Below are 222500 nucleotides of genomic sequence, written 5' to 3' on the forward strand. Positions count from 1 at the left end.
CTAAGAGGTCGAACCATCGAGTGGCATTTCAGTGGGTTCCCAGTCACTGCGGAATTAAGAGAAATGAAATGGCGAATAAGTTAGCGAAAACCACTCATAATTCTACGCAAACGTGTCTCATTCCGGTATCTCAATATGATGTAAATAGAATTTTAAGAACAACAAAACGTGAATTATACCTGTCTACCTGGTTCACAGACAGAACAAAGGAATCAAATCTATATTCTGTTGATCCTAATCTTGAATACCAATAAGACCATGACTTCCCAAAACGTATCGACACACTCATACATCTCCTACGACTCGGAACTGCTTACACAAAGCACTTCCTACTTCGTATTCAGCGTGCAACATCGTCAGCATGTTCATGCGGCCACGACGATGAGGATATCTGTCACCTCTTGCTAGACGGTCCCAAACACGACACACACCGAAGGCGTCTAGAACAGGAACTGCATAAGTTAGATCCCGAGCGGCCATTTGCGTTTGATAAAATACTAGGTCCATGATTATCCAAAACAAGCGGTAAAGCAATAAAGGTGCTGCAACAGTTCTTCGAAGAAACGAAGGTTTGTGACAAATACTGAGCGGACAAAAGTTAAAAGTGAGCGTGGTGTCTACGTGTTTGTTCTGCCCATAGGAGAACTTTTGCTCTCACCCATGTAGGACTGTATATATGTATATATGCTATTGTTTTTATAGTTTTTATTTGTACCAATCAAGTGGAAAGAGGTAGCCGTCGCCAAGTAACGGTGACAAAAACTCCTTCGTTTATTTTCTATTTCGATAAAAAAAGAAACCATTTTTTTAGGGGCGAAGCTCCTTCAGACCTCATGATGTCCGCCGTCTCCCATCTGTCCGTAACACCATGTAACCTTAAACTTATAAGCAACAGAGGGCGTTGGTGGTAACCGTTTTGCATGTATCCTTCAACTTATAAGCAACAGAGGGCACTGTGGTTAATTGTAGATGTGATGGCGCTGCTGTCAACGCTATATATATATATATAACCACGTTCCATACCACACATTCTCCTCTCTCATATGGACGAAGACGAACGCAGGAAAGCGCGACGTGCTGAGTATCAGCGTCGCCGTCGACGAGAGGCTACCGCGGAGACAAAAGAGAAGGAAGCGGATGCAAAGCGGCGACGGCGACAACAAAGTTCTACACCGCAGACTAAAGCTCAGGAAGCAAAGGCTAAGCGGGAAAAACGCTAAGCTGACGCGCAGTTGAGACAACTTGAAGCGGATGCAAGGCGGCAATACGAAATTCTACACCAGAGACGATAGCTAATGAAGCTGTGATTATGAAGTCGAAACGTAACCCGGAACTCGGAACCTCATATCAGCTATAAAAAAGAATCGCCGCTATGTCACAATCGGTCTCAGCACTATCTCTTTGAATAAAAATATATATATAAGTATCACAACCACAATCGTTCTCAGTACTATCTCAACTTTAATCACAATAATCATCTCCAAAAGCTTCGCCCTATAATTATCTTCAAGCAGCTTGAAATGCAGCGATTTTTTTTAGCTTAAATATTGTAGTGATGCTGAGGCAGACAGGTTAAAAAAACAAGCGTCTTTATTAGGGCGAACTTGTGCCCACGATTCTAAAGACTATGGTCGTCAAGTCCGAGTAGCCGAGTGGCACAGATCACACCATCTTCCTCTTCCTCGTTGTTGGAGCGCACGAACGCGTGGCGCATGCCAGCCGGGTCTTGCTGGTGCCACGATGACTGTGGCGGGCTACTTGAACGTGGCGAACCTGTCGCAGCAATATAATGCATGGGAGTTCCTGCGTTTCATCTCCATTGAAATGCAGTCGTAGCGGCAGTGAATCAAACCCGCGTACTCGCGCCCAACAGCTCAATACAGTAGCCACTGGGATGTGTTAGTGAACAAAAGTTATAAAGAAGGAGTGAAATACGAGAGCCAGGCTGACGCGACGTAAAATTCGAGTCATTCCTGCTTAACGACGACCGAAGCGACACGTATCGAATAAATGCCATCGACCCGAGTGCCCCTTCAGCATTGGTGTAACCTGGGATTACTGCCCTTTCACTTTGATTCTTTTCCTTACCACGTAAATCATTTCTCATCTTGCGTAGTTTCGTCACACAAGAAATGTTTGTTTTTCTCCTAACTTAGTGCCTTCATATTCAGGGATCGAGAATTCGTCAGCCAGAAGATATCATCTTGCGTCATTCTAGAGCCACACGAAGGCTTAGGTAACGTGAAATGAATTCGTCAAGCGAGCGCCAGAATTGTGAAACGCCCTGAAAAACAAAATGAATAAGTATTATACGACAACTTGAGGAGTGTGAAGAAGTAGCTCTGGCGGTGTAAGTTATGGAGTGGCGAAACGTCCTGATAAAGTAGTGGGGACAGAATGTATATCACTCCTTTTTTGGCGCTAACAGGAAAACACTGAGTGTGTGTGGGGGGGGGGGGGGGGGGGGGGAAACGAAAGTTTTTGCTCGGAGCTTTTATTTATCTTTTGCGAAGATGCGAAAAATATGCATACGCTCATGACGTGTGTGCATGTCGTGTTAGCGCACCAACCACGATCTATTCCAGCATGTGGCTCTGTCTTGTCAAGCAAAACTTGCAAGTGTGCAGCTGTCCTCACCCTGGAATTCAGTATTATACAGAGCTCGCGCTGAAGAAGAAAATAGAGAGAGAGGAAAGAAGAGGGAAAAGGGAAGCTTGTCAAAACAGTGGATTCATTGACGCCCCTAATTTTAATTTCCAAGCTTGCATCTTCCCCCGTTTTTTGTTGTTTTTTATGTGCGCGCGCGCGCGCATGCACGTGCGTATAACTACTGACGGAATGTGGTACCAGTGAGAGCACCGAAAGCTACGCAGGAGAGATGACAAGCGGATAGGTCTTATCTTCAGCGTGCGTCATGACTATGAGCCCCCACCCCCCTTTTTTTTCCCCCTTCGAACGCGAGGCTTCTTTTCAGTGTAATTGCGAGTGGGCACGTGGCGCCCTTCTTCGGCGGTCGCGATAACTATGCAGTCCACGTTGCTCAAATGATTCAGTGGCCATGGACTTCTGGTTTGTGACGCCATCATTTGGGTTTATGCCATTATTTGTGGAGAGACAACGGGACTGATAATTTTAAATTCCTGGTCGCGTACAGCGCTACAATGTTTGGCTCGCAGAAGCCTCGAATCCCGATCAGCAGCGTTTTCAGGCCATGTTGAAAAAGCGTTGTTCCTTCCTCCACTTTCATAGCCCGTTTAAACGTACATTATTAAACAAACGGTATTGTTAAACTTTTTTTAAAGATCGCGCCTAGCCAAACACTCATTTATCGGTAGTCATCGGGAGCGGTCGCTACTACAACGCCCACTAAAAATCTGCCATCTTTAACGCTTATAGAAACAGGGTTTAGCGTCCCAAAACCACCATATGATTATGAGAGACGCCGTAGGGGAGGGCTCCGGAAATGTCGACCACCTGGGGTTCTTTAACGTGCAATACGGAGGGCTTGTGGCACTAAACAGAAATGGGTCACGCCTTTTTTTCGACGCCCCGCCACGGTGGTCTAGTGGCTAAGGTGCTGACCAGGCCGCGGGATCAAATCCCGGCTCCGGTGGCTGCATTTTCGGTGGAGGCGGAAATACTATAGGCTCGTGTGCTCAGATTTGGGTGCACGCTAAAGAACCCCATGGTGGACTAAATTTTCGGAGCCCTCCACTACGGCGTCTCTCATAATCATGTGGTAGTTTTGGGACGCTAAACCCTGCATATATATTATTCAATCAGTGTTTTGATGCCGTTTTCAAGGGTCGGCGCAAAGCAGCCTTTATTTCCGGACACGCAAGACACCAAACAAGGGATCCGGTGGTGGTGGTTTATGACGGGTTCAGCGGAGACATCGTGTGGTCGATATCTCCTGCCGGGTGGCACGCAAACAGCGTAAGCGAAAAGAAAGTGCGAGATGCGTAAAGCAACCGCCTATCACCACGACGATTCGCAGCCACACGTGTCCAAGTCGATTTCTCCGCGACAAACCAGGCTGCAGATCGGTCGTTTCTTCGTCGACGGTGGTTCGACGATCACAGCACTAGCGTTAGACACGTCACCGCCTGTAATGAACACAAAACAAGTTACTGGGCAACATAACTAAAAACGGTAGATATATTAGATAAAGATTGAATGAAGACCGTTACATAACTATAACAGCGAATTGCCGACGTTATGCAGACTCGCCAACAAAGTAATGCCGGTAGTACCTGCGTAACTATACGTCATTACGATACCATAAGAAATTATCGAGCAGATGGCTTTTACTGGCGTCGTTGTGGTCGCCATCTCCATGTATTCTACGGGCTAGCACGTAGAGCAGATGTGTGGACAGAACTCGGAACAGCCCAACAGGCACGCCGGTCACAGTCAAAAAAGTAGCACGATGTGCGTAGGGTAAGCGCCGCACTGGCGTCATCGTGGCCGCCATGTCCGAGTGCTAGCACGATGACAAGCTACGCCAGTGATGTCACGTGAAAGTTATCTATATGTCCGTTATATATTTCCGTCCAGGTTACTCATTTCTCACTACCTAAACAACATTTGTCGAAAAAAAAAATTTGTATATTTCCCATAACACGTGGAGAACCGGTGCAGAGCGAGACGATTAAAAAAACTATAAATTATGCCGGGTTATGACGATGCATATCGCTTTTTTACAAGCCAGTCCAGTCTGTAGGCATTGGTACTGATACGAACATGTGGCAAAGTTTTCAAGTGCGTATTATCCCCTCGTTCCCTGTGGCCCGGCATGTACATGCTCACCCCGTGTAGGGTAGCAAACTGAACTTAGTCTAGTTAACCTCCCTACCTGTCTTATATTTTTGCTTATCTCTCTCTCTCTTTCAGATCAGTACTTCGCCAAGCCAGCCTTAAGTGCTCTTGAGCAGCCCGTTATAGATAAGGCTCAAGAGACTCGGCACTGAGCTCTTTATATCGCACTTCTCGTAATCTAAAGTGCGCAGCTTATGGAACTTCACTTATCAAACTCGTGTTACCGAACGCGTGGAAAAAGCCCACGACGTGACGTGAACTTCCTGCAGCACTTGCGCTTTCGTAACGCTGCTTCGCAAATCATTGCCGTTCTGGGCGTGTTTAGTGCCTCGTGCACGCACATATTTGTCACGATCGTGGCAATTGGGTTAAAAAAAATTGCTTTTAAAAAAAAACATAACTGGTTACGATAGCCAAAACTTATTTTTAGCGCTCTTTACCTGATCGAAAAATTAGTAGCCTATATGGAAGCACCAAAATTCGGTGGGGTGTTTTCTACGTATAACATTTTTTGTGTCTAGTCAGAAAAAAAAAATGTCATGATAGAATGTTATTTTTTTTTCAGAAATACGTCTATTTTTGTACATTTTACGTTAAGTAGGGGAACATTAATGGGTGTTCGTGAGCGCGATCTGCCTATATTTACGAGTGCGCCTCCGGCAAATGTACAAAGTACTGCAGGAAGAGCGAGTTTTCCTGCAGAAGGTCAGAATACATAAATCTGTAATTGTGGATTGAAGAAATAAAGACCGCAAATATTCAGCCCGCGCGTTTAGTAACCTGAGTGGTACGGCGAGGACCGTATCACCGTATCACGCCGCACATCACTCGAGCCTCATATGATCACCTTGAAAGCAGGCCTCAAAACTTTAAAAAAGTGTACAAATAACGCGCACATACTCTCCTTATGTCGTCTCAAGTTCCAGCTAACGTATTAGAGTTGACGTTAGGAAAAATTGATCTACAGCTAGCTTTCTCGTTTTATTCGAGGCAGGCTCCTGCACTTTCACAAGCTGTTTTTGTTTATTTACTATCGATTTATCAGTGCTGTATAAATCACTACCCGTCATTTATATATCTGCTATTAAATGCGTTCCCTTCATGTTGCAGTGGTCTTTTTTTTACGTCGCATGATTTATATTTTTTCTTCCCAATGCAGCATTTGTGTTCACGCAACGAAATGTACTACTGTATTTGCAGCTCCAGCGGCCGTGGTAGCTGTACAACGGTGTACAATTCACTGCAATCGTGTAGCGGTACGAATAGGTTATAGACAAGCACGCACAAACTTTACAAGTCCACGTAACGTCGTTTACCGCCCCCCTCCGGTCCTGAGTTATGGCGAATTATCTACGTATACATGTGTTCCACTCCGACTATTCAAAAGTTCTGACCCGAATTCACCGGCTTATTCTGACAAGCTCGTTAGAAGACCACGCCAGGGCTTTGCGTCAGCCTCCTGGAGGTTATGCAGCTCCTTGCGACATCGGCGACAAGACGGCAGCTGCCTTTCCAGCGTCGGCTCTCGCTCTGGATACATTGTGCCATGCCAGGCGCTCTATCGCCACGCCCTCTCAGTGATGCATGGCCAGTGTCGTGTAAGCAGGATACTAAAGAGCACGAAGGGCTAAACAACTAAACAATGTTGGCAAAGTTAGTTTACGGTTCGGCGTATGTTAAGTTCCGGTCTATGTGGTTTCGGTTTCGAAGACATTGTCTTCATTACGTGTAAGAAATCACGACACAAACCTTTGCTGCAGCACAGGCAGCCCCTAGCTCCAGCGGCGGCGATGACCTGACACTCCATTGCGGAAGTGACGTTCGGAGCACACTTGTCGCAGGCTGTACAGTGCTCGGTCGAGCATAAAGGCAGTCGAGCCGCCGACATGGCCGTAAACAAAACCACGCTGACGAAGAAGAGCGAGCCGTGAATCAAGGCACCCATGTGGCTGGTTCGCTTGTCCTTAGACACTGCGTTCGCGGCAGAAGGAGCAAGCGCACTTAAACACAGTGGCTTTATCGGAGTGCAAACTGTAAGCAGCACGATTTGACAGTGCCTATCACTTGATAACGATCGAATCTAAATGTATATGTGGTGGCAAAGTTTTGCGGGATCTGCGAGCGTACTTTTTACGAGCACCGAAAAGTACGCATGTGCATGCACCGTCACGTGTCTGCACCACGTGTTTGCTTCGTCACAGGCAACCAGAACGCAGGTTGTCCCATAGCCTGACCGGCGTTCGCAGATGCCGCAAAATTTCATCCCCACGTGCACGAACATTTGTTGTGACGACTGCGATTCTGATTTGAGAAACTTGTGAGTATGCATCATGGATGAAGTTGCCGAAAGCGGCCTGATACCGCAGTGCCAAACGAAGCAAGCACATGGTTTGGCATGGTTTGAAGCGGAACGCAAGAAAATGGCGTACTTATGTATCTTGACATGAAACATTAAATCGAGGATTACGCTAGTGCGACCTGGTTTGTCACCAAGACGAAATTAATTGTCGACGTGAGCTTGCCCTTGGGAATCCTGTGCCCCGCACCACCAGTGGAAAGAAGCGGTGATTTTGAGCAGTGCGTGCGTCGATAAATGTAACTGAAATAAATATAATCTATTCGGCGTTTCGGACCCTCAGTAAAGTACAAAACTTACAGTACTCACGGACTGAAACAGGAAACTCGGAGCATGTGGCCGCCGGTACTTGTGTAGTCGCTCGTGGAACCAAGGTGTTGGTATAGAGTGGGGTGAAGAACACCTACAGAGCAGGATTGTGTACTCCTTTCGGTCGTCGGCATTCATTTCACGAAGACCAGGATTCTTTTTCAGACCTCAACGAACATGACAACGGAAAAACCGTAGCACAAACACGAGAGCAAAAACTTTAATGAATTTATGATCTGTTGAATTTCCTTACATGTGATCTGACCCACGCATTTAATTCGCATTTGTGATACTGAGGTAGTGCAGAACGACCATGACCAGGGGCGTAGGCAAAAATTGTTTTCGTGGCAAGGAGGGGGTGAGGGGCTAAATTTTTTTTTTTATGTTTGAGTGCGCGTGTGTATGTGCGCATACGCAGACACACGAAAATTGAAAAAAAATAGGGGGAGAAATGTGATTACCCCACATACCTCCCCCCCCCCCCCGGGCCATGCGACTGATTATGACTTCGCCATGACGGTGCGCTTATGGTAGGGAAACTCTACAAAGAAGACTGGACACAGTTTAATAGGCACAGGGCAAAGCCACATGTTCTCTGTAGTCTGTTCTTCATAGCGTCTCCCTACCGTAAGCGCATCGCCAAGCCATCATGAACCAGCTCGTCATTTCTGTCTCATTACTAATTATCACTCCAGTGAATCAAAATTACCTCGACAGGTCAACGTTTTCATGCATCGTTACGCTGCATCTCATTAGTTACCTCAGTGTAGAACACTTCTGCGGTACGTTCACAAAGTAAGAGACGTTAATGCACAAATCCTAAAATATAGGCTAATCATTATTACCAGCCAGATACAGCCATAAACACTCAACTTCAGGACAAAAGAAGTTCCCGTTTTTTCGGCTCGGACAGGATTTCCTAGCAGCTAAACGGGAACGCTGTCGACCCAGCTAACGAAGCGAAGAATGCGTTCACCCCGCCCGGCTCTCAAAGCTTTCAAAATCTGGGAAAGATTTTTAACGACCTTCGTCATAAAAAGGGGCGTCTCGGGACAGGTGCCTTTCCGTCGAATCTCTGCTGCCGGCATTCTTAACGGGACATAACCCGATCGACGACCTCGACACTCTATGGCTGTGGATGGCCAGGATTATGGCACGCACGCGCTGGATTTTACGGCTAGTTCAAAAACAATTGTCACGCAACTTCTGTAGAAATGGCAAATTTCGGGAAGAAAGTAACATAGGGAATCGTGAGAAGGAAGACTTCGACTTTGCGGGGTGGGTGTGGAGAGGGAAAGGGAAGACTGAAAGAAATCACGAGGCCAATCGTATATTCGTATCGACCCCGTTGTTGTTACGAACGCAAGGTTAGCACAATGCTGAAATCTATATGAAAGACCAGCTTCGGGATACGTGAAGTGCGAGGCCGTATCTTGGCAATAGAAAGGAATAAGAAGGGAAAATAACAGCTGTCATGGAGACCTCGCTATAGTTCTGAAACGCATATTCCGAGCTTACAAGCGCACATTACACGCTCCCGATCGTGTACGCCAGGGGCTACATGGCTACGAACCACGCTAAGAGCTCGAAGTGTGGCAGCTTGGGCTAGTTGGTATGGCATGACGATAGTTATGGCGCGAGAACAAAACGACGACAGTTTCGTGTCTTTCGTGTCCTTCTTGTCTCTGCGTCGTCGTTTTGTTCTCGCGCTATAACTCTCGTCAAGAGCTGGAATTTCAAACTGAACGTCGTCTGCTCTTGGCTCTTCTGCTCGCGGGTGGCGCGCTCTAGGGACGGGGCAATGAGATACAACACCGAGTTCGTTACGTAGATAAATGTGCTGCGTTGCACACCAAATGGAGCATCGATGTCTTCCTCGCCAATGCACGAAGCGGCGGGCGAAGTGCACCTCGAGAAAATTCCGCCGCCATGACCGCAAATAGACACCGCGCCCTCCATATTAGCAGGATTAACAACTAGATGTCGTGTAGTGATGTTCAAGCGCACGAGCCGGTATACGCACTAGCGTGTTTTATTGTCTTGCTCTTGCTCTTGAAGTTGGTACAGTGTACCGCACGCCGACATCCGTAATGAATGGACTCCGTAATAACGATGGAACTCTTTCTCTCCGTATCGGAAAGGGAACGCCATCTAGTGCTACGTCACGACTCATCTTTATCGCAAAGATTCATCATTCCTAACAATTAAGCCAGATCCAGTATTATTCTGTCTCTCACGTAATGCAAGTATGCGCACACGTATAAAAAAATATGCTGTGACCTGGAAAAAATGGTAGAACAGGGCCCAGTATACAGACGCCGAGCTTATACACGTTTTCAGTGATAGAACTGACTTTTTACTTTTTGGAACAGACTTTGGAGCAGAAAAAGTACCCCTTTGGAGCAGCCATAAGTGTTTTGGAGCATAAAAAAAATATCAGTTTGGAGAGCAGCTATTGGTGTTTCACGACCAGATGCAAAATTAGCCACAGAACTCCTGGAGTTCAAAGTATTGCCGAAGCGTCACATATATATTTATGTATATTATGACATATATTTCACAGACAACAACCAATGTGAATTGCAAGGAAAAAAATTAAAAAGCTAGTTGCTTATAAGGTGCACCATGAAATGAGATATATATTTAAGGTATCAGTGATTGTGGCAGAAATGAAATCAAACCAATAAAGCCGAGCACCACATTTTAGAAGCAATCACAGTTCAATATACCTGTTGCCAAATAAAGAGGAGATAATAGGAGCAGAAAGCCGGAAGCTTACTAAGAGGGTGCAACTTAAATTGAGAACAACGCAGCTAGCGATAAGTGATAGGCGTAACCTAAAGAGACAGGATGAGAGCAGAGTGGGTCAGGGGAATAAACGGGGGTTAAGGATACCATAGCTGAAATGAAAAAAAATTACGGCATATTCACGGGGTGAATGATGATGAATGGGCGAAGCTCCGGAGGGATTCATCGGTAAACTGTGAATCTTCCGTGTAATTCGCCCAGTCGATCATCATGTAAAGACGTGAGAAACGCTGTGTGTGTATATACACAAATCAACTTTTATTTGTTCTTAGACGATGGATGGCTTGCGATGTCCCTTGCCTCGCGCGCTCGCACATCGGGATTCTGTCTGCGAGCGCGCGCTGCTGCCGCCTTGCGCTCTCTCCGCTGTGCAGCCTTATCCATCCGGTGACTCCGAGCGCGCGCCAACAGCGAACAGATTTTATTACAACGCTCCCCCTAGCGTACGTCGCCGAACTAAATCGAACGATTGCCTTCAACCAATGACACGCGCCATATGTGACATCATTCCTATTTTATAAGATCTCGCATCTTTCATCAACTACAAGTACCGCTTTCTAGTTTATAATATCTTGCATCTTTTCATCATCAGCTACAAATACCACCATCTAGTAAACACTACAAGAACTAAACGAGAGGTGGCTACATACAGGAGACGGTACCGCCATCTAGTGAACACTGCAAGACCTAACTAGAGGTGGCTACATACAGGGGACGGTACCGCCATCTAGTGAACACTGCAAGAACTAAACTAGAGGTGGCTACATACAGGCTACAGGGGACGCACAGCCCACGCCCTAAGGAGCTTCGCCCCTAAAAATAAGTAATGTACATGGACCAGGCAGGTAGTACGCAGGCAGGATAATCGCAGGATAACCGCTGGTAAGCTGATAGGCAAACGCGTGAAAGGGAGACAGAAGATCAGGTGAGCTTGAGAAGTGTTCAGGTATAGTATGGCAGCTGAAAGCACAGGACACTGGGTTGATTGGCGGAACATGACAGCATGCATGGGCGGATATAGCGACTTATTTCAGGCTGGTGGGAGCGGTCGTTTGAAGTTACACCAGAATGGGGGTCCTGGCTTTTTTTTTTTTATTCTAGTAGCACGAAAACCCCGTCATAGCGTAAATACTGTAAATTTGTGCTCACAGTGGTCCTATTCAACATTTCTATCTAGTAGGTGATAGGAGGTGAATGACAAGCACTGAAGAGAGGGAGGTGCAGACACAATCTTTGGGTACGAAAGGGGTATCACCAATACCCTTCCCCCCTCCCTCGGGATCCGCCACTGCATAAGAGAGGCCTTTGCTCTGCAGTGGACGCAGTCAGGCTGATGATGATGAATCAGTATGAGATTCTTATACTTATTTTTACTTTTTACCAAAGTAATTCATTGATTGATTTGTGGGGTTTAATGTCCCAAAACCACCATAAGATTATGAGAGACGCCCTAGTGGAGGGCTCCGGAAACTTTGACGACCTGGGGTTCTTTAGCGTGCACCCAAATATGAGTACACAAGAATACAACATTTGCACCTCCATCGGAAATGCAGCCGCTACAGCGGGGATTTGATCTTGCGACCTGCGGGTCAGCAGCCGACTACCTAAGCCACTTGACCACCTGGCGGGGCGTTTTCCCAAAGTAGTCTGCCTCTCCGGTTAAAACAAAAAAGCTATGTGGCCTACATGCTTGGCATGCCAGTTGCTGTTCTATAAATAAAGTCAATGCCGATAATGCTGCACACTTGTATCCTACTGGCATGATAGTGCACAGAGCTTTTTCTTACGAGTTGGGTGTACAGTTTCTTCATTCTCATTCTCTCAGCACCATTTTGGTGGCAGGTTTTGAGCAATCAATAGCAATTATCATAGCTTAGAGCATCATGAAGCCACTTTTTTTTTTTAGCAGTTTGGAGCAATCGGAGCAGCACTTCCATCACTGCGTTGGCCCTGAGAGAGGTGCGAGGAAAGAGTTATATTTCAATAACAAGAAAATATCCACTGCTTCCAAACAAACAAATAAAAACACGCTCACCTAACGCAAGAGACGGGGCAAGCGCTCGTGCTAATAGCAGCTGCGCAGTGGCCATTTTCTTATCATTCTACAGAACTATTTCTGGCACTTCTCTCTGAGCTACAATGCATTAACTCAGAGCGAACATCTGCAAACTTGATTTTTATCAAAATGCCGAAATTAAAAAGGCCGAATTATGAAATGACCAAACATGAAGAGCGCCTGAAAATTGAAATGCCGAAAAATCGAAATGTCGAATAGACATAACGCCTAAAACCACTTTAGCCATGCCAAAAACCACTCGAAGTTTCGTTTATTCGGAGGGTAATTGACGAGAAAGTGTGATGAACCCCCAGAAGCGAAAAACCGACCTTATCTGCTGACATGGTTATGTTTATGTGTTTGACAAGAAAGTAGGTTCTAGACATAATGGAAGGCGTGAGAAGCAAGAAGAATGGAACGCCAGAGTGATTACCGACTTTCCTGTTGAATAATGTAGAAGATCCGCGCAAGCCATGCTCTTTCGGATCATCGCCTCTTAGAAAAGAGAGCAACCTTTAGATTCGAAGACAACGTTGAGGGATCGGTTGAAGACCAACACTGCCGCTCACTAAAGAAAGAGCCTAGGTTACGCGAAAATCGTTTGACAGCTTATCTGGGAAACAGGTACGATGTCGACGCCCTCGACAAGATAGATAGATAGATAGATAGATAGATAGATAGATAGATAGATAGATAGATAGATAGATAGATAGATAGATAGATAGACAGATAGATAGATAGATAGATAGATAAATAGATAAATAGATAAATAGATAAATAGATAGATAGATAGATAGATAGATAGATAGATAGATAGATAGATAGATAGATAGATAGATAGATAGATAGATAGATAGATAGATAGATAGATAGATAGATAGATAGATAGATAGATAGATAGATAGATAGATAGATAGATAGATAGATAGATAGATAGATAGATAGATAGATAGATTTTAACGCCCCAAACCCACCATATGATTATGAGAGACGTCGTAGTGGAGGGCTCCGGAAATTTCGACCACCTGGGGTTCTTTAACGTCCACCCAAATCTGAGCACACGGGCCTACAACATTAGAGCCTCCTTCGGAAATGCAGCCGCCGCCGCCGGGATTCGATCCCGCGACCTGTGGGTCAGCAGCCGAGTACCTTAGCCACAAGACCACCATGGCGGGGTCGCCCTCGACAAGGAAATGGGACACAACTCAATTGTCTCAAATGCAACATTACCAAGCGAGGTATTTTGATGTGCTTGGTTTAAACCCACAAAGACTGTGAGCAATACTCGGCGTTGGTCCCACCTCAGCGTAGGATAAGCTTCAAGTTTGTAGTTTATAGTTTGGTCAATAATGCGCGCAGGACGCGAACACTCAAGATTATTCCAGAGCTTGCGCGACCGCCATCGATTAGGCTCGAAAGTTCGATTCGTGGTGTATAAAAGACGGCGCATCTCAACGATGATAATTTTGACGACGATTGGCACACTGTGCGTGCGCCAATATCAGTGTACAGCGAGCATTGTTTGGTGTAATTCGACTTTTTGTTACGCGGCCTCAAGTTCAGCCAAATAAAGAGTTTGACCTTGAAGCTGCTTCCTTCGACACCGTCATGACGTGCGCGTTACAATACGCAAGGACTCGCTCTGCTATGAGATATGCTGCAACATATATATATTTTTTTTCGAAGGCTGCTTGTAACCATATGCGAAGGTACCATGGCTGTTGGAAAAGAGGACAAAGGCATGTACTCATCGTACAAGGCCGCCAGGACCTTTATCTTGGCAAGACCCTCTATCTTCATGCTGATGCAGAAATTTTGACGTTCCGGCATTCAAATGTCTCGATGTTTTGGTTTTCCGGCATTTCAAGATTTTGGTTTTTCGTCAATTCGGCTTTTTAAAATATTTAGTGTTTTGAATTCCGGCGTTCTGACAATTCGCAATTTTGATTTTCGGCGTTTTAAATGCCACCCCCTCCCCCAAACACAAATGCGCGCGCGCGTAGACACATATTTTTTTTTCATATCCTCCCCTTAAGTTTGAACTCAAGCATTTAATCAAGTTTAATATAGCGAATTCTCTAATACAATAGCATCCCGCCACGGCCGTCTAGTGGTTACAGTGCTCCACTGCTGACCTTAGGTCCCAGCATTGAATCCCGGCCACGACGGCCGCACTTTGATGCTGGCAAAAACGCTCGAGGGCCATGTTTACTATGATTTAGGTGTTAAACAGCCCCAGCAGGTCGAAATTTCCAGAGCCCTCCTGTTATGGTGTCTCTTTTAATCATATCGTGGTTTTGCGACGTTGAACACAATAGGTTATAAGTATTATTATAGTTATTCTACTTATATCCAATGCGAGCAATTTTCTGTACATCAGTAATCTTCGACGACTTGCGCGGGAAGTCACGTTTTCACTATGGTTTCCACCAAGAAACGACATGAATCGTCAACGCCACCTGTCCTCTTTGATGGCTCTCCACATGCCCACTGGGCTCCACCGAAGAGAAGCCACCCTTCTTCATCGCTTATGGCTAGGAGTGGCATTTACAAAATCTTACTCCTCTGTCATAGGAATGGCCGACAACACTCTCTGCGATGCCTGTCATTGCGAGGAGACGGCACACCACATCCTGTGCGACTGTCCTTTGTATGACATCCAGAGACAATCACTGACATCCGTTCTTGCGCGCATCGACAACAGACAAATGTCTGTGGACACTATTCTGTCAAGTGCCCGAGAGAAGACATTGCAACAGAAGGCAACAAAAGCTCTGTTAAAATTCCTACGCGACACAGACTTGAACAAGCGGCTGCAACAGCAATGTCACTCACCGCGAAAGTCAAGACTGGACAATGACTGAGTGTGTGCGCGTGTGCTGACGAATGTGCTGTGTTTATCTCTCTTGCCTCTCTGCTCTCTATCTTTCATTTCCCCCATCCCCCTCCCATGCGCAGGGTAACAAACCGGCTGCCTATAAGGCTGGTTAACCTCCCTGCCGTTCTTTTCCTCCTAGTTTCCTTCCTTCCTTCTCTGCAGCATCTCAAATAAATCCACCATGACGCAACAGGTGCGAATACGGAGGGCTTGCGCACTGAACAGAAACTGCAGTCAAGCAGTGTTTCGACACCCCGCCGCGGTGGCCTAGTGATTAAGGTACTCGGCTGATGACCCGCTGGTCGCGGAATGGAGGCAGAAATGCTGTAGTCCCGTGTGCTCAGATTTGGGTGCACGCTAAAAAGCCCCATGGTGGTCTAAATTTTCGGAGCCCTCCACTACGGCGTCTCTCATAATCATGTGGTAGTTTTGGGACGTTAAACTTCACATATCAATCAATCAGTGTTTCGATGCCATTTTCAAGGAACGGCGCACAACAGCCTTTATTTCCGGACATGCGCGTCGCCAAACAGTGGATCCGGTGGTGGTGGTTTATGACGGGTTCAGCGGAGACATTATGTGGTAGAAATCTCCTGCCGGGTGGCCCGCAAGCAGCGTAAGCGAAAAGGAAGTGCGAGATGCGTAAAACAACCACCTATCACCACGACGATTCGCAGCCACACCTGTCCAAGTCGATTTCTCCGCGACAAACCAGGCTGCAAGTCGGTCGTTTCTTGGTCGATGGTGGTTCGACGATCGCAGCACTAGCGTTAGACACGTCACCGCCTGTAATGAAAACAAAACAGGTTACTGGGCAACAGAACTAAGGAAAACGGTAGATATATTAGATAAAGATTGAATGAAGACCGTTACATAACTATAACAGCGAATAGCCGACGTTATGCAGACTCGCCAACAAGGTAATACCGGTAGTACCTGCGTAACTGCACGCCATTACGATTCCATAAGAAATTATCGAGCAGATGGTTTTTACTGGCGTCGTTGTGGTCGCCATCTCCATGTATTCTACGGGCTAGCACGTAGAGCGGATGTGTAGACAGAACTCGGAACAGCACAACAGGCACACCGGTCAGTCAAAAAAGTAGCACGATGTGCGTGGTGTAAGCGGCACACTGACGTCATCGTGGCCGCTATGTCCGAGTGCTAGCACGATGACAAGCTACGTCAGTGATGTCACGTGAACGTTATCTATATGTCCGTTATATACTTCCGTCCAGGTTACTCATTTCTCACTACCTAAACAACATTTGTCGAAAAAAAAATCATTTGTATATTTCCCATAACACGTGGAGAACCGGTGCAGAGCGAGACGATTAAAAAAAAACTATAAATTATGCCGGGTTATGACGATGCATATCGCTTTTTTACAAGCCAGTCCAGTCTGTAGCCATTGGTACTGATACGAACTTGTGGCAAAGTTTTCAAGTGCGTATTATCCCCTCATTCCCTGCGGCCCGGCATGTACATGCTCACCCCGTGTAGGGTAGCAAACTGAACTTAGTCTAGTTAACCTCCCTACCTTTCTTATATTTTTGCTTATCTCTCTCTCTCTCTTTCAGGTCAGTACTTCGCCAAGCCAGCCTTAAGTGCTCTTGAGCAGCCCGTTATAGATAATGCTCAAGAGACTCGGCACTGAGCTCTTTATATCGCACTTCTCGTAATCTAAAGTGCGCAGCTTATGGAACTTCGCTTATCAAACTCGTGTTCCCGATTGCGTGGAAAAAGCCCACGACGTGACGTGAACTTCCTGCAGCACTTGCGCTTTCGTAACGCTGCTTCGCAAATCATTGCCCTTCGCGGCGTGTTTAGTGTCTCATGCACACACATATTTGTCAGGATTGTGGCAATCGGGTTACAAAAATTTGGTTCAAAAAAAGAACATAACTGGTTACGATAGCCAAAACTTATTTGTAGCGCTCTTTACCTGATCGAAAAATTAGTAGCCTATATATGCAAGCGCCAAAATTCTATGGGGTGTTTTCTACGTATAACTTTTTTTTTGTGTGTGTGTCTAGCCAGAAAAAAGGAAAGTGTCAGGTAAGAATGTTTTTTTTTTTTCAGAAATATGTCTATTTTTGTACATTTTACGTGAACTAAGGGAACATTATTGGGTGTTCGGGAGCGCGATCTGCCTATATTTACGAGGGCGCCTCCGGCAAATGTACAAGGTACTGCAGGAAGAGCGAGTCTTCCTGCAGAAGGTCAGCATATTTATAAATCTGTAATTGTGGATTAAAGAAATAAAGACCGCAAATATTCAGCTCCCGCGTTTAGTAACGTGAGTGGTACGGCGAGGACTTTGTAATAAAAAGAGGTATAGCTGATGTACGACAGCATATTTGTGTTGTAACTATACCTAAAAACAAAAAAAGTTCTACAGTGTGCTATGCAACGCATCCATCACCGTATCACGCCGCACATCACTCGAGCCTCATATGACCACTTTGAAAGCATGCGTCGCAACTTTAGATGTGTACAAATAACGCACACATACTCTCCTAATGTCGGCTTGAGTTCCAGCTAACGTACTAGAGCTGACGTTGGGAAAAAAATGGTCTACAGATATTTTTCTCGTTTCATTTGAAGCAGGCTCCTGCATTTTCCCAATCACTTTTTTATTTACTGTGGAATTATTAGTACTGTATAAATTGCCACCCGTCATTTATATATCTGCTCCTAAATGCGTTCCCTTCTTGGTGCAGTGGTTTTTTTTTTTTTTTACGTCGCACGATTTATATTTTCTCTTCCCAACGCAGAATTTGTGTTCGCGCAACAAATTTACTACTGTGTCCACATAAAAACAGTGCCTACAACGAGGAACAAGAAAAGAAGGAGACAGACAGCGCCACTGACTTCAGTTAGTGCCGCTGTGTTTCCTTTTCTCGTCCCTTGTTATAGGCGCTGTTTTTATGTGAATAATGTCGTACCAACTCGCCCAAGCAACAACTTTAGTTACCACTGTGGTCGCATTTCCAGCGGCCGTGGTAGTTGTATAACGGTGTGTGATTCACTGCAATCTCGCAGCGGTACTCATAGGATAGACAAGCACGCGCAAACTTTAAAAGTCCACTTAACGTCGTCTACCGCCCCCCTCCGGTCCTGAGTTATGGCGACTTATCTACGTTTACGTGTGTTCCACTCCGCCTATTCAAATTTCTGACCCGAATTCGCCAGCTTATTCTGACGAGCTCGTTAGGAGACTACGCCAAGGCTTTGAGTCAGCCTCCTGGAGGTTATGCAGCTCCTTGCGACATCGGCGACACGACGGCAGCTGCCTTTCCAGCGTCGGCTCTCGCACTGGATACATTTTGCCATGCCACGCGCGCTGTCGCCACGCCCTCTCAGTGAGCGTGGCCAGTGTCGTGTAACCAGGATACTAAAGAGCACGAAGGGCGAAACAACTAAACAATGCTGGCAAAGTTGGTTTACGGCTCGGCGTATGTTAAGTTCCGGTCTATGTGGTTTCGGCTTTGAATATATTGTCTTCAAAATGTGTAAGAAAGCATGACACAAACCTTTGCTGCAGCACAGGCAGCCCCCAGCTCCCGCGGCGGCGATGACCTGACACTCCATTTCGGCCGTGACGTTCGGAGCACACTTGTCGCAGGCTGTACAGTGCTCGGGCGAGCATAAAGGCAGTCGAGCCGCCGACATGGCCGTAAACAAAACCACGATGATGAAGAAGAGCGAGCCGTGAATCAAGGCACCCATGTCACTGGTTCGCTTGTCCTTAGATACTACGTTCGCGGCAGAGGGGGCAAGCACACTTAAACACAGTGTATTTATCGCAGTGCAAACTGTAAGCAGCACGATTTGACAGTGTCTATCATTTGATAACGATCGAATCTAAATGTATGTGTGGTGGCAAAGTTTTGCGGGATATGCAAGCGTACTTTTTACGAGCACCGAGAAGTACGCATGCGCGTGCAGCGTCTCGTGTCTGCACCACGTGTTTGCTTCGTCACAGGCAACCAGAACGCAGGTTGTCCTGTAGCCTGACCGGCGTTCGCAGATGACGCAAAATTTCATTCCCACGTGCACAAACATTTGTTGTGACGACTGCGATTCTGATTTGAGAAACTTGTGAGTATGCATCATGGATGAGGTTGCCGAAGGCGGCCTGATACCGCAGTGCCAAACGAAGCAAGCACAGGGTTTGGCATGGTTTGAAGCGGAACGCAAGTAAATGGCGTACTTATGTATCTTGACATGAAACATTAAATCGAGGATTACGCTAGTGCGACCTGGTTTGTCACCAAGACGAAATTAATTGTCGACGTGAGCTTGCCCTTGGGAATCCTGTGCCCCGCACCACCAGTGGAAAGAAGCGGTGATTTTGAGCAGTGCGTGCGTCGATAAATGTAACTGAAATAAATATAATCTATTCGGCGTTTCGGACCCTCAGTAAAGTACAAAACTTACAGTACTCACGGACTGAAACAGGAAACTCGGAGCATGTGGCCGCCGGTACTTGTGTAGTCGCTCGTGGAACCAAGGTGTTGGTATAGAGTGGGGTGAAGAACACCTACAGAGCAGGATTGTGTACTCCTTTCGGTCGTCGGCATTCATTTCACGAAGACCAGGATTCTTTTTCAGACCTCAACGAACATGACAACGGAAAAACCGTAGCACAAACACGAGAGCAAAAACTTTAATGAATTTATGATCTGTTGAATTTCCTTACATGTGATCTGACCCACGCATTTAATTCGCATTTGTGATACTGAGGTAGTGCAGAACGACCATGACCAGGGGCGTAGGCAAAAATTGTTTTCGTGGCAAGGAGGGGGTGAGGGGCTAAATTTTTTTTTTTATGTTTGAGTGCGCGTGTGTATGTGCGCATACGCAGACACACGAAAATTGAAAAAAAATAGGGGGAGAAATGTGATTACCCCACATACCTCCCCCCCCCCCCCCCCCCCCCGGGCCATGCGACTGATTATGACTTCGCCATGACGGTGCGCTTATGGTAGGGAAACTCTACAAAGAAGACTGGACACAGTTTAATAGGCACAGGGCAAAGCCACATGTTCTTTGTAAACTGTTCTTCATAGCGTCTCCCTACCGTAAGCGCATCGCCAAGCCACCATGAACCAGCTCGTCATTTCTGTCTCATTACTTATTTTCACTCCAGTAAATCAAAATTACCTCGACGGGTCAACGTTTTCATGCATCGTTACGCTGCATCTCATTAGTTACCTCAGTGTAGAACACTTCTGCGGTACGTTCACAAAGTAAGAGACGTTAATGCACAAATCCTAAAATATAGGCTAATCATTATTACCAGCCAGATATAGCCATAAACACTCAACTTCAGGACAAAAGAAGTTCCCGTTTTTTCAGCTCAGACAGGATTTCCTAGCAGTGAAACGGGAACGCTGTCGACCCAGCTAACGAAGCGAACGAAGCGTTCACCGCGCCCTGTCCAAAGCTTTCGAGGTCTGGAAAAGACTTTTAACGAGCGTCGTCATAAAAAAGGGCGTCTCGGGACAGGTGCCTTTCCGTCGAATCTCTGCTGCCGGCATTCTTAACGGGACATAACCCGATCGACGACCTCGACACTCTAGGGCTGTGGATGGCCAGGATTATGGCACGCACGCGCTGGATTTCACGGCTCGTTCAAAAACAATTGTCACGCAACGTCTATAGAAATAGCGAGTTTCGGGAAGAAAATAACATAGGGAATCGTGAGAAGGAAGACTTCGACTTTGCGGGGTGGGTGTGGAAGGAAAGGGAAGACAGAAAGAAAACACGAGGCCAATCGTATATTCGTATCGACCCCCATTGTTGTTACGAACGCAAGGTTAGCACAATACTGAAATCCATATGAAAGACCAGCTTCGGTATACGTGAGGTGCGAGTGGCCGTATCTTGGCAATATAAAAGGAATGAGAAGGGAAAATAACAGCTGTCATGGAGACCTCGCTATAGTTCTGAAACACATGTTCCGCGCTTACAAGCGCACATTACACGCTCCCGATCGTGTACGCCAGGGGCTACATGGCTACGAACCACGCTAAGAGCTCGAAGTGTGGCAGCTTGGGCTAGTTGGTATGGTATGACGATAGTTATGGCGCGAGAACAAAACGACGACAGTTTCGTGTCTTTCGTGTCCTTCTTGTCTCTGCGTCGTCGTTTTGTTCTCGCGCTATAACTATCGTCAAGAGCTCGTATTTCAAACAACGTCGTCTGCTCTTGGCTCTTCTGCTCGCGGGCGGCGCGCTCCAGGGACGGGGCAATGAGGTACAACACCGAGTTCGTTACGTAGATAAATGTGCGGCGCTGCACACCAAATGGAGCATCAATGTCTTCCTCGCTACTGCACGGAGCGGCGGGCGGAGTGCACCTCGAGGAAATTCCGCCGCCATGACTGGAAATCGACACCACGCCCTCGAGATTAGCAGGATTAACAACTAGATGTCGTGTAGTGATGTTCAAGCGCACGTGATGGTATACGCACTAGCCTGTTTTGTTGTCTTGCTCTTGAAGTTGGTACAGTGTACCGCACGCTGACATCCATAATGAATGGACTCCGTAATAACGACGGAACTCTTCCTCTCCATATCGGAAAGGGAACGCCATCTATAGTGATATGTCACTACTCATCTTTATCGCTACGATTCATCATTCCAAACAATTAGGCCGCATCCAGTATTATTCTATCTTTCATGTGATAAAAGCATCTGCACACGTATCAAAAAATATTTTGTGACCTGGAAAAAATAGTAAAACAGGGCCCAGTATTCAATCGCCGAGCTTATACACGTTTGAAGTGATGGAAGTGACTTTTTTACTTTATGGAACAGACTTTGGAACAGAAAAACTACCCCTTTGGAGCATCCATAGGTGTTTTTGGAGCAGAAAAGGGTGTCAGTTTGGAGAACAGCTATTGGTGTTTCAGGATCAGATGTAAATTTTGTAAAACAACTCCTGGAGTTCAAAGCATTGCCGAAGAATCTCATAGATATTCATGTCTATTATGAAATATATTTCACAGACAACAACCAATGCGAATTTCACGAAACAATTAAAAATGGCACCATATCCACGCAGTGAATGGTGGATAGTGGGGCGAAGCATCCGTCCGTCCATTCGTTCTTGCTTCCGTCCATCCATGCGTGCGTCTGTGTGGCCACCCGTGCATCCTTCCGCCCGTCCGTGCGTGCGTCTGTTCGTGCGTCCACACGTTCATCTGTGCGTCCGTCCCTGCTTTCGTCCATGCATCCGCTCATGCGTCCATCCGTCCATGCATCTGTCTGTGTGTCCGTTCGTGCACCTATTCAACACTACAAGTACCACCATCTCGCATCTTTTCATCATATATTCCTCATATAGAAGCACCGCCATCCAGCGGACATTCCAAGAACTGAACAGGAAGAGGCACACGTACACTTTCTTCCGGCTTGCGCTTCGTGTCTACTTCCCACCTTTAACCACCTCGAGCTCATGATATATACTAGTTCACTGTATTCATGGCACTGCGGCCCAACGCTTGTTAAACCTTTCTAAAACCTAGGAGGTTACGCCCAGCGAGTATAACGCAGCAACCCTTTCTTGTCTTCTGTGTGTTGTTGAACAATAAAAAATTCACAGTGTGCGCGTTAACTAAAAGCCGAATTCTCCTGTCTCTCATTCCCCCTTAGCAGCCATTGGCATGTACATTGAGCACTATATTTTATTGTTCAACAACTCACAGAAGAAATTTCTCACCAGCACCACCTTGGAGGTCAAAATGTAATACTGATTACACACTACGACTGCTGCTACGGCTACGAGAAACAAACAGGTGCCGCTATAAGGAGTTTCGCCCCTAAAAGCTGGTTACTTATGAGATGTACCGTGAAATGAGGTGTACATTTAAGTTACCAGTGCTTGTGGCAGAAATGAAATCAAACCAATAAAGCTGAGCATTACATTTTAGAAGTAATCGCAGTTCAATATAACTGTTGACAAATAAGGAGTAGATAATCGGAGCAGAAGCCAGGAGGCTTACTAAGAGGGTTCGACTTAAATTGAGAATGACGCAGCGAGTCATTAGTGATAGGCGTAACCTTAAGAGACAGGATGAGATATGAGTGGGTCAGGGAATAAACGGGGGTTAAGGATGCCATGGCTGAAATCGAAAATAAGTAATTACTTATTACCGTAACATACTCCCATTCTTTTTTACCAAAAACATGCCATGATTGGAACAACCTGCCTGCGTCACTAGTCACGATTACTAATCATGAACGCTTTCGGGCGGCACTAGAAAATTTTATGCATTGATGTGCTCAACGCATTTTCTTTTTCCCTGGTTTTGTTTGCTGCTGTTCGGTTACCGTTCATTTGTGTATCGCAAATACGTTGTGCCATGTTGTAATTTTTTTTCAATTTTTTTCTATTTTTTTTTCTTTTTTTTTTCGCGGTGCTTCCTTGTTTGATTTTGATTTTTTGATTCCTTGTTTGATTTGTCGCGGTGCTTCCTGTTGTCGCGGTGCTTCATTTACACGTTGTTCTCGAGTGTTGTACGCATGTACTGAATGTGATTTGTTTTTCACGTTTCAATTGTATTTTTTTCTTCTAAACCCACTCCCCTCTATAATGCTGTATGCCCTGAGGGTACAATAAATAAAAATAAATAAATAAAAAAAATAATGTACATGGGCCAGGCAGGTAGTACGCAGGCAGGATAATCGCAGGATAACCGCTGGTAAGCTGACTGCATTCCAGCAGTAGGCAAACGCATGAGAGGGTGACAGAAAATTAGGTGGGCTTAAGAAGTGTGCAGATATAGTACGGCAGCTGAAAGTACAGGATACTGGGTTGATTGACGGAACATGACAGCATGCATGGGCGAACCCAGCGACTCATTTCAGGGGGGTGGGCGGTGGGGTGTCGTTTGAAGTAACACCGAAATAAGGGCCCTAACTTTTTTTATTTTAGTTGCATGAAAACCCCGTCATAGCATAAATACTGTAAATTTGTGCTCACAGTGGTCCTATTAAATATTTCTATCTAGTAGGTGATAGGAGGTGAATGACAAGCACTGAAAATAGGGACGTGCTGACAGAAGCTACGGGTGGGATACAGGTATCACCAATACCCCCCCCCCCCTTTCTGGATCAGCCACTGCATAAAAGAGGCCTTTGCTCTGCAGTGAGCGTAGTCAAGCTGATGATGATGAATCAGTATGAGATCAAAGCTATCTTGCTCATTTTCATGTTTTACCAGTCTGCCTCTCCAGTTAAAAAAAAAAGTTATGTGAGCTACATGCTTGACATGCCAGTTGCTGCTCTATAAATAAAGTCAGGGCTGATAATGCTGCACACTTGTAGCCTTGGCATGCTAGTGCGCAGAGCCTTTTCTTACGAGTTGGGTGTACTGTTTCTTCATTCCCATTCTCTCCGCGCCATTTTAGTGGCAGGTTTCGAGCAATCAATACCAATAATCACAGCTTGGAGCAGCATGGGGCAGGGATTTTTTTTTTTTTTTTGAGCAGTTTGGAGCTATTGAAGCAGCACTTCCATCACTGCATTAACCCTGAAAGAGGTGCGAGGAAAGAGATCTATTTCAATAACGAGAAAATTGTCACTGTTCCCAAAAGAAAAAAAAACGCTCACTTAACGCAAGAGACAGGGCAAGCACTCATGCAATAGCAGCTGCGCAGTCGCCATTTTCTTATCATTCTATAGAACTGTTTCACGCACTTCTCTCTGGCCGAATTATAAAGTGACCGAACATGAAGAGCGCCGAAGAATTAAAATGCCGAAAAATCGAAATGTCGAATAGGCATAATGCCGAAAACCACTTTTAACCAAAATTTTGTTTACTCGGAGTGTAATTGACGAGGAGGTGTGATGAACCCCCAGAAGAGAAAAACCGACCTTATCTGCAAAAACGGTTATGTTTATGTGTTTGACAAGAAAGTAAGTTCTAGACATCATTTAAGGTGTGAGAAGCAAGAAGAATGCAACGCCAGAGTTACTTACCGACTTTTCTGTAGAATACAGCTATCGTAATCTAGAAGATCCGCGCATCCCATGCTCTTTCGGATCATCGCCTCCTTGAAGAGAGACCAAACTATAGACTCGAAGACAACGTCGAGGGAGCGGTTAGAGACCAACACTTCCGCTCAGAGAGAAAGAGCCAAGGGTTACGCAAAAATCATTTGACAGCTTCTTTGGGCAACCGGTACGATGTCCACGCCCTTGACAAGGATTGGGACACAACTTATTTGTCTCAAATGCAACACTACGAAGCGTGATATTTTGATGTGCTTGGTTTAAACCCACAAATACTGTGAGCAATACTAGGCGCAGGAGACACCTGAGTGTTGGATAAGCTTCACGTTCGTAGTAGATAATTTTGTTGATAATGCGCGCAGGAAGCGAACACTCAAGATTATTCCAGATCTTGCGCGACCGCTATCGATAAGGCTCGTAAGGTCGATGGCGTGGTGTATAATAGACGGCGCATCCCAACAATGACCATTTTATCGACGATCGACGCACATTGCACACGCCAATATTATTGTACAGCGAGCATTGTTTGGTGTAATTTGACCTTCCATTACGCGGCCACAAGTTTGGCCAAATAAAGAGTTTGACCTTGAAGCTGCTGCCTTCGTCACCGTCATGACGTGCACGTTACAATACACAAGGAATCGTTCTGCTCTGCGGTGAGATATACCGTAATATATATTTTTCTTTTCTTTTTTGAAGGTTGCCAAAAACCATATGCGAAAGGAACATGGCTGTTGGAAAAAGAGGACAAAAGCATGTACTCATCGTATACAAGGCCGCCAGAACCTTTACCTTGGCAAGACTTTATCGTCATGGTGATGCAGAAATTTTGACTTTCCGGCATTCCGATGTTTCAATGTTTTGATTTTTCGCCATTTCCAATTTTCGTTTTTTTTAAATTTTGGTGTTTTAAATTTCGGCGTTCCGATAATTTGGTATTTTGATTTTCGGCATTTTGAATGCCACACCCCCCAAACACACACACGCGCACGTACATACACATATTCCCTTTCCATCTTCGCCCCTCATGTTTGAACTCAAGCATAATCAAGTTTAATATAGCGAATTCTCTAATAAAATAGCAAGGTTTCTGCGATACTTCTCTGAATTCAAAAAAAGCCTTTGCACAAAGCCTTTAATCTCCTGCAACCTACTCCTTTCGAAAAGTTAATTAGAGCGCGAAAACTTGACACGATTAAGTGAACACGCCCAAAAATTAACAAAAAGAGATGACAAGTATGCGCACCTGGTTGCGCATGTCATCTCGTGTGGTTGAGACGCTTGATTTTCTGAAACGAAGATTCTGGGCAGAAGCGCAAGTAAAACTGCACGTGAAGTGTTAGAAGCCTTTTTCATTGAAAAAAATAAAGATCACTGTGTAAGCGCCCCTTCAATTTCGTTGTTACCAAGCGAACTTCAGTTTATGACATTGATTAACTAAGGCTATGACATTGATTAACTGTACGTTTTTGATAATGTATGCTGTTGGCCTTCTTTGGTGTGTGTGCGCACAATGCGTCCTGTATATATTCAAGCCTTCGAGCTATGAATAAATCAGTTGGAAGTGAGCGCTGTGTGTTTGATGCATGGGTGCATGCGTGTGTGAGTGATCGTGTCAAGTTTTCGCGCTCTAATTAACTTTTCGAAATGATCTACCAACTAGCCCAACAACAAGTTCTCTTAGACTACTCCTTACGGTCATCATCGTGTCAAAGGTCGCAGGAAAAAGCGCACGTGGTGACAAGAGGTCATTTATACGTGTCGGCGCTTTAAATAGCCGGTGTAGCCCTCTTGTGTAGGTAATTGATGCGAACCTTAAGAAGGGGTCTCGCAACGTTGTCGACTTGTTTGATCACGCACGTGGCGGCCTCGGGTCAAAAGACATCTCCTTTAATGGTGTCCACAGAAGGTCGTTCATAGGGAGGCCTCGGGTCAAGTGGTCGGATAGGCGCAGGACTAAGAAAAAAAAAACATAGGGAAGAGAAACAGATGGAGACCTTTCTTTATAGCACATCGAAATTCGCGTATATAGAGTGTTTCGGCTGACGCACGATAATAAAGTTGAACTGTTCCAACTTTAGAGGAAACGAAGCCGTTACGTGGAGGAACTGCGCGGCTTCAAAATTATGTTGCATTCGTGATGTCAAAAAATAAGGAATTATATGCTTCGCAATAATAGAGCTAAGCTTGACGGAAGAGCGCAGCTGGTTTGCCTTCTTTGCCTTTTTTTTAATCTCTCTCAGTAGCTTGCATCTTTTTTGTATGTTTATTTCTACTTAATAATTTTTCTCTTCACATTTATTTATTTGTTCCTTTTTATTCTCTCTCTCTTTGTTCGTCTTTTTTTTTTTTGCAGCGAGCTTTTTCTTTTCAAGTTTCTTTTTTTCTTTCTGTATACTTGTCTTACCATTTCTATCTCTATCTGTTCTTTTTTTCGCTTTCTCTTTATTTTTCTCATTCTTCTTCACTCTGACAAGCTCGATCTGTTTTCTTTTTATATCTTTTTTTATGTTTTCTGTCTTTCTATCTTTATTCTTCTGACGCTTTCGCTCTGTCTTCATTTTTTTCTTACCTTCTCGCGTGTTCACTTTCGTTTTTCAACCGCTCATGCTGTACACGGTAGTGGGGCTTGCCCAATTCCTGTGGCGAAGTTTTGCACGACGGAGCACAAGTAAGCAATAACTTAAACAGCTTCACTGTAAAGAATATAGAGAGCGTGCGTTCCGGACCGTGATAATTTTTTACGACGGCGCACAAGTTACTGACACGTTAAAGGGGCCCTGCAATACTTTCTAAGTAATCACTGGAAGGCTTATTTGAAGGAGTCAATGCCTCTTTTACGAGATGCCCGCCGCGTCGCTCGCTTTTCCATTGCGGCGGCGGTTCCTTCAGTTCGTGCAGTTCGGCAGAAATCTGTGAGGCGGCGCTCGTTGCCTTACCCACTTTCGGCGGCAGCGGAAATGCGGGGCGTCTGCCAGCATGATCCTGCTCAGTGATGCTGCTAGCAACTAGATATTTAGTTCACTATATCTGAGACGGTTACAAGTGTGATGGCAATCTCAGAGGTAGCATCACGTGACCTCCGTTGCAGTCCACGGGGCGCTCGTTGCCTTTTTGCGCTGAAGAGGAAGAGGGCGTTAAACCGGACTTGCGGACCCATGCGGCGGGCATCTCGTAAAGGAGTCATTGAACGTGGCATTGAAGGAGCTTATTGCCTCACGATTCGACCACCGCAAAAGTTTTAAAATCCGTCAAGTACAAGCGAAGTCACAGATTTGTCGCGAGCTGGACGCTCTCTCATTTCGCCCATTCTTCCCCGATGGTCGTCTAATATTCTTGTAACATGCACCAACTAGCCCTTCCTCCGTGAACTAGCCCAACAAGTTTTACTAAAGCTACGTCACGCAGGTGTCATGAGCACTTTTTTTTTTCTTCGAACAAGTGGTTTACCTTTACTGTGGAGGAGGAGGAATAAATTTTATTATTCAGAAAGGGGAGGAGAAATGGTCGTCCAGCTTTGTTTCCGTTTCCCCTCCCTTTTACCTAAGTGTGATAGCGAGCGCTTGGGCACGTGGCGGCCTCCTGCGGTGGTCGCGTTAACTATGCAGTCACGACGTTCAATCAGCCGAGGACCATAAAATTCAAGCATCTGGCGCAGTCACTTTTGTGACCGCGCCATATTATCTTTTGTAGAAATAAGAGGGAATAATTTTTAGAAAACTGAAAATTTCGCGAATTCCAGGCCGCATGCTGTGCTGCTTGGCTCGCGCGTTCTAAGGAGCTTCGACTAACGATTGACAGCCTTTTCTGACCATGCTTAAGAAGTGCTGCAGGGCCCCTTTCAACAGCTTCACTTTTACTAAAATTATCAAGAAATAAGTTTATTAATTATAATGTGTAGCTGGTTACTTTCGAGTCTACTGTATATGAAATGGTAGCCATATATGCCAGGTGTCCCGACTATCATTCACTGAGATGCCGGAAAGGCGGGACTATGTTAAGCGGAGAAATCCAAGAGTATATTGTTCCCAACAAAGCAGAACAGCCACTAGTAATTTTGTGTCAATGATGCTTAACTGGTTGATGACATAAATTGTCTAAGTGGAAAATTACTGAAAAAAAAAACTGACAAGATGCCAATCATGCATCTATAGGCAAAATATAATGGGTCTTTAAGCAGTGCACTAACTGCATGCAAACTTTTTCCGGCTGCAAGACTGCATGTAATAATACCACGCAACGACATTTACAGCAAATGCTACAGCAGCAGTACTTCATTTTTCTCTTACGATTGACAAAACCAGCTTTGTCATCCGTGCAGAGCCATATAGCACCTTGCTTTGCCTCAATCAATCCATGAATGCTCACAAGTGAATGCAATAACTACAGATAATCTTACAAGTTGCAAGCCTGCTATGCCCATACACTTTGCCAGCCCACCAAAAAAAACATGAGTAAGAAGAAACAGGAAAGTCTTCAATGTGACATAACATCAATTTTTTATTGTTTGTGCCTTAGTAGAATGTTAAAATACACACTTGCATTTCAAGTCACCCAGTCAGCTGGGTTTGCATTTGTGGTGTGCGGCCATCTTTATTGCCTGAACAGCCTAATTGCATTGTAGTACTGCTAACAACCATTACTTCTAGGCAAATTAGTAATTTATCTGCCCGTTTTTATATGTGACTTTCAGTATTGCTTTCCTCTTTTTGGGACAATTTACCTGTCGACACAGAAACATGGTACAAAAACACATGCTTGACACAATATTGAGATATTATCTAAAGCAGGTGCTGCATAAATGCATTATTTGCAACTATGCTCAATACAGGAGTGGGAAGACAAACCGAGAACCATAATTTCTATGTGTAGAAATGCATAGCAGTGTACGCAGTGCAAGCCTGACAAAGCAGAATAAAAATTCTGGAGAGAGGGTAGAATAAGCATAGTGATATGCATAGTTAGCTGATCAGACCAGCATTAACAAAACAAACAGTGAAAAAGGTTTTCATTCAGTCAAAATGAACACATAATAGCATGCAACTAACATTGACACAACACTAAAGGAACAACACACGATGTGTACAAGGGAAACCTCAGGAATTCAACATTAACAACACTCTAAGTGTTAAATAACAAAGAGAACAAAAATAATGGCCGTCATACAAAGCAACAAATAAATCCTCAGTGCAGACAAGCCCATGCCTGCCGCTGTTCAGCCATTGGAAAGGTCACTGCATCGATGCCACTTTTGCAGTTTGTTTCAGGCCCAAGTGTTGTGCCTTGACAGAAAACTGTGTAAGGCACAAGTGCTTTTTATGTGCTGATGACATTCACAGCACGCCGTGCTGTACCATACGATTCCAATGCAAAGCACACTGTCTTCCCCATGTTTATGTTTACACAAGCTACAGATCATGTTCAAGCTAGTTACACATCAGTCCTGGACTTGAACACCATGCCATAAATACCAATAACTCCTCACACTCTACAATGGCAAAGCAACGCAAGAAGAAAAACATTGCCGCAATAACAAACGGTGTCTACACAGTATCAGTAACTACTTACAGCGGTTAAGATTAAGGATGTTGTAGGTTGCCGGCGGACCTAGCCTTGCATAATTTGCAGGCAATTGCCCCGCCCGGTTTCCTTTTTGCTAATTGTAGCTAATGTCCTTTGTTTGTTTTTTAACTAATCACGAGCAGGCTTTTAAAATAAAAATCGTGCATAGCACGACGTAAGCCTGCATATGACGGCGGCCTTTGTGCTATTCCACGTGCAGTATTGTGCCGGTACTCTATCTCGCTGCACTATACCCCAACCCAAACATAATTGTCCCTTATCACCAGTCACATGCGAGGTCTGTAGCAATCAAAAATTTCAAGAGAAGTCGCGACACCTGTTTTCTGAAGTCTCAGTGAGCATGCCACTCAAATACAGAATTCAGTTGCTTTCAACGGGAACTTGAATGACGCAAAGAAAAACATTTATCTGATTAACATTTGTCAGCTTTGGCATCTACATATAATACTACCTCCAATCGAAAATTTTCTTGCAACACCCAGAACTGTCAGGATAATGCAAAGAACAATGCCTCATTCAACCATCCATTTTGTGTCTCACTGCATCAATGAAACAGCTCAAAAATATATTATCTATGAAACGTTGAAAAACAAACCATTGTATCGTTACCAAAGGCAGTAGTGGGCAGCCTTGTCTGTCACCTTGCACTTTTTTACGGGGTCCCTTGAGAGACTTCCTACTAATGTGGATGGAAGTGGATATGCTTAGATTTTTGATTTAGTGAAGAAGTCTGCAATAGTTTATAAAGCTGCAAAGTAAAAGAAAGAATGTTGCAAAAATCTACCAACTGCACATGAGTGCCAGCACAATGATTGAGTGATTGTAAGTGGGTGCTTGGGAGAAATTTCCATCAAATCAGAGGGCCAGATAGTGCAAGGACTCGAGCTTCAGAAGTGGCTGGCTTCAATGGACATTTTTAAAGGGACCGACAACCAAATTTTATGGTACCTGTTCCATTTAGTTCAAAGGAAAGGTTACCAGTCAGAGTGTCTGATCACAGGACTATAACGTGGAAAACATGAAACAGTTACAATCAAAATTTCTAAACTTCAGGCGACTACAAAGTTCAATATGCACAACACATGCTTTAAACAGCGAGTTGAACAGGACAGCGACTTGCGTAAGCGACAACCTAATCATGCACCGTCGCTCCAATTGCTTCTTTATTTACACAAAGGCAGCGTCGCTTCACAGTGTGCAACTCCTTCTACCTTGTAAACAACACGAAATAAAGTGGGGACAGACAATAATATACACAATCTAATTATGGTGTGCATAAGAGCATCAGACTGCATACAGTAAAGTGAATGACTCTATAATCCGGCCTCAAGGCTCTTCTGCATGGCTGCGTAGCAATAAGGATGCTGTTACGTTTACACACAATTTAAAAATAGAAGTCTTACTGGGCCAGTAAAAAGGATGCTTGAATCTGTTCATTATAATTCACGGTCCCTTCATTCAATCAGGATCTAACGTCACATTATGGCCAGTTGTTGGTCCCTTTAAAATGAAACTATAGGAAGAAAACAGTGTTGCGACGGCAATGAAACAAGACAAAAAATGGTTGGGTGAATGGGCGTTGCGTGGTACCATGTAGTTTTTAAAGCATAAGTTGGCATTTTTAGCAGGAAGCACGCGGACATATTCGCCCGTGTTAACTACCCAGTCTCTCACGGTACGCACGTCACAAGTGACGTCATAACATTATCATCACGGGAAAACAGCGTACAGAGCAGTTACCTGCTTTCCAAAACTATGAAGAGTGCGAAATCTTAAGGAAAATTGTAATCAGAGCCAAAAACTAATGTGAGCACACGAAAAGTGCAATAGCAAATAGCAATGAATGCGGTTACTTAGTTTAAAATGTGGATTCACTGCACACACAAAAAAAACCTTAGTTCTAACAGCACTACCACAAGCTGTTTTAGTCAATCAAAAATATATATTATAACCATTGTCTACAAAGCATTAGAAAATTTGTATCCTGCATAAGGCGCTCACCAAGCTTTAGGCAAACGAAGTAATAACAATTGTTCAACATTAGCGAAAGACAATTTTTTTTGCGTGCCACCTTCAGAAACACATTTCTTTAGAGTTAACTAAGTTCGCAACACTATGTTCAGCTGTGGTTTCAGATCATTTTTTATTGTTTTTCCTTAACTTCACAGCACTCTCATTGTCCTACGTAGTGAATGTACTCAGCGATGGAAGTAATGCTGCCAAAACAACAAAACATGCTCACTTGAAAATTTCATTTCATTGCACCCACTTCGATTGTTTAGTTTGAGCAAAGTAACACTAGTCTTACATGTGACAGGTGAAGAAAAAAGCCTCACTTTGATATATTCCATTACACCAAACAAAGAATCGATGGGACAGGAGTAAAACCTGTTTTGGGTTACCACGATTATAACTGTTAACGGGAGAGGGTGCATTTCATGCAACCGGCATCGTACCTTAAAGGGCACTAAATAGCAAAACAAATTTTTTTATGTAAACATCACGCTTGCTGCAAGAAAAAGCTTGGCAAGCAAGCAAACGCACAATAATAAAATGCGGGTGGCATTCCGCACTAGTCATCGTGATGTCACTGATTTTCACGGCCTTTATACTAAAGCCTACGTTGTTCAGATCGATAAAAATGACATAGAGTGTTTTCTCAGGAAGCCAGAGACTTGACATGCCAAGTTTCGGGAAAATTCATAGAGCCAATGTGGCCAAAACACGAAAAGCACTTTGAAGTTCGGGATGAAATCTGTCAAATTTGAAAGCTAAACTTCTTAAGTGATTTTTTTCATTCATTGATAAACCTATAGTGAGGAGATTAATAACACTGCATTCTCCACAGTATAAATTGTCAGTCTAATACCCCTGTCACACAGGAGGTGTTAATGTTATTAGGTTCAAGTGTCATTCGATCCGTGGTGGTGCTACACAAGAATAAAGTAATGCCATTCTTTCACAATATAAATGTCTATATTAGAGGAAAAAAATGGCCAAAAAGATGAAGCAGGTAATTGTAAAGTACATGATTATACGTCTCCCGGTTTCACGACGACTCGCATTTTACGACGAATTGGTTTGGTCCTGGCATAATTTCCATAAAAGTAACGTACTGAAAACCTTAGTTATACAACGCAGTTTTACACCTACCCGCATCTTACAACGATTTTCAGATTCCGTCTGAAAGATAAAACCATCTTTACTGGAATCAAACATCGACCAAATATTAACGAGTGCAAAATATGAACTTGCGTTCCCCTATGTTGACGATTGTAGTAGAGAGCGAGAAAGGATGTCTTCTTTGAATAGGAATTTTGTTCTTCCGTACTCTTGTCCTCGTCAAAATGATAGATACCCTGAAAAATCAACATCAATAGCGTGTTTGCATAAATGTTGGTCAATTGAGAATGCCAAATGCCACCCCTCTACGTAGTCTCTGGTTTAGAGAGTAAACATTCAGTTTGACTGCAACAGCGTATGGATTTCTCCAACTCATTTGATGGCTTAACTCAGTCGATTCTAATGAAACTATATATATATGTGTGTAGCAGCCGCATGATGCCATTAGGTGTGAATTTCATTCCATTAAAGTGACATTAAAACGTCTGGTGTGACAGAGGTATAAGCTAACTTTTTATTTCCCTTCGGTGTTCCTTAACGTTGACAATGTCAAATGTAAGCAACCGTGTGTAAAAGTAACATGTAAAGGTGGTGCTAGAGAACCCAATACAGTCAAGAACCCTACACCTCTACTTTCTTCCTTCACAACACTAATAAAACTTCATACTTGCTTGCTTTTGCCATATTCCACAGTAATCACACCCACCTACAGCTACTCAAATCCATTCATATGCAATGATCCAGTGCACAAGTTCTGGAGATAACAGTAAGAGTATCTAATTTGTACAAGCCACTAATAAAGAATGTATGGAGTTTAGAAGAAATAAAAAATAATCAGAATCATTATATTACACCAGACATCAATGGTGCCTCATATGTCTGTGAAACAGGTTTGAAAGTGCTGCATCAAATGTTGCATTCACAACCTCATTGTTGTCCTTCTCACTCAGTCTATATTTGTTGCTTGAATATTTTGAAGCTGCATCTGTTAAAGCAACATTCATCAATAGGAGTAATGCAGAAAGAGCCAAACGAAAGTGCCTTAAGTTACAAAGTGGTAACGGAAAACAACCTTGCGCAGCTCTTATGTGGTGTCAGGACCTTTCGTAAGCTTGCCATATTGCAGCACCCTGAATTCTGTAGCCATAGCAAGCCATAAAGGTCATACGTACATAAAAACAAAGTTAAAGTAAATGAACAGTTATTCCAAAGTATACGTACACAAAAACAAAGTTAAAGTATATGAACAGTTATTCCAAAGTAATTTAGATAGTCATAACAAGGAAATGGCAACAACAAAAGACTTTAATTCATCTTAGTCGAGTAATTTATACTGGTGTCACACGGTGATTTTCAATTGCAATCAGGCACACTACAGATCGAGCATCTTGATCGTGATTGGTTCCTTTAGGCAAGCTGCAAAAGGGAGCCAATCACTTAGATTTCCCTAATTCTTAAGTGCGCTTCTCTGCAATGCATATTCACCCTACTAATGGCAGCACCGGTGATGCTTCAAGTGGAGACAAAGCCCTAGATAAAGCCCTAGCTTTTCTATAATCCTCGTCTATATCAACACAGGAGAGTCTATGTTTTCCACCTCATACCATAAGCAAACTGTGCTCGAATACACTGTTTTCAGCAAGAGGACAAACTGCATAGTGGGGAAGGTAGCTTTACGATTAGGAAAAAGGTCCATTGTGATCTGCAGTACACTGTGCGACACCTGTATTAGCTACTCTTAACAGTTTGTCATATAAATGCCTTGCTGTAATTACAGTACCAGTTCTTCAATCTACCAGTATAGCTAAACGTGGAATCATTTTTCTACAGTGCCTTTTTAACTTGAAAAAGAATGCTGCCTTTCTACGACCATCCGAGTTTAAAATCATTAAGGAAGCACGTGAGGCTGCGCCTTTTTTTTCTCCTCAGTGAGTTGGTGTAAAAGTGGAGGAACACAAACGGTCGCAATTATAGCTGTACAGTTGAACCTGCACAGTGATACAGCCATACCTGGACATATAAAAAATAATATCTGAAGGGAATCACAAAATAGTGAATTGGTAATCTGACACAAGATATAGGCCTCAACTACAGTTAAACCCCTATATACGAGGCATGCTCCGAGCAGAAATTCTTGTCTTTTATATGCAATGTCTATTGTAGGCAGAAGACCTCGTATGCATTTTCCTATCACCTTGTATCTTACTGTAGGCACACTGGTGTCTTTTATACCACCTCTTCTTTTATAAAGGGGTTCTACAGTAGTACATAGGACTAAGTGGTAGCTCCTTTCACCATTAGCATGCTTTACTGTGTGCCACAGGTGCATTGCAGTGCAGCTTAGTAAAGCGAATGCCTCACTGAGAATTGCAAGCAAGATACTTGCTACATGAGCTATGCATATGGTAAGACATTCGCCGTGAACATTTTTTTTTCTCCATGTCACATAATTCCTTCCATATTCATTAGTACCTCAAGTAACAATATCTGCCACAACAGTGCTACTTCACCAGCATGAATATTTTTACTGATCGTAGAAGTAATCATGGTACTGTTTAAAAGACTAGCACTTGCATGGAAGGAGCGTGGTATAGCGTTGATAGATTAAGTTTGGGGGTGGCGTGATGTTTTCCAGTACATGCATATTACAGTACATGCTTTCGCATTGAATTCCCAAGGCTACGGTACAACTGTTCAAAATAAAGACAACTCCATACATCCATGTTGAACTGAGCACTTGCCTCGGTTCAAAGTGGCCCATACTTTTTCTCAGCGAGCTTTCCGACTACAGAGGAAAAAAAGAACTAACTCTTGTTTGCCGGCGCTATCAATCAGGCGTGTCAATAGCAAGCGCCGCTACAATGGGACGTGGTTCGGCAAGCACCGAACTCCGGGGACGCTGCCGAGGTATCGACTTGACCTCCAAAGTGGTAACAGCATCGACTGAGGGTGGGCTGTCAGCTTCGTTGTTGTGCAGGCTGTAGGAAATGTTACCGTACTCTTGAAGTAGTGGGCAAGCTCCCAACAGGAACTGGCAGAAGTCCTTACGGATTCCAAACCACCCTGCACAGCAATGGTAGAACTGGTTGTTATCAGTCCACGCTGACTATCCCCGCCCCGTGCGATATGATACTAAAGCTATTGCAAGGTGAGCAACAACAGCTTTGAACTAGCAAACTCTTAATTTGCATAGTAACTATGATTTTATCAGAGCATGGCACAATACAACATAAAAAAGAGACATCCAAACATGCCCATACCTGCGTGATCAAATCAACAATCTAGTTCAAGTTGAGCACTTTACAGCTACTAACCGTAGTTCTTTATGAGACTTGCCCTTATCTCTTATTTCCTTTTTGTTTTGCACCAGTACTAGCACGCCTGCTTTGGAGGAATGATACATGTCTAAAGCAAATTAGTGACAGAACAAGTTTACATCTGTATGCCCCGCCACGGTGGTCTAGTGGCTAAGGTACTCGGCTGCTGACCAGTAGGTTGCAGGATCAAATCCCGGCTGTGGCGGCTGCATTTCCGATGGAGGCAGAAATGTTGTAGGCCCGTGTACTCAGATTTGGGCGCACGTTAAAAAACCCTACGTGGTAGAAATTTCCGGAGCCCTCGACTACGGCATCTCATAATCATATAGTGGTTTTGGGACGTTAAACCCCACAAATCAATCAAGTTTACATCTGTCATTGGCTTTGTCTAGTAAGGTTCAATACTCAGTGGTGATTGTTTGTTGGCCTTTGGCACACAAGCTGCAAATAATAACAAAAAGGCAAATTTATATTTTCATGAAGTCAATTTGTTTTTGTTTTATGCGAATTTGAAAGTTTCTTGTTCATGGCAACCCAGACACACAATACAAAATACAGTAGGCGCCTCCAAGTGCTTTTATGTTTGCTAAAGTGTTTGTACATCTGCAGAGCCTTAGCTCTTTTTTTTTTTCAATGCCTAAATTTTAGGCTGAACATCGCATGTATGTGAATGTGTTTCACTGAATGGTACTGTGCAGCAATTGTGAGATATTAAAAGAACAAAAGAACAGAATTCCAAACAAAAGTATGAAGACTGTCCTGATGTATAGCACAGTCTATAGATTTAAACAGGACAAATTGACCTAGCCATTCCAGGGCTGCATTTTACAAAAAGGAGCTTTCAGATACAAAAGCACTTTTGAGAAAATGAGCCACAATGTTATGGATACAGATTTTTTCATGATAAATTGCAATAGAACTAGTACAATACTTGGTGTGTTTGTTCACGTACAACCATTTATGCCTCTGCTTTTTAACTTGGTAGTGTTTGGAATGTTCAGGAGCCTAGACCATTCACCACAGATGCTTTTGTGGAGGCCAATCTGTACGAGTGAACCAGACTGCATGGCGACATAGCACATAGTGGATGGTTCCGCCATTTCACCGAGGCACGGCAATCGCATGAATAAATAGTGAATACATGGTGTCACCACTGCTGTCAGGCTCACTGTAATGCAATCATTAATTAAGCAGGAGAATGAAAGCAAATTTTGATGATAACATTTAAGGATGTAATCCTATACAAGGAAATTAAGTACATAAAGCACCACATTAAACTTTCGTATGTAAGGTTACATCACATCCCATACTATATGTGCACCTCTGTGCTGCCAGCATGAAGAAAACTAAACAGTGCAATGTGCCAAGGCTGCTCGTCGGAGAAACCAATTGCCCCACTCTCGGGTAAATAGCTTAATGTCTACAGCAATATCTATGTAACAATTATGTGCATTTTGCAATCCCAAAACTGACCATTAAAGTAAAATTAATTGGCAGAATGCATATCTAAATCTGTAGAACTAGGAGCATGTTTTTATTACTTGTGCCACAAATGTGAGCAACAAGAGAAGCCTTCATATAATTCACTGCATTGATTCTGAGATACGAGATAGAGTACTGCCTAGCGTTACATGTTCACAAAGATTTTAATAAGCAACTCATTTTATTCATGAAAAATTTATGGAACGAAGGGATTCAAACACTAATGACTGATAGTAGCGAAGATTAAGGATACGGACAGAAGAAGACACATTCAAGACAACACAGCACTCTCCTATAGGTCCTTAGTCTGTGCTACCACCAATTATCATGCTACCATACCAACAAGCCTGAATCGCTACTCTCATTAAAACACTCTCATCATAATATGAATAACAGCTTCATGGCATTTGTCAATGATGCAACAAGTGATGACTAATATTACACAGAAAGGTAGTTATATTAGCTTATAGTATTAGAAAGAGAAAGTATACCACGTACAGTGGTTCCCCCCTTTGGATCCAAAGGACAGGAAGATGAGAACAAGGAACGTGAAATAGAGGGGCGTGCAAGTTTCCGTGTAACCAAGGCTGTCCTCTGTGTCCAGTTTATTCGACAGCAACACCTGCAATGAAAGGCCAACAATACAACTTGAAGTTTGCAGTCTTACACAAAATGAAGCAGTGCACTGGTAAAGTGAAACACTCGCACAAAGGCATACTTCCAGAGATTAACATGCTTTGTACTACCTATAATACTAATCCTTTTTCTTTGCCCACTCAGCTTGCTTATGAAGAAGTGCCCACTAAGGAACACCAAAGACGAGTCGGTGAATAGTGAAAACTTATTCGTTACATAATGAAAGCTTTTGTTTCATTAAAACAAACAGGCACAGTTTTTACACACAGGCCCCCTTAAAGGCCAACCCTGACGCCTTTTTTTTTTACTATGTCAGGTAATCGTGGTTTTCAGTTCCTAAGACACTAATAGTCATGCTTTGGATGACTAAAATGCTCTGCCGATTTGAAAAAAATTTTAGCAAGCAAAAAGGCGCAATACTGCAACCAAAATCCAACCAAGTGCATTGTCTACATATGACAGACTACATTGCAAAAACCGAAAATCCTGCAAGGCATGCGGACCTGCAAGGCATGTGTAAAGTATGAAAACTGCAAAAGCCACAAAGAGCGGACGCTCAACGGATAGATGACCACTCTTCACCATGTCTGTGACTCATCATGCCACATGCACAGGCTCCTCGGAGCTACCGGACAGTGACAGCTACGATTTGGACACATTTGGACGTCAATGAGGATCGTCGTTCCTTTTCAATGAACCAGAACAGATTTTCATATCTGGTTGCACATAACACTGCCAAACTGCACTACTTGTCCAGGCCGTCACAGTAAATGGCTGCGCCGAGGGGCTAAAATGCTAGCGCTAAATGTTCGTCATCAAACTAAGACTTTTTAATATGGTCATTGAAAGAGGGCATTAGTTTGAGAAGTGCACTATGACTTCGTCAAGATTGATTATTAATATCAGTCAAGCAAGAACCCCTCTCACGATGTGCAGCTGACTGTAGATAGATGCGATCACAGCGGGCCCGGTATCCGTTACTGAAGGCATTTCAGTGCGCTAGACCTCGTGCATGTGCACTCTATCTAACAGGCGCAGTATTAAACTACTTACTGTGCTGTAAGCTGCCAGTACTAGCTAAAACATTCTACTGTCAAGACCATAGCTAGTCAAACTGACTCCTGAGTCGACTCGTTCGGATTCACTCAGACTCATATTAAGCTGTAAGTCTGAGTGAGTCCGGGAAAGTAATATTTTGGCGAGTTCGAGCCCGAGTGAGTCCAAAGCGCGGTATATTTTTTCAGTGCGTCTCGGTGGGTCTCACTTTTGTTTGTCAACCTATGATCGAGATGAAGTGTAGTCATCAGCTGCGAGTATTTAGTGGTTGTTATGGCGAATGTATGGCGAATCATGTGCGGCCAAAAACACATTACCACTTGCCACCCTCTACACAGAAAAGGGAATCGCAGCCTAACGTACACAATCCACATCAGACAAGCACACGCTGCAGTGGCATTAAGTTCAGTCACTGCCATTGCTTTGCAGAACTTGACGTCACACACACAATGTTGCCAATAATTTCGGTGACCCAGGCGAGCGTTTCGAGGCAACCTATAAAATTAATTTGAAAACAGTCTGCTAATCTCTCAAGCATGTTATTTGGCATGAATGGTGAAAATGTGCAAATGAACGCATCCAGTGAACTTCATTGAATACCACTGAACTCGAAAAATTGCTGGAGTTGCCCTTTAACAGTGCCACATTATCAGAAATATGGGGTTGCAATAAAACTGCACACTTTTAGCAATATGTTGTCTTCTCATAGATTCAGGGCAGTCTGCTTCAAATCGCAATATTCGTATTTTTATTTGCTCAATGACCTTCAAGGTTAAATGAAAATATTACCCTCGCACCAATTTATTTTTTAAATCTAAAAACATGTTACACCAGTTTATATGCTCCAAGTCTAGTAACCCTTAAAACACAAAATATTTTACAGATTATCACTTGCATTCTACCGAAAGTCAAATCCTGCTACTATTCAGTTATTTCCACTTCCTTCGGACCAAAATAAAAATGGCAGTTGCACAGGCCTTGTTTCTATTTTTAAAAAACATTGTGCAGGTTTGTTGGGTCATGACAAATATGCCTGTTTTTCTTCATAATATGTGATATATGCTAGATATATGCCAATAACAATTGTTGGGGTTTAAGTTCCCAAAACCACCATATGATTGTGATAAATATATGCTATTCCAGTACATTTCGAAATTATTCAACAAAAATCCCTATTCCCTTCTAACCTAAAATTCACTATTTGCACAAGCCCATAATTGAGACTTCGACCCATTGTACATAAAGCTTGATTCTCTTCAACAATAAACTCAGGAAATCTAGCATAAGTGTGCTGGATGGCTGTGCACCATCAGTTATTCTTTTTGCAGAGCACACATACAATGAAAGTTAGTCACATAACAGTACGCATTACATACATTTAAGAGCACCTGGCACTCAAGATTAACTTATCAGAGGTGGCTTAGGGTACACGGCTTTGGGAGCAGGCTTGGAGGGGTAATAAAGGCTCTATCGAGCAAGTTTGGGGCTGTCAGAAAGACCGCTCAGGGCAGATGTTGCGCCATTCCACAACACTTGTGAAGCAGCATTTGACCAATGCTGTATTTAGCAAACACTATTTGGGTAAATTGTGCAATAGCCTTATTTAGCTATGTACACGCATTCTCGTCTTTTTCGTATTATTGACCATATTTCGCCTCTCAATGGCTGCATTCACGTTAGGTACTAATACAATTCCTCGAGAAATATGCCCATATTCTGGAATTTTTCTTCGAGTAAAGTGAGGGTGGTGCTCAGTTGTATTATTTACACCAAACAGCAGTTTCAGTATGTGAAAGATAAACATAGCTTTGTGTTCGCCAATCCCAAAGTTGTGAGTCAACGAATGCACCTTGTTACACACCACTTACGTAGCTGATGTACTAACACATGAATGTTGAAAGGCACAACTGGTTAAACAATCTACATGAGCATATAAAACCAAATATCACAAGCAAAAATGCATAATTACCTCACTTCGAAAGCAAAACAAGTTAATAAACATATGGAAGAGTATACATATAAGTGGCGCAGCCAGGGCATGACACACCGAGCCCATACCCTTTCCCACCTCCCAAAAATTTTTTTCTGCCATAGCATACACAGCCTAGAATGACACCCGACCACACCCACCTGCCCAATCAAAATTCACATGCCACAGTGCAATTACACCGCTGCAAATGAGTTTGGTACAACAGGGACGCTTAGGCACAGGCTGATGAAAAAAAGTTTGGAACACAATGATGACAATGGCGCAGCTGTTGCACATTGAACTTATACATAATGTGATGAGATGTACTGAAAGGCTGCCTTAAACCACGGCACTTGCAAATGCTGGCTATGATGTAATGCCGCCCATCACTTAGCCCTATGCTTTGCTTTTCTGTCCGGACACCTCTGGCCAAGTGAACTTACGAGGAACACAAGGAGGGGGCCCACGATCATGCTGTAGGAGACGGCCGAGTGTAGGCTAGTGCGTCGCTGCTCAGGGCTCACTTCAGGCGTCCTCAACAGGATGCTCGCAAAGATGATAGCATAGAGCACCCCAATCACTGCCAGGCACATTACTATCCACAATGGCACGAAAACCACCTGCGAGAGCACAAAAAACAACAACCGTAACGTTAAACGGACACTAAAGACAAATATTAATTCAACGGTGATTGCTGAAACAGCATCCAAAAACCTTGTAGTGCTACTCTGGTGAAAAGAAAATGCTTATTTTGACATAAAATCCCGCTTTGGTGGCATGCATCACATTAGCGCACTTTAAATCACCCGCCTAAAAGCGGACCGTTTGACGTCACTGTTGCCTGCCTTTACTGCCCAGTCACCGACACTAGTAGCAGCAGAGTGAAAGTAGCGGGAGCCACAGCAGCAACAATGGCCATTGAAAAAATTTCTGCAGGCTTGTTTCAAGTAGGCCCTGCTAAATGGTACCGCCTAGCCAGCGAAATCATGCACAAACAGAAATTTCGAACCACTTCTAGTACTCTCCATAGCATGGGCGTCGGCAGGTGGATGCAAGAGGGGCACTTGCCCTTGTCAAGACACACCACCACCTTCCATCACCCAAGCTGCACCAGTGCTCTTCCCCTCTGGCAGTCGTGATGCAACACTGGTTTGCACCCCCCTCCCACCCCCAAGAGAAAATCCTGCCGAGGACCATGCTCCATAGTAATGCCATGTAATTCTTTTTTCTATGATCACACAGCAATGAACAAGCAGCATTTTATTATGTGTTATAACACATGGACAGACAGACAGCGAACTTTAAGGACCAAAGGAGTTACTGCAGGACCCTCTAACGAGGGGCCGCTGTAAGCACTGGCCACGCCCACGTAGAGGACAGAACGCCGTGACACTCCGCCCATTCCTGAGCCCTCTGGACTGCCTGGATTTGCCTGCTGAGTTCTGTACTTCTGATGGCCTCCTCCCATTCGGCTTTGCTTGAGAGAAGGTTGTTAAGCAGCATGGGACATCGCCAGAGCATGTGAGCCATAGAGCAGAAGGTTTCAATGCAGTCAGGGCACCTAGGATCAACGTCTGCGTATATTTTACCTAAGAATCCCCACGACGGGAAAGACCCCGTCTGCAACATTCTCAAGGTAGCTGACTGTGCTCTGCTGAGCTTCTTGTGAGGAAGAGGATAGATTATTCTGTTAAGTTAGTAATACGTGGTTATTTCACTGAATGTGAGTAGTGCATCGTTCTGCTGAGTTCCTTCCTGCCCCTCCGTAGCCTCCAGACCGTCGCGGCGCGCAAGTTCTCGCGCACGATCATGGGCCAGCTCGTTGGGGTTCGGTAAGTCTTCTAGAACGTTCTTCCCCATGTGTGCGGGGAACCAAGAGATACCATAATAACCTGAACAAGCCCTCTTTTCTAGAATGGAGGCCGCCTCTTGAGCGAGGTTGCCCGATTGGTAAGCTCTAATCGCGTCTCTTGAGTCGGTGTAAATGTATAAACGCTCTGGATAGGACAAGGCCAGCGCAACCGCGATTTGCTTTGCTATACCCGAGGTGGCCGCCTTTACCGAGGCAGAGGAGCGAAGCACCCACCTTCCGTCTATAACCGACAACGCGAACATTCTACTGTTACCGTACTGCACTGCGTCAACAAACATGGCGGAGTCAATGTCATCCTTAACTCCCTTCAGGATGGCTCGTGCACGGGCTTTGCGCCCACCCTAGTTGTGTCGTGGATGTACGTTTCCCGGGAAGGGCCCGACCATGTAGGTCGCCCTTGTTTCCCAACTCAGTGTTGTTCGCTGTTCCTCTGTAAGCCTAGCTTCAAAAACACAATCGCCACAGACTGAAAAACTTTCTTCATAAATGTCTCACAGCGTTTTCCGTGTTGGCATTCAATGATTAGGCTTGCTAGTAAGCTTTCTCTTGCAGCAAAGAAAACAAATACCATAAAATTTGGTTGTGGTTTAAGGCACCAGAATGTGGCTGCACACATTAAAGAGCTGAGCATGAAAAAGCGCGGCTAGAACGACACCAAGGAACAACTACTGTACCACAGAATAAGCGTGGACTTGGAATGAGAGTGGAAGAAAACTTCTTTTTTTTTTATACCATCTTAGAGTAGACATGCATACACCATTCCTGTGAAATTTGTTCTTCTGGTGTCCTAGTTCTAGTCACGCTGTTTTATTCTTTCCTATGAACCAACAAGACCTCATGTAGTTATTACATCAGAAACCGTACTGCTGCCAATTTTCGCATTTGCTGGTAGTCGCTGAACGCAGCCGATGACTTGGTACATATTCTTGATGTACCCGAATTTGTGATAAGAACATGTGAATATGCCACGGCTTTGTTTCCCAGTTCCTCTGAACTATATTTGCTTGCCATGTGGATGTACTGGCAATACTATTTAAACGTTATCTTTCGCTCTATCTTCACTTCTCTAACATGCTTTGCAGATGTTTCATTTGCATTTATCTTCCTCATATAATTTCTCTCATACTCAATGCCGAGGCAACTCGAGGGATATTTTTTTAATGTAAGCCGACGTCAGCCCAATGCAAAGAACAGCTAATTGGCTTTTCTGAAAGCAGTTCACAGTACAAAAAAAAAACATGTAGCATTGAAGTATGACTACAAAGCTTCGAATTTTGACATGTGTATAAAAACTAGCTTCCCACTGTGTGCAGAGCTCTTTGCATTTTCACCGAACATCAGGTGATCGGGACTGTGACTGTCAGCTGTCAAACACATCCTGCATGTTTTTGTTTTCTTTTTGCTTCCCATTCTCTTTGCAAAAGGCATGCCGTCACAGAAGTGAGACAGCAAAAGTGCATGAGCTGCCGCTCAGCGTGACATGTGGATGAATAATACAGGTCATCAACTTCAAAAGAGCATTTTTTTGCACGGACCTCGAAAGTCCTCGAAAGGTCATTAAACTTTAACAGAATGAGAACGCAGGCTTCAAAGGCTGCAGTGGCAGTCAGTCTCTTAATTTGTCCAGCAAGTATAGCATTGATAAAAAGGATTTTTTTCCACAGTAATTACAAAACTACTGTTTCAGTTTCTCAAAAGAAGGGCCTGTAGAAATATTTTTTTCATGAAGTGAAAATTTTGGGGAAGGAATTACTGAACTGGAATGAATTTGCTTCAAGATTCAAATGTCAGGTAGTTTTTTTTTTTTTTTTTTTTTTTTTAACAAAGATATGCAAGACATGCAGCTGTATCATGAAAAGAGCAGCACATCAGTTCCCTATCTATATATTCAAGATGTAAGCTGTACCAGCATCTCTTCAAATGCATTCAGCTGGGCTCATATAAATAGAGATAACATACACCAAACATGATAAAAACGAAAAAAAAAAACATAGTATGGATCTATTTTAAAAAGAGCAGCCTTCGTTTTCTATCTACTGCAGATAAACAGCATACAATCTCACACTACGTACAATTGCACACTACGTGCTATAAGCTGCAAGCTAATCATAAGGAAAAACCATACTATACATGATCTTGAATACGTGCAGGTAATCACGTGCACGTCACAGCATTCAGTCTTTGTAACTTCTCGATTGTCAAAAGCATTTTAAGAGCCCTACATAAGAATACTTATGCGAGAAAAAAAACAATTAAGAGACAGTGTTATGCAATGCAAAAGACATTACTTTTACAGATAATATAATATCACAGCAATACAAAATTTACTGTGTCATTGTGTTAAAGCATAGCATTCAATATGAAACACAGTTGTCATGGTCAAGAACTCACCACCCAGCTCCACTGGATGAACTTGTCCAATTGGAGAGCCAGAAATATAAACTGCAGCACGTTCACAGAACAGAAGAGCTCCAACTGAGTACAGAAAGCACAATATGACATGAAGATTATGTAGGTTTCAAAAGTTACCTCCAGTGCTATTCTAGTTTCATCAAACAACACTGTTACAGACCTAATGAAGTGATATGTGGGAAAATTAATTATTCAAACACACAACAAGCCAAATTGACGTTCCGTAAACAATAAATGTGTAACACAAGGAATATGCAGCAACGATTCTTATGAAGATGACGATGATGGAGGCTCAGGCTTGTTGTAAATTTATGACAATAATCTTACAGCTCGGGGAAATGAAAGACAAAAAAGAAGACACACTGCACTCTCCTGCAAGATAGCTTATTGCTGAAGCTGTTTCCTGTGCTTACGTACATAGCACATGCTCATATATATGCATATAAGCACATTAAACTATTTTGTAAGACAGCAAATTGTGCCAGCTACATTCAAGTCTTTGAGCCTTCAAACTCCAAGACTGCAGTCTCAAGATGAGTATGTTGCATATTGTATGGCGTTCTCCTACACAACATTCAATCTTCACTTGTGAAAGCTGATGGTAGCAGTGTCTCCCGACAGAAGTTATCAAACATGCCACGACAATTTTCGAAGAGTATGACCACTTTTTCGGTTGAGGCGCAACGCTGTGATCAACGAGGTGGTGCGCTTCAAGTTGAAGAAGGTTTGAGATATGAAGATAATTCATGCCACGTCACAATAAGCATGATTCAGACTGTAGAATACGCTTCATGTGCTGCCCTCTGTAGGCCCCCAGGTCCTGTGAAGCTGTTTGCACAGCTTTTTGCCTGGGGGACCCCCAACCAATCTGTTTGAAATAAAGTGGATTCGGGAAAATATGCGAATAAACTAGACAGCAGTGTCCAATGTAAAATGAGACACTAAAATAAATGCACGAAAGGGACTATGTTGCCCCTGTCATTTCGTGTGGCAGGCAAGTAACTGTACATCAATTTTGAACGTAACACAGTGACAGACACAACAGCTAAACAATGTCTCTGGCTAAACAGTGGGGTTACACACAGGCGTAGCAGGGTAATATTATACCAATCTAGCCACCCTGCTTTTATTTTCAGATTTTTTTAAAAGCCTGCTGTCTTTTTTTGTGTCCTGTACTTTCAGGTTGCTCTTGGGAAATGCAAATTGAAAAAATATTATCACTGAGAAAGCAGTAGTTGCATGCAGTTGCAGAAAATAACCCAATTACATAGCATCATGCTTCACTGATCAGTTGAGAGGAAGGTCTGATGGCACCCAATACAGTTTAGATAAATGAAGCCTTCTTCCAAATAGCTACAAATATTTTAACTTCTTGTAATTAATTTAATTACTAGAAAAAAAATGTAAATCAGTTTATTTTCGAACTTTGAGCGTGTTTTCTTAGCAGTGATGCCATAAAAATTCCCAAATTAAAGTACCTGAATGACGTTAGAGGTTTTCAGGTTGTGTGTATACTTCTTAATTTGGCCATGGTGTTAGAATACTAGACTGCATTTACCACATCACCAGAATGCATCACCATAGCGTACTTGAAGCTCCCCATATGTAAACGTTTACATAAGTACAAAAAACCTACTAAATGAGGACTATAACCCGATTCAGTAGAAATGAGATTGAATTACCCATGAGCCGAAATCGCAATGGAGGTTTAAAACTCAGCTGGCACTGGCCATACGACATTTTGATTTACGCAAAGGGCTGTAGGAATGCTGGGTTACCGACGTACTGTGATCCACTGTGCAGCCACAATTACAGAACCCTTGTTTTCCCCTAGTTCGTTGAGGAAAAGCAAAACTAAAAATGCAAACCATTAGGAATTTTATGCCACGGCAATGAATCTATACAAAGAAGTAGAATGCACCATGTTTCTACAATGAAAATATTGTGCCTGCCTAATTTCTCTCGGCCCCTCCAGTTAACGCCATCTACCTGGCTTTTTACGTTTATGACTGCAATAACCCTAACTCAAGCAATGTGGTCACAAATTCTTGCAATTCGTGCTTGCCCTTAGGCTTGTACTGACTAGACAACTAAAACCTACGTAAAGCGGTCCTTGCATGTAGCCACAAGCGACATGAATAAAGCACGGCTCTAAATGTACAACTAAATGCTTCACAAAGGGCAGCTCTAAACATAACGCATATCCAGTAAGCAGTTTACGTTCAGTAAAAACGTGCACGCACAGATTCCACTTGGTATTCCGGTAACATAGTAACGTGAAAAGTGCACGGACAGACTAAAAATCTCTATTGACAGTAGCAACAAGAAAGTGCAAGTAAAATGCATAATGTCGTCACCTCAAACGAGCGGTCGTGCTTGACGGCCCAGATGCACACAGCGATAGAGAGGACAGAGATGAAGATGAGCGGTATAAAGACAAGTGTCCAGAGGTGTCTGTCATTCTGCAGGTTGTCACAGGCCAGCACCTCAAAGACGAGGAGCAGACACTGAAGGAACAGGCTGATGACCATGGCCTGGTAGTGAACCCGACCATCCCCTTCATTCCTACATTGAAATGAATGGTAATGCCTCAATAACAAAAAAATATTAACAAGCTAATGGCAAGAGGCCAGACACAATATTGCTCAGGCATTGCAGGCCACGTGTACTAGTGGATTGTCATAACCTGTTCACCAAAACAACAGTGTTGCAATTATTCCTGCAACACACAATTTTTTTTATAATTGTTTCAGCCACCACTTAACGGCAATGCCCATATCCCACAGTCATCCAGCTTAGAGAATAATGTGGCATGCAAGAAGATATGCACATTCTCCATAGGGGTGCGCAACCAAACTGTGTGCGATTTGCCACGTATATCCTTCTGTAGAGATACTGGGATTACATTTAGATAATAGCAACGTCCAATCTGCTATGTTTCTTCTGAATAAACCTTCAGTTGGTAATTCAGCACTGGTGCTGAGTGTCTGTGTTTTTCTCTAGTGTTGAGCCGGTAGCTTTTGTGGTGGCTAACCTTGCAACATGCACACTGAACATAAAGAAAACAAATATGCAGGGCAAACATGTCATGGCATGTTTATGCACCTAGTGTTTTCCGTCACAAGTTAAGTATGGATAAAGCTGGCCAGGACGACATGGTCACACCTCCTTTTCCTACTAAACTAGACTTCATAACGTTTTTACGACGAGACGAATGTGTGGATCGTGCTCCAGTACCTGTATTGTGGGTGCGTCCACCACACATAGCTGCCCACAACGGCTCCAACGATGACCATAAACTTCCAGATCCAAAGGGGAAGGAATACGACCCAGTAGTTCCATGAGATGACGCCATCGAGCCTCAGCGAGAAGAGTAGCGTGAACGCTAATAGGCAGCAGTGAACTAGAAAACGACTGCAAAGACATCGAGCAACAACCCTTGTCAGTTTAAGACAGCTTCACAAGAGCTAGAAATTTAGCACCTAAGGCATGCGAACGTCTAGTATGGGTGCGGATTTTTCACCCACTTAGTCGGACAAGCGATTAAGAACGCTAGAAGCTTGCGCGGTGTATAGTGTAGGATAGTCACCTAGGATTGAAGTCTTCAAAGAGACTTTGAAGGTTCATAACATCAGGCTGGAGGCACGAAGAGCCAACTTGAACGCCATGCGGTGAGGTGGCGATAACACGAAGAAATCACTTGTCTGTTGCACTTCCTACATCCAGAGATCACTTATCACACAATGCAGGCCCACACACGTCGCCAAGCGATACGCGCTTCTAGTTTTTCGGTCATGGTCAACGTTGAAGAACATCGTACCGCCAGGCTGTGTGATCGGTTTATTCGCGCGTCACTCCTTGACAGTGCTTTTAAATAATACGCATCATTCGATCTCCTTTCGCCTGCTCGCTTGTGGTTCCGAGCAAACAAACGGGGGGAAAAAAATGCTCCGCTTGAAACGAAAACGACTTTGGATGGCTCATGAACTACTCTCCACAGCAGGAGCTACAGCGCCGGAAGTACTTTTTTTATAGTCTTCTCTTGGGTTTTTTTTTTTTTTTTGGACTTGCTTGGAAACACATTCCAAGATAGAGTTTCTCACAAAACTATTTTTGTGAGAAGGCGTCGCCCATATGAAACTCTATGCGTTACCCTAACTCTAGTGCTGCATAACGCAGTTATTAGTTGATCTACTCCGGGCACACAATTTCACGCAAAATTTGAAGCCAAAAATCCGTGGCACGCTGGATGGATGAATGAATTGATGTGACTGTACCCTTTACATCGGGTAAAGCCAACACCTCCTATAAAGCCCGTTGATCTAAGATCAAGGGGCTTTATAATTGGGCGTGGCTACCGCCACCTAGCTGTATTACTTAGTAAACAAAAACCAGATGTATCTTTTTTTTTAATAGTGAAGTTAAGGACTGGTACTTTGCAGCTGCAATCCTTCAATTGAAGGATTTAATTTTCACTCGCTCCTTGATTATCACCACCAATCAGATAAACTCCTTCTAGTAGTTCTACCCGCTTAAAGTCAATTTCGCCCTCCCTGTCCCTAAACCACAGTGATTTAAAAAACTCTGCGCCATTATCCTGAACTATAGGGTGAAGCCCTCTACAGGACATTATCAAGTGTTCCGCAGTTTTCTCCTCCTCTCCACACGCACTGCATACCGTGTCTACCCCTTCGTATTTGGCCCGATATGTCTTGGTTCGCTATACTCCCGTCCTGGCCTCAAACAGTAGAGACCTACCCCGAGTATTATCGTAAATCCTTTTCTTGGCGATTTCCTGCTGAAACGTTCGATAGATCTCTAGTGCGGACTTCTTAATCATGCAAATTCTCCATATATCGTTCTCTGTTTTCTTCATCTTCTTCTTAACTGATACAGTTCTTTTTGGTTTCGCCCCCTGCTGTTTTCTAAGATTTACCCGTCAATTTTCTAATTCGCTTCCTCCATTTTGTATTGACATTCTTCATGTACAAGTATCTTAAAACCTTCCTAGCCCAACGCTCCTCCCCTTTTCTCTCAATCGCTTCTCAAACTTTATCTTGCTGCTATTAGCTTCCCTACCCTTAAGTGATGTCCATCCCATATCTTGTACTCCCTGATTTGGTGTATTCCTGTGAGCTCCTAAAGCAAGCCTACTTATTTCTCGTTGCGTAATTCCTAATCTTGCTTGAACCTCTGATATCATGCACAAGACCGCATTGCCGAAAGTCAGACCAGGAACCATGACACTTTTCCAAATTTATCTCACAACATCATACCTATTGTAATTCCACGTACAGTGCCCTATTTTTCACCACCGCTGCATTCCTGTTTCCTTTAGTCGTTACGTATATTTCGTGTTCCCTTACATACTAGGCCCCATTGCTTATATGCCCAGATATTTGCATTTATTCGTTATCTCTAGCGTGACCTCCAGTATCATAAGCTCACTACCTTTATTATCATTAAAAATCGTGACTACTGATTTTTTTCCTTACCGAATCTCAAATCTAACTTATCTCCCTCATTACCGCAGATGTCCACCAATCACTGCAAATCTTCCTTGTTGTCGGCCATTAGCGCTATATATCATCTGCGTATGCTGGTAGTGCCTGTTCAGTGAGTTTTCCTTGTTTGACGGAGGAGAGGTTCAAGCCAAGTCCACTCCCCTCTAATTTGATTGATTGATTAATATGTGGGGTTTAACGTCCCAAAGCCACCATATGATTATGAGAGACGCCGTAGTTGAGGGCTCCGGAAATTTTGACCACCTGGGGTTCTTTAACGTGCACCCAAATCTGAGCACTCGGGCCTACAACATTTCCGCCTCCATGATAATTGCCTCTAATTTGGCCTCCAATCTTTGTAGGGAACGTCATGAATAACAAGGGTGACAGAGGACACCCCTGCCTAATCCCCCGTTTCATCTCTAGCTGTAAGCTATATATATATATATATATATATATATATATATATATATATATATATATATATATATATATATATATATATATATGTGTGTGTGTGTGTGTGTGTGTGTGTGTGTGTGTGTAACTACTTTGTAATTTTATAGATATCCTTGAAGAGCCTAATGACTCCATCCTCTACACCTAGTGTGTCCAGTATTCCCTACAATACCTCTTGAACCACGCTATCGTACGCTCCCTTGATATCCAAAAAATGTTAGCCACAGAAGCCTGTGTTCCTTTTCTGAAATTTCGATGCACCGCGTCACTAAGAACAGATTGTCTTCCAACCTCATTTGTTTTCGAAAGCTATTCTGCAGTTCCCCCAGCACCCCATCATCCTCTATCCATGCCTGCAGCGTTCTAGCCTCTGTACTGCAGCCTTTCCTTTGTAATCTGCATCATCCTGCATGTAAACCACTGATGTCACTGTTATAGGACGATAGTTGTATATTACGCCATGGTTGATTCTTTGGTCTCCTACAGGTGATCGAGTTTTTGGGGCCTAAGCAAGGGAGTGACATGTTCATAAAACCAATGGGAACAAAAATTGGACGCGATGAAACCGCCCGGTGGATTCTGGCAGCAGTTGTACAAAGATTGAAAAATTACTATTTCATTAACAAGTAAAATTTTTATTATCTTTTGCACTCAAATAACTCTTTAAACAAGTAATAACTAAGTATATTGTTTGTATAATGTATAACTGCGTATAGAACAAAATAGATTTCAAAGCATCAAGGTGTTTTCATATGGCGGCTGGCCATTCGCATAGCAGACGACACCGCCGTCGTCTGCTTCTGCGTCTGCCCCCGCTCGTTGGAGCAGATCCCTCTCTCAATTTCGCTCCTTTCCATATAGTGTAATGCAGTGAACTATTACTATAAACTCACAAGCATCGTGTATTCTTACTTTAGTAAGTGAGTGATGCCGCATGCTTACAGGCCGAGAGAAACGACAACGCTCATCACGCAAACTTGCAGCAATAAATTGTTTTATTGCGAGTCAATCAATGTTTAGATAAAGTAAAGGCCACGTAAGTAACGTTTTAGCATGTACAGCAGTGAAAAATATGCATGCATCACATAGCCGGTACGTACGTACTACGCATAGCCCCAACGCAGATGCCCAGAGCACAAAAGCTGTCCAGCGCTGACTGATATATCCATCGCACTCAACGAAAACTTCACTGCAGTAAGTAAAAGTATTCCGCTAACGTCCCTGCTAGCTCAAGATGTCGTAACACCTCGTTGACAGTCTTCGGCAAAGTTTCTGAAATTAATATGAACGTGTACGCCTGTTTTTCACGAGCAGTGCGGCCCGACTGTTTGTTTTCGTGTTCGCGCTGCCAGCTAAAGTGGATTACTTTCCAATATTCCACGTGCTCGCACTGTTCATGCTTACGAATGCCCAAAATAAATAAGAAACAGTTTTTTATGCGTACCATTTTAAAGTCTCACAAATAAAATAAATTTTTGTTTGCCGCCGCCGGCGGTGCGCTGCCATCATTTCGGTTAATGGCGACGCCAGCGGCGCCTCACGGCGCGGCCGCGATGCTCGAAACTTGCCACTGTCTTGGTTCTCTGGGCCTGTTTGCATTTGGTGTCGAGAGTAGACAGCCAAGTTCCGGCCCTTTTCATCTTCGGCACCGTAGCGATGGCCGTCGGAAAAAACAAGGGCTTGTCTAAAGGCGGAAAGAAGGGCGTTAAGAAGAAGATGTAAGTGCAAATACTATCTCCTTGAAATTAAGCGGTCGTTTTTTGTACTGTCGATGAACAGCAGTTCGCGGGAGTCGTAGTAATTCGAACGGATTGAACTCGATTCTGTTGCGGTGTGGATGGCACCCGGTGCATGTTACCGCCACGATCTGCTCACTTTGTGTGCTGTAGTTCAACATTTTGGATTTCGTGTTTACAGTGTTGACCCGTTCACGCGCAAGGACTGGTACGATGTCAAGGCGCCGGCAATGTACTCCGTCAGGAACATTGGCAAGACCTTTGTCAACCGCACGCAAGGCACAAGTGAGTGAAACCGTGTTCTCTGTAAGTTGATGTGCGTGCCTTAAAAGTTGGTGGCATACTTGCACACGAACCCTCTGGCTTGAGGCCTTTTCCTCCTGCTGGTTCTGTGATAGTGCTACATCAAATCCGGCTCACCACAGGCATGCAAAATCATTGTGCCTGCCTTCCATAATCGCTGGAACATTAAACGATTTCTCTGTGCAGGTGAAAATGGGCAGATGTGCTCTTGATAAGTAACCAGGTTTAAACTGCGACGTAAAATGCTTGCCGTGTGTTTCTCCTCACTGCAGAGATTGCGTCGGAAGGGCTGAAGGGACGTGTGTTTGAAGTCTCCCAAGCCGATCTGACTAATGGAGAGGATGCCTTCAGGAAGTTCCGCCTGATCGCCGAGGAGGTGCAAGGACGCAATGTGTTGACCAACTTCCACGGCATGGACCTGACCACTGACAAGCTGCGTTCTATGGTCAAGAAATGGCAGGTGTGTACGATCTGTGTGACATAGGCACCAGGGTAGGAAATGCACTAGGCTGCTCGCAGCTCGTGAGTGTACTGCTGTGTGCCGAGTGATATATTTGTTGATGCGTGGAATAATTTTTGTTGAACATTAGTTTTTTAGTGCTCACACAATAAGCTTCTATTTCATTTTGAGCGCTTTACAGCCATGGCATCTAGAAGACGTGTGTTCGCAAGCTCTTTGTAACATTGCAACTTTATTCTTGTTTCAAGCATCGTTGAAGGCCAACTCTGGCAATTTTTTAACCATGTCAAGGTAATGGTGTTTTCACGTTCCTGCAACACTCTTGTCGCGAGCCCAATAGCTGAAATGATCAGAAACTCCGAAAATTTTTTATGAAGCAATAAGGTGCAATACCAAAACCCAACCAAGCGCTCTATGTACGACGTGCTATTTGGTAATAACCAGAAGTTGTATACTGGTCCCACCGGCGCAGAGTATGACAACTGTGAAAACCACACCAGCAAAGCGCTGGCCAAACACAACAAAAGAAGGAAATTTTTCCATGCCAAACACCGTCGCCTTGTGGCCACGAAATCTCGATGCTCATACAAGCCGCATAGGGCGCTTCCGCGCACAAGACCTCCGCACTGTCTTTGGGCACTGTCTTTGGCTTCGTTACCAGCATCGCGTGCAACTACAAAAAAAAAAAAAACAGCTAGTGCAAAACAAAATAAAAGAAGAGAAAATTATTGAAAAGATAGCGCAAGGCAAAGAGCGGCTCAGCAGATCTCCATCGAGGCGAGCAGGGTGAGCACATGCTATCGAAGGGAGCGACCGCCCCCGCTGCTACACAGCAGCCAATGGGGGGTGCACTTTTTCCCGTGAGATATAAATGCGCTGCTCTAGCCAATCAGCACTCCACAGTGCCTTGCAAGAAAATGCCAATAGCGTCTCAACCCTGCTGCTGATGCCATTTTGCAGTACGGCAAACGAGAAAGAATTCACGCTCAAAACAACACTAAGACGGCGCGGGACGACTGCATGGTCTGGGAATGGCGCGAATGTAGTTTGGTTTGAATTGTGGCATTTTTTGCGCACTTTGGATGCCGCCGTGGCCTCGAATATACCATATTTCTTCGCTTCGTGGTTGAATGAGGTCCTGATAATTACAGAATACATAGTTTATGAGACACACAGCCCAAAAGATGTGGTTTTTCAGAGGCTGACTTTTTCGCAGTTTTTTCCCCTTTCGAAAGCAGTGTTCCCCCTTAAAAGGTTACTGACCGAAATTTTTGTTGCCAATATTTTTAGCTAAGTTGAAAGATTATGTCCTGAAATCAATAAAGACAACCTTCATTCCGGGCAGAAACTACCGGAAAATAAGGAATTTAATGCGTTGTTCACAAACTGACATGTCGAGCGGCAGCGCCCTGAACAATAGCAGGTGACACATGGCACCATCACAAGCACCCGAAACGGGTGAGCCAACAATGCCAGCCCTCGCCTGCATCTCCACTTGCTCATTTTTCCCTATGGTTTCCAGAACCGGTATAAACAGTACCGGCAGCAAACAATGTTCCTGATTGGGCTAAAGCATTACCATTTTCTTGGAAGGGGGGGAGTGGGATGAAAGGAGAAATGGAGCAAAGGAAGAGGACAGGAACACGTGTTTTTGCATGTGCCTGGGCGTTAGTGACGTCAGGGTAGGAGCTAGCGTGTGGACGTTGCACGCTCACAAACTATCAAAAATACAGCCTACTGTATAAAAATACGGGAAATCAACTGTTTATTGAAACAGTCAGATCTTCCAAGTAGAATATTGAAGTTTTGTCAGTTTTCGAATTTTTATTCAGTATACCTTTAATTGCAACCTTGTTCTGGGTCCACTGTTATGCGGAAATTTTTGTACCCATGCAGAGTTTTGGTATGTGCTAGGTTAAAGGCAGTAATTGGTAGCATGCTCCATGCATGCCCACATTCCTAATCGTAGACATTTTGCAGCGTTAGCACTGTCCATCATCACTGATGTCATCATACGAGTGTCATCATGACATTTGCACACGAACCCTCTGGCCTGAGGCTTTTTCCTCCTGCTGGTTCTAAGATTGTGCTACATCAAAGCCTGCTCACCACAGGCAAGCATTATTTTGTTGCTTGCCTTCCATAATAGCTGGAACACAGATTGTACCTGTATGATGCAATTAGTTTTTACAAGACTTCCCCTGCTTAAGGTCACCAGCATTTTACATCTACCATGGATCAGTCTGCATGCTTTCATGCCTTGAAACCTTTTCAAGGGAAAGATGCATGAGAAACTACAGAGAAGAGGCAGGAAAGCCCTTCATCATAAAACAGTGCAAAAACGTGAACACGAAAGAAGGAACCGGTGACATGGTTCCTTCCTTCTATTCTGTTCATGTTCTTGTGCTGTTTTTTAATTTACCAAGTCGGCCAAACTGCTATTTTGCAAAAGCGCTTTGTCCTGTTCATGTTTGTCTTGTTTATCATTGAGCTAAGAAAGGGTTTTTCATGAACCACTGTCAATAAACCGCCCCAACTGTATTGTATCTTACCAGTCGTTGTCTGCGTGTTGAAGCTTAAAGTATTTGTTTTGGGATACTTTGGTGGCAGAAAAGAATATGTATTACAGGTATCTACGTTGAGCGTGATTCAATTGCACTACTACAAGTTTGGGGCAACACCATGCAGAGTGCATGAAGGCAGCTCCATGACCAAATTTATTTGTGAAAAACTAGCGAACGGTGCTATCTGCTGCAGCTACGCTCATTGAAATATAATCTTTGTTTTAACACGATTTGATGAGCAACTTGAGGTGTCTTGGAGATGCGCTGCCTTTGCAGTTTGTGGTAGCTTTCAGCACAGTGAGGACTCTTGCTAGAACATTGCAGTTTTGTAATAGCTTTCAGCACAGCAAAGACCCTTTTGCTGGAACATAAATCACTGGGTTTCCTAGCCATTTTTTGCTCCCCCGGGTGTATACCTCACTGAAGGTTATTATTCGTTCACAATTCTCTTTATCGAGGTTAACAAGATTTTCTTTGTAAAATGTGTGTTCGCACTTCTCTTTCAGACTTTGATCGAGGCCACAGTTGATGTGCGGACGACCGATGGCTACCTCCTCCGCATGTTCTGCATTGGTTTCACCAAGAAGTGCGCCAATCAACTCAAGAAGACATGTTACGCTCAGCACAACCAGGTTAATAATGCTATTTTTCTTGCCCTGACACTGCATGTTACACTGTTTCGAAGCTACAAACCTTGGGGTGCTGTTGGATAGTACTCAGGTTTAGAGCTGGTCACAATGTGTAGAGGGCAGTTGCAGTACGATGGCTACAGTGTGAAGCCTAAAGAGTTCAAAATCACATATTTGCCTTTGAGAAAAGAAGAATGCACTATTAATGTTGTACTCGTACCCCTGAAAGTCAAAAAGTAATTTGGAGTGCATCACCACAGCATGTTGAACCCGCATGCGTGTGCACGCAAACATGCAATATTACAGTAGACTCTCAGTAAACAGAACCTGAAGAGACTGGAAAAATGTTTCATTTAACAGGAGTTCCGTTTACTGAGAGGTGTACATGGGTGCAGAATCTTAACAAAACATGTTGCAGGGCTAGTTCTTAAGTATTATAGAGCTACATTTGATGAAGACAAAAAAAGTACATCACAGGACAGTGCCCAATTGTAGCGCTACAATTTAAGTTCTACTGTTGAAGTGTTTCTACAACTTAGTTGCTGGGCTAGGCCGAGATAAGCACACATACCCTGCCTTTTTATTACAATAATTTAATGCTTATGCAATATTGTTGCATCCAGGTTCGCCTCATCAGGAAGAAAATGACTGAGATTATGATACAGGAGGTGTCTTCTACCAGCCTGAAAGAGGTTGTCAACAAACTGTAAGTTTCTTTTTCCATGCATGTGTTTTTTATTTTTTGCCACAGGAACTTGCGTTATTTGAATCCCAACGGTCTGAACATTTCTGTTAATTTAGTCCTCACGGAATAACAACTTGACTGCTGTTTCAGACTTCTAAGGGATTAGTGTAGACCAAGTAACCGCTTATAGTACAGAACCGTTTACAATGTGGTCTTCTTAGACTACCGTTTACCCTCCCATACAACCCAATATATATGCATACCGCTTATTGTGCAGTGCCCCCCAAGATGAAAGTCTGGTTATAATGCGGTCTGAAAGGAGGCGCACTGGGTAGCGAGCGACTGGGTCGTTACGGAGAAATAAAGGACGTGGAACGAACTAAGGGTGCAGGGAAGACAAAAATTATCCCGGCAGGCTGTGCGGGCTCTCCCAATAAGGGAGGAAAGTGGTTGCCTCTGCGATGGATAAGCCTTTGCACCAGTGCCGACGCGGCTTTAGTGTACTAGTGTCACTACTACAGTCAAACCTTGTTATAACGTAGCTGAATGGGGAGTATTATTAATTACTTCATTGTAACCATTAGTTATAGTCAATATCTATTTCTATTGGCAATTAGATAGCAGGAGAGAATGCACACACCAATGAATATCAGCAGCCCGCCGTGCAGAGGAAAACGGACCATCGGAAGGCAAATAAATAGCAAAGACTAGTGCACTTTATTTATGCCAAATTCAGCACACCAGCTGGCAGATAACATCGAAGAATAGTCCTCGATAGACTTTTGCAGACTTGCTCACGCGGATGACTGCTTTCTCAGCTGCTGCAGCTACCCGTAAATACCCGCGTATAATGCGAGCTTTTTTTTCCCAAATATTAGCATTCCAAATTTTCGCTTCATACTATGTGCGGATCCGAACGAAAACTTGCTAAAAAAACAAAGTTGTGCTTAAAGTTTTATAACTGCCGCTTGGCTACGGCTTCATTTTGTGTACGAGTGGTTACGACTTGGATTCGTTACCTTCGTGTCCTCGCGTGGCAAAAGTGTGGACTAGCGCTATTTCTTTCTATGTTGTTGAGTTTTTTTTAGTGTACTTTGACCATGGACGTGTGCACGTGTAAACCTCGCTGTGTTCTGTGCCTCGCTTCGGAAAGGTGTAACATGCCAAGGCGCCGAAACCAGTACTCAGCTGCTAGTAACATGTTGTGTACAAGAACATGTCATCTTACCATAACAAACGGAATATACATCGAATTTTTTTTTTTTTTAAGTGCGATGAAAAGTCAGTTCTCGTCTTGCATACCAGTTCACCACTACACAATGAATGGCTATTGTAAGGCCTACAGTGTGCTAGCAGCGCCATTTCGCTTCGTTTAATTTTTTCAGTCTGCTGTTTTCTTTTTGCTATTTACTTCAAAAATCAGTGGCAGTTGACAGCAGTTTATGAGAGGCTTTAAGAAAAAAAGCTTAGCTTATTGGCGACCCGGTGTGTGAAGCAAGCGGCAACCTAGCGGTACGATGGCAGTTCAGTGCATCGGAGAAAAGCGTCCAATACTGGAGGAACCAAAAGCAGTGCAACATATCCTGCAGCAACCTAAAAAAAAGACTCGTGGACAGACTGCAGTGCACTCAGAGCTGGAAATGCTACTCGCCGAATTCGTCCGGGAGCTGCGTGCAAGGTCGCTACCTGTGACAGCGGGGTGCATCCGCGTGAAAGCTATCGATATAACGCGCTACTCTGGGCTCGCGCTGGTGCAATTCAAGGGCTCGCCACCATGGGTGCGCAGATTTGTGAAGTGGAAGGGCTTTGCGCTGAGGTGGCGTACTTCTGTGTAAAAAATTGCCCAAATGTTTAAAAGGTCTACGAAAAGACTTTCTCCGGTATGTTATTGTGATAAAAAGGGTTCATGAATGAGTCCCTCATGCTTGAGTGGATCCGGCTCATGTGAAATTGGCGGCCCGGTGTGCTTTTTCAGCAACCGAACATGTTGGTGCTCGGCTCATTTCGAGGCCACCTCACGGCTGATGTAAAGGGAGCTACCACCTCACAGGTATAACTTGTCGAAACGTGTAGCGGAGGCTCTGCTGCCTGAATACCAACGTCTCTCTGACCCGCAACTGTTGGAGCGATGCAAAGGCAATAAAACTCGGAATGCGGCGGAAAGCTTGCATTCAGTTATTTGGTCACTGACTTCAAAGGACCAACACGCTTCATTGTTCGCAGTGGAGACAACAGTACATGAAGCAGTTGCACGCTACAATTTTGGGAATTTGCGAGCATCAAACCTGCTAGCCTCGCCCTTCAAAGAGCTGAAGAAAAAGACCAGCAAAGAAAACGAAAAGCACGCAGTGCAGAAAAAATTAAAGAGAAAGGACGTAAGAAGACCCTCGCAAGCAAAGACACAAAGTATTACAGTCCCGGGGCATTTTGATGGACCTTTACTGACTGTTCAACTTTAACGCCAGTTTTCTCAGAAACGTGTTTTGACCCGACTGTCCAGCTTGCCACGATGCTTGCATGACTATGGCTTGACGGATTTTCATGTGGTTTTTTGCATTGTGTTCCTCAGTGAATTTTCTATGTCGTGACGTTTTCATATTTGTTAATTACTACCTCAGTATTTTTACTCCTAAGCTAATTTCACATTATGGCCCCGCCGCGGTGGTCTAGTGGCTAAGGTACTCGGCTGCTGACCCGCAGGTCGCGGGTTCGATTCCCGGCTGCGGCGGCTGCATTTCCGATGGAGGCGGAAATGTTGTAGGCCCGTGTACTCAGATTTGGGTGCACGTTAAAGAACCCCAGGTGGTCAAAATTTCCGGAGCCCTCCACTACGGCGTCTCTCATAATCAAATGGTGGTTTTGGGACGTTAAACCCCACAAATCAATCATTAATTTCACATTATGATAACGACCACATTTACAAGCATGTATACAATGTTCTCTGTAAAATAAAAACAGAGTCATAAAAATATTTGCAGAATGTCACGACATCAACCATCCCAATGGCTAAAATATAAGAGCAACTACAGGCTTCTACCATGTTTTTTTGTCACACCAGGCTTTGGGCAAGTTTGGTAGTACACTGATGGATAAAAAGATTTATAATGCCAGAACTACTGGAGATAGCTGAATGAAACTTTGTCATTTATCATTTAGCGCAGTTTCCAGTGAGCATGCCAAATTTCATTGCTCTACGACAAAAACTAAAGAATTTCACTTTCGATCCCCACCTCCCCCCTTAAGTGGGGAGGCTACCTTCGAAGGGCAACTTTTTTGTTTGTTGATATATCTTAATGAAATTTTCAGGGTACACTAATAGCAAAGCCATTTGAATAACCACAAAGTTTCATGCAGTTATGTTCACTGGTTCCCAAGTTAAAGCCATTTATCAGGGTAGTCCACACGGGTCCCTTAGTCAGGGTCTGGAGAATTTGAAAAATGTGCTAGCACTGTGAAATTCACTATGATGATTCCTGGATAGGTGCTTTAGGGCAAGACAGAGCCCTTTTTTTAAATTTCCTTGCCAAAACAATGTTAGCAGAGCACTGAATTTAGTGTTCACAATTTGGCTCTCATCAATGAAGTTTTAGTTAATTATTACAAATTACAGACACAATAAATTGAAAAAGCGGGCTTGTCTTGCCCTGGGCAATTTATTAAGGTGCATAATAAAAAAAACCTGATAGAAATCAGACCAGCAGTTCCAGAGAGATCACCTGACTAAGCAGCCTCACTGGCCAAAAAAGTAATTCTGAGAAAATTGACTTCGAAAGTTTCAAACATTTATTATGGTCTAAAATGACCCTGCAGAGTAGCTAGATGTGTCCTTAGGCTCTCTTTTTCTTTGCCGCTTTTCCTGCTTCTCATTCATCCGTTTCTGAGCCTTTCTCAGACGCAGAGAGTCTTTCTCCGCAGCTCGTTGAATGGTTAGGTGGCCAGGTGCGAGTCCCACTGATGACGACAACTCTTGGGTGGCCCTGTAGCAGCCGGCATTATACCGCAAAATTGCGTCATGCAGTGCTGTCTCGACAGCAATCAATGATGCATGTTGCTCCTTGGGCATCAAGGACCATAGGACAGAATGGAATGACTCCGATGCATTTTGCGTCTTTGCTCCCAGGCAGCGTTGCAGTAGAGAAGCCTGCGAAAGGCGCTGGTAGACTGGCAGCAGCGCTTCTGCAACGTAGCCCGGAAGATTGTATTTGTGCTTTGGAGGTGGCACGCCATTCCCCTTGCAGGCATTATGACGGCACCACGAGTCTGCACCTTCCGGGCACAAGTCATGGTGAGGATCCTCGTCGGTTGAGGTGACGTGATATGACGCCATCACTGCACGCTGCATTGCAGCCACATTGTTTGAATTGTTCCGCAGTGCCCAGCCATAATAGTCTGTGAGTTTATCAATAAGGGCTTTTGTCAATCTGCCCTTCCCTCCCAGAGCCTGTTCGCTTTTCTGCACAAGATTACGTAGGGCTGTGCCCATCCTCTTCCGGACATGGTTCAAGCATTCTTCTTTCACAATAGGGACTAGCCCATACACATTGTCTTGTTGAAGGGCAGAGAATGTGGCGCTGTCCCCATCAGATAAAATGGTTGTATACCGGAGGTTATGCTTGGACAGTGAACGTGACAACAGAGTTGCAGCTGCTTCAACCTCCATCCTCCCAGACTTGGCATCAGTGTTTTTTTGGCACACATGGTGCTTCAACCAGCTTGCATAGCCCTCGTCTTCAGGCTTCGGTCCTACCTGGCAGCCGAGACACTGATTCGATAAAATTACAGCATCCAAGATGAGGCCTGTGTGATACTCGATGATTGCACCAACTCCAATGTGAGATATATGTCCGCGCTTATGCCACGTGCCATCATAGTTCACTGTAATGTCCTTGCAGAAAGATGGGTCCATCTCCTTGTACACCTTTTTCACAGCAGAAGCCGATTCTTCATAGAATTTATCCAGGGTCTGTTGCTGTGGTTCTCTGAATTGCTTCAAGTGCCTCTGGAAAGTTCTGTGGTGCAGGCCACGGTGGGAAACATTCATAGTTCCCCAAAAGTCGTTGAGGGCTGTCTGTCCCTTCCCTATTTGTTTCATGGCCGTAATGGCTCTTATATTCACGTCGAAGGCCCTTGACTCGTTCTGACGAGCAGAGCTCCACGAACTTGAAACTATTCCACAATGTGGACATACCAGCTCAAGCTTCGTGGCAAGTCCAAGCTGGGTGCCTCCTTGAACTTTCATCCCGGTCGCGAGGCAGTGCGGGCACGGGGTCTTGGACAGCATGTCGCTAAGGGCATCCCCTTGCACGAGGAAATATCTCTCGCTTTCGGTCGTAGCGGTGGCAGCTTCGGGTTCAGGCATCATCGCTTGAAACTTCCTCTCCGTCGCTGGCATAGCGCCAAGCTTTCGTTGCACAGCAGCACGTTCTCTCTCCGCCGTCGCCAACTCCTCGCACGTCCGAAAACGTGTTTGGAAGTGCACAGTCGACGACGCGGTCTCACTGTTCGGGGCCGGAATCAATGCGGTTGGCGAGCGCGACACACCAGGCGCACTTGAGCACGAAACACCAGCCTCACTCATCACGACGGATCCTTGTGCCGATGGTGTAGAAGTCTCGTCGCTAGAAGCGTGGACGCAATCGTCTTGAAAAGATGAAGCGGAAGCATCTGTGCAACTGTCGCCGCGCGTGGGCGTGCAGGTGAGCTTCGCCATGCGTACGAGCTTCAGCTGACGCTTTCTTGAACCGAACGCGTGCCGAGTCTTGAACTTCGAAATGCCCATCGTGACCGTCAGCGCAACAATCAGCGTCCCGTGAACACGGCGGAAGATCGTCTCGTGAGGACGGTAGTGATCGTCTCGTGAAGACGGTAGAAGATCGTCTCGTGAAGACTGTGAAAGATAGAGGAGCACGTGTGACGACCGATCGGAATGATGGCAAACAGGGCACACAAAGAACGCCGGCATTGCAAGCGCCGGTGCAGACGACGAGCCGGCGCATGCCGGAGAAGCAGCTACGTCATCGCGCGCAGCAGCCAATAGGAGCCGCGCGCTCCCCCATTCCCTCGAGAGGCGCGCACTTTGTCCAATCGCGGCTTCGCATCCAGGCAGCGGGACATTCGAAAGCTTCCGCGAGCCCCCCAATCGTGAGCGACTCCCGCCTCGGAGCGCCACCGCCACTGCCGCGGGTGGCGAAAAAAAAAAAGCGCAAGAATTCACGAGCAAAACATCAAGATGGCGGCGATCGGCCGAGCGGTTGGGAAATGGCGAGCGCGCGAAGTTGGGGTGTTTTTGGCGCTCGCTTGCCGGCTGCCGCGGCATGTTATAAAATTTATTTGACGTACTTTCGCGATGAATTAGACATTGATATTTACAGTAGAGGCAGTTTATGAGTCATACTGCCCGAGTATGTGGTTTTCAAAAAATCGACTTTTTCGCGATTTTTCGGTTTTCAAAGGGCGCGTCCCCCCTTAAATACATAAGATTAGTGACGAAAGGAAAGGAACGGCAGTACGGTGCAGCTAGTTGTGTCGCGTATTCCTCAAGGTAAGGGAGTGTCGCGATACTTTGCAATATTTAAAATTTTCTTTTTTTGGACATTCAAGGTTAAGGGGGAGGGGGGTCTATTACTATAATTCCGATTTTAACGGTGCATTTTTCTGTAAAATAGCGTGTACATTTATTTGGGCTTGCTGTTTTCTACTTAGTGTTCTTAGGAACTGCGCGAGTTTTGGAGTTAGACAAATATCACCCATATAAAGTAGTGTTGTGCCACACACTTTTTTCTTGTTGAATTAACAGAACCTGCTTCTATTGATAAAAGCAGGTTCTTTGGACCTAAATTATGGACCTAAATTATGTATATCTATGAACGTCTTTGCACCTAAATTATGTATATGTGTCAATTGCATGCTCTCCTCTTCTACAGCATTCCTGGAAGCATTGGGAAAGACATTGAGAAGAACTGCCAACACATCTACCCTCTGCATGATGTGCTCATCCGAAAAGTGAAGGTGCTCAAGAAACCTAAATTTGAATGTGAGTGCTTTGCCTTGCATGTTCAGTATCTGTTATTGTTGTGCCAACTGGGTGTGCAGGTGCGCGTTGCTTTTATTACTATGTGTAAAAAATCAACTCTTATATAAGTTTTTTTTTAGGTTATGGTAAGTGGGATTCTGTGTTTCTGAGACACTGTTGTCACGCACCTGATCTAAATACCCAGCAATTTTTTGTCACAGGAGTTATGACTGTAACGAAGGCGCACAGGTCGACGCTGAAGTGTCACCTGGCCAGTTCACTCCAGGGCATGCTCGACCAACTTGAAGTTCGAAACCAGCCGTGCACCTAGCGTATAAAAAAAGTCTTCAAAGTATATGATCATGGCGCAGTGGTTTGTGTGCTTGGCATTTATTGTTGCGGACCCATAAGCCATGGGTTCAACTCCCGTTTATAAACCTTTTTTTTTTTCTTTGACTTCTGAATCTGCATATCTTTTTTACATCATTTCAGTGACTGTCTTACTTGAATGATGTAAAAAAAATATGTCACAGATTTCTTGGTAGACCCCTGCATAAAACACTTTCATGTTAAAAAGCTTCGGTAATACATTCTTGCTTGCAGGCAAGTTTTTCGATGCTTAAACTGTGCAAGAAGACAAATACACAAGTGAGGTAAAATTCACAACACCAGGTGTTTTTTGACAAAAAAAAAAAGCTACTTCACAATATACATAGCCTCAAATCGCCATGCTTAAAGACTTTCCTAGGTCCAGTTTACTACAGTGGAAGTATACAAAATGTACCCCCGTGATGTGTGAAACGCATCCCGTAATTACTCGAATCTAACGCGCACCTTTTTTCCGGTTAAGCGAGTTCATAAATCGCATGCGCGTTAGAATCGAGTACGAACAAAAAAAAATTACGGTCAATCTATTGCCATCGGCAAATCCAAAATGGCCGCCCCCTACTTGCGTCGGCCATTTCTGCCTGTGTTTCCCCTGTGCGGCACTTCGTACGTGTGCTGAGGAGTTCGTCATCTAGTAGTGCATTAGCATCGACGGCGTGGAAGGGCCGACTCCAAAAACTCGAGTGCACCACGATGCCGCTTTTAAGGGGGGACGCGGCTTTGGGATCGCGAAAAATGGCAAAAAAATCGATTTTTTGAAACTCAAGTTTTCAGTTTCTGGAACCCCTTTTCTATCTGGTTCCAAAATATCTACACTGAAAACCGCGCAGAAGTGCTTCGGAAAATTCGTTTCACCCACCTATGTAGCAAAAATATTTCTGGAAATGGCGAGAAAACGGCGATTTTCAAAAAATAATAGCTTCGCTATGCTTGGGCCGGGAGCCGGCTTCTTGGGCTCATCGGAAAGAGCATTTTTCCGTGTTTAACTTTCCCGCCTCAGCTGGCTCCTCCCTTTAACAACAAGCGAGCAAAAAGCAAATGTTTGAAGGTCGTTTTGAGGCCCTTGATTGGCCGTGGCCGCCATGTTGCCTCAGCTCGCCTCGCCATTGGCTCGATGCTCGCTCCGGGAGATCGTCGTCTGCTGCTTGTGCGTCGCGAGAACATGGCTCTCGAAAATCGCCACTTCGTGACGTGTTCACGGCTTGATAATCACTTAAGATATAACTACGCTTTAGTTACGAGCAGTAAGCGGATGCGCGATCAGGTTATTATGAGCGTCAGCGCGGTCTACGAGTGCCGCGCGTCATTGAAGTCGTCTTTAGCCCTAACTCCGCCGACTGCGGGCAGGAACGACCCGCTAGCGCATTCGTGGCGACGTGTTTCTTCGCAAGCAACGAAGCTGTAAGCGGCGGCACGATCTGATTACTACGAGTGGCCGCACCGGATGCACGATCAGATTACTACGAGCGGGCGTGCGGCGGTCTACGAGTGCGGCGCGTCATCGGAGTCGGCTTTAGGCCTAACTCCGCCGACAGCGAGACTGCGGGCAGGAACGACGCGCAAGCGCACTCTTGGTGACGTCCTTCTTCGCAAGGAATGTACCACAGCACTCGCTAGCTCCTCCGAATATTGTACGGGCATTTTACGCATCGGCAGCGGACAACACATTCAAGCTCGTCACTCCCCCCCCCCCCCCCCTCACTGCCAAGGATCGCTCGGAACAGCGGCTAGCAGTTTCGCGCGTCGTCATTCGAAAATGCGATGCCAAGTGCAGTGCGTGCCGATTTTTTGTCTTCGTAGTTACTCATTTCGCGGATCGTCATCGAACGCCGCCGGCAAGGGTATTACGCGCCGGCTGCACTGTCCACGCGGCCGCGCACCCCACGGTCATATGGAGTGCCGTCAGTAAGCTTTTGTGATGCGATTCAGACGTGCTTGGAGCCGTGCTTGATATCTCCACGAACGTCTATGAATGTTCCGAGGTTAATGAATTGCTGTAGATTAGAATTTCCGCGACCGGCTGTATGATGATGCGTTTCACGGCTAGAGCGGCGAAAGAGCATGTGTGAATCAGGGGCACGAATTTTTATATGCCCGTTTCGTGTCAATAATTATACTGCTAGAAATTCCCGTGCCACCAGTCTTCTGCCCACAGCTTTGTTATTTGGAAAGAAGGCATAGGCCGTCATGGTGTGATCCATTTTTCTGATGCAATAAACTTCTCTCCAAATAAAAAAAGTTCAGTGAATATTTGTAATCAAGTATTTAATTACGCTAATTACAACTTCAGCACAAAAAAGTATGTTTAATAATTTCAGTATATGGTTTTATTCAATTACAATCTTCTGTCATACTTATCACACCACTCCTTCATACAAAGAACTTGGTTTGAAATTCATACTTGTTCTTTGTAACTCATGAAAAGGAGTAAATCATGAAAAGAAGTCAAATATCACAAGACAAACCTGAGATCACAATTTTTAGGTGTCTTAGAGACGTAAAGAAAAGTTGAAACTTTAAACGCAGCTTTCTCAATACTGTTTTTTTTTTTTTAACATTATGCTCAGCCCCTCCACATGGTTCAGTGAAGAAATAATTTTCAATGTCGGCACGACGTCTGCAATGTAATCCTCATCCTGTAATTGGCCCATGATGGGGACATCATCGTCCGCACAGACGAACTTGCGAATGTCGATCCGTCGATAGCACCCGGGAACTCTGCCAGCTCATTCCAAACTTCGGCGGAAACACCTGCGGTGTCTTCAGTACTGTCAGAATTTGGGGTGTCATCACCAGGCATGCAGAAGCCGGCATGCCTAAAGCAGTTTTGGATCATCTTCTTCTTGACATCTGCCCACGATCTACTCAACATAGAAATAGCTCCGAGCAAATTGATCTTAAGCTCCCTGTCGACACGAAGGTTCTGCAGCAGCCTCTCCACCAGGTGCTTCCGATAGCCGGCTTTCATTGCGCGTATAACGCCTTGATCCAGTGGTTGCAGTACAGACGTAGTGTTCGGGGGCAAAAACGCAGCTCGATGTTGCTGAACGTCGTACTGCAGTGGTGCGATAAACGATTGTCCACAAGCAGGCACACCTTGCGATTTTCGCCTACCAAATCATCATTCCACGACGATAGCCATCTGCTGAAAAGCTCCCCAGTCATCCACGCTTTTGAGTTTGCTCGGTAGGTAACTGGAAGCGACAGCGCATTTTGAAAACACCGCGGTGCCGTGCCTTTCCCGATAATCAGAGGTCGAAGCTTTTTCGATCCGTCTAAATTAACTGCCAACAGCACAGACACACGAGCTTTGTTTGCCTTGCCGCCGCTTGTCTTGTCACCACGACACGCAAGTGTCTTGTTTGGCAACATTTGCCAAAATAGAGCGGTTTCATCTGCATTGAAGATATCTTGGGCTCTATATCTTGCTGCGATAGCATCTCGCCAGTTTTCCTCGAGCCATTTTTCTACGCTGTCCAGGTCCGCCGCTCTGCTTTCACCTGTAACAGCTTTGCCAACGATGTCGTGCCATTCTTCGAACCGCTGAAGCCAGCCTGAACCGCCTTCGAAATCATTCCTGCCAAGCAGAAAGGCAAAGGTCCTTGGCTTTCTGCTCGATCATAGGGCCGGACACCGGGATGTTTCGCGACAGAACGTCCACAAACCACTTGTAAACGGTTGTTTCAACATCTTCGTACACAGCAGCATGCACACGTCGGGCGCCACGGGCACCTGGCCTTTTGTCCGACTTGGCCATGATATCTGCTTTGTTATTCAGGATAGTACTCAAGGTGCTCCTTGGAATTTTGTACGCGGCGGCGACGTCGGACTTCTTTTCACCGCGCTCAACCTGATTGATGATTTCGAGTTATGCGGTGAACGGCAAACTTTGCCTCTTTGCACAAGCCATGGTGACAGCGCGCCAATACAGTTCACAGAGCACCAACAGGCAACACCACAGACCACGCTGAATCGGCAGCAGCAGGCACACAAGCATAAAGAAAGAAAAACTGGCACTCACTTCTACCGTCTCCGCGCCTTGGAGAAAGCACGACGGCCTCTGATTGGCTGTAAGCTCTGTGAGTGGGCCAGGATCATTTCTTGGGGGGGGGGGGGGGGGGGGTTCGCCTGCGCACAAGCGGGTCTAACCAACTTTTTCTCGGGTGGCGCCAGCAGTTTTCCCCGCCACCGCGAGGGAAAGCCAACCTGCTGGGGCACTTTTGAGGCACATGGAGTTTGATATATCAGTTGTCGTTGCTATTTTCGTTTGATAAAACAGTAACGTTTGCTATATATTCTCAGTGTAAACTTACCCTGTTTAGGAATTGTTCGATATACGAGATAATTTGATATAAAACGGGTTCGATATAGTCGGGCTCGACTGTATCTGCAATAAAGGGGACAATGTACATGGGACGTATAGGAAAATGTTCGGTGCCGCTATTTTCTAGATATGCACGTTCGAGTTCACAGGGTATTGCTCTATTTTCGTTTGTTTTTGATTGTTTTGTGTAAGATGGCAGTGTGTGTTTAGTTCGTTTTGCTGTTGCTTTGCACCACAGTGCCGAACTGTGCCCCATACTGTGGGTGTACGTTCAGATTGTGGGGAATAGTTCATATATTGCATTGCACTTGATATCACTCATTGGTTTTGGTTCCATTGTTTACAGTGGGCAAGCTTTTGGAACTTCACGGAGAAGGTTCTGGCAAAGGTGGCGCTAGTGCGACTGCATCTGCTGCCAAGGGCGAAGAAGGCATGAAGGTGGACAGACCAGAGGGCTATGAGCCCCCTGTGCTTGAAACAGTCTGAGCACATTGAATAAATGACATGAACTCTGAGAGTTGTTAGTCTGCTCAGGTAGTTGCTACCTAAATATTGAATGTTAGTCTAGCCAGTGTATTTGAGTCTATACTGTAGTATACAGAAAGTTTCTATTGCACGGATGGATTAATTGAAATAACTATGCCATCTCAGGATGGCATTCAAGTAACCTGTTCAGTGTCATTGCAAATGCATTTTATCTCCATAAGTCTGTTGCTAGAGCTGTCATGCTTCCAAGCATGTTCGGGCCTTGTTTGCCAGTCATTGTGCTGAGTGTTATGTAAAACAATATTTACCATGTAACATTACATAGGTGGTGAACATTTTTCTACTGACCTTGGTAGCTTACTAAGTGGTGTTTACACATTTAACGTAATTGACTGATGCAGCTTGTAGAGAAAGTGCGGGTCAAGTTGCTCCAAAAGAAAAATGGTGCTCCAAAATGTAATTTGGGTAATGAGAGGAAGGGCACAGAGAAGGCACTTTACCTCGTGACTAACTGGCAAGTCCTAAGAAAACTGAAAATCTGTATAAACATTATTGTATGCTAGTATTCAAAACATGACTGCAGAAAGTGGAAGATGAAAGCTTGCAATGAAAAAGTAAGAGGTCCATGCTCACGCTGAAATTTCAACAAGCGAACTTTGCTTCTAGGCTGACATAGAATAAGTCTGCTGTGTGAAACGTCAACTAGCAAACATCCGTTTTTTTTGTGTTTTTTTTTTTCATAGTATGCAGCTTTCATTGTCTCTGGTATCATTTATGCAACAAGAACTGGCATCTCGAGATTTTTTTTTTTTTAATGCAGGCTAAGTGTAACTTAAAAATGGCTTACATTGTATTTTAAATGTCGGTGCGTTAGGTAACCAATGCTTCATCGTTCATTTCTTGCAAAGTAGTTTGTGGTTAGTGATGTATTATTCATGAAATATTCATAAAACGCAAGATTCGACTTAAGGATTTGGGTGGCATAGTTTACTTCAGCTTTGATGCCTGCACCTAAAAGTAAAAACGGCGAAAAGTCATTTCCATCATGCACGTGAAAACCCCATTCAGGCGATGTATGATCTGTCGGATAACTATGTTGACAAATCAGCTGTGGTGCCAGAGTACTAAAACGTGTTGGAAACATTTGAGCGATGGCGTTGCGGTACAGAACATCTGGAGAGGATTCGCTCGCTGAATTTTGTGCCGACCGGTTGTGCCCCCGCCATCTCCGACAACAGCGCAGCTCTGGCCGACTGGCTCGCCCTACGCCACCTGACGCCGACAAGAGCTCTCGGCGAGTGGTGCCCCGTCCTCGGACTCCTGCGGCCGTGTCCATCTTCCTATCTTCTTATTTCCGTATATGGTCTCTGCCCCTGCGCCTCTTTTTATCTTTATCCCTTTAATTCTTCCCTATCCTTTTAATCTCTCGTTACCCCATCCCTCGTGAGGCACTGTTGAGGTGTCCCCTCCCCCTGAGAGACAGTTACGGGGCTCACTTTTTTCTTCTTTTCTCTTTTAAGAATATACTGTGTCTAGATTCATTAAAAACACATGCTCTAGCAATGCCCCTTTTCACTGGGCGACAAGCACGTCACAGAAGAAAAGTGGGTATCTCCAGCCGAATCCAGCCCAGGTCAGGCCTGCGTGGGCATTTCCATCGCGTGGACGATGCCTTGCTCACAGGATAATTTTTCTTTTAACTTATTCGCGTCGCACTGCATCTTTAATTCTTTCGTGTTTTAACTGCTTTATACAGTGTTTATGAATTTAACAATTGAAATGTGATCATAATTAAATGAGAAGACAGAAACTGCAATGTAAAATTGTTTCGCTAGTGATCCCTGAAGCGCCCTGCCACGGCCGCCCGCGTCTTCCCATGGGGTGGAAACTCGAGTAAAATGCGTCACCGAGTGGTCGCGTGAATGTCGTATACAGTGCCTAGAATATACTTACTCACGCGGAGGAAGGACTCAGTGTACGTACTAGTGGGCCGTCGCGGTGGCACGGAGAATGATGCCTTCCACCGGCAGCCACTAGACGGCAATATGCGCAGAAACCATCTATGCAGAAACAGTAGTGCTACTCGGAGGGAGTAGCACTACCTTTCCTTCCTCGAGTGGTGTCGGCGGCGTCTCTAGCACGGCCGTGTCTCTGCCAACGCGTGCGTGCGACAGGCGCTGATGGGCTCCCAGCCCACTTAGAACTGTAGAACGCTGGTAGGGAGGCGATGCGTAGTCAAAGCAATATTTTTTTTTTTTTTTTTACAAAGGCACGTACACCCTGATATCGTTAATGTGGTACACGATATCGAGTGTTCGAACAAAAAAAAAATTACCACTAAATTAATGAATACACGTGGAAGAGTGAAACTTTGGGCTAGTTGGTATTGCATGATGAAGAACGTACAGCGCGAACACAAGACGGGAATACTAAAGATGGGACACAGACAAGCGCTGAACGTACAGCGCTTGTCTGTGTCCCATCTTTAGTATTCCCGTCTTGTGTTCGCGCTGTACGTTCTTCATCAGAATACACGTGGTTTCCAAGGGGAAAAAGTCAACTCTAGTGAAGTTCAACAAAATTCGACAGTGAAACTCGCGGCACCTAATTGATTTAATTATGCCACAACATTAGCTCTAGGCCAATTTTTCTATTGCTCAAATGTAGGATGCGTTCTTCCCATGAACTTCAATTCTCCAATGAATTTGACGCTAGCTGAACTCGTGAAACGTAAATAGCTTAACTTCATAACTAGTAAGCTCCGCGTGCTACAGCACATATTGATTTTTTTTTTCATTTCTGAGGATTTCGGACATATTCATTGAAATACCCGGTACCGATGCGGACATTGTCGAGTAGTGCAAGAAAAATGATGAATATTAACGCAACAGCATTAACGAGCTCATTTCGTAGAAATGCCGTCGTCGGCGACGCTGGTTTAAGCGAGAAATCATCTTGTCCGTGAAAAAAAAAAAATCGAGAGTTGCAAATAAAATGAAGGATACAAATCTTTATAATATAGTTTGAGTTTTTTACGGAAAATTTCACTAATCACACCATCGACTGTATGTCCGTTGATTCGCCTGCACCACGTGAATCAGTTCACGAGGTGCCGCACCTTGCCATTCGTTTCAGCGGTGCAGCATTGACGGCCTCCGAACCCTGCCATTCGTTTGCAAAGGTACCGAAGAGTGGCAGCTTGGGCTAGTTGGTATGGCATGACAATAGTTATAGCGCGAGAACAAAACGACGACACAGAGACAAGAAAGACGCGAATTACACGAACACTAACTTCCAACTGAGTTTATTGCGCAAAGTGCGAAAATATATAGAGACAGTAACCATGAGACAAAAACCATATGGCACAAGAGCGAAACGTAAGAGAAAAAAAACAAAAGCACAGAAACAGGCAAAGAAAAGTCTGTAAGGAAACGAAACAGAAAAGTAAAGGTAATATAACTACTTGCGCGCACCGAAACCTTCGGGGAACCTTAGTTGCTTCTCGGACAGAGACACAGAGGGCTTGCTAATGCAAGACACCTGTTCGGGTGCCATCTTCGCAGCCTCGACGATGACTCGGTGCGCTCATCCGTGTGCTTGTACATGGTTGCTGTGTCCTTGAAAAGGGGCACACAGTTGCACTCAGTGCAGTGCTGAGCAAGAAAACCATCTTTCCCGTGCCTAGAATATACCCGATCTATATAACTGTTGCGTAATTGGGTGCGGTTTGGGAATGCTTAATTGTTTTATTTTGTCTTTATTATTCTTATTTGTTGAACGAAGGAGAAGCGTTGCCTTCAAAGTCAAGCGAAAGCCACGCGTAGTTTTGTGGTGCGGGTGTCTGTCTGGGTCGACGCAAGCACGGACGCGAGCATGCGCGCCTCAGCACGAGGCGCGATCATTTGCAGTGGGGGTGTGAACGGTGCCACCGTCGGCTTTTTGCGACTAGAACTGTTCTAGAACCGTATTTAGAAGGGCCTTAGTCGCATATTCGCTGCTGTTATGAAGCTGTGTCTGACACTCAGAATGCGTTGTGTTGCAGTGCAGTGTGAGCCGCCGATATATATTTGTCCGAGTTCCACACAACGGCGCAGACTCCTAACAAGTGATTCTCCGCACGTAATTTGAGATACTGCAGCAACTACAGTGCCTACTGGTGCCTAGACTAGTAGTACTGATAGCTGTTACAGCTGTTACGTTTATATGTTCTCTCTTGTTGCAACGTCACATACACGGCATTTACGATGTCCGCTGCAAATACATACAGCATGGGGCGCCACGAACTATCATCATCATCGTATAAAAAAGTGTCAACGCGCGCAGCGCGAGTGCCAGCAGTTTCACGGGGGGCGCCAGCAGTTTCACGGGTTCACGTTTTTAGGCTGCGGTTGATGTTGATGGCCGCATCTGTGGGTGTCGAGTAAAAGGCTTTGCAGTGCTTTCTCTTACTTCGCGCTTGCGTGAGCGTTAAACTAGTGTCAGTTTCAAGATAACTGCGTTGTCGAACCAGCGTTTTGTTTAACGTGAACTAAGGGTGGCTGTCCGGTGCGCAAGGCCTCCGTTCTTGCGCGTCACGTAAATGGCTTTGTCAAATCAAATCGCGACTTCTATGTGTGCACGCTCGCAAATTTACTCATTTTACTTTTCAGCTATTCGAAGGTGCGTGCCAGTACCTCGCCTAGTCTGAATCCCGTGCTGCCATGAACACAGGCTATGTCCGCGATTCTTTAAGCTTGGAACGGGAAGGCAAAGTTAGGGAAGTTGGAGCGCAGGCCGTGTGGTCACTATCGTCTTGCAAGCCGGGTAAGTCAAGAAGCCATTCAATGTATTTGCAGGCGTCTAAACATTCCGGGACGTGGGGCCGTGAGAGAACGCCCAACTCTTCCTCGTGGCGAGGGAGCTTTTGGGCAGGCGCGTCCGTGGCGCGTCTCGTTTTCTCGCGTCCCTCGCGTCTGGGCAACTTACGGTTGTGTAAACAGCATGTGCTGTGAAGCGTTTTACGTGATTGTGGATGTTCTTGCAGGATTCGGCGTTGATCAGCTGCGGGACAACTGCCTCGACACGTACTGGCAATCCGATGGGCCGCAGCCGCATCTAGTCAACATTCAGTTCCGTCGCAAGACGACCATCCAGGGGATATGCATTTACGCCGACTATAAGCTCGACGAAAGCTACACCCCTAACAGGTACGCGTACCTTGACGATGTCTGCAGCCATTGTTACTTAGCAAGGGTTTGTGATAAAAGCGAACAGTGTACACCGGAGAAGTTACGCCTTTCAAAGTTTCGTAATGGTTAACTGCATACCGCAGTGCCTGTGCTTTCTTTCCGTTGGCCGTTATTATCGCCTTCAGTGCATAAGAAAGTTAGACACGCTGTCATTTCTTTTGAACTGTTCATGAACTGATCCCCATCATTTTCAGTTTCTGTCTACAAGAGAAGCCTGTCTATGTCATGACCATAGTTATAGAGCGAGAACAGAACGACAACAGAGACAAGGACACGAAGCACTCGTGCCCTTCTTGTCTCTTTGTCGTCGTTCTGTTTTCGCGCTATAACTATCGTCATGTCATACCAACTAGCCCAAGCTTTCTCGCTCTTGTCAATGCGTTACAGCATACTACACGTTATGTTCATTCATTATTCGCAACTTCCAGGTACTGAGGCGCCGCTATGCGGTAACGGCCGAAAGCTCTGCTGAGATGATCGAAGTTTTGGACCTGCTTCAAACCACAGTTGTTGCTGCTTGTTTGCCTGCGTTTGTGGTCGTTTTGCATCGTTGTGAACGGCCTCGATATTACCGGAACCCTTTAAAGGAAAAGTAGATAAAGTAGGCAAATGAAATGTAGAAAGAAACAGAAATCCGACTGATTGCGAGCCTCGATGCTCACAGCCTACATACACAGTGAGGAAAAGTAAGCCTACCATTCAAATTAGCACCTCAAAACGCCATGAGCTGTTAATAGGGTTAAAATTAGCAGGCAAATAAAGCTTGTGAATGTATGCAGCACCTGTTTTGTGTAAGAGTACCGCAGCTTCCAGGTTTGCAGTTTTCACGCTTAGATCATCTGCTTGACACGGTCGCAGAGCAAACAATACCAGAACTAAATTAGGAATGCGTTCCGTTTCTAGAATAGAATGAAAGGACCGGTTTCAAAACGTTCACATCATTACACATCTGAGGGGTCTGCGAAGTGCCTCATGACCTTCAGATCTGCAGCAATTCATGCGCGGTCTTACTTTCTGATGGCGCTTTTTTTTTTTTTTTGTCGTTTCTTCTCCGTACCATGCTATCTTTTGTACTTCTCAAATATCGAAACATAGTGCAGTAACGGGAACGACCCCTCTTAAACGGGAAAATTGCATATTACCACTGGTTTCGTTCGTGCTGCTTGCCGAATTCTATTCTTTTGATATTATTTCTTTTGATGTTATTTTAGTCAAGAAAGCACCCTAGAATCATATTGCCGGTAATAAGACATGGTTCTTGTGCTTCTGAATTGAAAAATAACTTTTTTTCGTCTGCTTACTCTGCTTCGCGCTTTCAGGTGAACTGAACAAGCTTTGCGCAAAATACAATGCAAGCAAAACTTGAAGACGAAGCGCGTCTCCGGAAATGTTTCTGGCATTACTGAAAAATTTGTACTGAGACTCCCATTATAATACTTTTCCAACATGACACCAGTCATTGCGTGCGATTGTACACAATGGTGGAGAGCGTAGGTGTTTGTCTTATTTATAATTTCGCACATATTTATATACCCAATGTGCTACCCAGCATTTATTCGCTTAATATATTATGTTAGCGCTTCCCTACTTTCTCAAAAACATAAATCAAAGGGCCACCGAGACGCGGAAAATAGCAGTCTTGGCCAAAAGTGTACTTTCCAGTACTGTCTGTATCGGGGCGATCATCTCAATTAAAACAATGTTGGATGTAGTCGCGCCACCTATAGGCCGTGAAAGTTGCGAATATGTATGCACTTATTGCTCCATAGTTAGTGAATGAACCGTTGACTATTCACGCAGTGCACTATTCTCACATTCGTGGTAAACTGAAAAGGTCTGTAATGCAGGCATATTTTCTTATAATCTAGAAACTACAGGAATCGAAAATGTTGTTTGTTTTAAGTTTTTGTTCAACACATAGCCTAACGATGTAGCTAAGCAATGGCAGCTTTAATGCAGGCATATTTTCTTATAATCTAGAAACTACAGGAATCGAAAATGTTGTTTGTTTTAAGTTTTTGTTCAACACATAGCCTAACGATGTAGCTAAGCAATGGCAGCTTAACTGAAGCATAAAATATGAAGGCACTTTGTGTGGGCAACCCGGACGACTAATAATTTACCTACTATTGTGCTAATCAAACAGAACAGCTAAGTCGGGAGAAATTTGCGTGTATGGGTGCTTGTGTGTGTGTAGCCTGAATATTCTCGTAGCATGTGCATTTCCAGGAGCTATCATTTCTTTTTATAGCTGCGAGAAGCATTGAAACTCTAGATATACCACATTGTCACTGATAACAATGTCGCCAGATTGCTCCCCTATAACCGCGTTCCAGTGGATCGCACATTTCTGACATGATATAGGTTGGCCATTGTTATGAGAAGAAAGAAAAGAAAAAAAAAAGTGCACATTATTGAATATTGAAGCTGAACATTTTGACACAGTTGCCTGTCTGATTGGGTAATTAAGACTTTCACAATGCTTCAACTAAAATGGGATTATTTAAACCAACGTAACTCTTTCCTCAAGGGGAAGTAACAGCGAAGGTGCCGAGTTGCAACTGTTGACTTCTTAGACAACCAAGCTGGGAAGTAGGGAAGGCCTTCACTGGATCTAATCTCACCCAACTTTACAAAACTCCAGCACTAAAAAAAAAACGATTCTTTCGTTATAGGAATCTATATATTATCAATGTGACATGTGCTTTCACAGAAGTAGTGCTTATTGCATTCATAAATGAGAGTTTGTACTATGTCTATTGGTTTTTGGCAGCTATCACACCATTTAATGTGGATATACCCACATTGACGCCTAGTGGCACATTTGAATCGCAACAACTAATGCCCATGATCATGATTTGATTATTGTGGTAGCTAAGGCTTTTAACTTATACCTGGATGCAGCGTATCATAAATTGCGTGTAAATATGGCATCAACAAGTACGTAGTAAACTCTGGCACTCGATATACACTTCTTCAAAGCGTCTCACTTGAGAGAAGCGGCATGGTGCGCACTCCCGAGTAATAGTGTAACCTATGCCTGGGCTCATGCATACTCTACTTCAATGTGCATCAGGATTGCGGGAGGAAGATATTTGTAGCTTGAGCTGCGAATGTGTGCAGGCGTTGCACGTCCCGCTTTCCTTCGTCTCACTCCATCGAGGCATGCACTCGCCCGTCGACATCCTCGCCTTTCTGCTCCACTTACTGCAGCAACACTATTAGTCGGCAGTAAAACTCAACCTTCTACCCACTCCCTCTGTTATCTTGAGCAGAGCTCTCCCAGCTGCGTAGCGGCTGTTGCTACAGAAGGGAGTGGAAGGTTGGTTGCTTCTCGGTGTCCGTCCTGTTTTGTCGTCGCTGCTGCTGCTTGTTCGGGGATGGAGGCCCGCACATTTCACACGTGACAACAACTCGACTTTATATACAGAAACTTATGTACATATTTACAAGACTTGACCGTCGGAACCGTCGCATGTTGCCTCGGCAGAGTTGATAGTGCAGAGCACTCTTTGTTGTGACCAGACCCTCTCGCGAGGCCTCGGAAGCCAGGTTTTAATACCTCGGTTGCCCCTCCCGATTCTTCTCACGGCCAACCAAAGCAATTTAGTCCGTTTATTGGACAGACAACACACTTGTTGCCGTCCCCTCCTCTCGCTCTCTTCTTCCCTCACTCGACTTCTCGGTCGGAAAGAGAGAGACGACAGGACTGGCCTGCCCCCAACGTTCCGCGAACTGTGCGAACGCACACAATGGTGGCGCCGTTCGGCTGCGGGCCTCCTGCATTACCGCGAGATGACTACGCTGTCCGGTATGACAGCCACCCCGCGGACTCTACTCCTGACGGATGGGTGGCTATGCACTGTCCTCCCGTCACCCGCCGGCAATCCGCATTCCGGGGACCATTTAGCTGGTTGCTAGAAGCGGCGATTGACCGTGGTATTCTTGTCAGAAGGGGCGCGCTTACGCCGAGATTATCGTTTCCCGAAAATAGGCTTTTTGGGAAGCGCGCCCTTTTGAGACCGAGAAGACGCTCCCGTGGCCTGCGACACCAGACCTTACACGCCTTTTCCGAGATTCGCGCAAGCGCTCAAATGCAGCTGCGCGAATAACAACATAAAGGTACGGCGCTGCACGTCTCCAACCCTGTGGTCATACTTGGCAGTTCCTTAAACGTCAGAGGCGTTTCTGCAACGCGTGCAATACTTTCTCTGCTTAACCCTTGGGGCCCCACCAAACGGACGCCACCACATAGTAAAAAAAAAGAAGAAAAAAATAGACACGAGGTCACTGTGCACACAAGTACAATCTATAAAGCAGGCAAGTAAAACAACAACAAACTTCTACATGCTTGCAGTCGTACTTATACACAAAAAAAATACTTCACTGAAACACACACACACCCTTCGGCACATGGTGCCGTTCAAATTCAACAAAAATTCCAATGACTCCTGCATGCTACACACACACAAGAGAAACAATACACTTCACTGAGGCACATAGACCTTTCAACGCGTGGTGCTGTTCAATTGTCCACAGGTTCGCGCACGTCACTCTTGAGTGTCCAGCACGTGCCTAGTCCTCTAGTGTCTCGACCCCCGGAGCACCACTGCCGATCCCCAGCACTCATTAGGCACCCTCGAAAGTGCATCGTTGCCATGCTCGACGCCTTTCCTATGCTGCACCACTGCATGATACCGCTGAAGCGCCAAGGCCCAAAAGGTAAGCTTAGCCCCAGGAAGAGTGCCCTGGGTGAGAAAAGCTAGTGGGTTGTGGTCTGACACCACGGTAACCTGTGCGCCGAAGAGCCAGAAATCAAACCTTTTCAGACCCCAGATGACTGCAAAGGCCTCTCGCTCAATAGTCGACCAGCGCATTTGAGTTGGAGAGAACTTGTGGCTCGCAAATGCGATCGGCATCTCGGTACCATCGTCCGCACGTTGCGACAGGCAGACTCCAGCCGCGACCGCGGACGCGTCTGGAAACAGCCAATACGGCCTCTCGGGATCTGGGGTCGATAATTCTGCTGCCCCACACAGCGCGATCTTAAGCCGCTGAAACGCCCTTTCAGCTTCCGCGGACCCCGGAATTCGGTTCGGGATCCGCTTCCCCGTTAGCTCTGTCAGGGGCCTCGCTACCTCTGCGTAATCTTTCACATAGCTTCGGTAGTAGCCACACAGGCCCAGTACGCTGCGTAGTTCTCTTTTAGTCTCCGGCGCCTTTAAACCTTTGATCGCTGCAAGCTTCTCAGGGTCAGGTGCATGCTGTCCCGAACCTACCACATGTCCCAAATACCGGATCGATGGACGAGCTATCTGGCACTTATCCCTCTTGACCTTCAGGTTAACCCGCTTTAGGGTCTCAAACACCCGCCCCAGGTGTTCCGCGTGCTCTTCGAGCGTTTCGCTAAAAACGGCTATATCATCCAGGTATGCACAGCAGTATCCGCTGTGTGGCCTTAGCAGTTCGTTCATTGCCCTCTGGAATGTTTGAGCAGCGTTTTTAAGCCCGAAGGGCATTACCAACCAGGCAAACTGTCCGCGATGACACGCAAACGCTGTAAGCAGGCGTGAAGAAGACTCGAGTGGTACCTGCCAATAACCTCTTCGCAGGTCGAGCAGCGGTATGTACTTCGCTTTTCCTACGCTCATTATGAGTTCTTGCTGAAGGGCCATTGGGTATGCGTCCGCCACCGTCCCCGCGTTTAATGCCCGAAAATCGACACAGAGTCGCATGCTGCCGTCTTTCTTCGGAACGCATACCAGCGGATGGGCATACGGGCTCTCGCACGGAAAGATCAACCCCAATTCGAGCAGCTCGTCTACCTGCCTCCCCACCTCGGCCTGTAAGCTTTTGGGTACCCGGTACGGATGCGGGCTTCTGCGGACAAACCCGTCTTGCAACCTTATCTCGTGTGGCCTTACTGCCGCTACCGTCGGCCCCCCGCCAAACTGCTCCACATGCCTCTTGAACACTTTGCAGATCACTCCGCGTTCCCGTTCTACTAAATGGGCTACCATATCACGTGATGGAAAAACTTCTTCACTACACATTGCCCCTGGCTGTGGGGCGCACTCTAGCTCACCGAAATCACCGTCCTCCTCGAACATTATTCCTACCGACTTAACCCTGGACTGCTATGGGCGCAGCTTATTCGTGTGCACCAGTTTCCGGTTACCTGCTGGCATCTGCACGAAGTATGAATGCTCGCGGTATCTCTCGGTGACACTGCCTGGCCCTTCCCATTTCGGAAACATTTGCCCTGGTCATTGTACGTCGTCTCCTACGCCTGGCCAATAAAAACTGTACTTGATCCTAAAGCACGTTTTACGGCAACCAAAATGCCCGGCCCAGCTTGACTCGTGCGCAAGTTGCAAAACTTCCCCTCTGCGGCATTCCGACAGTACCAGCTGAGTTACCCATTTCCCCAACATCTTATCCTTATTATAAAGTAACCCGTCGATTACTAGCATACTGCCTTTTCCTGTCGCCGCTCCTCTCCACGCTTCCTGTAAAGTCGGGTCTCCCCGTTGTTTCTCGTGAAACTCATCTGACGCGGACCTCTCCTTCATGCCGATGCTCGGGGCTTCGTTAGGCAACACGCTGTCATCCCGCTGATCCCCTTCATCGCGGCTTGCTACAGCTACCTCGCTGATCAACATCTTCTCGGTCGCGTGTCGCTCTACCAATTTTACACGAGTGTCCACCTCGTTCTGACGCCATACGGCCTCGGCGTGCTGAGGCTTGCTTTCGAACTCTGGCCGAGCGCCGCCCACTTCTGCTGTACCTTCCATTGCCCCTTCGAGGGTGCTTTCCTCGTGTAGTAGTTTCCATGCTTCTTCGGAAAATAGGCAATCGGTTCGTGCCGTTAGACGGTCCGTTAACGCGCACAACACTGGGACTGGTTCCCTAACGTCAAAAAACTCCACGCTCACGCGACATAGTCGGTAGAATAACTGCAAGCTTGGCCTGTACTTTCTCCCCGAACGCCGACGTCAGGTTGACCATCCCATGCGGTTGCACCAACTCTGGCGGGACCACGTTCTCACAGACTACTGTAATTTCTGCACCTGTGTCTAACACTGCTCCTATATGTTTATCTTTGCAGTCGAGCGATACTGGGATTAAATCACTGTGTGCGGCTGGGGGACCTTCAATCGAAACACGCGCCGCTAAGCTGTCTGCTTTACTGTTTGGAAGCACCTCCGTCAGCTGTTTCTGACGCTGCGGACAATTCCATTTCTGGTGCCCTGTACTGCCGCAACTGTAGCAGGCCCTGGGCTTTGGTTTCCCCTCCACGACACGGTTTTTCCCAGCCCCGCGGCCCTTCGTTGTCTCTTCGTCGGATGTAGCCCTGCTCGCGCTTTTCGACTCCGCTACGCTTTGCTTCGCCTGTCTCGCGGCGCTGTTCGTCCCCTGTGCTTCTTCAAACGTTCGCAGCAACGCGGATATCTCTGGGGCGCTCATCCACACTCTACCTTCTTGGAGTATCACATATCGCAAGGCCTCCTCCGACAAATCTTTCTTTAACTGGTCGGCCACCAAAAGCTTGACCAGGCCCTCGAATGTCGACATCCCTCTTGCCTCAAGGTAAAAGTGGAGGTAGCTCTCTAAACGTGTCGAAAAAGGTCTCCACCCCTCGTTCGCACGCTTGCCTGACCCTAAAAATCTTTTTAGATATTCCCCGGCTGAAAGTCTGAGCTCGTCCAGCACCGTTTGCTTGATTACCTGGTAATCTTTGTGCTCTGTTGGGCTTAGCCGCGTGGACAAAAACGGGACTCTCTCCGCTACCAACGGGAAAACTAAACGTCCCCAAAACTCCCCCGGTACCTCAAACGCTTCTAGGGCACTCTCCACGGACTCAAACCACACTGGTGCTTCAGCCTCGGCTGGAAATTTGGGTAACACCCCTGTGAGGACTTTTGAGTAGCGTCTAAGTTCGCTACACGGATCCCGCCTGCCGAACTCGGGTCCACTCCATTGAGAGCTTCCGCCCATCATCTGCGACAGCCTCTCCATCTCCAACCGCAATTCCTGCAGTCTATGTTCAGGCGTGAGATTTCCGAAACGGTCATCTTTCTGGCTCTCCCGCGCACTACCCTCTCCCGGGTTTCCCACGTCGCTCTCGTCCCCCGACTCACGACTCATGGCCTGCACTCGCCTGTCCGGGTTTAAGTGGGCAAACCTCGTGTCCATAGGACGCCTTAAAACTAAAAAAAAAAAGCGCGGCACCCCTGAGATGTAAGAACACCAGAGGACTCACCACATTTGAAGTTTCTGCTCGCTGGTTGCTCGATGTCGCCGGACTGATGAATCGGGATGACCGTAGCTGGACCCCTGGCTTCCTCGGGTCGATGGCTGCCACACTGCCGCCTCCTCAGCTCAGTTACTTGGCTCTTCGTTGGAACAGCCGATGTCTTGGCTTTTGGTCTTGCATGTTCTCCGCAACACGACGATCTTCTTGTTGCGCAGAGCGCTCCTTGTCGTCGTCGTCTCGATCCTGTCGGACTGCGCCAGTAAAACTCAACCTTCTACCCACTCCCTCTGTTCCCTTGAGTAGAGCTCTCCCAGCTGCGTAGCGGCTGTTGCTACAGAAGGGAGTGGAAGGTTGGTTGCTTCTCGGTGTCCGTCCTGTTTTGTCGTCGCTGCTGCTGCTTGTTCGGGGATGGAGGCCAGCACATTTCACACGTGACAACAACTCGACTTTATGTACAGAAACTTATGTACATATTTACAAGACTTGACCGTCGGAACCGTCGCATGTTGCCTCGGCAGAGCCGATAGTGCAGAGCACTCTTTGTTGCGACCAGACCCTCTCGCGAGGCCTCGGAAGCCAGGTTTTAATACCTCGGTTGCCCCTCCCGATTCTCCTCACGGCCAACCAAAGCAATTTAGTCCGTTTATTGGACAGACAACACACTTGTTGCCGTCCCCTCTTCTCGGTCGGAAAGAGAGAGACGACAGGACCGGCCTGCCCCCAACATTCCGCGAACTGTGCAAACGCACACAATGGTGGCGCCGTTCGGCTGCGGGCCTCCTGCATTACCGCGAGATGACTACGCTGTCGTCCCGCGGACTCTACTCCTGACGGAGCCGGCAATCCGCATTCCGGGGACCATTTAGCTGGTTGCTAGAAGCAGCGATTGACCGTGGTATTCTTGCCAGAAGGGGCGTGCTTACGCCGAGATTATCGTCTCCCGAGAATAGGCTTTTTGGGAAGCGCGCCCTTTTGAGACCGAGAAGACTCGCTCCCGTGGCCTGCGACGCCAGACCTTACATCGGCGCCATCACATTCAAAGTAGTCTGCAGCAAAACACCGTTGGTGCATGTGGAAGTTGCACTACTTCGACAATGAGCCTCACAAGCTTACACGAAGTGAAATGCAAAGAACAGAGGACGAGAGTTGCAATATGGGCTTGTTGGTTATGCATTTAAAAGAATTTCATATAATGCGAAACGAAATACAGAAACAGGTAAGCATGTCCTGTTCATCTGTGCCTTCCTGTTGTCATATTTCGTTTTGTGCTACATAAAATTCTTTCAAATGCAAAGAATGTGTGTATAGGCCAAATTCTCTATGCGTGTGTGGTGTTTTTTTGCTGCTATCTAGGCGTTCTAACCATGACCTCTTAAGATTGTATGCTGGCGTGCATTCTCAGAAGTCGTGCTTTGATTGCATCGTCGACGAATTGTACTCTATCGGCGCCAGTAAGTATGCCGCGTTACTTCTTCATCGTTCACAGACGGCATCGTGCTTCATCGTTCACAGACGGCAGCTATGCCCCGCCCCGCTAACGGAGACAACTGTGGGAGAGATAACATATGAGAGATACAAGGTGCGTTTGTAAAAGGTCTTTCATCTGCTACGATAGCTCAGTTGTTTGAGCAGAGCGTTGGGCGCATACCGCCGCGGCCTGTAGAGTCGGAGGTTCGATTCCTGACGGGAAAGGGAACATTTTTATAAAAGTCTTTTTCTTTCCGATTTGGTAGCATTCATTTTATCAACGTCACAAAAGTCTTGGTGGACCTCAGCATAAAACACCATGTTAAAATACGGCCGCTTCAGGGAGAGCTACACTTTTCGCACAGTAGCTTTGCGATGAGAGTGCAGCACGTAGAACTGTATGCGAGCCACCCGCTGAAGGCTTCCGAGCTGGTGTGCGCGCCAGCGGTCGCGATCACGCCCTTAAAAGCAAAGTTGACCATTGTTGCTCGAGCGACATCTCTTCCCCCTCCCTCGCTTTTTTTTTTTTTCATGCTTTTCAAGACAGGTAGAGTGCTTCCACTCTGCTTCTACAGCAGGCCTCCCATGTGGGAGTTATTGAATGCACCCTTTGAGCGACTGAGATGGGTCGTATTGTTTGATCTTGGCGTTCGTTGCGCCGCTCGCGCGCTTATACACAGGGGTAGAACATAGTGTGTGCCGGGATTTTATTCATTTGGAATTTGTAAGGAACATAACGGCGTCAAAAACTCGTCAGGAGTGTTCATATGATTTCTATCACAATAATAGGGCTTTTGCACAATTTAGCTTAGTGCTTGTAAAAAACGCAGCATTGGACAAATGCTGCTTTACAAGTGCTGTGTAATAGAGCTACATCTGCTCCGAATGTTCTGACTGTTCTAAATTTGTTCGAAGAGGCCTTTCTGGCTGCTCCAAGCACTTTTGCTTGCTCCCAAGACTGCTTTGAAACCCATGTACGCTGTTCCACCCCTGCATGTAGGTCTCCTCTGGCTCCTGCAGAGCCACGACTGCAAGTGAGAGAAATTGCCACCTGTGATGTCACCTCGCTTTCTGGCCGTGCTCCCCATGCTTTAGGCAAGGCACTGTGGTGCCACATGTTATGCAGTCAAGAACGGCGATAGTGTACATGGCATCACACGACTTCATGTAGGGGCAGACAACTTTAATGGGCTAGGAATTTTCAGGCATTTCACATTCTATTTTTCTGTTATGTTGAACGTCTTGGCATGAGTTGTCATTGCAAGAGGTTTGGAAAGGTATTTTAACGGACATCAACTTAATGTTCGGGTTTGGCGTTTCTTGAAGCGGGATCGACATCATTATAGCGGTATAATGGGTTACAGTGCTTGTCTGGTGACCCGAAAGAGTCTGGTTCAAATCAGGCCAAAGTTGCATTTCGGTGGATGAAAAATGCTAGAAGCTCAGGTACTGTGTTGAAAACTGTTGAAAGATAAAGAAGCCCAAGTGTTCGAAATTATCTATAGCTTTCTACTATTTGATCTTTCGTTGCCAAAGCTGCTTTTAGGATGTCAAATACTGCAAGTCAACCACCCTAAAGCAGGATCGCCTTCTATAAGATCTAGCAAGGCAGAATAGCTGTAGTAGAAACTGCAGCCACATGAGAGTTTCATAGGCCGTTTCCAATGCATAATTTCCATGGCATAGGCTTTGTTTTGAAACTGTTTTTGTTGTGTATGTGTGTATATACTACTGGCCCAGTATGAACAACGCCACGCGAGTGTATGCATGGAATGTTGTGCAGTTGTACTGATTATGGCATACACTAAAACCTCATTATTACAAAGTTGCGTCTTACACGAAAATAAGTTTTTTATACCTGAAAATCATTATGAAGGTATATTCTTAACTCTGTTTATTGCAAGACTATTACTCATTCACTTTGTTGTAATTGATATTTCGTTATGTCCAGGTTTTGTTATATGGAGGTCTGAGTATTTTTGTGTTATTGGGAGAGAGCTTCATTGTTTTTATGGTCGTGCAGCGCTCCCCACTTGCTTGCTTTCACAGTTATCATTTTAGAAGCTGAGACACACCAGAGCACAAAACGAGGGTGAGCGTGAAAGTCGGTGGAGGTTTTGGGCACTTGCAGGAACAGCCAAACCCTCCCCTGATTACTTGAAAACATGTTGCGTTTGGCGCAGCTGTGCAACCTGACAGTACGCTTGGCCGCGCACTCCTACCACGGTGTAGCTCATACTGGGAGTGGTCATTCAGTGGTCGCTCCTTAAACGAAATATAAAGGGACCAGGAAAATGTGTTCTGTCTAGCAGGAGTTTCATTTAATGAGAGATGAAGAGAGGTGTAGAATGCAAGTATGAAACCATTCATATTAGAGGCATTTCTGTGCAAACAGCAGATTCATTCAACATATTTCCGTTTATTGAGAGTCTACTGTACATGCTTTCTGTCTATGACTGACAATAGCAGTTTTTAGATTTTCATTATTTTTTGCTTCTTGAAGGGACTGTCTGCTGCTCAGAAAAATGTTTCTGATTGTGGCGCAAATGAAAAGACTCATCACATCGACGGCAACGAGCGTGCTTTCCTGCCAGGAAAAATGACGTATAATTTTAACTTGCTGTTGAAAGTCAATAAAAAGTGACCACTAGCGTCACCGAACAGCAAATGTGGTAAATCTTGACAATCTATTGGTAGGACAAAAAATCCTCGCAGGTAGACCTATTTTGCTTGAAAACAAACACGTTTGACTTGAATTTGTATTTTATGCACTTGAGGCAGCTTTAGGTTGTGCCGGGGACCAATTTTTGCTTTTTTTCTCATGTGCACGGTGGCGCTGCCGGCGATGTCTTCACTTGCCTGCATGTCTGCCTGCAAAAAGTGGAGAAACGTGACTACAGGGTCCTCCGCCACTCATAAGACCAACAAAGAAATGTGTGCATGCCTAAAATGACCACAGAGGTATTTGTTTTATTAATAACTAAACTTGCTGAAGCCTGCAATAATAGGACGCGGTTTCAGTTTTCGGCTTTCACCGGCACCGTCCAGTGTTGTGGGCACTCCTCCCACCAACGAAAAAGGCATAACGGGAACAGACTAATTCTGTTAAAAAGATCTCTACCCACTTTCCAGAGAAACCGCTGCAAGGTTTGACACTTCACATGGTCTGCTTTTTATTGTGACACATAACAGGAGAGCACTGAAGGACGGTAGACAGTCCCCTTAACAATAGAGACAAGTTTTAGGCATTAATGAGCAACCCAGGTTTTCAGGTCTCGGCTTTTCAACGTATCATTCAACTCAAGCACTCCTGTCCCGATTTCAGCCATGCAGGAGTTGGAAACCTTAACTGTGCATCCCTAGTAGCAGTGAGAAATTTTTATCAGCTGCCAACGGCTTTGCCATTCAACATGAAGTAATTGCACTTCTGCTATGATAACTTCGTGTGTATTACAACATTTACTGAAGTCTGGTGCTGAAACTGTACAAAATACACCTGTATGCTGAACTGTTTCAGGTTAGGTGACCTAAATTATGGCAAATTGAATAGCGGTTATCATATCTTCTATTTTTTTTTTGTTAAACTGGGAGGTGCTGAGTGCCCTAGGTAATGCATTTGGCCAAAGCAAAGAAATTGGCAAAGAATTGCTGTCATTCAGCTCTCTTCAACATGCAGGATTTCTGTGCGTGTGGGCAGCAGTTTCCACGACCTACAGGAGCTGGAGGCTGTGGACTTGACGGAACCTACGGGCTGGGTGCACATTGCGACATGTGACGCAGCTGGCCATCCTGTGCGTACCTTCTTTGTGCAAATTGCTGTGCTCTCGAATCACCAGAACGGCCGGGACACCCACCTCCGCCAGATTAAGGTGCACTCGCCTGTGCAGCAAGCGAACGTCAGTGTCGTGCCCAAAGTCAACTTCACCAGTGTCGACTGCCGTGCCTTCAGCTGCATACGCTGACTGTGTAACGAGCCTGCTTTCCCACTGAACAGAAAGGAGTTCATGTCATTTTGCAGTTGACTTTTTCTAAACATTATTAGTTTTTTTTGTCGCTTCATTCAAAACTGTGACACATTTGCTAAAAGAAAATGGCAGAAGATCTTGATTCACTGAAGTGTGTTATCACTTCATTGCTAATTGCTCATAGCAGGCCCATGACGATTTCCGAATTCACAAAGGTCTACAAGTCTGAGGAAGGCCATCCCGTGCCATTTGATAAATTTGGTTGTGCAAATGTTCACCAGTTTCTAAACAAAATTTCTGACGCAGTTACTTTAAAGCATGGCCCTACTGGAGAATATGTAATTCAACCTAAGATAACGCAGGAAGTCAAGCACATTGACCGATTGGTCAAGCAACAAAAGCCAAGCTCTGCAAAATCTAAAGTCAAGCACCCGATGTACAGACCACCGGTGCGAGGGAGGTATGTGCCAAGGGCCCGAGGAGGTGGCAGTTCCTTTGGTGGAAAAGGCCGCGCAATAACAGCCATGGCACCACAGATGCAGTCTGTACCTTCAGTTTCACAAGACATGCTTCCAAGCATTCCAGATTCAAAGAACAGAACTTCACCTGAATCAGTGGCCTCAACAGGCACAGCTCAATACAGGGGTGTGTCAAAGCTCCACCATTCATTACTACAAAATTCCACTGCTTTCAACGGCAATGCATCAAGTTCTCCCACTCATACGAACACAAAAGACCATTTTGAAGTCGATTCACCCAGTCACTCCGCCCGTTTCGTTAAACAGGAACAAGTTCTTATAGAATCTCTGTTTGCTTCTCAAAGTGAAAATTGTAAGGAAGTTTCGAACACTGCTGAGCATGCACACTACAGTGGTGACACCATGAGCCAATTGTTGGGGCTCAACTTAGTTTCTGTAAAGCAAAGTAAACATTATATGCCCTGCAACAGCCTTGTTCAAAAGTGGATAGCGCAGCAGCATGTTACCGGTGGCATGTTTCAACCTGCGTGTACACAGACTTTGCCGGTGCAAGGTACCAGCGCTATTCCTGGTCAGCCTTTTCTGAGGCCTTCACTGTGTCATCCGTTCATGCCTTCACCACAAAAAGCGGATGTTACCTGTAATAGTGAACCAAACGGGCAGGTTGTGTGCAGTATGCTCAATCCTGATGCTGTTGCATACCAACCCACACCTACTGGCGCACAAGCAAGTACTGGCCGAGATGAACGCTCTAGGGGAGCTGTCAGCAGAGAGTTTACTGACAACCAGACACAAGTTGCACCTGAAGTGGTGAACAAAGGAACATCAACAGATGATTTTTGCATTCCAAAAGGTTTTGCAACTTGCTTGAGGAGCATTTTAGATGAGTATCCAACTGGTGTTGACATTAAAGTGCTAATGGGAATGTGTGAGGAAAGAATTGGAAGTAGTGCTTACTTCACGCAGAATAAGCACCCCCTTGAAATGTTGCCAGATATTTTATCTTCAGTCTCTTCGGCATGCGTTATGCCAGACTCGAGAGGTGTGTACAGAGTAATGCTTCCCTGGAAGGAAAAGGAGAGTGGTGTTCCTCCCCTGCCTGATGATATCAGGATTGGATTGCAGTCTATTCTCCTCAATTATCCGAAAGGCCTCCAAGTTTCAGAGCTGCTTGACATCTATGAAAACCAGTTTGGTGAGCATGACCACATCAAAGCTTATGGCCAGTGCACAAGCGGCTTCATTCGTAACATACTGTATGCACTTCCCTTCGCAGCTGTGAAAAACCGTGGTGATGGAGAACACATCGTACAATTAACTGAAGAGGGTCTTCAAAATTCATTGCAGCACGTAGGTCAATCTACTCCTAAAATCGCTGCTGAAGAGTTCTACGCTTATCCCATACAAGAACTGCCCCACTGCTGGACATTTTCTGTTGCTATAGGAGAAGTGTTTTCTCCATCAGACTTTTATTTTTTAATTACAGAAGACGGTGCGATCTCTCAACTAACATACCTAATGAATGAGCTAGACGAGTTCTACAACAGTGCTGCTTCGAATTTTTATTCTGTAAACATCAACGATTTGAAGCCCGGGCTTGTTTGTGCTGCTCTGTACACGACTGATGGACAACCACTCTGGCATAGGGCAGTTGTAAAAAGTGTTCAGGCTTGTGAAGTGTTTGTGTTCTACATTGATTATGGCACAGTAATGCCTGTGAAAGTTTTCGAAATCAGGAGACTGCGATCCGACTTTTTAAAACTTCCTGCACAGGCAATCAAGGCTTCGCTTTCAAGTGTAAAGCCTGATAATGAGCAGGCATGGACTCCTAAAGCTAAGGAGCGCTTCTTGCAGCTAGTGAAAATGGGTGAATGCACCTGCTCTGTTGTGCGCAAAGAGGAGGACATCTGTTTCGTTGAGTTGATAATGTCTGATGGCAAGATGGAGTTCTCTCTTAGTGAGGTCATGGTTTATGAAGAGCTCGCAGTAAGCACAATTGTGACGGAAGCAGTTGCACCAAGAACTGCTATAGAACCGTGGACTTTCTCGAATGGTTACACTGCTGACATCATTGTGTGGAATGGGCAACGCTACATGTCTTCTATGGCTATCTCAAAGGTTTTTGGCTGGAAAGAGGACTTGGTTTCAAAAAAGCTTTCTGATAAGAATGTCCGTGTGAACGGTGCTTTACTGGAAAAAAAGTGTGTCCCAGAACTTCACCTTGAAGTATGTCTGAGCGACAATGTCTTTTATTTTGACAGCATCCAGTTGTATAACTTAGAGAGCGTTCCATTCATTCTCCAAATCTTGCAACATCCATTGGACAATTTGAGATATGAGTTGGAAAGCAAGTTGGTCAGCTTCAATACTCTGTCTGATGGGACTGTGTCTATGGATAAAGCGGACAACTGTGATAAGCGGTGCTCTGGTTATGATGACGACTCACCACTGACTAATGATGCTAGCAGGTCGCAAGACAGTGCTCAATCTTCTGCATTCATGCCGCAAAGTCAGACCAATGTCACTAGCAGCGGAAACTCGCAAGATGCTTTCAGACGTAACCTCGAGACAAAATTGGCAGAATTGAAGCAGAAACGGGCTTCGTTGAGGATGGCATTTTACAAGAACCGAGACTCTGTTGCTCTACCTGAACTGGAGTTTATTGAAAGAAAAGTTGACTCCTTCACAAAGGTGCTGAATGAGCTCGACATCAGCTCTGGTCACCAAGTTGTCACAGAGCCTTCCAATCTGTCAGCATCCAGCTCTTCTAAGAACCCCAACAACACGACAGGAAGTTCTCCTCAAAGTGTTGTAGACAAGTTCCAAAGCAAGCTACTGGAAGCATTGATGACTTCAAAGCAGAAGTGATCGACGTTACAAGTTGTGTGTTGCTTTTATTTATGTGGCAAAGAACTAAAGTTTTTCTTTTTGTTTAGAGTGCCATCTTTAAATTTAGGTGTTCATAAGTCATTGTACAAATCGTGCTGCATTGTTAATAAATTGTTTCAATCTGTACCTTGGCTTCCTCTATATTCGATTTCTTGGAGACTATGGTATGTTAGACTGTGCAGCATGCAAGTATAATGAATATTTCACACTTAGACCCCCATTTGTTGGGATTTCCAATCCAGTCAGTGCCATGGCTGCTGCATAAAAAAAAAAGTGCGGCCTGTAGCCTATTGCCAAAGTGACCTCTCGGGCCTAGTTCTCCCCGCACCAGCGTTTGCCCCACTTTTCTAGTACAGCCAGCTGCTCACAAAAAGAAGCACTTCCACTGACACATTGATATACAGAACAGTGACTCTAATTAGGTCGTAAGTAATGCATTTTATATTTGCACAATAGGTAATATTGAACTTGTTTTCAGAAGTGCCGACTACCCCACATATGTGAGCAGTTTGCCTTGACAGTTCCAGTCTTTTGTAGAGTGGGCCTCTATTCTCTCCACAAAAGCTGCCCGCTTAACTCACCTGAAGCGAAAAGACGTGCTCTATTACGAAAAATTGAGTTAAAAAGAGTCTCTTCATTTGATCTCAATAGGCCTGCCATTTTTTCAACCGTGCTTCTGGATGAGCAACTTTCTTTTTAAATGTGTTCATTGCTTTCCACGACTGACTCGAGAGGTACGCAAGATGTAATGTGGTTTGGCGGCCTAATCTACAGGTAGGCTACGTTCCGTACATGATTCTGAAGTCTACTGTTGAATGAGAGTTTAGTCTCGTCTTTTCTTTTTACAGGGTGCGGGTAATCTTTGTATGTTAGGGCTTTCTCTTCGGCCTTCACAATCAACTGCCCCAACTACTGCGTCAACTGCATTCATACGCCAGTGTTACCTGGGCTGCCTGTTTTTTGCGTGTAGTGTGAATAACTGGCAAACACAGTCGGGACACTGCAGATCGAGGGGGAATTCATGCTACTTCACAGTAGCATCTTTTCTCCCATTCGAGTTGCTCAGTGGCTCGACTGCAGCTTTCTCGATTTTGGGAAGGCTTTCAAAAAAGTATGCCACAAACTACTACTCTTCAAGTTGAGCAAACTAAACCTTGGTTCTATCCTTTATTCCTGGCTTGAATACTTCTGTAAACGCTCCCAGTTTGTAACTGTTAACAGTTTTCTACTTTCTCGCAAAGCCCTGTCTACTCTGGTATGCCTCATGGGTCTGTATTAGGCCCTCTTTTCTTTCTAATTTATATTAATGGCTTACCTAGGTGTATGGTTTCTAACATACACCTATTTGCACATGACTGTGTAATTTTTTGAGAAATGAATGACATCTATGACTCTGGTATTGTACGAAATTGCCTCGCTTCCGTCGCAGAATGGTCTAACTCTTGGCTAATGCAGCTTAATTCATCCAAGTGTTAAGTTTTGCGCACTTCTCGCACATCACGTTTTTTTTCCCGCTACATATTACCTAAATAGCAATATTCTTAAACAAGTCGTGTCGTACCGCTGCCTTGGCATTCATATAACTATTCTTAACTTGGTCACCTTATATCAGTAGCATAATTAACAGTGCTAACAGCATGTTAAGCTACCTTGCCGTAATGCTTTTAAAGCACCCACTTGTTTAGAACTAACATTGTACAAAACGCTTGTTAGTAGCAAACTAGAATATGCATCAGTCACTTGGGACCCGTGTTTGTATAACGGGTAATTAATGCACTTGAGCTTGTACAAAACAATGCTGTCTGCTTCATTTTAACGAGCTACAATCGTACTGCAAGAGTCGTCACCATGAAAAACATTTATTTTACCACCTCTGGCATCTCAATGCCATGTTTCACGCTTATCTTTGTTTCATAAAATTTTTTCCCATTGCCATAATATACATGAAATCATATCTTCTTCATCTTTTGTAACACCCAGGCTAGGTCATTCTCGCAAAGTTCGGGCACCTTCATTTCAGACAAAATTTTGTTCACAGGCCTTCGCTCCCCACACACCAGTAGACTGGAACTACCTTGCTGCATCGACAGCCGGCATCGAGGACAACGCTTGCTTTCGAAGTAACTTGGCTAGCATTGTATACCAAGGCTAGAAAAAAATGTGTTCATTGTTCTGTACTACCCTGTTAATTTGTAAATAGTTACAGCGTTATATCTAAGCATATAAACCATGAAGGTAACGCTTGTATCTCGAATTTCATTTTTTTGTATTTATTTTTATTGACCACTTCCCTCTATACTGCCTTTTTGACTTGAGGGCATCATCTAATTAAAAAAAAACAACTAAGAATACCCATTGTCTCCTGCAGCACTCTCTCTTATAAAGGGTTCTGACTGTATATAGAACTGAATGGTGGCTTGTTGCTGACCATTTAGACCATTTGATCATTCAGGCATAGTTAGTTGCTTAGCCACAGGAAAGTGCTGGAGAAAGTGTGGCTTTGTGGGTCACTTGTTTGTGATTGGGTGGTTGTATCCTAGAATTAAATGTGGCTACTTGGTAAACCATATTGATCCTTTTGGAGTGACATTTGTTGCTGAAAACATTTCTACAGAAACTGGTGCATTTAAAATTTGAGTGATATACTTCTAAAAAGAATAACCAAACACCCTGTTTTTTCTGTCTTTAGTCACCCCTATGTCAGGACTCGTGAACAAACACACACACACACTTATGCACATGCTTGACATTTTTAGTATAAAAAACGCAGAAGCTCGGTGTTTTTGGCAAAGCAGGTGAGTACATATGCGTGCGCACAATTATTGAAGCCTAGTAAGTTTAGTGACAGTAGTGTATAAATTAGGCACAGAAACCTTCCGAAATGTTGCAATTATATATATATATATATATATATATATATATATATATATATATATATATATATATATATATATATATATATATATATATATATATATATATATATATATATATATATATAGCTTTCTATATTATATACTTTCTGTGCCCGCTCGAAAGAGGCGGAGCCTCTGTTCGTGCTCTGTGCCCGCTTGGCATCGTTCCCCCAAGAGATAGCGCCATCAGCCATGGGGAGCGTGGAGACAGTTCGCCGCAGACCCGTGTAGTAGACGCGTGTGTTGACTGCTATGCTCCCGTGATTGAAAAAGCTTTTGCGTGTTTTCGTGATGCCATGGCTTACTGTTGTGTTCTGAAGTGCAACTCGGATACTAAACGTAAGGTACCTGGTATTTCGTTTCATGAGATTTCTTGTGAATCTGAAGTGAGAGCAACCTTGTTGAAAGATATCGCTAGGAAAGACTGGACGCCGAACATAACATCACGTTACTGTGTTGTGTGTAGCCGCCATTTTGTACCCACAGACTATAAAGACGGATGCAAACCGCTGGAACTCAAGAGAGGGGCAGCTCTAAGCATTTCCTCCGACTGCCCGCAGTACATGCAGTCAAAGCCGAATAAACTGCGGGGCGATGCAGCTGTGAGAAAATGAGCGCTTGCTGCTAACAATGCTGATGCACAGCTTTCCGAGAAAGGCACGGCGACAAGCCTGCAGATGAACTCTCCTCAAGTTTTAGCTCTCCAGGTCTCACAGAAGTTTTGTGCTTCGATTGATTTATATGTGGGGTTTAACGTCCCAAAACCACCATATGATTATGAGAGACGTCGTAGTGGAGGGCTCCGGAAATTTGGCCACCTGGGGTTCCTTAATGTGCACCCAAATCTGAGCACACGGGCCTACAGCATTTCCGCCTCCATCGGAAATGCAGCCGTCGCAGCCGGGATTCAATCCCGCGACCTGTGGGTCAGCGGCCGAGTACCTTAGCCACTAGACCACCGTGGCGAGGAGTTTCGTGCTACAGGCTGAGGTGCATGCTGCGAATGCCCCTACTGAACCAATCTCAAAGCTCGAAGCCACCCAAGTAGATGTTCGCAGCAGCATTTCTGTTTTGGAACGCCAGAAATTTCGATGGAAGGAGCATGATTTAAAGGCACAAATACAATAGCTGCGACCAACAGGTTGAGCTGCATGCTACAGGTTGAGATGCATGCTGCGGATGCTCCTACTGAACCAACCTCGAAGCACGAAGCCACCCAAGTAGATGTTTGCAGCAGCATTTCTGTTTTGGAATGCCAGAAGTTTCGATGGAAGGAGCGTGATTTAAAGGCACAAATACAATAGCTGCGACAAACAGTAGACAAGTACAAAGAAGAACTGAAAGAAGATAGTAATTTGACTGCTTTTGTCGAAGTAGTTAAAGCCGCACGAGAAAAGCACGTAGGGGCCTGCATCCTTGTTGACCAGGTGAATACTTTCTCCAAGATCAGACCTGCTTACTCCAGGGTTACAGTTCGTAACTGTGTTGTCCTTAGAAATCTGTCACCAAAGGCCTATGAATTCATAAGAAGGGAAAATTTCTTGAAGCTTCCAAGCAGGACCACGTTAGAGGTTTCCGGGCATGACTACTGGTGAAGTGGGATTTACGAGCCTCGTGAAAGAACGCCTTAAAGCGGAACTGGAAAATCTCGCTGTCCAGCAAGCCAAAGTGTGTTCACTAGTTATGGACAAAATTAGGATATGATAACGCCTTCAATACAACAAGCAGAAAGATGCATTTATAGGAGAGATTGGCTTGGGTAAGGATTGTGCAACATCAACGAAAAGGGAGCCAGTCCTAGCAAATTCATTATTGGGTTTTGTTTTGACAGGACTCTCCATGCGCATTTGAATACCCGTGGGGTATTTTTTTACAAATAACTCCACTGGACAGCAGCTCTTCACGCTGATGAAATATGTGCTAAAAGAAGTGGAGGCAGCTGGATTCATTGTAGTGCGCATTGTGACAGAAAATCACCAAATTAATGTCCTCGCTTTGGAAATGCTTTGCAGTGGAAAACTATAGCATTCTATAGAGCATCCCCAAGATCCTCACCGAAAGCTGTTCATCGCCTTCGATCAGTGTCATCTGATAAAGAATATCAGGTCACAGTTTCTGGCCCGAGATATGGGAAAAAACGGTAACGTTACACCCTCTCATCTGAAAAGCCTGTACAAGATGCAGCACGAGAGCGTAATCAAACCTGTGCGATTCCTGACGAGGAAGCATGCATTTCCATCGAATATTGAAGCAATGAATGTCCACAGAGCTGTTCAAGTTTTCTGTGCTGAAGTTACAGCAGCATTGAAGCAGTTGCAGGAGCAAGCAAGACACACGTCTGACATCACCTTTGAAGCAGGCCCAGCCATAAGTTCATGGAAACAATTCATCGATGGTTCGTCGTGATGGACGTAATCGTGTGCAACACATACACAAGAACATGCCAGACTGCAAGCAGTACGAGTCTGCTTCTGATGAGCGTTGTGTGTGGCTCACGTCATCTTTCCTGGAATACCTTGAGGACCTGAGACGTGACTGCAAACCAAAGCAATTCCTCACTAAGGAAACATATCATGCACTTATGCTGACAACAAGGTGAAATGTTGAATGCACCAGATACTTACTACATGTAGTCTCTTTCAAGTTTGTGCTGATAAGAAAATTCTCTTCTGACCAAATTGAATCCTTTTTTTGGATGGTTGAGAAGGTCAGCAGGCAGTAATGAACAAACTGACATTCGCTCTGTTTTGTCTGGTGTTGAAAAGGCCTTAAAAACTAGTATAATTACTGCTTCAAAGACCAGTAACAGAGTGGATTCATCAAGCCATGGCTCAGATGTGCTGCATAAAGTTGTAAATAAAGAAGTGCAAGCAGGTCAGTTTGCAGTTGAAGCTAGGAATCTTCTTGAAGACCTCCTGAGAAGTCCTGCAAGCTTGCTTCTGACTGTGGACAAAGCAGCACTTGCTATGGTGGGTGGCTTCGTGGCCCGTGTCATACAAGAAAAGATTGCTTGTTACTCCGGCATTTCAGTTGCGACAAAGCCGGCATCCTCAGCCCCTATTGACAGTGTGATTAGGCACCAAGATAGAGGTGGGCTACTGTACGCCTCAAGTGAGCTTGTTTATGTTTTCTATGCTTTAAAGAAGTACACTGAGTTCATCTTGAGCAAGCGCAGAGCAATGCCAAGACCTCTCCAACAAACAGTCAGCAATGCTGTTTGTGCTATGGCAAAAAATGATGTTTTTAACCCTTTGTATCCCAACGTCCACATATGTGGACAAAACACAAGAGCTAAGTGTGTCCATTCTAGCGAGCGCTTTGCCATAAAACTGAGTTCAAATATTGGCGCTGCTTTGATGTTTCATAAAAACACCACCAGATGGCAATAGCTTTCATGGAACGCTGTCAAACAGGCACAGGAACATGGCGTCCTCCACAAGTCGCTCCTCGAGGTAGGTGCCTGCCTTTTTTTTAAAGTTCACCCTTAATTCCTAAGAATTTCTTTGTTATTTGGTCGTATTCTAAAAAATAAAGGGCATATCTTGTTTTTGTGCAAGTTTTGTCGCAATGCGAGCTCCTAAGGTTGTTTTAACGGGCGGTGTTGTGGCGGCGTCCACGTATGTGGACGTCAGGCCTAGAGAGTTCAGCGAAGTGCATGTGAAATTCCTCATGGTAGTAAGGCCCGCGTTGCTGCCGCGCGGCTGTGGACAAACATTTCTCTGTTATGTGGTAAAATACATGTCGTGAAACTTGCGTTTAGACTTTATTTACTTCGTTTCAGACGGGGACTAAGTGACGAAGATATACAGGCCATACTTTTTGAGTGGCCTAGCGGAAGTGAATGTTCCGATATGGACAGCTTGGATGACGAACGCATTGAGGCAGAGCCGTCAAGCAAAGGTCCCATCGACAAGTACATAGAAGACTCGTCAGATGACGAAGACTTGGAAGTGGAACAATCGTCCACAGTAAAAAATAAGGAAAAAAAGATTTGGCATTGGGTGAAGAAAGATGTCCCTGTGAATGAAGGCTTCCCGGAGAGCGAACTTGTCCCGCTGGTTACTCCTGATGAAGCGAAAACGCCACTCCACATGTTCTCGAAGCTCGTCGATGAGGATTTGGTGGAACACCTGACGTTCGAAACAAATCGCTTCCGAGTTCAGAACCACAAGAATAAAGTGAAACCAATCAGGATTGACGAAGTTAGAAAATTTCTTGGGATTATTCTCTACATGTCAGTTGTGTGTCTACCATTCAGGCGCATGTATTGGTCGCGACTGCTGCGTCAGGCACACGTTGCAGATTGCATGCCCCAAAACCGGTTCAATGAAATTATTTTACTCTTTCACGCCGCAAACAACGATGAGAAAAAGAAAGGACAAGATGGATATGATCGCCTCTACAGAGTGCGGCCTGTTTTGCAGCGCCTCAACAAAAACTTCTTGAATGCCGCTGAGATAAAACCATGTCTCGCAGTGGATGAAATTATTATACCTTTCAAAGGTAGACACAGCCTGAAAGTCTATATGATGAAAAAGCCAAAGAAATGGGGCTATAAAGTGTGGACACTCGCTGGTAGATGAGGCTATGTGTACAAATTTGAGTTGTACGGCGACAACCTTGTTTCTGGGCCGACAGGACTTCAGAATACAATCGGAGAAAGTGGAAAGATAGTTGTCCGTTTGACAGAGGGCTGCGCAGGAAAAGAAGTGTTCTGCGACAACTTTTTCGCATCGGCCGAGCTGCTCGCTGAAAAGAAGCTGCGTGGGTTGGGCTGCACTTCAACGCTCAGAAGCGGGAGGATTGGCCGTTGTCCACTGCAAAATGATAAAGAGCTAAAAGGCAACGGCCGTGGCTCATTTGATTTTCGACGTGAAAAAGAAGATGGCCTTGTGATCTGTCAGTGGTACGACAATCGAACCGTAACCATTGGTTCAAATAAGCACAGCGTGAACCCTGTGGGGTCCTGCCGCAGATATGACTGTAAGAACAAATCATTTGTTGAATTCCAGAGACCCAGCCTTGTGAGAGTGTACAATCAAAGTATGGGCGGCGTAGATAGGGCAGACCAGCTGCTTGCGTTCTACAGGAACGACCTCAAGACCAAGAAGTGGTATAAGAGAGTCGTATTCCACCTACTGGATCTAGCCATAGTGAACAGCTGGCTGCTGTATCGGGCCACTAAAGGATCATCTATGCAGCTCGCTCACTACAAGCTCCAAATCGCATTAGGTTTGATGAAGGCAGAGCAAGCCACATAAAATGCGAAAGAGCAGAGAGAATTCGGGTCTACCAGGCTCTCCAACAGGGCATCCGATATTCCTGGCGCAGTGAGGTATGACGGTGTCAATCATATGCCTGTAAAAATTTCTCAACCAAATGCCCAACGTTGCAAAATGCCAGAATGTAAACGGAAGACACGTATGCAATGCAAAAAGTGCCAAGTATACTTATGCATTGAGGTAGATGGACCCACGAACTGCTTCGAACGGTTTCGCCTAGTGTAACCGGTGTGCCTGGTGTCCACATATGTGGACACTCATTTTGTTCTATAAATAAAGCTATGAATTTCTAATTTTCTGCTTACTTCCTCTTTCGCAAGTGCTCTTGTCGCATATAAGCCAAAAATATTCTGTTTGCACAGCTGTATACATGAGAAACAAAGGGCTAAGCATTTTTGTGCTGAGCGCTTTATGCAATTTCTGGAGCTTGTTTGCATGAAATTTTGCAAGCCTGTGTTCACCAACTATACCCTGGGTGTGACGGACAAGCATGACGTTAGGAAGGCACTTCACTACAAGCTGTTGTCAAGGAAAGTTCTGAAACTATAAATTGTGTTGTGGCAGCTGCTTGACTCACTATTTTTAATTGCTGTATGAATCTCCAGAATGCCCACAAAATAAACATTAATGCTAAGAACACGGCAACAAGTGTTACTTCTGGGTTTTCACTTTAAAATCGTATTGTGTGAGGTATGTCGTAATATAAGGCTCCAGATTAGCCTTGATCAAATGCAATTCTTCAACCATGGCTATCGATATTGCGTACCGGCAGGAAACCTGCCGGCGTGCAAGATTACGAAGCGTATTTGCATTTGAAGTTCATCAAAGTGCTACTAAGTGGCCACGAATCCAACCTGCAGCTTCGTGCTTTGCAATTAACATAATGTCGCTAAACTTGGGATCGAGTGTTGCTCATGTATCGCTTTCTTTTCAAGAGGCCAGGCAGCTACAGGTGTGCTGGATTCGACTATGAAACCATGTGGTACTGGGACTTAAATATTTTTGCAGACAAGTATCGGCGTGAATACAGGACAGCGCGCACATAGAAAACGAGATACACAGTTCACATTCATACACTTATGTTTACCTTAATAAGGTATTTATAGTCCTTCATACTAGTGATAGAAAGGTTGTCTAAGACTATTAAAATGGTGCGTTCTTGCTCTTATGTCGAGGAAATTTATGCTTTTTGCGATGCTCGTAATGTGAGCAACAAGACTACACGTCGTATGCACTGGATGGATGGATGGATTGATGTGGCTGTACCTTTTAGATCGGGCGGCGGCTAACACTACCTAGCTGTAATACTTAGTGAACCACCAACTAGATTTATCTTTTTTTTTCCCTTGAAATAGTGAAGTATAGGGCTGGTACTATGCAGTGAAGGGTTTAATTTTCACTCGTGCCTTGACTTTAGCCACCAATCAGATAACCTCCTTCTAGTTAAGTCTACCCGCTTAAAGTCTATTTAGCCCTCCCTGTCTCTAAACCCCAGTGCTTTGAAAAAAAAACTGCGCCATCACCCTGAACTGTAGGGTGAAGCCCTTTACTGAATATCATCAAGTGTTCGGCAGTTTCCTCCTCCTCTCCACATGCACTGCATACTGTGTCTACCCCTTCGTATTTGGCTCGATATGTCTTGGTTCGCAATACCCCCGTCCTGGCCTCAAACAGTAAAAAACTACCCCTAGTATTATCATAGAGTCTTTCCTTGGCAATTTCCTGCTTGAAAGTTCGATAGATCTCTAGTGCGGACTTCTTAATCCTGCCAATTCTCCACATGTCAGTCTCCATTTCCATCACTTTCTTCTTAACCCGTAGTTCTTTTTGGTTTAGCCCCCTGCTGTTTTTGAAGTATTTACCAGTCAATTTTCTGGTTCGCTTCCTCCATTTTGTATAGACATTCTTCATGTACAAGTAGCTGACAACCTTCCTAGCCCAACGCTCCTTCCCCATTTCTCTCAATTGCTTCTCAAGTTTTATCTTGCTGCTAGCTTCCCTACCCTCAAATGATGTCCATCCCATGTCACCTTGTACTCCCTGATTTGGTGTATTCCCGTGAGCTCCTAAAGCAAGCCTACCTATTCCACGTTGCTTAATTTCTAATCTTGCTTGAACTTCTGATCTCATGCACAAGACCACATTGCCGAACGTCAGCCCAGGAACCATGACCCATTTCCATATTCCTCTCACAACATCTCACCTATTGCAATTCCACAGTGCCCTATTTTTAATCACTGCTGCATTCCTGTTACCTTTAGTTGTCACGTATATTTCGTGTTCCCTTAGGTACTCGGTCCCATTGCTTATCCATACGCCCATATATTTGTATTTATCTGTTATCTCTAGCTTGACTTCCTGTATCCTAAGCTCACAACCGTCATTATCATTAAAAATCATGATCTCCCTCTTTACCACAGATGTCCATCAATCTCTGCAAATCTTTCTTGTTGTTGGCCATTAGCACTATATCATCTGCGTACATTAATGCTTATAGTGCCTGATCAATAAGTTTTCCTTGTTTGACAAAAGAGAGGTTGAAGCCAAGTCCACTTCCCTCTAATTTGGCCTCTAATACTTGTAGGTACGTCATGAATAACAAGGATGACAAAGGACACCCCTGCCTAAGCCCCCGTTTCACCTCTGTGGGCTTGGATACCTGTTTTTCTCACTTTATAACTACCTTGTTACTTTTATAGATTTCTTGTAAAAGATTAGTGACTCCATCTTCCACACCTAGTGTGTCCAGTATTCCCCACAAGTCCTCTTGAACCACGCTATCGTACGCTCCCTTCATATCCAAAAATGCTAGCCACAGGGGGCTGAGTTCCTTTTCTGCTATTTCGATGCACTGCGTCAGTGAGAACATATTGTCTTACAACCTTCTGTGTTTCCGAAACCCATTCCGCAGTTCCCCCAGCACCCCCTCTTCCTCTATCCATGCCTGCAGTCTTTCCTTCATAATCTGCATCGCCAGTCTGAGACCACTGATACTGTTATAGGACGGTAGTTGTTTATGTGAGCTTTGTCCCCCTTTCCTTTATAGATCATACTCATCCTGCTAAGCTTTCATCCATAGGGAACTTCACCATCGATTATAGTTATGCTTACTGCCTTTCATTGGGTCCGAAATCTGTGCAGACTTCAGACCCAATGTCTTTATCAGCATAATTGGAATGCCATCTGGGCCTGTTGATGTACTACTTGGAACCCTCTTCTCAGCCCTTTCCCTCTCTCATTGTGAAAATGAAGCCAGTGTGCCACTTGATCCATCCTTGTCTATTGTGGTGCATAAGGCACTCTTTTGTTCAAATTTTTCTGTCACCCTTGTTCTTAAATATTCAATAGCTTCGTCCCCTTCTAGCCTACCACCGTGAGCTGTAGTTATAAGCATCTGCTCTTGGCTTGTTTCATTTCTCAGGGAGTTCAGATGGTTCCAAAATTTCGCAGCTGCCTTTCTGTCCTTTTTATGTACTTCTGCCAGCCGCTGAGAACCCTTTCTTCTCGTCTTTTCATTGATCAGGAGGGATGCTTCCCTTCTAGACCTAAGAAAGATGTCCCATTTTCTTTCAACATCATCTATCGGTTCACCTCGCTGCTTAGCATGTCTGTGTTCGCTAGAGGCTTCCTGACGTTTTGCTATGGTTTTCTTAACTTCCTCATGCCACTGGATGGATGGATGGATAGATGGATATGGCTGTACCCTTTAAATCGGGCGGTGGCTAGCGCCACTAAGCCGTAATACTTAATGAATTAAAAACTATATTGATTTTTTTTCCTTAAATAGTGAGGTTGAGGATTTTTACTTTGCAGTGAAAGGTTTAATTTTCACTCGTGCCGTGACTTTAGCCACCAATCAGATAACCTCCTTCTAGTTCATTCTACCCGCTTAAAGTCAATTTTGCCTTCCCTGTGCTTTGAAAAACTCTGCGCCATCAGCCTGAACTACAAGGTGAAGCCCTTTACAGAACGTTATCAAGTGTTTGGCAGTTTCTTCTTCCTCTCCACACGCACTGCATACCGTGTCTACCCCTTCGTATTTGGCCCGATATGTCTTTGTTCGCAATACTCCCGTCCAGGCCTCAAATAGTAAAGAACTACCCCAAGTATTATCATAGATCCTTTCCTTGGCAATTTCCTGCTTAAAAGTTCGATAGATCTCTAGTGCAGACTTCTTAATCATGCCAATTCTCCACATATCGGTCTCAGCTTCCTTCACCTTCTTAACCGATAATTCTTTTTGGTTTGGCCCCCTGCTGTTTTCCAAGTATTTACAACCGATACTTCTTTTTGGTTTGGCCCCCTGCTGTTTTCCAAGTATTTACCAGTCAATTTTCTGGTTCGCTTCTTCCATTTCGTATCGATATCCTTCATGTACAAGTAGCTGAATACCTTCCTAGCCCAACGCTTCTGCCCCATTTCTCTCAATCGCTTCTCAAATTTATCTTTCCAGGGCTGCAGGCGCCCTCTGTCGGCTGAGCGTGAACTAGACGCGACGGTGCGACAGAAGTTTGAAAATTGAGCAGGCACAGAAGTATATAGGAGGCTATGATATATATATAAAAGCATGGAGAAAGAAATGTATAAAAAGCACCTTCCTTTGTGATAAAAGGCGATGCCCATGGGCGTGCGCACGGGTGGTGGGGATGATAATGGTTATAGAAGATGAAGAAGGCGTAATTTCTGCAGCCCGGTGGAAGCGCTTCCCACTTAACCCAGAAAGTGAGCCCCTGGCACGCCCTGATCCTAAACAGTGCCGCATGCTAGCTACGAATGGTATTGGTACATCGCGTCATTTTCTTTCTTTGTAAAGGTTTATGACAAACATTATGGCTCAAAAGACATACAGTCGAAACCCCTGCATTTTCATTAAAGCGTTTGAAAAAAAGAAGGCGTTGACCGCAGTGTACTACAAGTGGTAGGTGCACAGAACACATATACACTACCATTACACTGCAGCGTTGACTGAACCGCCTTTTAATTATCATCATCATAGTACTTTCGCATTCGTTTGTTTTGGTCACGTGACCTCAAACGCGTCGCACATGCTCATGACCAATGTTGACGCGGCTGGCACAGGCGAACACAAATTGTAATGCACAACCTTTTACGCAACAGACCGCTTGGTTCCTCTTTCCTATGGCACACTGGAGGATCGCGAAGGTTTTTTGAAGCAGAATGCCTACTTAGCGCCTGCAAATGACTCAAAAAAGTGAACCTACCTCTGTGGCTCGGGGCATGTCGACATTGCACGATTGTTTCAATGCAACCGTTGAACAGTATCCAACGAGGACTGCTGTTGTGTACGATGACGGCAGCAATAAGACACTTCTGACGTACTCTGAGCTGTCGCGACGCTCAGATGAGCTTTCTGCATTAATCAACAGTCACGGTGTGTCCCGGGCTACCGTAGCATGTTTGTGCGAGGCTTCTACGAACACCTTGGATCTCCTTCTAGGGTATGTGTGTAGTGTCGACAGTTTTCCTTGGCCAGGGCTGAATGCCGGTAAACTGCGGTAGCTCGCTCAGTACCAGATTATAATCAAAACACTGTTCACAACTTGCATTGCAACGAAAACCCCGCGTTCGTTGTGAAACTTGCAGAAAGTTCGTCAGAGTTACTTGGTTGTTATCGCACGAGCGGCAGAATTGCACGTAGCGTTTAAGTGGCTCGACGATTGCGTCGAGACCTGTGCGCCCCCGATGCTCCCTAAAAACCTCGTTGCGAGTGACAACTGCCCTTACTTCCCTTTTTTCTCTCCAACAGGGTACTGAAGGCTTCCTGTGCTTTCACTTTCCCGAGGACCAACTGCCCTGAAAAGTGCATTAAAGCACTTGTGGATACGAAAACTCGAGTTTATTTAGTAGCAGAAAAATCATTGTATGATCAGGTATGGTATGCAATCTTCTCGCCTTTCTTAACTAGGCGCGTGAATAATTTGAAGTGGCTGTGCATAGTGCCGTTGTACACACAGCACGTGTGGGTCACACAGATGCACCCTAGCCTGCTAGAGTCTGTGATGAAGAAACTCTGTAAAGTGAATGCTGCTATGTGTTGCCCCAAATCGCACTTTTGTCAATTGTAAAAAAATTGAAGCGCATTCTAGCCAGTCTTTGAATATAGTTGTGAGGCTGAGTTACCTTCATTCTGACGATGTGTATGTTCTCGTCTGATGTAAATTGACTTCCCGTGCATTTGTTTATTTCAATTTGTGCATCCACCGCTCAAATACTTTTATTAGGCAATTTTGTAGTTCATATACATTTGCTAATTAGTGTACATTTACCTTGATAATGTGTCATTTGATTTCTGCATGCTTTTTACCCTCTTTTATATTACTGAATAAGGGTCATCGTGGTTCGTTATTGTTATAAAAAGCTTTTCTTTTTCTTTTCCAGCACCGTCTTGCAACAAACGATGAGTGGTCGGAACTTGATGCTTTATGGGAAAGCAAATTTGTATTTGCAAGTCATCGTAGCAATGCAGGAAAACAGTCTGACCAATCAGCATTGTTTGAGCCGCTGATGGCATACATCATGTTCACATCTGGAACAACAGGGGACCAAAAGGTGGTCAGAGTTCCACATGAGTGTGCCCTGATGAATGTCCGACACTTACGGTAATTATGTGCTTACTATCAGGGCCTTCTTTCATGTATATGCAAGACAAATATTTTTCTAACTTAGCTACTGTGAGCATTATTTTTTCCTATTATCTATAATTATTCGAGTCCATGTTCATGGGCACCTGTTTCAACACTTTGGTGTCCCTGACAGTGTTCTTTGTCATGTCGCACTGCACTTAACTCGCTGGATGGCTTTCAGACTGAACTTGAAAGCAAAAACAGATTTATGCTCTGTCAGAAATTTTTATATTTCATTCAAAAGGCTTAGCAGCCACAATCAGGTTTCTACTTAGTATGAGCAATTGAGGCTTGTTTAAGGTATTTGTGTAGGTATTTTACAGGAAAGCTGTATACCTTTCGCTGGTAGGAAAATCTTTATGAGCTGGGTTGGTGACAATTGGTTTAAGATTTTAGGAAATAGACTTTTCAGTACCTTCACAAACGTGTGTATATATGAGTGCTTGAGTAAAGTATGACTGGACTTGGTAGAAGCTTTTTCCTGCTGCACGGTCATCCTTAAACAGACTTGTCATAATTATGCTGGGTAAATCGCGACCGAAATTCTCTTATGCAGTTGGATGCTGTTGTTAGCACGCCCAACTCCAGTGAGCTTGCACATGTCAAATGTGATGAAGAAGCAGTAATCAAAAGGCACTTAAAAGAACGAGAATCAAATAAGAATTTTTCTATTCCTTCTTTTTTTTTTTTTTTGCTAATGACTGCTTGATACATGCCTGCTTGCAATATCCTTTGCATTTAGACATGTCAAGTTGCTCCCACTGAAATATTCCTTCAGGGTTTTGTTTCACTTCATCAATTGCAAACTTATCATCTATCACGGTGTAACTTGTGTAGCTCAAAAAAAGACATGGACTAAGAAAGTGACAACAGGACGAAGCACTTGATTTTAGGAGAATGCTCATTAAACAAAGGCGCAACATATACATTGATCAGTCCGTGCACGCGCTAAGAGTCCTGGCTAAACCAGCAAAGCAGGATCAAATGCAAAGATAAGTAATGTGCAGGAGCTGATTGACTGTTAAAATGCTATAAATTGACACATGCGTAGCCATGGCACTGAGCTTTGTTTTAGAATGCAAGCACTTTTTCCGTTAGGTGAATTTATGCTGCGCTGATACAAGAAGCTCCCCGTGGAAAAATACGCACTTAGGCTAGCCAGACGTGTACAGGGAACAGGCAGAGACAAAAATACACCACCATCCCAGTAACAATGCCAGAATTACCCGCTCGTTTCCGGCGGCTCTCCGTCGCTCCTTTCTAGTTCCTCTCCTTCTTCTGCTTCTTGTTGTCTGTTGCTACCTCGTTCGCCCATTTGTCTCTTTTTTTTGGAGGGTCTTTAAACTGTGAGGGTGACCCTCTGCTACGGGAACTTGTATCATTTCACTTACATCCTCCGAAGAAGGCTGGTCCACCAGCCGAAACTGTTAGGATTAAATAAATATTTTATTGTTTTGTTTCCTATACTGCACTATTCTCGCAGTTTATAACTTTTTTTACGGTAGCCGGAAGAAACTCTGATCATCTATTTCATCTATATATATATATATATATATATATATATATATATATATATATATATATATATATATATATATATATTCACAGACATGAGACTACACTATATGAACACCCGCCTATATGCGTTCGCGTGCTTATGGGGTAGTTACAGCTGAAGTTTGTTCACCCACAGTACGCTGCAGTACCGTGTTGGTCCGTCACCTCCCGAAAAAACCCCTCCCAAAGTTTTTTGTCAATCATTTTTGGCTCTCGTCGAAAGGGCAAGAAAAAGTAGGTTCACTACATTGGACATTGGCTACACGAAAACGCAACCTGTGTATGTTAATGAGCACCTTTGCCCGCGACTGAAGAAACTGCTCGGTATAACCATAGCGGAAAAATGGGAACTGAACTGGCACTTTGCGTGGGCTAAGGGTGGCAAAGTTTTCGCGCGGCAAATGGGAACATCACCCATTGTGCGGATTGCATGTGAATCTGACCTAGAAAAGATGTTCGATCAAACATCTACTAGCTAATCACACTCTTGTGGGGGGTGCTTTCTGCGTACCATTTGCTTTTTGTGATAACTATGCTTCATAAACTGGATGTTGCAATTCATGGCAACTACCTGAAATTGTTACATTGCAATGCGCAGTCTGCAAGAAATAAATTCGATCAGTTGACTTTGTTTTTTGATGCATTTAGTTTTAAGTTTGATGTAATAATGTTATCAGAAACTTGGTATAAATATGGCGACGACATTCTTTGCGTTCCCGGATGTCAATTTTTCTTCTTAAACAGGGCAACACGTCGTGACGGAGGCGTGCTACAGCTGGTAGCAAGTGAACTGTTGTGCACGATGCTACCAGAATTCTCTCTTATAACTCTAGACTACGAAGTTTTAAAGCCTGCAATGTAGAAAATATCTTTTCGCTGTTTTGTACTGTCCACCAAATGAAAATACCGACGCATGGTTTCTTTTCCTCGACAGGTTGCTAAGTTTCATCTGCCTAAACGACCTATACCTCGCAATATGTGGTAACTTCAACATTAACCTTTTGCAAAATAACAAACATGTGTGTGATCTGCAACTTTTCTTCAGTCATATCATTGTATAAATGTGATAAGAACACCTACGTGCCTTAGCAACACTATCGATAGCCTCCTTGACCTTTTCATAACAAACTTTACTAATGAAGACACGAAAGCAGGTAGTATTGTAGCGGACATGGGTGATCATTTGCCAATCTATATGTTCTGTCCATTGAATGCAGCTTCTGGGGGTGCTCGTCACTCTAAGACTTTTGTTGTCCAGGAAATAAATTTTAAAACGCTAAGCATGTTCCTTAATGAAATTGTAAATGTAGATTGGACAACCGTGTTTTAGTGTACTGACCCTGATAGAGAATATACCACATTGTTACACATTTTAAAAGGTGTTTATGAGGAGTGTTTCAAATTTAAAATTTTGCCAAAATGTGCGAAAAGTCGCAAACCTTAGGTTTGCAACTTTTCTCGCTATATTAATGCTTTGTCAAAACAAGGGACCCAAGTAAGTTTACGGCATTAAAGAAGTATTGCAACCAGGTAACTAAGTTCTTAAGACATTCTCAGAAAGTTTACTATGAAACTTTTCCAGTCAAATAGGCAGTTGAAGCGACTTACTTTAGCCCGAAATCAGCCAGTTAAACCGCAACAACCACCAGAATGATGAGCTTCAGCTAACCACAACAATAACCAGAATGATCAGCTTCTGCTAATACATAATGAAAGGACCCTAAGAGGAGTAGAGCTTGCAGATAAGTTTAATGGTTACCTTACAAGTTTAGAAAAAAGCAATTTTAATATTGCCGCAACAGAATTTCTACGTCCGCGTAATGCTCATACGGCTTTTTTTCCACCCACAACTGCAGGCGAAGTCTTTCAAAGTTTTATGTCCTTAAAAAACAGCAAGGCATGTAACATAAATGGGTTACAGATAAGACTGATAAAGTTAGTGGCTGACATCTTATCACCTGCACCTACTCACATTTTTAACCTTTCAATATCTACTGGAACCTTTCCTCAGAAAATGCAATGTGCAAAAGTTAGCGTTATTTTCAAATCTGGTGACAAAAGTGTATTCTCGAGTTATCGACCAGTGTCCATTCTTCCTGTTATATCAAAAGGATTAGAACAAATTGTTTGCAAGAGAATTACAGCTTTCTGTGATAAACACTTGATCATAACGGTGCAACAATATGGTTTTCATGAAGAAATTTCCACAGAGCTAGCCCTACTAAAAAAAAAGGAGGCAATCTCGAAGAGTTTTGAAAATAAACAATTTCTGTTGAGTATCTTTGTTGACTATTCTAAGGCCTTCAACCATTTGAATCACTGCACATTATTTATAAAACTAGAGTATTACGGATTTCGTGGCACTCCTCTTACATTATTAATAATGTATTTAAAGCACAGAAAGCAATGCGTTGTCATTATGTCGGAACATTCTGCAGTGAAAGAAATAACTCAAGAAATACCACAAGGTAGCATACTGGTGCCCATTCTATTCAACATTTATATTGATGACATAACAAACATTTATAATGGTGCTAACTTCACAGTTTATGCAGATGACACTAGCATTTTTGGGAGGTAAAATGACATAAACACTCTCTTGGTCATCACTAATACTGCACTAAAGCACTTGGCCGAATGGCGCTCCATTAACTCACTAAAACTGAATACTTAAAAAACAGAGCCGGTCCTTTTCACCCCACCAGAATGACGTGATTTTAAAGATTTCAGAGTAGAGCTTGAGTCTAATTGCATAAAACTTGCATCAAACGTCGAAACCTTGGGAGTTGTTTTTAATAATAACCTTCCTTGGAATGATCATTTTGATTATATCGTCACACGTTTAGCGAAAGCCTGTGGGGTGCTCCGTAGACTGTGCTATACTTTATCGCAGAGCGTTAAACTCATGATTTATAATAGCCTATTTTCCCCTGCATTTAACGTATTGTCACTTAGTATGAGGTGTAGGGGGTCTGCCCTATGTACGGCTGACGCAGAAGCCTAAGTCTTAGGGCCGCTCGCAAGCCCAGCAATGCACGAGTCATGAAAGTAGCGAAGAAGTGCTCCCCTCAACTTGCGCGGTATCGCGATTTTGACTCACTTGTGTCATCGTCAGATGAAATGTACCTCAGCAGGACGCCATCAGAATCGAGCAGATATGAATCCAGTGCGCTCACAGCTTTACCAGCTGTTGCCGAGCACTCCGCACCAACAGCAATACCAGCTGACCCCTTGTGCGCGATGGCCTCACTACCACCCGGCTCCCAGAGCCCATCGAACACCTTTTGACAAAATGGATCTTTCTGCTGAGCTTCTAACAGTTCCCTTCTGCTGAAAACAATCTCTGCGCTAATGACAGCCTCTAAGTGGTTCATGCTCTTACCTTGAACTAACGTTTGCTCCGCTGTTTGGGTTATCGCGAGTGTCTCGCTCTCAGTTTGTTCCAAATTAGTCGCGTGTCTTGCCTCGTGTCAGACTGGAGCACGCGACAGTGCGTTGGCCGCGGCATTGTTCTTGCCCTTGCGGTAGCGAACGGTAAAGTCGTGACGCTGCAGCAGCAATGCCCAATGTGCCAGGCGGCCACTTAGTTCATTCAAGCGTCTCAACCTCGTAAGTGCCATGTGGTCAGTCTCAATCACGAACGCAACTCCGTCTATGTAAAAGTCAAACTTACGGAGAGCAAAAACCATCACCCGACACTCTTTCTCGGTTGCCGAGTAGTTGCTCTCCGCCTGCGTCAACGTGTGGCTCGCGTATGCAATCGGTCGGAGGGAACCTCCATGCTCCTGAAGCAGAATTGCTCCCAAGCCCAGGTCGCTTGCATCTGTGTGAATCACAAACATCCTGTTCAAATTAGGTAGCTGCAGCTGAGCCGTGTTGGCCAGCAACTTCATGAGGCGACGCAATGCGGCCTCCTTCTCTTGGCTCCAAGCCCAACGCTCGCCTCTCCTCAAGACTTTCGTCAAAAACACCTGCACTGCCGCGCAGTCTGGAATGAATTGGCGATAAAATTTCACCATCCCTAGAAAGCGCCTGAGCTCACCGATATTACTCGGCGATGGATAGCTGACTATCGCTTCAAGCTTACCCTTATCCAGCAAAACGCGACCCTTGTCAAGTGTAAATCCTAATAATGTTATTCGGGTCGCCACTGTCTGAGCTTTGTTTGGGTTCAGAGTGATGCCTGCCGACCTCAGCCTTTCTAGAACATCTCTCAAGTGGCGCAAGTGCTCTTCGAACGTTTTCGAGTAAACCACTATGTCGTCTAGATATGCGAGTGCGTGCTGCCACTTTGCATCTCCTAAAACAGGGTCAATTAGCCTCTGATACGTAGTGGGAGAGCCCACCAAGCCGAAAAACATTCTTCTGAATTGGAAAAGTCCCCTGTGGCACGTGAAAGCTGACTTCTCTTTATCCCGCTCGTCCATCTCAACGTGAAAATATCCACGGCTAGCATCGAGCGTAGTGAAGTACATCGCCTCGCCTAGGTTGGATACTAGCGATAAAATGGAGAGAAGGGGGTACTCGTCCTTCTTCGTAACCTTGGCCGGTGTCAGAGAGGACAAAACTGGCCGTCCGCACGCCAGTTTTGTCCACTGACCCAGTTTCTCTCTCCCTGACGAGAATAATATTTTTTCTCGCTGAGGAAAAGGAAACTCGTTTCGCGCGCTGGGAAAGGGAGAATCGCAGTGCCGGCTGTGGGGGTTGCCGCAACTAGGCTTTCGCGCTGCCATAAAAAGGGAAGGGGAGGCTGGCCGCGCGTGCTCCCCAACAAAGGTGACACTACAAAAGTCAATTTACATAGGTTTAGTATTCTTCAAGAAAAAAGCAGTTCGCTTCGTAGCAAATAATCTGTATAACACCCATACTGGAGAGCTATTTTCAACCCTTGGGATCTGCCCATTTGCGAATTTCTATAATCTCACCCTCGTTTTAAATTCCAAAAGATACTTCCGAAGTAACAACTTCAGTTTCCTGTTGTCATGCAATATGACTATACCCAAAGCTATTTCATACAACATAAGGGAAAGAAACCAGTGGCTCATGCCTTTTTGTGCACGAAATATGGTATGAGCAGCCTGTCATACCCTGTGCCATGCTTTTTCAATTAATTTGAAAGAAATGGCATTCGCATAGAAAATTCATCTCAAAATGCAATCAGGCGGTATGTACTTGGGCACTTGTCTTCGGGGCAGTAGTGCGCGTTATGCTGTTGCTATAAAACAGTTTTTCAGTTACATGTTTTGTTCTTAAATTATCAGTTTTCTCGAAGTTGATTTTATCAAGTGCTTCTTTTTTGTATCAGCACAGTTATGATGTTTATATATGAATGCTTAATAGTCCATACAGCGTATAAAAATTTGTCCCATTTGTGTGAAATAATCTGTGCACAGTCATTACTGTTCATTATGTCCACTTTCGTGATGCACTATTTTACATTTTCTGTTTTGTGCAACCGAACATTGTGCATCATAATTTTCATGTATTACTTGTGATATATATCTTTACTTCTGTTGCTACTCTGCTATATATGAGGACCAGAAACGTTTAGTGGAAATGTAGAACAAGAGATGTTTGTAATGATAGTACGTTGTTTTCTATGGCTGTCAGGAATTGGGGCAAGAAGCTTTGTCAAGCTGTTTGATAGCAGCTTTTTGTTGTTCATTATCTTGCTGTAACAAATGCCAAATAAACTGATTGATTGATTGATTGATTTAAGATGCTCAAGGCTGTTATTTAGGCACCTGCCGCTTTTTTCGATGTATTTCTTTCCGCATGATAGTGTGAAAAAATGCAAGGCACTTTTTCAACACGAAACAAAAGGGTTTCTATGTTTTGCGACTCATGAAAAGCAGGTTGATTTGTAGCTTGCCATACAAAGCTTTGTAGGTTTGTTTGGTGTGGTTCATCATCATCATCATCATCAGCCTTACTATGTCGACTGCAGGACAAAGGCCTCTCCCATGTTTCGCCAGTTAACCCAGTCCTGTGCTTTGCTGCTGCCAATTTATACCCGCAAATTTCTTAATCTCATCTGCCCACCTAATCTTCTGTCTCCCCCTAACCCCCTTTCCTTCTCTGGGAATCCAGTTAGTTACCCTTAATGACCAGCGGTTATCCTGTGTACGCGCTACATGCCCGGCCCATGTCCATTTCCTCTTCTTAATTTCAACTATGATATCCTTCACCCCTGTTTGTTCCCTAATTCACTGGTGTTGGTGTGGATAATGCCAATCTTATGTTTGCCTTGTTGGCTACCTTCTTGAGACGGTGCATTATGTCATGTTTGTAGCGGATAAGAAAGATGTTTTTCTAGCTTATGTGATCACTGGTAACACCTGAGGCTTTTTGCATGTTCCGTCTGACTGTCCTTAAAGTCCCTCAGCTACTGAAGTGATGACACACTGGGGTTAGCTTGCTGTGATCAAACAATTTGTTTGGGCAAGAAGGCTGGGCTCACTTGCATGCAAATGAGATTTACTTAAAGCATTTCTTAGGATAAGTTTGGTGATCTCTAGTTTAACAAGCTTAGAATGGCTTGTTGAGAAAGGCAGTAAAGGCTTGCTGCTGTGTGGTGTCTGCTGCCAGCAGATCTGCTCAAATGTGAACTTGAGCTTTTGGTCAAGAAACCTTGAGGAGCTTTTCTGTGGTGCTTCATGTGTGATTAGCGATGAATTTAAACTCTCGGTAAACATTTCAAGAGTCTGATCCATACCAGTCTTAATTTGAACTAGTGTCGAAGTCTTCCTTAGAGCCCACCATTACAACCAAATAGTCGTCAACATCAGAATGTTTACAGCACTGGAACCACTGAGCTTGCATATAATGTCTCGATCCTTTTTTTGTTTTGCATGAAATAAGTCGCTCAAAATGGGAGCTACATATTGAAGAACTGATACATACATCATGTTTTTGGAAAGAAATGTTGTCTTCCCAAGAAGAGAAGGTAGACTTCAGTTGAAAGAACAAAAATCAGTTAGCGCATTTAGCTGTCATCACTTTTTTGTCCATGCCTTTTTTTTTGTGTATCACAAGGTTCATCTTGTGTCACCACCAGCAAGCCCATTCTTTCATCCTTTCACTTTAATCAGTTGTACATAGTTGTATTGGATGCACTGCAAGGCATTTGGTGCACAAAGAATAACTAATCAATTTCTTAAGCATTAAGTGAAAATATGCAGAGGTTTCTCTCTGTTTGTCCAACAGGCATAGTCTTTCAGGCATAAATGTGAAGCAGCACCAAATAACTAAAACTTACCCAGGATGCCCTGAAATCCAAGATTATAACAACTGTAATGCTGAGCAAGTATTGAAGTGAATGCAGGAGGTACCAGAGATAGGAGATGTTTGTACTTATCATGGTACTGCTATGTTTCAAATTTCATATTGGTCTTTTTTATTATTGTAGAGTTGCTAGGCATTCATTGTTTCTTGTCAACAGATGCTTCATAGACGAGATGAAACATGGTTGCCCCCCCTCCCCCCCATGTCATTTTTATCTTTGTCACAGGTCCATCTTCAACATCTCGAAAGAAGACATAATATTTCAGGCAGCACCCATGACATTTGATCCCTGTGTCATAGAAATTTTTTTGGCTCTTACAACGGGTGCTCAGCTTCTTTTGACATCCGAGGCTGTCAAGTGCATTCCTCGAGCTGTTACACAACTCCTCGTTGATTACTCGGTCTCAGTTATTCAGGTATGTTCAGGCATGTCTCATTTGCACCTGCTAATCATCACAATTTCTCTGTGATATTTTTGTTATGGCAATTGAGATTGACTTGCTGCATATCTAAATGTGTTTATTCGACTTTGCGATCAGCACTCAGTGGCAGTGTGCAATGGCAAGAGTCGTGGCAGAGCACAAACACACAGCACGAGTAGCGTTCTGTCAGAAAAGAGTTGTAGAGGACGACTCACTAAAAGACGCTGGACAGGGTGACCCATTGCACAGTTCCAAGGCTTTAACAAACATATAATGTAGCTGTATACAATGCAGTCACTAGTAAAGCAACACAAAAGTACGAAACAGTGTCAGACCTGAAGTAAGTGAGAATGTGCTTTAATTAATGTGTCACCACTGTAAGTGGCAAGAACAGAAACAATATCAAATAATAGACGTCAGACTTACCAGGCAGCGCCACGCTGGGCATAACTGGGTAGTGCAAAGAGAGCCATCTGCAAGTGAATGTGCATAGGCTCTTTTGTTGGTGTTGAGACGTGGTTTCCTGAAAATAAGGGATCTGGCAAGCTGCTTTTGTCAGTGTCACAAAAATAGCTTCACAAAAATAGGAAGCTGATTGAAGTGAACTGCGAGTACACCGCGAAAGATGTTTCAGTTATATCGGCAAGCCGCGAGCGCAATTGAGGTACAAGCAAGCATGTCTCGGAGTTCAGCATCGCATGTCTTGGAGTTCGAGGCAATCACTCCAATGTATGTTCTGTAACGCCTAAATGCGTTAAATTTGTGCATACACATAATGCTAAAGCGATGAGGTGGATACATGAGCACTGCATTGTGTGATCAGTGGTGCGAAGCTCGCTTAATTCGGCATGAATGGCCCCGGCAATTATTGCAATTGCAGAAGCATTCTCCATCTATCTCTTGGCATCTGTGCATTGCACTCTTTTCTTATGCACATCCTAGAATTTTTTGTTGATGGTTGTCTTCCGTTTGTGTATACTGCAAATGGAAATACATGCATGTCCACTTTCTGGGTGTACAATGAAAGGCAAAGCCGAGGTGTCCGAGATAGACCAACGGCAAGAAAAACCTCATTGTGGTCATGAGACTCATGACCAATATTTCGTGATTTACCTCTATAACGTACTTGTTGACATTAGCTGGTTAAAGCCGGCCAGAACTTAAAGCCTTCAAAGCGTACGTGTGCGATGCTGTGGGATGACAACCACCTCTGATCTGATTATCGGTGGTCACGGCGTGTGCAATGTTTATTGTGCGCGTCATCAGTCTGTTGTTGCACAGCGTGCACTGCGGTCAGAGGCTTTGTTGAGCTTTAAAATCAAAATGACCATGGTTCTTCGTCAAGGCTACTCAAAACATTAACAGGAGACAGTGGCGTACCAACTCTTTTGCGAGTGGGGGGGCAAACCTACCTCACTCGTCAGCCGGAATGTATGTGCGTGTGCGTGTGTGTGTGTGAACGTAAATGCACTTTCACATAACTGCTTATTTAGTCCTGTGTAGTTTTTTAACGTCATGTTCTGGACGTTAGCATTACTTTGCCGAAAGACGACCAACGCAGACTCCTTGAGCTACTGGCCGAATTCCAAGACTTCTTTTTGACAACATCAAGAGTTGGCCGCACATCTCTAATCGAGCATCCAATAATTACCGAGGAAACGGCTAGACCTACTCACCAGAACCTTTGTGCTGTGGCTTCAAAAAAATGCAAAGCGATACAACAGCAGGCAGACAGAATGCTTGAAGATAACCTCATTCAGCCTTCGCGGAGCCCCTGGGTGTCACCTGTAGTCCTCGTTTAAAAAAAGGACGGCAGCCTGCGCTTCTGTGTGGATTACCGGAAGCTAAATAAGGTGACCAAGAAAGGCGCATATACACTACCGCGTATAGACGACTCTCTCGACAGACTTCAACATGCTCGATACTTCTCTTCAATAGACTTGCGGAGTGGATATTGGCAAATCGAGGTGGACTCGGAAGACTGCGAGAAGACCGCTTTTGTAACACCAGATGGGTTATATGAATTTAAGGTCTTGCCATTCGGTTTGTGCTCAGCACCTGCTACCTTTCAAAGACTCATGGATACTGTGCTTTCTGGGTTGAAGTGGAAAACCTGCTTGCTATATATGGATGACGTCTTAGTGTTCTCCGCAACGTTTGACGGGTACCTTGAAAGGCTTGAGGTGGTCTTACGAGCCATACAGTCCGCGGGCCTGACGTTGAAGCCTGAGAAGTTACACTTTTGTGACGAAGAGCTGCGACCGATAAAAAAGCTGTCAGACGCTTTCTCGGCCTCTGTGCATATTATCGACGATCTATCGCGGACTTCGCAGACATAACATCACAGTTAACTCACCTCACGAGAGAAGACGTCACCTTTGAGTGGAAGAACGAAGAGGAAGCTGCTTTTAACGATCTTCGCCAGCGACTACAAACACCTCCAGTCCTTGCCCACTTCGACGAGAGAGCTTCTACGATGCTTCACACCGATGCTAGCAATGTTGGTCTGGAAGCTGTGCTTGTGCAGCAGCAAGAGGGCACAGAAAGGGTAATCACTTCCGCAAGCAGAACGTTAACATGTGCTGAGGCTAATTAAGCCCACGACTGAGAAGAAATGTCTCGCCTTGGTATGGGCAGTTACAAAATTCCGTCCGTATTTACATGGCCGCCCCTTCAAAGTAATTAGCGACCACCACTCACTGTGTTGGTTAACAAATCTTAAAGACCCTACCGGCTGGTTAGCGCATTGGAGTCTCGGGCAGCAGGAGTTCGATATGGCAGTCGTACATAAGTCAGGGAAGTGACATATGGACGCTGACTGTCTGTCCCGTTCACCCATTGAGTCGGCAACCCTACCCGAGGAGAAGGAAACAGCATTTCTTGGTGTCCTCGACACGACCGCCATTGCGCAGCATCAACGTGACGACGCTGAGTTGTTTGGCTTGATTACCTACTTGGATGGCAGATCTCAGAAGGCACCAAGAGTGTTCGCAAGAGTGTTGTCATTGTTTTGTTTACGGGGCAAAAGAAATTTTTCGTCGACGGGATCTGACTATCTGCTCGTCATCCCAGCAGCCCTTCGCACTGAAGTACTCAAAGCATGCCACAACGAGGTTACCTCTGGCCACTTGGGTTGCACGAGAATGTTGGCCAGGGTACAGCAAATGTATTACTGGCCGAGACTAACCACAGCCCTGAAGCACCACGTTCGTACCTGTCTTGACTGCCAGCGATGCAAGTCACCACCGACTAAACCAGCTGGCCTCCTGCAACCCGTACAGATCCCAACGACATTATTCAACCAGATCGGCATGGACAGTTTGGGCCCACTCCCTACCTATACTGCAGGCAACCGATAGGTTATCGTTGCAATGGATTATCTGACCCGTTATGCCGAGACAAAGGCTGTCCGGAGAAGTATAGCAGCGGAGGTGGCAAGATTTTTCATCGAGAATATTGTACTGAGGCATGGTGCACCAACCGTCGTAATCACCGACAGGGAAACCGTATTTTGGACCATGTCTTGATGCTGACTGGAACGACGCATTGAAAGAGCACCGCCTACCACCCGCAAACGAACGGCTCGACAGAGCGACAGAGCAATACCACTGAAGACATGCTTTCGATGTACCTAGATGTTTAACACAAAAATTGGGATGAAATCTTGCCTTAGATAAAGTTTGCATACAACACGGTCAAGCAAGAAACAACCCGCATGACACCGTTCAGCCTCGTTCATGTACGGAAAGTGCGAACCATATTAAATGCAATGTTACCGCACGAAGGCGACGTCATCGTCCCGGACGCCGACATGTTTACGGAATGCGCAGAAGAAGCTAGGCAACTTGCACATTTACGGATCAGCCAGCAGCAAGAGTACGATGCGGGCCGCTACAATGCTTATTGCAGAACAGTCGTCTACCATACTGGCGACAAAGTATGGGTTTGGACACCGGTACGGAAATGAGGACTTTCCGAAAAGCTCTTGAGAATTACTTTGGACTGTACCTAGTGCTGCGACAACTGAGTGATGTCACTTACAAAGTTGTTCCTGACAGTTCGTGTAGTACAAGGCGTCGCCAGCACCATCCTGATCTCGTTCACGTAGTGCGCATGAAGCCTTACGTCAGCGAGTGATTGCATGAGACTTTCCTTGAAAAAAAGCAAAACATTACATACTTCGCATCGAGGCGATGCTCTTTTAGAGGGAGGCAAATGATGCTTGTCTACATGTGGACGAAAACGATGATGGGAGATCTAGTGGACACGAGGTAGTGGGCCTCCACCTTTACTCGAGACTGAAGACGACGATTTTGTGGCTCAGCTGTTGAGAACCCGCGGCTTTCGCTGTCTTAAGGTGTACCTGTGTTTTGTCCGCGTTGTACTGCGACAATATATATATATATATATATATATATATATATATTGTTACAGCAAGATGGCGCCAGTCCAGCATCAAACGAAAACTCACTTGATCCTCCTCTTTCATGTAGCCGTGTTTAGCGGCTGTTATGTATCATAACCCCCGGCGGTAGGGGCGCCGTCGTCCCGGTGCTAAATCTACGCAGATGATGTCGAAGGGGGGTAATAGGGCTTTAGCCGAGCCACGTTCTCACAGTCCCGTAAATTGGGGATGCGATCGCCGGGCTAATTCCAAGAGCCGAAGTATCGGCCCCCCCAAACCGCACCACGAAAGCGTGGACAATTTAGAAGTGGTCCTTTTTGGCGCGCCAGCGGACGCCGGCTGTGGCCCAAAGAACAAGTCAGAGCCGAGAGTTGATAAACAAACAAATTATATTCTCAATAATGGCAGATCGAAAACAATACACAAAAAAGCACACTCCACAATAGTTGCATACAATATGTCACCAATCAAACCAATCAATTAACGTACTACACAATACAATCAGCCACACTTGAAACAACGGACACGGACAACAATACGAGCTACAATGCAGTCGCATGCATTGAACAACCAAGACACTCAAGACTAAAGGGATAGAAAACCTATTCAGTCCAAAGTTCTTGGAACCAAAGTCTAGATGATACTCTTCCGAGAATCACTCACTCAAAGTCCAGCGTTGTTGTCGTTCCGCAGCTCTCGAAGTTTCTCTTCCAGGAAACTTCCCGTCTTCAATTGGCCACTCTCCCAACTTCAACTTCTTCGCCGGAACACGTTGGCTTCACACGCGCAGCTGTTGCCCCGCGTCTCCGCTCGATAGCGGTAAACACACACTCTTGCCGGTAGCTCGAGTCGTCACCCCTCAGGTGGAAATCCTCTTCACCTCCGGCCTCGTCCCTTCGGACCAAAAACTTCGCCGACTACACGGCGGAATCCCTACGCGCTCTGGTGCTCACTTCCGTCTCCTCCTGCTTTCTCGTCTCGGCTGCTCGATTAAATACCTTCCGCGCCACCTTCCAGAAAGTTCTCCTCATTTCGTCGGCGCGATGCGCAACGAAGGCTGGGGAGAGTCGCGAGACGGTTCGACTGCCCTCCGCGTCGGATGACTCATCTCGGCGTGACCACGCCTCCTTCGTTCTAGAAAAATCGCGGGCTTGCTCGGCCGCCGTTGGGGGGTGAGGAGGTTCGTCGATGAAGCCACGCTTCTGCGGGGAGAGCGCGCGCCCGGGGAGCCTTGGCCGTTTGTTTTCTTTTTCTTTCCCCCTTTTTTTTTTCTTTTGACTTCGCGGCGTTTCTTCCGCGCGTTACCGCAAGAATTTGCGGCGCGCCTATTTTTAGCGCTCATTCTGTGACACACGTGAACGGTGTCGGTCAGAGCTAACGATGACTTTGTTGGATCGGTTGGAACACTCTCGTACGTGACGTATATATATATATATATATATATATATATATATATATATATATATATATGTGTGTGTGTGTGTGTATAGTTAAGGGAAAGAAGTGTATACTTAAGGGCGCGGACTGAATTGTAATGTAAATGTAAAGAAAGAAAAGTGGGTGAAAAGATAACTTGCCGTGGGCAGGAACCGAACCTGCAACCTTCGAATAACGCCTTCGATGCTCTACCACTGCGCTATCATGGCAGTTATCCCCCCAGCCACTTTAAGGGTATATATGTGAATTTAAACGTGGGAGTGTCAGTCAGCGCCCTCAGTAGCCATGGCGGCGAGTGTGGCACACTCTTTATGAGCCTGTGTGGCGTCGCGTAGCACGTGAACTTATTACGAGCTGGCAGCTGACCAATAGTCCCTCGTATACAACCTAAGGTACCAAGTCTGCCAGTGTGAGACCTTCATTAATGAGTAAGGGAAAGAAGTGTATACTTAAGGGCTCGTTTTTCCACATTTTGACCCAATATTAGTGAGATCTAACAGACAATAATGCCAAAGAAAGTACAGGGGAAGTTATCAGACCGAATTGTAATGTAAATTTGAAGAAAGAAAGTGGGTAAAAAGATAACTTGCAGTGGGCAGGAACCGAACCTGCGACCTCTGAATAAACAAATAAATGATCTATATATATATATATATATATATATATATATATATATATATATATATATATATATATATATATATATATATCAAGAGCACTTCACAACTTTCTGCATGAATACAATGATGTTGATGGCAGCCTCCCCAACAGTGTATATTTGTGTCATTCAATGAAAATTTTTTATAACTTAAAGCAGCTCACGAAGAATTGAGTATTTAAACACGAAACAATCCTTAGAGAACCTAAGGTATTGATTTTACCTATCTGGTCAACTGCGTCTTGGTGCTCTCGTATTGCCTCATCACTTTATTATAGACCGAAATCGGCATAGGGGAGTACAAGGGTATGAAAAGATGTGCCTGGTCCCGATATAACATTGAAATCATGTCGTGTAATGTCATGATACTCTTCCTTTCAGTCGTGTGTGTCACATACCCGCCTACCACAGGCTGCGGTATGCGGGTATGCGCCCCAAGGTTTGCATCTACCTAGGCGCAGTGACAACAGACGTTCGTAATTTAAATGTGGGAACCTTTAAAAAATCCGGCATCAGCAGCCTTGACCCGACGACTGTAAAGAATAACAACCAAGATCCCAACAGCAACTGAACCCAAGAATTTCGTGTGGCAGTCACGTATTCTACCACGAAACCCTGCAAGGTCTTGAATCTTCTTTGGAAAAGGTACCGTGCGGACATCAAGTTGGTGCTAAATCATTATGGTTACAGTGCAAGTGATATAAATATACATGGACATAAACATTGCATAGGTACTCTAAAGGGCCACTCACCAGGCCGGATACCGAATTTTAGTTAGAAGGTGGAAGTTGTTTGGTGTCCGATGAGGAACGTTTTGCCACAAAAATTTTTCGAAATGGTTCATTACGAGCGGAGAAAACAGGTTTTTTGAAGCAGTGCGAAACGAGGGTGAGAGTAGGCGAGCTCAAAACCCTTGCCGCTCCTCCGTGTAGCGTTAGCAAGCCAAATCTCTTCCCCACCCTTTCCGGCATCCGACCAAGAGGTGACGTGCGCATGACGTGCCCGAACAAGCCCAGCCCCCCGTGCACGCCAGCAGCGTTGCTTTGTTGACCAGCGTTATTTTGTGGTCTTCTGCCTGTTTCTGCGGGATTGTTTGGAAATGCTGACTTAGACGCGGTAGAGTAGATGAGCACAATGAGTGCGCGAACGCGTAGGAACGTTCCACGATGGTCGTCTGCTCAAAGCGATGACCGTGGGGACCCGAACGCATGCGAAACGCTGGCACATTAGCCCCACATTTTGTAGAATTTCACGAGAAAAAATGTAAGAAAGACGCGCACAATTTTTTTATTGCGTCTCATTATTTATTTCAAGTTTTATTCATCTCTTAAAGCAACAAATACATAAACTACGCATGTTGTGTTAAATAATTTTTGCCGTGTCATGTGGTCTACTGTTGACAACGTCAGAGCAGAGTCGTCTACGTAGAGGACCAACGTCACCGCATCGACGTGTACGTAGGACCATTCCTACGCCCACGTCATGCCCTCATTCTCTACGCGTGCGCCGGCAGAGTGGAGGAGGAGCATGTTTCATCTTGAAATTTGACCCATTTCCGCGGCGCGTAGCGTAGCAGATTTTGGCAGACGTGATCATGAAAGCCTCGTCTACGCACTGCGCTTGTCAGCTCAAAATTGTCAAACCTGGTGAGTGGCCCTTTAATATACACACCCATGTCATGTCGGGTTAGCATCAATGTGTTTTCAGTGTCGGCTCCGCTCTTATGACAGTCTCGTAAACATTATATATGCACTCATATTACTCGTCAAGCTATAATTAAGCGTTGTTGGACAACGGTGGAATGCACTGATGAATGATATTAAAATTATCGCACCATAGTGTGTCCTTCATTTTCATATTATTTACATCAGTGCCCTGAACGTGAGTGCTGAGGTTGCGTCAGGTTATAAATTCCCCTTCAAACGCCAATGTAGTGGACCACAACTACCACACTGACAAGAACACGTCGATTCACCCCGTAAAGCCTGTGCAAAAGAAAATCAGAAATGTTGCGTAGACGAGTACTCGCTGAAAGCTTCCCATGAAATTTATTCCCACCGCTCATGGAATTTAAACACGATATAGTTAAATGTGCAGGGGTTCACTAAGACTTCAGTGACGTATTTACATCTTGGAAACGATGTCGAAAAAATGTACGTAGCCACATGTCTAAGAAAAAAAGCTCCGTCAAGAAAAGAAGCATTGAATTAATGACTCCTCAATCCGTCTCCACAAGTGCTGGGCACGCTATCCGCTGCGTAACGGCCACACCTCCTAACTGCTGCACAAACGCGCCTTATATGTCTCATACACAAGAGGACGACAGCGGGGGAGTGTCGTTCCCTTGGAGCGGTAAAGTAGTTCACCATTTCAGCGATTAGCATCTGCAAGATATACTGCCACGCGTGTCTCATTCAGTGCATTTTCAATATAAGTGCAATTTCGTCAATGCATTAACGCACCGCGATATGGCAGCCTTACTTAGCCCAATGATCGGCCTCGCTCATGTTGTCCATCGTAACCAAAAGTAGTCCTGTGACGCGCAGCTGCCTCACAGGGTGAAGCACATTGTTTACGCTCATCAAATTTCTATTAACATTTCTTAAAGGGCCCCCCAGACACCTGCGTAAATGCGCGAATACAAACGGTGTAATCAAAATTTTACTTTGAAAGAAAAAAAAATGTGGTTGATTATAACATTGAACTATACCTTGTTTCTTCCTTTCAGAATGGTCTTTAGCTGTATATGATTGGTCAAAACATTCCGGGCCATGCACAAAGCACCAGCTTGTTACACGAGGCCACAAATGATGTGAAAATGATCCATCGCATAGTGACCATTTATGAACGACCACATAAAAAAAAATTAAATGAACTATTTTCAATGCGGCATATTGTTTGCCATTGGTTCTTCGGCATTTACAATTTTCTGTGTACCATAAAATCGCTTGCTTGTTACATTGCGTCACGATTTTGTGAAATGTCGTGGTGTTTATTACAATCTATGCAGAATAAACAGTGAATTCACATGCTGATCAATACCAAACACTCTTTGTAATAGCTGAAGGGCATCTCCTTCTAAATGTAATTCAAGTAGGCCAGCCTGCGGTCGCATTAGCAGCAGCTATACCTATGGCAGCTGGCAGAGATGGATTGATATGAGTATAATAAAATATGTAGACTTGCAGCATAAGGGCATTTAGAAGTTTGTGCGTGTATACATAAGTGATCTCGTCCTTCCTGAGAGAGACAGGAAAAAAAGAGAACGAACTAGGCAGCGCTGCACTTGCGTGCTTTTTTGCTGCCCAAGTTGTATTTTAATCTACAAAAGACAATTCTAGTTAATTGAAAATTAACTAGCCTGACTCCTAATTGAGCCTCCATGATGCGAAAACCCAGTCTTTCACCTTCTTTTTGGTCTGGTAGGTCAAGGTAGGGGGGGGGACGACGACAAGATTTAACGCTGAGCTTCCGTCTGAGTTCACTGCTGTATTCATCGCCACTATTCAAGCTGCGCCATTGCTCCAAGCTAACATAAGCAGGGCTGATCAGGTTTATCGGAGACTTAAGCGGAAACGTTTCTTTTTGGTGCTTGTAGAAAACACTAAAACATTAAAAAAGATATCGTCTCACAGTAGATTGATCGGCTCACAGCAGATTCCGCATAGCAGCTTCAATGAAAGAAAATGATTTTCCTGAAGCAGCAAATGCTTTGACTGGTGCATAAAAAGTTTACTCGTTCCCATCCTTAACTTCATCGCTCAGTCAAAGCAAAATAAAAGCATAAACAATTGATGTAATGCTACAGGGCCCCTCTTTAGCGCTAGCTTGATCTGTAATGCTACAGCACAAGGTGAGAAACTGTCGTATAGTTGGCCCGCACTGCAAAGAGACAAGGAAAATCGGCACAGAATGAATGTTAGAAAATTATATTGTAACATTCCCCCGTAATAATATAACTGAGTGATTATCGTGGTGAAGGAAAACTTTGCCTTGGTTGTTGGTTTCCCCAGCGTGTAGATACAGTGCCTTCTGTTGAAAGTGGGGAGGGCTCAACCCCCATAACCGCCCCCCCCCCCCCCCCCCAGGCCAATACGCCTATGACAGGAGACCTATATCATCACACTTTGTCATGCGACCGGCTGTGGAGAACGCGAGTAATTCGCTTATGTAACAGCCTGCGTCTAGCACTCTCACCTTTCTGCTTTGCGAAAGCTATGGGAATAGGTAAAACTGAAGTCCTTTACGCACAGAATCTATTGCGTCTGTGGTGATTCACAATGCAAAAGTAGCTTCGACGAAGGTCTTTCTTCCTTGAGCACGGAGCTGTTGCATCTGCTCTTGTTATCACCATCGCTCCGGTGAGTGAATAAACAAGCCCGTCATGGTGGTTTGGTGACGCATCCGACTAGAACAGAGAAATTCGTAGCTCTTTTTCTGAGTGCTCACTGTGCAAACACACTTAATATTTAGCTCAATCGTTGTTTCACCCGCGCTAGTTGCACCTAGTTGCGCAGCAAACTGTGCAAGAGAGTCGGGCTTTGCACTACTCAAAACTGCGTAGGTAGGTGGCACTACGTGTCTGCAAAACTTCAGAGTCTGACGTCTATAGCAATAGAGAGATACGACTTGAAAAGGCAAGAGTGCCTTGCCCAGGTGACTGAAATACGACTGCTTATTGCCTCTATGACGGAAGAAATAGCCCCACTCATGAACCGAACAGTGGAGTCACTAGCCGCCCATCTCACGACATTGCTTTAAAATGTGGGCCCACCTGCACTGATCCCCATTTATCCACCTATGAGGAGGAAATGTTATTGCCTTCAAAAGTTGTGCTCGGCTATAGCTCCAGTGTGTGCTTTGAGTTAGAGCTGTCAATACTTGGGCACTGTGCTTAAACTCGCATTCGTGTATCATTCGAAGATTTTGAAAGTCTGGGGCGCAATTCTCGAAGTGTCCACCTTGTGGACTGTCCGCTGCGGCCTTTCTAATTGGCTAGATCTCGACGAGCAGCGCGCATGTTTCTTCCATGTCACTTTAACGTTGCGAAGCAGCTTTCATAACTCTCGACACAAATGAAAAAGACTGAATTCATTTTGCCACAATGAATGCTTCCCCTAGAGATCCACTCTGGGAAGCTTATGGAGGCCATGCATAAAAGCTAATCACGTTAGCCCTTGAATTAGGTTTAATGCAGCAGCCTGCCTAATGTACCTGGATGCTCAGCACACATTTCCTGCATCGTTCTCAAACATTTCAGCACATTCATGTGCAAGCTCAGACTTGTCAAGTTTGTTTAAGTGTCCTGTTACTATACATTTCATCCATTTTATCTTCATGCTGGAAATGGGCTGCCGACTAATCGAATGCGCTCAGCCGAAGTGGACATGTGCACTAGGTGGACTCATCAAGAATCATGCCCCTGGATTGCAGCTTCAAGCTAGACAAAGTTGAATGAAAAAGTTCACACTCTTTTATATTGTTTTCACAGGCAACACCGAGCTTTGTTCAAAGCTTGGGTTTCGATCGCATCCAGAACTTGCTGCTAAGTGAAGCTTCATGCTTACGTGTCTTGGCTCTTGGTGGTGAAGAGTGCCCTTCTGGAGCCTGTATAAATTTGTGGAGACAGCCAGGAAACAGGACCGCAATCTTCAACCTCTACGGAATCACAGAGGTGTCATGCTGGGCCTCGTACTGTAGGATTAGTGCTACCAACACAGGGCATGTACACAACTTCATGTTTGTTGTTCATTGAATATCCATGTGACTAATTTAGAAACATCAGGGCTTTGCAATGATAATTAGAATGGAATATGTTAGGTATAATGTTAGAGAGCATAAAACCGGGAATATGAAGCATAGAGCAATTAAGGTGGAACAGCTGTGCCATTGTGCGTCAAACTGGTTTACTCACGCCATCCTGCGCGGAGTCACCCCTATTGCCTCAAACTGTTTCATCAGCGTCCTACTGCATTGCAGCACCCTAATTTAGCTGCAAGGTGCGACAGCCATCAAGCGCTGCACTTGAAAACTTAAGCATCCTGTTATTCGTTTCATTGAAATGGTTGTAGTTTGGGTTTCATCGAGGTTGTGATCAGCTATCGAGGTTGGCTCACCTGGTTCTACGTGCCTAGTACCAAAATGGCAAAATTGTTTTGCAGTTCTAGAGAAGTTTAATATAGAAGAAAATTTCCAGGACACGAGCATATTTTTGCGGGAATTGTACTACCTAGCACAACTGTGGTCAATTGGAGACGAACTATAAAACAGAATGAAAATCACAGTGCAAGCTTGTGTACATACATAGCTAAATAAGGCTACTGCACCATTTAGTCTAGTGTTTGCCGAATGCTGCTTCACTAGTACTGTGAAACGGCGTTGCACCTGGTCTGAATGGTCTTCCTTGCCCGAAAAGGCCTTTCTGGCTGCTATAATTTTGTTCCGAAACGTCTTTCTGGATGACCCAAGCCTTCTACAAAAGGCACTTTTGCCTGCTCCCAAAACTTCTTCCAAACCCATGTACCTGTGCCACCACTGTGAGAAAATTGAGCTAGGCAGGTCATTTAGTGCATAGAATAGATAACCAGGAAATATTAGGTTTACATAATGGGTGCCAAAAGGAGGAAACACAGATGAAGATAGTGGAGTATTGGGTTTAGTGAATAAATTAGTGAATTACAACATAAGGAGGCTGAGGGTGACATGACTGATGTGTGCTCTTTACCTGCATCAAGAAAGAAGGATGTTTGCTGTTAGCATGTTTACATTTTTTTGTTCGTGGTTTTATATTCTATATCAACATCACGGCAAGATGTTTATGTGCACATTGTTGATAATCGGAGGCCATCTTCTGTATTGTATAATGGGATGTTAGAATAGTAAATGACATCAATTAGCTACATTATCCTCACACTCAATATTTAGGCATTCATATTGCATTGTGCTTTCGCAGAGTTATACCATTGGGAACACCTCTGTATGGTACAGTGCTGGAAGTGAGAGATGATTCTGGAGCACTCATTGACGAAGGAGAGGGCACTCTTTTTGTTGGTAAGATACTAGCCATTTTCTTTCACTTGAGATCCGGAGTAGCATATCTAATTCTATAACTTATTGTCATTGTTCAAGACGCGCCATTTCAGCTAAGAACCCATATTTTGTACAAATACAATATTTTGATATGAAAGAGTTGTAATACACTCCAGTGAACCATACAGCCACACATTTGCTTTTCTCCTCATCTATGATTTCGGTTTGTCATACCCCAGTCACTGTATGTCACTTGTTTTTGTGTCTTTAGTGTTGTGCAAAAGGTGTATGCCTCTCTTGCATTCAGGTGGATCCGAACGGCGTTGCCTGATTGGAAATGAAGAGTGGAAAAACCTGGATTCCTGCCAAATGCGCTGCTCTGGTGACAGGGTCAGGAAATCTTCCGATGGATTAATTTTCTTGGGAAGGAAAGACTCGATCTTCAAGTATCACGGCAAGAAGGTCAACCCCTCATACCTTGCAACACAGCTCCTGGAAATGGGAACGATACAAAGCTGCCACACCTACTTCTCTAAAACAGAACAGACACTGTACTTTTTTGTAATCTTGCATCCTACTTGCATTTATCAGGCTGTGACTAGTCAGTTGACACAAAGGCTTCAAAAGGAGTGTCAGTGCCCCTTCCAGGTTGAAGTTGTTCCCAGATGGCCTCTCACAAGCCATGGTTTGTGCTTGCCTTTCATCTGCTTATATCTTTTTGTTGTGTTAGGCTAAGCTGCATGCTTTCTGTGAGAGTAGTCATTTTGATTGCATTGTTTGCCACTTTAACAAGGGTGGAAATGTCACTGGGCTGCAACAATTTTATAGCCATTTTAGTGTTGCTGTTCTTTTAGTTTCTGCTCACTCTGTTTGTAGATTGACTCAAAGCACTTCAAGTGACCCTATGACTTGGTCGTGTATAGACCTCTTTTGGAACATATTCCAGCATTAATATTTGCTGTAATCACTTTTTAGTATTACAAAATAATAAAAGTTGTTATGCTGTAATTTTACGTCATATTTAAATGCAAATATAAATATTAATGTGTAATGATTTATTTGCTACTAAGTCCTGGTTACTAAGGTTATGTGATTTTTGTACTCATTTTCACATTAATGCAGTGGTTCTCAGTGACCACTGGGATGCGAATTTCGCGATTCACTGATGAATGGGGCGAGTTGGGCAGGTTGGTAAATATGCATAACTTGCGCTCATGTTGTCTACGTCTCTTCCTTTTGTCTCCGTATTTTTTGCGCTTAGAATTCGAACTGATGCATACGAGCTTTTCATGGCAATTGTAAGTGTTGGTTATGCAAGATCAAAAAGATAATCTCGCCAGTTAGAAGCATGTAAAAAATTTCCCTTATTTTGGTGATGAAAAGTTAACTCTTGTACAATCAACCACAGAAGCTTGCGGACCATGTGAGCGCATGGGCAACAGTCACTGTGCGACACTTGCACTGTGTCAGCAGTGATCAACAGTAGCGTTATGCCCAAGATGCATTTCAGTCTGTCTGTTTTCCAACTTGGCACAAGTACTTTACATATTGCTCTTTTTGTTGCAGCATGCTGTTTGGCAGTGATAGTTGCGTGCTTGTGTCTCAAGAGCAGAATATCAATATAATTTTCATAAGTTACAACACTTAATGAACGCTTTGATATAAGCCAAATGGCTCACAACATTAGGCACGCCATGATTGTTGTGATTCTGCTATCGAAATAAGAGAGTGGTGGCCTTACCACAGATAACTACTTTACATGAAAACAACGAACTAACAATGTGCTCCGTTGAGCCAGCCTTATCAATCTGCAGTGGATATCTTAATGTGTATAATCACTATTCATTATGTCATTAATTCATTGACCATGGCGTAGCTGTCAAACTTGCATGCATGGCTTTTTGTTCTTTTTTTTTTTTCATCTGAGTGAGCAGAAACATTATTTGGCAAAAAGGGATCTTAAAGTGCTGTTGGAAGCATTATTAAACGTCCGTGAGTCCTTAGACTGTGGTAGCTTTTTTAGCTACTTCAGTGAATCTCGCTTGAACAGTACTGTCTGAGCTAAGCAATATCATGATGCTTTGGTGATTTGTTTTTTTTTTTCCTTCTTGGACCATGCTAATAGTTTATAGAGCAAGTTTGCTGGTTTTTGGTGATTAATATGTAGGTAGTGCATTGTTATGGATACAGGTTGTACTATAACGGTAGTCACAGATTAAGGGAGAAAGCTGGTTATTGTACTTGAGGATTTCTGCATTGGGGGGGGGGGGGGGGGGGCAAAAGCCAATGCCTTCAACAGTCGGTAGCATTGTAAACTGACGTAGTTATTTAAGCGAACTATTACTTCTTTTTTTTTTATGTTTTTCAACTTGTGCTTAGGGTTCCGAGTCTAATTCGAGGGTGTGATTCTGATTTTGCTTTACAGGAAAAATAGATGTTGAAGCCCTGATGGCCTACCAGAAGAAGCAAAGACTGCTAGGATCCTTGCATGATCTTCGCATGTTATTGGCCAGACTTTGGAATGTAGGTCTAGCATAAAATATACTACATACAGGCATTTGGTCACAGCTACCCTCTGCTTCCTCTTTTTTTATTTGCAATAGGCTATTTCTCCGGCATCAAAGATCACTTGTGTAGACATTGTGCCACCTGATAATGAGTATATAGCAATGGCTTTGGCGGCACATTCAAAGCTTGTAATAGCGGCAACATGACGTCCTTATTAGGCAGGATTAGGGGTACTTTGTTAGTTTTTCCAATTTGTGGCTATGACAGTTTGCTGGTGATCATGAAGTCACCAATTTAAATTACAGGTTACTTTTGCTACATTGTAGTAGATATTGAATAGAAGGTTCTATTAGCCAAGATTCTGCTTTAATAGTAGTAGTATTATATTAATATTTCTGGAGTTTTCCAGAAATTTCGAATATCTGGTGTTCAAAGTGCACTGACATTGCGTGGTACACTGGCCTCTATCATTTTGCCTCTAGAAGGTTCAGGTTTACATTTAATAAAAACAAGTGGTCAAGAGTAATTGATAGATGTCGACTATGGTGTTGCTGATAACGTTTTGGTAACGTTTTTGTTCTGTTAGTATGTAAAGAGCAATCAATCAGTCAATGGAATTGTTCAGTGCCAGCTTGAGTGTTCAGTTCTTGTATGTTTAATGCTAGTTGTGTCTTTTCTCGTATATTCCCACATTTTTTGTGAACTGAAGCTCAAACAGACCACTTGGAAGCTGTTTTGTAGCTGTATAAGTTAAGTGTAAGTTCAAAGTTTATTGTCACTTAATACGAAACATGCATAAACAGTAAGTATGCCAGAATAAAAGCTGCTTTGGGCTGCTTGGCTGGTCCCACTACCCTGTATAATAGCAAATGCAACATGACAAAAATTCCCAATAACTCCACTTGTTGCAATATTAAAATAGAAACGCACAGAGCAGTGATAGTTCAACTGCACCAATTACATCATTTTGTTGCAATTTTACATCCTAGTGCTTTCCTGCGCACAGTTGAGTTCAGCATCTGCCAACTGTGCTCCAAGTTCACTAGTCCACCTGTATACGTGGCATCGAGCCCTTTACGGCCCGAAACTATTGGTTGCAACAAACAGAGCTCAAGATTTTCCATAATGCCTTCGATGTCCTCACTTCATTCCAGTGATGCACTTATCGTCATTATATTCAGCATAACAAAAGTTTCTGCATTGCCACATGTCTCTGTTGAAAGTTTAGCATGTCGTTCTCTTTTATTTGTTAGGGAACTTGCAATAAGAGGTAAGAATGTTAATCTTTTTTGTTTGCGAGTCACTCAGCACACCTTTACGTAGCCACTGTGGCCCATTGACAACAGTTATCAGCACTCTGGACTCTGAACAGCATCACCACACAAATAAAGGTTCAGCAGTGTGAAAATTTGATATTTCACCAAAAATGTTCATGCCTTTATGTTGTGTTGTGCAACACACTTCGGTATACCTGTCATAAAGCTAAGCCCAAATTCCCTAGTAGAGTGCATCTGGCACGATGTGGTGCAACCGCTGCTCGCACACATCCAAGCGCTTGTTGCACGTCTTGACTGCGAAACCAACATAACGCCATGCAAGCCAGCGCCTGTATAAACTGAGCCACGCAGGTAACCAAAAATAAAGAACAAGTGCTCACATGTGTCCCATATGCCATTAGAACAATGAGGTGGTGTTATTATCAATCGACAAAAAAAGGACAAAGTCTTTATGGCTTGCGAATATTTCCAGCCGATTTTTTTCCCGTGCTTGTCGAAAACTATGCTTGTGGGCATGCTCAGCGTGGTCACCATATGTTCGCAAATTGCAAATTGAGGAACATAGAGGAGCGCTGCTGTTGGAAGTTCTCACTCTTAACTGCAGCGTGTGTGGTGGCTCTGATAAACGGACCATGGAACGGTTTTTTGAAGTTTTGTCAGCGTTCAGACTAAAGCATTACCGAACCATTTGCACGAAAAATTTTGTGTCACATTGTGTACTAAGCCTGCTATGGACAATTATATCATACCCTCCTTCTTACCTCTGCTTGGCCTACTCAACTCATGAGGCACACTGGCATTGCTGGCGATTGCAGATCTCTCATGAGCGCGCCCTCAATGATTTTGAGCTTTTACCAATACTATAGACCTCCAAGATTGCGCGCCTACAAGTTGCGCGCTGTCTCTGAAGCCATCACACAATGCGCCCAGCAGCACGCACGCCGGCAACGGAGACGAAGATTGTGGAGTTGTTCATATCTGCTCTGACTGGTGCTGCTCCCTATCAGTCGATCTTACTTCCATACCTTCTACAGCCCATGACAGCCCATCAGATCGGCAGCCACAGTGACGTCAAGTGGCCAGAGCATGTTGCTCTGTGAATGGGAGGTTGAAAACATGTTTTGCCGAGTCGCAGTGATCTGCACCAATGTGCAGCGATTCACAGCTTTAAAGCATTGTAATAAATTACATAGTTTACGCTGAGGGCTCGAATTAATCTCCAAATGACCCTTAGGACTTGGTGTGCCGGCCTAATGTGTTGTGCAAAATCGCCAAAACTGTTTTAGGGTCCCTTTAAGTCCAAACTGCATTGCAAAACTGTTCATTAAGGAAACAGACTGGATGTTGTGGCATTAGTCCTCAGCACTTGCTGAACCCTGTAACGTCCGTTCAGGACGCAGTCTTGAGGCCCCTGTCGATGGGTGATCCAAGGGGTAGGAAGTGGTGGGAGGAGGGTCACGTTCACCTCCTCCTAAAAATTAAAGAAGAAAGATTATATCGATGGCATTCCTTCTCATTACCAATCGGTTGTCGTACGTCATCTGGCCTGTTCGCAGGAGGCCATACTTATTCCCCAATTAAGTGAGTAGCACAGGAACTCGCGCCTACCAATCACACCTTGATAGCCTATATTTAGCTAAAACATTCGGGAACACAGGGTGTCGCTAATGTCAACATTTCGACAAGTGGACTTGCCCTCAAGGCTGTCTTGAAGAAGAGCCTCCTCCCCCTTTTTTATTTTTGGTTCGATCGCTGATACACCCCCTTCATACCAGTTTTCTTTGTACCAGTGTTACTTTTTAGGCGACGTTTCGTGAATATTTCGAAACACGGAAGCGAGTGCTCAGCCCAAAATTGTTGAAAATGAAGAAGAATGCCACACGGCTGCTCACACCTCTGCTAATTATTGAGTACGATGGAGCGTCGTCTGTGGTGAGTTAGGGCAAACACTGAGTGAACTGTTTACACAGGCAATTTACAACAGTTTATTCTAATTGGCAACGAGTTTTCTTCGTTTACGTTCTTTAGTTGTGAGACTGCTGTTTTTCTGGTTAGTATTCTTTTTCTTTTTAGATCGACCTTATAACGCGTGTCATTCACAGAAACGGTATGTGCCATGCTTTGCTCGTCATTAGTGAGCCTCTTGAGTGCACACCTTGTGCTGCACAGCAAAGTCAGAATCTGACTGTTGGCTAACAACATTTATTAATGGCTGCTTTTTGTATGTTGGCCTTGTCTCCTTGTTTACATTGCAGCAATATTCCCATCATGCACGCCAATAAGAATATTCACTGAAAGTTCTGACATGTCCTGCTTGAAGTGATCCTAAATCCTGTTTTTACTCCTCCCAACCTGCTTCAAAATACTTTTTTTTCTGCTCTAAATCTGCTCCAAAACAAGCTTTTCCCTGCTCCAAAAATTGCTCCCAATCCTTAACTATATGTACCACCACTGAGAGAGCAAATTGATAAAAATAATCTAGAAACACATTTTGAAGAAGCACAAAATTAGGGTTAGTTATGCATAGCTCTCAAAAATGGACAGCACTGTGTGCACATACATTCACATGCATTGTGACTCCCTGAAGAACATGAATGCTGTTTGTCTAAATGTTGCACCTGACAGATTAAATTCTGGGGTTTTAACTTGACAAAATAATTACATAGCACACTTTGTGGAGCTCTGAGTTATTAGGTGTAGACCACCTACACATGCACGTACATCGAGCTCAGCACTTCTATTGGTCCCATTCAATTTCATGCTATCGCCTCAACTATCTTTTAAACATTGTTCCCCCTTCACTTCTTTTTTCCCTTCCAGGCCTCAACAACAAGAAACGATCGCGCAGTTGTTTGCGGAGATTCAGAGTTTGTTGCTGCTGGTGGAAACTCGCTGGGTGCCGTGAGTATTTCACAGGAACTGGAGTTTGCTTCAGGCATCGCTCTGCCACTTCTTGTGGACAAGATTCTGAATGAGAAGTTCTCGGATGTTGAGAAATATTTGTACGCCATGACAGAAAGTCGCAAACAACTGAATTATCCCATTCCTGCGAAAAGAGCAAGACGACCCATCTCTGCATGGAGCTTGTCGTCCGAATCTGTGCATGTGAAGCTTTCATCTTGTTTTACATGCATAACAAGGTTTGAAACTTGGCAGCATTGTTGCTGTGCTGAGAGCTGCCATCAACTGAGGAAGACAGCTGACCATGATTTTCAAAGGCCAACTCTATCTGAAAGGTGGAAGTATGACCTGCGGAAATGCATAGACGCATCTCCTCTCATTGTCAACTATGAAAGGTTTGCCTTGCCTTTGTTCGTTATAGTTAACTTTAATCACAGAATAGTACTGTAATTACCTTAATATAGTGCTGCACTCAGTGTAGCACAACATTCAGTAGAACTAAGAGACAAGAAAGCCAAGAGAAGTGATGGATATCTAGTTTGTAGTAATTATGCTGTAAATGTGGAGAAAGTAAAGTGAACAAGTGAACAAAATGATAACTTGCTGCTGGTAGGAACCACTCCTGCGAGCTTCAATAATGCATCCGATGCTCTACAAACTGAGCTGCAGCAGCGCTTGTCCTCTAGTCCAATTTATTGGCGATACATATAGGTATGTGCATCTAAACGTCCTACTGTTAGTGCCGCCAGTAGCCATGACGGCGAACGTGAAACACACTATTTTTCTGCCTGCTGGCATCATGAAGCACGTGATCTTTTTTGAGCTGGCTGCTGACCAATAATCTTGTGTGTACTACCTGAATGATCCCATGGTTAAAAACAGCGCCAGAAGCCAAGACACAGACGAAGAATACACAAGGACGGGCGCCATTTCTACCCTGCTTTTTAAGCATGAATCCACACCATCTTGGCCAACAATCAGTGCTGCTTAAAGATCCAGTTTGCCAGAACGAGACCCTCGCTATGAATGAATGAATGAAAAAATAATAGTCTTAAGGGCTGGTTCTACTTTGTTTGGCTCAACATTAATTAGAGACAACAGACAGGAAGGCCAGGGAATGTATAGGTCATGTTATTTGTATTATGATGTAAATGTGAGGAAAATGAGGTGTATAAAAAGACAACGTGCTGCTGACAGGGACTAAACTTGCAACCTTTGAATGACGTGTCCTATGCTCTACCAACTAAGCTACAGCGGCAGTGATCCTTCTTCCACTTTATGGAGTATATAGCATGTGCGCTAACTAATACTTCCAGGTTTAAATGCCTCCCCCACCCCATGCTGGCCTAATGCTACTGACCTCTTCAGCCGCTGTGCAATAACTATTTGACCGCTATGAATATGTTACTTAACCCTCTGTCTAAGTTGGCAAAACCAGTCGCATATATGCCACCAGTTTGTTACCGACTGCTAGCGTTCTCCCTCCAGCACCGTAAGAAAGGCTGCAGAGTAGCAGATGAACAGGCTATTGAAATGCCACTAATGGCGAGTGGTTGGACATGCACTCCCATAGAAGCCCGTTATCTGTGCATGTCAGGAGTGCACTAGGTCATGGTTGTCGCAATAGCAGCAGTCCCCTCCTTACTTGCTATGGATGACCATGTCAAGACACCACCGAGATTCAGCTGACATGGCAAAGCACTTGCTTGAGGGCACCAAGGATTTTCAGATTTTGTCCTGCAAGGGGCTATTATTTTACTACTACCCAGTTCAACACAGCCCTCATAGAAAGTGTTTTCCTTTTGTATTTGTTTTTTATGGCAAATACGAAGCTTTGATATAGCCCAGATATATTCATATTTTGCTAGGGTGAATGTGTAGCCCTGTAGTGAAGTGCCTTTGATGCATAGGGGACTGACTTCAAAATGCCCAGCGTCGACAAGAAAGCTTTTTTCACTTTAATGTTTTAGTTTCTTCTGCCACTCTATAGAAGGCACTAGGCATATCACCTCAATGCTTCGAAAAAGCTTCAGAAATGCTTCCAAGTGCACCACTGCTCCCTAAAAAGTGCCAGGTGTTTCTTGTAGACATGGACGGACACTCCAATATAAAGAAGATGTGCCGTTTACAGCTTTGCTGTTTAAACAAAAGAAGGGGGGGGGGGGGGCACAAAAAAGAGTAAAGAAACTTTCACCCCAAGTTAGATTGCTGACTCTTCTTTCAGCTATATGCACTGCAAAGGCAGAGTGTCAGATGTGCCTTTCTGTTTGTCACACGTAATTTCTGGCATGTTAAATATAAACTTGTTTATGTTAATCCGTTACAGGGAGGACACAGTTGTGTTCATAGGATCTCATGCAGGTCGTTTTTGTGCTTTGAATGGAAAATCTGGAAATTGCTTCTGGGAGATATCAGTTGCCGACAGGATAGAGTCTTCGGCCACTCTTTCCACCTGTGGCAAATATGTTGCATTTGGTATGTATCTGAAGTATTTTTGCCTTGCCTAGATGACATTAGGTGTGTGCATTTCACTGGAGCTGTACGTCTGCCTTAATATGGAAAAGTCGTGTGAGAGAGGACTAGTTCAAGGAAAAACTTGTGTTGTCAAAATAAAAAAAGCAGCTGGACAAATGAAGTAGACAATTTGGTGATGGTGACTGCATGACATTTGCATGTTCACATGGTAGCCTTGAGAAATAAAGACATAAATTCTGTTTTTATTTTACCATGTCAACGTAATGATTATCTTATTGACAGATGTCAATTATAACAGCAATTCTAGAATTTTTAACCAGGCTGTTGATTGTATTTACTTTGTTCACAACTGTCTTTTTAGTACAACATGTTTATAACTATGATTATTGGCCTTCCCAAAAATTTGTTTCGGAAATATTTTGGAGTGCTGAGGAAGAAAGAGGTTACGATGTTTTGGATCAAATCATTAAATTTATTTCTTGATGCTTTGTTTTTAGGTTGCTATGATCACCACATTTACTGTGCTGATGTTGTGGATGGCAGTGTCAAGTGGGTAATAAATACCGGTGCAGAAGTCAAAAGCTCACCCACTACAAACAGAAAGAACTGCTCGTTCCTTTGTGGCTCCCATGACAAGTACCTCTACTGTATCAGTGAGAATGTGAGTGAGCAATTCTATTGGATGATACTGCATTGAAAGAGTTCTTTCTTATAGATCTTAGATACACTGCACTAGCATTCCAGATTCGAAGTGCACATCAATTGCCTTTTGGTGTTGTGGGGCCTGAAGTACTCTGTGACAAAGAACACAGCACACAGATGTTAAAACATGTAAACAGTGCATTAACCTATATTGATCTTTGTATAACAAAGCCAGCTATCTGAAGAAGGGATATTGTTTTGAGTGGTTTTCTTCCCTTTTCAGCACAACCAAATGAAACCAACTAGTGATTGAACCAAAGATTATGATTTAATGGGTAACCGATGAAATAGCTCCACTCATGTACTTGGCCGTGCTCTTCAACGGTGGGGTCAGCGACCCTGCGGCTTGTGAATTCAGTCTAGAGCCTAGCGAATTAGTGCTGGCTCGTGTGCACTTTCCTTTGAGGTGGAAATTTTGTTGCCTTTTAAAGTTGTACCGGACTAAAATCACATGTGAGTGCAGTCGTACAAACTGAAATATGCCCAAGCAACTGCATTTGCCCACACTGGTACTTTACCTTGAAGGTGAATGAGAAACCTTTTATACAAGAAGTTTGCGAGAAGTCAAGTGTGCGTATGTTAATACCCCATTGCAGAACAGCTCTCTCTCACTTGCACCTCTCCATCGCGTGTTATTCACTCTTCTAGGTGGTGCTCGCATTAGTACACTCTGTCCCTCACCACACCTTTACAACTATTATACTGAAAAGAGCTATAACGCAAACTGGAGACAAGGGAAAACATAACACACAAAAAAACAGTGCTTGTCCTTGTGCGTTACTCTTTCCTTCATTCCATGTTTGCACTATATTGGTTGTTGGAACCTAAAAACTAGCTGAACCCACCACTCTTCTAAGCTATGAAACTTACATTTTCTGTGGCGTGCATGTCACATGAGGTAGCAGAATGTAAAGGGACAACAGACTCGAGCATTTCTGCACAGTGTTGACATTGCCATCCATCGTAATTGTTTGGTGTTTAAGGGCGAAATTCATCTTATCTGTTATCTTAAACAAAGTAAGCATCGCACGAGTGAAGTTATTGATAAGTAAAGGCTTGCTGGGTCCCCATTGCCTTCTTGTGTATTTATTCATTTGAAAGGGTCCTCAAAGCGGTGTCGCTATGCTCATGAAAACCTGCCGCTTTGTGCATGAGGACCTACCTATATGTTTGGCTTTAAAATCAGTGGTGCCACGCAGTTTAAGAGGCCATAGAATCAGCATTGTGGCAGCATTCTCTGAATCAGAATGGCTAGCTGGGCGATTTGGTAATTAAGCATAATTTTGCCATGGGCAGCGCGACCTGGATGGAGGACTAAAAGGAACAAACACAGACAAGCACTGACTGACAACTGCTTTTATTTTTTCGCACGTATAGTAAATTAGTAAAAAAGATGATCACGTGGCACAACATGTCATGATAAGGTGTCATCTGATTACACCATTCTCTAGCACCAGATGGTGCCACTGCCCTGTTCTTGATAGATTTTTTTTTTGTTTCTCTGACAAGCACTTATCTGTTCATGAACATATTAAGGTATCCAACTTACGGCTACTATGTTCTTGAGTACCTAGAAATGCAGACTTGAAATTGCAGAGTGCGATGCTGTACGAGTTGGGGCATTGTCTGAAAATAAAAGTAGAACGTGAAAAAGATGAGACGCAAGAGACAAGTAGACAGGACAAGGCACTCGTTCCTCTCTTCTTCTCTCCCGTGTCTCATCTTTTTTTCCCTGTATTTTTTATTTTTTGAAAATTGCAGTTTTTTCAGAAAGTTAAAGATGGCATGCAGAATTTCAAGTCTCTTGAAGTCTCTATGAAGACTTCAAGTATGAAATTCAAGTTGAATAGCATTTGCTAAATGTTATAGAACTCAGTATTCAAGAATTCAGAATTTGACTTTTTGAAGACCCCTGACACCAAATTTGAAAACTCGAGATGCCTGTTTGTTTGATAGTCCTGCATGTGTGGGCATTTCTCACCAATTATGTCTAGCATACATTGCCTTGAGATATTTTCATTTGGTTTTAAAGTAATGGTGAGTGTTCATCTAAGTCTTCAGCACCTCACGACAGCGTCACTAGCATGACGTAGACAGACCCCTTGTGACGTTCCACACAAAAAGTGAGTATTGTAGATGTCGCGGAACGTTCAAGGGGCGTGGCAGCTTGGGCTAGTTGGTATGGCATGACGATAGTTATAGCCCGAGAACAAAACTACGACACAGAGACAGTGTCTTTCATGTCCTTCTTGTCTCTGTGTCGTCGTTTTTTTCTCGCACTATAACTATCGTTCAAGGAGCATTCACAAAACCATGACTGGCACCCTGCAAGGGCTCTTGTTCCTCACCCCTCTCGCTCTGTTATCTGGCCACTTTTAAGGTGGTTTTCACTGCTTGCACAAGAAATGCTTTTCTTTTTCCTGACGGGGACATGCTCAAAGCACCCACGTAGTTTCATTTTTTATTGAATGTGGGTTCCCCTATTTAAAAAATGCATCTTTAGCGTCACCCAAACTTGAGCGCACGTAGTCTCAGGCACTCCCCCACTGTGGTGCACTGTTTTCTTGCGATTTTAGGTGGGTGTTTTCAAGTGGCATTAACATTGGTAACAATAAATGACCCTAGCATTGATTATATAATACATTACAGCATTTATGATGTAATATTGGCATTACAAGATGCAAGGCTACGAATTTCAGCAAAAAAGTCACCAACCAAAATTTTGCTGTCAGTGGTCTATTAATACTAATTTCCATTCGAATGTGAAGATTACCTTTTTTGTTTTCATTTTGAAAGAAAAAAACAACAACTCTGAGTATACTTGTGGATTTTGCAGCTCGGCTGCAACAGTAGTGTAGATGTGTCACAGATATACCATGAGTTCATGAGTGCGCACTCGGGAGAAGTAATTCCTGCTCATTAACTTATTGTCACTCATTATTTTGCCTCTTCATTAAGCACCTTACAAACATGCTGTCTGAATTTAAGCACAGCAATTTCATACTTGACTGATTTTTGGCATATTCGAAATGCTTTTATAACAATGTGCACAGCTGTGTAGTTTCGCTTGGCCATATAAATGAACATGCATTTGGATACCCGCTCTTCTATTTTTTATTGCTGTTATTGTCACGGTTAATCCCGCACAATCGACTCTGTTCTTTTTCAAAGCTTACTCTTTTGAAAGGACATCCACTCACGGGTTGAACAATGTACATCTGTGAAATAATGAGATAACTTTTGTTTACCAAATGAACCTAACATAACCTTAATATATTTGTTCATCTAAAGATTATGAAATATTTCATGTGAATATCATTTCTCTGGAATGCTTATCTCACTTAGAAAATTTTATTATTTAAACACTTTATTTGTGCACCATTATGTAGTGTCTGTGCTTTTGTATAATTGAGCAGTTGGCTAATATGTTCATGGCAGTGTAATCTAGCTACTTAGTATTACCATTTGCAAGTTGAAGAGGTGTTGCAGGTTTTTTGCTGATGGCTAACATTGTGTTTCCTAAGCTGTGTGTTATCCATGAAACTTTTTTCTTCATGCATCATTTCTTAGACTGGAAGCCTTCTGTGGAAGCAGCAGCTTTCAGAAGGAAGCATCTTTGCGTCTCCATGCGTTTCATATCAGCCTTACCAGATATATGGAGCTACACTCGATGGATTGGTTGCAGCATTATCTCCTGTAAGATTGAATCTACTGATGTCATTCTCCATTCTTGCTTTTACATTGTGAAGCTTCAATTTGTTTTCGTTGCTGTTGCATAGATTTGTGAGTTCTGCACATAATAGTCAACATCAATGTTATGCTCTTACCATAAGTTACTGTTATCGTAACAAACTGGCAAGTTGGGCTAGTTGGTGCTAGTTCATTTTCTGAAATAATAAACAGTGCATAAAGAAAACAAAGACAAGTGAGGCCTCTCTCTCTCTCGTCTTCGTTTTCATTGTGCACTTTTTTTAATTACTTTTATTGGTTATATTACCACAAGAAGACAAGAAGTTTGCCAGTCGCCGTTAAATCCCGAGCAAGAACCTTTATGGGAGCAAGCACCCCTTTCCTCTGTTCTGGAAGTTTGGGGTGTGCTCCAATGACCGAGCGAGCACCACCTCCCCTTCCACCACTTATTTTTTCAACCTGTTCTCCACTACAGAACCCTGCGACAGCGGTTAACCCGATTTCTGGGATGCACGCGCAGTGTCTTAGTAGATTTAGTGTTTTGCCTTGAGGTTGCATTCTGAGTTGTCAGAAATTGTCGGAACATCTTAAAGACATCTTTCTGCCCCTGCCATAGTGCATTGATTAGGACGTGACCATTCCCTTCGGTTCAGTGAGGAGAGTAAATGCATGCATGCATATTGACTAAAGCACTTCACTTGAAGCACGGGTGTGCACCCTTCTAAGAGACTCTTCTGCCACCATCTTGAATTTTTGTCTGCATCCAGGCAAGGGTCCCTCCTTCAAATATTGTCCAATTACCTTTCACTATAGGAAGAGCCTTTGTTCGGGATTTTACGGTGAACAGTGAACAGTGAACAGTGAACAGTGAACTTTATTGACATCATGTACATAGTACACAATGCCGGAGGCCGGCAAAAAAAGCCATCGCAAGGATAGCTTGACGAAGCTGCGGGCCCCCGTTTTGGCACCAGCGTACAATGGTGTTCTCAGTACATAAAAAAAAAAAAGCCTGCGTACAAACATGGCATCCATTGCGCCATTGAAAGAGAAAAAAAAAAAATGACAACAACAATAACAACAAGAGAAGGAAAAAAAAAAATGTACTGAACAGATAAATCACTTAGTACAGGACCCGAAAGAAAATGTGAGCCCACTACAAACAACCACGTCTTGCGTACAAACCATACACAAAAAAAAATATACACCAACGGATGTACTAAATAGCTCAGTACATATAGATTAGTAGTAGCATCAATTACAAACAGCTCAACTTGAGTGAGCACATGAATTGTTGGGCAGTCTTGTGGCCTATGAGAGTAAACGGGACAAGTACTGTGAACATTCTTCAAGTACATTTTAGAACATGCATCTGGTACATCTAATGACATAAAACAGAGGAGCTCGTACAGCAGCTACATCACCATTTCTGCACGGAAGCCACCTAAGTTAGGGGACGGCATGCTGTCCTAGCCTGTCAATCTACTGCCCATTTTGATGAACGTTTTTACAATTGCTAGATTTACCGGCTTATGTGTGGATCAACTTGCATGATATGAATGTAATTGTGACATTGCTAGGAAAGAACAATTACACATTTGTTCTTAAACTGTGAGCTTACACTTTTGTTGCAAATCACTGAAAGAAAAGGAGCTCAACCTGATAAACATGGCAGTATGTCTAAAATCAATGGGAAACTGCAATCGGACAGCCCTGCCTCCATTTTCTAGTACCCTAAAATTTGTTTCTTTGCATTCATGCTAAGTGGTATCATTGCTGGACTTGCCTATTGATACTCTCGGATAACTTAACTTTAGCTATATTAAAAGGTTTGGAACAATATGGTGGTGGGTGATAAGTGCAGCTGTAGAGAAACGCCATATGCTAACGTATTTTCTCTGCTGTTCACAGAAAAGTCTAACTCCAAATGCTTTTATGAGAAACACCACTTGTTTTATGGGTGCATCTCACTCATGAGCCCTTGGCGTTCACTTGTGTGTTGCTCCCACCAATCGCTTGTGTCGAGCTTCTTGTTCACAACCCTCAGGTCTTGCGGCTGTAACACTCCTGCCTCTGCTCTCATTGCCGTTCTTCACTAGCATGCTGTGCTTCAGGCATTTTTACAGCGCACAGTTGACCCATATTTGCCATGTATGACCGTGCTAATGCATCACCTAGACTTGACTAATTTGGCGAAACACATACAAAACACTTACCTTTTCATATTCTAATGCATTAGTTTCTTCTCCCACTTCCAGCGCAGCTCCAGGGTTTCCACTTTACTGCTTCAAAATATGCCACTGCTCCCTAAGGGGTGCTAAGCATTTTGTTGCACGTGGACAGATGCTACAAAATCATGGAGGTGTGCTATTTCCATCTCTGCAGTAACAAATATCAAACTAAATTTAACACAGCCTTTCTTGTGTGGCTGTGTGTGATTGTTTTAACTGGTGGAAGCCAGCTTACTTATAGAATTTTAAGAGAAATGTTTACTTTATGGTAAATGCTCTGTAAGTTGGGAGATAACAAATGTATGTGCCAAAAGTATTGTATTTGATGAGGGTGGCAATTTGGGCTTGTCAGTATAGTAACATGATAATTAATGGTACCACAGGCCAAGGACATGGACAAAAGAAGACAAATTCAAGAAACCGTAGTGCTGGGGTGTCTCAAACGTCTTCTTTTGTCCATCTTCTTAGCTTCAGTCACTGTCAATTATCATATTGCATTGCCCTCGATGAATACACTGCTGCCTAATCACACCAAAACGGTCATTGTATTGGAAGGATTGCCAGTTTCTTTATATATGTGTAGTACAGTAAAACCTTGTCAATTCGAACTCGATTATTTTGAAATCTCGCTTATTTTGAAGTATTCTTGTGGTCCCATATTTTGTTATGTAAGTTTGAGTGGATAATTTGAAGCGGCAACCGACGCCAGTCCGGTTAATTCGAAAACTTTTGAGTGCCATGGGCTAGTTCCAGATCCCGATTTCGCCGCAAATCCGCAAAAACGACGGCTCTTGATAGCCACAGGGCAATGCAACGTAGCGTTACTAATGAGTGGCAGCTGAAGCACCTTAACCTCGATACTTACAATGCAAAAAAAAGGGAAAAAAATTCTCTCGTGATTAACCGAAAAGTGCGCCTGTGGAAAACGAGACATGCTTCACGGCAATGCAGCAGCGACACGCGGACAGCAAATTGCATGTTTCTCGCGACGTCAGTGAGTCATGGTTTGCTCATTCTTTCTGAGATTGTAAATAAATTAACAAAGAATAGTTTGGCGAAATTCGCGATGTATGCGAACCTATGAGTGCCGGTTGCTCCAGCTATTTGTGCACTTGCACTGCTGGCAGAGTTCTTGCTTGCAATGCCTAGTTCGAAAGCTAAGCTAAAAAGCTTCAATGGTCATGCTTTTAGCCAAACCATATCCCGAATTTCGTCACACTCGCCGGCACAGTAAACAACGAGCACTCATTACATTGAATAGTTCTAAGTTCCTTGCATCCCCCTTTTTGTATGTTCTGTTAATTGGAAAACCCGCTTAATTCAAGGATTTCTCGCAGCCCCAGTGACTTAGAATTAACGAGGTTTTACGTATCAGCAGTAGTCGTAACAATGCATTTGTGAGAGGCGTGCTTGAACAATAACGCTTTAAAAACATGCATAGCCTCAGTGGATGTACATTAGTGCAAACATTTGGATCTCTTTATGGTGGGATTTATGGGGGATGTTTCTTCAGGAGACTGGGACTGTGCTATGGACTTATAAGCTGGAAAAGCCTATCTTTTCTTCACCTGCTGTTTGTGACTTTGGAGTGGGCATATGCTGTGTTGACGGCAAGATTTTCCTCCTCAATCATTCAAATGGCCATAAGGTGAGTGGTGGTATGCCATACCTTGTATTCAGTTTGCGGTAAATGATCAGCATTTACGTTCACGAGTTTCAAAAGTAGCCGTTGTTTCAGCAGCTGATATAACCCATTCCTGGCTATACTAAGTGGCAGGCATGTCTTTCAAATTGAGTAAAATATGCACCAGTGATTCTTCAATTAAAGAAAGTTGCAGAACTCGTCTCGCATGGCTGAAGAAGTGAGTGTGAATACTGTGCAGGCAATGTATAAGCTGAAATTTACCAAACATGATCTTCTGCCCAACTGCACTCTAAGTGTATCGCTCTACCAATGTTGAATGTGAGCAGAGTAGAGCAGCCAATGTTTAATCAACTGATGAAGTTCCATGTCTTGTGTTCGACACTGCAGCAGGCTAGAGTGATGGCAGATTGTACAGATAGCTACATACAGTCACAGGCAGATTTGGCATATAAACAGGCCTTGAGAGACATAATGAAAACTTAGAGCAAATGTTCTAAAGAGTGAGAGATTATTTATTAGAAGGCAGAGAGGTCCGCCTGAGCTAGTTCGCTCAAGCCTGCTACTTTGCACAGGGTAAGAGGGACAGAGGTGAAAAAAATAAGTAGTGAAGGGTGGCAATGGTGCGAGAAACAAGTTATGTGAACTACAAACCGTAAAGGTGTCCTAATGGGAAGGTGTTAAACACAAGGCAGCACAGCCCAAGGAAGAACTAGCACAAAGTGCATGTGTTTTCTTAACAACATACGTTTATGCCTGTCTTCTAATAGTGTTCGTATTGCCGTTTTGTGTTTCTGCCATTTTATCTGCTGTGGGTGCACGGAGCGTTGTGCCATCTGTTGGTGTTGGAAGAAATAGAGCAGCTGGTGACGTGGCTATGGACACTAGAGTGTGTCTAATGCAATGTAGCATGTTGCAGGCTTAATGAGTGAGAGATACATTGCAAAATCACTGTGAAAGATTGTGTGTGTGCATGCGTGTGTGCATGCTTGCATGCATGTGAATTTGCTGCATGCAAGCGTCAGAGGCAGTTTAAGTGTTCATAAGGTAGAACAAACATCAAAATGTTTATGTGGCACTACTAACTATATGAAAAAAGCTTTCTCTACACATCACCTGTTCAGCAGTTAACTGACTCAGTGTCCTGTTCATTTGCATGTTGAATGTGCGAAGTGTAAATTTAGCTTTTTTCGTGAGCCTCCCACCTCATAGTTTTGCTGTTGCCTGTACGCAGCTCGCAAATCAGTTTCAGTGTTATCATGTATGAATACAACAGGCACTTTAGAAAGTTGTTATAAAGTCGTTGTGAAGCAATTTTTATTCTTTCTCACCTTTTGCAGTTCTAATGATGCCAAGCTTGTAATGTGCTATAATGTTATCGCCTAATAAAATTTATTGTTTCTTAAACAGGATATTTGTTTCTAAGTGAGCTGCCTGTATCTTCTCTCTCAATCACTTGTAATTGTCTTCAGGTCTACTTTTGGAAGGTTAAGAGTTAATAAAGCATGCATGCATCAATGTGAGCACGTGGTTTGATAATATTACATGTGTGCCGAAAAGTTGTGTTTAGTATTTTCATATCTCATTTGCACTCTGTACTTCCTTGCTTCAGAAGGCTGTTTGAGGCTTTCACTGACGCTGTTCTCGTCTATGTGCAGCTATGGATTGCAGAAACTGGTGGCCCTATATTTTCAACCCTTTCAGTGTCAAGAGGAGATGCAGGTTCATGTTTATTTGTTGGGTGCCACGATAATTATGTCTACAAACTTTCCTGTAAGGACGGGAGCGTGCTTTGGAAGACCTTCCTCAGTGCTCCCATCTACTCAACATTATTTTGTTTTCATGACGGGAAGACTTGTGTTGGTGCAAGTACACAAGGAAAATTGTGCGTAATTGACAGTCATCGCGGTGAAGTGCTCAGCACATATCATTTGGACAATGAAGTCTTCTCATCACCAGTTGCGCTTGGAGACTTCATTTTCGTTGGTTGTAGAGACAATTACGTGTACTGTTTTCATGTAGAAAGTAAATGTTTCAGCTGACAGACCGATCTTGTTGTGTTTCTATCAGTGTAAAGCAAGGCGAAGTGTGTTGTGAGGATGGTAGACTTTTTCTCCAAATGTAATTCACTCTAGATCATAAGAAATACATCTTTGTTTGCGATATCTAGACATGAAAATATTGTGTTACATACATATATCCCGAATTTTCACCGTGTTAACATGGCATCCTGTCGCATTCGCTGCTCTTGCAACCACCATTTTTCATAATTTGTTAGCTACATTGCACTTAAAGGTGCCCTGCAACACTTTTTCAAGTAGCCATGGAGTGGATTCATCAGAGGAGCTTATTGCCTCACGAATTTACCTTCACGAAATTGTTTAGAGCCTGTCCTGTACAAGCGGAGTTACAAATATTCGTCGTATGCTGCAATTGCATTGTATCTTCTCTCGTTCCAACGAAAGCGCTGGAATCTAAGCTGGGAGAGATGGCATGAGGAAAGAAAATACGTGAGACACGCTTTGTGACTGTACACTTGCTCGGACGATTGCCCGTGGGTGAGAGAGCGGATCCACCTCTAGACATGTCGGCCACAGTGCACCCGGATGTCAAGGAGCCCAACCACTTTTAGATTGTTTAAGTGGTATTTAACATCGGCTTCCCAGTGCGTCAGCATTTTTAACGACCGCGTACAGCAAGGAAGCGTCGTCGTCTCTTAGCCGGTTGTTTCGCTAGATGAACAGCCGAAAGCGCTGTTGTACGTTAGCGCATCTGCTGTAGCACATGAGCGTAGTAAGGTGTTTTTATTTGATTTTTACGGGGCTTCCGTCATTTTTTAGAATGCCTTCGACATAAAGATATGCACTTCGCCCGAAAGTGAATATCAGAATCTTTATGTAGTTGGTGCTTGTTAAATAATGAATTAAGCGAAATATTAGGAATGCTGTTACTAACGTCACATGACTGCAGCCCTTTTTTCGTTGGCTGCATTGAGGTGTCGTTAACCATTTTAAAAATATTTGGTTCTTACGGGAAAGACCTTGTATATTGAACCGTTTTTGCGCCGCAGTATACTGCCGTGAAAGAGATCATATACAGGCACTTCGTTAAAAAAGAGAAAAGATATAAAAACATGGTTGATCTGTCTGTCATAGGAATGGGTATATAACACGAAAGTGAAACATGTCCTCACAGAGGTAGTTGACCGTTTATTTGTGCTCTTTCGCTACAAGGGCGAAGGAATGCATCCTATAACAACAGTCTGTGCGTTAAGGTAAATCAGTTAAGGCCTTATTGAACTTTTTGCATGGGAGTGGCCTATTGAATAAGCTACAGCATACACCCCTGCTCCTGTTCACTGTTCTTTTTTTCGCGCATCTACTTTTCGCTTTCCTTCTCACCTTCCCCACTCCCCTTAGTGCAGAGTACACGAAGCCGGATATTACAATTCTGGTTAACCTCCCTGCCTTCCTTTCAATTTATACTCTGATGCTGCCGGCTTAACCGGCAGTATCAGTCACACAGACATGCAGACAGACAAACATACAGACAGATGGACGGATGGACAGAGGGACGCACGGATGGACGGACGTAAGGACGCACTGATGCACGTACAGGTGGACGCACGGACAGACAGGCAAACCGACAGACAGACAGATGGGCAGACAGACAGACGGACACACAGACAGACCAAAGTTTCTGCGTTCAAGTATCCCAAGAAAGACTATGGTTTTAAAAAAAGACAAAAAACGGTGGAAAAAAAAAAGAAACAAGGCGGCTAGTCACCCCGCTGCGCTCTCCCTTCAGGCTTGGCACCACTAGTGCGTAAAGTCCCCATACCTTCGGAAAAGTACAGCCTTCTTTTGATCTGCGCCGCTTCCTCCTCTCCCCGCCGGAGGAAGCTCGTGGCGCGTTACAGGGGGCGCCCACTGTCGCAAGCGAAAGAAAAAAAAAAAAGCAACGCGCCGGAGAGGAGGCGGCGAAAGGAAGAGCAGATGGCGGTACTTTTACGAAGCATAGGGGCTTGACTAGTGTGGAGCTGCCATATATTTTTTTTTTCTTTTCCTGACGCGTGTTGCCGCCGTGGCAACAGAGCTTCCAAACATGCAGTTTGTTAGCTCCGTTCCCGCACCGTAGTCGCCGGACCTTACGTCCCACGGCAGAAAAGTTCGCTCGAATTGGGATCGCCTTTTCCATGTTACCGTGGAAAATTAGCGCACCGCTCCTAATCAGCTTTCTCTCTAGTTTTTTTTTTCTTTCTTTCTTTTTCAATCAATGCACAGTATGCGATCCATTGTAAGGCTTTGTGTACGATACACAGACGCTGGGCTTCAGTCAGGCTCAAGCGTTCTAGATTGCACTACGGCTATAGCAGCGTTATGCGCTTCAGTTTACGCGTTCGAATTTTGTTGGCTTTTTGATTGCCTGGCCTCGTAATCAGTACTGCTTTAGTTTTTTTTTCCCTCCTGGGAAATGCGTCGCGTTCATTATAAGACGTCGAGTGCGTGTCTGTACGTGCGAGATTGGGGGGGGGGGGGGGGTTGAATACCTTTGATTTGTTGGATGTCTCGCACGAACCGACGCTGTTATCCGGACGAAAACCTAGATGAGTTTCGTTACCCAACGAGGCGCGATTGCGTGGGAATAGTTCTGATTCTTTCTGAAATTATTCATTATGCGAACTCGTATTGAAGACAAAAGTAATTAGTATGTAGATTTTTTTTGTGTCTTCATTGTCATTAATTTATTTGGCACAGAAAAAAATAAACCGTATGGCTGACGCACACTACGGAAAACGTTGATGCTGCATCTGCGTTATGAATTTCGTCGTGTTTTGTGGCATACGTTATTGTGGTCTCTCTCTAAGTGATTATGACAAGGAAAAGAAGAGAAAAGTACCGCGCGTAATTGTCTATCATTTCGATGACGCCTAAAAATGTCGGCACAGGGGATGGGGTAGTGTGAATTAAAAGGGGAAAGTGAGGAAAAAGCGAGAGAAGAGAAAACAAAAAGTTGTATGGTTCGTTAGAAGAGAATGCTCCAGGAAGCGTGAGTTCAAAGAGAAAAGGATAGAGAGATCCGCAATCTGTGTCGCCGTAAAGTAATGGACCAAAAAGAGTTCTCGGAGTCTAAATTACCGCCGGATAACGTTTCTCGTAACGAACTGCTCTGAGATTTTTCTGTGAGCTTGAAGTTCGTAAACATTCGTTCATCGGATTACTACCGTGCTTGCAGTGCCCGGCTGCTGACACGAAAGTCACCGTCGTGGTGGGCGCATATAAATTGCAATTTATTTTTTTTATTCAGAATTGAAATACAAATGATACAAGTGCATGTGTTATGTACGAACACAGAAGGAGGTCTCAGAGTCGCGAGACTGTGAGTGAGACCTCCTATAAAATCATACATGAGGGATACAACGCAATAGTAAAGAGTGGTAAGGAAAGAAAATTTAAGGTACACAAAATGTACAGATAAGCACGAAATAGCGAACGTAATAAGTGGAGGGGAAGAAGGTAGAAGCCCGTGTAGCTTGCTATGTCATTGCACGTTAACGAGCACCAGATGGTCGAAATTTCCGGAGGACCCTTCCGCTACAGTTCGCCTCCTCATAATCATGGCTTTAGAATGTGAGCTCCTCGTGTTCTCCGAAACCTCTATGTTTTCGGCACTTAAAACGCCGATTTTATTATTACTATATTCATTCGCCGAATAAATCGTTCGGGCGGCAGTATACTGCAGTAGGGAATGCAGAGTGAAACGAAATTTTTTGGCAGGCAAACGAAACTTTTCAGCCCACCTTAAAAAAACAAATCGCTCGGAGCGCCTCGCGTTGCCTAGCAAACAATGCGACAGCTGCGCCCCCGCCTGCATGCTCCGAGAGACCGGCACGTGTTCTATTCGCCCGCTTCTTCAGCGTCTTCATCTTCCGCTGTCGAAACACGTGGGCTCATCGCTCCGACGCGGAAGGCTGTAACTCTGATGGGTGAGACAACGAGTACAGAGAGATGAGGAGAAATAAAGAAGGAAAAATAAATAAGAGGGGGACGGGGGGGAGAGAGAAATTACATGCATAAAAAAAGGAGAAGCTAGAAAAAAAAAGAAAGCGTAAGAAAGAAAGAGACAATTTGCAGTGGTTAGCAAGGCAGCAACAGAAAGGACTGCCTATGTGCCCATCAATATTTCTTCAACATTGCGCCTGCATGTAACTTTGAAGTACAGTGTCTAGAAATATACTGCAGTATATTTACGGACACTGTATTATAAGCGTGGTGGTTCAGGCTGGTTGGTATGACACAACTATTGTTATAGAACGAGATCATTGATTGACTTATATGTGGGGTTTAACGTCCTAAAACCGCCATATGATTATGAGACGCCGTAGTGAAGGGCTCTGGAAATTTCGACCACCCTGAGGTTCTTTAATGTGCACCCAAACCTGAGCACACGGACCTACAACATTTCCGCCTCAATCGGAAACGCAGCCGCTGCAGCCGGGATTCGATCCCGCGACCTGCGGGTCAGCATAGAGGCAGATCAAAAGGACGACAAAAGGACATAAAGAAGGCGAGCGCTTAGTCGTCGTCCTGATCTCGCGCTATAACATTCGTCATTGCGCCTCCATTGCAAGCTATATATACGCAGTTCTTTTTTTTTTAATCTCACAATAATCATGTCCTCGCAAACTACGAACTTAGGCTGTGTTCTGGGATTTTTCTTCGTTTATCTTCGAATGACACCGTTGCAGATAAGCAGAATTTGCTAAAAAAACAAAAACAAAAAAACCACGATAATATCGAGCAAGTGGGCGTTATGGACAAGTTACATGGTTGGGTGTAAGTCTCGGGTCAACGCTTTAGTCGATCACGCGGCGAGGTAGTTATATGCCGAACGAAAACACACCTAATCGCGCGCAGCGACCAGGCGTCGCACTGGCTCCCAAGATGCGCCTGTAGAATTTCTAGTCTGCCGGAGCGAATAGAAAAGAAAAAAAAAAAAAAAAAAAACGCCCGTGCGTATGTGCCATGAACGGCGGATTGACTGCCGGAACAGCAATTTAAACAGCTGTTTTGCAGTAATTATCTCGTGTAGTTTGCGAATGCCACAGTGGCCGAAAATCGGCGATTCTCACACATATCCTCGTGTCCACTGTCACTATCGCTGCACTGCAGAAGAAAAGTATCCCAAGGAAAAGGGGCAGGCGTGCCCTTCTCTTTAGGTTGTGAAAGCTAACGTCCGTTTCACGAGTGAACGAAGCACACCGAGGCACAGCGCAGTACTTCACCATTGCGCAGCTCTCGATCGCCGTGGGCACGTTGTGTGGCGGATTCGCAAGTGCACGTGTTTTCGGGACCAGAGCCGCGACGGTGATGCTATCTCCATTGACGGCATTGGCCGCATACATTCAACAACGTGGCCTGCGTAGCACACCACCGCGATGTCTCGCTTTCTGTATCTACGTATACTAGGATATGCTGGAGCAAGGCACCCTCATTGAAATTTAGAGACATCTCAACTAAATCAGTATCGCACAGCGGAAACTACAGATAACGAGCGAGAGCACTCAGTTTCACTTTCTGACCGGCAATGCGGTCGGCGGCATTGGTGTGCATATTGGCCATCTAGGAGGTTTCCTGGCCCTGTCGATCAGGTTGCAACTGAAATTCATAATTGCGCTCGAAAACGTTCGTTGTAGGCGTTAGTTGACCCTCGTGGAACTGTTCGTTCGACAAAGTTCCCGCCCGAAGCAGACGATCCGCGCACAGAAGCACCGGCTGCTGCAGCGCGGTTGAGGGCGGAGTCCACAAACTGACGTCACACGCGAGAGGGCGCCACTTCTAGATCGCGAGGCCATATGCGCGACTGCTCGAGATAATCACGTCATGTCGCGACAAATCTGGCCTCTAAAAATAACGTTGACTCTGTTCTACGCGATCGAGTCAAACTTGCGCTGACATGACTATAACTGAAGACGGTGTAAACAAAAGCATGTGTGTTACTTAGCCTTTTTTTGGACCTGTTTCCATCCGTGAGTTCTGTACACGTACTTGCCTAAGCTTCTTTCTTTTGGCTTCATGTGACTCGCGGCCGCTTTGACACAACACGAAGTTAGAAAATTTCAGCACACCTACTTTTCACCACGTCGACTTATTTTAGACGCGCTATTTGAAATGAGCTCACAGGTTCACAACAATCCGTCCTTTTATCCGAAGCAAAATCTGAAACATTAAAAGCCACAAGTGCACGAGAAGTTGCAAGCACGAAGGCGTAGCTGAACCTGCCACTAGTTCTCATGGCGGCTTAACGATCGCCGCGTCAGAGTTCCCTCTAGTAGCCTAGATATTGTAGGAAACTCTAGGGTGGCCACTGTGTCGCCACATACGCAGCCGTTCGATGATAATGGCGGCCTAAGCAAGGTGCTACTTTATTACGAGAATTGCTTTATATATACTCAGGGAAAGCCAGGGCAGGCCGTTGTGAGAAGCACGTCATCGTTACATTTTCTTTTCTTTTCACCCATAGGTAAGCATGTTGTCCTTTGGACTCGACCTACGCGGGGTATGGAAGGGGGCGCTGCGATCAAATTTTGGCCCCCAATGGGGCTCCTGCGCGTGCGCGTGCGTACAATTCCTGAAGATGCGATTGGCAGGAAGTCGCGTGACTAAGGTTGGGTGCGAGGACATCTAGCGATTGAACGCAGCGGATAGATGGATGGATGCGAAACTTTATTGGAAGTCCTGAGGGGCACGACTTCACGCGCGGCAGATGAATTTTTTTCTTTATTTCTTCCTAATTCCAGAAGTTTATTTATTGGCCATCCACACGTCGAGGCGCTTATAAACTATAAGTATAGCGGTAGTGGTAGCGGTTTATCCAGGATCAGCTTGCGGTTCATACCCATTCACGCACTGAATCCACCTTCGCCCTCTGGGATGTTTTTCTTTTTGCGTGCGTTCACTCGCATCGGATGTCTGTTGCAAGCAAGAAGGTTGGTTGCAAGCTGCAACAATATAGCCGTGGTTGAAGAAAGTCAACGAGTGCATGGTGCTGCGGACATACGAAAAAGTAGTGGGCAAGCACTATGAACTTCAGTTGTTAACGAGTTCTCGTGTGTTGGTACCGCGGTTGAGTCCCTTCGACCACACTCTTCATGATGTACATAATTGTGAAAGTCCTGTTCGGAGTATAATAAAAGAGACACAAAAGAGAAAGAGGATTTTTCTTGTGTTAGTAAATTACTATGTCAATATACAGCATTTTTCTTGTATATTGACATGACACCTGCTGCGAGAAGATGCTTTGTTCGGTAAGCAACAAAAGGCATCAATGTGCCCAAACTCCAATAATAATAAAAAAATCCACAACGTTAACACCCTATATACTGGCGGGAAATTCAAAAGTGCACATTTTTGTATTGATTTACTAATTGATTAATAAAGCTGTGGCAGTGCAATCTACGGAAACAGAGTTTTGATTCTGAGTACAGTTTATCAATCTGAACACATGTATAGATTCACTGTTGTGTCCCTTTTGATGTAAAGCGATTTCTGTTTTATGAATCATGTATGTATGTATGTATGTATGTATGTATGTATGTATGTATGTATGTATGTATGTATGTATGTATGTATGTATGTATGTATGTATGTATGTAATATGCTGCCTTATTAACCTTTAAATGGTGTCTACTCGCCTGATAGCACATCTCAATAAATACAAACATTTTTTTATCAAAAAGAATAAGAAGAAAATACAGTATTGGAAAGTAGGGAGAATCACACACGACTGCACTGTACGGCATACCTGGTATACCCCAGCCGGTGTAGACGTTATCTGCAGCCCACAAGGGTCATGAAAAGGGTAGACATGGGAAGGGGCCCGGCAACGTTTCCTGTCAGCTCTATCGGCCTTGCTTTACGCGACGCTCCGAGCTCCTTCCGGCGGCTCGTAAGCTCCCGCCGCGTGAGTGACAGCTAAAAGGGGCACTTCGGCGCTATTTCATGGTAGGAGCTGTATATTAGTAATCCGAACGGCGGCACCTTGAAGGAGACGAGTAAACGCAACAAAAATATGTGTATATATATGCTATACTTGGCTCGGTCCGCATCAAAGGATTGACGAACGAAATGCAAGGCGGAGAGAGAGGCAGAACTCGACGCTATCGTGAGCTGTTGTATAAGTGCGCGCAAAGGGCGATGTGCGCAGGTGCCGGTTGGATGTGCGTGCCTGTTTAGGTAAATCGTTTTCGTTCCGCGAAGAAAAAACAAAACAAGAATGTGTGGCGTCTCTCGAGCAGGATGCGTCCTTGAGGCGGGCGTGTTGCACATGCACGACGTGCCGAATGTTCATGAAAAAAAAAAAAGAAAGCTTTGCGAAGAGCGAGGAATCTGAAGACGAAGATAGAAGGCGTATGCGCGTGCATGTTGGTTGGTGCATGTCGATAGCGAGCGCGTGACATGAAGCGTTCGGCTGCGTCATTGCGAAACGCACGCGCCAAGTCGCATAATGAAGCGCGCATACTGGGTCTTGTTATATATACGCTTGTAATATGTATATCCAGCGGATTTCCCATAACGCCGCTGACTGGGTGGATTCGCACCGCGTGTGTGTGCTTTTTTATCTTGGTTTATTTTCACAGGCTATTCCTTCTGAAAAAGTATCGAGTGAAAATCTTCTGCCAGGTGCCATATTCTGCCGGTTAATCATTATCAGAATTTTCTTTTCATTTTTCTGAAGTTGCAATTTCGAGTTTTGAGCTGGAAAGTCGAGACAAATTGCGTTGCAGGCTTGCAGAAGCTCAGCAAAGACGCGCTAGCGACCGCTTTGCGACATCTTTCACCGTGTACTGAAAGACACACCAACTTGAGATTGGTAAGCGCCGATTTTTTTTTAACATTTAATAATTCCTACTTATAGAGCGCGGCAGGGACGTTGGCTCGGCCAGGCGTAATTATCCATCGATGTCGTTATTTAGCTCGCAAAAACACGGTAAATAATTCAGAAGCATTGTTTTTCTGTTTATTGCTTCGCTTTTTTTTTCTGCGTGGTGTTTGCGAGTTCCGTCATTATAGAGGAACGCGCGCACGTCTTTTAGTGATGTAGTTTCGAGAAAAAAAAAAAGATATTTTCCGTAATCGAAGCTCTTTCCTTCCTTGTAATTATTTTATCATGTTGCGTTGCACATCGAATAAATAGCTCCTTCTTACAGCGAAAACTTTTCTCGAAGACACGTACGTACGTGCTTGAGAGGTTTTCGTCATTTAAACTGGTTCCAACTTCCCGAGTTGCCCTTCTTGAGATATTTCAGGTGATGTGGCCTCCTGTGCTTTTTCATTGATTTTGTTATTGAGAGAATAGTGCTAAAGCGCGGCTTATCAAATGTAACTTCTCTTTCTTTCTTTTTTTTTTCATTTGGTATTTCAGCAAGGTGTCGTCGGCATGCGCGGGCAGGGAGGGGATACATCAATATGTGTGCAATGAGGGGGGGGGGGGCGTAAAGTTTGCTGCATGCTATTACTCGGTCTTGACCTGTTCCGCCATTGTTCAAAGAGTATGTTTATGGCAGCGCAGGTTTCTGACGAAAATAGCCGCCAGAGGCAGCTGATGTTGCATTCCTAGATCTGTTTACATTCCATCTTTACTCCCAGAGAGCAGTCTAAAAGAGTTAATTGCTGGTGCCCAACTGGCTGAAACATGTTAGTGCAATATAAAGATGACACACACACACACACACACACACACACACACACACACACACACACACACACACACACACACACACACACACACACACACACACACACACACACACACACACACACACACACACACACACACACACACACACACACACACACACACACACACACACACACACACACACACACACACACACACACACACACACACACACACACACACACACACACACACACACACACACACACACACACACACACACACACACACACACACACACACATTCTACTCACAGCTGTTTATTACCAAGGGAAGATTTCACTTAACATTTTTGTTAGGCATGTGCAGGAAGAATGACCCAAGAGGCTTGTGTATATCGGAGGCGGTTGCGCATAAACTGAAGTTAGAGGGTAATGATAATATGTGGGGTTTCACGCCCCTAAAGCACCATATAATTATGAAAGACGCCTTAGGGGAGGGTTTCAGAAATTTCGGCCACCTGGGGTTCTTTACCGTGCACACAAAGCACACGGGCCTACAGCATTTTCGCCTTCATTGAAAATGCAGCCGCCGTATCCGGGATTCGACCCCACGACCTGCGGGTCAGCAGCCGAGTGCCTTAGCCACTAGAGCACCACCGCGAGGCCAAGTTGGAGGGTCCAACAAAGTTCCAAATATCTCTGTTGTTAGGCGGCATTTCCGATGGAGGCGGAAATGTTGTAGGCCCGTCAGATTTGGGTGCACGTTAAAGAATCCCAGGTGGTCGAAATTTCCAGAGCCCTCCACTACGGCGTCTCTCATAACCATATGGTTGTTTCGGGACGTTAAACCCCACAAATCAATCAATCAATCAAGATCTCTGTTACTTTTTGATAAGTTATTTTTCCTGAGCAAGTCTCGGAGAAGTGTTACTATTTCTTCCTAGAATGGCTCTGTTCGAAAGTCTTGCGGTACAACCACATGAAGTGACATGAACTACCATATGTGCGCCCTTATCTTTTTTTCCCTATTTATTTTTTACCCTGTTCACTTTACCGGTCGTACACACAAATTGATTTGGCCAATATACGTTTGTCCACAGGGCAGGAGGATAGCATATATAAACCAACCGTTTAAAGCATTTAACGTAGGGCTTTCCATGCCTTGTACGGCAGCCTCATCTGCTTTCTCAGCACACTCAATGACGAAGAGAGAGAGAGAGAGAGAGAGAGAGAGAGAGAGAGAGGAAATGCATGGTAGTTAACCAAGCTTGGCTCGGTTGGCTACCCTACACTTGGGGTGGGGGAGAGGGGGGGAATAATAGAAAGGAAAAAGATAGAAGGGAAGAGGAGTAGAAAAAAAGAGAACCATAAATAGTCAGCTCGAGACCACACAGCACGGTCTCATGCTGTTCTTTCACGAGCGTTCGTGAAGTCCGGTGGTGCTTAAGAAGCACAAGAAGGCTTTCGTGGCTTAGCGCGTATACGCGAAACCGTGGGCCAAGGTCCCAGGATCATCCTTTCTGTAGTAAGCGGTTGTGAATCCAGCTGACAGAGCTTGGCTTCCATAATACGTCGTTCAGACTGGTATGCTGTGCAGTGGCATAGAATGTGCTCATGCGTCTCATCACAGGCGCAAATGTTGTTGCATCCCGAACTGCTCGCCATTCCAAGGAGACAAGAATACGCATTCGTAAATGGCACGCCCAACCTCATGCGACACAGCAAAGTTTCAGCGCGTCGTGGGAGCCCAGATGGCAAACTAAGTTACAAGTTTGGGTCGATCGAATACAGGTGCGCATTCGAGAAACCCGCCGTATTCCATAGTAGGAAAGTTAAACGGTGAGCGAGTGATTGTAGTCGCTTTGCAGCGTCCGTTCTCAAGAGTGGTATGGGCGTACGCAGGTCTTTGTCATGAGCCAATCGAGCAGCTACCACGAAGCGCTCGAGGAGGGTCACGATATTGTGTTTCAGTGGTTCGATGACAAAGATTAGAAAATTCGTTGGGAGAAGAGAACGCAGGAAGGCCTTGACGGCTTGCAAATATCTTAAAGTTGTGAGGCGTAGATACGTGTATCACCTCAAAAAACGTGTGTAGATATATACCTCAGGCCTCGACCTAGGTCATTGAATCTCTGCTACAACACTTCGTGCTCTAAGCATCACTTTCCGCAAAAGCGACTCGGCCAAAGCCTTGAGGACCGACGAATGGAAGCCAAGTGCCAAAAGGTGGCCTACTTGTTCAGAAAAACTAGTGTATTTGGCGTGTGCAAGACACACGGAGGGTCGACTCTAAGCAAAGCAACCACCTTTGAGTGTGCAGAATCATATGGGAGCAATTGCTTCAATCCTCAAGGCCGATAAGCCTAGAAGAACACTGATATACAACCACAAATCTAGTAACTGCGGACTATTTGCGTCATACAATTCATGAGTAAAAAGAAGGCCCTGGTGTTCGGTAAAACATATGTACAGTACGCGCAGTACTCTGGTATATAAGAACACCGCATCAACCCACAGAAACGAAGGATTGTGATTTGTTGTGTTTAATGGCGCAAGGACAATTTGATGACCTATAAGAGCGCCAAATATAGCGGTAGCAATGAAGAAGCCATAGTCAAGATCACGCATGCGCCTCATGATCCCGCGCTTTTTCAAGCCCACCTGTACACAATGTCACGTAGTCTAGCGACTAGCGCACCAGAAACCAGAAGACGTTCTGGGAGGCAGCCACTTCATTTTGTCGGACGGGTGCCCGAAATCCCCTGCGGTAACGTCGACAAGTGGTATTGTTGGTGGGCGTAACAGGAATACCGCTGCAGCATGCTTCGTGCTGCGCGCTCTTCTTCAACAAAACATGAAAAAAGTGTGACCATTCTTATCGATACGTCACACAAAAAGTGATGCGGAAAAACAAGCAGTAGCGTCATAAAACACAGTGAGCACAGGTCTGTGCGTGCGACGAAAATAACAGATGCAACAAATTTATTTATTTATTTATTTATTTATACAAGTACCTCACGGGTTCCACGGGGGAACATTGCGTGAGGGGGGGGTACATTTTGATTTTCAAAGAGCGATGAAAATATATACATATGCAAAAGTCTGGCTGCGTAAAAATAGAAAAGAACGAAAGAAGCAGCAAACAATAACATTATATAATTCGGAACGATAATACGCAAGTATACAATACAAAATTGTGAAATATTTTTCTATAAAAGCCAAAAAGCACGTGGCTGCGCAAAAAAGATACAGATGAAAGAAAATAGCAAACAATAACGTTATACAATTCCAAACGATACTACATAACTATATAATACAAGAAGCGTTACAGTGTTAGAGGCGACCGCGTTAAAAATCAGAAACTAGCAGGAGTACAATAGGTACGGCGCACACAACTAGAGTTCAAGAGGCAGTTTTTCAAGCAAGCCTCTAAAGATCTCGGTTTCTTTCACGTTTGCTATATTTTCAGGAAGATTGTTCCAGAGTACAATGGCACGTGGTAATGAAGATGAATTATAGGCGTTAGTGTGCCCGTATAGACGCTGAAAACTGAGGTTATGCTGCAAACGACGGGAATATCGATGAGGTTTGAGAAGTGGCAAGGAAAAACTGTGCTTGCTGTTGATGATTCTGTGCAACAGACATAAAAGAGAAATGTTTCTGCGGGAGGCGAGAGAGGAAAGAGAGAGCGACTGCTTGATTTTAGTTACACTAGAATGCCTGCTGTAGTTACCGGTGATAAAGCGAGCAGCGCGGTTTTGAACCGATTCCAGGCTTCGGGATAGATAATCTTGGTCAGGTGACCATATAGAAGAAGCGTATTCGAGTTTAGGGCGCACGAGTGTTTGGTAAGCGAGCTTGCGTGTGGTAGGAGGTGCATCACGAAGGTTGCGTTTTAGGTAACCAAGCGTTCGTGACGCGTCAGCAGTAATCTTGTTGATATGACTGGCCCAAGAAAGGTTCGATGCCAGATGGATGCCTAGATACTTATAAGATGAAGTAGGTCTTAGAGGGCTACCATCAAGGAAATACTGAAATGTTGAGAGTGAGCGCTTTCGAGTGAAGGTCATTTGATTGCACTTATCAACGTTTAATGACATTTGCCAATCTGAGCACCATGTGGTTACACGATCAAGGTCTTGCTGCAGAGCTGTATGATCTGATGGTGAAGTGATTTTGCGATAGATTATGCAGTCGTCCGCGAAGAGGCGAATTGATGACGTGATTTCTGAGGGAAGATCATTGATAAAAATTAAAAATAACAAAGGGCCAATAACGCTCCCCTGAGGGACACCAGATGTCACCTCCGAGAGAGGGGAAGACATGTTATCAATTACAGTACACTGTTTGCGAAAACACAGGAAGTTCCTAATCCAAGAGACTGTAAGTGAATCTAAGTTCAGAGATGATACTTTAGCTATTAAACGACAATGTGCAACGCGGTCAAATGCCTTAGAAAAGTCGATGAATATGCTGTCTGTTGGTAAATTTTCATCCATATTGTTAAAGATCTCATGCGTGAATTCGATAAGCTGTGTATCACAGGAAAGTCCTTTGCGGAAGCCGTGCTGATTTTTAAAAAAGTATTGGTTTTGTTCTAAGTGTGATGCAACATGTGAAGAAATAATGTGCTCAAGTAGCTTACATGGGATGCTCGTTAAGGATATGGGACGATAATTACTGGGCAGGCATTTGTCCCCGGATTTGAAGACCGGAATGACCTTAGCGATTTTCCAGTCATATGGAATCTCGCCAGTTTGTAACGATTGCTGAAAGATGTGACCGAGAATGGTACTAGACGGAACAACGGTATGCTTTAAGATTTTAGAGTTTATGCCGTCGACACCTGAACATGTGGACGTCTTGAGATTTGTAATTAGGGAAGAGATACCTGCAGGATTAATCTCTATAGGATCCATAAAACGATACTGAAATGTAGGTGGCAGAGGCATGTTAGTGTAATTTTCTTTCGTAAAAACTGAAGTGAAGTAATTATTAAACACCACTGGGCAAGATTCAGGAGAGACCGTAACACCGGCGCTGTTCAAAATCGTGATACGAGTGTTAGAGCGTGTGGGGGCGATTGATTTCCAGAATTTCTTAGGGTCGTTTTTTAAAAGTGACTGTAGGTCATGTGAAAAGAACTTGTGTTTCGCCTGACGCACAGCATGACAATAAACCTTATCAGAATCACGATGCTTCGCCCATGCTACCGAAGATTGCAATAACTTTGCCTTACTGAAAAGACGCTTCTTTTTATTTCGAAGGGTGCGAAGTGTACGGGTAAACCATGGTTTAGATGTATTTACGCGAATTGTCAAGCGAGGGATATGTTCATGCACCAGGCTCAACAATTTTTCTTTATAAAGGCACCAATTTTCGTTGACTGAGCGGTTGAAGAAAGAGGCCATAAATGAGTGAGAGAAGTCAACTAAACTCTGATTTATGGATTGATAATCACCTCTTTTATAATCAAGTATTGGCCTTGGAGAGACATAAGGCTTGGATGCAGGTAAGCTAATAGATACCTGAATGAGACGGTGGTCACTGAGACCATCTAGATATAAGGTTGATGTAGCTTTTTCAGGAGCTGACGATAGAAGCAGGTCAAGAATGTTGTGTTGGCGCGTGGGTTGGTCAATTAATTGAACAAAAGAGAAGTCAAGGGTTAGATCGAGGAACTCTCTGGAATTGCGTGAGAGGGAAGTTAGATTGGACCAGTCAATTTCAGGGTAGTTGAAATCGCCCAAGAGGAAAACGTCAGCTTTAGGAAACTTAGAGCGCAAATTTGTCAAGTTGTCGTGCAAATCTGTAACAAAACTTTCCGAGCAATCTGGCGGCCTGTAACATACTCCGAAAATTGTTTTGGATGCATGTGATGAGGAGCACACCCAAACAATTTCCAACCGTGACGGAATGTCAATCACAAAAGATGTGATATGACTTTTTATGGCAATAAGTACCCCCCCACCAGCTCTACCTATCCTATCTTTCCTGAAAATATGGAAATCAGGTGAGTCAAGCAAAACTTCACTATCTGAGATATTAGGGTTTAGCCAAGTTTCCGTAAGCAGCAAGATATCGCAGTTGCTGTTTTCAAGATAAGAGCACAACTCAGTACGCTTTGAAATAATACTGCGTATGTTGGTGTATGATAAAGTGAAGTTCTTGTACTGAATGGGATCAGCATGTGGCAGGAAATTGTTTGCAAGTGTGTGCGTAGCCGACCTACGCGCGAGCTATTGCGATGCAGGTGTTATTTTGTCATTGATTGCGTCGTACACGTAAGTAACGTTATCGATTCGCAGTTTATCGACTGAAAGCTTGAAAGGCACTTTTTTAGCTTTTCCAAATTCTAACAACTTTTTCCTAGCAAACCGTGTTTGCGGAGCAAAATCCTCACGGATGGCAAAGAGCGTGCCCTTCAGTTTGTGGCCCATTTCCATGATGCTGTGCTTGTCTTTAAAGAAAGCGAACTTTGTGATGATCGGTCTGCACTTATCAGAGTTGTATCTTCCAAGCCTGTGGGCTCTTTCAACTTGCGAGGATTGAAGTGTTATGCCCAGGTGCTGCGAACATAATTGAATAACTTTCTGTTCGGATGAGAACCAGGACTCAGATGGTTCGTCAGGTAGGCCAAAGAAAAGCAGGTTAGAACGTCGTAACCTGTTCTCGGCATCTTCACATCGCGATTCAATAGCCTTTATTTTTTCGCATATGTTGACGCCGGAAGTTTGTGACAAGGAAGTCGATGAACCATCATTTTGCTTTAAAGCCATAACGTCCACCTCCACGGCATGCATCCGGGAGGATATCTGCTTTAGTTCGTCATCAACAGATGTCTGCCAAAGTTTCAGGGCGCGCAGATCATTCAGTATTTCTTCTTGTCTGGAATCTATCCTCTGGACAGTGGCCAGGACGGTAGTTAGAACTTCGTTTGTGTTAGGACCGGGATTAGATTCAACGTCACCGGATAGCAATAAAAGCAGGCTATTGGTATACATGCGAAACCAATTCTTACAGCGTTCAAACATAAGGAACAGTTCACTTGGGCACGACACCATAAGAAAGCAACGATTGCTGCTGCGGGGACAGCAAGAGCGGTCTAAATAACTAACCTGTAAGAGCAGACAGGGTAAGCGCTCCATTCCGGAACCGGTGTCGTGCCCCAAGCAAGCCTCTCCGGGAAAATGCTTATATGCGGTGCCTCCCCCGAAGATAGTGGCGTTGATTATCGTAGTCGATGACCATGGTTGCTGGTGTAGGAACTGATGATTATCCACTCCTGGCGGTAGCGTCGAATGCACTGGTATTTCCACGGAGCATGAAGTGACGCCGCACAGAAAGGCGGCATCAGGCAGCACGTCTGGAGTAGAAATCAGCAGGAAAGCCTGTAAGAGCAGACAGGGTAAGCGCTCCATTCCGGAACCGGTGTCGTGCCCCAAGCAAGCCTCTCCGGGAAAATGCTTATATGCGGTGCCTCCCCCGAAGATAGTGGCGTTGATTATCGTAGTCGATGACCATGGTTGCTGGTGTAGGAACTGATGATTATCCACTCCTGGCGGTAGCGTCGAATGCACTGGTATTTCCACGGAGCATGAAGTGACGCCGCACAGAAAGGCGGCATCAGGCAGCACGTCTGGAGTAGAAATCAGCAGGAAAGCCTGTAAGAGCAGACAGGGTAAGCGCTCCATTCCGGAACCGGTGTCGTGCCCCCGGTTCTGCAGTACTGCAGCGCGTCTGCAGTAACCAACTGCAGACGTCACGTGGCAATATAGGCGTTTTGGCCCCGTGGAGCTTACCATGTGCCCGTAATAGTAACAATACACCAAGTTGCATTCCTTCCTAAAAACCTTTAACTGGTACATTATATGCGGCGTGCATCAGCATGACTTGGTGATAAAAAGTAGAATGGAAGTGTTAAAATTTGTCGTGTTTTTCTTCAGCGGTGTGTCAATGGCGAAATATATGCATAGTATCAGATCCGTGGCAGGCAACCCTGCGAAATATGCGGTGCACGGCTCCGCATCTCTCTCTCTCTCTCTCTCTCTCTCTCTCTCTCTCTCTCTCTCTCTCTCTCTTTGTCATTTTATCGTTTTTCTCCTCCAAAGACTGTGGAATATAGCGCCACCTTTTCTTTCTTTCTTTAGTTTTTTACCTAACGGTAATCACCACTGTATCAGAGCAGTCAAGACGCTTACCGTCTGCGTGCGACAGTGACATGCGTTACACCGTTACGTCACGGTACTTCAAGAAAGGAACGCCTCAAAAAAAAAAAAGTAAGGGCTGGATGCTTTGGCATCCTCGTACATACTTTTTGAGACGACGTTCGTGTTTCTTGAGGCACGGTAACTTCTGCAGCCTCGAGGGACTAGGTGATGCTGAAATGACTCAGAAATTGGAAACTAGCTGAGGCGCAGGCAAAGGGAATGTTCCCGCTCCAGAACGTCGTCGCCGAGCTCTTTGAGCTAGCCACTGAGACGGGGCCCTTCAGTGTCACGTATCCCCGAGTTCAGGCACGTGCCGATTCTGAACTCAATACAACTTCCTGTCTCGCGGATGGGACATTTTGCCGGTCTATCTCTGCAGATCTTCTGCAGTTTTGTTCCAGATTACCTCTGAAATCTGAGAGCGTGTATTGCAGAGGTGAAATGAGTTTTTAGGGAAAAAAAAGTGCGTGTGGGGGGGGGGGGGGGGTCATTTTTGGATGCCACTCAAGGGAAAAAAAAATTCCGCCATATCCACGAAGTGAATGATGATGAGTGGGCGAAGCTCCGGAGGTAAACCTGGTAAACCATGAATCCTCTGTACATTTTGCCCACTCGATTTTATTACATCGCTCCCCCTAGCGTACGTCGCCGCACTAAATCGAACGATTGCCTTCAACCAATGACACGCGCCATATGTGACATCATTCCTATTTTATAAGATCTCGCGTCTTTCATCAACTACAAGTACCGCTTTCTAGTTTATAACATCTTGCATCTTTTCATCATCAGCTACAAGTACCACCATCTAGTAAACACTACAAGAACTAAACGAGAGGTGGCTACATACAGGAGACGGTACCGCCATCTAGTGAACACTGCAAGAACTAAACTAGAGGTCGCTACATACAGGGGACGGTACCGCCATCTAGTGAACACTGCAAGAACTAAACTAAAGGTGGCTACATACAGGCTACAGGGGACGCACAGCCCACGCCCTAAGGAGCTTCGCCCCTAAAAAAGCTGCCATGATCACGAATGAGCGCCCTTCTCGCGTGGCTTCAATGTTGCCCGCTCGAAGCAGAATTTCGGAGTCGCTTAATACTTGGGCCGTGAGTGGTGTCAGCAGAGATGACAAAAAGTGTTTTTTTGTAGAGAGAGTGAAAATTGAAAAGAGAGGTGAGGGCAAAGATCGTATCTTGGGGAGGCGTGAAAGTGGTAAACAACGACATTACGCAATGTTCATTTAAACAGTGAACCGACCGCGCTGCGTATGGCTTTATGCATTATTGCACCGTGTCGGATAACATGTCTAATTGCGTTCGCAAAGTGTTTACAAGTGCTATAAACCGGTGATGTGTTTGTACCGGCACAAGCGGTGGATTCACTTACGTAATCCAGTTTGCACATTGTGGATGAAAGTGGGCTCCAGAGGTGGACTATAGTCAATAGTCGGATCCTCTGTTCGGACTCTGTGGCATCGGGATGGTTAAGTCGGCATTCAAGTCAGCTTAAACAGCAGCGATCGTTCAGGGACAGTTTACAGATGTTTCATTCTCTATTTCGCGTTATGTACCTTGTGGGGAGACGCCACATTTTGTTTCGTCACGGATTGTGATTTGAGCGAGTTCCTCGATTCAGTGAGCTTATTATGTACCTTTCAAGGCACATTATCTGGAGGACGTGACTGAGATGACGTGGCTTATCGGCAACAACAATAACAACAAAAGCTTGTTCATACCTCTACTGGTGAGCACAGAACAAATCACATGGTCCCTTGTTAATTTGCTATTGCATATTTTCAAGACGCCCCGTCGCGGTGGCCCCGTCGCGGCGGCTGCATTTCCGATGGAGGCGGAAAGGCTGTAGGCCCGTGTGCTCAGATTTGGGTGCACGTTAAAGAACCCCAGGTGGTCGAAATTTCCGGAGCTCTATACTACGGCGTCTATCATAATTATATAGTGGTTTTGGGGTGTTAAACCCCACACATCTATCTATCTATATCTTCGAGACGACTCGCAATTGAAAGTCATGTTGCACTGATTACTGTATTGATCCCATCCCCTTCTCCCCGATCATGACGCCATTAAGCGATGATCAATTTTTGCATCGCTCGTGTTGACGCTGGCACCGACGAGTACTGCTCGCGTTTGGTTTGGCATCTATACTGCTGTCGTGCTAAGATTTGCTTGATTGACTGGAGGGCGGAGCCACCACACTTCCGCCACGTGGCCCCCTCGAGCACACACGGCCACTGACTGGGGCGATCGGTCTCACGCGCGGAAGTGTGCTGGTTCGGGCTAGTCGGTATGGCTTGATGATAGTTATAGCGCGAAAGCAGAACGACGACAAAAAGACAAGCACTCGTCTTCTCCTTGTCCCTTTGTCGCCGTTCTGTTCTCGCGCTATAACTATCCTCACGCTCGGGCCGACGCACCGAAGGGACCGCTGCGACACCGCCGTTCATTCGAGGAAAGTTGTGAGCGAAACCCGTTGTGGTCAATTACGACGCCGGAATGCATGGCGCCTTACTTCCCGTCTTGGAATGGCAATAGAGATGACGATAGTTATACAAAACGACGACGCAGAGACAAGAAGGACACGTGTCTTTCGTGTCCTTCTTGTCTCTGTGTCGTCGTTTTGTTCTCGCACTATAACTATCGTAATATCATACCAACTAGCCCAAGCTGCCACACTTCTAAGTGACAATAGAGAGTTTTAGCAAGCTTCGGAAACAGGTTACAAAAAGACGGCAACACGCAACCGGCTGACGAGTGCGCATGCGCGACCATTGTACGCGCATACGAAAACAACAGTGTCGTATTTCCGTAACCTGTTTCCGTAGCTTGCTAAAACTCTCTAATGCCAGGGCGGAAACGGCTTTCCGCCGGCTAGAAGCCACTCAGCGACTCGTTCGCAGTACCAGGAATTCCACTCCCCTTCTCGGCCCAAGCGCCGTACCTAACACGAGCCTGCAATAAGCGAGCGGCAAGACGACCGGTACAGTTTGTTTTGCGAGCTTGCGTGTCGCTCCCTCGAGACACGCGTGATACAGATGTCCTCGAGAAGAGCGGGCTGAAGTCTCGAGACCGCGTCTCGGGTTTCCCGTGGCTCCAGTTTCCCGCGTGCCGCGAAGCCCCGCCGCGGCCTGATGGGTCGGCGATGACGAAACCGAAGAAGACGTCAACTGCTGCCGGACACTGGATCGTCGGTCACACGATCGTCGCTCGAGTATTCGGTGACAAACAAGGCGGCCTCTGTTTTCGTCTCCGGCATGCGTGTGTTGTCTTTCTGTGGTCGTTGTCTCTGAAGGGAAGACAGCCACTGTTTGGACTGATGTTCTGTTCCCGGATAATACGAGGAAAGTGAAATGACAAAAAAAAAAAAAAGCTGATCTCACGTATCTTGGGAATCAATGTAATGCGAAGCATGCGACTGGAAGGTGACTGTGTTGTAAATTTTTTTATTGAGCGAAATGTTGCGATAACATATGTTGTACATATGTTGTGCGCCCAGACGTACGTTTAACAGTCGCATATGTTTACGAAACCATTTGTTTACATTTGCGTAAGGATTCCAAGAGCAACATGGGTATTCGCAACAACAGAAGCGGTAAGGTGATGTAGCGCTTGTGCTCGTGAGGATGGTAGCCCCAGACACTGCTACATAAACCAACTTCGATGGATTGCGCTTGACTACAGTTGGCGATAGCCCGACTTGACGGCTGTATTATATGAGTACGTATGTAATGTCTATAGTATTGGATAGCCAGCACTGCAACCACAATGATGTTTCACGAGCAGTAGGGTCTATTTGAAAAGCAGTTGCGAATCCTGGCGTGGCTTTGTAATGGAATACTTGATTGCAACGGTGGATGCTTGGGTTAGATTCCTGCTGCGGCCCGACATTTTAGGGGTGGAGCTCCTAAAGGCATGGGTCGGTCGTCACCTGTTATGTATGCATGTATGTAGTAACCACCTCACAGCACATCCACGCACAGAGAGAATGATGATGAGTGGGGCGAAGCTTCGGAGGGTTTTATCGGCAAACCTTGAATCATCCGCTGGCCGCGTCCGTCCGTCGTCTGTCTGTCAGTCTGACGCACGAACCGGACGCACGGATGGACGGACGCTTTGCCCCACTCATGATCGTTCACTCCGTGGATATGCTGTAATTTTTTTTCTTTGCATTCGTCCGATGAACGCTGCCGATGTTAGCTTTTTATTAAGGCTCTCACGCTAAAATTACCAATGTCTGTGCTCACGGTTCCTGAGCAGATATGAACTGTCAAAAACCTGTGGCACATACCCGCCTGTGATACACGGGTATGTGCCACACATGTCTAGCGGAAAGAGTTTGACGGCGTACGCGACGCGATTGTCGCATTATTCGTGCCGTGACCAGCGAGTCATATTCGTCAAACCATCTTACCTTCCCACACTAATTTTGGTTAACCCCAAGTTAAAGGTGTGATCACGAGAGCACCCATACGTAGGCGGCTAGATAGATACGTAGATAGATGGTAAAAGTACCTGCAGTACGCAAAGAAATGCTTCGCATCTATATCTGATATCTTCAGCGAGTGACTTGCTGAACCCGCCATGGTGGCCTGTAGTGATTATGGTATTCGACTGCTAAACCGAAGTTCGCAGGAACAAATCCCGGCCATGGCGCCCGAACCTTCGAAGTAGGCGGAAATGCTTGACGCCCACGTACCTAATATAGGGGCTCGGTCAAGAACCTCATGTGGTCTAAATTTCGAAGCGCTCCCCTAGGGCACTCCTCATAATCATATCTTTTTGTGGGACGTTAAACCTCAGTAATTATTATGAATTGTCAACCTTGATAAAGAAGAGTTAAATGAATTTTTTATTACAGTGTAGCATCTAATATAATTTGCATATAATATAATATGCACACATCACTTTCTGTAGCCTCGAGTTCTGGACGGGAGCTCATCAGAACGCGCCACTACAAAAACGTAGCTTCCATCAGCGTAGCGTAATTGCATCGGGAGGAAATTCAGCGGTCCTCAACCTGGGTGAGCAAAAGAAAGGATCGAAACAGGCGTCTGCAATTACGGCGTGTTCCGCGATTTGAACGCGCAGCGGCTTTGCATCTGCCCCTCTTCTCTAGACCTCATTACAAGCCTTTGAGGCGAGCGCCCATCGTTGGGTGACAGCCGCCTGTCATTGTGGTCGCTGCCGAAAGGGTTGAAAGAGCTCAGTTCGCTTAGTGTTCTTTCCGTAGACGCGATGACGGGACTGTCATCGCCAACACATTCCGTGCTTGGCATTTGCTCAGCTGGCTTCTTAATTGGTTAATTTGGAATACCGAAACAGGTGCTTTGCAGAAAGAAATGCATGCATAGAGGACACGGGTACATGCATCATGGTTGTCGGCGGGATTTTATCTTAAGTGTCAACTCGCGTTGCACAGCAGTGAGACGGGTGGAGTTCTATTGGTTTTTTAGCGGCGAAGCTCTGTAGAGTGTGGGTCGTTCCCTCCTGTGTAGTAGTAGTAGTAGTAGTAGTAGTAGTAGTAGTATGTAGCCTCCTTTAGTTTATGAATTGCTCAATAGATTGCGTTGTGTGTATATGTTCTTGCAAATAATATCACTAGATAGCGTTAGTGGTTTTCGTAAAGTTGATGATTTCGTATAGTGGGCAGACAGACAAACAGACGGACGAACGCTTCGCCCCACTCTTGATTCACTCCGTGGACACGCTGCAATTTTTTTTTGCATATCCCTCTACGGTCGCTCATGAGTCATGACCGAAACGTGTAATCACTGAGTAATGACCACGGTGTAAGAATTCACACCATGATAATGACACAACCAAAGGGAGCCACTGGGAAACTCATTGAAAGTTAAGAGAAGGATACGAAAATATTTTAAGCAGGAAGCGCTTGACACGCACGCAAACTAATATGCACACGCGCGCGCGCACACACACACCAGGTCAAGCCCTGCCGCAGTGGTCTAGTGGCTAAAATACTCGGCTGCTGACCCGCAGGTCGCGGGTTCGATTCCCGGCTGCGGCGGCTGCATTTCCGATGGAGGCGGAAATGTTGTAGGCCCGTGTACTCAGATTTGGGTGCACGTTTAAGAACCCCAGGTGGTCAAAATTTCCGGAGCCCTCCACTACGGCGTCTCTCATAATCAAATGGTGGTTTTGGGACGTTAAACCCCACAAATCAATCAATCAATCAATCAATCAATCAATCAATCAATCAATCAATCAATACACCAGGTCATGCAGAAACATAAAAATAATGTTTCACCGAGCTCGTTTTGTGGGGTGATGGCCTGACCACATTTACACAACATTATACAACATTACAAGCTATACGGACGCAAATACCCACCACCACACAACAAATTAAACAAACGACAGGAGATTATTACAAACAAATACGCACCCCAGCTCGGCGATCCTACGCCTGTGTTAGCCTATACCCGACGCACGGGTGTAAAACGTGTGGGAAAAGGGATGCGGCACATGCTTCGGGAGAGTGCTGGAAAAGTTAATGTCGCTGCAGCTGTCACTCACTTCGCGATGCATGTTAAGCAGGGACGAACTCCGAGGCGAATTGTTGCGGCTACCACCGCGCGAGGGCAGGGGCCGGCCGCCGCGGCTGCGGTCACGGCTGCGGTCACGGCTGCGGTCACGGCTGCGGTCACGGCTGCGGTCACTGCTGCGTATCGTCTGCGTCAGCGTCGCTGCCACTGGAAGGAGGCACCTACCAGCGACGAGCTGGCCGACCAGCATTGGGTCAGCGTTATGGATGTGGTCAGTGCTATGGCTTCATTGAACATAAAAAACCAACTAGCGCGAAAGTCTGTTCTCTTGAAAAACAGCACGAAACAGGATAACCAAGTCCGAGCTGTGGAAAGCTATATGCTGCTCAGCGCGTTCGGAAGAGCAACTGTGGGCAGTCCGGCTGGCCGAAGACGCCGCGAAGACCCAAAGGCGGGCCGCCGCCTGAAGAAAGAAGGCTCTGGTGGGGCTTGTTTCTCGGACCTGGCCTCCCTCGACCCCGACAAGGACAAAAAATAAGCTTTAGTCTCTCTCCCGCCCCATTTCCTGTACCCGGTGTCAAGCAGCGGCTACCTGTGCTTTTCTCTTTCTTTCATCTTCTTTTAGATGCGAAGTGACTCTTTGAATGACCTGTGTAACGCTGTCTCTCCGTACAAACGCGCCGCGCGCCGCAGGTGTTGGCGCGGTGCCAAGTAGGTCACGCCGCTGCTGCGCGTTGACGTCACGCGCCCTTCGCACTGTGCGCTGACGTCACTCTCCCCCTCGCCTGCCGCTCGCTTGCCGCGGCGTCCACAGCTGCCGCCTAGCCCGTCCGGCCGCAACACCTGCCGTGATTGCCGCACGCTACACCGCCGACTCGTCGGTTCACGCGCAAAAAAAGCTGACGCGCGCCTAAAGAACGCGTTGAAACATGTCTGTACGTGTCACCTACGAGACCTACGCCAGCCATCGCTTCAAACTAATCTTCCAGCGCTCACCGCAGCAACCGCGTTAGCACAGTTCAATCCGTGACTACACCCATGCGCAACGCTGCTGCTTTGCATCCCATCAGTGTTTCCTTCGGGGAGATGGTCCAAGTTTTTTTTTCCTTCTTGGTGGAAGTATGGGTCCTATATGGCACCGGCCCGTCCAATCATTCGTGTTCTTGGTCCTCCTAAAACTAGTGCCGCAAGTGGCTTCGTACAGATAGCTATCATTGTGCGATTCCTACAGGACGATCAAAAGCTTTCTCACGAATCTGTGTAGAAATTGTGTTGCCGGAAGATCTGCTGCAGGCTAACCGTGCCCGTGGCAGCAGCAACACCACCACCACCACCACCGCCGCCACCAAAGGATATAGGAGTGATGGCGCCACTCAGGCAATGACAGAGCTTATGACATGACTCAGCAATAATCAAAGGGCTCGTTTGAAGAAGCGATGGTCGACAGGCTGCTGTCGTCGCATGCAGAGTGAGAGACCGTTTCGTTGCGCTACGTGCCCGCGCGAGTACGAATCACACACACACACACACACACACACACACACACACACACACACACACACACACACACACACACACACACACACACACACACACACACACACACACACACACACACACACACGCACACGCACGCACACGCGCACGCACACGCACGCACACGCACACACGCACACGCACACACACACACACTATATATATATATATATATATATATATATATATATATATATATATATATATATATATATATATATATATATATATATATATAAACGTGTGTGTGTGCCCTGCATTTGTCCTCGGGAGCGATTCCGTGGACAAACACGTTTGATCGATCGCTCTCATTAGTTCGCCCACCGACAGGACCCAAGCAAAAATAAGCGATAAGCGGTGGCGACGTGGCGTCAACACACGACCGAGCAACGCAATGAGAGAACATTTGCACGGACTGCCTGCTTTTTCGTCGCATTGGTCCTAAATATGCAAATGACGTTGTCATTTCAGTTCAAAGTGAAGTGCAGAAAAAATAAAAGGAATCATAAAGTGGGCATTTTACTGCGGGAAACTTGTGAAACATCTCGTGACACTTGGCTATGGGCGTACATCGAGACGAAAAAATCTTCAATAACATCCAGGAACGAAAGTTCTATTCGGCCTAGTTGGGATGGAATTATCTTTTATATACCCTGCGCACAACATACAGGGACGAAATAAAAACACACGGGGAAGCGCGATTGTTGGTGTGTGCTTTTTTTCTTTCGTCCTTGTTTCTTGCGTGATGATTGATGATTGATATGTGGGGTTTAACGTCCCAAAACCACCATATGATTATGAGAGACGCCGTAGTGGAGGGCTCCGGAAATTTTGACCACCTGGGGTTCTTTAACGTGCACCCAAATCTGAGCACACGGGCCAACAACATTTCCGCCTCCATCGGAAATGCAGCCGCCGCAGCCGGGATTTGAACCCGCGACCTGCGGGTCAGCAGTCGAGTATGTTAGCCACTAGACCACCGCGGCGGGGCTGTTTCTTGCGTGAAAGATGCAAAAAGATGTGCTTCCATGATTTACGTTTTAGTCGCTCTCTGTGCTAGTTGGAGTATCCGGATTTGGATCCGCTTTATCAGGAAAAAAAAAAATGCTCACAGTGCTCTTCCGAGGCAGTATTAGTGCTCGGTCTCCAATAGCTGTGGCGACGCAACTTACTAATACTTTCAAAGGCTGTTAGGCCCACCCAAGTGGTAGGCATCTCTAATCTTTGTGATACTCTCTTTAAACTTTGATCTTACGTTCCCCAGCCACTTTCGTGGTTAGAGGAGCCGCCAACATTTTAGGAATCATTAATAAAGGCTATTTCGCGCCTACGGCTAATCACAAATGGTCACTTTAGTCGCAGAGCGACTGCTTTGTCTCAGTCGCTCGCTGCTCTGTGTGCACCAATCAGATGCGAGGGAACAAGACGCCATCTAATCTTGCGGGCCAATATGGCAATGCGAGCAGACGTGCATTCTGCATGGCGACTGATGTCACACATATCTATATTCACCAACCTAGGTCGCCTGTAGGTACTTTTTGGTCTCCAGTCACAAATGGTGCTAGAGACCGGTGCTATAGTCGCACTTGTGAACGAGACCCATAATACTCTCTAATCATCGAGCGGAGCTGGGCCTGGAAGGAGAAGAAGGATGGGATAACAATTTTGGCCACACTGAACTGCTCATTCAAATAGGAACTGGGATAGTGAAGTGACAACGACCGTGTGTTTTAATAAGAGTTTATGAACAGTGATCAACTCAGCTGTCTATAACGACGGTGTGTCGTGCGCGGAACAGCACGAGCGACATCTGCAGTCGCAAATACGCCACATCATTGAATGCGCGGCGCTATCGATGTTCTTGCCTTGCAATACTGATTCTTCTTTATCACCGCAGATACAACAACCGCTTTGGCCGTCGAAAGCGCTCTGAACGGTTTAGCGAGAAAACAAAAAGGAAGCAAGGAAAAAAGAAAACATGAAGCGAACCATTATCTAGCTGTGATGAGATATCGTGAAGCGAGAATAAGCTTAGATTATAAAAGGTGCCTATCCGGGCAATTGCTGGTTATTTTTTTTCTTTACTTTCAGTTATAGAAGTTGACAGGACTTCGACGTCCGAATAAGTCATCGCGGCCGCAGAGATAAAACAGGGTAGAAACTGCAACGCAGGCACATCACTGGCGCCGCGCGTGCTCAGATGTTGCGTATTTGCGACTGCAGATGTCGCTCGTGCTGTTCCGCGCGTGACGCTCCGTCTTTATAGACGTGACAGTTGAGCACTATACATTAAGTATGCTAATCCACACGCGGGTACCAAAGCGGCGAGTGCTCAAGTGCGTCTTTTAGCGAGTTTTAATTACGCTTCGTCCTGCTCTTTTATGGGTTGCAGAAATTAGCATCTTTCCTGACTTTTAAGTCACCACCATCCATTGTTTCGTGCAGTCGATGTTTAGTGCGGCTTGCATGTTTGACTCGGCGGTCAAGCAAAACGTGTCACAGCAGCATATATTTAACTACGTGCTGCTCAAAAAGCAAGCAGCCCGTCAGATGCTATATTGGACGCGATGCGGTGGTACTGAGACAGGTCATGTTCATACGCAGACTAAACCAACAATGTCCACGCAGTCGATGCCCGATGGACACAAGCTATCAAGTGGCGTGGCGTACTTAGATGAGCGCCATCGATCAGTTGACTATTTGAGCTAGTTGGCGTGACGTAGCAGCGATACGCCGTATAAAGCCGGCTTAGACTATACCACTGCCGAGGACGTTGCCGAACTTCTATAAACTTTTGAACTGCGTTGTGCGCGGCTAATGTCGAAGATGCGGCTCTTTCAAGGCGCCAAGAGATTAGCATATATCAAGAAACAGACTGCTGCCAACCAGTTAAAACCAAGAAAGCGCGCGCGTACGAAACACGAGAAAGTAGAAATAGGGGTATGGAGCAACGTCAACATAAACAACGAGAAGAGGGTGATGACGTCATCAGTTATATGAATCGATGCTCAAAGGGCATATTACTTTCATGTCTCTACAGTTGAGTAACTATAGTTCGGCAAAATGACGACTCTTTTCCCCGTGTTTTTGAAGATGCCGTTTTTTTGTTTTTTTTTTCGTAGATTCGCGATGTATGCATCAGATTAGCGTTTTTGTGGGCGCGACTTGCAACCCGATTGACTTCTCCAGAAGTAGGCTTAAGTTCAGCGACATGGCAGCAGTCATTAGTGCGATAGGCTCTCAAGAATTGTTATGTACTGAATGAGCAATACGTTGTTGTAACTGCGCTATCTACAGTATAATGATGGAATAAACGTTAATGCTGACGCTCATGACAACATTAAAATTTCTGCTCTTGATGATCGAAAATCTGAATTGTTTCTTACCAACAGGCTTTTTTTAGCGCGTTCCCTCGATAGCTGTCAGTATAGACTGCACTAACGTGCAGTGCCATGTGTGTATTTATCCTTCTCAAATGGGTGTGACCGTAACAATGCCTCGCTGGCGGCTGTTCTATAATCGCCCTCTTTATATTCGGCACCGTGGAGAAACACCTGCCGATGCTGTGCTGTAACAAATCACTATTCGCGCCGTTCCAAACAGGAACGGGGATGAGTAAGCCTAGAAAAAGAAAGAAATGAGCTCTTCGTCAAACAGTGCTCTTTCCCTCATCTTTTTTTTTATTTTTCACTTTTCTCTCCTGTTCTGTGCGCCGTTTTGTTCTCCTTTTGGCAATCCACACAAAGCGGCCCTTGGTGCTCGTTAAGCGCACGTCCACGCTAATCGAACGGTGCTTTGCATATTACGCAACTATCGGCCGCACTGGAGACCGCGTGAACCACGACCTTCGCCCACTTTCTTTCTTCATACTCTGGCTGGACATCGCACCTGAGCCAGTTTAACGGTGAATAGAGAGTAACTTGAATTGATTTCGGTTAGTTTCGTGCAGCGCTGTAGCAGAGGCGAGCATGACTGCCTGTTGGGACTGAAATTCAGCCATGTAATCGCGCTTAAATGGCCGATTTCATGCGCGCCACTGTTCTCGCGAGGGTTGTCAGACGCAGCCAGATCTAAAGGCACATGACCGGAGATGCGTGAAAGGGTTGCACAGTATAGTTTTTTTCTCTTTTTCAGTACCCGGCGCCTTTTCAATATTGCGTTCGTTCGCCTGGTAGAATGTATCTGTAACTGAGGAGCAATAAGTCTGCAGAGGGGAAGGAATGACAGATGCATTGTTGCCCCTTCGACCTTCGTCGGTGGTCTCGTAGGGTATGGCGCTCGACTCATGACTTGAAGGTCACGGGATCGAATCCCGACTGCGGCGGCCGAATTTCGATGGAGGTGACATGCTAGAGGCCCCTGTGGTTGTGGTCGAAATTTCTAGAGCCGTCCACTGCGGTGTCTCTCAAAATCATGTCGTAAATCTACAAGTGCTAATATTGCAGCTGTTGCTACTACAGACGTCTCGTATACGTCTCTGCATGTTGTCGTGCTTCTATATATGATATGTCTTGGCTCTAGTTATCGTTTTGTCTCCAAAGTTCATTTCTATTTATATGACTATTTCCTCACACTGGTTAAACGTGACATATACTTCGCTGTGTGCTTTCACTGGATTCTTTGTGTTCCCCCATGTGTGTGGCTAACGAAAGAAACGAGCGCGTTGAATCCACTTACTTCAGCTCATCGAACGTCACGTAGACGCATTTATTTGTTCTAGTAACATATAGGTGTAATAGACTAGATTTTTTAAACAGGAATTTTAGCTCTTTATTTTTTACCAATAGGAGTGCGTGCGTAGCACTTCTGTCGCTACTTCTTGTTTGATAATTTGCTCAAAATAGCACTTCAAAATAGCATTCAAAATCGCTTCTTCAAGATAGCACTGGTTGCAGATTCATCAGCTTCGTGTTGGCATGCCTTCAGTGACCACAACAAGTTTGTTCAGTTTCCTGCGACACTGCTCGAAGGTAACTTCAGATGGCAAGAAATGATTTACATTCGGCAACCAATCTTACAAGGTGCCACGCTTCTAAATGGCAAAAGAGATTTAAGGTTACCGCGATGTACAGCTGCGTAGAATTCTGGCACGTGGGCAAGGATAGAGTTGTACAAAATTAATTTTACTTCATGCCGTTCTAGTGTATTTGGGACACAAAATGTTGTGCTTGAGTCCAGCAAAATCCAGCTAGGTGGCGAAATGGTTATGAAATAAATTGGCAACCACCATGCATGGTGGTTGCCAATTTATTTCATAACCATTTCGCCACCTAACTACAAACATGTTTGTAGCACGAAGGCACAAGCATATTCCATAAGGGTTTATGACTCGCATGTGGTTGGGCGCGGCATTCACGAATGCGCATTCGTGCCTCATTGGTATGGCCAGCAGTGAGGCGTGCAACATTTGCACCTGCGAGAAGACGCTTGAGCACACTCTATGCCTCTACCTATCATACCAATCAGAACGACGTGCTGTGGAAGCCGAGCTCCGTCACCTGGATTCACGACCTCTTGTACAGAAAAGATCCTGGGAGCTTGGCCGACGGTCGCGCATACGCCAAAGCCACGAAAGCTCTCTTGCGCTTACATCGAGCGCTTGTGCAAGAACAGCGTGAGACCATGCTGTGTAGTTTTAGAGAGTGGACTATTTATTCATATCTTTCTTCTTCTTTTTCTCTATCTCTTTCCTTTCTATAATTGCCCCATCCCCCACCCCAAGTGTAGGGTAGCCAACTAGTCTCGAGCTGACTATTCATCATTCTCTTTCTTACTCCTCTTCTTTTCTATCTCTTTCCTTTCTATTATTCTCCCTTTCCCCCACCCCAAGTGTAGGGTAGCCAACCGAGCCAAGCTTGGTTAACATCCCTGCCTTTTCTCTCTATTTATCTCTCTCTCTCTTTCTCTATATCTCTCTCTAATCCAAAGCTTGTTTAACTGGCCTGCTTCCTCTCTATTTCTCTCTCTCTCTCTCTGAGAAAGAAAAGCTTCCACCTAACATTTTTTTCTGGTCCTGGAATCGCACGCGGGACCAACGCCTTTCAGGTCGGTCACTTTACCAGTTCAGATAACCAGGATGCTAGGAACTGGCAGCGCAAGGACTGTTTAGTCAACGACTGGAAGCACATGGACGCAGCTGGAACCTTGTTATTCTTTTTTTCGTTTCTGAGAAATCCGTACGGATTTACTCGTGGATTCGTTTTATAGACGGATGGATATCAATGATCTATCTGATCTTTGGGATATTTCTTTTTCTTTTAGGTCTGTGGTACAAACGAAGAGTGCAATTTTAGTTCAAAACGAAGCTTCACACCGTACATGCAGCCGATTGCAACGTGGGCGGTGCATGCCTCTTCTAGGCTTGCCCGTCACGTGTTTTGCCAACATCTTATCCGGTGGCCTTTGTGGCAATCTCCTCTAAAGCGATCCTTCAATGACCTGACGATAGTTATAGCGCGAGAACAAAACGACGACACAGAGACAAGAAGGACACGAAAGACACGAGCGCTCGTGTCTTTCGTGTCCTTCTTGTCTCTGTGTCGTCGTTTTGTTCTCGCGCTATAACTATCGTCATGCTATAACAACTAGCCCAAGCTGCCACACTGCAATGACCACTTCGTCACGGCCGCACGTGTTCCGGATTTATGACTTCGCCAGCCGTCCACGTAGAGTGTGTGTACTCTATAGACAGTCAACCACGTATAAGTGCGTGCGATGGCGTCCACCTGTTTGAAGAGTGGCGTTCTGCGTTCGGACGTGTGCGAAGTATATATATATAGCTCACACTCGGTGGTCCCTAGTATGACTTCTCCTTCTTCCTGGCTTTCATTCGGGTCGCAGTTACCGGATTACCGTGACAGCTCGTTGCTTGAACTTCGCTTGCGTTACTCGTCCCCGCCCTTGGCACGGACCTCAGTGCAGGAATACACGCACGCACAAAAAGCGTGGACGTTGGCTCACCTTTTCTCTATGTTCTGCTAGTCTGCGTTCAACAGGACGAGGGCAGCTTTAGACTTGTTCCCCTCATTTTTGCTGTTCGCGCAATGTTGATTGATGATTGATTTGTGGGGTTTAACGTCCCAAAACCACCATTTGATTATGAGAGACGCCGTAGTGGAGGGCTCCGGAAATTTCGACCACCTGGGGTTCTTTAACGTGCATCCAAATCTGAGCACACAGGCCTACAACATTTCCGCCTCCATCGGAAATGCAGCCGTCACAGCGTTCGCGCAATGTTAGCGAGTCTTTTTGAAATCTATTGCTCTGTTTTGTAGCTGTCTTCTATGTCATTACTCCATTTTGAAGGAAGTAAGATAATTTTGAGGGCTTGACCGTGCCTTTGTTTGACACAACGTCAATAAAACTCAGCAGATAAGGAAGCTAGGTAATTCGTAAAGGATGTTAATTGCGCTGTTTTAAGTGTAGTATGATATTGGTTCGAAGAAAGTAATGTGGACGAAAAAAAAAAACTTGCCAAGGGCAGTGACCGAACCAGCAACCTTCGGATTTGCGACGTTATCGATTGCGACTTGTATCGAGATAGGCTACGCGGAAATGACCCCTGGCAACTTATTTGCCCCCTCCACCCCCTCACCACATAAAAATTGATCGCTGCGTAAAGCCATTTTGAGCCGCATATTCCACTCTATGTAGGCGGCAATTAAACAGCAAATCTTGAACGAAAGTTCCCGGAATGAAAGAGAGACGGTGGTGGTGGGGGTAGGGGTGGTTTAAGTGTTACGTCACAGAGGCACGCGAGAAACTGAACGCAGACACAAACACGAAGAAGGACGGCATAATGTATTCAAATCGTCACCGAATAACAGGAAATAGGCTCCAAGTCTGCGCTTCGATGGATGCCAGTACGCTGTGCAAAGGTCGCAGTGTCGGCTTTCACAGAAGCGCCGGTCCTTGAGACGTTCGAACGATGCTGTCAGATCCCCTCTAGGCGTGCATACACGCGACAAAAGCAGGCGTACTGCAGAGGTTCGCTCGATTAATTTATGTATGCGTTCGTATACATAATGCACGTATAGTTTCACGATGAAACTGTGTTTGTCGCACGTTGTGTATTCACAATGCACGTAGTTCTATGCGCATTCATGGTCACACGCAGGCATTTAACTTATCATCACTACCTCGAGCCATTGCATATTGGAACGGTCTTCCGGATCATGTTGTATGCATTTGTAACCGTGAAATTTTTCGTGACAACCTGATTTCGTTGCACTCTAGTATTGTATAACGCTGTTGCACCTTGATTTTTGTAATCTTTTATATATGTATATATTTTTCCGTCTGCTTTTCTCCGTTATTGTTATTTCATTTGTATACTGATGCCCCCCTTACTCAATGCCCTTCAGTGGGCCTGTAAGGTATTTTGAATAAATAAATAAATAAATAAATAAATAAATAAATAAATAAATAAATAAATAAATAAATAAATAATGCGACGTCAGCGACCTGTATCTTTTGGCTTGTACACAACGGGTTTGTTTCGCGGACGAAATATATTGCAGAGCACCGCCAGCGTCACGTGCAAGGCCTTCGGCGAATATATACCACGCTCGACATTAAAATGTCACTTTTACGTGGTGTATACCCCATCGGGCCGATGTGGTGCAATTATACTAATCGCCGCGCCGTTCTACATCGTGCGTGCGTATCTTGCACATTGTTGGCCTTGTTGTGGGTTGTACGCGCGCGCAAGTGAACTAGCGTGCGTGCGTATGGAGGGGAATTCCCGGTGGCATGTGTACTATGCATATCATTTGCATTAATTTACGTGCATGACTTTTTTTTTTTACTTTAGTGAACGCTCCTGTCGGTGCATTTGTCAACACGTATATATACGCCTCTTCAATAATTGTACGTTGACACCTTCCGGCCTCTACTTAAGTGTTCGGCCATCGTTTACCTTCTTGTTTTTATTGGATAGACCTCCGTGTCACCTTTACTCAGCGGGCACAATGAATGTGCTTATCATATACCTCGTTACACTCGAATGATCGATCTGAACCACTGCTGTGACAAATATTTTTGCTCCAGCCGTGTACGCATAACCTTTCGCTTACAACTTTGAGAATGACATTCTAAATATGATAGAATTAAAAGAAGGACGTCGACTATGAACTTGAAAGAGTTCGAAAAATACATTTCGGCTCCCGTGACGGGAGCCTTGTTCAGAAACCAGACGGGCTTCCGTCGAAACCTCAACTTCACATCTTACGTGTTTTTGTCAAGCTGCCTCTTTCGGAGAGCAGTTTTTTACCTGCAGCTGTCTTTCATCAAATGTAATTAGAAAAAATAAACACTTTTGTTAATATACCGCGCACGCCTTTCACGTGGTCATTGTTTTCTGAAATTTCTAAAACATGCACTAAATCATACATACCCGATTTGTTCACGTGCTTCTTGCAGAAGTGACTTTCGTCCTCATTATTGCACCAAACCATTTATTTATTTATGTTAATTTACAAGTTTTGCGGGCCTACACTTAGGCCCAAGCAGGAGGGGTCACGCAAAAGAGAAAGCTGTACAATGTCACGGCACGTATTCAGCACTTGAACAGTAGTGTTACAGCACACGATAAACAGTGAACAAAGCACTCGCACGCAGCAGATAATTCACTCAGGCACTGCCAACACACGCTACATTGATACATCATTCAGAAGTAAATTCAGTTGAATTCGGTGTGCACATATATATACCGTCAGTTCTTGTACTATAGCTCAAGACGACCATTGATCAAGCCTTCACGCGGTCGTGATTTAAGTCCCTGCAGCCTCGGCACCTTCGATTGAGATTTATCGAAGGTGCACTCGTGTATATCTCTGGCACATAATGTTCTGTAAAGAATGTCATGTTTCATTATCAGATGGTGTTTTTAACACGATAATAATAATAATAATAATAATAATAATAATAATAATAATAATAATAATAATAATAATAATAATAATAATAATAATAATAATAATAATAATAATAATAATAATAATAATAATAATAATAATAATATAATAATAATAAAAATAAAAATAATAAAAATATTAATAATAATAATAATAATAATAATAATAACAGCATATGGGAATTCACGTCCCAAACCACACACGATTATGAGTGACGCCACAGTGGAGGGCTCCGGAAATTTCGATCATTTGGTATCATTTAACGTTCATTGACACGGGCCTCTTCCATTTCGCCTCCACCGAAGCGTGACCGCCGCGGCAGCAATCGAACCCGCAACCTTCCGGTCAGCTGCCAAAAACTGTAACCGCTGATCCACTGTGATGGACGTTTCGGCACGCTAAACATCGAAGCGTAGCTTTGGAATCAAATTTTGACCGACTGTAGATTACTCTTATATTACTCCTGTTTATTGTACTTTTAAGTTTATGCAAATTCTGTATGAGAACTGGTGGTGTTCAACAACTTCATTCAAACCAGCGAATAGAGGCGTGGGTCTAAGCGGCGCCAGGGGTTGTGGAAAGACCCTGCGTCTCAGCTGCTTCCCGTGCTCGCTGGATCGCCCATACTTGATCTTTCCGACCTGAACTGATTAGCTCGGCTCTCTACCGTGCCCCAAGCTGTTCTGAGGGGACTGCATTTGCGTCCTGTGACTGTGCGCATTCCCACAAAATACGCTCTATGGTGACGCGTCTCGTGCTACATAGCTTACATGAGTAATCCGGGTATGAGTCGGGGTAGATGCGATTTAGGTGCACCGGGTTGGGAAACGCTCGGGTTTGAAGTTGCATGTAGTCAACATCGTGAGATCTGTCTGGAAGGCTGGAACTTTGGGAGGCACAGAAACTTCGATGGAGGGATTGCACGGCCGATATTTACGGAAACATTTTTTGGTTGTCTTGAAGATTTGTTGTGGTTTTACTAAGAGAAACAAAAAAAAATATTCGCGATGTTTAAGCTGACCGTCACGTATATGGTGTACGTCGCAGTTAAAAGGAAATACCCACAAATACCCATAAACAAAATCACGAGACACAAAGGCCCCGATCTAGATAAGCTGCTGCGTCGGATGCTGTTTCGTCCGCGAGTCCTGAATTCCAGAACGTGTGACGTCGTCTCCAAAATGCGATCGACGTGACTGTTATTGAGGGAGTCGAATGCAAAACCTTGACTGATTTGGGCAGCAACGCAAACGTCCCCCGCTAAGCTGCGTCTAATGGCGTGGACGTGTGGCCGGCTCAAAACAAACAGGGACGCGTTTTCCTTCTGCACTCCTTTAGAGAAAAGATAGCGCGGGCGCCTTTCGCTGGCCTAATATATGAGCGTGGGATCCTAGTCGCATTAACGCTGATAGACGTCCCGAGATGCTTTCTGCTGATCTTTTTCAGTTATTGATTTTTGTAGAGTGTATTGATCCATCCGTCCATCCATTTATCCCCCGCCCGTTTCTTCATCCGTCCGTCCGTCCATCCACCCATCCATCCATCCATCCATCCATCCATCCATCCATCCATCCATCCATCCATCCATCCATCCATCCATCCATCCATCCATCCATCCATCCATCCATCCATCCATCCGTCCGTCCGTCCGTCCGTCCGTCCGTCCGTCCGTCCGTCCGTCCTTTCGTGCATGCATACATTTATATGCAACATTTATATGCAACATTTATATGCAATTTATATATGCAACATTTATATGCAATATTTAATGCAATATTTAATGCAATATTTAATGCAACATTTCATGCATTATATGCAACATTTCATGCATTATATGCAACATTTAATGCATTATATGTAACATTTAATGCAACATTATGCAACATTTAATGCAACATTTATGTCTGTCCCAGAGTTTCTGTAGTTGGGCTACGCCCGTCCCGTTTGTGTTTCGCAGTTAAGGCATGGATACTATAGGCGCAGCTGTCTGCAGAGAAGCACTACTTGGCACCACCGTAATGTAAGTTGCTGAGACGACAAGAAAACATTAAATATTTACTGATGATCAAGTGAGGACTAGTTTGATCGAATGCAAGGACTGGGAGTTCAATCCGTTTCGTTCACGACTGGCCTGTACGCTAATTCGGGCTTATGTAGTTCTAAAAGGGCACTGCGGATATTATGGCAAAACTAAATGATCTATAGGCCCATTTTTTCCGGGCTATTCTGTACGAGTTGCATCAGGGTCTACTAAACATAATGTATCGGACAATAAATTTCGGTGTTGTTTTTTTTGTTATTGCGTAATTTCCAAGAAACGTCACTTGGCGAGAGATTCTCACATATTATTTGCTGGTGCGCAACTACATACGCATAACCTAGGCGCGGACTTTCACGCCCCTAAAAGGTAGTGCTCAAAGAAAAACCCCGCATTTACAACCTCCCCGACACGTCTCTCTCTCTCGCTGCGGCGACTGCAGTACTTCGCAGTACTTGTCGTACCTATAGTTCCTTTAGGCCGAGTAAAAGAAAAGTCTGTTTCCCCCCAATTTCCGGGTTATGGGAATTATGAAGTTCTGCAAAGAAAGGACGACCACAGAGGTTACCAGCCAGCGATGACAGCCTGTTTGCGGGCACACCACACAGGAGTTTATAATAAACGCGCCAGCGCGAGCGTGTGCTGCTCTTGCGCTGACGGCGCTTATCTACTTACGCGGCCTTCGTGCACGCCTGGATCCGGGGAAACCCTCGATTCTACAAGACACTCTCACGTTGCCCCATCGCCGTGACGTGCGCGCTCGTGTCCTCCAGGACGGGAAACACCTTTACGGTTCCCTGCCTCGCCTTCTGTGTAATCGCTCGTGTTCCACGTGCATGTATTCCTCTCTCGCACCAGCCTCAAGCTTGATGCCGAAGAATTTGTCTTGCGAGTTATTTGCAATGATTTACGGTGATTGCCCCGAGTGGCACTTGTGATTTTGACGTGAGCTCCTGTCTGTAAGCATTCGCACGGTCCTTCGTTAGAGAATGGTAGGTGAGCTTGGCCCAGTATTCCGACCCTTTTGGTCGAGTTAGAAATAAAACACGCTCCGCTATGGAGAAAAAAAAAAGAATTAATTGAAGACGTGCTTCTCACATAGGCCTTCTATTGGACCTCGATCGGCTCTCCCAGGTTTCGCAGTTAAAGCATGTGGATTAAACAGGGTTTTGAGGGCAACATCGTGGGTCCTTGGTCGCTATTATCGCCAAGTAACATGCGCAGCCGCAAACCTGAGCGTTAAAAAATAACGTTAAAGGTCCGACTTGGTAGCATATGGTGCAGATTTTGCGTCCCCCTTTAAATGATTAACCTAACCCCCCTCCTTCCCAATTAAGTATCCTTGCCCTCTGCTCCCGTTCGCACGCCTATATGCGCATATCCCCGCTCATTGGATGGCGTAACTTTCACTGAATAAGTATAACCGTATAACCCTAGGGCCCATGCATGAGTGTTGGCAGGATGTTTTGAGTCTCGGCAGGAACCGGTGTTGCATCGCGGTTGGGGGAGCAGGTGAGCGCTGGTTCAGATCGGGTGGGGGAAAGTGCTGGTGTGACTTGGAAAAGTGGCAAATAACTTTTTTTTTGCGTGGAAGGAATGAGAGGGGCAGTCCTCACAGCGAAGCAATACAAAGGAACTTCGCGAAATTTTTCGCAACTTTTTCAGCATAGTCAAAGGACGCTGCCCATCTGATCACTTTCTCGTCTTTAGACAAATTTATTTTTTCTTCATTCATTATCTTTATTCCAGAAGTAACAAAATGTTGCATTCTGAATGGTCTCCTCGGCTAAAAGCTGCAATCAACTAACTTGACTTAGGCCCAGAAGATAAAAAAAAAAAAACGATCTCATGTAACTAAAAAAATTATTGCGTCATTAGTCCAAGGATCACGCCATTGGCTGGTTATAGGATGGCGCGTTAGGTATTTACTGGCCCAGTTCCTGGAGTTACTGCCTTGATCCGATGGGCGAGCAAGCGTGGTCGCGTGTCATTTTGCGCGCATGCATATACGGCGGAAGAAATAAATTTCGGTGCGAAGAAAGGATTAACCCCTGTCCCTTCCCACCCTCCGGCTCACCCGGAGGAAGCTGCCGGACTTCAAATACAGTTCATTCATTCATTCATTCATTCATTCATTCATTCATTCATTCATTCATTCATTCATTCATTCATTCATTCATTCATTCATGCATTCAGGGGCACGAGCACGGTGTGGTACCACCTGGCTACTCCGCTGGTGTCAGAATGCGGAATCATTTTGTGAAGCTTTGTTACACTGCAATAAATACTATCATTTGTACTTCAGATAAAGTTTGTACAAACAAACGAAAAGAAAATGAGAAGTGAGTCCCTCTGACGTTCTTGTTGACATTCGTCAGGTCTGTCCACTGCCACTGACGAACGACCTTCGTACTAGCAAGGGCTTCTTTCGCGCCAACAAGGCTGGACTGAGTACGCGCGGATTAACGTTCTTGCGTGTGCCTGCTCATCGAGTTGAGCGAGAACACTGCGCTCGCCGAAACAAGAAACAGCGCTATCGACGCCATGTGACTCGCTCGCTGGATTTCATGCCGTCCGGTTGTGCCCCCGCGATTTCCGACGACAGCGCAGCTCTGGCCGACTGGGCTCCCCCTATGCCATCTCCTGCCGCCGACAAGAGCTCTCGCCGAGTGGTGCCCCGTCCTCGGACTCCTGCGACCGCGAGACCATCTTTCCTATCACCTCTTTACTTCCGTCGCTTGCTGTCCCTGCGCCTCGCTCTCTCTATTCTCACTCTACATGCACCTTTTAATCCTATCCTTCTAATCCTTCCTTACCGCCATTGAAATGGGAGACACTGATGGTAAGGAGGCCTAAACTGAGGCATAAATTTCTTCATTGTATATATTATAATGGAAATGTCATTAACCCTCTTGATTATCTGTTCACACCAACGTACGTCTCTAATCGTCAAGACAATTCACGAAAAATATTAGAATACCGAGACAAAACCCACTCTTTCGGTAGTTCTTTTTTTCGTAAAAACAATACAGGAATGGAACCATCTACCGGATGATCTCGTCAATGAAACTGATAATGAATCCTTTTTTTTCTTCCTTGTAAGAACTCCTACAATATCACTGCCACTAAGAATGGTTTGCTGTCTCGAAGCGTGGGGGTGTTTACAGATGCATTACTGTGACGTTGTTTTCGCTCACCGATATTCGAGGTTTTTTTTTTCTTCTCTTAAAATACTTTTGAGCGCTGTTTTATTTGTTGAATCTATTGTTTCGATTGAAAACTATGTAGTCAAATTATTATGTGTACCTCCACTACGTAATGCCTCACGGTGATGTAGGTGAAATGTAAATAAATAAATAAATTCCTTGTGAGATACTGTTGAGGTGTCGCACTCTGAAGCAGACAGTTACAGGGCTCACTTTTCTTTTCTTTTCCCTTTAAGAATCACACAAGAATCGACCCCACGTGTCGTGCGTTTGTTCGCGCGGGCTGCTTATACAAGGTGCGGAGGAGTGAGACGGCAGCAGACTTCTGACGGCGCACGTGAGACGTTGAAGCTGGGTGGTTTTCTGCCTCGGAAGTCGTGACCCTCCTCGTCGGCAACGTGTACGCGCGAAGGCTACACGGGCACCCGAGTTGCACGTCGCCCTAAACGTGCACGTACAGCGACACATGCACGAGAAACGACTCGGGGTAGCTCGTTTTATTTGTACATCTTACTTCCTCTTGCTGAAATAACAAGTCACTGTTTTGTTTTCTTTTTCGTCATTTCTTTTTACTCTCCTTCACCATGTAATTATCTGTAGGAGATTTGAATGATCTTTATTATAATGTTCAATTTCGGTATTTTTTGCTACTTTCTGCTATTGTGTTTCTTAATTAGAACTCTTTTCTTTTTTTGCCTGCGATGTATTATGCTGCTTGTTTTCTGTTCCACTGTTTGCTGCTTCAATTAACTTTCTCTGCCCCGCCGCGGTGGTCTAGTGGCTAAGGTACTCGGCTGCTGACCCGCAGGTCGCGGTATCGAATCTCGGCTGCGGCGGCTGCATTTCCGATGGAGGCGGAAATGTCGTAGGCGCGTGTGCTCAGATTTGGGTGCACGTTAAAGAACCCCAGGTGGTCAAAATTTCCGGAGCCATCCACTACGGCGTCTCTCATAATCATATGGTGGTTTTGGGACATTAAACCCCAGAAATCTAATGAATTAACTTTCTCTATATTTACTGCTGTATAGGAAGTCCCGATTCAGTCTATGACTATGGGACCTCCTTCTGTATACCCAAAACACTGTATTTATTTCACGACTAAATAAAGCGATTTCTGGTCCTCGCGATACGCACGGCTTTGTAATCAAGAGCCTCGCTCGAGCTGCTCCGAGGTGTTCTCGTGAAGTGTCGCAATGCATCACACCTCGCGGCAAACGTGCGTCCGCTCAGAGGAGGGAGACGCAAGGGGATTGTGGGATGGAAATGTGTCTAGATTACGAAGAGTTGAAGCAACACGCAGCGGCAGAACAGGTGGGACACGCTTCCACTGCGCCGGCGGCACTGACAAGATGGATCCGCGCATACGAAGCGATGGAAGTGCCCCACGTGTTTATTCCCAGAGACGCTTTCGTGGAAGTCAACGAAACAGCAGCAGCAGCAGCAGCAGCAGCAGCTAGAGTTCAATCTGCAAACGCAATGACAGCCTTGCGGCGCGCTGTTTTGTCGTGTTACGATAGTGGACAGCAGCCATGGAGCACACATACCAAAACGCACACATTACTTATTCTCGGAACGATCAATGAAGGAAGGAAAATAGAGGGAAAAGAAAGGCAAGGAGGTTAACCAGCCTATAGGCAGCCGGTTTGCTACCCTGCGCATGGGAGAGGGATGGGGGAGATGAAAGAGAGCGGAGAGGGAAGATAGAAACAGCACATTCGGCAGCACACGCGCGCACACTCAGTCATAGACGGAACGATCAAAATTACTGTATAGCGTATGGGGCGCCACTGCAATAACGGCGTGCCGATCGCTGTTTTCCAGCTCGGAGAATGCAGTTTGTGTCATGAGAGAAAATTTTCTGCTGATATTTCCCCCGAAAATACCTCTATACAACGCGAGAAACGATGTAGGTCACTGGCCACGCTGTTTTATTTTGTTTATACACGCTTCTTTTTGCGCGTAAGAAGCTTTTACAATATCGCGCCATCCCAGGGTTGCCCGTTTCGCGCGTGCCTTGGGCATTCTAAACTGGTCCATAATCCAATAACGCAACAAACGGTTTCACGTACTCTCGTTCTGCTAATCTGTATCCGGTAAGTGCAATCGCTATCGTATACCTTTACCGCCGTATAATGAATTCAACACGATGATTTCTCTTCCAAGCCCCGCTTGCTGATATTCTGCAGGCTCTGTTTTCTGAGAGAGAGATAGAGAGAAAGAGAGAGAGAGATACACAGAGAGAGAGAGAGAGAGAGAGAGAGAGATGAGAGGATAAAACTTACTTGTGCCTGCGACCGTCTTCCTTAATATGCAATTTACCGTATAGACGGGCACGTTTTCACTTTCATTCGTTAATCGAAGTATAACCGCACCTGCTCCAGAACTCTCGTATATGATCATCGTTTTTTTTTTTTTTTGACCCGTTATAATCAAGTGATGCTGGTTCAACTGTGCCGCCCATCTTTAACCACTAGCGTGTGTGCTTCTCTCTTGATTCAAGGGCTGCCCGCATTTAAACTCGCAACAACAACAAAAAAATGGAGAAAGAGCGGAAATTTGTGGGACTCTCCATTAGTCGTGGTTCCTTTCTTTTCCTGTCTCACGTGTGGAAGGTGCGATTTATCTTGTGTAATTAAATTAAGCAAGTCATTGTTCTCATGTGCCTAAGCGCACCATCTCGGTGGTTATACGGGCCTCGGCCCTGGAAAAAATTACACAGTGTAGACGGCCGGCGCTGGCGGATGAAAACTGGAAATGCCCAAAATTCCTCGCATGATTCCCCAGTGAAAGCAACCAACAATGGAGCTAATGAAGGTCTGTTGGTTTGATTAGTTTGCGTCTAGCAAAGAAAACGAGCCTTTCATAAATTACCATTTTCTTATTCGCATGGTTCCCTGTAACACGTCGGCCGGTGCCTGAGCCACCCCTAAAAACACAAGCGATGAGCGCGATATTATGCGGGCTAGACATTGCTATTTTTCTTTTTCTGTTTGAGAGTCCGCTTCTGGTTTTCTGATCGCGTGTCTCGTGTTGCTGCAATATACGTTGCTGCATAACGCCGATAGGACCACTCAAACAAACATAATTTATAACGCCACCTATAACACAATTACAAAGAGCCAATAGCTGACTCTTCGTCTTCTTTTTTTTTTTTTCTTCAATGAAGTATTTCTACGCTGTGAAACAGCAGGCTCTGTACTCTATATACGCATTCTCAGTTTCTTTCTTAAAGCTGAGCCTGCTATGCTTTTCTTCCAGGGATTTGACACGTCTGCCGATTCTCCGCATATAGTTTTGAAGGCTTGGTTTTTCGAAGAGTAAAGTTGGCTGGTCGTAAACGTAGCGAAACAGCAAGGGGAGCTCAACCCGAAGGTAGCGATATGAAAGGCATGGTGATCCCGAGAACGGCGTGATTCGTGGTCCCTTGCATCTCGGCTGCTGACCCGCAGGTCGCGGGTTCGAATTCCGGCTGCGGCGTCTGCATTTCCGATGGAGGCGGAAATGTTGTAGGCCCGTGTGCTCAGATTTGGGTGCACGTTAAAGAACCCCGGGTGGTCAAAATTTCCGGAGTCCTCCACTACGGCGTCTCTCATAATCATATGGTGGTTTTGGGACGTTAAACCCCACATATCAATCAATCAGTGGTCCCTTGCATCATGTAGGTCATACACTCGCGTGTCGTTCATTTACCGAGCAGGTGTGCGTTATCGCTATATGCTGGAAAAAGAGTTGTCGAACGTTTCCTGGACAAATGTGCAGCATTTAACTAACCTCGGCTAGAAAGTTTCGCTTCACACCGATTCTGTAATGTGTATTTAATGTGCATACAATTTTTGTATACGTATGTGTAAGCCCGGACAGGGACCTCCATTAGAGGAGAAGGCGAGTTTCAGTGCAACCCCCCCCTCCCCCCCCCTGTGGGTTGAGTGAACACTTGAATACGAAATTCACATTGGATGCAAAAACGAAAATTAAGCGATGACGTGCTGCTCACAAGGGCTTGACTGATATGGGGGGGGGGGGGGGGGCTAACGTCCCAATAACACCATATGATTATGAGAGACACCGTAGTGGAGGGCTCCGGAAATTTTGCCTACATGGGTTTTTTAACGTGCGCCCAAATCTGAGCACACGGGCCTACAGCATTTTCGCCTCCATCGAAAATGCACCCGCCGGCTGCTCCCAAAGGCCTGTTGTGATTGATCGGAGGCTTTCCGGAGTAAAGATCGGAAATAAGCGGTTCTTTCAATCCAACATCAGTGGTCATTCATTATTGTCAAAAACATCCGTAGAGATTAGTCTGTGCATTGAAAATGACGTGAAAGGTCCAATTGAGTAAATGTAGCCTATTGGCCGGCACATGACCAGGGGGTGACCCCCCACCACCACCCCTGTAACCCCTTCGTGCACGCGCCTATTTATGTATATACATATATCGTGAATACGACTCCATTAACTGAAAGGAGACGGTCAAGTAACTGTAGTAATACTTACGCAACCTGCCTGCTTCTCAATGCACCAGGAGTTTTGACCCATATGTCATGCATAATCCAACCTTACCATAACCTCGCGAAGAGTAGGAGTCAACTACGGTATGAACCAATTTGTAAGAAAGCGGTTGTTTTAACGCGTATGACGTCGAACTGAGATTTACCGAAAGGACGACACGTATAATCCCGAGATCGACGAGAGTCCGAGTGGTCAGGTAATGTATAATGATGAAGTGGTGACTGATTACTGACCAAGTCAAGGAGAAAAACACAAGACATTTCGAGACCCGTGCGGGTGTGGTCAAGGAACCCGTAGTAATCCTACGACTATATTCATCCGCCTGGCCGCCGTTCTAGTAGGACGAACCATGATAAATGTATACGTCCCTTCAGTGCCCACAGCAATGTGTTTAAATATTCATTTTTCCCTCGCGCTGCCACCGCTTGGAACGCGCTACCAGGTGAAGCTGCTAATATTACAAATATTGATGAATTTTGTTCTTTTGTGGAGCAGTTAACAAAGCCAGTATAGTTACATTTTGCTGTTCTTGTTGCGATAACGAAACTGCTAATATTACAAATATTGATGAATTTTAATCTTTTGTGGAGCAGTTAACAAAGCCAGTATAGTTACATTTTGCTGTTCCTGTTGCGATAACGAAAAACGTGTTTTGCAGTGGTGCATTGTAATCTTTGTACATAAGTATTGTTTTTTATGCGTAGTACGTGGTTTTTATTATTTTTTTTCTCGTCTTCTCGTGTATGGGAAGAGCAACAATGCAGTATTGTTGTACCCGCTATTGTAAGTGTTTCGCTGTTGTGCGTATCGTCCCTCAAAATATTGTATTTCCTGAACTTTGTATCTACTTGGTTACCTGTGATGATGTATGCCCGCTTCCTGTATGGGTCTGAAGAAGGCCTACAGTATTGTTAAATAAATAAATAAATAAATAAATAAATAAATAAATAAATAAATCCTGAAACGTCTCCGGCGTCTTTTTTACCTTGACTTGGTCAGTGACGGCAACTTCAGGGAGGACACTGCAGCGAGATGAATCAATAAACAGCCAAGCGGTAGAGGCAAGGAAGAACGGTGCGGACCTCGGATAGTGCTCAGTGCAGGACCGTGCGCAGGAAAGCTTCGCGCAAGCTGGAGTGTCGAGCCATTTGTGTGCCGAAGTGTGCACACGGCACCGCTGAACGCTTGAATCGCTTTCAATCGCGTCGTATCCGGGATACGGGGGTGTGGGGCCGCTGTGAGCGACATCATGCGACCTCTCGCTTCTCTGCACGCCACGAGCAGAAGCTCTGTCGCAACAGGACGGAGCCAAATTAATCACCCATTGAGGGAACTCACCGGGAATGAGGCTCTGCGCATCGTACACGACGAGCAGGAATAGAAACGCCACGCGCTGATATCCGCCGCACGTGCCGCGGTATATTTTTACTACACGTGTAGCAATGGGGCTGATCTCGTTTGAGCCGGCACCCGCGGTTGCACCTGATTCAGAAAAATAATAATAAAAAAAGAACACAACGCGCAAACGTATTTGCAGCGCAGTTTCCCGTAATGCGTGTTGTGGCAAAACTTTCTTTTGTCCTTCTTCTTACTCGCGTAATTTTCTACGTTGACTCAAAACAAATAACATTGCAGACAAGAAAGCAGCCAACACGACCACTTCGTGCACTGCTGTGATTACCAGTGGTACAGGGAGTAAAATGACGTGACGGCTTACGTCCTCCGTTGGATCAATGTTTGAGTAAGTGTTGCGTTGCTGAAAACAAAGTCGGCGGTGCAATATGTGACCACGACACGTTGGCATTATGTTGTGAGAAAAACGAAAACGAAAGAATGTTAAAGGTATTGTCTTCTAATAATATTTGTTTGCCCGTTATGGAATGCTGGAAAATGAAAAGAATTGAAGCTAACAACATCCGCTGCTTCCGCATTTTTTCTCGTGGACTGTCACGTAGATACATTTATAAATATAATTCTACTCATGCGATTTTCCACTACAATCTATTCAGCGCATTTCTGGGCGTAGGCTAATAGCTATTGGCTATGCAGCGCCAAAATAAAAACTCATCATTTGGATAGGCTAACCTTGCCGATGGAAACATCACCGCCGCCACTGACGGGGAACGACGGATCGCATAGATATATATGATGCATGACCGGTGGTTGTATATATTGTAACGCACTCTTCAATGAACTCTTTTAATAGGCTAACGTAGGTAGGGCGAACTTGTGCCCGAGAATAATAACACAGCTAGATTGTCTCGAGGATTCACTTCTGCCTCTTCTTCTACGTTCTTCTTTTTTCCAACACGGTTCGCGCGCAGCTGGGTCACGCAGGCTCGTGCGTCGCAAATCATCCAGAAGGCACAAGTATTTGCTAGCGCGCGTAATTTAAAGTCACATTGTGTCATTGCCCCCCTTTCTAGAGTGCATCGTCCCGATGCTTGTGTCGAACTGGTTGCATGGCAGTCATTCACAAACACTCGTCGGGGATGTCGTTAACATCAAAGAACGTTGTATCTTGAGCGTTTCATTGCCTGTCGTGATATGGTTTCATCCTGACGACATGTACAGTTTCCGTGCGATGCCGCCGTCGGGATGAAATATCCTGTCCCTCTGGCATAACTTCGTAGTTGAGCGAGCCGACGCGACGGAGCACTCTGTACGGACCGAAATAGCGGCGAAGCAGTTTTTCTGACAGGCCTGGTATTCGTACAGGAATCCACACCCATACTCTGTCTCCTGGTGCGTACTGGACGTCTCTTCTTCGCAGATTGTATCGATGCGTGTCGGTTTTCTGCTGTTGGAGAATGCGATATCATGCCAGCTGTCTGGCTTCTTCTGCTCTTTGTATGTAGTCGTGAACGTCATAGTAATTCTCGGGCGTCTCGTCAAGAGGTAACATTGCATCTAAAGGTGTCGTTACCGCCCGGCCAAAAACAAGTTGGAATGGCGTCATCCGTGTTGTCTCTTGCATCGCAGTGTTATAGGCGAATGTTGCGTAGGGTAATATTTTATCCCAAGTACGGCGTTCTATATCAACGTACATTGACAACATATCAGCCAGCGTTCTGTTCAGTCATTCCGTAAGACCATTTGCTTGAGGATGATATGCCGTCGTTTTTCTATGACTGGTGTGCGTCAATTTCATAATACATTTCATCAGGTCGGCCGTAAATGCAGTCCCTCGGTCCGTGATCAACGCTTTTGGAGCTCCGTGCCGCAGTACGATGTTGGAGACGAAGAATTCGGCTACTTCAACGGCTGATCCTTTAACAAGAGTCGCTGTCTCGGCATGTCTGGTTAAATAGTCGGTCGCAACTATTATCCACCGTTTTCCCGATGACGACGTAGGAAATGGGCCCAGTAAGTCCATTCCCACTTGTGTGAATGGGGCTTCTGGTGGTTCTATCGGTTGAAGGAGACCTGCTGGTTTTAGCGGTGGCGTTTTACATCTTTGGCAGTCCTGGCAGGTTCTGACATAGTGTCGTACAGAGCTAAGCAACTTCGGCCAGTAGTATTTAGTGCGGACGCGTACTAACGTTCTGCTTTCTCCTAAGTGTCCAGCTGATGGATCGTCGTGGCAAGCCTCCAAAATCTCTGGTCGCAGAGGTGAAGGGACGACAAGCAGGAATGTCGCTGTATTGTTGTCAAAGTTCCTCTTATACAGGATGTTGTTTCGTAGGACGAACGCTGACAAGCCGCGGACAAAAGGTCGTGGAACATCGACAGACTGTCCTTGTAGGTACTTGATCAAGAGGAGTATCTCAGGGTCGGATTGCTGCTGATGTGCCATCTCTGATGGTGTCACAGCTCCCAAGAAAATAAAATCTTCACCATCCTCGGTGGAAGCAGAAGCAGCAGGCTGAATCGGAGCACGTGACAAGCAGTCCGCATCACTGTGCTTGCGACCTGACTTGTACACAAGCGTGATATTATACTCCTGTAATCGCAAGCTCCATCGTGCAAGCCGTCCACATGGGTCCTTGAGATTAGCCAGCCTGCATAGCGAATGATGGTCGCTTACAGCTCGAAAAGGCCTACCATATAAATATGGTCGAAACTTGCTGACAGCCCATACCACGGCAAGGCATTCTTTCTCGGTCGCTGAGTAGGTCACCTCAGCTTTCGAAAGAGTGCGACTGGCATACGCAATGACTCGTTCTTGTCCGTTTTGCCATTGGATGAGCACGGCCCCAAGACCTAAATTGCTTGCATCCGTGTGGATATCGGTTTCCGCTTCCTCGTCAAATTGCGCCAGAAAAGGATGGCTTTAAAGGCACTTTCGTAGTTCATTGAATGCATCCTCTTGTTCGGCAAGCAATACGAAAGGCATTTCCTCTTTTGTCAGCCGCGTCAGTGGTTCAGCAATTCGTGAAAAATATTTAACGAACCGTCGATAATAGGCGCAGAGACCTAAAATCGCCTAACAGCCTTTTTGTCTGTTGGCTTTGGAAATCTTGCTACGGCCTCAGTTTTTGCAGGGTCTGGGCGGACGCCTTCTGCACTGATGACATGGCCGAGAAAAAGGAGCTCACGGAAGCCGAAATGACATTTCTGCGGTTTTATCGTCAAGTCCGCTGATTTGATCGCAGTGAGCACGGCCCGGAGCCTTTCCAAATGTTGCTCAAAGGTAGCAGAGAAAACTACAACATCGTCGAGATAAACCAGGCATGACTGCCATTTAAGACCACAAAGCACTGTGTCCATCATCCGTTGGAATGTGGCGGGTGCTGAACAAAGGCCAAAAGGGAGTACCTTGAACTCGTATAAACCGTCCGGTGTCACAAACGCTGTCTTTTCGCGATCTCTTTCGTCAACGCCCATCTGCCAATACCCACTTTTAAGATCCAATGAGGAAAAATACCTGGCATTTTGCAGCTTATCCAGAGTGTCATCAATTCTTAGCAGAGGATAAACATCCCGTTTGGTGACGGCATTCAGCTTCCGATAATCAACGCAGAAACGTAAGGTTTGGTCTTTTTTCTTCACAAGAACAACAGGTGATGCCCATGGACTTGATGAAGGCTGGACTACATCGTCTTTGAGCATTTCTTTAACCTGATTACCAATAGCTTCTCTTTCTCTTGGTGACACTCGGTAGGGATGCTGGTGTATTGGCCTCACTGACTCGTCGACAATGATGCGATGTTTGGCGATAGGAGTGCGTCGAACCTTAGATGACAACGAGAAACATTCGGCGAATTCCTTTAAAAGACCCTCTATTTGCTCTTTTTCGCTTGATAGTCCTGGCTCGATGTCGATGGCTGCAAGGACAGACTCCACGTCTTCAAAATCAGACTCATTGGTTTCGAAAGTGCGCAGCTCCATAACCTGGACGAAATCATTCAGACTGGCGATGACGGTACCTTTTGCAACGTGCTGCACCTGATTTCCAAAGTTTGTGAGTAGAACATTTGCACATCCGTCACGTAACTTAACAAGGCCTCATGCCATGCAGATCCCTTTTTGGAGTAGTAAGGCAGTGTTGTTGTCAGCAAATCCTTCGAATTCACTGAATGCTTTGTTGTTTACTGCGACAGATATGCTCGATCTTGGCGGCACCACGACGCCATCATCTGCAATACAAAGTTCATATACGTTTTCTTCCGTTTCAAAGGTAGCAATCGCGTGCCTAGTCGAGAATGAGACGGAAGATTCTCGCAAGTTAATTACAGCGCCATTAGCTCGTAATAAATCCATGCCGATAATCAAGTCTCTTGAGCATTCCGGCAGAACAATAAAACTGGCGACGTACGTGAAACCCCGTATTCTGATTCTTGCTGTGCATATTCCAGTAGGGTCGATGAGGTGCCCTCCTGCTGTGCGAACTTGTGGTCCCTTTTAAGGAGTCAGCACTTTCTTTAGTATTTTAGAAAGTCCGCTACTCATCTTTGAATAATCTGCGCCGGTATCTACCAGTCCGATGACTTCGTAGCCGTCAACGAACACACGTAAATCGGAAGCAACGTCACTATCGAAGCACCGGTTTCTGAATCGGTCGTCGTTCAGAGTCAGCAATGGAGTTTTTTCTGCATTAGCGTCGACAGCGGCCTTGCTTCCGCAGGTCGCTGACTCTAGTTTTTTCCCGACGCGGGCTTGGGGAACGAGACCTTGGGGAGCTTGCTGAAGGTCGGGGGCTAGGTGATCTATACCTCTACGTTGTCGTTGCACGAGGTTGGCGTCGTTAGAAGCCACTTGAGGTTTGACGACCTGACAGGTATTCTTCAATTTCGAAGGGACGTTCACCATTTCGTGGTCTAGGTGCATTAACAGGAAAACCACGTAGACCTGCGTGGCGGTAGTGACACGTTCGGTAGAGATGACCAGGCCCCCCACAGTGGTAACACAGCGGTATCCTGTCGGGAGTGCGCCAGACATCGCTCTTCCTTAGTCTCCTCTCTGGCATTGGCTGCAGTGTGCTCGGCGGCATCGGGTACTGCATAGGTGTAGCCGCCGCGACGTCCGCACGTCTTGGAGGTCCTCGTAGTAGCACATCAGCATACGTCACTCTCGTCTTCTGATGTAGTGGCGGCCCTGGCTGTGCGTTGCTCGAAGGTTCGCGTACCACCTGCCTGACCTCCTCACGGATCACATCGGCCAGAGACGAAAGCATGGGAGCGTTCTGGTCAAGACGCTGCTTCTGCAGCTCTTCTCGCACAACAGACCGCACCAGCTCGCGTAGTGCTTCCATGCCGTTACCGAAGGCTGGTAGCAACATGTCCAAGGAAGTGATGATCGCATCCCGGTTGTATAACCTTGCTCGCTGTTGTAGCGTCCTTTCCATTGTAGTCGCCTCGGAACGAAACTCGTCAACGGTGCGCGGCGGGCTTCGAATTAGTCCGGCAAAGAGTTCCTGCTTCACGCCTCGCATTAGATGGCGCAGCCTTCTGTCTTCGCTCATATTTGAATCCTCTCGGCGGAATAAGCGAGACATGTCTTCCAGATACATGGCGACAGTTTCGTTATTTCGCTGATTTCTTGTCTGGAGCGCAGCTTCAGCTCTCTCTTTGCAGTCTGTGTTCGGGAAAGCAGCGAGCAGCTCCCGTCGAAAGTCATTCCATGACCGGAAGGTAGCTTCGTGGTTTTCATACCACGTTCGTGCGCTATCTTCCAGTGCGAAGTAAACACTTCCAAGTTTGCGCTCTTCCCCATATCCGTTAGCCTTTGCGACGCGTTCAAAGTGCTCAAGCCAGTCCTCTGCGTCCTCGTAGCTTTCGCCGTGGAAAGGCTTTGGTAGCATTGGCTGGTTTACTACAATGTTGGCTGGAGTGACCTGAGCTGTCATGTCGGTTGCGTACCCGTTCACAGCCGTTGATGTTCCAAGCGAAGTCGATAAAGGTGAAAATTCAGGACCCTCACCACGTAGGCGTCGACTGCAGCGCTGATGAACAGGCGTCAGCTCGTTGGGTCGAAATCACTGTGGTTCTGGACTGTGCTCCGTCACTCGAGAGGGGCTTGGCATCATACCCAGCACCTCCACCAGATTTGTAACGCACTCTTCAATGAACTCTTTTAATAGGCTAACGTAGGTAGGGCGAACTTGTGCCCGAGAATAATAACACAGCTAGATTGTCTCGAGGATTCACTTCTGCCTGTTCTTCTACGTTTTTCTTTTTTCCAACATGGTTCGCGCGCAGCTGGGTCCCGCAGGCTCGTGCGTCGCAAATCATCTAGAAGGCACAAGTATTTGCTAGCGCGCGTAATTTAAAGTCATATTGTGTCAATATAAAAATTTGTGAACAAAGTTTTACAGCCCTTTCTCTATTGTATCAGGCTTGTTTTTTTTTGTAATGTACTGAATACTGAGGATGAGAGCGCAGGCGAATGATTAAAGTTGACTATGCAGTTCCACGGAGACTATGTATAGTAATGCGTATTAAATGCATTTCTTAGCGAACTTCGGTGACTTTGAGCGTATCTATTTATCTGTCTAGCCGCTTACGTTTGGGTGCTCTCGTGGTCACCCCCTTAACTTGACGTGAACCCTAATTAGCATGGGAGGGTAAAATGATTTGACGAATATGACGCGCTGGTCAAGGCATGAGTAATGTCACGACCCCGTCGCGTACGTCGTCAGACACTTTCCACCAGACAGTGGCACATACCCATGGGCGGTTATGTGCCGCTGGTATGCGGGTATGTGCCACAGGTGACTGACACTTAATATCTACCCAGGAATGATGAGAGCACACATGGGCAATTTTAACGCGTGAGTGCTAAGCAATACCCAACATCGGTAGCGTCGACTCTACGAAAACGTAGAATAAATTTCAGGGTCCCAGCAGGAATCAAACCCAAGCACTCTGCGTGGCAGTCAAGCATTCTACCTCAGAGCTACGCCAGGTCTCGGAACTACTTTTCAAATAGACGCTAATCAATGTGAAACGTCAATAGTGGTTGCAGTGCTGCCTACCTAATTTTGTAAAAATGACATATGCACTTCTTTGATACAACCGTCACGTCTGGTTAACGTCCATTGTGGTTAGGCGCCGTGCGCTGAAGTTTATTTATGTAGCAGTGTCCAGGGCCAGCATCATCGCGAGCATCAGCGCTTCATATCAGCTTCTGGTGTTGCTAATACGCATGTTCCAGTTGGCATCGTTGCGCAAGTGCAAACAACTGGTTATATAAACATCTGCAACTCGTCAACATATGTCTGTGCGTGACACATTTGAACATATATTTAGCGTCATTTCATCCCGTGTCGCTAAATAAAAAAAACTGCAACACAGTCACCTCTCCTCCGTATGCTTCGCATAACGTCGGTTGATTGATATGTGGGGTTTAACGTCCCAAAACCACCATATGATTATGAGAGACTCCGTAGTGGAGGGCTCCGGAAATTTGGACCACCTGGGGTTTTGCATAACGTCGGTTCACAGGTACGTGGGATCTGTCAATTTTTTTTTTCATTATTGGGTCGTTCTCCACAAAACTTCCCAGCCGTTCTGGCTATGATTCAAAATGTATTACAATTGTGCAGATTTATTGGAAAGGAAAGAGAGAGTTGCCGGGATATTTCGAAGGAGGAGGAGAAATCAATGTTTATTCCACGAAACGGGGTCAGGGTGCTGGTTCCACTTGCATTCTATTAAGAGGCGGCAGGTCTCCTCAATATAGGAACCCTCTGGCCTTCGCTGGCGCCTCCTTGGTCCTGGCGACGTTGTTGGTCGAGGTTCTCCGAGGCGAGCTTGGCCTCCCACGTTTCGAGAACGCCTCCGGTTTCTTTACCGGCTTTACCACAAACAGCAAGGCAATTAATACGAACAGGTTTGTTTAAAAGTGAGGAACAAGGGCACTTTATCAAGTATTTCTGAGAAAAAAAATCGGTTTTGTGGGTGCCTTTCGAATTTCACACAATGTTGTCTTAGTGTTGTGAAAAATATTTATTTTAATAGAACATTTTCTTTTTTTCAAAGCGAATTTGGTTTATATATTAAGAAAATTTGTTTGAAGCTCAATAATACTATTGCAATATATCTGTCATATATGCGGCCGAAATGTTCTTTGTTTGAATTTTCTTCCCATTGTGACTGTGCCTTCTATGAATGTCTAATTAATGATTACTTACTGTAAATAAGGTATATTTCGCGCCAAAAACATGTTTTTTTTTTCAGATCCGAGTCTCTGCAGCTCTCTCATCAGCACGCAGTGACGAATGCCGCAAGTTGAGCACTGTGCAAGCAATAAACGTAAAACGAGGTTTTTGTGTCTCCGGGCATAAAACATCATTCGCGAGGACTTGCCGCGTAGATCACTTCTGCGGCTGTACATGGCCACGCATCAAAGAGAGAAATAGAGAGCGGCTTGTGCCCACAAATTGCTTTCTGCGCTGGGATTTGAAAAGAGTCGCGACGGACTCGTAGGTACATGGCCTTTCCGTGCCAGAATGAGACCCACATTCAAGTCGAGGGCAGCGCTTGCTACACAAGCTTTCTTTTCAGATCTCTTCGGATTATAGTACATGTCACCCATTGTGTACTATGTATATACCGCAACCTCGAAGGACATAAAATCTGTGGCAGAAAGTCTGGAGAGCTTTCGAAATGAACAAGCCGCGTTCATTTCCCAAGAGGGTCAAGCAATCCGTCGGTGCAACTTTAGTAAAGGCCAAAAATGTGCTGCGCCTCTGCCATGCCTTTCCTATCCCAATCTTGCCTTGCGCAAACCTCGGCCATCTCTCGCTCACTTCCGGTGTTACCAAAAAAGTGTCATTACATAAACGCGAAGCCTGTGTGTTTTAATCAACGCAATCACGCGCAAGAGTGCTATTTGTAAGCCGATCTGAACGATATCTTCGAGTCGTCAGAGTACAGGAAGGCGTGCGCTAAAGGATGTCATTGTTGCCGAGTGAATAACCTTGTTCTATTCGCGATGAAACAAGCGCTAAAAAATACACACACTCAGAGAGGGCACAGACGAGCGCTTACTGGCAACTGACAATTTTATTTCGAAGCGAACACTAATATATGCATAACACGCATGGACGTCATTCCGAACCTGCCCCTGTCATCATCAACAATGTGATATATAAAAAAACCACTCCCATAATTGATGGCACACAACCGGAAACGTGTAAAGCCCCCCCCCCCCCTCCTCTCTAAAAAAACTAAGAAAAGAAAACGTAAAAAGAAAGAAAGGGGACCCCTTACTCACTCTTATCGATGCGCTGCAAGGAGTGCACCTGCCAACCGAAATTTTCAGGCACACGAATAATTGACAGGCACAAGAAGCGGAAAACGAGGGAAATAATGGAAGCGTATCGAATTAGGAAAGCAGGTGACAGTTGCGTCAGTCAAGCGTCTGTTTTACGAACAGATGCGGAATTCGCTTTTTTGGACGTAACATAACGCAGTGCATTTTCTTTTTTTACGTTTTATTTTCTAAGTTTTTTAGGGAGAGGGGGGCCTTACACGTGTTTGTTTCCGGTTGTTTGCCATCGATTATGGGAGTGGTTTTTTGATATATCACGTTGTTGATGACAGGGAAAGGTTCGGATTGACGTCCATGCGTTTTATGCATATATTAGTGTTCGCTTCGAAACAAAATAGTCAGTTCTCAGTAAACGCTCGTCTGTGTCCTCTCTGAGAGTGTATTTTTTTAGCGCAATTGTTTCATCATAAACCTTTACCAAAAGTCGATTAATACCACTTTTGAAATCGGGAAAATCACCATTGGACTTGACAGCGTATCGCCCTATTGCCCTCGCAAGCTGCCTCGGAAAAGTGATGGAAAGAATGGTTCTATTTCGTCTCGAGTGGTACTTGGAACGATACACCAAATACCCTTCTTGCATGGCAGGCTTTCGTCGGGGCCGCTCCTCCATTGACTGTGTCCTTGACTTATCGACATTTGTTCAACAAGAAAAAAGTCGCAAGCGCATATCAGTGGCACTCTTTCTTGACGTGAAGGGTGCATATGATAATGTAGCTCACGATGCCATCCTCACTTCTCTCGCAGCAATGGGCATTGGTGTACGAATGTTTCAATGGATAAAAGATTATATAACTGGCAGGGGTTTCTTTGTACAAACATATGAGGGTACAACTGCCCAACATTACACCTACTGCGGAGTACCTTAGGGAGGTGTTTTAAGCCCCACATTGTTCAAGGTAGCCCTCATTGGTCTGGTGAAGGTTCTGCCAAAGTCGGTGTGCCTTTCTATATACGCTGATGATATTTGCCTCTGGAGTGCTGCAGTTACTCGCCCTCAGGTGCGTGCACGAATACAGCGGGCAGCAACCCTCACAACAGCCTACCTTCAGAAACAAGGCCTAAATATATCAACTGTGAAGTGCGCGTTGATGGCGTTTACACGCAAACCAATGACGCCATACCCTGTTTACATCAATGGGCAGAGTGTCAAATATGCACGGACGCATCGTTTCCTGGGCATAATAATCGACAGAAGTCTTTCGTGGAGCCCACATTGTGCGTACTTGAAGAAGAGACTGCTATCTATTGTGCATATCATGAAATTCTTGTGCGGTAAAGCATGGGGAACTTCTGTGGCCTCCATGCTACAGCTGTACAGGGCCCCATTTCTGGGTCTATTGCGCTACAGCTTGCCGGTACTGACTAACACTTGCAAATCGAATACTCATTCATTGGAGAGTTTGCAGGGTCAGGCACTGCGTGTCTGCCTAGGACTGCACCGATGCGCTTCTACTTATGCCACAATCATGCTGGCCAAAGACCATCCGGTCAGGACATATATAGTTGTGGATTGCCTCAGAGCGCACATTCGACATGCTAGCCGTGTCCCCTACCACCACTTGGCCCTTCTACCTTCCGGAAGACCACGTGCTACGTTTTCAGACGTCATAGCCAAGCACCTAAACAGCATTCCATCAGGATATACGCCAGCTGCGAGAACGGCATGTCCTTTGTGGTGCCTCGACCAGCCGCAAGTACGTCTAGAAATTCCGGGAATCAAAAAGAAAAGCAGTCACTCCAGAGTAGCATTGAAGCAAGCAACACTGCTATTATTACATGAGTTGTACTTAGACCGAACGCAGATATACACTGATGGGTCCGTCTCGTCCAGCAGCTAATCAGGTGCCGCTGTAATTCCGGCTGCAGAAATGACAATACGTTTAAGTTGTCGCAAATGACTACATCTACGGCATCAGAGCTTGCTGCTATAAGGGCTGCTTTACAATATCTCGTTCAAGAACGTCCAGGAAAATGGGTCATATTCTGTGATTCGAAGGCAGCGCTTCAGAGTTTGCAGTCTGCCATGCGTAGGAGGAGTCATGACCAACTGGTACAAGAAATAAGACATTGCCATCATGAAGCTCTAGCACGAGGGCATGATATTATATATCAATGGCTGCCTGGACATATCGGTATTACCGGAAATCAATTAGCCGATGATGCAGCCCGCTCAGCCCATGAAGAAACCCGTGTAGTCCTGATTCCTCTATCAAGGAATGATGCATCAAGACAACTTTACCTGCTGGCTCGAGATCTCACACGCACGTTCTGGTCGTCTACCAGCTTCCAAAGGTGTCAATTATATGAACTGGATCCTTCGCTCAAGCTAAAGCTACCATCACAACTTTCCCGCTCCGATGCGACACTGTTATGCCGCCTTTGGTTGGGTGTTGCATTCACAAAGGCGTACTCCTTTCGCATTGGTATGGCAGACACTCCTACATGTGACTACTGCGGAGATGAAGAGACCATCGAACACGTCCTGTGCAGCTGCGCTTGCTACGACACACAGCGATGCCAGCTACGGATGGTTTTGAATCGACTTGACCCCGGACCATTTTGTGTGCAGAAGATACTAGGACCTTGGGCATCTGCCTCAGTTGCGCAGAAAGCAACTAAAGCACTGCTACTTTACCTTAAGTCAACAAACCTGAGCGACCGCCTGTAAACTGTGTGTGCTCCCCGAGTGTGCTCGTGATTGTGTGTACGTTCTCATCTTTCTGCAACCTCTTTTCTCCCCTTTATCCCTTCCCCAGTGCAGGGTAGCAAATCGGATGTGCGTCTGGTTAACCTCCCTGCCTTTCCTTGCATCTTTATCTCTTTACCAACACGTCCAACTGGCAGTCATCTCAACTTGTTCTATTCGATTCTTTTAGGCAGCCGTGTGACTGGTTTCCAAAGCGATGTCTCACTCACTCACTCACTCACTCACTCACTCACTCACTCACTCACTCACTCACTCACTCACTCACTCACAGGCCTTCTCTCTCGCATCGAAGCTCCGGCGCGTCACAATTCGATGCCACAAAGTATAAAGCGGCGTCGAATTTTCATACAGGTGTCCGGCCCTGCCATAATCCCCGTTGTACATTTGCAAAGGCGAACGGCCGTCCTGTGAGCTTATGTTTGCAACACATCAAGAAGACGCTGCGCTCGAGTTCCAGTACGAAAGTTGTCATCGAGCTGTTCATATGTGTTACCACAATGTGGAGACGAGTGTCAATATGGGCTCCCGCAGCCTTTTGCATACTGTACCGTTTCGCCAGCGCGAAATTGTGACATTCTTCTATACGCAAATCGTCAACGTGGTATACATGTTGTGAGAATAAGAGCTTAGGGGAACAGTAAACAAGGAATGCTGTGGGGACACCGTTTTCGAGAGACGCACGCATGCATGCTCTTGTGAAATGCAGTATAGAGTGTCGACATGTGCTCGAAGTGAAACGCTACGCACTTCTGCATGCGTAGGCGCGAATTCTCGCATCACATAAGGAGGCATGTGCAGTTCGTCCACAGAGAGCTAAATGGTGCATAGAGAACCCACGGAAAGCTTGTTCCTTTTGTCAAAAACTGTGGAAAAGCTGACGCACCGTGAAAGTGCGGGTGGTTGGACTTGTTAGTTGTACTCGTGAAAAGCGATGTGTGCGTCAGTTGCGTTTTGTTTTAGCTTCTCTGCTGTGCACACGTTTAGGTTTATATCATCTCAACTATTGCATTTATATAAGTTCTGCAGTGAAAAGAAGAAGAATGAATAACGTGATTACCCAAAAAAAGAAGAACTAAGGAAAAACACAGAAACCATAAGAAATAAAAACACGTACGATGCGCAGTTCGTACATTTTTGCGTTACTTGACTCGAATTGCGTGAATGTGAACGTTCTATTGCATTGTGTACTATTTAAAGCGGCGTGTCTTCCCTCATGTGTCCTGTCATTTTTTCCCCCGCATTGTTCTTCGTAGTGTGAAGATTCAGCTTGAGCGAAGGTAAAGAAGCAATACAAAATTCGCACATTTTGAAGCATAGTATTGCTTCCGCAGTATTGGCCATTTTCTGCTTGCGTTTCCTTTATCTAAGTCTCCCGGTGCTTGCTACCTTTACCGTCTAGAGAATCGTCACTCTGATAGATAACGCGCATATCGTTCGCGACATGGAAGTGCCGGATATTGGCGCGCAGAATGCGTGCAACAATAATCCCGCAACAATAATCGCCCCGGTTCTAATGCGGGGGTTATTGTTTTGGAGTAACGTTACGATTGTGTGAAAGACGGAAGAAAGACACTCCTTTAAATAAGATGTGCCGCCCACCAGGGGCGTGGGCAGAAATTTCTTTCGGGAGAGGGGGGGGGGGGGGCAGGCAGATGTGGTCGAGCATCATTTTTTGCTCTGTACGCCATGAAAAAAAAATTCGGGAGGAGGGGAGCACACAGGCCCGCTGTGCTACCCCCTGGCTACGCCACTGCGGCCCACCAACCGAGGAATGCCGCTTGTAGACATTTTCGACCTCACAACAGCACTCCTCAATGTCTCGTGGGCCTAAATTCCAATAAAGCACACATGGTACTTTCGATGAATGACAATAACAGACGAGAAACAATTGTCTAGAGCACACATGCACAGAATCCTTGCCAATCGCGGTGCAGGGTGGCATACATCATTACTGAAGTGTCGTCCAGAAGTCATAGAGGCGTCGTGATTGGTGGTGGCCCTGCCTAACGGTTATCCACCACTAAATAACTTTTCTTTGCTTTCATGTCCATGGGCAAGAAATGTACTCTGCTTATATGGTTCTATACGTTATCACGCCATTTCAAAGCCGTTAGCGAATACTTTCACTGTTCGTATACGGCAGCCGGCGGTAGCTTACTTCGGTTCGAAATTCAAAGCTCTAATGGTTAAAATAAATTATTCCGTTTGTGAAAGGTCTTCACGATTTAAGTATTACAGGCCGAAGTAACGAGCTTTATGACGCTCGCAACTTAGTCTCAAAAAGGCGGCTCGTTTCGTGTGCTGTTTCACCCGTCCATTTATGGAGATCAGGAAGAGTTTCGAGTCGAAGCCTGTTTGTTTTACGAATCCCGGGCATGTCTTGAGATGCCCGTCGTGCGGCGGTTGTATACCCTGCGGCAACTCACGAGGCGGCAATCGTGTGGGCGGTTCTCTCGAGATCTCTCGCGCGAGCGTTTCGGCCGCGCCGCCGAGCACACTCAAGATAATGGCCAATCACTCGACGCGCACTCGCTCGCCTTTGGCGCTGCTCGGCCAACGATGGTCAATTACGGAGATTGCTCCCGCCTCCACAGCTCCCGTCCCGTTCCCAACGCATGTTGTGTTGTATACGCTAGCAGACTCGGACGTATACAGTACACACAGACGGCGTTGCGACAGGAGTCACCTATTCTTTTGTTCGAATGATGCCTGCGAAAGCGAGTGCAGCAGACTTACTAAATATTTTCATTTTTTTTCTGAATGTTTGTTATCTTAGTTTCATTACCGTGAGTCGTACGTAACTGGAGAAGACGTGGAACAGCGGAAGCGCGCTTGAGGTGCGCAGCGCCGCGAATTGAGCGCCGCAACTCAATAATTTATGACAGCTTTCAAGAAGAATGGCATTTTGAGTTATAAGATGATACGCACAGCTTGTCTTAGCACAAAGAGATTCCCAATATCACAAGGCAGGCGGCAGAACAAAGCGCTACCATCCTGTCGTCTGCTTGTTGTTTCGCGATGCTGTGTTGTCTCTCCAACTATATCTATTCAAGTCATTGTTTTTAACTCCAAGATAGTTAAAACGCACCTATTGTAACTATAAGGAACGCTAATTGTGAGGAGCTGTTGAGGAAAACATATTTTTTTTGTGCGATATATAAACACTTACGACACTTGATCGTCAGCGGAATGATTCGTGTGCAGTTTTTACTTGGTGACGTGGTTAACACGACCCACCAAATGTAGAACAGCAAATGTAGGTATCAACATTACCCAACATTTCTCGCCGCTTTAGAGAGGTCACGTTAAACGCAGAATGAAAACAGAGTTCGCTTGACTCTGCAGACGCAATATACATGCCTGTGAAGTTTTAAAAGAGAGAAAAATACTAGTTGGTGTGTCGAACTTGGTTCCGACTCTTTTTTTATATAGCGGTACCATGATTGAACGCCTATGACCTTTAGAAATAAAGCATTGTCTGTCTCGAAAATCGCGCAGGTAATGGGTCTCTTGTACTCATTTCAGAACGCCAGTTCGTCTTACTTCTTTTGTAGTCATGTTTGGGAGCAGATAGCTTAAGGTGCCTTTGTTACGCGAAAACACAGTGGTTCACGTGGAAAGGAAACGATAATGGTCGTTCCCTCTTAATCACGACTGCATTGTCGTGGAAGCCGTCCGTATAGTTGATTCGGCATAGAGACTGTTGCCGAAGAGTACAAAGAGACGATCTGTATTTGAATGAGGTCGAGGGCAAATAGATGGCATTACCTGCTACAGAGATTGAATGGACAATATCGTTCCCTTTCTATCGATATCTTTTGTGGGTGGTATAGGCTCTCGTAGAAGATACAGACGCACCCACTCCGAATGTGCATTTCTTGCTTCTCCAGGTTCCAACAGGCGGACACTGTTCAGAGTCGCGTATACGGTTCCCAATATCAACGGCGGGAACAAAAGCACAAAGAAAACCGCATCGTTGTACCGCATGCATTGAATCGAACGTCTCGTAAAGGCTATGCTGATGGGAACTCTATAGAGCTTCGTGAACGGAAGATTCTATTTATGGCCTTGACGTCACGCCGGTCCGAAATTGCGCTGCTTCCTCTTGCTATTGATGTTGTGGCTGGCTTATGCAGTGTGGTTGCGAATGTAATGCGCTTCGTTTTGCCCCGGTGCATTTCTTTCTTTCATATTTTTTTGTCCGTATTGCCTCGAGGCGTCTATGCCCCGACCACGTTTATCGCAATGTCTCCTTCACTCTGTGTACTATATATATATATATATATATATATATATATATATATATATATATATATATATATATATATATATATATATATATATATATATATATATATATATATATATATATATATATATATATATATTGCATGCACGCAAAGACCAACCGAATGTGGAAACATTTATTTTTGTATTCTTCTGTAATTTTTAAAATGTTTTGACAGCCTGTGTATGAGAAACCATATAGTGAGGACTTTGTCGTGCTTCTGTACTATTTTGGGATAATTGAGCATGACAATAATGTTCATTTAAGAACCTGCTGCACCAGCTAGATTTCGGACAAAGCAACAAAGATGATTTTGACTTGGGAGATGTTTGAACGGCGCCTTCAAGAGTAAAACGCGACAGCGTAATAGAAACCCGTTCGCATCGTAATCCCAGCTGCAGCCACCTAGCATCGCTTCTCTGCAGGACACCATGCCGCAATAAAATGGAGGTCTGGGCACCTGTAAGTAGGCCCTTGTAAACTATCCTAGGACGCTTGTACTGCCGGTAGAGCTGCGAAGTTCTCGCTACGATGCAATTCGCCTTTCTGGGAGTGGGTAAGGTATCCACTATACGTGTACGTATAGGGCATCGCGTGCGCACCTGCGCAGCTGTACACGTTGATGTAGTATGTGCCGATAATTAACTATGCCTATGTGCTTTGTAATTGCTGAGCTTTTAAACCGATCACTAGATGCACAATTTTCATGTTTTGACATCTGGTGTGACGCTAAGCTTCTGCCGCGCAGACACTCCTCGCACTGGATAACATTGACATCCAGGTTTTTTTTCCAAACCAATTTCGAGCGTGGAAAGGGATCTGTGGTAGAACACCTACTTGCCCCGTGAAAGTCGTCAGTTCGGTTCCCGCTCTAACCGAAATTTTTAAATGGATTCTTGATTTACATCTTATCTTGAATTTTCGCTGACGGACAACGCTCATTTTTCGCTAAGAACAAGCGACGTCGATACTGACACCAGAATTTTCGAGAAACTAGCTCTTCAGCACTATCGCTTAAAATACAGATCTTTTGTTGACAAATAATAATAGTAATAATTGTGTAGGTTTAACGTTCCAAACTACAATATGAGAGATGTAGTGGAAGGCTTGGGTAATTTCGCCCTCCTGAGGTTTTTTTAGCGTACACCTAAATCTAAAAACACCAAGGGCCTTAAGCCTTTTCGCCACCGTCGGAAATGCGGCCGCCGGGGAGCTTTTGTGGGTGTGTTTAGTAGTTTCGAACTGTGCTTGCGGCGCAGCAGAAGGGGGACATGTTGTGATCATGTTTAGTGTACCCGGTGAGGTGTGCCGTCCATGTTAATACACTGAGTGCCAATTCACCAAATATCCAGTATTGTGATACATATCATGCGATCGTGTAGTTGCCTGCGTAATAATGGGATGCCCGAACATGCTGTCGTGGTAGTCATATTTTCCATGTCAAATATTGTCCTTAATACTAGCTTTCTTGATCACTCACTTTTATTGTAGATAAAAATGTAATAGACGAGAAAAAGTTCTATCAGCATATTGCGCGGGGGCTGATTAATAACTGAAATTAATGACTAGCGAATGAGTTGAGTACGCAAAACATTGCATAACATAATTAAAAATTTACGAGTGTAAGAGACACACAAAGAGACAACTTGCGTCTTTGTGATGCTGAGAGACAAAAGACAACACCTGTTCATTAGGCCGGTTGTTCTTATTATGCCCTTCGTCCTTATCGTCTTGCTAGCTGAGCGCGCGCTTGTGCCCGTGTGGCGCTGCCATACTTACACAGGTAACAAATTCAATAAACAGATCGGTCGCTCTTTCCATCGTTGACCTGAACTGATTCTGCAGACACTTGCTCTTCGCGCATAATGCCACAGAATTTCCCATATTGTATTTTCGTTTACGTGGGGTTAGATAGTAATACATACGATAATGAACAATAAGCTTCTCTCGTGCAAATCTACCAGCGAGATCGTGTCAGCTGCCATGAACGCATTATAGGACAAGGCAAACCAAGGCAAACCAAGGCTCCGAAAAAAGTAAGACTCGGGGGGGGGGGGGGGATGACTTTCGCGTTTACCGACTGGAAATTTAGTGAGTATGCGTAATTGATTCGCCGCGCATTATAAAGTGAGATGATCAGAGGGGTATTAGTAGGCTAAATAAGATTCGTATAGTGGCACATTCGATGGGATTTATGGCTATAAATAAATAAATAAATAAATAAATAAATAAATAAATAAATAAATAAATAAATAAATAAATAAAGAGAGAAAGAAAATCAGTGTTACGTTATGTGCACGAGGACTATCGCTGTGTCCTCTCTTACATAAATGAGTAACTCTATGATTACATTATATCGCCCATTCACGTGCATCAGTCTTATAAACGTTTCATGTTGACTGTATTGTTACAAGCAGCTGCACTCCCGAGTTACAGCTGGCAAGGAGAGATGGGAGCAGGGAGAGTACAAGTCGTGTTTCCTAACCAGAGCTCCGCGTGAACGCTTTCATTCCTGAAAAGGGCTGACGCCCTGTCATGCGCAGGGCCGTGTTACATCAAAACGGAGAAATCTCCCAACTTTACTCTTTCTCTTCGTATATTGCACCACTAAACAGAACACATGCAGTAGTATTATAGCGCACGTTGGGGTAATTCAGGACAAACTTTATGTATTTTAATGAGAGATAGATAGATAGATAGATAGATAGATAGACAGATAGATAGATAGATAGATAGATAGATAGATAGAGAGAGAGAGAGAGAGAGAGAGAGATAGATAGATAGATAGATAGAGAGAGAGAGAGAGAGAGAAAGAGAGAGAGAGAGAGAGAGAGAGAGAGAGAGAGAGAGAGAGAGAGAGAGAGAGAGAGAGAGAGAGAGAGAGAGAGAGAGAGAGAGAGAGAGAGAGAGAGAGAGAGAGAGAGAGAGAGAGAGAGCTCTGCGACCAATTCGAGTCCATGCGCAGTCTTCGTTTCACTGCAGTCATCGCGTTTTCGCGCCTAAAGACGCAATCGCAAAGTGGCGGTTGCTTTTCTCTGGCTATACCCCGCGTATTTCAGTTCGGACGAACCGTACGCACATATTCTCCACCTGACCAGTTCCATGCAGTGCGGCGAAAGCTGAAGGATCGCTACAGCCGACCACGGAAAAGAACCAAAAGATAAGGTTCTCGATCGGCTGCTCGCGTCTGACCAACCTCTGCGCGGTTCCTCCGGCCGAGCGAGAGCACCACAGAAGTGTTGGAGGCACGCAATAAGGGAACCCTTTTAAGGCGATTCGCTGAAGTAGGCCCTTGCCTTCACAGCACTGCACATGTTTGGTGAGGCGAAGTAGAACCTTTATCTATTCGGCTCTGAAATGGACCGTCTCGTACCCGTGTAAAATCAAAGCGCGTCAAAAAGAAAACAAAAAAAAAATGAAAGAAAGAAACGAAGAAGTTGGATGCAGTTAAATGGAAGGAAATAGCGAAATAGAAAGGAGGTGGGTGAGATGAAGCATGCAGGATAGTAATCTCGAACTTTTTCCTCAGCTGAGAGCGCGAAAGAAAGAGCAAAAAAGTTGCACCGGGAGCAGTGAAATCGCCTTATCAGTATGGTTACAGCAGTTGCGTCGCAACACCCCTTCACTCAGTTTTCGAAAGTGGGAGCGCGTTACCCCGCAGTGCCGGCCAGCCTTTGCACATTTACCCGGCGGTATCCCCCATTTCCAGAATCCTGCACACAGAGAGAGCATGCATATACCAGACACGCTTTTACACTTCGGCCGGCGAACGAATGTGCGCTATAGTGCCGCGTAGAGATCTCGCGTAATCCGTCAACTTCTTAGCCCTATTCATCACCGCCTCCAACTCATCTTTTGGTTGTCGTGTGCTCCTTCGCTTGCGTCAGAGCGAGCGATGACTCCAGTGGGTCTCGTTCCTCGTACGTTGCACCGAGCAAAAGAAATATAGTTTTTGCACGAACGCGCGAATTGCTTCGCTCACATGTTGGTGCGTGACAGCACATGCTGAAGCGCAAATTGAACGCAGACGTGGGCATGCAGGTATTCCGTCTTATCGTTGCTTTCTGTCCATTTTCTTTTTGACCGCTCGGATGTGCAAATACCTACTGGAGGGTTGGTGCAGTTGTGCTCCGTAAGAGTAGCGACACACTTCTTATGTGATTGCCGCTGTAGACGACGTATGGCTGGTGCTTACCACGCTGTGTGTTGGCATCTAGATTAAAAAAATATATATGAAACTTCAGGTTGAAAGAGCGAGTGCATAAGAAGCAAGCACACAGTGAACATATTTCATACAGAGGATTAAATAACGGACGTATCATCAGGGTATAAGCAACGCGTTCTAAATCTCAAATAGCTACCAAACAGTTCGGTCTGTAAACACCATGGAGTAGCTGGAGCAGCCTTTCTAAATGTCATCAAGTATTCGATTACTCTCTAAGTAGTATGAGTACCACTTCCTAATTACACAGGACAATGTAAGCCGAGGCCCACAAAAGGAAGTGTGAGACAAAAATAATGTGGATGTGCCAGTAAGCAAACGCGTCAAAAAGACGACAAATGCTTATAGCCTTTATTTGTGAAGCTTTGATTGCCTATCGCCGTCGCTACTGCCTTTAGACGCGTGTGGAAATACTGCGACACGACGTGCATAGACTTATCGGAGCATGCAAGTAGTATACTGGGAGCGTAGTCGTCTGTTGGACTCTGATTTCAAGATCATGGCAAGTATGGTCGAATCTGTATGTTGTCCCGTACGACTTACTTTCTAAGAACCCATGCCAAACTTTTTTTTTAATTTTTTCGTAGTAATGTCTCCGAATATACACCTCGCCATTTTTTTGTCATTTCACATTCGCTTGACATACTCTTTTTTTTTTCATTTAAGCGATAACATTAACTGAAAGTGGACTTCACCTCACTAATAATAAATTTACAGGAAAGCCAGCTTTGACAGCTCTTTCTCGGTGAGTTACGCAAGCCCACGGAGACTGCTTTGAGTCATCTGGCTAGAGGATGGTGGGGCTAGGCACAGCCGATGCGGTCGCTTCGCATGTCTTTCCGGATGTTGCGAAATCCCGTGCTCTTCGTGTTGTGGCGAGGAAACAGACGAGATAGTGTTGAAAGTGTCGGATAACGAAATAGAGGGAGACAGAGGATTAAGGAGAAACACTCTGTGGTCAACCGGGCCGCAATATCCTGTTTAGGAACTTGCAGGACCCACAGACAATGCTTCGGGGTTTGTAGCGAGTCGTGTCACGCACTCAGTTTTGTGCATTCCGCCACGCTGGACCCGAAAGACTTGTCGAATTGGGTGGACGCTTTAGGTGATTGGGCGCAGACAATTGGCATAAAACAGTCGAAAGGATTGTTGCCGAGACACTGCACGTAGCAAAGGGGAAATGAAAATTGAACGACGTACAGGCTTCGCGTAAGATAAGTACGTGTTTGAGATTTGATGAACAAAAGTTGGTTGTTTGGGCGCACTTGGGGTTTGTAGCTTTTATTCTTGCTAAAACTTCCACCCACCTCTCTCGTTTTTCCCCACTATGATTCGTTCTCCCCTTACTTTTTCGCCGCTGCAAGATAGCAAACCAGATATCTATCTCCCTGTTAACCTCCCTGTCTTTCCGCATTGCATATCTCTCTATTTTTGGGCACCTGATAGAAACAATTTTAGTTTAGAGATTCATTTGTGAATATTCCATACTGACATAATACAAACACCACATTTTATAGCATAGCGTTATAGCTGGCTCTTGAACCGTGATTTGTTGCATCGAACAACAGCTGTACAAGGCTTCATGAGTAGCATGTGTAGCATATCTAGTGTGCGCTCCCGACAAACAGAAGTCTTCTTCCTGTTGTTCATCGAGTGCTTTGATGATGATTGCTTATTATCATCAGCAAAAAAATAAATAAAAACCAAGTGTGTTTGGTGTAACGCAGGCAGAACTACGTATAAAAATAGAAAAAAAAGAAGCAAGTGAAAATAGAAGCAGAGAGCAAGAGGAAAAGTAGGAAGACAAATAGAAAAAGAAAGAAAGAGAAACAAGATGAAAAGAGAGGAACAAATAAGTAGAAATACAAACAGATAAAAGAGACAAAAAAAAGAACGGGAGAGGATCAAAAGAAAAAAAATCAGGAAGAAAGAGATAGAAAACGGGAGAGAAACAAAAAAATGACAGCATATCCACGGAGTGAATGATGGAGAGTGGGGCGAAGCATTCGTCCGTCCATTTGTTCGTCTGTGTGACCGTCCATGCGTCTATTCGTGCGCCCGTTCCTGTGTTCGTTCATGCATCCGCACCTGCGTCCGTTCATGGGTCCATCCATGCATCTGTCTGTGTGTCCGTTCGTCCATCTATTCAACACTCCAAGTCCCACCATCTCGCATCTTTTTATCATATATTCCCCATATAGAAGCACCGCCATTCAGTGGACATTCCAAGGACTAAACGAGAGGTCGCACACGCACACTTTCTTACGGCTTGCGCTTCGGGTCTACTTCCCACCTTCAACCACCTTGAGTTCATGGTATATACTAGTTCACTGTATTCATGGCACTGCGGCCCAATGCTCGCTAAACCTTTCTAAAACCAAGGAGGTTACGCCCAGCGAGTATAACGTAGCAACCTTTTCCTGTCAGATAGTGCTCAATGTACATGCCAGTGGCTGCTAATGTGAAATGAGAGACAGGAGGATTCAGCTTTTAATTTCTTACGGCTTGCGCTTCGTATCTGCTTCCCCCCTTTAACCACCTCGAATTCATTCATGGTATATACTAGTTCATTGTATTCATGGCCCTGCGGCTCAACGCTCGCTAAACCTTTCTAAAACTAAGGAGGTTACACCCAGCGAGTATAATGTAGCAACCGTTTCTTGTCCGATAGTGCTCAATGTACATGCCAATGGCTGCTAATGGGGATCGCAGCGTGCGCGTTGAATAAAAGCCAAATGCTCCTGTTTCTCATTCCCCATTATCAGCCATTGGCATGTACATTGAGCACTATTTCTTATTGTTAAACAACGCACAGAAGAAATTTCTCACTTGCACCACCTTGGAGGTCAAATGTTGTACCTATTTCGGGTATGTGCCACTGGTGGTTACGTATTACGAGGGACGCACAAGCCACGCCATAAGGAGCTTCGCCCCTAATACTTTGTGCCTGTGATGCACAAAGGCGCGCAGTTCAAGGAGCTGCGCGATGGTGTTCATTGTGGTTTTGGTGGTTTGGCCTATAAAGGTCTAAAAATTAAAGAGATATCAAATTATAAGGTTTGGAGTTGCTACATGTGGTCATGTTTGTACTTTCAGGGAACATCTTTTTTTTTTAATGAATGGTAATCAGTCCAGTGCCCTTTATGTCACTTCGTCTACTTAACCTTGCGTCCTTTTTTCTATTGCTTGCCGATTGCTAACATTCCACGATGCAAATGGAAGCTCGGCTGCTCAAGTGAAATCATTTCGATCTTCATTATAAGGAATAAGTTCCGGAAGAGTTGCAGAAAGGTGACCTGTGGTAGCCTGACTTCAGTAAACGTTCGTCTGCGCTGACCCTTTGCTATCATTAGCAGGGGAATGGCCAAGTTTGTTTGTTCTTTTTTTACAGGGGAGGGGCACCCACGACAAGCGAGTTCCTTCAGGGGGGCAGAAAGGCTGGAAACAGATGCGTTGTGGTTTGACTATTCTTGCTCTCGGGTAGGGTGGGGTTGTAAAAATGACGCAGACACAAATTTGGAGAGAGAAGCTTTAGCACCCCCCCCCCTTCCCAATAAACCCACTGCCGCCGCCCCTAATCCTTGTAGAAGGCGACTAGTATCGACCAAGACTAAAGTGGCACATGCGCAGTGCCACTGCGGTGTGTGTGCGTACGGCTCCACAAAGAACGACAGCCGTATGATACGTGAACCATGCCGGGCGTTAATGCCACGTTGTGCCCAACACGAACAGAACGAATCACCTTCTACCGTGCTGCGTACGTATTGCCTGTTTGGACCGCAAATCGTGCTCAGTTAGCGGGGAAGACATCGGGCGCCATCAACGGCAGGAAGGGTAGCAGCCGATTGCTGCCTCCACGGCAGTGTTTGTTCTAGTCGAGGGGAGCGAGGCTCTCTCTGCACGCGAAGCACTCCTAAGAAGCGCACGCGAAGGCCTGTTTGCTGTTTGTGCAAGGCAAGAAGCGGCAACGACGACGTTATTTGCGCGCATGTCTGTTCGAAGACGTGCACGCTCGTCGCATTGCGCCCGGAAAGGTAACGACTCGCCCTTCTTGGACGTCTTGTTGCCGGGGGAATGTCGCGTTCTATGTCCGGTTTATCGCTTGGAAAGGAATAAGTAACCGTGCAGATTCCTTGCGCGGGTTGCAAGACTGACGGGCGAATCCCGTTCCGCGACGCAGAGAGTTGAAAAAAAAAAAGAAGCTGCTGCTTCTCGCCAATTATCAGACGTTGAAGCATTTAACCGGGTCATTGAGGCATTTAACCGGGTAAGTTGGTGTTGACTAAATGATTCCATGTTACTAACGAACACGCACAACATCAGAGAAGGCAAGACAACCGGCTTCAGCTCTGAGTT

General features: G+C 44.9%; 7 protein-coding genes across 13 annotated transcripts; 3 read left to right on the plus strand and 4 right to left on the minus strand.

Annotated features, from left to right (window-relative positions):
* Positions 1 to 3796: 3796 nt before the first annotated feature.
* Positions 3797 to 7797, minus strand: LOC119160094 (uncharacterized). 2 transcript variants are annotated; one of them, XM_075882098.1, is made up of 3 exons: positions 7484 to 7797; positions 6568 to 6789; positions 3797 to 4106 (listed from the first exon to the last, which is right to left on the minus strand). In XM_075882098.1, exons 2-3 carry the CDS (start codon positions 6761 to 6763, stop codon positions 3979 to 3981), a joined length of 324 nt encoding a protein of 107 aa, XP_075738213.1. In that variant the 5' UTR covers positions 6764 to 6789; positions 7484 to 7797; the 3' UTR covers positions 3797 to 3978. The 2 variants fall into 2 exon arrangements, with proteins under 2 accessions (XP_075738213.1, XP_037268721.1); XM_037412824.2 differs by lacking the exon at positions 7484 to 7797 and having other exon boundaries at positions 6568 to 6922.
* Positions 7798 to 15690: 7893 nt separating this feature from the next.
* Positions 15691 to 25555, minus strand: LOC119160095 (uncharacterized). Of its 2 annotated transcripts, XM_075882099.1 has the most exons (3): positions 25218 to 25555; positions 19678 to 19771; positions 15691 to 16011 (listed from the first exon to the last, which is right to left on the minus strand). In XM_075882099.1, exons 1-3 carry the CDS (start codon positions 25283 to 25285, stop codon positions 15778 to 15780), a joined length of 396 nt encoding a protein of 131 aa, XP_075738214.1. In that variant the 5' UTR covers positions 25286 to 25555; the 3' UTR covers positions 15691 to 15777. The 2 variants fall into 2 exon arrangements, with proteins under 2 accessions (XP_075738214.1, XP_037268722.1); XM_037412825.2 differs by lacking the exons at positions 19678 to 19771; positions 25218 to 25555 and adding an exon at positions 18762 to 19093.
* Positions 25556 to 36418: 10863 nt separating this feature from the next.
* LOC119179531 (transmembrane protein 185A) lies at positions 36419 to 50598 on the minus strand. Its single transcript, XM_037430629.2, has 7 exons — positions 50291 to 50598; positions 49939 to 50115; positions 49059 to 49266; positions 46681 to 46764; positions 42860 to 43036; positions 39254 to 39377; positions 36419 to 37019 (listed from the first exon to the last, which is right to left on the minus strand). Exons 1-7 carry the CDS (start codon positions 50326 to 50328, stop codon positions 36784 to 36786), a joined length of 1044 nt encoding a protein of 347 aa, XP_037286526.1. The 5' UTR covers positions 50329 to 50598; the 3' UTR covers positions 36419 to 36783.
* Positions 50599 to 54223: 3625 nt separating this feature from the next.
* RpS3A (ribosomal protein S3A) lies at positions 54224 to 71279 on the plus strand. Its single transcript, XM_037430639.2, has 7 exons — positions 54224 to 54382; positions 54582 to 54685; positions 54976 to 55163; positions 58234 to 58359; positions 58980 to 59062; positions 65965 to 66074; positions 71111 to 71279. Exons 1-7 carry the CDS (start codon positions 54321 to 54323, stop codon positions 71248 to 71250), a joined length of 813 nt encoding a protein of 270 aa, XP_037286536.1. The 5' UTR covers positions 54224 to 54320; the 3' UTR covers positions 71251 to 71279.
* On the minus strand, positions 62807 to 64820 carry LOC142784275 (uncharacterized). The gene has a single exon (XM_075882760.1). The coding sequence runs from the start codon at positions 64818 to 64820 to the stop codon at positions 62835 to 62837; it is 1986 nt and encodes a 661-aa protein (XP_075738875.1). The 3' UTR covers positions 62807 to 62834.
* Positions 71280 to 75550: 4271 nt separating the features above from the next.
* On the plus strand, positions 75551 to 150644 carry LOC119179555 (Aminoadipate-semialdehyde dehydrogenase). Of its 5 annotated transcripts, none has more exons than XM_075882101.1 (16): positions 75551 to 75659; positions 75900 to 76053; positions 76274 to 76436; positions 107500 to 107623; positions 108132 to 108352; positions 117444 to 117633; positions 129631 to 129860; positions 131092 to 131189; positions 131476 to 131853; positions 133594 to 133691; positions 137774 to 138249; positions 140181 to 140329; positions 140827 to 140990; positions 144602 to 144727; positions 148466 to 148600; positions 150253 to 150644. In XM_075882101.1, exons 2-16 carry the CDS (start codon positions 75951 to 75953, stop codon positions 150634 to 150636), a joined length of 3039 nt encoding a protein of 1012 aa, XP_075738216.1. In that variant the 5' UTR covers positions 75551 to 75659; positions 75900 to 75950; the 3' UTR covers positions 150637 to 150644. The 5 variants fall into 5 exon arrangements, with proteins under 5 accessions (XP_075738216.1, XP_075738215.1, XP_037286574.2 ...); XM_075882100.1 differs by having other exon boundaries at positions 75570 to 75825; XM_037430677.2 differs by lacking the exons at positions 75551 to 75659; positions 75900 to 76053; positions 76274 to 76436 and adding an exon at positions 106329 to 106454.
* Positions 90167 to 93661, plus strand: LOC119179545 (uncharacterized). The gene has a single exon (XM_037430650.2). The coding sequence runs from the start codon at positions 90293 to 90295 to the stop codon at positions 93512 to 93514; it is 3222 nt and encodes a 1073-aa protein (XP_037286547.1). The 5' UTR covers positions 90167 to 90292; the 3' UTR covers positions 93515 to 93661.
* Positions 150645 to 222500: the final 71856 nt, after the last annotated feature.

Source organism: Rhipicephalus microplus, chromosome 2, assembly GCF_043290135.1.
Source record: "Rhipicephalus microplus isolate Deutch F79 chromosome 2, USDA_Rmic, whole genome shotgun sequence".
Lineage (NCBI taxonomy): Eukaryota > Metazoa > Arthropoda > Arachnida > Ixodida > Ixodidae > Rhipicephalus > Rhipicephalus microplus.

Excerpts from the sequence above, each read along its gene's own strand:
- LOC119160094 (XM_075882098.1), bottom strand. The coding sequence starts at position 6,763 with ATGGGTGCCTTGATTCACGGCTCGCTCTTCTTCGTCAGCGTGGTTTTG. Across the intron at positions 4,107-6,567 it reads CTGCCTGTGCTGCAGCAAAG|GCGGTGACGTGTCTAACGCT; the intron begins GTTTGTGTCGTG and ends TGTTCATTACAG.
- LOC119160095 (XM_075882099.1), bottom strand. The coding sequence starts at position 25,285 with ATGATCCGAAAGAGCATGGGATGCGCGGATCTTCTAGATTACGATAGC. Across the intron at positions 19,772-25,217 it reads TGTATTCTACAGAAAAGTCG|GTGTTCTTCACCCCACTCTA; the intron begins GTAAGTAACTCT and ends CCTGCTCTGTAG. Across the intron at positions 16,012-19,677 it reads CGAGTTTCCTGTTTCAGTCC|GCGGTGACGTGTCTAACGCT; the intron begins GTGAGTACTGTA and ends TTTTCATTACAG.
- LOC119179531 (XM_037430629.2), bottom strand. The coding sequence starts at position 50,328 with ATGAACCTTCAAAGTCTCTTTGAAGACTTCAATCCTAG. Across the intron at positions 50,116-50,290 it reads TTTGAAGACTTCAATCCTAG|TCGTTTTCTAGTTCACTGCT; the intron begins GTGACTATCCTA and ends ATGTCTTTGCAG. Across the intron at positions 46,765-49,058 it reads AGCACGACCGCTCGTTTGAG|TTGGAGCTCTTCTGTTCTGT; the intron begins GTGACGACATTA and ends TTCTGTACTCAG.
- RpS3A (XM_037430639.2), top strand. The coding sequence starts at position 54,321 with ATGGCCGTCGGAAAAAACAAGGGCTTGTCTAAAGGCGGAAAGAAGGGC. Across the intron at positions 55,164-58,233 it reads CTATGGTCAAGAAATGGCAG|ACTTTGATCGAGGCCACAGT; the intron begins GTGTGTACGATC and ends CTTCTCTTTCAG. Across the intron at positions 58,360-58,979 it reads GTTACGCTCAGCACAACCAG|GTTCGCCTCATCAGGAAGAA; the intron begins GTTAATAATGCT and ends TGTTGCATCCAG.
- LOC142784275 (XM_075882760.1), bottom strand. The coding sequence starts at position 64,820 with ATGGGCATTTCGAAGTTCAAGACTCGGCACGCGTTCGGTTCAAGAAAG.
- LOC119179555 (XM_075882101.1), top strand. The coding sequence starts at position 75,951 with ATGAACACAGGCTATGTCCGCGATTCTTTAAGCTTGGAACGGGAAGGC. Across the intron at positions 138,250-140,180 it reads CTCATTGTCAACTATGAAAG|GGAGGACACAGTTGTGTTCA; the intron begins GTTTGCCTTGCC and ends AATCCGTTACAG. Across the intron at positions 148,601-150,252 it reads ATCATTCAAATGGCCATAAG|CTATGGATTGCAGAAACTGG; the intron begins GTGAGTGGTGGT and ends GTCTATGTGCAG.
- LOC119179545 (XM_037430650.2), top strand. The coding sequence starts at position 90,293 with ATGGCAGAAGATCTTGATTCACTGAAGTGTGTTATCACTTCATTGCTA.